The sequence below is a fragment of the Chamaea fasciata genome, unplaced genomic scaffold, assembly GCF_029207755.1.
Source record: "Chamaea fasciata isolate MVZ Bird 193981 ecotype frontalis unplaced genomic scaffold, bChaFas1.0.hap1 SCAF_9, whole genome shotgun sequence".
Lineage (NCBI taxonomy): Eukaryota > Metazoa > Chordata > Aves > Passeriformes > Sylviidae > Chamaea > Chamaea fasciata.
The window spans coordinates 28,232,685-28,507,978 of record NW_027094094.1 but is presented as its reverse complement, the minus strand read 5'-3'; the positions used below and the strand labels follow the sequence as shown (position 1 = coordinate 28,507,978).

The 275,294-nt window shown below is 41.4% G+C and overlaps 3 protein-coding genes and 2 long non-coding RNA genes across 12 annotated transcripts; 2 read left to right on the top strand and 3 right to left on the bottom strand.

Moving 5' to 3' along the window:
- Positions 1 to 2,218: 2,218 nt before the first annotated feature.
- BICC1 (BicC family RNA binding protein 1) lies at positions 2,219 to 93,505 on the bottom strand. The gene is made up of 21 exons (XM_066191641.1): positions 93,128 to 93,505; positions 60,331 to 60,377; positions 48,226 to 48,295; positions 24,683 to 24,762; positions 23,355 to 23,513; positions 22,373 to 22,426; positions 21,366 to 21,560; positions 20,187 to 20,438; positions 18,883 to 19,014; positions 17,780 to 17,966; positions 16,218 to 16,376; positions 15,655 to 15,851; positions 15,225 to 15,366; positions 13,958 to 14,114; positions 12,440 to 12,605; positions 11,202 to 11,241; positions 10,389 to 10,543; positions 8,528 to 8,681; positions 6,776 to 6,936; positions 6,218 to 6,317; positions 2,219 to 5,138 (listed from the first exon to the last, which is right to left on the bottom strand). The coding sequence occupies exons 1-21, from the start codon at positions 93,327 to 93,329 to the stop codon at positions 5,008 to 5,010; spliced, it is 2,940 nt and encodes a 979-aa protein (XP_066047738.1). The 5' UTR covers positions 93,330 to 93,505; the 3' UTR covers positions 2,219 to 5,007.
- Positions 93,506 to 100,193: 6,688 nt separating this feature from the next.
- On the top strand, positions 100,194 to 241,825 carry CCSER2 (coiled-coil serine rich protein 2). Of its 7 annotated transcripts, none has more exons than XM_066191633.1 (12): positions 100,194 to 100,251; positions 135,984 to 136,017; positions 157,115 to 157,444; positions 193,351 to 194,824; positions 195,727 to 195,926; positions 209,071 to 209,161; positions 211,210 to 211,372; positions 211,993 to 212,179; positions 217,461 to 217,544; positions 218,298 to 218,384; positions 219,891 to 219,989; positions 236,536 to 241,825. In XM_066191633.1, the coding sequence occupies exons 4-12, from the start codon at positions 193,390 to 193,392 to the stop codon at positions 237,355 to 237,357; spliced, it is 3,168 nt and encodes a 1,055-aa protein (XP_066047730.1). In that variant the 5' UTR covers positions 100,194 to 100,251; positions 135,984 to 136,017; positions 157,115 to 157,444; positions 193,351 to 193,389; the 3' UTR covers positions 237,358 to 241,825. The 7 variants fall into 7 exon arrangements, with proteins under 7 accessions (XP_066047730.1, XP_066047733.1, XP_066047735.1 ...); XM_066191638.1 differs by lacking the exons at positions 100,194 to 100,251; positions 135,984 to 136,017; positions 157,115 to 157,444 and adding exons at positions 181,656 to 181,740; positions 228,217 to 228,301; positions 232,765 to 232,804 and having other exon boundaries at positions 236,536 to 236,697; XM_066191639.1 differs by lacking the exons at positions 100,194 to 100,251; positions 135,984 to 136,017; positions 157,115 to 157,444 and adding exons at positions 181,656 to 181,740; positions 228,217 to 228,301 and having other exon boundaries at positions 236,536 to 236,725.
- On the bottom strand, positions 114,471 to 122,156 carry LOC136294143 (protein NDNF-like). The gene is made up of 4 exons (XM_066191640.1): positions 121,937 to 122,156; positions 119,702 to 119,897; positions 117,762 to 117,886; positions 114,471 to 116,777 (listed from the first exon to the last, which is right to left on the bottom strand). Exons 2-4 carry the CDS (start codon positions 119,887 to 119,889, stop codon positions 115,426 to 115,428), a joined length of 1,665 nt encoding a protein of 554 aa, XP_066047737.1. The 5' UTR covers positions 119,890 to 119,897; positions 121,937 to 122,156; the 3' UTR covers positions 114,471 to 115,425.
- Positions 159,366 to 162,683, bottom strand: LOC136293713 (uncharacterized). Its single transcript, XR_010722236.1, has 3 exons — positions 162,579 to 162,683; positions 161,360 to 161,531; positions 159,366 to 161,210 (listed from the first exon to the last, which is right to left on the bottom strand). It is a non-coding gene; the product is annotated as an uncharacterized lncRNA (long non-coding RNA).
- Positions 241,826 to 256,543: 14,718 nt separating the features above from the next.
- On the top strand, positions 256,544 to 259,744 carry LOC136294141 (uncharacterized). Of its 2 annotated transcripts, none has more exons than XR_010722322.1 (4): positions 256,544 to 256,752; positions 257,738 to 257,861; positions 257,960 to 259,217; positions 259,306 to 259,744. It is a non-coding gene; the product is annotated as an uncharacterized lncRNA (long non-coding RNA). The 2 variants fall into 2 exon arrangements; XR_010722323.1 differs by having other exon boundaries at positions 256,544 to 256,790.
- The last annotated feature ends 15,550 nt before the right edge of the window (positions 259,745 to 275,294 follow it).

Below are 275,294 nucleotides of genomic sequence, written 5' to 3'. Positions count from 1 at the left end.
ACATCTGGAATCATTCTGCATTTCTCAGAGAAAATATTTCCCAAATCTTACTCCTTAAGAGAGTGGGGAAATTTGACACTAGATGATGCTCCAATGCAAAAGCTTCCTACATTGTTTGAGTCCGTTTCTTAAACAGTACACTTTCTTCAAAGTGAGAGGGAAAAAATTATCTTTATTAACCTTCAACTGACCCTAATAGCTGTGTCAATATTCAAAATTGGCAAGTATGACTTTTCTATTACTTTAGTTTTTAAAGTCTGCTTTACTAACTCATGAAAGCATGTAAAATATTAAAATTATAAACACTATAAAAAAGTACATCTGCAGCACAGGAAACAAAGATAAAACTCAAATTTTCCTTAATACAAATATATCATCTACAAAAAGCCTTTTGTAATTGCTGGATTCTTGTTACTTCTGCTCCAGATGCTATCTTAACCCAAATAAAAACAAAGGACTTTTATACCAAAGCACAAGTTTATTGTGTGCTTTTCAGATTACAAGATAGTCCTCACTCACAACTACACCTAATTCAAAATAAGAGCTCTTTTAACCACGCCAAAATACCTCCCCCTACCTGCTTAAATGTTCTTACAGCTCACCACTTTCAAAGCAGCTATCAACAACATAACAGACCCCAACCATTCACATTGCAATTTTTTCTACAAGCTCCCCAGTTTTTGCACCTTCTGACACCCTCAAAAATTTTGCAGCAACTCCAAATAAAACCACACCTTCCTTCTGCTCAAGTATCTGTGATGCAAAGGAAGCTGGTTGTTCAAGGATAAAATGTAGCTCCAACAGTGTCTGGACTTGCCTGGAATCAAATACTCCTTGGCCACTTTACAGTACGAGCACAAGTTTCTGAATGCCCCTGCCCATCACACCTGTACCGACCAGCTGACAACAGTACCCCATAAAACTTGTGTAACCGTGTTTTCTAGGACTTTAGAAAAACAAGAGTCCTCCAGCAACTGTTAGACTGGAGTGGGATTCAAAAGTGAAGAGAGATGCCTCACTGTTAATCTTTACAGAGCTTGGAGACTCCATCTATTTTCTCTTGTGTATTGGCAACATTTCTTCAACACAACTTTTTGTTCAGACTGAAAATCACCAGTTTTGTTCCACTGACTGGTAGCGGAGAGAGACCTGCCCAGTTTGTTCAGGGAGCACTCCTGTTGACGCCGTGCCTGAAGCTGCTGGGAACACTGCTTACACCATAAGGAGAGCAGCCAAGAAGCTCTAATGCTCCATCACCTCCTTCTCTGTCCCACACCAGCTTTACACTCTGCTGACTAAAGCTGTTGGAAGCAATATGCCCAAATAAATGGCCCACAAAGACAACTGCCTTGCTTCAGACCCTCCTAGCTCACTACAGGTCAGACATCAGAAACACAGTGCAATTTGCAAGCCCAGCTGCCTGTAAACTTCCATGTAATTTATGCCAATGCCGGGTAAATTTGTGCTCAGCACACCCTTCAGTTGTCCTCAGCAGAAGAGTTTGTTGATCTCTTTCCTTCTCAGACTCGCCCCCACACCTGCACTTCTCAGGAGGTATTCAGAAAAACAACTCTGGGAGTTTTGCAAGGTGAGTGAGGCAGGACCAGCCATTGGAGAGATGTGTCTATCAAAGAGACCACGTTAGGCAGGGATAACGAGATGCCTGAGAGCACTGAGTGAGGTAGAGCAATACTGAACCTGTACCAGCAGCCGTGGAGCACTGACTGTGTCTGTTGTGTGCACATCACCTCAGTGTGACACCGTGCCTCTTGCCAAGGTGACTGGTCATGTCCCAGCAGCCTGAAGAAAGAATTCCCTTCCCCCTCTCACCCCTTACTTTTAACACTGGAAGTGACAGTACAATGACCACCATGAAAAAACACAACTCTCCGCTAACCTGACCTAAACAGTCATTAAAATGGGAAGACCAAAGAAAGAATAGAACTCGTGAGCCAAACCACTAAAACCTGCTAAGAATTTAACCCGCGATAATTTAACTCCTCTCAGATTAAGGAAAGGCACCCCCAAAAAGCATTCTCACTTAAAAGCCAGACAGAGACACTGTACGTGATACAAAGAGAACAGTAAAACACATGAAGCATTAACATGTGAAAGAAACATGTTGCCATTATGTCAAATACTGCTTTTTATATTTTATTAACAAGCAAGCATCCCTGGAACCGGGTCTATATAAAAATACTTCATGAACCAATCAGAATACAAGGGAGTTATATAAATTTATTTTATGCAACACTGATTAGTTTTGAAAATTTCCATTTTTAATGTTTTAATTTCAACTTTTACTTTTTTAAAAAATCACTAAAAGGACACAACCCACAAAAATACAATCTGTATCTGCTCTATATTTACAGATAACTGGTCACTGTTAAGGCACAGATTTAAAACTAACATTTTATGTAGCAAGTCAAATATTTGTGCATAATGTAACACTAACAATACGATATGCTGTACTGTTATATTCCCTTTGTGGAATCAAAGTAAGTGAGAATTTTCTTTACTTCCAGTGTGGGGTTGTTTTTTTTTTTTTTTTTTTTTTTTTTGTTTTTTTTTTTGTTTTTTTTTTTAATGTGAAGCCCTACTGAAAAATAATGTTGTTCATGGGAAATTCTTCGCTTTGGTGTAGATGAAATAAGCACTGCTCAGCAAAAGACCACATCCACTTAATACTGTAAGAAAATCAGTTTCTGAGTATAGTACCGTCTGGAGGCATGGCACATATCTACAGAAGACAACATCTGAGTGCAAAGCTTTTGGATGCTTTTAAGTTCAGGCAAAACAAGCAAGAATGGGTTGCAGAAAATTCTGTACAAAGTGTTGCTGAATATTTAGTTCACTAAAAACATATATAAAATATTGATTCTAAATACAATTTGATCTGCAAGCGCAGGGCTTGCAAATGCAAACGTTTAAACAACAGCTCATCTGTAAGCATGTCAATAGTCCGTGTGAATGGAACTATCTGCATGCTTAGAAGTAAGCACAAGTGTAAATAAGCTTTAGAATGAGAAGCTGTGGCTTCCAAGAGGGTTTCCATGAAGTTGCTCTTGCCTGTGCAACACACACAAATCTCTCCTAGACACGTGGATATTGACTTTTGGCATTGAGCACAGGAACTTACTGTGAACAACTGTGAGTACCAGATACAGTTTTAGCCAGTCATATCTGCAGTACCATTTTAAAACCAGACAAAGCTGCTACTTGATCTACAGGGGAAGTCACCCAGTTATACACCATTAAGTAGATATGGCGGGAATGAGCACTGAACAGCAACTTTTAGTTAACCACAAGACTTTATATTATTGCTTGATCATCTATGCCCTCAAGTAATAGTCTCTTTAAATTCCCTTTGTGTAAGCAATTTTCTCCATGTATCATTTTGCATTCTCACCTTAAAAGAATTACCCATGGAAAGTGTCAAAACTCTCTCACCCATTTTTGCATAAACCCCAACTACTGTAAAAGCTATTCTAATGCCTTCTGTTAGAGCACTTGACAGTGGTTTATGTCCATCTCAAAAGGCTTGTAACACTGAACATAAATAATACATTACAGTAGAGGTAAGGTAATTCACAATATTTCTCATGGGAATGCTTTTCAATTAATGCTTGGAAACTACACATTGCATTGCAAAAAGAGGCACTTAATGGATTCCTTCATTACATTGAAACCCTTCATAAACCCATAACACAACATCTGTAAAGACAAAGGAATAACATTGCCAAATCTTTCGGACTTTCACAGTATAAGAAATCAAAATTTAGCTCTAGCCACTTGTAACATGGACTCCTTCTGTTGAACATAACTTGTTTCAGAAATAGTTCATCTCCAGAGTTTCAAACACTTCTGCAGCTGACAATCACAAATCCAGATCGAACAAAACAGATGCTATTACACCTATTTTATGTAGGTCACTTCATTGCTGCATGCATAGTCATGTAAGTTATATGTGTCATTTATTAAATGGCAACAGTGCTGTCTTGTCAAATTAGATTAGTTGTCTGTTTAATCAAACTGACAGCCCAGAGCTCTAGTTTGATGAATGCCTTTTGGTCTCTACCATAAATCTGCAGTAGATCAGTTTAATCTGTTACGTATTGTAGGTGTATAGAATCTAAAAATAAAAGTCTGATATAAATAAGTGTCCTTTAGTGGCAGGGTACTAAAAATAGCCCTTTGCTTTGAGACAACCATTAAAAACAGTTTTAGCATAAAGGCAGCAGTTAAATACGTTGACTGCAAAGGGTTAATATTGCAAGGTCCATTTTGGTCTTTCATTGCATTTGTTACAGTGAGTATGATTGCAGGCAGCATTAGACTGCTTCATAAGAGCATAATGAGACTGGTCCACTACCAAGTGACTTGATTTTGGAACAATCTCTTCAGATAACTACCTGGGAGACAGAGAGAGGAAAAAACAAAAATCTGCGTAAGAACCAGTTTCTAGTACCATTATAGTGAGATGTGACTTAATGCAGGAACACCTGAAAAAATTTGATTAGTGCCAATATAAAAAATGATATGGAAATGAGAGAGAAATAAATTTCCACAGGACAAGAAATCAGAACACGTAAAGTGCAGAAAGACCTCAATAATTATTTTAAGCAGTACCAGAAAAATCCATCTTGATAAAGCCAAATCTACGCTCTCTGGCATCCCAGCTCTTCATTCTTCCTTCATTCAACAAAGTACAAAATTCAGTGCATACATTATAGTTATAGGTAATAAAATACTAAACAAAGATCCCTATATTATTCTTATTGCAAATTCTGTCCAATCTACATGAGTAAAACGTAACCCACATTTGGTGTTTCAAAAGACAACTGACAAAACGTGTTCTCTCTGATTTTTTGGCACAGGATCGTGCAGACAAAACGCTTTGGTCCTTGACACCCAAACTCCCAAAGTGCAGAGGGTGGTGTGCAGTGAAGGCTGTCCACAGGATTGCCATGTCCATCTTTCCAGCTGATTTCTGAGCCCAGCCTCCTGCTACCAGCGCCCGCTGACGCTGGCAATGTCCGAGTGATACTGGCGCGGCAGTCTCCCACTGGCTCCACCTTCCAGGAACGAGGCACGGATGTTTGACGGGTCAAAGAGCTTTCTTCGGTTTTTGTTCAGTTCTGGAGGGGTCAAGCACACCCACAGAAATCTCCCATCAGAAATTCATTTCAATGTTTTGATCTAAACCAAATGCAAAACTACTGTTTAAACGAATAACGTGTTTTTAGACAGATGTGGTATGCACTGAAAGTATCTGTGAGGTACTCCTTCAATTAACAAACAGAGCATCCGGTTAGGACTCAGAGGCCCCTTGGGATGCAGGCATCTACATGGGACAATTCTTAGTTGGCACTGATACAGTGGTGAAGTAGATAAATTTACTGTTATAATACTCAAAGACTGCAATCTTCCTGGAGGCATAACCATGCAGTGTAGACCGAGACTGACAGAAAAGCTTGTAACCAACTTGATCATTTCTCAATGCACAATTCTTTACTTTAAATATAAAGCTGAAGCAGTATTTTAACAAGGACTTACAAAAAAAAAAACCCAAAAAACCAGATGCTCACCTCTCATTTAAATGTTCACCCTAATCTTGTATTAGTAACAAATCACATAAAATATTTTTCTTTTCCCTACCTTCCTGTTCCTGTAAACAAACTTGGCGCTAGATACACATCACTGAGAGACTACACAGATTTTCAAGACTGCTACTGAACTAAGTATATTTGCAAACCAAGACCAAAAAAACCCACAAACCCCCCAAAAGGAGGCACTTTTTCCCAGTAGGATGACTGCTCTGTTGATTAATAAAGGGGAGGACAGGAAACCAAAAGGTTGAAAATGCCATTTGTGGCTGGTATATAGTGCTGTTCAGACCCTGCAGTGCCTGTAATCCTAGAGATTCCTGGCCCCACAATTTTAGGGCATAAAACTTCACAATCTGGTATGAGATGAACTTTCTACCAATCCCCAGCTTTACAGGACTACTGGAAGTGAGCTGCTATTAGGTAATGGGAAAACTCTATAAAGCCTGGGTTTCAGCACCTCTGGTGAGGGGCAAGCTAATATTACTCTGTAGACTCTAGTCTTACTTTTCAGCAAGGCTTTTTCCCTTTGTTGGCTATAAACACACAATTTGAGGGAGAAGAATACAAACAGTGCTTAAAATCAATAAATGGTATTTTGTGTTTTTTACCTGAGATTGCAAGCAGCATTTTTCTTCTGGCACCAAAAGTGGTAATTCCCAACTCTTTCAAATCTTGATCAGTAAGAGTGAGGAACGTCTGCAGATCAATCTAGAGTAAAAAAGAAATAGGAAAACTATGCAAAACTATGCAAAAAGTCTTTCTACAAAAGTATTAAGTGATAAATGTGGTTCAGAACAGCCTCATTTTTTCTCTGTTCCATTTTATAGTTACTTTGCCAAACTATTCTTTTCATGTAAACAGCAATCATGGCTTTTCAATGGCTTCTTCACACAGTTGCTTTATTTGCTACATTTCTGACAGAAAAGGAGAAATTAAAAAGTAGTTAGTTCCGGAAAAACAGGAAATCAATTAGTCTTATTTATTTATGAGTCTTGAGATTTTGAGTATTTATCAGAATTGTAAGATGCATGATCCAGCTCTGAACGAAAAGCTCATGAAAATCCTGTCACAAAGTGAGTTCTAAGTGGCTTTTGGTGAAGCGACAGCACAACTACTGCTGGAAAACATCCTACCAACACAAAGGTGCCTCTGGAAGCAACACCAACCTCTTGCTGCTGGAACACGTCTGTGTATTTGCCCAGACCAAGCTTGCTGAAGAGCTCAGGCAGATCAGATCCCTTAAACAAACTGTTGAGGTTACAGCCATTGCTTCCTGTCAGCGAGGAAATGCAGTCCATGTAGTTACTGCTACTGAGATAGTGTTCAGCTGGAAGGGAACAAGTGCACTTTCAGACACATCACAGAAGGGCATGGTTTTCCACCAACATTACATTCAGCTAGATCATTAAATTTACAAAGCATTAAAAATCTTTATTTTGCAGGAAAAAAAAGCCTCCCAGTGGTCTAAGAGAACGAACAGCATAAAGGATTTCTTTTGTTAATTAAGTTCCAGTGTTTGTTTTCTATAGACCTACTTTTGTACAGCCAACTCATCAGTGTTTCTTTTATCCTTTATCCACACATTTTATTCTCTGAAAAGTTACAGCTGCCATAGAACATTTTCTTTCACTCCCAATGTATTTGTGTTTCTAATTCTCTTCTAACACACATGCAAATACATTTTTAATCTTTAATTACTTTAATTAACCTAGAACTTCTATTTTTGTCCAATTAGGTTGAAAACATCAACAGATTGATTTCAAATAAACTTGTCATCTCTTTAGTTCTTCAAGTAGTTAGAATGTGATGAACTAGTAGTTAGAACTAATAAACCAAGACTTTTAAACTATGGTTTTTAAAACCGAATACTTTCTTTAATTGGAGCTATCCTTTCTTACCATGTCCAAATTTCATAATCTGTGTATTTTGAATTTGGGATTTAGATTTATTAATTTTTAAAAGAAAAAGCAACAACAAAATGCATAAACAGCCACAGCTTTATTTCCCCATACAGCAGATAGGTAGTATGGGCTTTGTATTCTCTAGCTCCACTTTCCTCTCTTTCAGAAAGGCATCTATTAACTTATTCAAAAAATAAAGTTCCAGAGAGTTCAACTAAAGTAAAATTTGGACATTTAAACTTCAAACAATGTTTAAAAAGTAATTATGAAACATACAGCCTGCATGCACAGAAGCCAGCACATAAAATCATGCTAAGCCATGCCAAACACGTGGACAAGCTTCTTTTCATAGAATTGCCCGGGTTGGAAGGGACCTGAAAGATCATCTCGTTCCAACCCCCTGCCATGTGCTGGGACACATTCCACTATGCCTGCGTGCTTCAAGCCCCATGCAGCCTGGCCTTGGACACTTTCAGAGATCCAGAGGCAGCCTCAGCTACTCTGGGCACCCTGTGCCAGGGCCTCAGGGAAAATTTATTAATAATACCTGACCTAAACCTACTCTCTTTGTAGCCACTCCCCTGTTGTCCTGTCACTACACGTTCTCGTAAATTTTATCTCCATGAAGAGAATCATGCTTTAAAATCCAGTTTCAGTGCAGATTATGACTTCATCAGTGAGCAAATGGCCCAATAAAGCCCTGGCTGCCTTTGTATCAGCAACAGAGCAGAATGAGAGTAGTCTAGAAATAAGCCTTTTTTACACGTCTGGTTTCAGTACACCTTGAAAAACCCACTCTATGACAGCAAAGAGTTTTCAGCAAGGACGTCTGGCATTTAACAAATATCCTTTAAAGTTTTTCTTTCGGACCATTATTTGTATTATGTTACACAAGCTTACACTTCTCAATATGTGAGAAAAGTAATTACTTTACAAGGTGTAAGTAATTCGTATCAAAATATATAGTGGTATCCATATGATTATTTTATTTTAATCAGATACTAAGAGTTCATGAACCTGATTTGTTTTGTTTCCGTTTGGGGCTGCCAATTGAGGAGACAAAATCATGAGCAGTGGGTCCGAGCCCATTCCGATCTCTCCAGTTATCAGATTCACTGCCACTCCCCAGGTGCTCCCGACTGCTGGACCGGGACAGAGACATGGATGAACCCTGCAAATCACAGAAAGAGAATTTGGGCTGAAAACAGAGCTTTCATTGTGAGTCAGATGTTTTCTTTGAAGCAGCTGACTTAAAAAGCTGCTTTTAATGCTCGCAAACATTCTTTTGGCAGTTGAAAAATAGTCAAATAATTGCAAACCGGACACAAAAACAGCAGGTGTGCCTAAAACATATGCAGTTTACAGTTTTTAAGCAGGAGTTATTTAAAGATCATGATTCAAAATAAATTGCTCAGCATTTCCAAGTTTGTTTCCAAAACATTCCACAGTATCAAATTCCCACACAAATTCTAGACAAAGCAGTCTATTGACTACATCCTTTCACAGGGAAGAGAACATAACAGAACATTTATCTGAAGATAAGTGGATCAAGTACACGCTACTTGACAACAGTCTTGCTCACAATATTATAACAACAATACTGCAACGCCTTGTGAATTTGTAATTGTTTAGTCTGGGATCTTTTTAAATAGATTTTCATATACCTGTGAAATACTTATTATCAACTCCCCTCACTGTGGGTCAGAACACAGCAGTACAAGGCAGCTGTATTCCATGGGAACATATCCAAAAGAAATTGACCTTACAGACATCACATACTTAAATGAGCTAAAAACTGTGGAAATTCACAATTTAACTCTATAAACTTGTACCAAATTGTAGTAGAAAAGCATCACTTAGGAGGCAATCTTTTACACTATTTAGTACGACTGACACCCTTGAAGAAACACAGTGTTCTTGGCTAGAAGCACAGACCTATTTAGAGATTCTAGACATCAAGGCCTGAGGGCACAACCCCATCCCAACTCAACCAACACAGAAAAGTATGCAAAAAAAAAAAAATTGCAGATTTTGGCTGCAGCTTTTTCTTTCCCCTAGGTATTATTGCATTATGTACAGCCAAGCCTACTACAGGTAGTTGAATGGCTCAGAAAGTTGATAAGCCAAGGGGAGAACACCAAGGCCCATTTTTATCCTGGCTGAACATTTCTTTTGCATTAACAGACAGGTATATCCTAGAGAACTACAAAGTCCCCTTCTTCAAGAAACATACCATTTACATTTTATATAAGCAGGACAGAAGAAGGTGTCCCTATGGAAGCTGGGAAGGATTATGGCAAGGAAGCACACTAAAAAGTGATTTTAGCATGCCTTTGAGAAGAAAGGAACAAATTCCCTGCAAGATTCACATGCTGGAACTCAGAAGAGAATTGCTGAACTCTGCCTTCTGCCTGGGAAAATTTTGAGCTCAGTGAACAGCGCAAGTAGAGACAGCTGTTCCAGTTCTGTCCACAGAAGCCTTGTTCTGTTCTCCTCCACCATGCAGTGATACACATGATATAGTTCATCTGTCATATATACCCTGTTTTCATTAGGTTTCAAATTCCCTATTGCTTGTGTGCAACTACTGAGATGTTTGGTGCTGTAAGTTGTTTGAAGCTGCTTTAAACAAATATATTTTAAAGAAGCAGATGTCTATGCTCTATGACTTATCTAGAAACAGATATAACTTTGTGTGTTGGGCTGAATGTATTCCATATGCCTTAATATTTATGTAACAAATATTTTTCACCATTAAAAAAATATTTAGAACAGTTATCTGCAAGACTTTATTTCTACAGAAGTTAGACATTTCTCAAGAGAAACAACTGTATCATTGACTAGAAGCAAACTTCCGTTACAATATCCTTTTATGTACCTCATACGTAGTTGTCATGGAAGGCTTGTACGATACATGATTCGCTCTTCTTAGTTCCTTGATAGTTTCTGCAGGCATTGATTTAGAGAACCCCAAACCACTCCATGTATTTGTTGGAGTTCTCACTTCTGTTACAACTGGCTTCTTTAACATAGCTGAAAATACAGAGACCAATCAGTAAATCTCAGCCTTAGTAAAGGTACTGAGAGGATAGTACTGAACTGATGTTTGCTAACGGCCTGAGCCCAGCAAACCTTAAACATCTCCACTTGCTACACAGCTTGAATCCTCCCCTTCCTTAAAGCAACCTCCTCTGCCAGAAGACAGTTACACCCCACAGGGCTGCATGGAAGCCAAAAGAATCGTATCTGTTTCAAAGAGAGGAGCTTCTGTTTTTCTTTTGTTGAATGGGTAATTTGGTTTATTTTATAACAGGGTCAAAGAGATGGTTAAGCCCCTTATCAATTCTACAACTTCATTAATCCCTGAAATAAGACCATTTAGCTGATATGACAAACACCTTAAAGTTTATTTTGCATCCAAATAAAGTGAAGTGCTACAGCAATGAGCTCTCTGAAAACCATATTGATCATTTGCACATGGATGTACTTACACATTCCATCTGCAAGCTGCTTATACTGCATTTTATACTATGCTGGTAATAAGAAATTTTTGGAACATAGAGCTAATATAAAAAAATTTCACTACCACTTTCAGATTTTATTAAAAATTGGATTACCAAACCGAAACTTCAGGAAATTATTTCATCCACATGCTAACAAATTTTTCAGAAGTCACTGTTCATCCACATACCTTTGGTTGCTAGTAGTTTCTTCTGTTCGTAGTCAAATGCCTAAAAATTAAACAAGCAGAAGATAGTTTAAATGTCATTCTAACAAAATGTCACTCCAGTACTCATCTCTGTGAAAATAAAGGTTTTCAAAGTGGCCAGTGAATATATCTAGGAGAAACCTGAAATACCGCACAATAACTTCATGGTAGCCCAGTTAGAGCCATAGTTTCTTAAAGTGTTCACTCAAACAGAAATAAAGATTTTCCATATGAGTGAGGCTGCAGCAGTATTTACAAACTGCTTAGGAAGAATTTTTTCTTCGATTTTTAAAAATAAGATATCTTTCAAGCATTGTTTCTTTTCCTTAACTATCTGTTCTTGGCATTTAAAACATTCCTCAACAGTACAAAAAAGGTAATATATATTTGCAAATCTAGGCACCAGTTATTTTCAATAATCTTTCAGGTTTGGTTCCCCTCCATGCACTCATCTTGTGAAAGGAAAAGAACTTAAGTTTTGAGAGAGTTTGAAGAACTTCTGCTAGTATTCTACCTATGCCAGTGGAAGATGTGAAGTTTAAATATCCCTGATTAAACAAGCTACACTTTGCTGAATTACAAATTAGGAAATCTAAACACAAAACTACAAAAATGCTGTAGTAGCTTGAAGTATTGCATTCTCTGCTGCAAATAACTAGAGGAATAACTGAGGAAAAGGGCTGTAAAACACTAGCCTTCCTCCTGTTCTGCTACTCCATACAGTCTTGTTTTGCCCACACTTCAACAGATCTATTCTGAAAATAACCCTGTTACTGCTTCCTGACAGTCAAAAGGGTCTGTGCCCTCTTTGGGGAGATTTGCAGTAACAGGGCAATGGTTTATAGTAGTAGGCTGTAATTAACCAACCTGTCACTGCACATGAAAAGTTGTAACATGTATTTTGTAGCTGTAACTCTCTCCAAGTGACAATGTAAGATTTCTAACAGGCAAATGATGCTTGTGGAGGTGAATATAGCCACACAAACTTCTTTACTTAAATTTTTCTTAGTCAACAGAAGCACAAGAGCTTTTCTGTTTTCAAGACTTTTCATTGACAACCCACTCCTCAGTCAAAACAGGCTGTGAATGCTTTTACTGAACTGGTAATGACAACTCAGTCTCCAGTCCCCAGTCACCTCTGCATTCTGCATTCCGTGGTAACTTCACTCTGCAATTAGCAAGATTTACACCTACCCGGCTTCATTCAGGGAGAGACATACCTGCATATTTACGAAGGAGGGCTGCGGGGCCAGCCGTGCTCTCTCCGAGTTCTGCTGGGCGGCCGCCGCTCGCTCGGCCGCCCGCTCGCTGCCCGGAGCCTTCTTGTCGGCCACGGGGCTCTCCGGGGCGCCCAGCTCGGCCTCCGAGAGCAGCCTGTCCGCCGTGCTGCGGGGACACAGCGCCGTTAGCTCCGCTTGGCCCGGGCTGCCCCCGCACCGGCACGCAGCGTGCACTGCAGCCCTGCAGAGCTTCGCCCTCAGAAGCTTGGCAGCCAAGTACAAGACATGTCTGCACACAAAGATCTCAGCGTTTTTAGCAGTATTTCCAAACATTTCGGCTCTCCTGTACCTTTTGCTCTGTCAGTGAAGGAAGGCAAGCGTTCCTCCTTCCTGTATTACCAAATAAGAGGTATAGCCTATAGATTCAGTTTTGAGCTGCCCGGTATCTGGAATTATTATTGCGCGCAATCCTACGCAGTGTGATTTCCTGTTTGGCCTTGCTCAGGCCAGCAGCTCTAACAGGTTCATAGTTGTAAGATAAAAGGAATTGCATAACAGGGACTAAGAAAGTTGATGTAAGTCCTACTTGCTTTCACAGCTTCAATAACTCCAGTCCTAAATGTGTATATCACCCCTTGATGCAATTTTTTTCCCCCCTAAACTCAGCTACATTTTAGGCCTACTCTAGAACAGGATAAACTCTTACTTCAAAAAGTGATCATGTTTTGGAAGTTGTAAACTACTTCCCCCAAGGAAACTGTGAGTACTATGTCCTCAACAAAAAGAACAAATCACACAAACAATGAAATTTGGTTAGCAGGATTCCTTAGATCTTGAAACTGTGAAAGCAGAATTAATGAAATACGTATCGTAGCCTTAATAAACAGATGAAGCAAAAGAAAATATGTGTCTCAAAAGAGCGGTGATAAACAGTTCCCAAACAAACAGTGAGAACATGAGTACATTGGACAAAAACACTGCATTAAGAACAAAACCTGTGTTGCCAAGATGTATTATGACTCAAACAAGCCTTTCCCACTGCTGGGTCATTAAAGAGCCAACCCAACCAAAATCATCACTGAGACAAGTGTTTGAGAACATGCTGCTATACCCAGAACACAGCTTCCCTAAAAAGAAAACAGCCTCATGTACACACAAAAGGAAAAAGCTGACAGAAATTATTCTCTAAGCAATCAGTGAAGAAGGAAAGGGAAAAAGAGTATACTTTAGAAACAGGTCATGGAAGTTCTTCTGATAAGCATCTCCATTCTTTTGTGGAAGAGGAAAGGCATTTTTAAACTCAAATACAAATAGGATGAATGAAAAAGCATTGAAAGTCTGCAGTTACCAGACAAACATGGGGGTATATTAACACCTAATGTGATGGAAGATCAAGGCCAAATTAAATCAGTTCTTTGAGTATCTTATGACTGAATCACCCCTTCTGTGTACAAAAACATGTGAAGTAATTTTATGCAGTGGAAGTTCCACTAATGTGAGTTTATACACTCAGCTTACTGTAAGTGGGAGTTTTTGGTGCCTTGCAGCAATTCCACCGTTTGTCTCTTGGCACAGGCCTGCTTGGAAGAGCTCATCATCTGCTTCAGGTCACTGGTGTTCGCTGAGTGCGACGGACTCCGAGGCATGCCCACCTCTACAAAAGCATCATTGCAACCTACAAGGCCAAGAAAAGGAGAGTTAAACAACCACCATGCTGTGTTCTAGGGAGCTTTCTGAGGGAATGATAACTATGGGAGAAACCCTCCTTTTCCTCCTTACAGGACTGCATTCAGGGATAGCTACTAGGTCAAGGTTAAGCAACCAAGACGTACAAGTTCAAATGCACAAAAGAGGTGTCAGTGTTCACAAAAATAGTAGTCACACTAAGTATTTTCCTTCTTCAAATATTTAAGTAATATTAATTAATAACCAATGTGAAGACTGACAATTCAAAGCGACTAAGTATTCTGAAGAAATTTGATTTTATACCCAGTTTTAATAGACTTTTTGCCAGGTGCTCAGGTAACTTCTGCTGGAATAAGAGTTCCTTTACTTCATGATCAAATATCTTTAGAACACATTTTTAGAAGTACATATCACCTTAAATTGGCAATGTACCTTTTATTCAAATCAGCATTTCAAATGACCACAACCTTAAATAAGAGATAATCTCCTCGATCAGTACTGACAAGGGAAAAAAGGCCTTTAAACATATTTTCTCCAGTTGAAGTGGAGCTGGCTATCCCCCTTCAAAAAATGATGGGGACATTAAAGTACTTTAGCTTTTAAAAGGCAGCAAATGACTGAAATGCTGTCGCAAAACATGCAAAATTGTTTCCCAGTCATTTCCCACCAATTGTGTAGATCTAACCTAGTCATCTAGGTTAGAGCTACACAATTTTCTGCAGAAAACCCTCTCAATGACATTATTTGCTTTTGTTAAAAAGCAAAAATAAAACATCATTTAAACCAGCAGAGTTTAGTTAAGGTGCTGTAAAAAATATTAAAATCCTCATGGGTTTTAATATTTCCCTCTCCTCCTAGGGAATAAGTAAAATGATGCAAGTACACCTTTGTTGATTTGTTTCTATCAACAGTACAGCTCAGTTACTACAGGTTCTATTTACTTTCCTTGACAACGAATCTGGGGCATCCAGCAATATTTCCCTTAAACATGGCTGCAACACCAATTCAGAGAGAATATTGTTACATCTTTGTATCATGTACTGTACACAGACTGTACAAACACTACCAGACAAAGGAATGCAATGGCAAAAAATCTCACCTTCTTCACTATTTGCCTTGGCAGCGACTTGTTCTGAGGCACTGTGAGCACTTTTTTGCCTGACTCCATCACTGTGGTTTGTGCTCAACACGTTTTCTCCCAGTGATGTGGCAGACAGTGCAGCATACTTGATATTTGAGGCCTGAAAAGATTGTCACAAATCACTCAAGTGATTTTCATGCTTAAGGAAATATTGAAACAATTTCCTCTTTCTATCTGTGCAGGAGAATGAGAAACTCATTCCTGGTACAGCAGAACAATATGTTTGAATGTTCTATTTCTCAATCTTTAAGTCATATTTGAAAACACTTCTGTGTATTTTTAAAGTTAGAAGCTTTATAAATGTACTTATATAGCTAGTTTTATCTTTCAGCTTTTCTTAGTAGGTCTAGTACAAAGAAATCGGATTCTGCAGTACGGTATCACTCACCTTTACGTGACCATTTAAAGAAGGTGAACCTTTTTTACTTTCTGATTGCATGCCATTAACGTGGACTTCAACAGGAGTCAAGCCTGGTGGTGGAGATGGAGTGTTTTGACCATAATTAGGCACTCCAGACAGCAGAATACTAGTTAAGGTTGCTTGGGCAGTAGATGGTATCATTAGGTGTGGAATAGCAGAAAAACCTGTAACAAAACTTGGTTATGTTCTGATTAAGTATCTCATCTAACTTTCTCAGGCATCGTACTATTTTATCTAAACCATTATGTAGCTATGATACATTACTAAAAAGTTTCCATTAGAATTGCATGCCCAAACCATAATGCTTTATCTGGGTAGGTTAACTTTGTTTTCTACATAAAACAGATGAAAACACTGCCTGTGACAGCACGCCATATATTAAGTTATAACCTTAAATTTGCATATTTATTCATCTGTGCTAAGTGTAGGAATTAAGGTTCCAAAGAATTTATTAATCTCGACTTGTCAACTGCAATTCTAATGACTTGGCATTGCACAGTTCATTTAATTCACATTAAACTTCTACTGACCTGTGGTGTTTGTGTTAGCAAGAGACGTTGCCCACAACGTGGGACTGGGCGTGCCTGAACTTGGACTCTGCAAAGGGCTCACAGAGCTATTGAGGGCATTCAACAGAGAGTTTGGAGCAGTTGAGGTGTTGACTGACAGGGCTGTTGGACCTAAAAGGCCTGCAAAAAATTATGCAAGTGAATATTTAGTTTAGACTTACAGGAATACATTTTTCACAAAAGTACCAGTTGAAAAGAAACAAACAAACCCCCTGCTCATTTGCACCAGCCTGTATTTCACAAACCAGTTTTAACATTAAACCTGCTGTTCGTTTGGTGCACATTAAGAGCACATTAAGGATTTGTGTTCTTAAACTGGGCATCATACGGCCAAGAAGCATATATCCTTCTACTGGACCCTAACTCTTGTCATGATAGAGTCGGCACTGGCTGCTTCTCAGCCCTGGCATCCCTTTGTATCCCCACTGTTGCTTCTGATGGCGTTTGTTTCAAAGCAGCATCACAGAGACAGGAAAGCAACTGTGCTGCACCACCTCACTTTGATTTCACCCAGTAACCTTTCTCTCAGAAGCTCCTGTGAATCAACCACTACTTACACACCAACAACGATTAACTTACTTTTTGCACCTTCAATACAGGCTGCAAATCATCCCCCAAATGTGTTGATCGTTCCCAAATCATTCCCCCTAAGCAGCTCTTTGTGTAAAAGCATTCACAAAGCAGTTCAGCACTACACACTGAGAAGGTAAAAACCCCAAACCCCCAAAGCGCAGCACACAAGAACAGTCACAGAAGCTTTAAAAAGCACAATCAAATGGCACAAACACTTTCTCCTGTGTGAGCCCAGGGAAGCATGTGAGATGGAACTACACAGCACTCCTGCATGGCAGGTCACAAGGGACAATGCTGGTTACATGAGAACTCAGCGTTTCCAGGACCCGTGTCAGGATTTGTCACTAGATTCTTCTGGGACTACTTGCTTTTTCTATCTATACGTTTCTGATACAAAGGTATTTTCAGACTTGAATATAAAATAGTAATTTCAATCTGGACTACGAGCTGCTTCTATAAAATTAAGGAGTTTACTCAATTTTGTGCTAAATTTCCAGCTGGTGAGGTCTAAACTAGAAGCACATGGATCCCTCAGTTACAGTGAGATACTGACCTGAAATGTGGTGTTTGCTCTGTTACCTTTCCCAGTACTGTTGCCAGGCTTAAGTACCCACCCAAATTCAGGACAACCTGAGACCTCACACAGCCAAAGAAGCTGTAAAGCCCATGCCCCACCCACCTCACCTGTGTTTCCCTCCCTTTCAGCTGAGTGGTTCGCTCTCTTCCAGAGATTTTTCAACAGGGATGAGCCCCACACCTGATTACAAAAGCCTTGGAGAAGTTTTATAACTACAAGCCGTTGAGAGAGGCCAGAGGCTGTTGCAATTCTCCAATGCTTTATAACACGATTCCTTACACAAAACACACATCTGGTCCTTTTTTCTAGTACAAATGAACTCGGTTTAAACCAAAACTGTATTAAAGAAAACATAAATACAATGAATGCATACCAAGCCCAGTGAGTCCTAGCCCTGCTGAGGACAAAATATCCAAACCAGGACAAGACAGACCAACGGGGCATGAGACAGTAGAAGGATTTGATGCTATGGTCACTCCGCTACTTTCAAGTCCCAAGAGACATTTCCGTGCCTCGTACATATTTAAGGCATTTCGTTCAACACTTTTTACAATCACAGACTGCAGGGAAAGAAAACAACAAAAAAAGGAAAACCAGTGAGTAACGTTTCTCCGTAACCCAGATCCACAACACAGATAATTCTTCTTCATACCCCTGGCACAGCTACCACAACCACAGTAATGTGAGACAGCATGAGCTAACATCCATTAACAACTATTTAAATTCAGGGGTATGAAGTTCAGAAGAGTAAGGCCAGGGATTTCATAAGAATTTGCAATGAGAATAAGGGAAGACCTCTCTAAGTAAATTAATTACTACAGTACCTTGGTGCTGCTTGGTACACCAAATGTTAAGCACCTCAAGATCAAGATAATTGAATGAATAATTAACATCCTATCTTCTCTTTTACCTGAGCTTTATACCTTGAAGTGGACAAACCCCCAGTTGTTCATATTAAATTTACCTATTAAATTCACAGCTGTCCGAGAATAAGATAATAAGTTTCTGAAAAATTAAATTACAAAACCCCATTACTTCTTGTACATCTTCTATAGGACATTTCTTTGTATTGATTGATTTTACGTATCCTTACACAGGGAAGCATACATACTGACACGATAGAATGACCATGTAAAATTTTAAAAACTTGCCTGCTTTAGCATTTTATATAACACAGGTAACTGGAAGAGTTCCCTATCACACTGGCCTAAATATTTTACAATAAAGACCTCCCACTGCCTTTTTCAATGTATTCGCTACAAAAGCTAGTTTCTTTATTTTTAAGCATTTAATGAGAGTCAAATCACCCTAAAGTAGAGCTGCTGGATCATTTAAACTGATATTTCAAGCAGAAAATACATATGGCTTTCACAAGTTTATGATCTGTTAAACTGGGGAGGAAGGGCGCACATCAACTCATCAGCTCCAACACTTTGTCATGACAGCCTAAAAGGAAAATATGAGCTTTGCACAAACCTTGCTTGGTTGTTTTGGCTTAGGCTTAATGCTTATGAAGACATCTAACTGCTCCATTAGCTGTGTTATAAACTGTGGTTCTACTTCAATTTCTTCCTTCATATCAAACATGAGCACGAGGGGAAGGCAACCCTGAAAAGAAAGGCATTAAAAATATCTACCACTTGTAACTGACCATTTCCCCATAAAAACAGTAGCAGCAAACTGAACTGAAGGCTTTGTAACATTCACACATCACGATCTAAGGAAATTTCTGTAAGTTCAGAAAAAATAACAAGGCTGAAATTTTAGGGGAAGCCATTTCCTCGTACGCAAGAATGCAGGTTCTCTTCCTGTCCTGGGACCCTAGACAAAGAGTTTGGTAACACAAGGGTGAAATGATCAACTGGATATATGACATTTCAATCCGCACAGTCTTGCCAGGAAATGATGGCAGGACACCCATACTACGAGTCTCTCATTAAACTGTTTGAAATGAGGAAACACTTGTAAAAAATCTCAAATTCACCATTGCTGAGTCTTAACTTACACCGTTCTCTTCCCCATTCCAGACTAGCTATGTAAATATGGATAACACCTGTAACACACTTGAAATGCTAAAGCTTTAGAGTAAAAACCCCCAAAACTGAATGGTTCAGTCCTCATACATTTTGTCCCTCCATATTCACATGTATAAAAAATGTGTACATACATTAGTACTAAAATAATGACCAGAGGCTCCTGTGAAGTTTAACGACCAATATACCAAAAATCTCTGCAAATAATGACATTCACCAGCAGAGCTATTTTTAGAGAAGGCCTTACAGAACCGTGGCTGTGGTGCTACAAAGAATGTAAGACATCAAAATAAGTAATTATTTCCTTTGGTTTCCCAATTTCATTGAAAACTTGCCTACATGAGAACTAAGGAATTCCTGACATTTTCCCTCAAAATAAACTTATTTACCTGACAAGCACAGAAAAGGCAGGTTGGCAAAATAAAACACAACCTGTCACCCAGCACCCACAGAGTATTTCAGAAATCCGCCTCTACTCAGAGGCATCTTGTTATTGTAAATTTAAATGACATTGCATTTATATTACCAAGGTTATTTTTCAAGTCACATTACCAGAGATTACAAATATTTTCAATAACTACAAACACTAACAAAGCCCTGACAAAAATTGAATCAGCTGTTTGCAGTGTGAGTAGCAACCCTTCCTCTCTAAGGCTAATTTACATGTGGCTTGTAAATACATGCAGAGCAAGCATATTTTCTATGATCTGGCAATTTTTTCACGCAAGCTTCACTGAAAGCATTTACCATGAGATATTGCCTGGCAAGACAGACAGACTCAATTGTGCCCTGGAGGTAGACAGTGGATTTCTTCTGTGGGTTACTAGGGTCAGGGAAGTGGATCTGAGCACCAGTCCTCTGCATGATATGTTTGATGTTGCTGCCATTTCGACCCATCATAAAGAGATGATGCTGCGCTGCGATGTCGAGCTGTGTGCTCACAGGGATTGCAGAGGCCAGGCTCCCAGCCAGGTGTTCCAAGAGCATGGCTGTTCCTTCCTGGAGGGAAATGGGGGAAACCAGTGAAACAGTGCACCCAGGCACACAAGAGGAGATCACAGACTGCTTCCTTTCTTGCCAGGCACTCCACAGGCAAGATAAGAAAACACTGTTGGGTTCAAAAGCACGATTGATTCGTTAAAGGTAACAAATGTACTAAACTCTGCCCACTACTCCCATGTTATGACCAAACGCAGCATTTAATTGCCACTCTAACAGGCAGAAAGACAGTGCCACATGGTTTGGTCCCAACAGACATTTTGTGACCGCAAAAGCAGTCAGAAAGCCAACAAGAGATTTATCTGGGTAGATACACTTGCAAAACTTGCCCCTCGGTGTTGGGCTCAGATGTTCTTACTGGCTTGAGATAAACCCATCTGGGACAGTATCAATCTCTCCTGCTGCCAGTTCCTAACAGGAACACTTCTTAACTTTATTAAGATGAACAGGCTCCTGCCAGTTCCTTGCCTTGGCTGTCAAATTCACATCTCCAATCTGGATTCACAAGACGAGTTTTATTGAACTGATTGGGCAACTTTCAAGGGTATATATTTGTGTGCATGTTAAGAAGAGCTCAGCATGAACAATTGGAGATGGGAGGTGTATTTTGGGGTTTTTGTTTGCATTGTTTTTGAATTAAAAGATGGGTAAGACCAGCATGTATTGCAGAACTGCCAAAAACCTGAACAAGTGTGCAGGAGTTGAGCACGGGACTAAAATCTTACCACCAACGATGCTAAGTCCTAAACTCAAAACTATTTTCTGTGCATTTTTACACTTCACCTGTGTAAGTATAGGAAAAAATTCAAACCCTCAGGGTTTGCAAATAATTATACAATAATGCGCTGAGGAGGCAATATATTCCATCTGAGACATATAAAGTACAAATATATGACATTCAGAAATCATCTTAAGAGCAGAGCTTACCTTCACAGCACTAGTGTTGTTTTGTGACCCTCTGACAATGACTGTAGCACCATACATTCGAGAGCGTTGTTTGAAGGAAACTGAAATGTTATATGTCTGACACACGTGCTGAATGGTCGGAGAATTAGGATCTGGGATGGGTTGGAGAATTCCAGCAATAGGCAATTCAAACATGAGTACCAATGGAAGCAGTTCCTACAACAATAATGAAGAGGAGATATTGAGAACCAGATCTGTACCCAAACTACAGCAATTTTATTCCTCAGTCATAAAATGTACTGATCAGTGATGATTTAACTGACAAAACACATCCTCTGCCCAGAGTTCACAGATAAAAATATTTTGTCACTTGGAAAAAGGCACTTCTTTTTCTAGCGATATTAGAGTGGGGGGCTTTTGCAGAGTTTTTTTTGAATCTTGCCTGGTTGATTTTTTTTTCCTTCCAAAATAGCGGGAGGATTTGGAATAAGGTTGTGTGACACGTCTGGATAAAAACTTGCAGTAAGCTTTTGGTAATTTATTTGATTCTTCATTATCCACGCCAAAATACACATAAGAGTTGAAATTAAAAGGAAAAGATAGAAAATAGCTACAAGTGAAGAATGGCACTGAATTATTTACAGAAATTACACATGAAAATGGTTAAAATGCGAGAAGCAGAAATTGCCTTTCCCAAGTCATAGATTCACATAGGATGCCTGAGCTTCCACAGGCCATCTGTGGTGGGTAAGTTAAGATGTAATTTTTATACAGTATGGAATTAATTTACATCTTGCTGAGAGTGTAGACTTCGTGTTCAAGACCCACTTTGGGCCAGTTAAAAATTCAGCCAGAATGTGAATCACTGTTATAATACCCTCGGCATATTTCTCATATCGATACTCACATTTGTTCCCACATTTCTGCTGTCACCAGACAGAGGCACACAACCCCAGACTTCTCAAAACTATGCGTTTTTTCCCTGACAGGTGTTTTGAAGGGGACACTACACTGAGCTAGAGCATTACCCGAATTCTGACTCTTGCGGACTCCACTCCAGCTGGCTGTCCTGCAATAGACACCTGCAACAGCAAGAATATGAAAAACATTGGATCATATTTTCAAGCGACGCAAGGAAAAGTTACCTAGATAGCTGTGCTCTCCTTAAAAAAAAATCTAAGGAAAAATTTCACACCTGCTGACGTCCTAATTGTTCTCTAAGCACTAGCTGAGAACTACAGCCAATATTAAAAAAAATGTTACAGCATCTTAGGTTCTATATATTTAAGCAACTAAAATAAAAGGACACCTCAAAAAATACAGTGGTGTAGGTCAAATAATGGAATTACTAACGTATACATCTGCTCAGTGCTAATATTCAGACCATAGTAGATTTTCTTGAATGCTTTGAAATTACTGCATTTTGCTCAGCAGCCATTAGGATGCACAAGTGGGAATTCTAAGTGCAAGGATGAGAGACTTGAAAGTAAGCGTTCCACCAATATTAGCACTAGAAAAGATGTACAATTCAGGCTCGATGAGTTATTCTAATGAAGTTGAACCCTTACAATAGGACATTCATTTCTGCTGCTTATTTGCTAAGTTTAGTTTTCAACTGAGTTACACCATAAGCAAAAAGCACCAAAAAAATCAATCAATATGCTGAATAAGTCATTGTGTTGAAGACAAAAAAAAAATTACAAAAGCAGATTTTTTTTCATACCACTTCTCTACCATTCACACTAAGTTGCTGACTTCTGTATGCACAAAGTAATTTTAGCTTAAAAAATTAAAATGATTCATGAGCCATCACTAATCGTTTCCATCTGTTTTTAAAGATTTGCTCACTTAGGAAACCCTGTGCTTTCCACACAGTGTAAACACCAAAAATCTATTTCCCTGAACACGAAAACACCATCCCCAAAAAACCCATATTGATGAGAGAAGTTTAGAAATGTTTTCTACTCTCTCATTACAACACAAATGAGGTCAGTATTAAACAACACTTACTTGGTTGCTTTTCTCTGCTTGATTGTTCCTATTTGAATCTGGAAAATGGATATGGCATCCTGTTTCCTCCATCACTTTTTTAATATTATTGCCACCTTTACCTATCACATGAGAATGTTCAGTATGTGAAACATCCATCTTCAAGGTTACCCGATTGCTCTGGAAATCAAGCACCCACAGTTAGACTTGGCCACAGCAGAACCCAAATGTTTAAGTTCTTAAGAGTAACGTAACTTCAAGAATGACATCAAAGTTGTAATTCCAAAGTATTTTTGCTATTACTTAACTTTTACTCAAGGATGATGTTTTTAATAGGAATCACTTAGATGTTAATTTGGTCTTGTTTTCCTTCTAGTGAGGAAATAACATGGAGATAAATACCCCAAAAAATGCATCTTCAAAAAACGACAAAATGCTTTTAAAATACCCTTGAACTTTCATCAACTGTGACTTAAGCATCCTTTTGCAATTTATTCTAATTTCTTTTAATTTTGTGTTCTCTCAATTGAAGTCACGCACCCCTGTTTGATCTGAAAGAATCACATTATGAAGACTTTGCAAATCAAAGCCGTGGGACCAAGTAACAGTGTTTTTTCTCCCTTAAACAATATTTTGGTGGTACGTGAATTTTTAAAATGCACAGTCTACAGCTATTCTTAAAAGCTCTGGTGTTAACAGCTCATAATAATGTTGTTAATATTTGTTCAAACAGTGGTGCTTATCACTCAAGTGTTCCTTTTGGCAATCTGCTCAGAGAACCAGGAAGGTGACACACAACAACACAGGAGTCACACACACTGCCCCAAAAGAAGTGCTGCTGAATGAAAAGAACATCTGACGAGCAGAAGAGACTCCCGGCCAAAATCTACATGTTTTAGAAATTCTGGTCCTGATGCTTCAGCGTGTAAGAATAGAAAAAGAGTTAAAACATAAAACAACATAAACACTTCTAAAATCATATTTCAAACAGAAATAAAATGTTAGGTTCTCTGAAGTGGTCGCATAATCTATTGCTTGCAGTGAAGCTGCATTTCAGATTTTGAAGTAAAACCCCAATTCGATGAGCAAATCAGTTATGCATTTAGCCACATGGCTGGAAATACTATTTCTATATAATTCAGATCTGGAAAAGCTGTTTCAAGCAAGTATTTTTCTTGCAAAATGTTTAAATATGTGGGTATACACCAATATCAACATCTGCAAGGCATTTATTGGAGACTTTGCTTCAGAGCGTCCATAAATACCTTCCCTTGAAACGTGCCCATTAAAGAGATCAATGTCACCACAAAATTAGGGGCTAAGGTGTCATTCTAAGAAAGTTTTCTTACTTTTGTGTCCAACACAGACATGATTTTCTCTTTTGCTTCTTTAACGTTTTCTTTTTTTCCAGAAACTTTAATATGGGGATCTATAAAAGAAATAAACTTGTAAGAAAAACACAGTAAAATATCTATAAAAAAAAATTTCCTCCCCGCTCAAATAAATTTGAGCCCATTATTTATAATCCACCGATAAACTGTACCACCAGCCTTTGGGATTCAGCTGAAGACCAAAATGTCTTATTCCATCCCTTCAGCCCCACAATTAGGATTACCAGATGAATTTATTAAACATGAGAACCGACTTAAAATAAATAGAAATCAAATTCCAAATGTATATCACAGTATCATAAACACTGCCTGCAATGCAATGACACAGCTAAGCCACCATGTCTTCTCAAACCAAAAGTAACAGCAGACAACCCAAAGCTTTTTGGCAGCCCACCAAACTCAAACCCTCCCTCATCATCACTGTTACATTTATTTAGTCTCTACAAATTATCCTTTGCAGTTTTAACCTGGCACTAAAGGCGTCTCTACAAAGTTTTCTGATTGCAGTTATCAAATGAAATTTAAATGAGACTTTATTAAAACAAATTGCTGAAGTACATAAATTAGCAGGAACACCAGCTGATGGTGGGGTTTGCCCAGTGAGATCTAAGATATTGATTCTATAGCTCACTTGGTTTGCATGATAATTTTCGGACCACTGCCCGAATAGAACACAAGGTGTTGGCCTGACTAGCAAGCGCAGTTCTGCATCCCATAATATACACCTGGGTCAGAGAGTACAGACCCAACTTTGGAACTAAATGAAGTATCAATTACTCCGAGTGCGAAAATTCCACATCCGCCAGTTTAGCAGCACCATCTGGTGTCCAGGAGCACAAAGTGCCACAGTGGAAAATTACCCTCAAAACATTAAAAGGAGGTTCAGTTACAACAAACAGAGAAATGCCCAACTGCCCACCCACATTCCTAATTGTTAGAGACAAGGGTATGACACTGCAGGTGATGCCTCTTTCCCCTGCTCTCGACTCCTCCGCCCTTTTGCAGTGCCTTTTTCTCCTGTGATACAAGGGATTGCTCTTAAAAAAGAAATTCTCATCCCTCGTTTGACTCTTGAATTAATTTAATTCATTATGCTTGACAAATACATACATCTCAGGGAATATAAAAATAAATATATTCTCAACGGCAGGAGAAAACAGCTGTAACACAACAGATCTGCCTTTCCCATCATCTCAGTGATTGAAATCACTTCCCTACTAAAGAAATGTGAAATAATACAACTTGAGGCTGTAAACCTGTTCTATACAACTGAAAATTGAAACTCTTCAAGTCATGCCTGGATACTCTTTTCATTCCAACAGTAAAAATAAGCCTCTGGTCTTCACCACTGAGAAGTTCTGAGCACATTCAGCTGGGGATACAGAAACTCTGAAGGAACACAGGATTCACTGCCAAGTTTCATGGAAGTCAAGAAAAATGCTGCATTTTGAGATCTGAGAAACAGATACATTTTATTTTTTAAGATGGAAAAACCATAGTCACAAAAACATGGTACGCACACAACCTACAGAAACTTCAAAAAACTGCTGCTTCAGCCTTTCACAATGGAGCAAAGTCAAACAAAACCCCAACAAAATAGTCTTAAGGGCAAATTTTCTTTTCTTTTTTAAGTTGACAGGAAGCCATGTGGTTCTAATGCATTTAAGCTGTGAATGATATTTGAAGTGGATGTTGCAGTCAGAAATTCCCAGAAGCAGATTCTAGCACACTGTGTGTGCTCCAAGTGCTCTTTAGATGCAACCAGGAAAAACACAAGCCCAGACCATCAGCACCACTGTGGAGTTGATTTTCACATATTTGCAAACATTATATTTAAATACATATTTGATTGTATGTAGGAAAATGACCTGAAATCAAGCCTGGCATCCTATTAGTACCAAAGGAGATTGCTACCATCCCATAATATTTGCTTACTCATGAGTGAAAATACAGTCTACAATACCTATTTTTTCCATTTCTCATCTCAGTTGGACACCTCTTTTCCTTTGATACTGACAGCTTGGGCCAAACATCCTGTATTTCTACACTTGTTTGTTTTTTTAAGATGAGAAAAGCTCAATCGCTCAGTTTGAGAACAAAACCAAAGAAAAACCCACAAAGCAAAAAAGAAACCACTGAGGCCAGTGACAATTCTAAAATATGCTACCAAATCTTTCAAAAGTGGTCGTAAGTACCCTCTCCTTACTTGACTTCTTGTCAAGGACGCAGTGGTTGGAAATGGATATAAAGCAGACCAGTTTAAGTCAAAGAAATTTGTTCTTTGAAGGTAGTTCACTCCTTCCTTCAGCGAAACACTATTTAAATAAAACATCCTCATCAAATTTTGCCTGAAAAGAGTTACTCGTAACTAAAAGATTTTGAAGTGTTTGAATTGGTCTGGCGTGAGCTGAAATCACATTGAACTATGTATGATCTGCAGGAAAACTCACAGGTACCCAAATAACAACCGACAAACAGATCATTTTAGGAATCAATTAAAAATTTAGAGAGACAATTAGATAATAATAACCTGATTTTCTGTGTATTACAGAAACAAAATTTCTTAAAATAGCTGTGGAATCAAATAGCTTGCTTGCTTTGCAGATGATTCCCTGGATTAACGGTTACATTTAATTTAGAAAACAAATCGTACCTTATCTTAGGCACTAAGACAAAAATCTTGGTTAGATAAAGCTCTACATTTAATATTCGAAATACCTACAGGTGCAATGGCAGCAATGCCCTGTCAAAGCCCCCAGAAATATCCATGGCACTCTCCTAAGAGTGAAGAGGATTTTCAGGCACAGAGTTGTAACAAGTGTGACGGGTGTCTGGTCCTGGCAGTCAGATAAGCACAAACCAGCATCGCAGTCGTTATTTCCACTGATCCACGTGGCCACAGCACCCGCACACAGCCCTGGCTGGCAGGAAACCATCACCCCAGCCAACCCGCTCCCCTGGCTGGGGCCACAGCAATGCCGCTTTTGTTCAGGGGGTGCTACGGCATTCCTCGTCCCTAACGAACACAGGGTTTGATACCTGTTTTTACTGGGGGATGGGGGGAGGCAGGGAATCACCTTTTTTTTTTTTTTAAGGTCCTCAGTATATCAGAGTACATTCCATATGAAACCGGAGAGAGCAAAGAGCAGGTGCCTACCATAAATAAAGACGTGAGACACCAAATCTTGGCAAACTATTTGCAAACAAAGAACACAGGCTTCAGAAGAGGTCTGTGTGCGGTCTGTGTGCTAGAAGCGTATCAGGCCTCAACACTATAAAATAAAGTGTAGCATCAGACCCCGGAGAAAGTTTTAGCTCATAAGAAACAACATGATTAGTGTCCTGCAAACTATTAAAAATGCCATTCTATAGTAATCCATCTTGTCCATCAATACTGAAGGGCAGTAGATTTTTCTTTAGGAATGGAAAAGAAAAAATTAATTTTACCAGGCCTTCTTCCACACCTCTGAAGAATGGAGGAATATTTACATAGAATAAAAAGCTGAAGTTACACAACAGACACTGCTGGAAATTTTTCTCAACAGCCTTCATTATGCCAGACTCCTGCCTTCAAGTGGTCTTTTATTGCTCCTATCCTCAAATTCCTCACTCCACACTTTGGCAGAGTTTCACCTCCCCACTCTTTGTCCACAGCTATACCAGCAAGCCTCCAGCTTTTATTGCTACTATTGTGTGCGACACTTCAGTAAACAAAACAAAATTCCTCCAAGCAAAAGTATGTTTGTGCCAGTGCAAATGCATCTACACCAACTTCTGCCAGGCAAGAAATACTTCAAATAATGAAGCCATTTAACTGTGTAGGCCTCTCCTGAAATTCAAGTGTTACATTTAACATCTGGGGCAGCTCTTCAGATCACAGCTATGCATCCAGCTTGTTTACAGGATGAACAGCCTGAAGTAACACAAATACCAAAATACCACTACTCTAAAAATAGCCAGACAACTGGGCAACACCAGGGCAGATGACAGTCATTCTCAACGAGTGGCTGATTAAGATCTGAATAGCCCGAGAATATTACAGACCTTGAGACACTCAAATGAAAAGACAAAAGAGACCCAGCATTTCTAAGGGACAAGTTTTGAGAGTCTCTGTCCCAAAAGTACCAACAAAAACACACTAAGCTATGGGAGAAGTTAAAAAAAAACACCAAACCCACAACTAATTAACACGTAGAAGTTGGTAGGTTCTCATCTGAAAGGGCAAATACACCGATCACCCTACAACCAGATGAAAAATTATAGACCTATAAGAAAGTGAAATAAGCCAAAAGGTCAGGTAAGGCTTTTTATTAATATGGAGAAAAGGATAATGAAATTGAAACAACTTATTAATGCTCATAAATAAATTAGGAAATACTGTGTGCACAGTTCTAGGAGTGGATATTCCCTCACCAAAGTAGATGACTGGTCATAGCCAAGAGAGACTTGAAATAGGCTCAAACTATTGCCATGGAAAAGCAACATTAGGGCTAAAAGCATGGAGCAAAAGCTCGGGAGTAAGGGCACATGCAAAGGAGCTCAATTGAATAATAAAGCGAATTCATCACTTGGGCACTTGCTGTTGGCTCACCAGTTTAAAAGAATTCTTATCCTCTCTCCAATACAACTCAGGGCAATCTCTTCTCCTCCCAGTGTCTACACCACAGAAGGAAAAAAACTACTCGTGTATTAAGGCAGAAAGCAATGAGCCATTTCCTACTGCAGACTCCTGAGTATTCTCAGAGGTAGCACTCAAAAACAACATGCATTTTTTTTTGTTTGGGGCTTGTCTTTTTTCTTGTTTTTTAGCTGAAATTAGACTGCGGCATCGTTTTCTCTGAACGAGATTTCACCCAGCTAACTTGGGCATGATCAAAAGCCTACCCAGAACATCGTAAAACTCCACATGGGCTGCAAGCAATTAATAGTGTCTTCAAAGGAGACATACCCTGAGGCTCTGGGCATTCTGGGGGATCTGTTTGTTGTGGACAAACAACTGATTATGAAATGTCCCTGGGAGGACATAGAGCCACTGCCTATATGTGTGAACACATTTGAAACACTCTTCATCTTCCCAGAACTTTTTCACTCTTAGTTTTCCCCATTACTGGCACCTAACTCCAAACCATCTCTAGATGTATTTCTGTTCAACCCAGGACACGAGAAGGAAGGTGAGAGGAAGCAAACACTTGTCGCACTCCTCCTGCACACTGTTCCCTCCAGGGAAGACAGTTTTCTTGCAGCCCTTCACTCTTGGTTGGTGGCATGCTGCCACAGGAGGAGCATTAACTCCCAGAGCAGAGCTTTCCAAGCCTGCCCTGTAACAACCGCCTGATGTGCAGCCAGCAATCCTCTCCTCACTGCTCTCCATCATTTATAGTAATACACTTCTATACACATACACAGGCAGAGAGATATTCACAGAGACTGAGTAACACACTGACCTCTCACACACACAGACCTGAAGAAATGCAGTGCAGCACCTGGTAGAGCAGAGAAAAGAATCTTGTTCCTCAAAGATTTCAGTGCAGCTCAAAAGAAAACGTGAATATCCGCAAAAGGCTACTTAAAATTGCTCTTAGAGTGAAATATCTGTTTGATGTAGCCTCACAAATGAAAAGAAATGAGATGCACTTGTACATGAATCACAGCTGAATCCCACATTTGGATCTCTTAGCAGCTTTGAAACATCCCAGCAGAACACTGAAAATTCATGTTCAGAATTAAGTGAGAATTAGCCAGAAACATCAGATAAGCTTTAAAAAATAGATTACCTGTACAAGATTACGTTTGGAGAAATAAACTATTGATGACTGGATTTCGCACCACTGACAGAGGAAATGAAGTTGAAAAGACTTCTCTTAAAGCATAAGCAAAGAGGGAAGACAAGGAAGAGGTAACAGATCACATGGCAATTTAAACAGAAAAGTGACCAGATTTCAAGGGAGAAGGGGAAGGCCAAGGTGGAGAAGAAAACCTGAAAAGAAGAAATGAGAATTAATTAATTGTAATCACCAAGACACTCCAATTCAGTTACACAACTTCAGTTACCACCATGATTAGCTTAAATTCCTTATTTAACTTCTAAAAAGAGCCATTCGGCAAATACAGTCAGCCACAAAAAGGCACACACCATGCCGCCCTTCTGCTGCCTCTTGGGCAGTTGCTCTTCAGCCTTTAGCCCAAGTAGCCACCCAAAGCAAGGCAGTCTCTCAGCAGGACACTAAGTCTGTTATGGCTTATTTTTTCCAGCACGGACCCAACAAATTCACAGTTCATTACTTAAATGTCTGCTGCCATTCTATCTCAAAGTATAAACATGGAATCACAATGCCTGGGAAAGAAAATAGATAGAGAGAAGAAAAAGGCTATAGTATTGTAAGATTAGCTTAAAGGAGAACCTAGAAAACAGCCATGATATTCCTATCAGAAATAACATTACTCTATCCTCACTGCAAACAGACTCATACTCAGGGTTGCAATTCTTAATGCATAAACCATGAGATAATTTTAGTTTCTCACACACACAGGCTCAAAAAAAGTCCTTGTGACTGTGTTTTTCTAAATAAAAAACATCATCTGACTCGTGAGCTTAAATTCACGCCTCAGGCTCAGCCTTCTTTGCAGAGCTCCCACATCCAATCCCTGGCTACCGCTGCACCTTTTAATGTCTGATTGCTGGGACTGACTGCACCCCACTGTGTGAGCTGGTCTGGACACAGCCACTGGAAGGATGAATTCAGTGGCCGGACCAGGAGGGTGCAGTTAGCCTGGAGCAAGGATTAATGCACTACATAGGCCTGGGTGAACAGGACAAACAGACCTGTCCTCTTGGGAATCAGGGTAGAATGAAATGTTATCGGAAAGATAAAAACAGCTGCCTCCCAACAGAGTACCAGACATCAGGTGACTAAAGCCAAAGAGAGCTCATAGAATATTTTTGATCACCATTACAAATACTTTACCTTCCCAGCTTTGGTACCACAGTCTGTGAAATTAATTTTCCCAGAAAAGTTTTCCTTTCCTAGATTATTATATTTTTAGAGGTTATTTCTACCGTATTCCTGATGAACACAGTAGACAGGTGTCATTTTTTGTTTGCTTGCTGTTTTTTCTAAACAAGGAGAAAAATGGCAAGTCTGACAAAGAAACATCTAATAGCTCTTCTCGAGAGCTATTCAAGTAGCAACAGCTACATGAATTAAATGAAAACGACGACAACCCAGTAAAACTCCAGTCTAAGAGTCCACAGGGATACTGATTCAAGGGCTTGGTGGGTTCTTACACAGAAGAACTCCAGTACAAGCAGATCCCGTTCACTGCCTGGATTTTGTTCCCATGCACCAGACACTAATTACAGTGCTTATAACAGATAGACACTAAATAAGAAAACGTTCATGAACTCTTTTTTGAAGCTGTAAGAAGTCATTTTCTTTGACAGAGTTAGATCATTAACACACGCCCATCTCTGCATCTTGGGGAAGAAATTTAAAAGATTCATACATACTTTAAAGTTATGATAATATTAAGCGTATGAAATTTGACTCAAAAATTGCTATAGTATCAAAAAGTTTCTGCCATTGACTGAACTATTCTATTCATATAATAGAATTAATGACTATTTCTTTTATTATTTTTTAGAAGTACAAGGTACACATTTTTTTCCAGCCAGCATGGCAATGTATTGGCTTTTGCCATGCACCACCACTGTGCGGGCTGTAGTCTCCAGGAAGAAAAAGGCAAACAGAGAAGGAAAGCAGTGTTTCCATCTTCCTTCTTAACCCACTTGGGAGGCACCTAATCAACAAAAACATTATCCATCTGGTAACATTCAACTGATTCTGAATACTAAACTCTTCTAGATGCTTTTATACCAATGTTTTTTAATGTGAATACTGAGTAGTATTTTAATCATAGAATAATTGACCATTTCTTACCTTTTAGCATGGGAATATGTATACAGCATTCGAAGAGCTGTATATCTTACATTAAAAGGTTATTCTTATTCACAGATAGTAAATTATTTTCACCAGTATAACATGCAGTTTGCAGCTGATTTGGGAAGAGATCCTTCGTCTCCTGAAGAAAAGTGACTTAAAAACTTCTGCTTTTCTTTTTAGGGACAGGCTCAGAGCAAGCAAACACTGCCCACACTGTTCCTCTGCAAGGGCAATTTCTTTGTGAAATACTGAGAAATAAGATCACCAAACACCTGAAGATGTCCAGTGCTGCCTTTCAAATCAAGAAATCATTTCTTGGCTGTTCTCAGGTGAATTCTCTCTGCATCACTTCTGTCCATCTGTCTCTCCCCAGTACTACACTAATAGCAAAACTCACCTCCGGGAAATTAATCACCTATTGAGCATCTCTGCAATGTGAATTTCAGTAGTCACTCTGATAAATTGCATTTTGTGTCCCAAAAATTGAGTTTAAATAGAAAGATGGGCATCAGAGTGGAACACTCTCAGTCTCTATTTTACATGCAAATGCAGTGCAGAGCACATTGCAAGGTCTCTGCTTCCTAGAAGGTCCTAAAAATCCCAAACCAATACATCAACTAATTTCAGTTTCAAACTGGAATTCAAAAATTGGATTCTGAAAGATCGTGATAAATTTGCACTCTCAAGTAATTTAATTAGAGCAATAAGTTTATATTACTACATTCCAGGGCTTGAAATTTCAGTTTTACTACAGTTAGTGCCAAGAGCACTCACTGCATGTTAAGCCCCTTGATAATTCCCTTCATATTACAACTGTGTTTGTATTTTACCCCTCCCTTGTCTGGCCAAGTGTAAACAAATCTGTTCTTCACAGAAAACACAGCCAGTCCCACTCAAAACCAGAAAAGCCCAAAATCTTCCTACTCTTACAGGAATGACCCAAGTTCCAATCTCTCTTGTGTAGGTGTAGGTGAAGTACAATGCCCACCTGCTGCCCCCTTCGCTACCTAGAGTTACCTTAAAACATTCACCAGTGTGACCATAAATGCATTTTATCCTCCTCTGAGCCAGTACAAACTCATGACTTGAAGCTCTCGTGGCTGCAGGCACACATGCCCCGAGTACAGCCACACTGGCAAGCGGAGCCCAAACGAGATAAAAGGCTCAGCAAATGTGGATTTCTTTAAAAGCCTTCTGGCCTGTCACCTACCCCGCACGCGAAGCAGGGAGAATTAATGGCTGGGGCTGTTTTCTGAAGTGGCAGCGGTCTGGAGGCTGGATAAGTGACTCCAGTAAATGAGGGATTTGCTGCCAGCTGCTGGCACGAGGGATGCTGTGGGTTTGTGCGTGTCTGACCGCTCGGATCAGAGAGAACCAACACGAACTCCCGTGGCCCGGTTTCAAATGGCCTGGGATGGTCTTTCTGTCCATTTATTTATTGCAAAACAGGGAGGAGTCATCTAGGCTTGAGTCAGCTGCTCCAGAAACAAAAGAAATAAACAAACTTGTGACCTAAACACAACCGTTCTTTAATTTTTAAAGCACACAATTGTGGGGTTGGGGGGAATTTTTCTTCAGAATATAAGAAACGGTGTGCACTGACAGCTTCTCATTTACAGAGAAAGTTAATAAAAAGCAGATGGAGGTCATAATACAGCAACTACAATACATGCTGTAATTAATCTGGCGCTCCAAACAATAAACACAATGTCCACAAAAGACTCACTTTAAATCTCTACGTCCATTACAGACCGATTGCCTCAGCAACACATTACAGAAATTATTGACCATTTACAATGTCGCACTGAGGTAAGAAATCCTTCAGCCGCAACAGGTTCTCTGTAGCTTAATTAGAAAGCTTAGCACTGAGTACCTAGAGTGAATACTTGGAGAAGTATTTAAACCAAAAAGACTTTTCCCTCAAAATATTCACAAGCCAAATATCATAAATACAGAAAACAGCAGGATTTTTCCGCCTTTGCATCTCACCATGAAGAGAGCTGCCACTAGCCAAAGAAAAAACTGGAAAATTCATGTGCATGCACACATTTCAAATGGCAAAATATGCAAATATTGCCACTACTAGCAAGTCAATGAAAAAAAAAAAAAACTAGACTAGAAGATAGTGAGGCATAGGAAGTTTGGGCCTCCAGACAGAGAGTATGTCCACTCAGAAAAATGGTGGCAGTGCTGTTTCATTTGAAATGCTGAGAAAAATCAAAGAAAATCATCCTTGTTTCAAGTTCTACATCCACAGTTGGAAGAAAAAAAAATCAAAAATCACTGTAACTGTTTCTCTAAAGAAAAAAAAAATAATTACAGCTCCTTTCCAGCCATCTCCTACAAATATTTCATGTCCCACCAATTTCAACCAGGAAAATGCACAGCAACAGCTGTGGACAAACAATGTAAGTCAGCTGAAAATTCTCCCCACAGTTTAGCTGTCTAAATACTTGTGGGAGAAGACAAGTTTTCCATTCACTGCAGCAAAATCAAATTCTAGCTCACAAGTATAGCAAAAAAAAAAAAACCAAACCCACAACCCTAAAAATTGATAATTCAATCAAAAATAAATTTGTCATATTCATAAAGTTGCTTTCAACCGATTTTACTTGGGTAAATTTCAACCAGCATTAAACCAAAGGAGTTTCATAAATATCTGTGTATTATACCAGGGTTGAGAGTTACTTCAAAATTTACCAGCAAACACTAGACTTAAAAACCAGAGAATTGCTTGAGATAAACCACAAAATACAACCCAGCACTCCCCGTACTCCACCATGCCAGTCTAACTCCTGAATGCCAATGCTGGGCATAGGTTTATGTCAATATTTTGGTTAGCAGCTATGGCCTCAAATACCTCACTCTCTCTGGATAACCTTTAGCTTGCCCATGGGGAAAAAAAAAAAGAAAAGAAAAAAAAGCTGTGTCATTAGGGTGATTAAGGCACTGGCAACTGAAAGGGGTCACCAAGACATAAATTCCTGTTAATATCAGGAAGTAGAGAGCACCACCTCTCCCCACAGCTCTCACATCTTTTCCCTGCCACGGGATGAGAGCAGAACACCAAAGGGCACCACCTGCAGATGACTGCAAAGTGTTTAGAAACTGCAATTTAGGCACTCAAGTCTAGGTTACCAGATGTTCATTTTCAGCCGCTGCTGATGCTGGCAATGACTGAGGTTAAAGTTTTAATCACAAAAATAACAGCGGATGAAGAAGCAGAAAATACACAAAAAATATCTGTGTCTGTTAACGTATGTTAGGAAGGCAGGAAAAAAAGAGTTAATGGCAAACAGTCTCTTACTTCTTGACAATTTCTTCTTTTGGGCTGATGTGCTGCTTACATCGCTAAGAAGCAATTTTCAATACAATGAGTCAGCTGATTAAAAGCATAACCCATTTTGTCATAGCTTTCTTATCTTCATCCGGCATTCTACCAATAATTCATGCTATAAATGGCCTTGTCTATAGTAGTTTCTTTTGGTTTATTTTCCTTCCAACCCCATCACTCTGGAACTAACTCCATCTTTAACTTATGGAATCCAAAACCTGCTCCCCTCCCAAATGCACCCGTGTACACTGTCACGGCATTCCAACAGGGATTCTTCCTTGCAGCATCCTTCAGTAAGCAAATCCACAAGGAGAAAAAAAAAAAATGGACCCAAATAGCCACTTTCAGTATTTCTTGGCCTCACACAAAGCACATGTTCAATCTGACGATTCAGATTTCTTTGATGTGACCAAACGTGCATCTATAAACAAGTCAATTCACCTCCACATGGGAGTTCCCAGAGGCAGGAGAGCTGAACATGAGCTTTACTGCTCACTGCACTCAGAGCAGCTGGAACAGCAGAGAGGAACTATACACAGGAATGCATTTTGTACACGTATAGCTACAAATTTACTGCTGGAAATCTCTGTGGGAGCTGACTGGCATTAGAGGATTTTAAGCCAATTCCACAAAAGAGCTTGCACTTTCCTGAAGCCCAGTATTTTCACAGCTTACTTTCTTGGCTACTACTCTCCTCCAGCACTGCAAAACCAAGTTTACATTATTTGACCTTGCACTGGACAAATTCAATCAGCCAGATGAAAGCTGCACTCAAAATCAATCCTTTATATTGCCATCTTGGTTTACTTGCACACATTCTAATTCTGTTTGGTGATTTTTTAGTAGAAATTGGCAATATCCTCAGGTCCCATGGACTAGAAATACATATTTTGCATTCCTGGTATTTTAAATCATACATATGTTTTGATGCAAGACAAGACATCTGGTAAACGTTTAACAAATTTAAATTGCAGCCATCAAAACTGCATCTTTATGGAAACTGCACAAAGACATCAGATGGGAATAGTGACATGTTAGACATTGAATCAATGGTCCAGGACAGTAATGAAAATACACATCAATACAGCAGCATTTAACAGCTTTTCCCTGGGATATTCATTAAGTTAGAACCTCAGAACTGTGTCTGGTCTAATTTCCAAGACAAGGATATGTACTGGAAATTCATGCTGGACACCAAGGCTGTAATCCTCCCCTCCACTTTTTGGAAAGAACATTTTCACCATCTTCCTCCCTTGCACCTCCCATCTGTTTCCCCATTATCTTTACATCATCTTTGTCTCTATTATTCTATCCTTTCAAAACCCTAATTTCTTTAGACTCCCACTTTAACCTCACATTTCCTGCCATCCCACCTACCTCTTTCCAACTGGCTTCAGTCTCCTCATCAGCTTTTCATTTCCTCTCCGTGTCTCTCCCCATTCCACTTCATTCCCAACTCTGTCCTTTCCCACAGCTTTGCTGCCATTAACAAGAGCTCATTTGCCTTTCCCTTTCACAGGAGCTAATACAGGGAGGACATGTTGCCAACAGCCCTCTGAGAGTGGCCATGGCTGGTGAGCATTGCCAGGTGGTTTTGGTCTCCCCAGCTAAAAGAAACCAGTTCCAAAGCCAAAACTACCAGAGTGCCCAACAAGCATTTAACATAAAAACACTTATGTTTTTAAACATTAAAAATCTGGACCAAAAAGGTCACCAGAACACTAGCTATGCCCAGGATTTTGTTCTCTTTAGATTTGACTTGCTTTACAGACAGTGTTAGTCTTGCCAAATAATCGAGGAATTAAATGACCAGCACCATTTTCTATGAGGTTAAGTTTGTACAGATGAAAAGTTCAAAATTCTGAAAACTGTATTATAGCTATTTTTCTGATATTCCCTCCTACTGCTTCTTCAGAAAAATCATATGATTCAAATTACAGTTTCCAGAGGAAGTAATTAAAGAGACCAGAATTTCTATCAATGATGGTTTTGTAAGTTTGCACTTGGTCTTTGGCACCAACTCTGCCTATATTTAGAATGCACAGTATAAAGAACGCTTGACATCAAAGCACACAAAAAATTTCAGAATTTTACTAGTAATACAGCAAGGAGAGGATGATACTCATGTACACTGTAATTTCAGAAGGTTTATAGGACTTGATCAGGGTTGGAGCGGGGAATACACAGCCAGCCCTAGCTGCAAGCGCTCCCATCCCTAAGAAAGCCTCTCTGGGGAAGGCAGCTGCAGAAACACTGTATCAAAAAACTGGAAAGAATGTAATTTTTTTGGTCAGCTACAAAATATCACACATTAGGTATAATGGCTTTAAAGTATAAAAATGCAGTGTTCTTACCAGTAATATTCAAGGGCATATGATTTTTTTTATCCCCTCCAAACTGTGACAAGACTCTTAAGTAGATTTCCATCACACATCTTCGTTTCTCTATACTTTTGAGAGCTGGAGGGTTCTAGCCTCCTTCACTCAAGACAGTTTTTGTTCCAAATCAAGGCAAGAATTCAAATCCTGTTTGCTAACCTGACATACCATTGCCACTCACTGAACAATGCTTAATGCATAATTGGTGTGTTGAAATTGGCACCCTCAGTTACTCATATTGGTGTCAGATATTTGCATACAGTAACGCATTAATTTTGGCAGCAAGAACTTCTCAACATCTCTTTATGCCTTCTCAACCATTAAGATTGAAACACATGGAAGGAGGAATATGTCACACTTAAAAAAAGATGAAACATGACACCTGCCCTTTTTTAACACTTCTCCAACCAGGAAAAAGTCCATGGTGACAAAAGAACAAAAATGTACTATGGACATAACACCAAGAGTTCATCTTCTCTCGTGAAAAATACTCGAGGATGAACAATCCCTTCCCTGAAGGAAAAAGTATTAGAGCAACACAAATAATATTAGTTTTGCTGCAACATGGTCAAGCATAGAAATAAGTTTAATGCCATTCTAAGGACCAGATAAAACTTGTAATTTCCCAGACCATGTACCAGATCTGACTGAAATTTTATTTTATGAAGCAACTGCTCAGATGAAAAACCATCTTACTCCTCCCCTCCTCATCTACTGCCAGCATTCTCAAGAATCACTGCAGAGAACCCTTTATCTCCTGGCAAGGGCAACTCTCGATTCCATTGCAGAATGATATGTGCAATTCATCTACTTTTAAGATACGAGCATAATTCTTCTTAAGAAGTCTACTTACATACACAGTTCTCAGCTGGACAATTGCATAACAGGGTGAATCTTTTTTCCTGTTTTTAATGAAGTCAAATAAGAGCTGCAAAGGAATTTTGCTGCACACAGAAAGCTGACACGGAATACCCAAACCAATGGTTCTGTTGTCATGGGCACCAACAAGGAAAAGGCAGTTAAATGCCAAGATTTTTGAGAAAACCTCTACTTGGTATAAAGTCAGACCCACAGCTTTATACCTTGGGAACCAGAACTAAACAGCTTCAGGAAAAATTCTGCTGACAAAAGAGTGCTGGCCCCCATAACCCAGCGGCCCTGAATGCCCCCTGCGTCAGTGGGACTGGCACCAGGGCATGCCAGGCTGCAGGGCTGAGCTGCCTAGCAGGGAGCTATGGAGGCAGGGAACAGGCTGGAAGCACGCAGCAAGGCAGGAGGGAGAGAGAAGACCACAATTGTGCTGTTTGTCAGCTGTGAAAACAATCATGTCTCCCCTGACTTTGTTTCTAGGAGAAATACCTACTGGTCTTGCCTTTCCAAGTGCTTGGAAAAACAAGCGAGTGCATCTTTATCATTATTCACAACATATGGAATAAGGCTGTCCTGGGGTCTGGTGATCAGAAACCATTCTGCCCACTCCTATTACATGAGGGTGTCTCAGCTTGGTGCACTGGGATCCCCTTACCATCTACAGATGGGAAAGACTCACAAAGTGAATTCAAAAGCCCATCTCGCAGCACCTTCCTGTTGCTTGCTGTGTAAACGGGTGAAAAGCTCCTCTCCGGAGGGAACAGGTGCCCACAGCAGTCATCAAATCCTCACCTCACTGGACCAGTTACGGACAGGGGACTGTTGCCTTGCCTTTAAGGCTGGGGATCCACACGGGCAAGGGAAGGCACCCAACAGCTCTGTGAGGGCCTGAACCTCGGAGCAGCAGCAGCCTTTGAGTGGCTGGCAGAGTTCCAGCAGGGATAAAGTACATTACTTTCTCTGTAAGAATGGCTGCAGGATGACTTTGGGCAAGTAGAGCCAACACTTTCATCGATGTGCAAACTGAAATCAGCGCGGAGACTAAACAAATTAAACCTCAATCATGATCTAATACAAAAGTTACCGAAGTGCTTAAGCATCCAGGCACTTCAGAGGCTGAGGCGCTCTCTTCTCTGCATCACTCTACACCCCTAGCTAAAGACCGCAGAACAGGAACAGTCATCACTCCATACATGTTCGGGTCCTGCCAAGAGCTGGGGTACAGCCTTGCAGGACACACAATTCCCACAAGTTGGCACAATTTTCAGAAGCATCTTAGCAGGCGAGAAGCTCAAGTTTGTCAGAAAAACTCCACATATGACTGCTGATCTCCAAGGGCCTGATTAATTCCCCCACTCTTTTTTTTTTTTTTTTTTAATTGGAGCTTAAGACTCTAAAGCAATTAGGTGGTTACTCATAGCACTGAATTTAGGATAGGAAAATATCCCACATTCACTCAATCTGGTTTGGTTTTTGGTTTTTTGGGGGTTTGTGGGTTTTTTTTGTTGGTTTGGTTTGGTTTTTTGTTTGGGTTTTTTTGTTTGGTTGTTTTTTATGTGAGAACAGCAGAAGCTACAATTATTGTAACTAGAAACAGCACACAAAGATATGAAAGTAGGTCAAGAGCAGGAGTTCATTGACCCAAACTATGAAAATACACCGTTAGAATCCTTGGTTCATTAACAGGTCTGAAGCACTTGGCAGTCCTGGGATGCTGTGTGACGTTCCCAGGTGGGGCTGATCCAGCATTTAAGACTCAGGTGCACAATAAAACGCAGTGCCTTGTTGCATTTACAAAAACGTAAAACATCAATTCCTTCTCAAGTAATTTATAGTAAGAAGTGTTTTCCTTTAAGATTGATAAATCAGCAACACATATAAGTAGTGGCAGGCACACAAGCAATTCGCAATTCCAACACATGAAGTTCTGTTTCCTATTATTCGCAACATTTTAATACACTTTTAGATGTTAAAAATGGCCACAAATGAAGAGATTGAAGTGAATGAAGTTGTAGGAGTACTAGTAATCCTAGTAAGATGAGTACTTTTACCCCACAATTTACATAGGTATAGTCTTTAGAAAAGTAGCAGGATTCACTTCTACATTGAAAGAAGTAAGAACAAATCAAGAACTAAGAAAACTAGCTTCTCTAAGAAAATGTTTTCATGCAGCTTAAACCATCTCTGAAATAAACAATCTTTAATTTCTGCAGTTTTTCCACAATACAGCTAGTTCCAAATCACTTTTCAACAAAATTAAAACCAGGTATAACATATATACAATGTGAAAAAGGAAAAAAAATCAACTAATATCTCTTTGGCCCAGAAGAAGGCAGTCATTTAAGGAAATGACTAAAAACCTCTGTTATGGCTGCAACTATATTAAGAAGGAGTAACATACACATAAAGCCTTAGAGGAAATGAAAACACCAAAGACCCTAAAAAATAAGGTGATCCTAACAATCATTATTCTACATAGAATCACAGCATCATTAGGGTGGGAAAAGACCTCCAAGATCATGACATCCCACCTTTGGCTGAACACCACCTTGTCAATTAAGCTGTGACAGTGAGTGCCATGACTGCTTGGGTTTTTTTTCAACACGTCCAAGGACGGCAAATCCACCACTTCCCTGTTCCAATTTTTCAATTCTTCATCACTCCTTCAGTAAAGATATGCACACAACCACATAGAGCACAGCATTATCTGCTTAGGAGTTACATAAGACAAAGAAGCAAAGAGCCTAAATGATTAGGCATTTTTTAGTTGCTTTTATGCTTATTTGACTGAACTAGGACTTGACAATTTCTTGGGGAAATTTCAGGTTATATAACTGCACTTTGCAGAGATGCCAGCATCTGAAAAACACCAAGCCACCTGGTATTTAGAAAAAGATTAAGTATGTAACATAAATTTTGCGGCATGGACCAAAATCCTTTCAGTATTTCAGAAATCCCAGCGGTAACTGAAAGCAGAGGACTCTCTTAATTCCACTAAACTTTGCATTTACTACAAAATACCGTCAGTGAAATGAGAATCTCCTGAAGCAAGGGTCCAAACCCACTAGATACCACACAAGTACTTTTCCCTCTGCTCCAAGTTTTTCAACATCTGCCTCATTGAGCCATTCGCTTTTGCTTAGGCGTGTTTTGGTTTGGTGGAGTTTTTGGGGTTGTGGTTTTTGGTTGGCTGGGAATTTTCTGGGAAGAAAAAAACTCTAGAAACTTACAGACATGCTACAAGAGGTTACAGTGATGTTTAAAGTTCACAAGACTCCTAGCTAATGATGCTGTGCAGGGTTATTAACTCTTCCATTATCACTGATGTTTAATAATAAAAGACTGGGTTTGGACAGAAGCATTGACAAAGTCCTACCCGCATCCATTAGTCTGAGGAGGGTTTTTTGCAGCATGGGATTTCTGCATGGCAGTCTCTCCTTCGTACAAAGGTGGGATTCGGCTCAGCTGCAGTACCAAGAGCAATACTGCATAACTTATGATGCACTTGTGCTTGAGGCAGTGATGTAATCCCTCCATGGAACACACGTGTAAATGATGAAGTGCTCGCACATGGGACACTGAACTGGCAGGCACAACTCCAAACTACTCATATATTAACCACTCCTGGGATATTGTACTGCTGGAGGCTCTGCTTCCAAAGCAGTTCACACTCCTTGCAAAAAAGATTGCATTGACAAACTGAATTGAGAAAATTAGGTATTTTTGAAAAGAAAAATAAATTGTCTAAAAAGTCTAAAATCAGATTTAAGATTTCTCAGAAAGCCTATGGCAAAAGAAGAAATAACCTGGCATTTCATTTACACACTTTCCTAAGGCAGCACAGCCTGACACCGCAGTTCTTTGTTCTCTCCCTCCCCGTTTCATCTAAAAATTTAAACTTCAGCTTCTATCACAGTACTGGGAAACAACTGAAAGTTGATTTAAAGGTCTGAAATGACAAACATTCTAGCTTACTCTAGAAATCTAAGGCAGTAACTTCCCATACAAGTTTGGCCTTGAGTTCACTATGCAGTGACATTTGTTTTAACAAAAGAGGAGTCTCTAGCTTTTATCACAACACCTCCTGAAACAGGCAAAATGCTTCCCTTGTACCTAAACAACATTCCAATAAATAAGAGTGAGGTTTCAGTAATTTGGCTGAACTCTCTCTGTGGTTATCTGCCTCAAGAGTGGCATTACAGTTATTAACTTCATTGTGCACGTTACCTTCACAGCTTCAGATGCAAAGAGGGAAACAGATGCACTTGGCTTGCAAGATAATTGAAAAAGGCAAAGTTTAATGAAAAGTGTGAAACCGAATTGCCAGGCATGAATGCCAGCAGTGCCCAATGGTAGTTACTGCTGCCTTCCTTCCAGTACCTTCAGTATCACTGTATCTTGCTGTACATATCTCCTTAGATACAGATATGACAGGCTCTGTACTTGTGTTTGAGGTGTGCCAATGAAAAACAGCATGTAGGAAATGCTTTGATAACAGAAACCAGTTTAAATTTTTTGAAGTTACTAAAAAAGATGAAAGAATTAGTAAAAAGTAAAAAATTATAAAAGTAGAAACAGAACAGGGAGAAGATTTTTATTGACTAACAAAATGCATCGGTGATAAGAGAGGAAAAACAAAAACAAAAAGCAAAACAAAAAGCCATAAAGCCAGAAATAGCAAATAAGAGGAAAAAGAAAATAATAGCAGCTCAAGAGAGAAAAGAAATAAACTGGTAACTTCAAGATTTGATACAGATAAAAAAGAGCTGGAGACTAGAGAAAAATAGAAGAGGAATGAAAATATGGCAGTAAGAGGAAGAAAAAAGAGCAAGAAAAGTGGTTTTTAAAAGTGAATGGTGGAAGAGACCCCCGAGTTCTACTCGCTCTGTGAATTCAATTTATCTTGCATTTCCCCTTACCACCTTTTCTAACCTCCCAAAACATTCCCTGCTCCAACTCTCTGATCATCTTCCTGCTTGGAGCCACTGAGTTTCCAAGAGCTGAAAGGGATTCTTACGGTGGATGCTACACAAAAGCTATTTCAAGCTGCATTCTGAGCACACACATATCCCAAAACCTCTTTATGGCTGTTGGAATACAAAGGGTCACAGGGGTATGGGGGAGGGAGAATTTAGAAATAAAAAGGAGTAAGGAATACAGGTGAAATTGGAACTCCTATATACCCATTTCCTAAAGAACACCTTCAATACCCATCCACAAGCACTGCTGGTGAGTAACATGACATTCACCTGCTTCCAAGGCATTCAACATTCCAGATCCATACAAACAAATGGGGAAGCATGAGCACATATAGTTAGGGTTCAGACAGCCAGCAAGTGAACAAGGACTCCCCCTCTCCAAAAGTAAAAAGGATCCATGGCGAGTTTTAAGCCACCCTGGGCCCCCATGAGAGCACCAATGACAACACAGCAGAAAGGGCTGGACAACAAGGACGAGACAGGTCAGTGTTTCAGAAAGAGAGAGGGAAAATCCCATCAGCTTATGCCTGCTTGGAAAGTGTTTGTGGAACTACATCACCTGACCATTTAGGATCTGGCAATCTACTCACACTTTCATACCACTGAATAAACCTTTAAAAGACAATTAACAGCATTCCGAAAAAACAGTAACTACAACAGAGTGAAAAAGCATGTTGAGAGCAAAAGCTACTGTCTTTCAATTTGGTCTTTAATTCACTAGACTAGAGAAGATCTCAGACCTCCAGAACATGAGGCTTTGGTACACCCTGACCTTTAGAGCACCAGTGCAAAGCAGAGCAAATCATGCCAGTGCCAATTCTTTCCCTACTGATGGAATCAGTTGTGAAGAGCTTTAAACTGTTCACTTCCCTCCGTAAATCCTTAATGTAATGGGATCTCTTTGGCAACCTGAACAAATGGCTTGCTTTAAGATGCTGTGGAAGATTTATATCTGTTTGTGTGTTTTCTAAACATGTATTTCAAAATACTTTAACCCTCCTCATCACTGGAGTAAGGCTACAGCATCTGCACTTCGTTAGAACCAGAAAATTCCTGTTTTGCCCTTATGAAACTGTTGAGAGCAGATAATAGTGGTTTTTTAAATTAAGCTTTGTGATGAGGTGTTTTAAAAGATTCATATTAAATAATAAATTTGTATTAGCAAATTTTTTAAAATCTGCTTATGCTAAATTCAGACAGTCTTCTGCAATTCAGAAAACCCATCAGAAAATATTTTTCAAGTGTAAGTTAATGATTCACCATTATGATACTTAAAAAAAAATAATTTTGGACTCATGAATTTAAAAGTTATGATCCATACAACAGAAAAGAAATGATACAGAAGTTCACAAGCCATCTCCTCTTGGTGCTTCAGCTTCACTATACCACTTTTTTTTCCTAAAAGACCACGAAAAGATTCTAGGTCTTGTACAGAACTTAATCTTCATATCCTTGCTTAATCTTACTAGCCACTGCAAATTTCAATACCTTTGTGTTTAAACACAAAACAAAACATGGTCTCTTCTTATTGATTTAGTATCAGTGTCTAATTAAAACTGTCAACAGCAGTGAGAAGAACGATACCACTAAACCCTAAGTGCTTAATGACAGATTGACCAATATCACAGAAAGAAAAGCAATGCCTGTTTTCCCCCTATATTGGGAGGAAAGCTGTGAATGACCTAAGGCCACAACACGCAGGATGTGAAGCTGCTGAAATTGTAGGCAAATTATATTGCAAATTTATACAAAATAATCTGGTATGTCTTGATGATGACTGGGTCCAGCGTGGGGCTGAGTAAAGCACTGCCTATCCATAGCTGCTGCTCCCTCACTGAATGACTCAGGCCCTCAGTTCCCAGCCAAGGAGACAGGCAGAGATAGCATGTTCTGAGTTCAAGTCCCTGGAGTGCCAGCCAGTTATTTGTTGCAGACTCCCCTCTCAATCACAAAATGTCATTAAGTGAAGCTAAGAGTATGTTAAACACTTGGAATATTTACCCCTATATAAACAGCTGCTGTAGCTGCAAATGGAAACTTACAGAACTGCAAACAATTGGTATTAAGTGCAAACAGAAGATATAAACTATACTTTATTTCACAAGAAATAGGAACCTCAGGGTTAAGGGGTTCTTTGTATACATGCTGAAATTTACCATCTTAGGTACATTATATATATACACACACAAAATTTAGCACACCAGAGGTGGCCAGAGAGTACAAGTCTTAACTCTAGAGCCACCCTGAATTTGAAACATTTTTACTAGTATATAGCATGTTGCTAAAATGTCTCATAACTTTAGAGCCACCCTGAATTTCAAACACTTTTTTTAATAGTATAGCATATTGCTAAAATGTCTTGTTTACAGCCCATCACTATCTCACTATCTAAAGTTTCTTTTGGCATAAGACTTTATAGGATAGTCATTCCCACTGCAGATACACTCAGTATGCCCAGCTGTAATATGTGTTCCCTTTCCTCAATTTTTAGTTTTATCAGCTCATAACTCTTGGCTGTTTTATTTCCCGTGGTACTCAAATTCATTCCATGTACTGATAGAGCTTCACCACATTATCTTCGACTTGAGGTTACAAATAAAGAAGTTAAATTAACTTACTTTAAAGCTGCATCTCCAAATACCAATGCAGAAACCCAACCAACCACCTCCTCTTACCCGTGTTTTCTTGGCCTTTCACTCATGCTTTTCATCTTCAGAACTAAGCTCATTTAAATTAGGGGGGAAAAAGGTACAGGCATCACTTTATTTCTTCTTTTCTGTCCTCAGAAGAAAAACAAACTCTTGTGCCTCAGCTTCCTGAGGAGCATTAGGTGTGCATCAATTCACAGCACCCCGAAGAGAGGGTACACAGAACTCCCCAGGTTTGCACAGAGACCTTGTCACTCTTGCATTACTATAAACGTTAGTTCCACATACTGATGCTTACATCACAACCCCTGCATTTTTCCCAGTCTTAACTCCTTCCCCAGTTCTTGCCACTTAAGCGAGATTCTTTTTCCATGCAAGTGGGGAACAGAAAAAATGAAATCAATCTGGACTTTTAATACCATGTGGGAAAGTACCTCAGAGACAATCTCACTTTACACCATAAAATTTTTATTAATCCTGCACCTTTCTAAAAAGATCATTTTTCTTCCCAAGAGATCTTATTCCTTTACTAAGGTTAGCCCACACCTCCACCTATACATTCTATATATAACATAGAGAGAAATTAGCTCAAGTTCACTTTCTTGGTTTTTAAATATGTATCAGCCTGGACAGAAATGCGTGCTTTGTTAAAAATCACTCCCAGTTTCACTTTGTTACGCAGAAGAGAAATCAAGAGCTGCTTTTAATCAGTCACTGCTATGATTCCTTAGGAACAGAACAAAGTTTATTTCAAAGAGAGATGCTCCAGACTGCATACTTAGCTCACACTAATAGGCTGCATTTCCAAAGGAAGCATAATTTAAAACATAATACAGGTCATTCCTAAGAAACAGCTCCACTTAGGTTTCTTAGAGAACCCAGAACAGCGAGCATGCTGTCCCTGTCAGGGACACAATGAATATTTACTGTTCTGCTGGGCTTGGCCAACACTCATCTTTGTACTCTACAGAAACAAACAAAAAAACCCCACAAAACACCCACTCATCTAAAATGTTACCAGAACCACTGACTTTGGCTGCCGTAAAATAAAGAAACTGTTCTGATTAGATACAGAATCACACAGCAGAACGCTGTACACATGCTTAATGCAACAGTACTGATTAAATAAAGTACTCACAGAATTGCAAGCTCCTCAAAATGGATTTGTGTATCAAATACCTATATAAAGCCAAGATAACTTCAACAAGAAATTTCTATAAGAAACAGCAGACTGAAATGAAAATACTTCAGGCGACCAGTATTGATGTGTGGCTCAAAATCCAGTTCCTTATTCTGTGGTTTTACTATGCTAGCAGTGAATCCCAACCCATAATAAGAACAAAATAAAATACCTTTTTTCGATTTTGCTCCAATCTTCAACTTTGATGGCCAAGCAATCTGTGTATTTGTTTCTTCCATAATCTAATAAAAAAGAAAACATTTTCAAAAACTTAAGGTTTTATCTTTCTCCTGCAAAGGCATCTCCTGCAGTTCATTTTCTGAAAATACAATGTTTACCATTCTTAAAACTGTTGATCATTATTAGTTTTAAACAGCACAAGCCATTAATTGCTTCTCTGGTTTTCTTGAGAACTTTTGTCGTCAATAAGAGTGGCTGAGTGGTGATCATTCAAAAAGAATTCCACAGAGCAAACCCAAGATGCTCAACAGCTCCTATGAAGTTCAGATGACCACTAACAGCTTCAGCAGGCTCTACACCTGTCTCAGAGGGAATTTCAAACCTTTACAATTCAACACAAATATTTCTTCAACTACCTTAAAATGGTTTTTAAGTAAAGTCTATCAAATTTAATTTGAGTCTTTTTGAGTCTCCATAAATTAAGATGTATTGGTTTGCCTCACTGTTACTTTTCATTATAAACTTTCCAGACTCCAGAAATTTTACTTCTTGGTTTAGCAGGTCAGAGCGGACATTTGACAGCATTTATTTATTATGAGCGTGCAGTGTGTAACCTATCTGTCCACCTCCAACCAACCAACAGAGAATAACTGTGCGCGCACTCTTACCCTGTGAAAACCGTGCAGTCATTCAGCTCAGTGTCAGCTCTCATCCTGTTGCTGCCGTTGGCTCAGTGAAAATTCCATCAGCCCTATTACAGGCATATCATACTGAAATTTCATCCTGGCACAGAGCTACAGTGCTTCACCAACCCATTTAGTTGTAACACAGGAGAAGGATCTGCCTGACACCAAAGGCTTTAGATAAATGAATGGAAATCCAGCTCCTAGAAATGCTGGGCAGGTCTACTGAGACTAAAGGACTTTTCTTGTATACTGAGATCTCGCCAACAAGCATGGTGAGCTCATACCTCTCATCACAATTAAGATGGAATGACAACAATTAAAACGTTAAAATAATTAGCAAAGCCACTTCCAAGAAGAAAACTAATGCATTAAGAAAACAGCTACAATACCAGTAAGTTTTCCCTAACAGTATAATTCAGAATTAAGGCATACTTCTCTAACAGTTCCTAATTCTTATCTTCTACATCCAAATCCCAAGGACACCACAACAACTTCCAGATTAGTATGCCATGTGGAAAAACTGAAAGCATCAGCCAGACTTCATTATCGTATATTTTTGGTTTTAGCACTATTGGATAATAAGTTACAGCTGAAATAAAACATTTCCAGGAGGGTGAAATTCTACCAGCAACATACATATACGTCTCACCATTTTCCAATCCAGATGTGAGAACAGCTATTTCAAAGAATTCACTTGTCACTGATAAAAGGCTTTGGGCCTGGACTTTTTTTTAAATTGTGCAACAGGCAGTGAAATACACAGAAAATTGGAAGGCACTAGCTAAAAGGAAAAGGGAGATGCTAAAACAAAGAATGATGCAGGACTGAGTTATAGAAGATCCAACATGAAAGGAACCACAAGAGAGGGGACAGAAGAAGAATGCATGTCATTCGAGGCAAGCATTACATCCCATCACTCCTCTACCCTCTCAATAAATGTTGGAGACCTCCGTCTTAAAGAAATTAAATCCTCCCCGTTTCTTACACTAAACTAAAATAAAAGGAAAGCCCACAAGTTCACAGCTGCACATTCTGGGGACATATGAGAAAGATGTATATGAGATCTTCAAAGCAGGTTGACTGCCAGCCACTGAGATTTGGCCATCTACCACAGTTAATCTCTTGGTATTGCTAAAAATTGCCACACGAGACCAAAAAAGACAACTCAGTTTGGTCACTACACAGGCAAGTTTATCTCCTATCCTAGACAGTTCGGCAAAAAAAAAAAAAAAAAAAAAAAAAAAAAGGTCAGGATGCATTTACATGAAGTACATTTACTGAAGTATCAAAACGCTGTGCTGGCTTTCAACTCTAGGCTGTAACAACACAATAAATCGGGGCTTTCATAAGAACACTTAAAAAGAAATCAAACTACACTGCTTACTCCTTAAACTATCATTGTATTTAAGTTACTATTTATGTATTGTATTTATTATAACGGCAGAGTGTCACAAAGCTCTGGAAAGCTCGGAACTGAGTTGTCATTAGAGCAGTTAAATCTGAAAGTAAAGATATTGATGACTGCGTGGATCACTGTTGAACCAACTTTTTGTTTCAGCTTTACCATTCAAACCCAGGCAAGTCTGAAGTGCCAAGATTATACTTTTTTTCCTGAAAAATATGAAACCATTCCACGACAACCTCAAAGTGCGTGTTGCAATGGAACAGCTTTATTAGTGAAAACTCCGTGTTACGCCACACACCCTGAGAACAGGCGTTCTGCTCTCACACAAAGAAAAAGAGAGAACTCACAAGTACTCCAGCTATAATACATGCGTTCCAATTGTCTAAATACTTGAGTTACATAACATTTAGAGGAAATTCAGCCTAGGGATGACTCAGAGTTCATGATCTCTGCAGAACAGATCTCTGCTAGCTTCCCTTGTTTCTATAAGTGAAAGAGTGAGTACTAATCAGTGCTCTCCTTGCCTTGAGGGACCAACTGACCAAAGGGATCCGACATATCTGTCACCAAGGTTCAATCCCCTAGCAAATAACCTCATGCTTCTGCTCAAAATGAAGGAAAACCTAAGAAATTGTCTTCCTACAACTTTCCTTTCTCCCCTTTCCCCAAGGGTAATTGTAGTGTTTACAAGCCAAAATATGTAAGCTATTCTCAGTGGAGAAAACAACAGAAGAGGACAAGACACTGAAAGACACCAACAAAACAAATCAGACTGTACTCTGACCCTGAAAAAAATTGGCTGTAGTTGCAAATCATTGGGCCTTCAAGAAAAAAAAAGTCTAACTGTAAGGCAGCTGGAAGACAAGCTTTTGGCTTCCTTATATTCCAGCTTGAAAAGTTTATAGTTTAAACACTTTGGGGAGTTTTTACATTAAGACAGTAAGAAATTATTTTTTCTTATGCTGTATTTTCTGTTAAGCTGATTTTGGATGGAAACTGGAATGTCCTGAATGCAACAAAACCAACCAAACAAAACTCCCCCAAAGCCCACAAGTATTTCAGAATCCAAAGGAACTACTTTACACACAGTAGATGAACAAGAACAACATATATAACAGACCTTTCTTCATTTAAATCAAGCACATTAAACCAAAGTATCATTCGTTATAGTTGGTGTTGGTAAGATACCTATTTCTGACCTTCCCACCTTTGGGATTTGGGCATCTTGGCCTTTTCTGCCTCAGGTATTGATCACAGTGAAAGGAAAAATGGGACAGGCAGAAATCTGCATCCTCTAGTGAGTTTCTGCAGCTTCCCAGTCTGAATACCTTCTCCACTTTTTCCCACTTAAGTGAGGTTCTTTTCCCATGCAAGTGGGGAAAAGAAAAAGAAATTAAATCAGTTTGGACTTCAACAGCATGTGGGAAAGTAACTCAGAGACCACCTCACTTTCCACCATAAAGATGTTAAGCTTAGTCTCTGAGTACTTGGTTTCACAGACTTAAAATGTTCACCTTGAATCTTCAGCTTTCAGAAAAGTTGCCTTAGTCCCCTCAGTTTGTATATATTCACAGCTGCATAAACAAGTTTATTCTTGTGGTTTATTTGAATCATGGGATATAACTTAGATGAAAATTAAAGAAAAATATATTTCCATAGGACAAGACCTGACGTGAAGAGTCACAGCAGACAAGTGAAATTCTACATGGGGTGATCCTCAGTTCTTCCTCTTGCAATGCATAAGGGGTGATGCAGCACTGTCTGAGAGGATGACTAATCCCTGAACATAAGTTTTGGCAGCAGAGCAACGGGTGTAGCTGGAACCCGAATTATGATATTTAATGATTTGCTGTCTTTTCGGTTTGAGGAGAGGAGAAAGCAAGGCAAGAACAAGGACGGGAAGGAAGAACAAGACTCAGAAGAGGGTTGTGTGAAGTTACCCATTGTGAATTCAAACCCCAAAACCGGTGAGGCCAGAGAAAGCACTTGCATTGCCAGAGCACATCAGCAGGGCAGCATCAAGGACTCCTGGTTTGGTGAGGAAATTTGAGGAATATAAGGAGTTCAAAAAGAAATTACAAAACTTAGCCCAAAGCCTGGTGCAAGTACGCAGCTCTCGTGGAAGTCTGGCCAACATTTTGGGTAACAGCAATGGATTTACATCCCAAGCCGTGTTGTGGTTTCTTTCCCCCTGAGGTGATCTACATAAGGAATTCCAATCAAGAATTCACTGTTTGCCACGGCTACTACTCAAAGTTAGACAGTACAGCCTGACCCCACTGTGTTAGCACTAATTCTGCAAGTAAGAATGAGGGGCTGTTCCTGAGAAGCAGCAATGGCACACGGCCCCAGGCCCACCCCACATTCCAGACCACACTGTTCAGAGTTCCCAGTTTGTGCTCCTGTGTGGCAAAAACCCCCGTATCTCCTATGCAGAGAACAAGAATTAAAACCATAAAAAGCAGAAAAAGCTTTAGTAAGTTTGTTCTGACTTCAGACTGTCAGTACTGACAACACACATGTAAGTACAATCTGTTTAAAGTACACAAGCAAACGATGCACAGGGAGGACAAGGATCAAGCTCCACTTGTGTGTCTGTACAGAAAGAAGCAGAGGGACAACAGGGTCTTCCCACAGGCAAGGACATGAGTGCCTGTGTGTCTTCAAGGGCAGGGCCCCTCATTTTCCCTTTTCATTGTCCAACTGTCAGAAATCCAGACATTTTCAGAAAAGGTGACCGCTTGGCTAATCCTTCTTCCCTAGTTTTACTTGCCTTGGAAAAAGGTAATATGTAAATTATTTAGACATTACTCTCTGGAATAAGCAACATCAGTAAGGATCAATAATCTCATATGCTTTCATTCAAGGTTCCACTGCAAGTCATTTGCTTCAACACTGCAGGAAATTGATTTTCACCTACTCACTTGTCCATCTCTGTTAAATTGATTTTTATTTCAAGTTTTTATTATATGCTAAAATAACTATCAAAAAACACTGATGTGGTTCTGACTGACATATAAAAAGGGAACAGGAAGAAAACTTGCCTGCCTCCCACCTGCATACTGCTACACTGTCATATCAAGCTAAGCAAAACACCAACAACATGTCCCGACAACTTCTCAGGGCCAATAATTTTGTGCAGACTTTGAGGCTCCCCCAGAGCAGCAAACAGGCTGTTTGTTGTATAGGGCTAATCCCAGCCCATACTGACTAACAAATTGACCATCTCTACAAGGTATTCACAGCCATTCCTAAAGACCCTATCAAGAATTGAGGCAAGCATGTGCAGGATGAAGAGGTCCTGAAGCTAAAATTAGAGGGTAACATCATAGGCAATGTATTTATTCATAGTTTTGATCAATGTGCATCAAAACTTGTGTACTAAATACTTCAACTCATGAACAGATTATGTATAAAAGCAATAAAGGCAGCAGAGTAGAAGACATCAGTTTTCCAAATCAAACTTTCAGCCCTAAAAGTAAAAAGCCCTAAATCACTAAAGATGGGATTGGGAAAGCTGCCTATATGGATATGGCTTTGGAATTTTTATTGTTTCCATTTCCAGTAAGGGATTTTTAGCCTAGAAAGGCTGAGAACACATGCATGTATGCACATACACACTGCATCTTTTTTAACCTTCACTTCACCTGAAAAGAACTAAGATGATTCTGTAAAACAAGGGTCCTGTTTAAGCAAATATTGCAGTATTGTTGCTGCATCCAAAAACTGCATTAAGTGAACCTTCTGCAAGAATAACATTTACAGAACTTTGTACTTCATTTACAAATACAGCAAATAAAATCAAGTGAGAGTAAAAATCAACCAATCAAATGTCCTTACCTATGGAGAAACACTGAAGTTCTTTGCTTGATTTAACTGTTTTGTTTACCCTCAATATAAATATTAGTCAAGAGTCAGAGGTAACACTTTCATTTTAAATACATGATAAAGCACAGCCGAAAACAAAGAAAACTCTTATGCATGCCAAAAATTTATCTACAGAAGTATCTGTCTGTACAGCATTAATGAATTACACAAGTAATGTAAAAAAAACCCTAAGAAAGAGTACCACTGAAAAATGAAGTCACAGAGAACACTGTTCAACACACCAATATGCACCCAACTCTCCCCTCTGAAAGCAAAATCAGCAATTCTCCTCCTTAGAAGCCAGAAACCCAGTGTTTACTCTTGAGTTGTATCACTCATTCTTCTCTCCTTTTCATTATTTTTTCCCCCCAACTTAAAAGTACAAAAATTTCTGAGAAGGAAATCCCCCCTCTGTTTTAAGGGAGCGTTTAACTCTCAGAATGAAAAGCATTGAGCACCACAATTGAGCTGGTGGTGGCAAACCACTCCTTTATTGCTTTACAATGCAAGAGATCTCACAGTATAGCAATAAAGTGGCATAAAGTAGAAATTTATCAACTAAGACTTCATATTGCAGGTAAAATCTCAAGATAGCACCCACTGTATCAGAAGCAGCACAGGAGAAACTGGAGATGAAATGAAAAAAAAAAAATTCCTTGGAATTACTCCATTGCCTTAGCAGAATGGTCACTATACTACAAATGGGATGAATGCCATTTTCCACAAAAATGAAGCCTTCCCACCACTCAGCTCTGCCTGAACTAAGCAAAAAGTTAAGTAAGCATTCTTGATTTACCTTTTTAGAGAAACTGATCCAACCTAAATAGGCTTCTTTCCACTGGGTGGGGTTTTGCCAAAAGGGAGACAAATGTCTCAGTCCCAAGATTTCCTGCAAATGTTAACTTTCACTGACATTCTTTCAGCCCTCTAATCCATGCTGCCCTCTCCAAGCAGTCGCTTCCTCTTCCTGGGAAGCTAAACGAGAGGAAGCTCAGTGTAAATTGGATGCCAGCATCCCCATCCCAGCCAGGCACTTGAAGCCAACTTTGGAAACGTATGGCCTTAATATATCCTTGTCACACACTGTGAGCCAAGCTCTGCATCAAGAGGTTATTTTAATGCTAGTGCAGATCCTGATTACCACCCAGAAAAAGTGGAATGTGTGCAACCAGTTCCTGCAGCTCCAAACTGCTCCTGTGGCTGAAACAGAGAGAAGAGCCATGATAATGTCTGATCGCCACCAAGTCACAAGGTGTCACCTCCAAGATAAGTAACACGGCAAGAAACAGAGAGCTGAGTGGTTGCCATCAGAAATGGAAATGCAGCCCGAGGGGAACTACAGTTATAAATAGGCAGCTTGGGAATAGCCATGGCTGAAGACACACAGAAAGCCCTTCAGAAGTTACTCCTGAATGTGGATAATAATTAGCTTGAGACACTTTAGTCTCAGGTCAATGATTAATATTTTTAATGCCTAAAAATGCCCTAAGCCACTTGCACTTGAAGCTCTAGATATGCTTCACATTCAGAGATTAAAAAGTAAGACTGATCCACTTCCAGCCTGACATACTACAAACAGAAAATTAAACTTATTTGTATCAGAATATACCACCTATATTTAAAAAGTGCATATAACAACACTGTATTAATATATTCACGTGTAAGAATAACGCAAAAGTTAGGCTGTTTGTCCCAGGCCAACGTAAAAGGTATTTTTCAAAGATAGAAGAGAAAACACAGGATGTTGCAAACCAAGCTCTTTTACTCTCTTAGATAAGTAAACAGGGCTTGAGGAAGCTTTCTTGCTGCCTTTGCTGCCAGAGCCTCCTAAATAAATAAAAATGCACATTCATAACTACTGCATAGAGGACTTTAAGACAAATATGACTAAAGGTGCAGTTATATATACCTCTTTTTCACATCTTCAAATAATTGCCAGGGGTTTATTTCTTGGCTTTGGTTAGGCATTTGTTTGTTTTCTTTTTTAGTCTCTTGGTACTACTGTTTCCAAATACCTGGACTGAAAGATCAGCTGTTTTTAAAGGATGGTTTCACCACACCATGCTTCCAAAATGGCCTCAGTAACTTCTACAGTGCTGATTATTTAATAAAATTAGAAGCTACAGTTTACATGTAAGCAGAGGAAGGAAAATGAAAAGAAACTACTTGTCTTCCTTTACACTCCTAAGCTCCTAATAATTAACAGAAGAGATTTTGGTACACAGGTGAAACATTTGCCCAGTTGCAACTTCTCCAAGCACACTTATGTCTCCCTCAGAAAATTAGAGTCTACAGTCAAGAGAGACATGAACATTTAAATACACTTTTTGCCTACATCCATAGATAACTTAAAAACCCCCGAGTATCTGCAACTGGGCAAATGCATACAAACACCACTTCTGTTTGCTATAAAAAGGTACAAAAGAAACCCAAAACATAAAAGAATGCCAAACACTCAGGACCAGCAAAACACACAAGTTACAGCGCTGGCTGGTAGTATTTTGTGCTTCCCACCAAACCAAGCTCTGCAAATGAACTCTAAAAGCCAGGAAAGCCAAAGCTGAGAAGTCCCTGCAGGCATTCCTCCAAAGCCAACGACTAACACACACACTAACACTGAAATGAAGAGCTTGGATGCGTCCCGGGGTCAAGCATCTGTGCAGAGCACCACGAGTGCCTCATCTCCAATCACTCACTACCTTCTGCATGTGCAGTCCCACGTTAGCCTGAGAACTCCACCCGAATTCCACCAAAGCCACAGTCTTCACCTCTCACCCACCCTACTGCTCACAGGCCCTGGAGGAGGCTACAGAGACACTCCTGTCCTGAGAAGCTTCAGCATGAAGAATTATCAACAGCACTAAGATTCCCACGTGTTTAAAAAGAAGACAAGAAACCAGCTTGATGATGACAGAGCTCAAAGCAAGCCAAAATGATGCATGAAATTCCTCTCTGTTCACGTGGCCGACCCTCACCTGTTTTGGATTACGAACTCCTCAGGACAGAGAACCACCACCTTCTTACATTTTATATAGGAGTGTCACGCATCTCTGTAGGGCTACATAAATTCTCTGTTCCCTGGAACAATGACCTGGCTTTGCTGGGGGAAGGGGCCTTGCTTCCTATGAGGGGTGAACCAGATGCTGTGGAACTTGGTGGAAAAAATCCACCATCAACTGAAAATGGGCTTTGGATCAAGGACATGTAATAACTTCATATTACGTATTCCTCTCACAGAATAAATTAGAACAACAATTTAGAGAGCAATGTCCACAAGGATCTTTTACATAAACAGTGTGTAACACAACAGCAGAGCATTCCATGTTTATTTAGGATTACCTGCCACTGAACTGCAGATCTGAGAGCTCTACAGAGAAAACTGTGCTGTTATTTACTTATTTCTTGCTAAATTATTAGTAGCTCCCAGTGGTTTTGAAGAATCCTCATTAGATGATGTTAGGTTTTCCCTCATCTGAAGCAGTACCACAACTCAGAAATATTAGAAGGAAGTATGATATAGTCTTCAGACTCTTAAAAATGACACTACCAAAAGACATTTATCTACTTTTCACTTGAATTCAGGACCAGAGGAAGGGGCACTTCTTCACCTGATCTTCCCTGCCACAAAAGGGCAGTAATATTACCTGAATTTCATCAAGAATTTGGGCTTATTCTATAACTCCACAAACAACTGCATTACATTGTTTTTGCCAAAATGCTCAGTGAAATAATGCATTTTGACATTAAAATTGTTATTCGACTCTGGAAGCTGAAAGTTGGTAGGAACAGCTCACATCCACTGAGATTCAGCTTGATTACGAAAATCCAAGCAATACTGCTTTTCTCACATGTTTAAAGATCAGCAAAAGACTGCTTCGCACCAAACCCTTGTATTAACTTTCTTTAAAAGCCTCTGCAGCTTAACAATCCAGGTTGAGTCTCTGCCAAACCTCCAGTCACAGCCTCCTGCCTCCTGGTCTGCAAGCCTTGACATATGGAATAACCTTCCTGAATTTTTGCCTTGTCATTCCAACATTCCTATGAAAACTTCTTCCACCTCACACACCATTTCCAACCAACAGCTAACCTCAGCAGTTCATCAGAATACACCAAACATGGCACTATTGATACAAATAATGCCCTCCGGTTCTAGATGTGGCCTTCCAAGGATGCACTTCCCCCTTCCTGTTCCACTCAAAATCCTGTCAGTAATGTCCTGAAGTCTCATTATCTGAGCTGCTTTAAAAAAATGCCTTTGCAGCTCCGAGTTCATATTCATATCCGAGTTTCTGGAAATGTCCTGCTGCCTTAGTTTGCAATGTGGTTCTAATGCCACAAATCACTTTCTTCCTCACTGCACCAACCCGAAACACATGAAAGGAGTCTTCATTTTACCTCCACATACTCTGCCTTATTCATTTTGCATGAGACAGGAAAAATTTAACTCTGATTAAAGGAAATTGCACAGACAGACGGTGAGTAAGCCATGAGCAACTGTCCAAAGATTCCTTCCAACAAAAGAGAACTCAAAGGAGATCATTTCCATCTGGTTTTATTAGCTGTAGTATTGTGTGTATGTGCTTAGAAACTTCAGAAATCTGCATTGTGGAGCTGATGATATTATAAGAATGCCAGTTAAAATGAAGCAGCTTTAACCTATTGCGGCACCCACACTGTGCCCAGATAATAATTATGCACCAATATGACAAGATCTAAATGCCAAGATCACCACTGTATCATCAGTGTGGATAAGGACTGAACTCACCCACACACCTGAAGTTGAGCATATTTTGCTTTCCTTTTTTTAGCAGTATTTCCTGCTATTACACTAGTGACTACAAAATTGTAAGGTACATCATTATCTACAGTAAATAATCAAGTAATCAAATACGCATGTCAGATAAGCCACTCGAGAAGAAATATTTTATCCACATCTTTAAGAATTACGAGCAGATTTATCCAAGAGAGAGAAAACACTGTGGTAAAATGAATAATGTGTAGAATAAAGCATAGGCTACTATGGCATAGCTTTGTTTCAGCAAGTAAAAATACTCAAAGTATTTTGATAAAACCCTAAGGAGGAACTATTGATACATTCTCCTCTGTGCACACTAATATTAGACAGTTAAGCACAAGCATCACATTTGGAAAAATAACTCTCACTGTCAGTCAAGAGCAACATAAAACTGAAAATCCAAACATTTTGGCAGCATATATACTCCTCCTCACCAGCCTTTGTCAAGGCATCCCACAGTCACACGCAGGGTAAAGCAACCTTTTACATCTTCCTTTCTGGAATGACCACTTAGAATTACAGCAAAATACAGCAAACTACTCCAACAGACAGTAAGTCAAAAAGGACGGTCAAGGCATTTCAGCATACAGCAAGGTTTACACTGTCTTCTCTGTAAAGACAAAATAACTCATCATTTTTATTAGCCTGCAGCATGTAGATTTTCATTAACATAATTCATAAATAATATTCTTCACACTATTCTCAAAAAAAACCCAAAGAGACCAAAAAACCCCTAATACCCTGCTGCTTTATAAAAATAATTTCCAAGCCATTACTCTTGACCATTTCTCTTTGTAGTTTAGTTGCTGCAGGACTCCTTTTTCCAGTCCTTCTGTCCCTCTGTCCAACCACAAACTTTGTTGAACCATTTTGTGGATTGTACATTTCTTTCTTAAAAGGCCATTGCATTTCTCAACCAAATATTTACGCTTTCAGCAATATCACAATAAGTCACAAGTCAGTTTTTTAGTAACAGGATGTAGCATTTATCCACGGACAAAATCCTTAAGACCACCTCACACCAGCTTCTGCATGCTCACAATTAAGCAGAACAAATGTTCATCATGTGTAATTTCCAATTTTAACATTTTCAGTGAAAGAATTGGTAAAACTTAAATTGTTTTTGTGCATGGATGACAGGAGCATACACCAAAGAACCTGTTCCTCATCTCATTCCATGCATGGCTAGTAGCAAGGAGACACTTTAAATGACAAAATCATTATTAAAATTTTGATCAATATGGTAGAAACCACACATGCAGTTTAATTAATCACAAGCATGAGTAATTGGTATTTTTTTTTCTCCAGTCAGGTGCTGTCATATAACTGAAATATCTTTCTTACCTTCTGAAAAAAGTCTTCCCCACTTTTCCCTTTGCCCTCTGCAGCAGCTGTAAAACACAAGTGGGATCTGGTTACTAAATACACAGGAGAAAATTTGCAGGCTTACATATAGAAATTCTCAGTGAGTACACGCTACTGTGAAATAACAACTCTGGGTATTTTTTCTTATGCAATAAACATTTGTCAACAACTGAGCAAAACCCAGATCAACTTTTTACAAGTCACTTGCCAAGGACTGAGCCCTTGGTATTTGCATACTCAAGCTCTAACACACGGATACTTATTTTAGTTACAAAACACACACGGTGTAAGTGTAACAATTTAGTCACACTGCATACTTTGCCCTGCAGTCCTACCAACAGCGGGATCAGCAGAAAGCTAGGAGAGCACAAGACTTGCTGCATCAAGTACCGCATTATTCAGTGATCTCAAGACCACGACCTGGATTACCTCCCACTTGTGTTTAAACCCATAACTGCAAGTTTAGTTAATGCAAATTACCACACTTTAAATGCTACAACTGTTTGCATACCGCTTATGTTGTGGTTTATCTGTGTTGAGCTAGCAAGCAGTTCAAAGCACAGTAGCTCAAACTGACTATGAAGAGGATCGTTTCCTTTTCCCTGGAGAAATGGATGCCCTCAAAAAACTCCAAGGGTGGAAAAGAGTTTCCTGAATGGTACAGGATTACTGAAGCAACTTACACTCACCACGATGTTTTTTGTATTTCTCATGTACAAAACAGACCCCTTGAGCTCACCCCATCACCCTGGCTTCAAAGCCATGTTTTAACTACTTAGATTTGCCCCCTCCTCCAATTACACAAACAATTCCAAACTCTTAAGGAACTGTTAACTCAGCTAATTCAGTGTGATAGCAAATGCAAGTGAGCAGATACAGGCTGGAAGCATGAGAGGACTTCTACCCCAGAGGAAGAAGTGCCACTACATTTGAAATAGGCTTCTCAGAATCTCAATAACAACACTTAAATACCACAGAGAAGAGCACACTAGCAAGTTTTATCTAATACAGTTCGAAGTTCATGATTCAACTCCAGGGCAGCCAGAGCAGAGGCAGCAAATGAAGCCTGTCAAGCACTCATCTTGCTGCAGGAGCAATTCCAGACACCCCAGTTCCACAAGTCTGAGGAAAAAAAGCCCTCCCCACCTTCAAAACCCATTGGTGCCTGTATGAGAAGAGCAAACTGGCCCATATTTCACCAGAACCAGGTTTTCTGGAAGCAGAGAAAACAACTGGGGAAGGTTTGTTTTCCAGATTTACAAGCTACTGATGTGAGCAAAAAAACCACAACTTCCACGAAGCAGCCCCTTGATAGGTGCACATTGCTTAATGTGTTTTCCATTAAGTCAGGGATAGATAGGAAATGCTTGTGGGAAGTGAGGAGCACCACCACTCTATTTCAAGTGGAACATGGGATCAACATGCTTTTAATCAGGGGGTACACGAGATAAATTGGAGATGAGAATGAGATAAATGTGTGGCCAAAGTTGCAGTTTTGAGAATAGACAGATTTTGTTCCAGCTGCAAATGCATAACTTCCAAACTGAAGGCAAACAAGAGATGGCTTAGGATAATAGCAGTGATGCTCTGCAGGGCATTAAGCAGAATGCTGACAAAGCGGATTCCAAGCTTTTTCATTGTAGATTTATTTTTAATATGAATCATTCTGGTGCCCTGATTTACAGCTTGGCCCCACCGACAACTGATGGCACAACAGATAGAATCCAACAAGCACAGACCAAGTGGGAAAGAAGACGGAATGGAGACATCCCAAAATGGGTTCACAGGAATAAAACTCACAACAGGAGAGACAATAGGAAAGTTGAAGCAAATGGCACTTCAGAAAAATCTTTGTTTAGTTACTAGGGGTTTAGTTGTTACAACATACCATAAAGATACGGTCTCTCATTAATAAAATGCTTTGTGATAACCCGTTTGTCAGGTCTCATGAGATCTGTGAAAATGCAGGGAAGACTGTATGGTGGTTTTCGGAAAGACACTGAAGGTCTGCACCTTAGAACAGCTCTTCACACGTTAAGAGAGACTGCAGTCTGTTGGAATTTTGTCACTTCATGTCCAGGATGCAGCATTATTTAATCCAGGATGAGGTATGCCTCTGATCACACCTCATTTTTCTATATTAAGGTGATCTAGTCATTACCATCTCCATTAGGCATTGAATTAATAAAGAAAAGATGTTCAGAATTGTGGATTGAAGTATTTTGTTACACTTAGAATGATGTATTTCACTATAAAAGAAAAAAAAAAAGCCTAAAAACTTGAAGACAAACTAAATTAATCAATGTATTACGCTTCTTTTGAGGTTAGCTATTTTCCAGATATTGTCCCCCTCTTCCCTCCTTCCTCTTATGATATAACCCTTTGTACCAATTATCTACTTACTCTTTCATTTTAATTCCTGAATTTCCTCTGGTTTTTAAGAGGAACAATTACAGTTAAAGAAATTTAAATTCTATCAGTAGTTTATGAATTTTGTGATGCTACCCACAATTACCTACATTTGCACGTATGTTTACTGCCAGACTAAGTCCCTATGTTTAGAAAGCTTCTAACATGTGTCTGAAATGTTTACGATTCATGTGAAATTATCTTGAAGCCTTTCTGCTCTCCAAAGCAGGTAAAGACAGTCCTGGCATTTCTGAAAACAGTAGGAATAGCCAAAACCAAGGGCAAATTTATCCATTTCTTTTATAATTGAAAAGATAAATGGATTTTGTTACAGCAAGAAAAACCCAGAATCTTTTGCAGGGAAATGAGCAAGAGAAGCATTCCAGAGTTATCAAATTTATGCAGAAGCCATTAAAATGCAAATCACTTACAGTGCTCTCTACAAGCAGATGCAATTCAGTAAGGCATTGAGGTTTACCTCTAATCAGATAAGCTGAGATAAAAGCAAAGTCAAATTCATGTTTAGGAAAAAAAAAATCTCCTAGGTCATCACACCCCAAGATCATCTTTTCTAAACAAATCTTGAGAGTATTAACCCCGACTCTTAAAATAAACTTCAGCTTTGAAATATCATATTAAGACGCTCACGATATTTACATCTGACAATGCACTCTGGCAAATTATTTTTGTAATCTTAACAAAAACAATTAGATTTTCAAAAAAGCAGGAAGTTTTCAAGTTCTCAAACACCAAAGACAACAAGCACTTTGTGGAAGGCAGAGGGGACCAGCACTGCTGTACCTGTGCTGCACAGAAGGCACAATGGAGCCCATCTCTACTAATTTTGAAATAGGCTTTCGGATTTTAATGGACAAAGTTTCACATTTTCTGAGATTAATGAATTTAAAATACTGCACCAGTGACAAACAACATAAAAAGTGACATTATTGCCTGGCACATGCCTTAGGAGACCACCCTTCTGCCAGTGGTCCCTGTCCCCAAAGCAGGTTCGAGAGAAATCACAAACCAAATGCTAATTAATCCAGTTGTACCTGACTTCTGACTGAAATTGTTTCATTCCTGCCAACTCAGGAAATACTGTTTTCTTAGAAAACAGTGTTTACTTTATGGTATTGAATAATCACTTAACCAACCCTCACAAAAACTAGGATTATTTTTACACAAGGTGGCTACACTGGTGTCAGAAATACAGATGAAACCTATGTAAATGTGCATAACAAGCATTTTATATTTTAAGCTATACTCTGTTTATTGTAATTTCTTCCATACCATGAAATATTTTATATTAGATTTTTGCTTTTCAAGACATATTGGATTGCTGAGGTTCCATCCAATACAAATATGAAACAGTTGAAACAGGTGTTAGCTGTTATGGAACCCATGAAGTTCACCATTTGTCTACTTAATCACCAAATCATAAAAAGGCCCAATTGTAATTTCTAGGTTCACATGGAAAAAATGAATTTGAGCTTTCACTTCAAATGCTGTGTTAGCTATTAAAAAAAGTTATTACAATACAGGTCATATTTTACAGGAAGGGAGCCCAAGATACACTGATTAAGTCAAGTCTTTAAACGAATTACCGTAACTTTGCTGATCTCACACATCAGTTTTGTGTCTTATTTTCCAAACTCTCGAAGTTATCAAAAACTCAGGGTAACTGAGTGTGACTGAGTTGGTGGCTTTGCCTTTACATTGATTAGTGTCAAAACTTCCTGTCTGCACTAAAAGACTACAGTTTTAAGAGGGCAAAGAGAGCACGTTCTGATCTTCAGGTCTCAACTATGATGAAACAAAAGCATTCCTTGCATCAAAATACTCTTTAATGTGAGAGATAACTAGGTATTATTTTCATTTTATCAAGACAAATCAACTTAAGTGGATTTCAAGAAGCTGTAGAATAACATACCTGAAGGTAAGTGCTCAATTATCCTTTACCTTTCCTACCCGCTGAATGAGGAGGATTTCATAACGCTCATGTCAAGACTGTCCTCACATTATTTAGGTTTGAGTTTTTTTCTGAAACTGCCATGGAAACATGCTAGCTAAATAAGTGTTGATTTTTATTTACTCCGAACTTTTTAACTGGAAGGGACAGTTATTTATTATAAACCCCTGAGCTATTTGTCCAAACTTACCAAGCTGCTTTCATACACAAAGAAACCCAACGAAAAACTTCTTTCATTGAACCAGAAACCACCTGACAAAGAGATGTTTTCCTGTGCACCAAGTCAGACACTAACCCACACATGCTCTGAAAGCTTGCTTATATCAAGCCAAGATAAAGAATTCCACCCCCATGACCACAGAGTTAAGCCAAATTGCTGAAAATACGCCTTTAGGAATAAAAAGATAGAGCGTACATTGTTAAAGAAAAAAAATCTGACCTTAAATTGAATTTGCTGAAATCCAAACAAAACAATTTTCCATTTTCCTTGTAATTGCAAAGCCAGTCTCAGTTCCAGTTTTCAGCTTAGGAACTAAGAAGTCACAGAGACAACTGAACTAAAATATACAGTCTGACAAGACAAGTAAAAAGGCTTAAACAAGCAAAAAAATCTCCATGAAAAATCCAAATATTTAGACTGATAACCGGCTTTTCAATAAGATTACGTATTCTTTTTACTTTATTATTTATAATAAACTTCATAAAAAAACCTGTTACACATAGCAATCTTGCCATTTCTGAATCTTATGTGGCTTCATGGAGTCTTCCAGAGTTGATGAATGAAAATGAGACATTCACATTTTCTTAAATTTATAAACTGAGCAATTTTCAGGTTTGAGGAAGGTGCTATAGACAGGTCAGAGTCAACTGACAGTACCAGCAAAGGGGGAAAAGCTCCAAAATTCTTGAGAAATTACTGGAACCTTCAACAAATGAGAAAAAAGGCAAACTATACCTGCCCATACAGCATGCTGTCAAAAAGTAATGACAGTGTGGACCTACGTGGTACCTGGAATATTACAGAAACCATTCACTATCTACATATTTTGTGACAAAAGGACTTTTGGACTGAGGGTGGAAGTGTCACCTTTTATTAAAGTCAGATAAAAAGAAGTCTAAACAAAGCCATGCATAATACGAAGTTAAAATGTTTATAAGGGAGCATTCTTCCTCTGTTAGAGCAGCCAGAGAAGAGCTGGAAGAATTTCAGCGTGCTCAGTAAATGACGGTAAGTAGCCTGTCAAGTATCTGGACAGTTTTGGGTGGGTTCCACTGTACCTCCTCCTGTTAGCAGGAACTCAATACACAACTGCTGAGCTATCCACAGGGAGGCCAGCTGTGCTCCAGCATCTGACACACCAACCCAGCGCTGGGAAGAGAGCAGGCTGAGCCCAGGCTGCTTTTACCCTGCTGCTGAAACACGGTGTCAATGAGCCCCCCTGGCCATCCACAGCCTCTTCCTGGAGCCTTTGCCAGCTGGAAAAGGCTCCCTGGATCAAGGCATGTGTCATCCAAACGTAACTGTAAACACAGACAGGTAACACATCCAAAATCTTCATTCTCCCCTTAATATCAGTCATAGTCACTTTATAAGAATATTAATTTTTCAACTCCCCTGAACACTGTATTAAAATTAAATCGTTGATACTAAAATTAAGATTGTTGGCAAGTAACTAAAACCAGCTCTACAACCAAAACTCAGGAAGCTTCACCCATCCATCATTTGTGATGAATAAAGGGAACAGCAACACAGAGAAAAAGGGAAAGCTTAAAATAAACTACACTTGCTTCCACTAGCTCTGCATGCATTGCCAAGAAGGAATGCAAGAAAAAAAACAACACATATACTCTGAGGACCAAAAAGACATGGATATTCAACAAATATTCCTAGAGATTTCCTCACAGTATTTGTAGGGACTTGACAGATTTGGTGACTGAAAGTTAAAGGGAAAAACAAATAGGAAGGGAATAAAAGAACAAAATAATTGGATTATACAGAAAGCAACTTGCCTTCTCCATTCCACCACCAATATTTTTAGGGTTGCGTAACTACAAAACTCTGTTTAAAACCAATAACTTAATATATAACAACTGTAAATTTTAGCTATTTAACAGATTTTTCTCATTTTGCAAAACAAATTTATCCCTGGGGGAAAAAGCTGTCTGCCAAAATTTCTATTTCTCTGCATAGAAATAAGTCTACTTGTTTATTTATTTTTAAAGACAAGTCACAGCTTGAAGGCAGGCTGTGAAGCTGGGGTTGCTTTGGGAGCCCCTTTTGCCGTGGTGGCAATCTCTCCTTTCAAAGGCACACATGGGTGCAGCTCATCCCCACAACCACGGAATGCTGCCTGGTGTGACGTGGAGCACAGGATTGAGGAGTTTGATGGAGATAATGAAATGACTGCTTTGATTCCTGCCAGCCCCTCCATAACCAAGCCAGGGAAACTGAGCAGCTGTCAGCACTGTATTACCTGATTAACACTACTCTACAGCTGCCACTTGTTCACTGTTTACAGCTACAAGTGCTCTGTTGTCTCTCTAACTGGGTAAAACATTCCTGGAAGTCTCCTGTGCCATCCTTCAGATGCGCTCCAGGACTTGTGCTGTTTCCTACAGAAGATATCCCAGCTGATGCTTCCAAAAAAACTTCAAAGCCCTACTGAAGTCTTCATACCCATCACTGACACACACTACATCAATGGCCCTGCTTTCTGGGATCAGCAGAGGGCTTCTTGGAAATTGCCTAACTAATAAAATTCAACTGAAGTCAACAAGAAAAACAAAACCAAACAAAGCACAACTGCACTTAGGACTTCCTGAAAGCATAAGGAGTCTCAAACGAGCACAAGTTTTCCATTTCAACTTTGCAACCACTTTGATGGTACTGTGAAAGGAGAATATCCCCAACTGCCAGGCTGGGGGAAAGAAGATGAGAATTCCAAGAAAGAAAGACTTATTGATTTTTCATCAAATAATTCCACTATTATCCCCAGATTTCTAAATACAAGCTACATTTTCCTTCCATTTTAATCAATGGATGAAGACAGCTTTTTGGACACTTAAACAACAGCCAAGTTGAACATCCTATTTCTAGGTCCTCTTAAGGAATAAACTTTCCATCTGTGCTATTGATAATAAATTTTTGTTACAAGAGAGCCTACCAAAAAGTCAATCATGAGACAGCTTTCTTAAGAACTATTGGTATTAGCATGAGTGAAACCTGATTAAAACCATACATTAAGTACATTCAAGCTCCTCCAGTAGCTTCCCCAGTTTTGAGAAAAACACCTTTGAAATGATACTGGAGACACTAATAAAAAGGGAAGAGAACAATTCTATGACTTTCACGTTCATAAAGCATTTTGTGACCTCCGTCTTGCTTCACTCTTTGCCAAGCAGCCCCCTGAGAGATGCAAAGTGGAATGAGTCACGTCCAAAAAGCATCACCTATACTAAGATGTGTAAAGGGAAGGTGACGTGGTTTAGCTTCTATCAAGGAGTTAGCTGATTGCCTCCCTACCTTTAAACAGGACTTTCAGCATTTCAGTTTTCCAGGAAATTTGGAACTCAGGAGCCAAAATGATAGGCTGGCCAGAAAAATTTTCACGTTGTATTAATTTATTCCAAATCCTTTGTAGTAAAAAACTGACAGCAGCAGGGCACAGCCAGGTCTGAAGGCTGCCAGAGCACTCTCCCACTTCAAACACAGCTTAGATGTCATCAATTCCCTGGACCTGTTATCCAAGGAGAGGCAGTTTTGGAGGAGACAGCTGGAGATGGGCAGCTCTAGCAGCTGCAGGAAAATCTCACCAACATACCTTACTGCTGTTACAAAACACTTCTCTGCACAGCAGTAAAAATTATGAATATTTATGCCAGCAACTCACTTGTCTGCTGCTTCAGGGTTCCACTCTTCAGGGAAGAGACCAAAACTATGACAGGATGAAGCCATTCCAGCCCTTCTTTCACTTTGCCTGCCTCAGTTGACTCCCCCATTATTTTAAGTGCATGAGCTGCCATGCACACAACCTGCACTAAATATGGGGCTGTGGTTCCCTAGGAAAGTATTCAAAATAAAAATATGGAAGACAAGGACACAGGGTGCAGCATTTTGCCCCTTCCCTTCAGTGTGCCCACTGTAAACACTGCAGAAGGGAAGGGACAGGCCAGCTGAGCGAGCTGCCCCTGTGCTGTCACACATCTGGAAATGGGACAAAGCATTCACAGAAGGGCAGGAGAAATAAGACATGTAAAGCTTGGCATTTTTCTAAAAATCTCTGCAGTGGGACTGCCTTTAGCCACTGGATGCGACAGCTCAAAAAAAAAAAAAGCCTTTGAGTGCCTCAAGAGGCAGAACCTCCCTTGCTGCCAGTGCCTGACAGATCCAACTCTGCCCCAAGCCAGAGTATGCATTTAACAGGCCTCGCTGTTTACAGGAGGAAAGAAAATCATAATATCAGAAGTGCCCTGGGGGCTGACACAGGATACCTGCCAAATACAAAAGCTCTGCTCTCAGCAGATTGATGGCTGGGGATATTCTCTCTATTTGTTTAGCATTCAACTTTCCCTCAATGCACAACCACTTTTCTTGTCAGGTATGAGTACAGATACTGCATGATTCATTGCATGGGAGGGGAGAATGTAGCAAGGCCATAAAAAAATTAGAAACAAAAGCCCTACAGATTTGGATAAAAAACGTACACAATATTTTTCTGATGGTCCTGCTTGTTATGAGTCATTCACAGATGTGGAGTTAAAGGAGAGAAGCCAAGATGAAGTCAAAGACAAAGCTTTATACAGGAAACCAGTTTAAGTCTGTTGCAATGCAGGTTAAACACTGAGCTCCAGGCCTTTTCCAGCAGTAAGGAGACACTGCCTGTATCAGGATCCATTATGCTGAACAAGATTCTGGAATACAATTGACAGGGAATTTGGAATTACAAAGCCTCCTGCTTTTCTAAAATTCAACCAAACCCACACTCCAGCTTCCTGGATGAAATTTGGAGAACAAAACAAGAGTTTCCTTTTTCTGTCCAAAAGCATTCATTCTTAATTTCTGTCTCCAAGAGAAGGAAAAAAAAAACCCAAACCAACAGCCTCAGTTTTAAAATTACACATGTTGTGAATCCTTTTCTAGGCATCTGTTCTCCTGCTTCTGCACGTCCATACAGCTGGTAACACCTGCAAATCCACATACTCAGGCTGCTTGGCATCTCCTTTTCCCTTAACCTGAGAATTCTGAATGTCTGCCATCTTCTATTTTTCATTCATCGGTTTCAAAATACACTGATCGCCTTGGATGTAAATTCCTCCCCAGATAAAAATCCAATTCAGGCTTCTTGCTGTTATTTTAATTCCAGGTTCTAAGGCATGTGACAATAGAGAAATTCAGTTTGGAATAGTCAAGTTCCAGTTCAGGGTAAAATTGAGAGTCACTCTTGTACATTAAATTTGTAATACATTAGGTTCAGTACCACTGAATCAGTGCCCACTTGACATCAGCTGTTGCCTTGAGCATTTGCAAAAAGTAAACTGGATCTTTTTTGTATCTTTTTGCTCCCCCTAAATGAAAAACACCAGTTTAAATATACATACAGAAAAATTTAAACCCACTTCAACTCTTCATGAGAAGGATAAATGAGCAATAAACCAGCATTAAGTAGAAAAGGACAAAACGTTCAAAAAGCCAAGAAGAAAAGCATAAGATAAACAAGTTTAAGTAAGTGCAGGCATAAGCACTGGGGCAAGGCACTGAGGCATTCAGTTAATTAAAACAAAAGAAGACAACAAAGGTAGAAGTCACACAAACACATAATCCTATTTTCAGGAATACACTGTACGTCTCAATTCATAGCTTTAATGACAGAAAAAAAAGTGCCAGTTTATTCTTGTATACCACCATAATCTACATAACATTTGAAGAAGGCAAATTCATCAGTGTGAGCCAAGAACCAAAACAATATGTTCAAGTAACATTACTGAGGAAATTACAAAGCAGATTTGTAAAGAGAGTGGGATGGATCCCCCCAAAGGGTGGAAGCAGAGGAAGTAAATTCACCCATCCAAGAGCTGTGTACCACCACAACAAAATGTGCACCAACTTGTCACCCATTTTCCCATGCACTTGCTGGGCAAGAAATCCAAATTACGTGTCAGCACAAAGATACAGTGATTTAAGTTACTTCGCCAAACTCAAGTTTACTCACAACACCCAGATCTTTCTGCTTTTAAGAAACTAAGGAAATGAAGTAATTGTTTAGGTAAGAAGATCAAAGCACAACAGAAGTCTAGACCCTTCTGGTAAAGGTGAACAAGTTCTATTTTCACAGCTGGTTTTATGTCCCCATTTTCATCAACTACATGAATTTTTCTTATGAACAGTTCCCATATTAAAAAACACAACTGCTACATACAGCTGCCAAAGCATCAAATTATTCTATTTGTGTGCATGCATGTAAACAAAACCATACGCATTCACAGCGAATCAAGAATGCCAAGCCGTATGATTAGGATTTCTAGACACAGTTTACAGTAAGATAAAAGCCTGCAGTGGTTTACATTACAGTGGTAAAATCTGGCCAGGAGCTTGGCATCCACACCAACTCCAGTCACGCCACATTAGGAGATGCGGGCTGCAGAAGGTGTTAAGAATTATTTATTAGCTTTTAATTTAGAATTGTGGACTGTTTCGCAAAAAAGAGGACAGCTACCTTAAGACAAGCAAAACCATTGATTTTTAGGGTGTTAAACAAAAATAAATTAAACAAAATATGTTAATTTTAATCTCCTTAGTTAAATTACTTCACCTGGGAAATCCTACCTGCTTTTTCACCGAGGCAGCAGTACAGATATAAACAGTTCTGGACAGAGACATAGCAGATGTATGTATCCAGAAAAACACTGCTCTAAGCTGGCACCAGGAGAAAGCCTCTTCTGGGCAAAAAGATACAACTCCACAGGAAATTCTGCACTTCTGCTGGTAGGATTTCTTTTTATTTTGAATTTTTGGAGGTAAATCATTTATGAAAAATCTACTGAATGGCAGCAAATCCTTCTAAAATTCAGGTAAACAATAATTACATTCTTCCACCATCTATTTCTTGTTAATTTTCATCAATAACTACAGAAAACCTCCAACAATTTTCTCTACAGTGGAAGAGGAGCTGAAGGACAGGAGGATAAATCATGCTGATACAGTATCTTGTTAGCTATTTACTCTTTCAGAAAACCCGAGCATTCTTGCCAAACCAAGGGTAAGGGGGCATATACAAGGGGAATTTCAAGTGACACAAGCAAGCAGCAAAGTCACAGATTCATAACTGTTTCCATGTGAAGTGCTCTGCACTCCAAAGAATGCACGACTGGCTCAAGCATTATGAAATTGAGCTCAGGCAGAGTCAAAGGAAAGAGACCACAAGTTAAGTCACCTAAAGGTTAAAATAAACCCAAACCAAAATCTTATCTGGCAGAACATACAGTGATATTTATTCAAATACCTCAATGCTATTGAGATTTGTCCCTCAAAGATCCCAAAGCTCTTTCTGAAATTGAACACAGACATGCTGGAAGCACACATCACTAAAGGCTACACGTGGATGAGAAGTTGTAGCTGCCCCTTCACCTCAAAGCACTGATCTAGGCTGTCAGCCCTCTTCACATGGGGACTCCTCACAAATCTGGGGGGATCTCAAGGAAACAAAATTAGTCAACGATGCAAATTTTGCAGTACTTGAATAAAAATAAATTAACACCTTATAGGAATGAAGATTATCAACAACATTATAGCATCAAGCCCCCTATGCATTTTTGGGCCATGCTTTCATATACATTAATAGGCTCAAGTTAGTTTTTCTTGGTTTCCAAGCTATGTCTTCTGGCTACAGTGGAGATGCATAGAAATGCAAAGCTCCCTCCACCCCAAGTCTCAAAACAGATGAGTCTTTAGAAATCCAGCTGCATTAACCACTGGATTCCTTGTGATTTCCACCTCCTGGAGGCAAGGTCCTGCCACAGGACAGCTGAAACACTCGGGAGGGACTGCAAAGTCCTGGCAACACCTTTGAACTGCTACACTTTCGAGGCCAGAGAAATCTTCATTTGCACTTTTCAGTGCTCAGGAAGCAACCCTGCAGAGGGGTGAAACCCCCAGCAGCCCCCTGGACTGCTCAAACCTATCCCAACACTGCTGTGGGCATCAGGCTAACTCTAAATAAACATCACTTAGGAGTTTGTGCACCAAGACTTGAAAGCCAGCCTTTGTGGGCTGCTGAACCTTTTATTCAAACCTTATGAAACCGAGCGAGGCATTTAAAGACCGGGCAGGAAGTGGAGAGTTGAAGTTATGTTGCCTACACAAACAGGCCCAAAATATGTTTCTCAAATCCTAAGATTCCTTTCTTTTCAAGCACAAGGAAATCACTGACTACAGGGTACGATCGCAAAGACTTGCATCTGGCCCCCTGCTATCTAATTTGTATTTTTATGGACTCAAAGCTATTTCTACAACTGCTGTTTACAAGAAATGTATAAGTTAGGACAACTCTACAAAGCTGCATTTCCACAGCCTTGTGATAGAGTGCAGGAAATGCTTAAGCTAAATTAATGACCACAAGTAAACAAGAAAGCATTGTTTTGTGGTTAGACAACTGCAATTCTGAGTTACACAACTCGTTTATCTAGAAACCTTGACTATTTCTGAAATTAAATTCCCTTTTTTATGTTCAAGACTCAGGAAAGTCCAGCTTAGAAGAAATTATGTAATACAAAACCCTTTAAGTTCATGCAAAATAAACTGGAAAGAAACTTGTAAACTTAAAGGATATAAAATGTCAAGCGTGGGGAAGTGAAAAATTAAAACAAAGAATGTGCAATTTCTGCCAAAATCTAGAAAAACAAACAATAACAAGTAAGGAACTAATATTTGGCCCACTTCGGCCTCCAGTTCCTGCGTGGGGGCTTTAGCTCAAGAAATATCATATTTTTTCAAACAAAAAGAGGCTTAAATAGCAAGATGTTAGTGCAGTTGATTTAATGCAATGCTGTTTTCAGGACTGTTTTACCATTTTTGCTCAGTGTTACTCAATTTGGAACTTTTCCACAATAGTTTACGTCAACCTTTTTTTTTTCTGTATTATGTCACGTATCAACTTCTTCTCCAGTAACAAATACAAAACCAACTCTTTATCACCAAAACCAGGACGACGTTACCACCTATTCATAAAAAACAGTATGGGCTGAGCCCTGTGTAACATCTCTCAACGTGCTGCACTTGCAAAATATCCCGTTTTTTATAAATATTGCCCATGTGTTTCATGCTTTCATAAAGCTTTTGCCAAAACACTCACTTTTCAAGTGACATGGAAAGCTTAGTAATCTGGAAGGAATGTCAGTGAACCAAAGAGAAAAATCAAGTCTACTTTCAAACCTTGCTACTTGCCCTGTTACCTGGCAATTGGTGTTCTTTGGAGTAATCATGATTAGCCAACATAATTAATGCACACATCCGGATGTGTTGAGGCTGAGCTGACACAGTACACTCAGCAATTTCATGGTATCTTTTATAATCAAGGAGCACAATGTCACTCTCAGGACTTGACAGTGAAAAAAACCAAAACCACAGCCAGTTTTTGAACAAAAAAAAAATCCTGAAGTGTGATCTGATAATTAGACAATGATTAGATTGCTATGGGAGCAGATAAGTTAGACTGGAAACCACAGGAAAGGAAGCTTTTACTAAACAGGTACAGAAGTACTAATGAGGTTCTTTACAAAAAGACCAAGGAATAATTAGCTTAAAATATCAACTTAAGTGTCAAGGAAGCCTGGCAAGAGGAAAAATACTATCCAAAAGTCTTTAAAATAAGCACTGCCAAGAGCCATACACAGGGAACACTAGAAGAGACTGTGAGAATAATTCTAGTTAGGAATGATAAAGACAGCCAATATAGGGAAAAGGGCTTTTTTATTTATTTATGGAGCCACATTTACTCCTGAGAAATCCCTGCGTGACTCACACGATGTATCGCACAAGCAGGCACCTCCATAAGGCACTTCCAATCCAGTCATTCAAACAGGGTATTTTTAATTTACAGTAACCACATCTGTAGGCTGGTGTGTGGGAAAACAAGAGCGCCGTGCAAACGCGTGATTTCTAACTCAAACAACAGTTTTGTTTCCAACAGCCAAGGGGGCTTTGAACTGCAAACCTTCCTAAGGAAATACAGTCCACTTGAGAGCAGGGGGAAGTAGCACAAAGTCAGCATTCCCAGACATAAATAAGCACGTACTGGGGTCAGCTTGCTGTGAAAGAAACGAGTTACCCATTGATAAAAAAATGACTACAGGTGTGTTTGCAACAGCCATCAGTAGTTTCTTCAACTAAAATCGAACCATGTGAGCGTTTTATGTTCAACAGAATTGACAATAAACCAAGCCTCAAGCACTCAGTTTCGCTGCAAGGTAAAAACACAATGGCACTGCTGCCCCTTGACAGCCAAGGGGATCTTAGCTTTGTATTTCAGTGAAAAACAATCACCACCCTGGAGCACAGATTGGTCAATACCCCCTTCCAGGTGTCCACCTTTGGCTACTGTTTCCAGTAAACACCAGCTAGCAGCTCATTTTAAAAACAAAAATAGAGCATGCAACAAAGCCTAAGCAGATCCACTTAAATATTGAAAAAAATTGCTTTAGGTTTGCATTCTCTATCAAAAGGTGTAGTAAGGAGCAGATAATGAACAATGAAGAGCAGGAATAAAACCACCCTAATAAAAACCACACAGCTGATGTAAGAGGTGAACACGCTGTATCTCAGCCTCACTTTCTCTCTGATGACTATTTCAAGCCATGTAATTTTTCAACATCAAATTGCACTGGATGCAGGCAAATATCACAATCACAGAAAAACCTGTTGTTTTCCAAGTCCTCCCTTACTTTCCTGAAGCTTTATCAAGCCCTCAGAAAACAAGTTTTTCACACTGGGTGAGATGTAGTTCTGTAAGTTAACTTGAAAGTTAAAAAAAAAAAGGTAAACATATAATATACATGACAAACTCAAAATAATGTCTAATGCTTCTTCCTCTTAAAACTTAACAAAAAAACCACCCACAGAACAAGCTCTGAAACTGTGTTGTTCTCAATATAGTGAGCCTCTGAGCTTTATTTCAGCTTCTTTAACCACACAGAGCAACTCAGGATCGAAAAAGCCGGGTCAATATTCCCACAGGCTTGCAAGAACCAAGCAAAGCCTGGAATAATGCTGAATAAGCCACAAAGCCATCCAGGAGAACAACAAAAACAAAGCTGAACCACCAGCTGAAAACTGAAAATTTAAGGCTAAGTATTTTACTCAAAACTGCCAACCCAACAATTATTTTCCTGAGAAAGGAAGGAGAGGAAAGATCCTGGAGCCCTTGTATATGAAAATGCCTGCTACTGTGGAATAGAAAAGTTAAAAAAGCCATGACAGGCTTTGCTCTTTGCCATCCAGAAAGCTCTGCTTAAAAAAAAAAACAACAAAAAAAAACCAAACTGTCCACAAAGATTCCAAACATTCTTCTTCCATTACAATTATATAGATTTCAAGATGTTCCACAATGTGAACCAAAGCTTTGTGCAGTGCAAAGCAGCCAACAGAAAAAATACATTCTTCCTGCAGTTAAAATGGATTAGCTTTAAAACCAAGCAGAAAGGGGGAAAAAAAAAAAAAATTGAGGACTTGCTGCTCTAGTTCCTCTGCTGAATGTTTGGAAAGTTCATGTTTCAGGAGTCTTTAAGCAGAGTAAACAGCAGGAGAGTGCACTGGAAGAGGAAGAAGGTTAAACACTAAGTTATACTGGTAGAGTCGGGATCTAAAATCACAAATGCATTGAGAAGGGGTAAGAAACAGGTCCCCATACAGAGAACTGAAGTTGTGCCCAGCTCTGCTCTCACACAGCACACACAAACACCACCAGGGAAAATGGGCATTTCCAGTTGAGAAAAATCCTCCCTACAGTGCAGGCGTCCACTCAGAATAAACTGCATTATGCCTCTTGCAAAAAAATGGCAACACACAGCCCTACCCACATATGATAAGTATTAGGCAAAGCCTCCTACTATTGACTTTATTTAACTGGGTCTTCCTAGAGTTGCAATTAATCCCCAGGAATTTTCCAAGTTCCTAACTTTGCAGAGACTGTGGGTGATTTTTATACCAAGCCTGCATTTGCAGTTGAAAAAAGTCCATATACTCAGAGAAATGCAAGCCCAAGGTTCGAACACCACTTCCTGACACTGTAATCCAGATATTCTAAAAAACCCATAAAATTATAAATACATACACCGTATTTACTCTAAAGACAGTACATACCATCAACAGCACTCAATCTTGAGTTCAAAAATAATACAGAAGTATCAAGCAGTAGACAGTTTATGGCATAGATGCAAAGCACAAGTAGGGCCCATCAGATGTGGCTCCAATCTTCACAATTCATGCTGTTCTTGAGATAAGCATGACAGTATTGTGCTTCCTACCCTGCCAACAATGACTTTATCACTTAATTTATGCTTCTTCCTTCACACTGTTTTTTTACCAGTGCTATTTCAACTATCTGAGCTGTTCCTTTAAAACAGAATTTGGCTATTGTTTGCTTTTTTTGGCACATTACTAAAAACAGTGAGGCACTGCATACATGTAGCACTAATTAAGTGGTATGGAGACCAGTAGATCATTCTGTAAGGACAAGTATTTAAGTCTATAAATTACTCTTGTGGAGGAAAGGACATTGTAACAGACAGAAATTACAGTCAAAGAAGCTCACTAGACTCCGAAAGTCTCTGCCTATCTCAACCATGCATAATAATAAAAAAAAAAAACCAAAACAAACAAACAAAAAAACTCAAAAAACCCAAACCATCTAGAACTAACAGTGGTGAAAGTCTGGAGGGTGCACTTCGTTTTTGGAGTCCACAAGCCATTATTATTAAGACTGCCAAAAAAAAGCAATGTTTCCTGTTTGCATTTTTTTCTTCTGTTTTGATTTTAGTTGAATTTGGGTATTCTGTTACAGCTCAACTGGATTTCACCATAAAATACTTTTCAGCTCTTTAAGTTGCTACCCTGAAATCATGAGACTGCTTGGCTACCACAAACCCACAACCTTGGCAAAACCGATTTGCAGAAATGGATACAAATCTTTTCTGTAACTTAATGAAAAATAATCATCAAATTCAAGGTGTCAGAAGAAAAACTTTCTTCTAGAAAAGAAATGCAAATAAATTTCTGTTGCCTAAGCTGTCATTGTGAAATGTTAACCAGCTCTCACTGTGCCCACATTGAGCCCACTTGACCACAGATCAGAGAGGTTTCTCCAGAAATGAAAAACTATTCTTCCATTGCTGAAGAAATAGCACCAGGCAGCTGAGACAGCCCAAGCACCAGTCCCCAAGGTGTTCAGTTCACTTCAATCTCTATATTGCAGTAATTAACCAGTTCCTGCCAGAAACATTCCAAACCAGTCTGCATTTGAGAAAAAGGAGTCAACCTGGGATCCACCTACACCAGTAACCACCACTTCGAGAAGAGCAACCAAGTGTCATTAGAACACATTAAAAATTTGAATTAAAAGTAATTTAACTTACCAGAAAAGGTGTTTCCCTCCTTAGCAGCCTCTTCACCTCTACTTCTGTCCTTAAAAATATTGAGATACTCTTCCTTTAAATTTAATAAGGTTTAACTCATGGACTACCTCAAAAGAGAAACGGACTTTGTATTTCTGCACTAGAAGAAATACAGCCCAAGAGCAGAATGTTTGAGAAGGCAACATCACTCGGGAATCAAAAGAGACCACACAATGATATGTTATAATTAGAGTGGAGAACCATGTTCTCACTTGTGCTGATGTTAAACCCTTTTACAGGATATAAAATTACTCAGATATTATTAAGAGCACATTCTTACTGTGATTATCAAAATGGTGGAAAAAAGGTTAAATTACAACAAAATGCTAAATACTAGGGACTTTTCAAGTGTTTCAGAACGAGAAGATCTAGCTATAAGCTTATCATTACCTTCACACTACCAGGTAAACCTGATCTACTCTACAAATACGTGTATTCCTCCATATATATTTTAATCATTTGCAAGCAAGTAAGATGAGTAGAACAGTACAACACCAATCCCTTACAAAGTGACTACTTAGCTGTATGCCAAACTACACTCCTAAAGTCCCTACTGTTATCCAGAAGATTGCAAAAATCTTTTTTATGGCTGTGGCTCTTCTCCTTAGAAAAATGCAAATCCATGCTGACTGACAGCTGACCAGCAGCTCCACACCATGGTCCTCCACTTCACATCTTTAAGGTGGAACTCAACAAAACGCACCCAAATACCAAACATCCCAACCATCTTGCTACTGCCTCCATCCCAGTGAAGCAGGCCTGATGAACAGGAGTAGCTGTTTTGGGACACGCATCACACAGCAAGAACCCACCCTGGGCAGGTACACAGCAAAGCGCCTACACTCAAATGCAATGTTCCTGAATGATCTATACTCTTATCTGAAAAGGCAGTTGGGGGAGGATGGAAAAAGGCTGTGTTCATCCAGACCCTGCAGCTCTCCCTGCCCGCCCTTGGCCTGCCCTCGCTGACATAAAGTGGAGCAGCCCAAAGTCTGGGTACCAGGTGCAGAAACACCGAACGTGTTCCAAGTGATCCCGATCCATCACGCTCCTGGGAGGGGGGCAGAACAAAGCTGCTGAGTGGTTCCTCCTCCTCTCCTCCCATAAAACACCACAAACAGAAAGAGAGAGGAAGAAAGGCTGAACAGAAGCACTGAGCAGCTCCTCTCCTGACTGCGTGCCTGGCTGCCGTGCAATGTATGGGGAGATCCTTCCTGTGCACATCCAAAGCTACCGGACTTTAACAATCCTCTTAGTCACGTCTCCCTCGGCCTCTTGGGTCCTGAGATTTCCCACTCTGAAATTTCCTATCCGTCTGAAAAACTTGGCTTTGATGCTGCCCACCAACCCTCTGGTCTGGCTAACCTGCACGGGCGGTTGTGTAAATGTTTCCTTTAACTCAGCCTCACTCAGTGCTGCGGTGGCCAGCCCCAAGCCACTGCTCCACTTGCAGGATGAGCATTCCTTTAACTCACGCAATGCAGAAAGCAGGAGCAGGGAGGAGAGACACCAAAAGCAGCCTCGGGCAGCACAGAGCTGCAGCGCCAAGCTGACAGCACTTAATTCTTTAACACGTTATTAAAACCAGTCTCAAACTCTCTGCTGGCTATTCGAGCCTGGAGAGAAGGCAGTGCTAACAGAAGCTCTGCAGTGATACAGGAAAGACACCCAATGAAAAGATTCCTGCAAATTTGCAATTGATATCCTCTAAGGAAAAAAACTGTATTAGCATTTTACATTTTAACTGATTTGTATTGTATTCTCAAGTCAAAACACCACTAACCCTCAACTCTACATAAACACAGAAAACACACTTCCAACAACACATAAAGCAATTTAAAAAAACTTTGGTCAGATAAAATTTATCTGTTCTCTAAATGTGCATCTTTCAGGTGATAAATACCTAAAACTATGCCTCAAATCCAGCAGAATAACCTTCTAGCACTCACTTCCCCCAAATATTTACAAGAACATAGAATATAAAGTTTTGTAAATGTTTAAATATATACAAAACTTTGCAATACCTTACTCTTTTTTTTCCCCGCGCCTTAAACGATTCCTCATGTCTCAAACACTGGAATGACTTTTTCTATTTCTGCCAAATCTCTGAACAATCTAAAGATGTCACTGAAGACCACTTAAAGTAAAAAACCTGAGTGCTGCTAAGCAACCCAGAAAACAACATTACATGTTCAATTGTTTAGTGCATTGAAAAATTTCACACATATTGAGAATCCGTGTATTCTGCACTCTAATGATGGCAATGCCTTCCACACAGAGGAAGAAAAGAAAATCCTGCAGAACATGTTCATATTTCAAAAAGGAATTGCTTATAAAGACCTAAAGATTTGATCAAATTTATTCACTGTTTCTGCACATGGAACAGATTAGAAACAGATTCTCTCTTATCCACTATTTTATACACACTCCAGAAGCAAATTTACTAAGGAAAAACAGCACTTGTGTTTGTTTAACTAAAAAACTGAAGACATAGCAGGATTCTTTTCCACTATATAAAGCAGTATTTTAAGAATGTATTCCACATCCAGACTCTTTAAATCAATGCTATTTTAACTGCTTCAGCTGCATATAAACAAAGGGCATCTAATGTAATTCAATATTTCACCACGCTATAGCACTCCTCACCATGGATGTGCTTACACATCCAGAAAAAGGGAGACCAAGTCTCATATTCCTTCAATGAAACAAAGGATTGCCATATCCCAGAAAGGGTGACGTGCAGACGTATCCTTCATTTCAATTACACATAAATACCCGTGTGTGCTTTTCCATTTAAATGTAAGTATTACACACACAGAGATACGGGTTTAAACACAGGTGATTTTATGCCCTTTCTGTTCAGCACATGGCTCATCTTTCACTCATCGTGGCTCTGTACCACAGTGTAATGTTCTGCACAAGAACTCCCTTACCACAAAGCTCCTGGTTTAACTACACTGAATCGCAGCCTATACACCTGCAGGTAACACAATCTCACCCTAAAGGTCATGGGGAAAATCTTCAGAAGATATCAATGTAACTAAAAAATGTTTCACTGCATCACTTATAATGGACTGAATATTTATTTTGGAATTATGGATTTCATTTTTCCATCTCTCAAGATGCTTGGTCTTAAGTTACCAATCTTGTATATTCAACTGCCCTAAATTTATTGCAGGCACCGACTGAACAGAACAGAGCCAATCAAAATAGACATAATCAAAGCCCTCCATTCACACCAAGTGATTGGCAATAAGGTAAAAGGCACACTTAAAGGTTAAACCACTAATTCAGAGTGGTAACACAGATTTCCCAAACCAAAGTTTGCTTAAAATGAAAAAAAAAAAAAAAATCACCTGTATGTAGAATTAAAGAACATTTTATAAACAAAAAAAAGTAAGGGGTGAAAATCTATTTAAAACTTTGGAATGCGTGGTAACCTCACCATGGAACCTTAGACCATCAAAACAATAAAAAAAATTAAAGCTTTTTATAGCAAGGTAGAACAAGAGACAACGGCAGAAGCTGATGCCCAGGAAGTTCCATCTGAACATGAGGAAGAACTTCCTTACTGTGCAGTGACTGAGCGCTGGGACAGACTGCCCAGAGAGGGTTTGGAGACTCCCTCACTGGAGATATTCCAGACCCAGCTGGATCCAGCTCTGTGCCATGTGCTCCAGCATGAACAGGGAGGCAGGACCAGATGACCCCTGTGGTCCTTTCCTGACCCACTCTGTGACTGTGTGGGGCTGGAACAGCACAAATGTTCCAGAAAACAAAAACAGCACTTCAAAACAACAGGATAAATCATTAGTATTACCAATTTCTTCCTCCAGTTATCTTTTAACATTGCTTCTTTCAGACCAGGTTTACTTGGCTTAACACCAATTGTCAGATATGTTGTACTAGAGACCATTTAGCCCAGCTTGACTATAAAAATGTTGCAAGTTCTCCCCACAAGGAAATCTAGCACAATTTCTTTCCAAGACCCAAGTTTAAACAGAAGAAGCCCATGATATGAGCTGTTCCACAAGCAGCAGAACAGTATTTTGGGTTTGTTCTGCTTGTCATCTCATCACTAGTAGGGACAACCATTCAAGCTTTTACACATACTTTGTGCCAATAAGTGAGAAAACACGTATCTCAATCTTTTTAAGTACATGATTTGAACATGCAGATACATTTCACTTGAATGACCTGGAACGAGGCTTCATTTTTTCTTTCCTTGGCACTCTTCTTCAGATTTTTGCTTTCAAAACCTCTGTAATATTTTAGCAGCCACAGCAAAACCCTGTGCCATTATAACTCCTACAAACAGAAGTTATTTTTGCAAGTTAAAAAGCTGCAGAGAAGGACTGAAAGACATTAAAAAAATATCAACCCATAGCTTCTTAACATGTTGGGCAGGCACAGGAAAACAAATCAACCAAGCAACTAGAAACACTTTTCTGTGAGATGGGGGAAAAGAAGTACCTATAAAACCCCAGTATAATAAACATCCCTCAGCATCTACATACTGCAAGCCTGACAATAACCACATAAGGACAATGATTGCTGCTTATTTTTCCTCGAAAACCATGCTTACTGACCTGATTCATGTCACATAGTTTTAGGGGAAAATGGAAGTAAGATTTTGCAAAGCCTACCAGGCCAGGCCTGGAGAGAAGTTTAGTAAATGGAAAATGGATGGCTCTTGCCACAATTGCACCTACATATGCTCCCAACAGGCAAAAAGCCTAAAGAGGAATGGGGACTCACTATTTTCATACATTAATATTTAAGAAAAAGCTTCTCCATACAAGTTTATCAAGTTTTATAGATAAGGAGTATTTTTCACAAGTTTTACTGCAACCTTTACACGCCAGGCAAGCCCTGGAATTGCATCAGAATGGGGAATGCAGCTGCCTTGAGGCTGGCACCAGCTACACTGACCAGCTTCCTACCTCTGGGAAAAGGCTCAGCAGTCAAATCAGATGTGGCAAACAAAAGCTATTTTTTTTTTCAAAGTCTCAAAGCAGCAAACCAGAGAAATATTCCATTCAGTCCAGTCAAATTTCTACCAGGCTGCGTTTGAGCCCTTCTAGAAATGGTAACAGCTAAAACACTTAGCTGCATACAAAACTATCACTTATCAAGGGCTAACTTCATCTTCAAAACATCTTCAGATGGCAGATTGTGTGGGTGTCCCGGAAAGCACCTCCTCAAGGGACCAGTGCGCCCCAGAAGTTCACAGCCCCTAAAGGAATGGGTCAAAAGCTAATCTTTAAAGTTCTAGGACATATCAACCTGGGCAATTAAAAAAAAATCCGAAGCAATAGAAAAGCCACTTTACTCCACAGCATTTATAAACTGTTGATCTCAAGATGCCAAATTCAAGGCACAGCTGCTGGGAGCTGGCCATTTGGGATGTAGTCAGAATGACTAGAAATCTAATGCCTTTTGAATGCATCATCTATTATTGTCTTTCTCACCACAAGTGATACATTTATAAAGATATTTTTTAAAAACCTTTCACCCTCAAAAGGAAAGAAATCTAAAGAACAAGTTACCTCCTGTTTGTTCTCACTCACATGTGCAAGGAAGACACTTCCAGGAAGGCTAAATTGAGCAATATGTCCTTCTGTGGTTTACACAACAGGATCCAAGCAATAGCGATAACAGGACTGTGCTCCAGTCCCAGCTGCACTCCCAAGTCCTGTTTTCACAGCTTACTCACATACCAGCAGCAAGAACAAGCTGAGGAGGATGTAGTGCAATCCAGAGCACAGCGTCCCTGAACTGCACCACCGGAACCAGCAAGGCACTGCAGCCCACGGCCAGCTCCCAGCGCGCAGCCACTGAGCATCCAGTGGGTTTATCCCACCCCTGGCAGAGAACCCTGGCAGAGCCTCAGCAAAACCTCCAGCAGCTGAGAGCTGACCACAGCCACATCCTTGCAGGACCATTATCTGAAAAGCTCTCTGAGGCAGCAAAGCAGCGGCACTCACACGCTGCCACAGCAGATCCGTGTCCCAGCTCCCCCAGGCAGGCTGCAGGGACACTCCAGTCGTGCTCCCGTGGGCCAGAGCACCCCAACACCACAGCCAAGCACAGCCCCCTGCCACTCTCCCAGGCATGAGAACCAAGACCTGCCCCGGCAGCAGATGCCTGACCCAGCCATCATCTATCTCACCTTCCTAGGGACTACAGGGATCTTCCTGGGGGCCAGCACAGCCAAATCCTGCTAAAGATGTCCTGGTACACTCCTGGGTGTACAGACCAGTTTTCCCAGCAGATGTTTCTCAATGCCCTGAGGAAGGCGAATTGGCCCCTAACTCAACCACAATTTTATCAACCCTGGAGAACACTTCAGGCTGCAAACTGCTATTTTTAATACTGGTACCTGATCAAGGATTTACCTAAAAATGTATTTTTAGTTATCTTCAATACCTAACATTAATAAACACAGTGTTTTAATATTCCTGTCCAAATTCAGATTTAGTATTTTAACTCAACAACTGAAATTGTAGTTGAGAATCCTTTGATTCCTTTGCTGTCAAAAAGACACAGCAGCGACCTCACTTCAGCGCTGAACACTGCGGAAACTGGAAAGCCTCCAGATTTTATGGATTACTTCCTTTTAAGAAAAAGAGGAAAAGTCAGAAAATGACATTTTTTCTGATTGTCCTGTCATTAGGCACCACTGAGAAGACTCTGGCTCCATCTGCTTACATCCTCTGACACAAACAATTCTTACAGTGTTCCCTGTGCCTTCTCAAGATTAAAACTAAACAATCCCAGATGTCTCAGCCTCTCCTCCTGTGTCAGTTCTCAGTCCCTCAGTAGCATCGTGGTCCTTTGCTGGATTTGTTCCAAGATGCTCAAAGTCTCTCTGCCACTGGGGAAACCAGGGCTGGACTCAGCACTCCTGATGTGTTCTCACCAGAGCTGCACAGCGTGTCGGGCCCCAGTCTGTGACGGTTTTCTCCCCTGGTGCACCACTTCATGTCCCCATTGCTGAACTTCAGTAAATTCCTTTGGGCCATTTCTTCAGCTTGCCAGGGTCCCTCTGAATGGCTGCTCTCAATCTTCCCATTCAAGATTCATTTTCCCTTGCAAGCAAGGCATAAGCCCAGCAAACCAGTTCCTGCTGTCACTTCCTTGATCACCTGTCTGGAAGCTGTCACAAAAGCATTCCAGAAGCCTCCTACATGGCTTGTGTCCTGCCAGGCTCTTACCCCAGCAGAGAACAGAGGGGGTTAAACTCCCCCATGGGGATCGACTGCAAACAGGAGCCTCCCTCCAGTTGTTTGAAGGCCTCATGTGCTGCTTCTTCCCAATCAATGGTGTGGAGCAGACACCTGTAAATCCATCCAGCACTCCTGACCCTGCACTCTCAAATGGCTGGTGGCGTGCTCCAAGGCAGAGCTCCCTGCAATCCTGCCACTCCCCCACATAAAAGGGCAGCACCTCCTCAGCACCCCACTCTGCGGGCCCTAAAGACCCTGTCACTGAAGGACTCCAGTCCCCAGCACACCTCTCCAGCCTCAGGGAGATCACAGCCCTGCAGTCCCACTCGTCTGCCACCCGTGCATTGCCATCAGGAGCTTCAGGGATGTACCCACACACATGGGGTTCCCAGTAAAGATTTCCCTGGAACAGTCCTGCAGGCACATGCCCATGGTGTCCCCTCCCTATTTCTATACCCTGGTGTCTATTAATTCAGTAAAGCTGCACATCAGGAGAGCAGCTAGGACACAACAGTGTTGCTCCATGCTCATCAACCTCTCCAAGAAATCTGGCTTGCTGCAGAAAAATTAAATGAGGTTATGCTACCAGGCAATGATTTATTCAGACACTCAGTGTTTACAGTTATGTATTTGTTTTCAATCTCTATCCATCACACCCATCTTTTTCTGCAGAGACATCAAGAGTTTTTCCACCCAATATCCAAAAACCACTTTCACACAAGAGAGAACTCATTGATTATTGAAATTCCTTAGGCTGTATTATCTAGTGAGATAACACTCACTCAGGAGCATTCCTTCAAAACATCAATAAAACTTTAACAAGAAACTATTTATTCCAGTAAAGAGGATATCACTGCAGACATCTTTACATAAATCAGCCATAAAAGTCACTGAAACATGAAGAGTTTCTTTGCCTCATGCAATACACTCATGCTGGTTTGAGCCAGAGACCAAAAAAAAAACCCCAACAAATACTGAACAAAAGCTGATGCTATGTTCAAAGAATGGTTTGAATTGCTTAAGTCAAAATTATTTTAGGAACTACCACTGATTAATAGGTAGCATCTTAAAGAAGAAACCCTTAAATCAAGTGCTTGTTCCTTCAGATAGCTTATTAGGTGTGTATATTTTCCATAGCTGAACTCCAGTCATACTAGTTTTTAAACTCAAAGTTCATGAAAGTCACCACAGAGTCTTCACAGCAAAGGTCAATAAAGATGTTAAAAAAAAAAAAAAAACCGCTATTAGCTCTTCAACACAGAGGTTTGAAATTAAAGAAAACTAGCATGTTTCATTGTTTGAGAGGCATAAAGCCAAGAGCCTGAAAGGAGTACTCAAAATAGGACATATTTTCCAGTGGAGGTAAAGATTACAATATAACCAACAGGAATGTGCAAGCCAGCAATACTTAACTCGGCAGCTCATGCCAAACCATGATAGTCCCTTGTACTACTTGAACACTGAAACTTGAGAAAGTGGTATTATTACAATTGTTAATAGTGGAATGCAAGATCTACAAGTCACACAAATTCATTTCATGTATTTATTTTTCGTGGAAATAGACTATTCAGCACTTTGGGGATTTGAAAACCTGACAAAGAAGTTGGATTCTTTTTTCCTGCTACATCTAAGTTAAAAACCAAATGTAAATGCTATTAGGAAGGTTCCAATTTTCCCACAACTATTTCCTTCTATAGGTTATGCTGACACATTACAAGGAACAAAATATAATAAAAACCACCAACAGGAATCTCACAATTTAGTAGACAAACTCCACATTTTCTTCCTCTAGGAAAAGCAACTGTGGTTAGGACCTAGTAAAATAAAGAGTTAGATACTTCAGTACAAATCTGGTCATAGACAAGACAGAGTTCACAACCCTTAGAGCTTCAAGAGGGACATGGGAACTGTAAACAGGAATATAAATCAACAGTACTCTGAATATTTTAACTTCAGCTGCAAGCAAGGTACACTAATTATTTGAAACACCACAGTACGCTTACTTACATTGTAAAAATTTCTGCCATCGTCACAAATGCACAAAAAAATCCATGGGAATATCAGTAATTCCTGCTTAGCCATTTAAACATAAACCCGGAAATAAATTTAACACTGAACTTGCCCTTCCTGCAGAGACCCCATCATAGGAACATTACAATTGCCTGTTAAGCGGCCAACTTGCTCAAAATTCGTATCTTCAGGGTCCAGCCTCTAATAAAACCATTGTTTGTACCACTCAGAAGAAGCCTGGGTTTCTTAGAATCTCTGTCTTTATTGGCACATTCCAATAAAAGTGCTTTTCTTCCCCCCAACTCCACTTCCCCCAAGCTTTACTTGCCCCACGTATCAATTTATCATCCGCTGCAGATGAAACAAACTAGTGCAGAGGACTATGAAAAGCACTGAAGTAAACTTTTCAACAGTTATGCATTAAGTAGGGAAAATATACTTGTTTAAACACAAGTTTCACCTGATGGATCAGCAAACAAAAGCTGGTTTATCATCCAGGCATCAGAAAGAGGCATTGCATAAGTCCAGTCAAGATCTGACAATGGTCTCAGGGTGACCTTTAGGCAAAGGAATTAATTGATTTACAGTAAGTTTCGCCTGAATTAAACCGTGAAAAAAAGTTATCTAAGTATTTGTGTCACCTCCCCCTAAGAAAAACAGGGCTTGTTCTGGCAGAAAATTACTAGCTGAGCACTCTTCTAGCTCCCAGTGATAGGAAAAGAACAGCAAAAACAGGGAGTAGGACAGGGGAGAGCACACTCAAGGCTGCAATGGCAGGACAGAGCTACACGAGGGCACAACAACGAGCTGCTTGCACTGACTGACTGCTCATACTGAATTTGTGAGACCTTACTGCCTGGAAAGTCATCAGTGATCCACTATCATTTTTAGAAATTGAGTCTACATTACATAAACTCACACTGACATGCTTCCTATAATTCCGGCCCACTCCAGCTGACCCGGGACATTACCAATATATCCAGTACCAAACCCACTGCTATTTTCCAAGGTGCCCACCAGGTAGCAACGCAACCTGCTCCATAAGATGAGCTCGAGAGTAAAACGGGTTCCTGTGCTGCTGAGTGCTCTTCAGAGATTCCTGTGCTTTTCTTCATGTGTTTGTTTATCAATAAATAGTCAGGCAAACATTGAATTACCTCATAAGGGAAAAAAAAAATCCCAACAAAACCAATTAAAACATAGAACAAAAAACCCCACCACCCATAAAGTTTTAGATCTCTAATTAAAACTACCCTGAGGAGTCCCCAAAATGAAAGACGTTGCATTAAAAAAAAATACAAAACAGAGTGAAGAAAAACAGAATTTTAACAAGCAGTTTTGTTCTTTCATGAAAGAGCCATATGTAATACAGGCCCACACACCATTGCTGGCCTTAGACTCTTATTAAAAACAGCATGGATTTGGTTTTTTAGCAAACTACTATCATGTGATAGTGCATTGTAAAGTCACAAAGTATTTAACCGTGAGTGCTTAAACCACACGTATCACATAAAAAACCCTACATCTGCTAAAGAACATGACAAAGAAAAAGGATAATTTGAAATGCAAGATTGGCGTAACATTTTGTAACCAAGGAGACACACCACGCAAGGAAGAAAAGGTGTTGCTTTCTTTGGTTTGGGGTTTTTTTAATGTTCATGGCAAACTTGTCTAAGCCTACTGATTGCTGCAACATCAGCTGATAGATTCTACTCCTTGGACAGCTTTCTTAAGTTTACTGTTCTGCATCTTTACAGTAACACTCAGCTCCTATGGTAACAGGCACTCACACACTAAGTAAATCATCCCACAATATGAAGTCACCTGAGCATTTACCAGAATTTGTGCAGAGCAGCTGTAATTAATTGAGTTACAAGGAAATATCATCTTCTGTCACTGATGAAAAGAAAAGCTGATCTGTTTTACTCATATTGGCCTCCTAGAAAAAAAACACTTATTCTAGAAGTATCTGCCCACCAACAAATGAATAAAGACATGAGGCATAAGAGAGCTTAAACCCCACTGTAAAGACTGAGATTTGTTTATGGGACACAATTCCAGTCATCTATGTGCAAGTAATAAAACAGTCATACAAAGATGATGGACACAAGGAAAAAATGGTTCTTACTTGCAAGGGGTTTACCACAGCTTTTGCAAATTCTGATGCTCCAAACAGAACCATTCAGGAAATATCAATACAATTGTTTTAAAGTTGGGGGAGGAAAAAAAAGAAGGTAGCAGAAGCTTCCTCAAATCTATCAAAATTTTCTGACCCCCTCAAATCAGATTTGATTTCTGCTTCAGATACAACTGGTAGCAAACTACCTGCACCTCCTCTTTTTTGAAAGAGAGCTATGGAATTGTTGCTACAGCACCTCCTGCAGTTACTCTGTATCTCACAGGAAGGTGTCCCAGTCCTCCCATGAGCTATAGAGTCTGCTATTCCCAGGTGAGCCCCACTGGGATCAGCCCCTGCCCTCATGAAACTGCCCACAAACTAGCAAAGGTGGGAAAGATGAAAATAACCACAGCAGCAGCACATACAAAACTCAGCAATGCAAAAAGTAACAAGACCACTGAGCTGAACATGGAGCTGCTGCATATTCTTTCTCCCAGATAGTTTTTCTTACATTTCACGATTAGTACAGTAAACAACAGATGTTGATGAGCAAAAAAAAACACACACCAAGGCACCCCCAAGCAAGAATGAGAACATTTCCTGATAAGTTCCTTCAACAGATGCTCTTTCAAACTTGGCCTTAAAGACAAGTGAACTAAAGATGATCCATTCTCACTCTTCCATAATGTAAGAAAGGTGTGGTAATCACTAGAAGATATTCTAAGTTCTTTAATAATTTAAAAAGCAATTTTTCCAAATGTAAACAAGCTATCTAGTAGCTGGTAAAAGCAAAAGAGGAGCCTTTATGCATCTAATACGAACAAAAAGCTGTATTTATACCTGCCCGAATTAAAAAAAAAAAAAAAACAAAAAACAACAACAACATAAAAAATTGACTAACTTTTGGAAATAAGAAGTCTGCTCATCATCACCTGGATTGAAGCGATGTTTCTCCTCCATTATGCAATTTCTGCATATTTTAAGAACTTCCAATGAAGGATCTGGTATTAGAAACCATAGGGAACACAACCCTACAAATAGTCTAACAGAACTTGGCTCCTGGAGATGGTTCATACTGCTTTCCTTTCCTATTAGGGCAAGTCAGAGCTTCCACTCCCAAAAGACAGATGCAAACAAAAGGTGGGGAGGGTGGGAGAAGTTAAAAAATAAAATCAAGTTTGGCTTGTAATCAGCAGCATAACTGACTCCAAATTTCTGGGTACCAGTTACAGATCCGGCTGCATGATGCTCAAGAGTCTGGTAAGTCAAGAGGCAAATACTTGTAGAGCACAGAGAGGAAACTGAGAGGATACTGACAGAAAGTGACAATGGTAAACAAACAGTTCCGTTTTCTCACAGAAAGAGCTACTATGTTTGCCCCTTGTTTCCAAACAAGCAGTTTTTCATTAACAGTAAGCCAGACAGTTCAGATTTTCACATAATGCCCATTTTTTCCATGTCTAACATAAACTTTCCATCACAATAAGGGTAACTATCTGATACAAACCCTCCCCAAACCATCACCTGAAGAATGCACGCTCTAGACAGGGCATACAGGAACCTCACAAGAAAAAACAGGCAGTATTCTGGTTGCATTTACTCACTATGCTCTACCATTCATGTGTTTTTTACTATTTTATTCCTCTTATAAAGACAAGAAATTAAATTTGAAAAAGGAGCAAAGAAAAATCTTATGTTTCAACACTGGCTACTACTGGGTCACACAGCCTACACACTATTTGTTTTCTGCTTGGGAGCTTTGTTTACCCCTTCGTGCTTACTACCTCAAGCAGTGGAAGAAAGGACTGTGTGAGGGATGAGATAATGGAAATTTATTCGGCTGTTAGAGGAAAAAGTTAAGGCAACCTTCATCTTCTTACAGAACTCCAATTTCTGACCCTTCTCTACCACTTCTTACACAGAAATACCCATGTGGTTTTGGTTTTCAGACACTTTTGATGAGCACATCTTTATAAATAGTTGTTGCTGCTGTGTTCCTCCAAATTCCTTTCTCTTTACTGCATTACATAATGAGATTTTTCAACCAGCGCTAAAGTATTAACTGATTAAAGATTAACTCACCCCCAGGAGAGAGAATCTCAATTAAAGAAAAATTCCAATCACTGTAGTCACCAAGTCAAACCGCAGCCTCTTCAGTGACCAGCCCAACTCACCAGCTCCTGCTCCCCTGCTTGCGTCCACAGCCTCCCTTCCTTCCACTGCTGCAAGGAGGAAGGCAGGTGCCCTGACAGGGGATGCTCACGTATGTCGGGAGCACCTAAAGTTTCCTTCCAGTAAGTGACTGGAATGACCTCCTTGTGACACGCCACGTGAAACATTTGTCAAGGGTTTGTTTGTTCTGAAAATGTACACAAATGCGTGAGTTACCTTGTTAGTGTAGCATTATTAAATGTTTACAAAACAGTCGTTCCAAAGCAAAAGGCGCCCTCTTGAAACCACCAGCGTCTCTTCTTGTTGATCCAGACGCGCCTTGAGATTCGACACGGCAAGGCCTGAAATTCACCTCGGTTCTCACGGGCTCCTCAGACCAGAGAGCCGGGAATACCCCGGGGGAATTATCCCGCTCAGCAGCATCCTCAACTGGTTCAAACCTACTCATGTACTCTTTAGCAACAAAATCAGCAATTACTACTCCTGTTTCGTCAAAAGCTGCCTACGTAACTTCCACTGAGAGCAGATAATTCAAAACATACTGGGATAAAATATGTAGCCTCAAGGAAAGAAAAAAAAAACCAACTTCAAAAAAGCCCCAGAAAGCGGAGCCAAGGGCCGAGCCGGTCCCACGGCGGCGGCGGCCGCTGTCAGCTCTGCGGAGCCGTCCCCGCTGCTCCGGCCGGGACGCCGGGCTCCAGCGGCTCCCTGCCCGCTAGCCTGTTCCTCGAAAGCCGAGAGCCCGCACCGCCCTGCCCGGGCGGGATGTCACGTCTTCACGGATGGAATTCGGTGGGACGAGGACCCTCGGAGGCGCAGCCCCGCGGCGCGGGACGGACCCGGGCAGGGCTGGGCACCGGCACCACCCGCGACGCCGGGGCCGGCCCCGAGGACACCCGGGCTACGGGGCCGGGGCGCTCGGCTCCGCTCCGGGGGCACAAGGAGCCGCTTGTCCCGGCACGGCGAGAGCAGCCCCGGCCCCAGAGACCACGGCAGCGCCCGGAGCCGGGACCGGCCCACGGGGCTCCCGCCGAGCCAGGCCCGCGTCCAGCGCCCCGGGAAGGGGCTGACAGGACGGGGCTCCCGTTCCGGCGGGGAAGGGGGAACGGGGACAAGGTACGGCGGGGGCCGGGGCCCCCTCTCGCCCCTCCCGGCCGCCGCCACCGCCCCGCGCCCCTTAGGCACCGCCGCCGCTCCCGCCCTCACCTTGGAGCATGGCCTCCAGTTTCTTCCTGTCCACCCGGAATCGCTCCTCGCCCCACTCGGGGCTGTGCAGGGGCCGCGGCGGCCCGGCCGAGTCCTCCTCGGAGCCGGGCGCGGGCGAGTCGGCGCTGCGCTCGCTGTTGGAGCCCGGGTCGGAGAGCGGCTGGGGCAGGTACCCGCTCAGCGGGTCGCACTGCGCCGCCATGGCGCTGCCCGGCGGCCGCCGCCCCGGGCCCCACTCGGCCGCCTCCCCGCGGGACGCTATCTGCCCCCACAGCCGCCCGGCCGGCGCATCCCAGCCGCCGCCGCACCGAGCCCCGGCGCCGCCCGCCTCTGCCCGCGGCTCCCCGCCGAGTGAGCGCGGCCCCGGCCCGGCGGCGTCCGCGGCTCGGCGGCGCCCCCAGCCCGCCCGCAGCCCGCACAGCATCCCCACCTCCATTGGGCCGCCGCCCGCCGGGGAGGGGCCGGGGATATCCCCGGCGGGAGGGGGCAGCGCCGCGGCCCCGGCGGAGGGCGGGGAGGCGCGGAGGGAGGGCGGGGAGGAGAGGGGAGATGCCGCCGCCCACGGCGGCACCGCCCCCGCCTCGGGGCGCTGGGCCGGGGTCTCTGCCAGCTGAGGTCCCCTGCCAGCCGGGATCGCCCTGCCGGCCGGGATCCCGCCGCATCCGGCCACCCCCGACCCTGTGAGAGGGTCGGCAGCCACCGTGCGGTGCCGGGCGACACGCAGGACAGGCGGGTGGCGGTCCCGAGTCACACGGTGCCCGGAGCCGATCCCGAATCGCGCGGGTGCGGGCGGCAGGGACCGGCCCGGCTTTGCCGCGCGTCCCGCGGTCACTGATCGGTGCCGTGGCCGGCACGTCCCCCGCCGGGGAGGGCGGCCCTGGCTCCCCGCTCCCAGGACGTTTCGCTGCACGAAGCCTCGAGACGGAGAAGAGCCTTGTGCTGCACCACAAGAGGCTGGGTTACACATCCCTCACCTTCCGGCCGAACTGTGTTTATCCACACCCAGAATCCCAGCTGAATGTACACCGGCACAGTTCAGACCACTTCACAAACAGTTTGAGCCCCGAAGCACGCAGCGGTGTAGAGGAAACATCAGCACGAGCTGCCACACTGGCCTGGTGGCCGCGGTGGCATTTTGCCGTTCCCGCAGCCGGACGCTGCCCGGGGGGCCCATCACTGCCCGAGCGTGACCGAACAAATCACCTGGACAAAGAGTGAAGCACGCACACCCCACTCTCTTTGGGTCTGCCTTGTTTGTACTGAATCAGAGAAATCCTTTCTGACAAAAAAAAAAGTTACGTACCACATACTCCAACAAAAGCTTTCTGTTTGAGTTAATCACTGTTTTCTGCTGCTTTCCAGTCTGCTAAAGAGATGATCCAGCAGCGCTGGGTCTGGAATCCCACAAGGTATCCTACACTGCAGTACTGCAGATGCCTGTCTCCTCCAGAGCTGGAGCATCCATGCATTTATAGTGGTTACTGCATGCACTCTGGATGCCAATACAAAAATTACAGCTGATATGACGGTGAACTCACCTCGTTGATAACATCAGCTTGAAGATGCTAACATTTGTTATGAGATTTGCTGGTACTCCAGGCAGATGGGACCTGCACTGTGCCCAGTCTCAACATGCACTCATTTTTACAGTTCCAGTTTGGGCTTACTGCGCCTTCACATATTTCCCACTTAGTTCCACGACAGTATGAATTCTACAACACCCATGATTCCAGTTGTGCATTATGTGCACAGAGTGAGGCATTCTCAGCCTCTGCAGACGGTAGCCAGCAGCTTGCAGGCAACATAGTGCTCACAAGGTTCTCTGATACTTCCCATGGCCCCAGGAAATAAAGTGTCTAAAGTCAAAAACACTAGAACAAAATATGAATGTAGGTCTTGAAAACAGTGCAATCTCCCTTTCCCTTAATATTTTCTTGTCGTGTGATCTCACTTTAGGTGTGCGGGGCAGTCTCGGGAAAGACTGAAAGTATTTCAAAGTATATCAAGCACCCTTTTTTTTATTTTTTTGGTGGATGAAAAAGTGAACATTTTTCTTATCAAAACAACTTGCAATTCAGTGAAGTGTGCCATCTCACCCCAGACCAACACCAGCTGGAGCTGTGTGTCTTGTAGATGCCAGGACCTGTGAGTTGCACAGTCCAAATATTCACAAGTTATGAGTGTTGACAGCACCAGTTACAATCCACGACAGCTACAGGTGCTTAGTTCCTCTGAGCAAAACAATTATTTGGGTATTTTCCACTCATAAATTAGTGAAATTGACAGTCAGAGATTCTCAGGGTAGGAAGTCCAGGAGGTTCCTTTCCTTGTGTTTTATCAGTTCCTGCAATACAGCCACAGAAATCTTCTTTCTCATCAAGAGTTAGTTGAACCCAGAAGTAATCTTTTTTTCAGCAGCCATAAAAAATATAATCAATCGAAGACCTCTTAAAACATAATTTTGTCCACAGTTTAGTTTTTATTCACTGAAAAGAACCCTTTCTTAATGTGCTTTCAGATTAAAAAATAAGAAGAAAACTCTTTGATTTCCTATTTAAATCCATATAAATGCTTTTAAAAGGATACAGTGGTTAGGCATTATTATTGGTAGTTAAATTCAATACTCTACCACTTCAATCGAATAAATGACATTTTATTTTCCTAGTATATTGCAGAGGAAAAATAAAATGCCTTTTACACATAAAACTTGAACTAAGTAGAAGAACACATTTGTAATGGCTACATAACATTACATGTGGATAAAATTGGGGAAATGGGTGGAAGCTGGCAGATCCAAGATCAAATGGCTAGAAAGAACATCAGCTGAAGTTGACTTTGGCATATGTAATTTACGCTGGCCATTTTTTTCTGGGGCCAATAGTTTGATCAAAGAAAAGAATAACAGGATCTTTCTCATTCTGGTGTACCATGTCTATTTTGCTACATTCTCTGCCTCCTTTTTTCATCCTGGTCTCTTTCCCTCACCTCACACACACATACACACAATATCTGCAAATCTCAGAAAAAGCAAAGCAAAGCTGAATAGGAGAATGTTTCATTGTCACACTCAGCCTCTGTGCAGAGTCCACATTCATTGGGGTGAAACAGATCCTGGAATGGAGAGGAATTTCATGAACTGGGTGATCTACTGTAATAAGTCCCACATGTTTGGGACAGCACCAAGTCCCCAGAGCGAGAGTGGTGCAGGATCTCTCCTGAGAAGGGCGTGCCCTTGGCCCTGGGGATGAGGAGTGGGAGTCACCATGCAGGGAGCACCACTGGATGTGTTCAGGTCTGCCTTGGGGCCGCTCCCCATGCATGGAGCTGATGACTGGGTGTGTCTGCTCTCCACGGGCCCAGGAGGTAGAAATTAGATATAAACAGAAGAGTAAGACAGCATAACTTACCATTAATACAGCACCAACTGCATTGCAGAGCTTGCATGTATTTATTGTTCTTGGTCTCAAATTTCTCCAGAGCACCACGATGAAGCAGAGTGCTCTTTTCTGTAGTTCCCTGAGCTGGGTGAAAAAAGGGCAGTTTAGAAAGCTGCAAAGTGAGGGTGGAGAAAGAGAAGGTGGCACGCAGATTCTTTCATCATCTGGAGTATCTAGGAATGTTTTTCTAGAACGAGTGCTGAATTTGGGGTTTGTTATTTGGGAGAGGTTTATTGCTGGTGAAAATTAATGCTGGTGGTGTTTTGAAAGGTTTTATTGCATTCACTATTTTACAGAAGTAAGAGCCTATAATATTTTGTCTTTCATGATGTTATGCCATATTCCCCAAATAAGTCCCATTAACTTAAAATTTCTCAGAATAATATAATGTGGCTTCCAGTGTTCTAAAGTACTGTGCACACACCAGAAAATAAATAAAACATCTTCTACAACCCTTACAAAAGCTTCTCCACCCCTAGAAATTCCCCAGATAAATTCTTTTTCTAACCAAAAGGGCAGAGAGATTCTGAACCATCTTTTTAGTGATACAAAATCATGGAACCACTAAAAAAATGATTGAAAGAGATCACAAAAAGGTTATCTCGTTCATCTCCTGTCTATGCTGAGTTCATTCCTGATAGATATTTGTTTATTCACTCCTTTACAATTTCTAATGATGAGGTCTTCATGACCTATCCAGGAAATTCCTGTGCTTCACTTACCATCAAGAAGTATTTTCTCCCTTTAATAAGTAACTTGAGTTATTCTTGCTGCAACTTAAAGCTATTAGTTTTTGTCGTGTCCACCATGGACACATTGAATTAATCATTTCTTCTTTCTATCAGACTTTGATGCTTATGAATACTTTTATCAAGCATTGATTAATCTTTAAGAGTTACCTTCATTAAGCCAGATACTCCTAAGTCTTTCAGCTCAGTCTCAGAGGTCGTATTTCTTGTTGGTCTGCAACAAACTCTTTCCATAGTGAGCTACATCCTTCTTGAAGTACAAGCACAAAACTGGAGAGAATGCCCCAGCTGAGGCCTGACCCGTGCTGGACAGAACTGCAGGATCTTACCAGCTGCCTCACAACCTGTACTCCTGATTGTTTGTTTTTATGCAGTGCTTATCCTGTCTGCATGGCATTGATGAGTTGTGTTGATGAACTGTAACCCCCAGGTCCTTTTCTGAAAATACCATCGTCCAGCTCATTGTTCTTTGGTGTTTTTTGGTGTTGAGTACTGTTGCTCAGCATGGTCTCCTGGTCTTGTCCCAAATGTATTTAATCCTGTTTTTTCTTTAAAATTATGTTCCTGGTTTTTTGACATGGATTTGCACTAGTGCTGTACTTCTGCAGCTTCAGTTTTTATGCCCCTCAGAAGCATGCCTTCAGTTTTCTCACAGAATCACCAATGGAACACAGAACAGATATGGACCCAGGGTAGAATTTCTGTCTATTTTGATGCATCCTTCCATCCTAATGGTCACAACAGCTCTGTGTGGAGATGCTTATCACACATTTTTATGTCATTCACTGCTTTTGCTGCATATTTATGGGAATGTGACAGGAAACAAGACTTAAACACTGCTGGAGTCATGAGTTATGGCCTCTGCTGCTGCTCCCCTGTCTGCAGACATTCCTGGTTTGTTACAGTAGCACATTAGTCTGGTAGGATTTATTCTTGTCATAGCTAAACTTGCTGCGTATAACTCTTGTGATTAGGTTCCCTTTTCCAATCACCTGTTCCAATTACTTATGTTGCTCCAGAATATTTCTGGGAGAAGAAGCTAAACTGACTAATCTAGAGTTTATTGGTTCCTTTCCTGCCTTTTTTACAGACAGTCACTCTATTTGACCTTTTTTCAGTTTTCTTGTACCTCACCCATCACCAAAGGATTTTAAAGGAAGCCATTAATGGTTGTGAGAATGAGCAGGGAAATAAATACAGCTTTGGTGGACCTGACTGAAAACCATTGGATCTTGGCTTAAAAGTCTGACGGATCACACATGAGCTGTTAACATTTGGTAACATTCAATGTGCTGTACAACCTTATATATATACTGCTATTTATTAGAGCCACCCAGTTTTAAACATCTTAATCTCTAGAAGATTTTTCAACAGATGGATTATGTGAACCTTGTCTTTTCTGAAATGTTAGGAGAATTAGAAACAAATGTACAAAGCTCAGAAGTCCAGGAATTTTCACTCTTGGAAAAGGCACGGGCGTTTTCTGGCGAGAGCGAAACCTGTCTGTTTTGGCTCTCAGAAGCAAAGTCATAGTTCACAGTCTAAATCTAATTAGAAAACACCATAAAGAGAGATTTAAATACTACCAATTAGAAAAAGGAAGTTGATATTGCCTAATTTTAAAGGAGAGTAATTAATGAATAAGAGCATGAATTAGAATTTAAGAATTCTACTTCTTCACTCTAACGAACCAAAAAGAGTGAGAGCAATAATCCTGCGCCGGCAATCTCCTTGTCCTGACAGGTAACATCCTATGTTGCTGTCAAAGGAACCGCATCACGAATCTATAAATAAAGAAAAGTTGGTTTCTAACCTAAATCCTGAATTTGATAACCATGTTCTTTCCTTATTTAAGAACAGGAAAGGTTCTCTCTCTTCTTTAGAAGCCACTGGAAAAAAGCTCTCCTGGATTAAGAAAAATATTCCTGTTTTGAAACTTGCCTCTTTACACTGTAATCTTCACAGGCGATTTTTAGGTGTTTTACATTCTTTCTGTTCCACTCACATAAAGTGTCAAACAGGAAAAAGTGGTTTTGTTGAAGGAGAGGGTATCTGAACTACATACTGATGTAAGTTACAATTGAATGGAGTTAATACTTCGATTTAGACTAAATATATACTGAAGTCCTTTTTCTCTGTCTTCCTAAACTAATAGAAATAAAATTACAGACAGGTAAAAATGTTTTCTGGATTTAGGTTCCAAATGGATCAACCTTTTTTATTAGGAATTTTCTGGTTATTTTTGTTTGCTATTACTGGTGTATGATGTGGTGTACATTCTTCTTAGCACCCTGCATAGCTAAAATGATGCATTTAAAAAAAAATCTGTTCTTCTGTTTGTCTCAGCAGGTAAGATTTACTCAATTATTATAGTAGTCCCTCAACTAAGAAAAAAATCTCTTTTACACTGCAGTGGTTCCTTCAGTCATTCAAGGCTTTCATATGATAAATAATGGCTGAAGAAATTAATGCACTTCCCCTTCAGTAGCAGAGGCTAATAGCTGCTGAGGTTAGCCTTGGGATATTTATCAGAAACTGAACAAAAAACGGGATTTGAGAATTTCTTGTTTTGTTTTGTTTCTTTCAGACAAGTTTAATACATGACTTCATTACTATAAAATTGTTTGCACTTGGAGAGTCACTATTCTGTAAAAAGCACCTGGATATATTTAGCACTTAGAACATGGTTGCTTTTATTTCTCACAATTACTCATCCTTGAACGCTGGGCTTCCCCTCTCCTGCAGTGCCAGGGCTCTGACAGGCTTTAATTGCCCTGACCAGCCCCACCTGGGCTGGGACCCTCCCACACCCTCTACCCATGGGCTCAGGAGCTCCATTTAAGCTTGGCCCTGAGCTCTTATTCCTGGTTTCACGTGCCCTGGGTCTTGGCCTTGTGTTCTGTCTCAGCCTGGGCTGTGTGTTGGTCCTGTGTCACAGGTAGGTCATTCTCTATCCTATCTCTTGTTACTGCAGTGGCTCCCTGGATGGGTCTTTCGTGTGTTAGTTTTTCTTGTTCCTTTTTTGTGTGTGTGTTTTCTTTTGCCCGAGGCCTGGGAATACACGGAGAAGTATTTGAGCAATTAGAATGCATCAGTAGGCTTTATATAATTAGGTGAAAATATTTTTTTCCTAGTTATTCTGTTTAAACAAAAACATGAAAGGAGAGAGTGGTATGGCTGTTTCTAAAGGTTTGGGAAGCAAGTGCTCACCTGCAAGAGTTTTATCAGAATAGTCAGAAAACATTGGGCTCAGACCCTCAACAACTGGAACCTTGCATAGCTTTAAAGAAGTTAGGATAACAACTGAACTTGAATGATTTGCATTAGGCATAGGCAACAATGTAATTATTGCAACTGAACAGATAAATCTCTAAGAGAAATGGTTCTTGCATGCAGCACGATTAAAACCAGGAGTAGAAGAGGAGCATTGGCAGTTCCAACTATCCTGAAGACTGCAGCCAAACCAGCGAAGGTTTAAGGAAATGACTCACAGTACTCGCAAGAAAGAAAACCATCATAGTAATGGCGAGGAAAGCTAGGTTAATATAACCAAACTGTTCAAGTCAAGTTTACTAGCCCACAGAGGCAGAGACAGGAAGCACTGAAATGACTGAATAACATTCCAAAAATGAGTCTGTAATAGTGTTTTGTCAGGTTAGTGACTGTAAATGTCCAAGAACTCCAGTGGACATGTAGGAATACGTTTTGCTCTTGGATGTTTTCACACAGACATGTTGGAGTAAATGACTTTGGATATGAAACAGATACAGACCTGATCCAGAAATCCTAGTGTAATGAATGCTCTTTAATATTTCCATGAAGCATGTGTTTCAGTTTGCCTGATAAATACCTGAGTCTCAAAATGCTACTATACTAATTTTTAAAGAGTTGTTGTCAAAAAAAAAAAAAAAAATCCTGTGCTTTGCTTATTTTTAGGCCAGTGTTTATGCTGCTCTTTACAAAAACAAGGGTGCCTCTAAATGCATTTATTAGCAAGACTAATCATGTGGGAATGCTCTCTATCTTACTGCATGACCAGGCCACAAAGGGTAAAGAAAAGATGGAGGTTCCAGAAGCTTCTGTGACATTTTAGAATCATCTGAAAAACTGATGCTGTAATGTAGTATTTATTTCCAAAGTCAAGCACTTATTTTAATGGTGTTTTTCTGGCATAATTGGTGTTGTCTTCAGCACACTGTCCAGTGGGCCAAGGTAGCAGGGCTGCCTGACTGAGAGCATTTCCTCTTCTAAAAAAGCAGTCAGCTGATGACAGGATGGAGGTAGTGGGCACAGGATAGCACACAGTCTTGAATGAATTTTATTCACAATATGATCACCTTAAGGGTGGTCAGTTACTGCAGCAGTTCTACAGGGACAGTGTTACTTTCTCCTATGGTTTAATCTTCCTGCAAAAATGGGAACAACATAGGGATTAAAGTAAATTTGGTTTTTTAGAGCATTGTTTGGAGAAGTAGCTGGCTGAGACTGCCAGTCATGAGTTCCCATAGGTGTGGGGTATAAAGGTGTCTATACAGGGGGTATGAAGTGCAAGTAACTTTGCAAATGGATTGTTACATGTACAGCTTGCCTACATTCTGTGTGAATGCCGCACTGTTTCAGCTGGGGCAGTCACCAGAGCAGTTTCAGGTATGGAGGTATGGCTTCTGTAGCAATCTGAGAGGCTTGGGTGGCTTCAAGGTATGTGGCTTGCTGCACTCTGTCACAAATGCCAGAGTCTGGTGCAGTGCTGTACTTCTCTGGGAGCAGGCTGCACTTCTGTATGTGGTTATAATACATGGCTCTGCATGGATGAAATGCAAAATCATCCAACAGCCTTCCTTTTTTGGTCCTAGTATGAGCACTTTAAATGAGTTGAATAACTAACTTGACTTGGTTAACCCTAGGGGAAGGCCTTTTAATTATTAACTGAAGTAGTTGTGGGAGTTTTGCACATTTTGCTCTAAGAATGCATTGCATTTTATGCTGAAATGGGCTGAGTGTGTCTTATCTGACTCTGTTGGGATATTTAAAATAAATCTTTTGAATCCAGTACAAAACCACTGTGAGACCATTGAGCTAAATCAATCCAAACAGGTGCAGCAGGGATTTCAACTGGTAAGAGCCATGCCCTTCCATGCAGCCATTGTGCCTGAAGAGGAGCTGCTGGAGTTAGGGAACAGCATTGTGATTTTTGCAGGGAGATGAGGGCTCTCAGTTATGAGATGTAACTGAGAATGTTGCAGTCCAAGGGATTCTGTACAGGTGCTGTGTTCCAAATGATGCTCCCTTAACTAATCTGTGCTTTTCCTGAACCCATTTTCTGTAACAAACTGGACAGTCCTGGAGTGGCAAAGGGCGTACAGGACTTGCGGTCAGAGAAGATCAAAGGTGAAGATGATCGTTGTATATTGAAAAAAAATCAAAAAATACTGTACAGGGGGTGGACAGCTACTGCAGTGACGCTGAGCACTGATGTGGAGAACAGATTTCCTGAAGCCCCTTGCAGAGTGTAGTGGTCAAGAGACACACCTTCAGCGTCCTGTCCTTCAGGAGGTGAAGGAGAGCAGGATTCAGACACCCAGGGGTAGGCACCCTGTGGTACCACAGCATCAATGTTTGGCTAATACCACAGAACCATGGACACAACTGCTCTGAAGTAGCTCAGGCTGACTGACTGTGCATGCATACTTTGATATTAAGACAGTTGCATCATTGTGGACAGCGTGTGGGATGATAAAGGCATTGTTCACTGTGGTGCTTAAGCCTGGCTTCATGTGTGCAAACAAAATCACCAAAACCTAATTGACTGAATTCAGGTGTCTGCCTATTTCTGGCTGGAAGGGAATGATACTTCCCCTCATGGCATGTAAAACAATGCACTTCAGGAGGAAAACATGGTCCCCAACAATGTGGCATGAGAAGGAGATAAAAAATAATGTTTGTTACACACAAGCCTGAAAGAGACAAAGCTTGACAAGTGGAACATAACATGCAGTGGGGAATAGTATTTTGGAAGGTGGTTTATTGCCTGCTTAAAAGTTGGTGTTTTAATTGGGGGCACAGGCTTTTGAACACTTTTCCCTCAGTTTAGTAGGAAGAAGTTGTGCAAGGACACTTAGGAAAACCTGTTGGCTGCTAGTATTTATTCTGGTTTTGAGGCAGCGCTGCCAGTTAGATGCTGTTACCATTCTGGTGAAAACTCATCTTTTTCTGTTATGGAGCTGATAAAACAATAGCTAATAATTGAAAAGCTTCCGTGTGCTCACACCAGGTTAAGTTTCACAGGCAGCATTCCTGGGTCTTAGAAATGAGCTGCTGTGGCACTGTGATTCCTGAGCTATGAGAGAATGTTTTCTTTGGTTTACAGGTGGGTTAATATTGGAAATGCCTATGAACAGTGCCAAGTATTATTTGCTGTGATAAGGAACAACAGTTTAGTTTTAATCTTGTGTTTGGGAGAAATACATCACTCATGTACACTCAGATAGTGTGGACAGAGCAAATTTCAGAATGGGTTTTTGGGATTTTTCTGCTGTAGTTATAGAAATATAGACAGGTCTGAAGTGTGATTTTTCACCTCTTGTTTTCTTTCTTATGATGCATGAATTAGATCAGGGTTGTTTGTTTGGTTTTTTTTAATGCCTATTTTTACACTTACAGCTCATGTGCTACTCTTAAAGGCAGTATAATAAAGGAAGGATTAGTTAAATTGGTCATTTTTTTTCAGTTTCATGCAAATGAAACATGAGCCATTAGGAAAAGATTGCATTTCTCAACTCTTAAACATCTTTTGCCCATGCAGTTATTTTAATGTTTAGTCTGTTCAAAGTATTTGGGGATCATTTTCCATACTTTTTGCTTACTTTTGTTGGAATGGACCAGTATCTTTCCCAGGATCAACTTGTCTGGCTGGAAATCCTGAGGAAGAGGTGGTGGTTCTTAGGCTTTGTAGGCTTTTTACTCTCCCTTCACCTGTATCATGATTTTTTTTCAGGTTTTTTGCTCAGCCAGTGGGCTGTTAGGGATTCTCCAGCAGCTTCTACTCAGGCTTTACTCCCCCTAGAGCAAGCCAGAGGTCTGTAGTGTAGTGAATGAAACCTGCTCTGGATTGAGCAACCCAGCCTGGGAAGTGCCTGCAGGGCTGTGGCTGACCAAGGAAAGCATCCCAGCCATTGGCTTGTCTATGGATAATTGGCATTTTGTATGTTTGTTACCACCCACATCATAAACCTTGAACAGTCATGGTTGCCGGAAGCTAAATAATAAAAGACCTAAACAGTGACTTTGAACAGGCTGAATTCAAACACAAATGCAGCATGAAAATGACCTGTGGACCTTTACCTTCCTTGCAAGATGTGTGATTAAAACAAAAATTAACCCAGAAACATTCTGAACTTAGTGAAGGATATGCTGTTGTTGACCTGGATTGACACACTGACCCAGTAGAGTGGGAATAATCCCTGACAGTTTATATGGCTCTAAGATGATGTAATAAATTTTAGTATGAATATGAAATATTGTTTAGTGTACAAATGGGTTCCTCATGTTTTTCCCTTGGAGGTTTTATGAGTTCTGATCCATTGTTGTGAATGTATCATTGCTTTTCCATCTTGCTGTCACGTAGAATGGCTGGAGATTGTATGGTTCAGGCATGGTCTGAAAACACATTGTGTCCAGGGGTTTGGGGCTAAAGATTCCTGGGAGTAAGAACATGGCACCGGTCTCAGTTGCTTAGTCAGATGTATCAGAAATATGCATAACATACCGGCGTCCTGGTGTTTGTCCACCTGGATGAGGACGCTGTCTTCAAAAGCAATCTGCAATTAATAATTAAAAAAAAAATTCCAACTATTTGGTATATCTTTTGTTATGTAAGAAAGATGAATTTCTTTTCCTCTCTGACAAATGAAATAAGCTGTTGCCGGAGTTTTCTGCAGTGCTGGAAAGTAAATGTGCCTCTAATAGTTTATGGTGGCTCGAAATCAGCGTTGGTAGAATGCCTAAAAATTCCTGCTTCCTGTTGAAAGTACATTCAGCACACTGGGACACATTTGTCTGGATGTGATCTGTGGGTCTACTTTTTTTTTATTTACACTAAATTTGCAGTGATTCCTGTTATTTCAAACCACATACGCCCACACAGCTTTGGTTACTTGGAATCTGTCTTTGACTGGAATATATCAGGAGTAATTGGGTTGGTATGCCATCTTTTGTTGATAATTGGAAACTCTTGGATCTGACACAAGAAGTTAACAAATTCCCTGTACTTAGCCATATGCTTTAGAAGTTCTTGCAACAGCAATTTTCAGGTCATTTGTCTGGCTAGAACTTGAGAAGAAACATATGGCTACTGCTTATGTCCTGCCTTATTATTCTTAAGAGTATTATTTCATAAACAGAAAAGAGCTCATTAGCTGGTAAATTATTCATAGACCTTGCTGGAATTGTACCAGATATGCACTGGGACTCTTGAAAGGGTCTTTTTAAACAGCCCACATTTGGAATTGTCTGGGCAGAAGTGTATTTTTCTTTCCAGTAAGACAAATAAAACCCTACAAAGCTGTTCATCTCAGTTAAATCCAACTGTATGGCAATTTCATGTCAAATACTTCTCACGTGTAATTAAAAACCACTTGCTAATAAATCATGGCTGTAGCTGCAACTTGCACTCTGATGAGCTGTGTATCACCTGTAGTAAGTAATTAAAGAGCTCTTATGAATAGCAAAGAGAATTATATTTAATTACGTGGTTACAACTGCTTAAGAGGATCCCAGTTCCAACGGGCCTGCCTGGTAATGTTCAAACATTCTCTGGTGCCACCTAATGGTAAAATTGTCCAGGTGCTCCGGAGTGAGAGCAAACAACGGGTGCCCACCCACATTTATTGCTGCGCTTAGGCTCGTGGGGATCAGTGTTGTGGCCTGAATTTACATGTAACAAAAAAAAAAAAAAAAGGCTCCTGACCCTAATTGCTTCCAGTCAAAACATTTCACTGCTAAAGGAAAGAGTACGGTAAACCCTATTGTACTTCTTTTAACTGTTCTAACTGGACAGTTTTTAAAAAAGGTTTGGACACAAGCCTGAACCAAACCAACTAAAACTTAAATCAAATCTGTGTTCTGACAGTAACCCATAATTACCTAAAAGCCAAATGCTGTTCACCCTTATCCTACTGGGAACACAACATTGAAATTTGTGATATAGCTTTGTGTTTGTTTTTTTTCTTTTCCCTGTATTCTTGACTCAATGCTGCAATTTCCAGGAAATGGAGAGATGCCTCTTTGACCGTGGGAAGTGCAGTAAGGATAGATGTGAACAGTGCCCCTCATTTTCACCCTTTCCATAGCCCCCGAGTGTTGTGGGTGAATGATGGCAGTGAGCACACCCCCCAGGGCAGGCGGGGTGCAGAAAGCCAGGCTCTTTACCTGCCCAAAGTAACATTTGAGACAAGCATCTTGCTCCTTCCTACCTGCAGGTGTAGGTAGCTTTCTAGTTTCCCTTTTCAGATTTGGTCCTTCCATTATTTCTTTTTATTTCCACTTTCCTGCCTTTCAATATGCTCTAGCAGTGGGAAGTGCGCATGCTTACAGTTTTACCTTTGGATATCACTGGGGCCTTGCTGTGACAGTTTACATTCTTTTTGGAGTGAGTGAGGAACTGTTCTGTTAGGGGAAGAAAAAGTAACTTCCTGCTCTAAATAAAGGAAAAATACTTTATTTAAAATACTTTATTTAAATGTGAATACTTGGCTCAATTGGTTTGAGCCTGGTGCTAATGATGCCAAGGCTGTGTGTTCAATCTCTCTGTGGGCCAATCACTTAAGGGTTGGACTTGATCCTTGTGGGTCCCTTCCAACTCAGAACACTGTCATAATTTATCTCATGTCAGTAGGGAAAGCACTGCAGTGGGGCAATAATAGATGCAACTCCTTGATTCTTGTAAGAAGCTGGTGGGAGGGACAGTGTAGCCAAAGAATGTTGCAAAAGAACTGCTTAAATGAACTCTTTTGCAATCCTCTGGAAAAGAATGTTCGGTATGTTTTGACTGATCAATTCTGCTATCACACATTTTCTGAATACCTGGTTTAGATGGAATTAATAGAGTTGGGGCAAATAAACAGCAATACCCTAGAGACAAGGAACAATTTTATCCAAATAGCTGAAATATTAGGTGTGCTGCCAATTTCTGAGAATCAAAAGGCTATTGAATAACGTAATTGTCAGTCATTCTAGTCAGAACTGTCTGTGCCCAAAACAATGGGAGCTGCAGATTTCTACTCTGATGTCCTTTCTAGCACCAGACTTACAGTTCTGAATCACCTTTCAATTCCCTTGTTGAGGCCTTTCCTCAAGAACAACTACTCTTGTAAACAAAAACCATTTGCAATAGTGGGAGTTCTGATATCACTTTTGGAGAAGTTTCATTTCAAAATGAATTGTTCTGCTGCTTAGCTATAGAACAGTTGTATTTTGGAGTTAGAATTGACTGCTCCTTTGTGGAAGTTCTCTTTTGGGAGGAATAAAATAAAACCCCTTTTTGCTTTTCCCTGGGTATTCCAGAAAAGAATGCTATTGGGTATTAGTACATGTGAATAACGTGGATAAAGTACTCAGTATAAAAATGGCATCTTTCCCCCCTAAGCATAAGCATGACTAGGAAGGAAAATATTGTGTGCTGAATTGTTTGCAGATGTAACTGTTGTGGTTTCATTGAGTTACAGGCAGATTTGAAAAGATTTTGTCCCAATAGGAGATAATATGAGCAAAGCACTGCTGATGGTCTGGCCAACTTCTTGGTTCTCAGTCTGAGCTGAGAAACTGGCACTCTGTTTTTGAAAATCTGGCTTTGAGGACTGTACCACGTTACAAAACCAGAGGGTTTGGCCCACATTTAAACTAACTGCCTGAATAGAAGGTGGGGTTTTTTTGTTTTGTTTTTTTAAACCAACCCAATAATAAAATTGTGTTTCCTTCCTTGAGTTGTAGATAAAGAAAAGAATCCTTTTCTGTGGGTGGATGGCTTTTGTCCTCAAAGGCACTTGTCACTGGCTGTGGTGCTTGGCTCCCTCTTTGGCTGGGATTCTTCTAGAGGAAAAAAGGCCAAAAAATTCAAGTTAAAACTTTCCACCATGTACAGAAAACATCTTGATCTTTCCTGTTTGTCGTTGTAAGCAAATTGTTCTTGCTTTCAAGATCCCTCATGATCTGCAGCTCATAAGCCCCAGTCACAAGTAACTGTCAACTCCAAGAGCTTAAAAATCACCAACCTGGCCCCAAGTCACAACACTGAGATACTGTTAAGTCAAGTAGCTCATGCTTAGGATCACTTTCTGTGTATCAGGAATGGAGAACGGAAAGAAGGAATTAACTCCCTTATTGTGGGTGTTCAGTGGGTGAAGCCTCAGGAGATGAACCCTTGTCAGCACTGCAGTCAACAGCACCTGTTCTGCTCTAACTCTCTGGTTGTGTTTGCAGCCTTGGGTGACACAGGTCATGCCCCAAGCTCAGAGTGGAGCTACATTTAATCTCTTTAAAACCATCACCTGCCTCCACAAAAAGTGTGGGACCCAGCACTGGTAATTACTATATTTAAAACTGAAGTTTTTCTTAACACTGCTATCACCTCACCTGTGCTGGGTGGTAACACTTTGGATGTTGCTGGGCTGATTTTGAACTATATGTCCCAGAGGAAAATGAAAAGTAGGGCAACTAGATTTAGGTTGTTTGCTTTGAGGCTCTGTTTTGGTTCTGTGGTGTTTTTCACGTAGCAGATATGTCAGATGTGAGATCCAGGTCTAACAGCACATTACCTTGACAGTGGACTGTGTGTGGTTATTTCCAGAGGCCTCTGAAGGAGACTCAGATTGAGTATTTCCTTAGGATCACAGTCTTGGGGCAGAGAGCACGCTGCATACTGAGTTCTCCTATGAGTTACAGGCTGAAAGAATACTGGGGGCTTAGTGCGTTTATATGCTGGCAGAGAACTCTGGAGACAGAAATTAATCAGTAGTGAAGCTCAATCAAATATAATCTTTGTGCTGCTAGAAAGAGAATGAAAAAAAATTGCTGGTATCAGTTACCACCATGGTGCTGGTGCCTGGAAAATGCTGTGGGAAGGGCCAGGACTGATGTATCCCACTGGCAGCCCTTATCAAGGCTCCTGCAGAGCCCTTCTGAAAATGAATGTCATTCCAGAGAAATCTGTCTAGGCAAATAGGCTTCCTGTCTGTAGTAAGCAACTTATACAAATGGGAGCTGAATGCAAAATGTGGATGTAGGTTTGGCCTTTCGCTTCATTAGAAGCTTCTAACAAATTCAAATTTTACCTCAGTACTTTCAGATTCTTCATGGCTTTCTTCTGCTTTCACCCTGGCCCCTGGAGGTCTCCCTACCGCCGAAGGAAATTCTGCTTTCAGAGAAAATTACCATGGGAGTCTGACACAATCTTTTTGAATCTGAGCTTGTGGGCCACCTTCTCAAAGCCCCTCTTGTGTCACTGATACCAACATCTGCAAAAAGAAACAGCATTCCTGGTCCCCTCTGCTGTCAGCCCTGTCCTTGTTCACATGCTTTTGTAAACTTGAGATGGAGAAGTAGAATTTCAGAGAACTTTCCTCTATGCAAAAGCAGTACAGGTCAGGGTCTGCAGTTTTTTGGGGATGGCCTCTGTAAGCAGATCCTTAGTGTCTCATAGAGGCTACAAGGTCAGTGACCAAATTCCCCAAAAAAACAAGGCCCTGACAAACTGCACTCTCCTTCCTGTGTCCCAGAGTATACATGGGACATGCAGCTGCAGTGGGAGGTAAGTCTCTAAACGTTGGTGAGTTGAGGAAGTAATAATCCAGAGAATCTCCATCAGCACAAGGGCACTACAGGAGAAAAGATGGGATGCCTGGGGTGGCAACTGGCTGAGCAGATTGTGCCTGAAATGAGACTCCCCACCTGAACCTCCTGAAATCTGTGACTGTCCTCTGTACCACAGTATTTGTTTTACACAAGCTTTAGCCCCATTAGTGGTTGATTGAACATCTCAGAGGCAGTGGGAGCACTGGAGTTTTGGTCCTTTTAGCAAGTTCCTATCTTACTATTCTTTGTTTATTAGGTTTTACACACTCTATTTTAACAAAACCCCCTCAAGCTTGGAAGTCTTAAAAGACCAAAAGAAAATAAAACGTGAGCTCTTTGGATTTTTCTTCTATCTGTTCCTCTTAATTCTTATCAGAGAGATGCTTGACTTGTTGGATTTGCTGAAATATTTGTGCCTGATAAGCCTTATCAAGCAGGCTTTGTGCTCCTCCTCCAGCCTGAGAGTGCCCTCTGGTGTTTGCAGTTTCCGTGTGCTGCCTGGGATGATGCCCTGGCAGCGTGGGATGCTGGAGCCGCAGCAGCTCCTGCTTGGCAGCCCGGGATGCTCCGGGCTCGTCCTTGGGTTATATCGCGTTTCTGGCCACAGGAATGCATTGCAGCGGTGAGACGCACTCGCTGTTTGCCTTTTCTAGTAAATTGAGCTACTTTTTGCAGTGCTGTTGTTTAATATGTCTTGGTAGGCTTGTCCAGGGAATCGCTGTTGTTGTGCAAGGGAAGCACACTGACCTGTCTGCTTCTCGGTCCTGCACGTGCAGAAGAGGTGACACTGATGAGCAGCCACACAGCGTTTGTTCACCTTCTTCCCCCAAAGCCACTGTCTATTTTGTTTTGCCTGAGTTGGTTGTTTTGCTGAATGACTAATCAGCTTCCAAGCAATCCATTTTTCTCTAAATGCCAGAGAGCTTCAGCAGCTCTAAGAGCACCTGAAAGCCTTTGGCATTTTGGGGTCACCGATCCGTACTTGCTGTCAGTGCTAATACTATTTGATTTTCAATATTAGATTTTATGCCTTGTGCAAAGCTGCGTGTGGCCGGGATGTTTAACTGCAGTGCCTGTGGCTCATAAATTCTCAACCCACAAAACCCAACAGGAAGTAGTTGGGTTAGTAAGAAAGTTACTAAGGAAGCCCAAAACGGGGTGTTGTGTATACATGTAAACCGACACATCAGGTCGCTGTCTTTGAAAGCAAATAACGAGCAGGATTTCACCTTGCCACCACAAGAATATTTTAACAAGTTGTTTAAGCTAGAAAGGAAGTCTTCCAGGTGAGAAAGCATCTGCCAGAAAAAGAAACTGCAAGATACAAAGATGAAATTGAACTTCTTTTTTTTTTTTTTTTTTTTTTTTTTTTTTTTTTTTTGCTGTGAATGCATCCTTGAATATGGGCAGAGATAGAACAATTTATTAAGCTACCAGATCCACTTAGAAGGGCATTTTAATTTATTAGCAAACTCAAAGTAACAGGGAATGAGTATATGGGCCATTACATACAGGAAAGAGGAAAGGAATGACAATATAGATGATTTTTGCTGTCAGTTAAATATTAACTCATAAATGCCATTAGTCCATGAACCCAGTGTCTGAAACCTCTACGCTGGTTTTAGACAGCAGTATCTTTCAAAGTGTCTAAGTTAAACAAGCAATTGTTACTGACTTGGGTCACATTTGAAAGTTTCAGTCAGTAGCTATTGTATGAAGCGCTGAAAGGTGACACTGAAGAGCCCCTCATTGCTCTGGTTTGTGGCTAACAGCAGCACACAGTGGTAAACTTAGGCCCATGCTCTATTATTTAACTGTTGCACATACGAGCACTTCATTTTGCCAATTCAAGTTTTGATTTGTGAGGCTGAGCCCATGGGGAAAGTGGATGTGGAGTCGAACCTGTTTTCTCTCATTTGCCTGCTCTGCTTTTTGGTTCCCTGACCCTCACTTCCCATGTGCAGGGGGTGTCATAGCAGTGGGAGCAATTCTGTAAAATTGCTGGGAGGAGATGCATGGCCTTTGATCTCAGCTGTGACGTGACTTGAGATGCATTAGCTAGAAGTACACGAAAAGCCTGGGACCCACTACTGAACACCAGGGAAAATACTTCAGCCTGGTAATGATGATGACTGACTTTAAATGATCCACAAGACCAAACCACTGCTCTAAAATGTTTACCATGAAAAGATCTGTCTGCGCTTCTGATGTGACTCCGATTCGGCAGGGATGGGAAGCACATGGGAAGAGCTGATGACAGCTTAGGGCAGGCTGAACTGAAGGCATTGAGCCTCTGAAAAACTGAGCAGGAAGGACTGCAGAAAGCATGAAGACAAGAAAGGAGGTGGCTTGGGAAATGTTCATGGTCAGACATGGCCTAGCAGGCCAGGACTAGTCAAATGGGAAGGAGGGGAAAAGGAAAGATGCCAAAGAGCTTTGAAAGGAAAGGACTTGTGAGTGCTGGAGATGGGGAGCTGTGCACATAAGCAGCTGCCTGTGTAGGGGTGGGAAGAGCACCAAGGGTGTCATGCAGCACCTTTGGTTTTGTTGTGGATAAACCTTTCAGGACAGCAGTCAGCACTGAGGCCCAGCTGAAAGCAGTGCCCTGGGAGATCATCTCAGGAGCAGGGCCTGGGTGAATGGAACACAGGTTTGCAGCCTGGTGCACACAGGCACAATCACAGTGGAAAGATCAGTGGAGAGGAATATTCCCTGCTGCTCCTGGGCTCTATTACAGAGCATGGCTGGCTGCACACATGAGCAAAGTGGGCTGCTACCTGGAGGGCAGGTACCTGCCCTGCTTCTATCAGAGGAGATGGGTTTTGACAGAACAGCATGTTCCTCCCTCCAGCTGAGCTCCCTCTGAGTGCAGGGGCCTTGGCTGATGGAGGGCCTGGTGTGTGGGGGAGAAAGCTCCTCCTGTGAGTGAGGGACTGGCATCAGCCCACCCGGCAGCACCAGTGGTCACTGACTGTCCTGCTTGGCTCCCAGCCTGGGCTGCAGGACCAGTGAGTTGTGTTCCTCTGCTTCCCACTGGGCTCTGCCTGGGGCAGCGGCCAGGGAGGGGGGAGCAAAGAGGAGCTGGTGAATCTGGGAAGAGGAGAATCTCCTGGCCCTTTTCTAAGTCCCTCTGGAATAGCTGCCGTCCTCCAAACCTGAACTCCTTCCTTACAGGTTCAGAGATGTCTGTCAGCTGGGTGCAGTGCCAGGCCTTTGCTTCTGTGCCGCCTTTGACTCTCAGCTCTCTGCCCTCTTTCAGTCTACAGCCCTAAACCAAGATATTACTGAGAAGCCCAAGGCCAGCTCTGTTGTAAAAAACCTGCTTTAATAGAAACACTGGTACTGGTCGAGGTGCCAGCGTATCTTCTTCCAAGGGACTTTTTTGTGGCATTTCTGGATAGTTGGCAAAAGCAAGGGTTAATGCTCTGACAGGCTGAGGGCAGGGGATTAAGAATCTGTTGTATCTGCAGTTAGACAGATCTTCCTGTTCTCCCTCTATTACAGTTATGGTTGTTATTACAGTCAGTTGTACGGCATCTAACTGAAATTCACCCACAACAGAAATGCCTGAAATTGAGAAGGAAGGCAGAAAACATTGAGATTTCCAAGTGGAGATGACCTCTGTTGCTCTCTGAGCTCAGACTATTCCTGGCAGGAGGCAGATGAAGCGAGGGCCTGCCTTGGAATGAAGGCAGAGCAGCTGCCAGCCACTGTAATTAGCCAAAAGGCCTCTGGAGTGTGGGCAGGAGGCTGCAGAGCACGTGGCTCCTGCCCTGGCACTGCTCAGTCCGGAACAGTGCCTGCAGGAACGCAGAGCCCAGCCAAGCCCAGATATTGCAGCTGATCCCTGGGGAGGCCTGAGCCCCTCGTGTGGGGCTGAGCAGTCACAGTGTGCCCTGGAGAGGCTGCACAGGGCTGGGAGCCCTTGGAGCAGGGAACACCACCCTCAGCCTGTGCATGATTGCATCCTTACCAAGTGCCCCCAAACACACTTGGATGTAATAATTGCTCAGAGTAAACTGGGACTGTGATGGCCCTAAATTGCAAGAGAATGACTCAAATACACAATAATGGATTTAATCATTTTTGTATGTGTTTAGTGTAGTTGTAGAGGGAAAAGAATTACTACAGGCAAGATTTCTCTGGCAACCTCCGGGTTAGTGAAGCTATTGTATCTTTTTATATGTAAATTCCAGGCCTGCCAAGAGCCTACATGCAAAATACTTTCTACTGATAATTGATGAGGAGCCTAAGGGAGTGTATGAAGACTTAATTTTCTTTTTTACACTGTCTCATGTCATATATGGAAGGTAATCAAGGAAACAAGACAACCAAAATGTGTGTCAGAATTTTTACTACAAATATGTTCCCTCCATGATATTTAGTAGGAAAACCACATTTAATTTTTCTCAAAGCAATGCATTCATTGATATAGGCTGGCTTAAGGATGCAAAGAGTGAATATATTACAGTCAGGAGTCACAGAGTCATAGATGTGGGCTCGATATCAGAGGTTATAGATGATAAATCTTTCCATGGCAAGAGTCCTCAGTTGCTGCTTTCCTCTGTGGGCAGTAGCACAGCAGTGTATTTGTACACTCCCCAGAAAAGCTGGATCCAGAGCCAGTTCCTGGCCTGAATTTTGTCAGTTTCTAACCAAGCACAGTTTCTCTGTAGGAATGAAACCAAGCAAGCATGCAGGTAATAGGGGAAGATGTAGTTCAGACTGCTTTACTCAATGAGTGGAGTTATACATCAGTTCCACTGCTTTTTCAATTTCTTTTTGTCTTCTTTCTTGTTCAAGCAGTGAGGAATCTGTTCCTCAAGAGAAGTCTGATTTGTGGGGGTCTCAGTTCCTCATTAGCTGCATGAGTTACAGAAAGTGAAAAACTCTCTGGGGCTTGAACAATGGCATGTGCTTCTTGTGAGGCATTTTCCCATCACTTCTGTGCTGGATTTCAGAAGCATTTTAGGTAACCTATCTATTTCTCATGGGTATTCTTGGGCTATTTTATTTCCATGTTGTATGAGTTTGTTTCACAGCTCTGTTTTTAACATTTGAATGAGACAGGGAAAGAAAAAAAGCACCCCACCGTAGAGAGGAGAGAAGATGTGTAATCATCTAAGATGTCTTTTGCTGTAAAGTCTTACAGCTTTAAATTTTTTGTTTGTCAGTGTAGTTCAACCTGCAGGGGCTTTGACTTGTGTTGGTGTGGATTTTGATAACAACCTTCATTCACTCACTTCAAAACTTTCCGTTAAAACCTTCAACATTTTTTCCTGGTCTTCACAACTTTGCTGTGATATCTGACAGGGATGCCAGATGGCCCAAAGAGATAAACATCAAACAAGTAGAGTGTCCCTGCCTCCAGCCCTTTGATGGTCTCTGTGGTGACAGCTCGCTGGAGGTTGAGATCATAGAAGTACTTGCACAGCACTTTCTCCGATTTGTGCCGGGATTCAGGCCCAGAGCACCTGTCTGCACTCTGCAGTTCCCTCCAGATCTGATCCTCTTCAATCCTTTTTCTGTACACACAGTACTTGCTCTCCTCTTGTGTTCCCAGCCAGGCAATGGTCACAGACCTGCATGTTCTCAGTTTACTGAAGGATTTGATTTTTAAGCTCTCTGGAAGAAGTGGGAATAAGGGCTTGTGGAAGTGGGGGGATGCCTGTACCTTCACAGAAGAGTTAGATTCCTCTGTGGACCTCAGCTGCACCAAATAGGTGTCTAGCACCTTTCCCTTCAGGGAGAAATACCTCAGCTCAGAGAGATTTTCTGATGCCACTGTTTTGCCATTTCTTGTTATGTGAACCCGTATTTGGCCCCGACACAACTGAAAGGTGAAGTGGATTTTCTTGTGCCTCGCCTGGTACTGCAGACTGTAGAATTTCTGCTTTTTCCCATCCAGGACCACATGAACCACTTTGCCGTCTTTCAGCTCTGTCACCTTGGGCTCAGGTTCTTCCAGGGTCCTGGCGAATGTCCCGGTGTATGCGGCGCTGGCGTTTGTAAGGAGATTGACAATAAAAACATCAAAGTAATACTGAGTGCTGGGGCTGAGGTTGGGCACTGTGTAAGTGTTCTTGGTGCCCATGCACACCTGCCTGACTTCCCCACTGCTCACTTTGTTGATGATGCTCAGCTCGCTGTTGGACAGTATCATCACCTGCTGTGGCTCGAGCAGGTATGGAGAGAGGGACAGGGCTAACGTGGGTGGCAGCTTCATTCCAGAGGACCTGATGGCTGTCTCAGCAGCACACAAACTCTTGTAGTTGTGCTTTTCATTGACGAGGAGACAGTACTGGATGCTCTCCCTGTGCTGCAGGACAGAGGGGCTGTGTTTCCAGGTCAGAGTCACCGTTGTGTGGCCAATGCCGATGACATCTATGCGTGGATCCATGGGAAGCTCTGGGTAGAGGTGCCCAGAGGTCGTGTCTGTGGTTAAGTACACGGTGATGTGTGTGTCTCTCTCCGTGGATAAGAACTCCAGCAGGTAAAGGGCAGAATGGGAAGACATTCCCATGTAAGTCTCTACAGAATTTCCCTTGTAGTTGAAGATAGAGGACACCATGCTTGAAGCCTTCTGAGATTTGGAGACCTCTTGTGTATCATGGTCACCTGCAGGCAAAAAAAGCAGGCTTGTAATTTCTGTTTTAAAAGAGGTCAAATGGAGCACATCGTTTAAGTTTTACTGTTAGGAAACATGATATTTTCTTCTTGAAAGCAGCAATTAAAACTAAAAATGTGTTCTAGTAAAAATATGTTGCTACTGACAATTTATTAAAATAAAATTTGAGAAGCTTTTATTTTAGCAGTGCAGCTGTAGAATTATGTTTTCAAAAATACTATAATTATGAAACCACAACTTGCAAAAGCTTGGCTTGTATCGTGCCTGATGCCCCTACAATTTTCTTCCTCTATTTGTTGTCTCTTAGAGTACTTTAAGGAGACTCATTATTTCTATGATAGGTTTTTTCCTTTGGATTAGTTTTAGGTCACTGTCTCATGAAGAGGGAAAACTTATCAATTCAAAGGAGTATAATTTGAACTCCTCACTCAGGTGTACCTGCTTGACAGGTAAGAACTTGTTAATGGCAGCTTTTAGATTTTTAATTTGAAAAATTAAGTCAAAAATCATGAAAGAGAAAGGAATTGCCTTTTAGGGTAAAGGCAGTATAGTACCCGCTGTCATGGTAGACATGCAGGAATAAATGGCTTACTCTTCTCTGCTTTATGTGGGGGGCAAATAGTTGCCTCAAGTGACTTAAGCCACAGAAAAATAACTGAGGCAGCAGAGGGCAGTTTGGCCCAGGACCAAGAGCTTATGAAGTCGGTCTGTTTGTGCAGCTTGGAAGACCTGCAGCTGTTCCCAAATACTAACCTTAGATGTAAACATTTTCATATCTAATCCTTAATTTATTTGTGTTGAGGGCGAGATCTGATGGGTTTTCATGTTCCACCCATGGAGACCGGGTCAACCCGTGGCCATTTAAAGGAGGGAACCACAAAATGTTAATGTTTGTGGGAAATTTCCCATAACACATTCATCTCTGAGCGACTTATGTTTTCTTTGCCTCTATTTAGGCAGACTGAAGGCCTTACCTGGTGTTGCTCTTGCTGGTGGGGACTTGTACACAAGTATGCTCCATTCAATGGGAACATCACAGGGTGTCACTGTTATCGAGAAAGGGGCAAGGAACCTGCCCTCTTCCAAAACAAAGTAGTACCTGTAAATGTGAATAGAAATAGAATGAATGTCTCAGGGAGTTCAAGTTCGCCCAAAACTCCTAGTTATCAGCCATTCTGATGTGGGGCACTTTGCTCTGGGTAGAAATGACTGTTCTCTGAGGTGCATCCACACAAGGGGGTGACGGGTGTCTGCAGTCTTCAGCTGTGGGAAGAAAACAACCTGTGGGGTACTTTTTTTTTTTTTTAAATCCACATGTATTTGCTGAAAGATTTATTCACTTAAGGCAATATTTTTCCCCTCTGAGGTTTTTTTTTCCCCCACACTTTAGGTGAACATTGTATCTCATCCTTAACTGGTTATTTTGGATGATGGATGTGATTTAGGTGACTGCTGTCTCCATGTTGCCAGTTCTATCTTGATTGCTTTTGTGTCAAAGGCTGCTATGTGTGAGCACCACAAAGTGACGTGAGCTTCTTTGGTCAGGGTTTCATTCCTGCCTTGAAAAAACCCAACCTCTTGTCTTGCTCTATTTCTGTTGTTTCTATACTGACTGTGTAATGTTTGGGCTTGGCCACAGAAATGTTTGGATTTGGGTGCCTCACTTAAATGGAGGCAATTGGCAATCCAAGGTTTTTTTTTTTGTTGTTCACCAGTGAGACAAGCCTAGTCATTACGGATGGATCCTGTCAGCCTGGAGGTATGGCTGCTAGGCCAGAGAGAAGCTTCACTGGAATCAGTTTCACATTCTCAAGTCTTTTACTCTCAGCCAAAAGTTGTTATTGCTTGTCTTCCTGCTTGGATGACTGGGGTTCAAGAGAACCCTCCTGATCATGCTAAACTACTTCCTCATTGCAGTCTTAATGTTATGCTGCAAGAGCACAGAAAAATTCCCTTTTCTTTGAGGTTTCAGTCCCCCCGTCCTTTAACTAGGAGAGCTCCTAGTTCTGTTCCTTAGAGTGTGGTCACATTATATAACATGTGCCACATTCCAGTTTTTCTGTGCCATGCTCATGAAAACAGAGCAATCTGGCTCACCCTCTGCTCCATGACCACTCGGGTGCATGTCAAAATCTGCTTGCTGGTCTCTGTCCAAAGTGCATCTCTTCCCAAACAAGCAGATTGATCTTTGCTACCCAGATGAAGTACCAGTGGTAATATCTATATCCCCTACGTATCTAGGTATGGTAGAAAACTTTGCAGATATTTTGGGAAGGTGAAGAATGTGCAATTTCCACATGCTGGCACTGTATTAAAGGTCTGTCCTTTCCACTTTCATACTTTCTGAAGCTGGATGTGGCAGAAAAAGGCATTATACGTTATAGTCAATTGTGGAATTTCCACATGCAAAGCACTTCTGATATTAGCAAGTTGTGGTGCCATTCGGCAAAAAACACTGTTAGTGTGCAGGATAGTGGCAGAAGTTTTCCCAATAAGATGCCTGTGCAGATATTCTGTTGATTTTTGGGATAGTTAATCTGCTAGGTGAAGTGTTTGTATTTCACCATGAATGCAGGATGGCTGCTGTGGCTGCAGACCTGAAGCTGGGCTGTTTGTGACACAGCTGGCTGCTGCTGGAGCCCACCCATCCTGTGTCAGCTCTGCTGCTGCTCCTCTGACAAACACCACAGAAAGCTGCTGAGATGTGGGCAGGAATCTAAACTTCATCGCAGGGGTTCGTTCCAGATTCTGGGCAGTGTAATGGCACTTGAGGAGTGGGGCGTTCTTCTGGCATTTCAGTGTGCACTGATAGAGCCCTGCAGGTACACAGGGATTCTGGGCTTATCCTGGTAGTGTGCAATCACCAGTGACTCGGGGAAGTATCTGAGAATAGGAGTGGCTGACTTGTTCTTACCTTTTGGGTATGTCCTTCAGCAGGTGAACTGTAGTTTCCTTCCCATCTGCAAGGATCAGGGAGTGGTAGAAATTGAAGAGATTGGTCTTGAAGCCCTCTTGGGAACTGGTGGTGGGTGCCTTTGTAGAATGGCACAAACAAGTGGCCATGAGAAGATGGAGAGGAAGATAAAGCCAGAACCAGGACATCTTCAGTGCTGCAAAGTGAGATGACAAAAGTGAACAGAAATGGCTGTCATAGGAGAGAAAGTGATGTGACCCTCTCTTTCTGTGCCTTTCCTGGTATTTGTTATAATCCCAGCAAGCCAGGCATTCAAACGGTGCAACTCTCCATTTTGCTGGATTGTTTAAAGTTCACAGAAATATTCCTCAGAGGATCTCTCTGCAAAGATTTAATTGCAGAAACTGCTATGAAGTCTTTGATTAGAGAAGAAAGTAGTCAATGCAGCACAAGTGCAACATGAGTTATTCAAAAAAATCTTTTTACTGTTGTCAGAATGAGTGGAAAATTACATTTACAAGATTTTTCCTGATTTATGATGTTCACTTATTTAACATCACAGCTGAGCTATTTGTAAAGGAACTGCCCTTTTGAAACTCACAGGAAGTCATTATGTCCCAAATCCTGCTTCTGCTGTTCTAACAGTGGTCATTGAATTTTTATTTTGTCCACTGGGGCTGTAGGTATGTGTAGATAAGAGGATCATTGTAACTTACCCAGAGCTGCGTAAGCTACTGTTTGGTCAAAGGTGGAGAATCTTGGATAAGAATCCCTGAACTGGTACTTTGATTTTAAGCTCTGTGTATCTCATTTGGAAGAAGGCTTTATTACAGTAGGGCAGTAATCTTATTTTTACATTTTTGTATTGCTTATCATTCTCATACCTGCATCACTTCCAGCCTGTCTCAGCATTTGCTGCTCACTGGAACTGTAACAACTGTATTGTATTCAGTCTGGCAGGAGATTTTAAAAAAAATCAGTTATTGTATCAACAGGCCTTATTATCAACTTGGAATCTATGAAAGAAAAGTACAAAACCAGTCCTCAGCAAATACTGACATTATTTAAACTGCTGTGTGCATTGCCCACAGCTACACAGAGGAGAGACTCCAGTTAGGACAGGAAGTTTTGACAGTGCACTATGTGCAGCTATTGATTATAACTTATGACTCCTTTGTCTGCTGCATCCAGTTTCAGAAAGTATGGAAGTGGAGAGGGCACAGACCTTTAATACAGGTGCCAGCTGTAGCTCAGGGATTTGGAAAGCAGAGGGAGCTCTGTGTGCAAGATCCCTTTTTTGAGGAAAAAGTAGCCTATTGCATCTTACAGGCAGCAAGGAGTAAAGATCCTGGTTAAATGTGATTATTGGCTGGTGACAGAAGAAAACAAGACAAAAAAACAAGACAAAGGCTCAATTCTTTGTCGTTTTTATTTCTTTCTGAGATCAGGTCTTTCCCCATAGTGCCTGTAAAAGTGTGGGAGATTTTAGGCGGTCAGATCTCCAGTTCAGCACACCCGCTGTCCATTGCAGTTGAAGTGACTTTATAAAAGGACCCCTTCCTTTTCTAAATCTATTCCAAGCAGACATTTAATGTAGCACTGAATACATCTGTAGGTTTTTATGTACAAAATCTGGGATTCTCATAGTTAAGCACATCTTTAGTATCAGTGAGATGATTATGGAAATTATTGTTACCAGCTCCTCTGAATGTCCCTCTCAACATCCAGATAAAGTTGGTTTATTCTCTGCCTGCTTGTGCTTTTTTAGCACCTGGTTGAATGCAGGCTTAAACAACCATCTGAACAAGCTGAAAGAATAGTTAACATTTTCATATCAATTCCATTTTAATGCTCTTATAACAGAGCTTTTCCTTATGACTGTGAGTCACTTTGCCACTTTGCTATTCCTGTAGTCTAATTATAGCTTACAGACTTAAAATAGAACCCCAAATATTTTGCTTTACCTTTGACAGTGGAATCTGAGTTGCTCTGTGCTTTGGAGAGGATTTTTTAAAAAGTCTTTCTGCTGCTTAAATGATAGGATCTTGCAAACCACACTGATACCACAGCAGCTCAGCTTTTCTTGTCCAGGAAAACAAACAAACCAAGCGATCAACAGACCTATAATCAGCTTATCCCAAAGAGAGCATCATCCCAAACGCTATTTTCACTCAATTACACAAACAATATATTCTGACTGTTGAAAATGTGCTACACAAAAAATATTGCGCTTACCTATTGTGTTCCTGGCTAGATGATCCTCAGACCACTCGCTTTCTTTGCCAAAAAAGCATAAAAGAACATAGACTTTTCAGATCTCTGTAGGCAGATGAAAATCAAAACTGTGCAACCAGTTTAACAGGACAGAACTGATTTTTCCATACGGCTCCTGAACAGACATAGCAGCTAAAAGGCTTGCGGTCCTTCAAGAAAAGTAAAAAAAAAAAAAAAAAAAAAAAAAAAAAAAAAAAAAAAAAAAAAAAACCAAACAAAAAAACCCACCAACAGTGTTTTTCTTCAGTTGGATGTTTTCAAAGGTTGTTTCAGACTTGCCCAGTTCTGCAGCCTCCCCAGCGCTGGTTGCTGTTCCGCCGGCTCTGGCGCTGCCCCTGGAGCTGTGCAGCAGCCGGGCTGCGGAGCCCGGGACGCTCCCGCAGCCCAGTCCCAGCCCCGGCTGCCCGGGGAGCAGCTCTGTGGCTGAGCTGCACAGGGAGGAGGAGGAGGAGGGGGTGAGATGGAGAGAGGAGCGAACGCTGTTAACCCTTGTCAGCCCTTAATCCGAGCCAGCCAGGGGTGCGCCACTCTTCTCGAAAAACTACTTCTGTGGCCCTCCCAAGGCGTGTGTGATCTCCCTGCCCTCAGCACTGCAGAAGCTCCGGGTAATTTCAGGTGCACTGAGTTTCTGCTGTGGTGCTTTATGGGCCCAACAAGTGCTGACCTAAAGCACAGAAGGCAAAAAAAGCTGCAAGGGAGAGAATGCTCTGCATTTTTAAAGCAGACTGGAGTTAGCGATCCTTTGAAGGCTGTCAGGAATCTACTGAATAGAGCTGAGCGGTTTTCTTGGCTTAGAGAGGCTGTGTGAGAAAGCAACTCCAAAAGTGTCTGGGCTGGGGGAGCATTTCTGGTGTGAAAGCAGTGTGGCTGAGGGAGGAGGCAGCAAAAGGGTGCAGGGGAAATGGCTCACAGCAAGCCAGGCACTTGCTTGTTGGGGCTACAAAGCGGTTGTAGCAAAGCCATGGCTCTTTTCAGGCCACTCCTGCTGAGCGAGAGCGGTGTATGGCCAGGATTCACATACTGCTTGTGCTTCTTGGCCTGGGATGTCAGGAAAGATGCCCTGGGATTGGTCCTGGGGGGATGCCTGCTCAGAAAGGCGAGCCCCAGGGAGCTGCGTGAGCTTCCAGGCAGGCACTTTGCAGGGGGCTAAGACAGAATATTGTAGGGAGGCTCTATTTTGAAATAAAGTCTCGTCCAGTGTTTGAAGAGTGACTTGCAGTAACCCTTTATTATTGTCTCCCTGGATTCAGAGTTAGATTGTTTAAGCCTTCCCAAGACTAAAAGTTTGCTAAGAGGGCTTCCCCTCTTAAGGGAGAAGTAGACAGAAGTTTCAATAGATTTCAAATAGCAGGTCCTTCTGAAAATATAAATTTGCTCATTCAACCAATGTGAGAGAAATATTTACAGCACAGAAAATGGCAGGAATAATTAAGGTGCTCATGAATTGCTTGTTTGAAAAGTTTTGCTGAGCAGCTGGGCTTTTTAAAAGGGACGGCCTGTGGGAGCCTTGATGCAGGCACTGTATGATCAGGGTATTGGCCCAGTGGAGCTGGGCCTATGCTAGAAAACTGGCAAAGGTAGGTAAATGGTAAACAGCATCTGTCAGAAAAACCATCATTCTGGTGTGAAACGCAGCCCAGCTCAAGTCTGTGTAACAAATCTGGGAACTAATGGGAATGTAAGCACCTAGCCTGTGTGAAACTGTTTCCTTAATGGAAGAGAAACGGGTGTTGGTGCAAAATCCAGTGAGGTCCCGGAGCAGGCCTGGAAGAGGGAAATGTAGGTCAGATGAGGTGCATCAAAAGTGTGCCCTGAAAACAGGACATGAAGTTTATTTTCACAGAAAAAAATATTGGTCACAATATAAGTGCAGAGACTACAGTCCGGTTTTTGCTGGGAGTTTGGAGGGACTCATGGGGGGAAGTCAGCAGGGAGAATTGTAGACCAGCAACCAGTGCTAAGCAGGGATATTTCTGGGCAGGTCTCAGAAGTCACTCATGTCTGGTAAAATCCCTAAATGTGGACAGGTTTGTTGTAGAAGGGGTGGACTCTGTCTTGTCCTTTCCAAACCTCCCCACTGCCATCAAAACAAACCATTACCCTCAGCAAAATTCAGCTTCCAGCAGAGGCAATGGGAGTCTCTCCTTTGGCCATAATCTCAGAGCTGGAAGCCAAATGCTTGACAGAACCCTCTGTCTCCCACTGAATAAAACATGAGTAAGGATGTCAGGTGAAAAAGGCTAGTGATGGTTTAAGTATGGAAACAATCCAGTTCCTCTCTGGACAATTTCTTACATACTTCCTCTGTGTGTGCTTTACATGCTTTGCTGGAGCAGAATCTGTGCTCATAAATTTCCAGAGAGGTTCGCTGAAGCACTATCAAAGGGGAAGAAAGTATTCTCTATGGGGAAAGTTAAGAGCTAAAATCATGACTTGTATAGCTTGACTGAATTCAGTGAAGCTACAACAGGGATAAATCAGTCCTTGATTTGGCAAAAAATTGGTACAATGGCTTTTTCAGTAGAAAAAGTCTCTAACGAGCAAGCTCTGCTCCCCTCAGAGCCAAGTCGGTGACTTCAAGAGGGCTGTTCAAAGATCCTACTTCTGTTCCAACCCTGCTGCCCATCCACACCTTTCATAAATGTGACAGATGGAGCACCTTTGACACCAGAGACGTGATTTATACTCAGTTCTGTAGTGGCTCTGCTAAAAGATCAGTAATGCTAAAACAAAGGAGCTGCTTTGAAATGGGAGTGAAAAGCCAGACTCGGGGGTTTAGCTTGGAGCTCTCAGAGACGCTTCAGATGTTCATTTCCTGGAACTGCAGTCCAAAGTTCTGTCCTCAGGTGAGGGATTCTGCAGGCCAGGGGAGTGTCCTGCTGTCCTGGCAGCACTGTCCCCCAGAATTTGGTGGCTGTTTCATGGCATGCCTCTCACAGGGATGCCTGGAGGCTCACCCCACAGAGCACAGCTCTGAGAGTTGTATCACACTGCTTTGTACTTGGCAAGAAGGTGCAAAAAATGGACCATGGGTGTTTCTGATGAAGCATTTCCCTGCCCTGGCAACCCTTCTTTGGGCTGGTTTGGTCACCTCCATCAGGAAACTGTGTCTGTGGGCAGGGCAAGGAGAGCTCCAGTCCTCCCAGTTAGTGTGGTATGGGGGGAGTTGGGAGTAGGGCTGCACTGTCTTCCCGTCCATCACCCAGCTGCATCAGCCCCTGGCTGTCAGGTCTGGCAATTCCCAAGTACAGGTAGCTCCCCTGTGCCCCCAGCCCAGCCTAGGGAGTTCTGTCTCGTGAAACTCTGTAAGCAAATTAAAAATGCATGGGGAAGGAGAAATCTAGTCTCTGTTATAGGATGAGCAGTATTCTCCCTTTCTGGCTTTTACACATGTACATATGTATTCTATCAACAGCTGAGGTAGAATTCTTAGTCTTTGGCTCCCAGCTACCTGTCTGCCTGCAAAATGCCTTTTGAACTAATCTTCCTCTACAAACTACCTTCATAGCCTCAAGCAGAAGTAGCAATGGATATCTGATGGGGGGAATTATAGCATTCAAATGATTTCTGAATTTTCAACAGCTTCAAGTTTCAATCCATTCCTCTTAGCAAAAGACTGACTTGCCCTCGCAGCTATGGAAGGGGGGACAAAAATTTCTGTAAAAATCCCTTCCCAAGTGGAAAGGTTGTCCAAATCATTGTTTGATATTTACTGGAGCCAGTATGTCCTCGATGAGTTAATGTACTTCTGGTTAGTATCGTTGCTCAAAAAATATCATCCTAGACACGCAGCTGGGCTCCAGAAGGAATCACACTTTCCTTTGAAGCTGTGAAAGTCAATCCTAAGCAAAAGTCTGGCACTTCAAACCTACTGAGGGTATTTTAGTGGGGCAGCTGCTTTTATTTCTTCCAGGCTTTGTCAAATCCTGGCAATGCAAAGGACTGTCAAATGAGAAAAGCCCCAAGTCTGTTCCTATTCAGAGGCATTAATAAGCAGGAGAGACAGGGAATTGCTTCTAAGTCAAAAGCAGACTTGAACTTTTTCTGCAGCCTGTACCCAGGTGAGAATATAGGAATAGGTTGTTTAGGGGGGTGGTGGGTTGTCCTGGCGGTACACAGTGGGTTTGTGGGGTAAAAAGTCAGTGAGGTCCACTTTGGACCTGTAGCCTCTATTATGGCATGTCTGTGAAAAGTTCTCCAGGGAATGATACAGTGATGATTGATACCCACTAACATTACTTGAGTTTTTTGTCAGCAATCTCTCTCCAGGATAAGATGCTGGCACTTGAAAATGATCAATTTTGTTGCTGTTGAAACTAAACAGGGTCTTGAAGGTTCTTTCAGTGACCAGCAAAATACATATTATGAGCACCTGATTGTTCCTCACTGTTCTCGTATTGCATATTTTCAAGAATGGTTGTAACTGCTCAGAGGAAACTGTCAAGACATGATAGATATGATGTAGGGGATATCTCCTGTGCAAAGCTGATTTTGCAGGATGTGAGAGATTGCTTCTGAGGTTGGTATATTCAACTTTATGGGAAAATTCCTTTTTTTAGGGTAAATTTGTTCTTTCACAGGTGTAAATTCAGTGTAATAGATTTTCAAGTACTTAGGTAGGAGTCAGTATTACACTGACAGCTTCTCTATGGATTAGAGGGAAACACTGAAAGTCCTGAGCTGCTGCTTTCATTCTCTTTTCCTTTTACCATAGCCCCTAGGCCTCCAGGGTTTAAGGTTAAGTCCTGTTTAATAATTCCTTAGAAAACACTTATGGAATTCCCTACAAGTCATCAAAGCAGCGTAAGACTTTGGGCAGGTATGGGAAAATAAGGTGATGTTTCCAGCTTAGCAGAAAACTGCTGGTAATCTCAGTCAGGAAAGTCAGAGGCAGAATGAAGTGGTGTTGTCTGTAATCAGTACACTGTCCTAATAGGGTAATTCTGTCTTTTGTTTTTAGCTACAGTGTTGTTTGTTTTATATGACAAAGGATTAAACTTGTGGAAACAGAGCTAATCCAGCCTGGAGGAGAAAGGAGCATCCGAGTGTTTCTGTGGTGGAGGTTCTGAAGTGTTGGATCACTCCTTTGTGTCAGGTTAGAGAGGGGCAGGGAATGCTGAGCCGCCAGACTGTTGTTCTTAAAACAAGCAGGGGCCTGCTGACTTTGATGCATCTGTCAGTGCTCTCTGATCCTGTGCAACTCCATAAGATTTTCAAAAACACCTTCAGTCTGACCAAGAGACCTTTCATCTCCTGGGCGCTGCTTTCATTTACAGCATTTCACTTTCCTCTTGGGCTGCTGGGAGCCCTCCTTCGGTTGCACAGCCAGGGGAGTTTGCAAACAACCCCAGTTTCCACCCACAGCACTGAACAGTCTTTCAGAAGGATGTGATTATTGGTCCTTGCTTTGTTTGTGTCCCCATGGGCTACACCAGTGTGCTCCTGAGAGCTTTAAAGTAGAACCTGCCTTTGGCAGCACTGGAAAGCAGCCTGCATTAACCTCCCTGTCCAGACCTGCTCTCTGTTGGCTGGCAGAGGAGGAGTTAACCACTGTCCTCTTTTCTGCCTTTGCTGGCTGGAGTCACTGGCATCCCATCTGGTCCAGGCTGTCCGGAGCTCTTCCCAGCGTTCTCTGGGGAAGGCACTACAATATCCAGGAATTTTAACAATCCTAAACAGATTGGGGGCCACATATGGATGAAAATGATTAGATTATAAGAAATCCAATCACATTTGCTGCCCTAGCCTTATATTTTTAAGCATTTGAGATCAGGCTTTTTGCTCAATTACAAATATTTTACATGCAGCATAGATAGTCATTATGTTTGTCCCTCCATCTTGTCCCCAGGGGAACAGTATTGATTTTAATGTTTAATTGTAGGAATTTGATGGATAAAATCTGCTATTTTTGTCATGAATCATCGCAGTAATTTTCTGTTCACAATGATCAGACTGCAGAGAATGAACACTGAACATGATCATACTTAGGTCTATAGGACGGGAAATGTTCTCTCCATGATTTCTCCTGCCCCGTTTACTCCAGTGTGTGGGTTTTTTTCTCCTCAATTAAAGAGATGAGTATTTCATGACAGACCTCAGCACTAAGAGTTTATTTCTGTGAAACATTTTTTATTTAGCAATGTCCTCAGCTGCATGGAAAGCACCTTCACACCCACGTGGGCAGCTCCAGGCCAGTTTAGTTCCTGCTCTTTGCACTCATTCCTTGTGGTCCTCCATGGCTCCAACACCTTGGAATGCTTGCCCCATCTGTTCCTCAGCTCCCCTGTCTCCTTTTCCTCCCTGATTGTCACCTTGCTGATCTTTGCATGGGATTGGTAAAGACATACACCAAGGGGCAGGAATGCAGCTCCTCCCAAAGTTGTATCGGACCTTTTGAAACAACCAATGCAGCTTTTTGTGCAGAGAAGCTTAAAAGGTCACCAAATAGTAAGAGAGCCCCATAGGGAATCCTCACAGTGGAAATAGGGAAGCTAGCCTGGTCTGGTTCTGCTTACTTCTTTTCTAACAGACCAAAAGTTTTTCCCGGGGTGAATTGTCCACTTAGGAAGTTTTATTTTAAGAACTGTCTTGCTAATTCTTATTCTGATGTCTTGGATAAGATGTTAAGTCCTCAAGCACCCCCTGAAGGAAGCAGCCTGGCAGGCTGGGGAAAGCAGGGTATGCTCCATTGGGGCAGCCTAAAAACCTCAGAGAGCTTTATCTGGTCCCTGACACTGGTCTGCATCAGAAACCTTAGCAGGAGGTGTTCCTGTGGCACAGTAGCTCACCTAAGATCAGTGATTAACAGCAGTGACTGCAACCGGCTAATGCTTCAGGGCCTGTGTGAAAATCACACTGTTGATCTAAAAAAAAAAAAAATAGAATTACTGCTTTAAATTTACAAGCGACTTTATAGACTCATTAATTTTTCATGGGGGAAGGATAAATGAGTGGCTGGGGAGGAGGTCAGAATATGCTATTTACACTTAATTTATAAATTATGTACTTGAAAGCTGACACTTTATGGCGCTTGCATCATTTCATAATGAAATGGAATGAATCTCTCTGCCCCTGTGTTGGATCTGGCATAACATTAACATTTATGCTTCTGGGCAGTCTCTAGCAGCAGTGACTGAGCACAGCTCAGCCCTTTGGTGGAAGAGGGATCTCCTTTGCATTTTCCTTGTGCTCCCTCTTTCCCGTGGCAGATGTTTGACCCTCACACTCTGCAGATTGCAGGTTATCCATTAGGGCCTCAGCATGGCCTGGATAGCAATTGTGACTCTGTCCTGACTCCAGAACCATGTGGTTTCATCTCCATCCCCATGAAAACACCCCACTAAAGCACCTCACGAGGCCTCTGCAGCTCAAGGGGAACACTAAGATGGCTCCAGTGGCACGTACTGAGCTGTCCAGGGCAGGGATAACAGAGATTGTCCTTTCTGTGCCTCTGCTGTGACCAGTGACCCCCAGTCCCCATGGCCAACTTCCTGCGCTCAGGGATGGGTGTCTGGAAGTCCTCTGACAGGAGGTGACGGCACTGCAAAGGCAGGACCACAGAGGGTTTGGGGAGCTCCCACCCTTCACATGATGCTTACTGGGACTGGGTTTGCACTGAAGCAGAGATGTGTGTGCAGGGGAAGTGCAGCCCTGAGCTCAGGGGGGACTAATTCAGTGCTCTCCCTTTGCTGCTGCAGCTACTTGTGTGTCAGGCTTGGTCTGTGTTAAAATACTGTTCCTGACATTAGGTTAGCTCTGGTGGTGTCCAGCTTTTCAGATTTATTCCTAACAGTAGCCTCATTTGTCTTACCACTTGGCCAGTGGCCATTTCTTGCTGAGTCTTGTCTTTGGCTTTCAGTGTGAAATTAAATTTTCACCACCTTGTTAGTGCTCCCTATGAGTGTGCAGCTTTCCAGGGAGCCGCTTGGAGTAGGACTCGGGAGTTGGATTTGGTGATCCTTGTGGGTCCCTTCCAGTTCAGGATATCCTGTGGTTCTGTGACTGCCTCAGCACGGAGTGATTGGCAGAGGAAGAGGAACTTGTCAAATCATCAGAAATCCTTGAGCTTTCCTTCTCTGTCTGTGAAATTAAATTAGTGCCTTGTTCCTTCCCTACATGGAACTGTTCTTGGCTTGGGTCGGACTTGATTCTAATTCATCTGTCTAGTATTAGGATGGATAATTAAGAATAAGGTGACTAATATTGTGACATTGCCAGAACATTGGCATTTGTAAGTCTCAAGCTGTGCCAAGAGAAATATAGGTTGGATATTAGGAAAATGTTTTTTACTGACAGGGTGATAAAGTACTGGAACGGTCTGCCCAGGGAGGTGGTGGAGTCACCCTCCCTGGATGTGTTTAAACAGAGACTGGATGTGGCACTCGGTGCCACGGTTTAGTTGAGGTGGTGTTAGGGCTGGGTTGGACTCAATGATCTTGGATATCTCTTCCAACCCTGTGATTCTGTGTGTGTAAGCACATCTGGAATATGTGTCAATTGACATTCACCTGTATTTTCTTTGAGCAATGATTAGAGATTTCTTGTTACTGGATTTAACCAGCCATGAAACAGGTTATCCACAAGCATGGCTCACCCTGTGCCATAGGAAGCAAACCCATTCCCTGTTTTTGACATGCCCTGCATCTTTCGTGTGGAGGGCTGTTGGTGTTTGGGTGCTCTTTCTCCTCCAGGCACTTGGGATCTTATTTTTATGTTATAATTCAGAGTGAGAGGGGAGCTGGGGGCTGTGTCTGACCCTTCCAGGTGAGGAAAAAACAGATTTCATTGCTCTGAAGGCACAGGATCGGGACCAGGCTGATGGTGGGGTGTTCCTGTCACAGAAGGGTCTCTGTGGAAACTACCATGGAAGTCAGGTGGAGGATAAAGGCATCATTCAGTGATGTGCTGGCCCACAGGGTAAATAGCAGGCAATCCCTGAGCTTGTGGAAGGGAGAAAGGAGCAGAGCTTCAGGAGGTGTTTAATTTTCCAAGCAGACAGTGCGGTGGGAGGAGTCAGGGTCATGAGGCAGGGTCAGGAAATGTCTCTCTCCAGGACCAGCTCCCTGCTTCCCTTCAAATTCATTTAGGCTTGGAACAACAGAAATGCTGCTCCAGATGGCAGGGGTAGCACTCCCTGTGCCATGGAGAGGGGCTGCTCTCTGAGGGCCAGAGGGATGAGGGGTGAATAGGGAGGTCAGGCAGAGAAGGGAGAGGGAACAGCCACACCACTTTAGCCCCAGGTCACTGCCTCCAAAGGCTGGGGCTGGCAGGTGCTGGGGGAGCATTTTGACAGTCAGACTCTCTTGGCTGGAACATGCACGGCTGTGTGATCTGTTCTGTTGTTTCCACAGCCTGGCATTACAAAAGTCAGAGAATAAAAATGTGTCTCCTCTCACCTGGCTTCTGGAGTGAGCTTGTCAAACATATGGTATCCCAGATTGATAGTTCTGATTTATGGTAATAAATCCCCTTTTCACAGCGGGCTAGAGGAAGAATCAGAGGAGAACTAGCAACTGCTGGGAAACCAGTGATCAGTGTCCACTCTGGGAGAAAACATTTCTGACCAAAACTCCTGGCAGTATTGTCAGGGAAGCCACGGCCAATTCCTAGAGGAATTAATTTCTTTATAATCATCTTTGATGAGCATCTTTATCATGCTAGCTGAGTGATTGCCCTGCTGTCAGCAGGGGACTTCTGCTAATTGATTAAAATATTTTTTTCACTTCTTTATGCACCTGACTTATCTGATGGAGGGAAAAAATATCTGATCATGCATCTTGGCTCAGAGAAAAATGCTAAAAGAAAGTTGGAGGAGAAAGGTGGAGGAATAAAATGGATTTTCTCAAAGGATCTACTTGGAAATACGAAGTAGGTTGTCATGAAATGCATTCAAGGGATAATGTCTCTCTGCCATCATATTTCAAGTACAAGACCACAAGGAAATGAAATTCACCTTCACACTCCAACATGCCAATTTGATCCAGCCATAGGTGGAAGCAAGGCCAGGGCATGCATGCTGCAGCCATATGAAGACATGAAAACTAACAGGCAGCTAAGGAAAGTCAGCAGGCTAAATGGTCAAGACAAACGAGCTGTTGTTTGGGCCAAGTTGGCTTTGTTCCTGGCCTTCAGAAGCCCACACATGAGCGCTCTGAATTTTGGAGCAGATGATCAGGTTAGCTCCACTGTGCTCTTATGAAACAATTCAACAAAGTATTTTCAAAGTGCTGTTGGGTTTTTTTTTAATATAAGTGTCACACCTTTACAGAGTGACTCCATTTTCCTTTCTTCCCAACAATAGTAGAAGTGCTCGAGGGCCTCAATCTGCAAGTGCTGCTCGTGAATTATTAACAAGGCTTCTGCTGCCAGGGAAGTTATGCACAGGGTGAGTGGTGATGGAGCTGAGCCTTTGGCCCAGGGAGCCCATTCTGCCTTGGAAAGGTGCTGAGAATGTGCTGGTAATTGCACATTTTAAAAAGCCATTCAAAAAATGATTAGTGCCACAAACAGCACAGCCTAACTAGAGGTGGGCCCCTCATCCTCGGGACAGAAGCCCCCAACAGACATTTTCATCATCTCTATGTAGCTGCTTAACTCACAAAAGGGGCTGGGAAATCTGGCAGTCTGACCACATATTTTCCACTTATGAAAACGAAACGTGTGTGACCATTTCTCCAAGCTGCCTTGAGAGTATCCTACCTATTAACTTTCCACATAAGAGATTTCCCTGAGATTTTCCGCTTCTCTGGAAACCCTTTCCCACGTTGGCAGTTCCCACAGGAGGATCTGAGGCTGCAGCTACCTTCATTATTTGGGAAGCCTGAGGGGGAGGGAAGTTGGTACTGCTATGCAGAGAGCACAGGTGCAGATTATATTAATGCTCAGGGAAAGAGATTGCTTTGATACCTTGGTGAAAAAAACTGCTCCCTCTCTGCTTCCCCGCCGTAGGACTGCAAAGACCTTTCTGGGAATAAAGAGTGGCTCAGTAGTTTTGACTTCTCTCCCCTGTTCCTGCCAGCAAACAGTCTTCACTCCACTGACATGTCTGCACTTCTCCCAGCTGAACAGCCAGGAAAAAGGCTGGAGGCTGCTCTTTCCTTGTAGGACAAGCTGAATGGCAAATGTGGCTTGCAAGACGTGAGAGCCTTCTTTGAAAGCAGAGGACAAAGCTCTGCTTCCTCCTGGAGGTGCTCTGTAAAGTCACCAAGCCCCGCCAAGCTGCTGCGGGTTCAGAGCTCAGTTTCTGTCAGGATCTTTTAGCTGGTGTAGTCTGAGCACCTTGGAGGGATGTGCACTCATTTTATTGCACAAGCATCAGTGTATTCCAGTATTTAAATATACAGACGCAAAGGCTTCAAGCTGTGCATGACTTTTCAGTCCTGTTACAGAGGTCTTCTGTCTAATTAAAATCTATTTTGGCCTCTTTTGCTGATCCTGTTTTAGTTGATAAAAAGAGAAAGAGCCTACTTTCTCCAGATGGCTTCCTTAGGCTTCTCCTTCCATGGGCAAATGAGTATGAACACTGGGATGGCCATGGGATGATATTAGCTGGCCCAAACATAGGAAGACAAGAATTTTGGTTATGTTTCCTTTGAGCCCTGCCTCTTGTTTTACCATTTTCCTATTTTCTCTACACATTCAGACCTCAGTTAATCTCATTTTATTTTCTTTCTATTCCTAATTTTGTCACCACTCTCCATGCAGTTTGTAATTCTGGGCTGGTGTTTGTCTTTGGTCTGCCCCTTCTGTTCAGTGAGAAATACAATACTTTTGCCTTCTTACTGAAGCCCATGTCAGGAAGATTTAAGAAATATTTACAAACCCTGGCAAAACCACCAACTGTTCTAGGTGCCAAAAATTAATCTGGAAATAATAGCAATAGTTTCACAGTTAACTTATAATAGTCATAGCATGGCTGAAGCTGCTTATATTTTTACCCATACTGAAATACCAGTTTCTGAACCATTTGTAGAGAGGTTAGGCTGCACTTTGACAGTTCGTGCTGCCCTTGAAATTTATGCCATCAAGCATATTTTAAAAAGCCAATTGATGGCGCCCTGTGTGGTGACAATAGCTCTATTTCTGTCTGTCAGTAATGGACAGCATGTGAGAGGTGGTATATCAGCTTCTTAATTGCCCTGTAATGTAGATGGTTTCTTCAGCCTGGATTGGGTCTCTGACCTTGAGAGCCCTGAGACAGCAGTTTCCCTGCTGCTTTTGGCAGGAGGTGACACAAACAGACCTTGTTTAACACTTTGCATGAATCACCCCGATGGGGTTTGAAGGCAGACAGGCAGTGCTGAGGGTTTGACTGACAGACAGACAAGCCCTGGGTGTCACACTGGCCTGAAGCAGCTCAAGGATTTTTGGGACAAGGAGTAGGCTTTGGGCCCTCTGTAGGATGAGCGCACATAAAGAGCCTTCGATATTTTCTGGGGAGCCTGCCTTTGTATTTGGCGTGTATTTAGAGAACTGCAACACCAAGTAAAGACCGTGATCAGATCTGCTCACTGTGACAGCTTGAATGATTTGTCTTTACTCTGTGCCACACGTGCTTCTTCATGCACATCCATCTCCCCTCTCCCATGGACAGAGCCATTCCCAGTGGGATTTTTTTTGCCGCAGGACCATTCCCTTAGCTCCCAGCACAGCTTTACAAGCACCTTCCGTGTGTAAGAATGGGACATGCAGTGTGGTGGTGGGGGCAATGACAGGTGTGAGACTGATCTCAGAGGAGCACCACACCTGCAGATACTCCTCATGAGAAGTCCCTGTGAGACAGAGGGCTGACCCTTGCTGTGTGGGAAAGCTTTGTAAAACCCTTTGAACTAAAGCAGCTTTTAAAGCTAAAATAGGAGAGCACTTAGGCACTTTGAACACTGGTAGTACTACTTGGTGACAAATTTGGTACTGTCCCTGCTAGCCTGTCATTCAAAAGACTTCAGCCTGCATTCTTGCCTCACCTGCTGTGTCTCTGAATTTTAGAAAGAAGAGATTCCTTCCTTGCAGAGCTGCTGTTATCCAAAGGACAAAATACCAGCCAGCATGACTCTTGTCTCCTCTGTCACAGTTATGTGGAAAGAGGAAACCTTTATTAATGGAAGTTTAATTTGTCATGTGTGATTTTGCAGACTGATGAACGGGGTTTATTTATAGCGCTATAAAGGAGCTGTGCTAGGAATGATGGTAAAAGAATAAATGTAGTAGACTGAAATAATAGGACTTCCAGTTTAAACAGAGATCTCAGCCCCATCCAGTCAGCCCTTAGAAAATGCAGAGCGTGTAACATCTAATTGCGTACTAAGGAGCCCGGGGAGGAATTCCTCATCCTTGTGTGTCCAGCCACAGAGCCTTTGGGAAGCATTCCCTTCACTACACTGACGGGAAAACCCCCACTCTTTAGATAGGGATGAGACCTTGCACAGTTGGTGACACCACTTGTGTGTCAGAGTGGATGTAAATGAGAGCTCAGGTTACCTGTGTCCCTCGTGGACTGGCCTTGAGGCTTTAGTGACTGCAGCTCCTCCTACCCTGGAGTCGAGTCTGATTGCAGACCATGACCCCCTTGTCCTTTCTGTCCTGGAGCAGGGTGGGGATCCGGACTTGGGAACTGGACTCTCCTGTGGGGAGGCACAGCTGGGAAAGCTGAGTCACCGACCTGCTCTTCAGGAGAGAGATTAAGTAGGAGGCAGGACTGCTTCCTTAAGACTTTCATTTAGAGGTAGATGGATGCATTCTGAAATTAATGATAATCACTTAATCTGCTGCTGCCTATGGTCTGCCTCAGGACATTCATCAGGGTTATCTGAGATGGACTGGTGGGCAGATTTGTACAACACAGCTTGATGTTGAGAGTCCATTAGATTTTTATTATTTATTCGCTTTATTGATTCACTGTTACACCACACTGCTGCTTCTCAGAAATCAGGTAGTGCCCTAAAAAAATATAGTTCCTCAGCTTCCTGACGTCCACTGAAGTCCTAAATTTCCGTGCTGTGTTTCCAAACAGGTCCTCAGCTCTTTGATCTTTTTTCTGACATCAGGTAAGCAACTTGATGACATATCAGATCTCTGTTTTGGACATGCCTGAGTGCACATCTCACTGCAAGCCTTAAATTCAGGCCTCGGGTTCCCAGTACTTCATTCTTCCCTCTCATCCACTTTCTTCTCCACCTCTCTGAGTGAGAGATCTCTGTATTTCCATTCTCCTCTCTCACTCCAGTCGGGTTTTGGTACTTTTGATAAGGATAGCAACAAATGCCCCATCAGCAGAGTCAGAGGCTGTGCAGAACCTGCTGCCACATAGGAAAAGGGCCCAAGGAGGAGGTTATTGCAAACTGGATGAAAGTACCCTGAGGAATCTGAAAGGATCACCTTGCATAAACAGTTTTGAAGGTTATTGTTAGACAGTGAGGCTATGCAGTCTTCTTCCATAAGGTAAAACCCAGGCAAGCACACTGCTTACACTCCGTGGAGGTGAAGCCAGAGCAGTTTGCTCCTGGCAGCCCAGGAGAGAAGGATGGTCATGGCCTTGCTGCATCTGATGCCATTGTGTTTTTCATGTCTTTCTCTGCAGTGCCTGCTCTGGGGATAGGATATCTACCTGCAGAGCTGCCAATCAATAACTTTCAATGATATTCACCTAATTTTTAGGCTAGAGAGCAATCACACTGCACCAGGAGATAAGGACAAGTCAGTGAGTTAGCTTGGTGCGTTTTGCTTTTATCTCTCTATCCGTACTGTTCTGAGACTCACACACAAAATCTCTGGAGAGTTCTCTTGTCTTTCTGCTGGACACCTAACTGCTAACTTTTGTAGGGAAGCTATACATATACAAGGCATACCTTGTATATGTATTAGTGGGATGGGTAAGGATATCTATCTATCTATCTATCTATCTATCTATCTATCTATCTATCTATCTCCTTACCGGTCCCACTAATAAGGGTTAATGGCCCTGATGAGCCTCAGCAGGGGCTCACCCACAGCCCAGGTGCTCTATTTAGGTTCAGATTTGGGTTGGCACAGAGCCCAGGGGCAGAAATGCTGGTCTCTGCCTGGCTTGCGCCTGGATGTTTGGGTTTCTGCCCTCCACAAGGTGAATTTTGCTCTCCTTTGTCCCAATGCTTGTGGAGCAGAACCAGGTTTGCAAAAGCAGCGCCCTTTGTGTTTGCAGTCAGGCAGGCACTGTCCAGGAGTGCGGCATGCCACTTTGGAGAGCTGTTGACATGAAGACTGGAAAGATGAGGCTCTATAATGTACTCATTGTACCCACGTCCCAGCAGTTGTAGTTCTCTTTTGGTCTGACTCCTTAAAGGTGAAGAGGAAATGGATTGTGCATTTGTGGGTTCACAACTTCTTATTGCTGGCTGCATGTTATCTGGCAGACTGCTGGGTACCAGTTTGACAGGTGAGGAAAAATAGAGGAATTTAACCATTCTTTAAATGAAGCAAGAAAACAAAAATCAAATTTTATATCAACCCTCACAATTATAACTGTGCCAGGCTCCCTTTCAGCTCACACTGGAAAACGTGCCTGGGAGTAGTTGGTGACATCTATTGTGAATCTGTCTTTACAACCAATTCCTGAAAGTCTTTCTGTTCATCAGCATCCCTGCACAGGCCTTGTGAGCCGGCCCAGCAGGTGTGGGAGTGCTGCTTGTCCCCTCTGTCACCAAAACTTGGTACCCACGGAGAGTGGGCAGTGAGAGCCCCTCTGGAGCCTGCTGCTTGCCCTTTGTGTGTCAGTGCTCCCGGTGAGGCGGGCACAGGACACAGATAGCAGGCAGGGGGGATGCAGACAGGGGCAGTGACCTTGGCAGGCTGTTTTCCCAAAAGGCCTCTGGTCTGAGACACCATTTCCAGTGGGATCCACAGGGAGAACTAACAGTGAGGAGGAGTTCCACGAGCAGATCCACTGCCGAGGTCAGAGCAAAGCAGCAGTTAAATTTGATATTCAACTTGCCAAATTACCTCAGCTGAAAGTAATTTTGCAGCAACTGTGCACAAACACAGCAGGCAGTGGTCCTGGAGGTGAATTTGAATCGCTGGATAAGTGCTCAGCAAGTCTCTGTCAGCCTTTTATGTTTAGGGAATCTCATTCCTCAATTGCCTTACTCTATTGGTTGTATGCTGCTTATTTGGGTTATTTTGTAATTGGGAGTGAAGGAGCAGAGTCTTGGCTCTTAACTGGAGAGAGATTTTGGTTGTTACCTTTGAAATTTTCTCTAAGTGGGATATTACTCCTTCATGGAGCTATTAATATTGTTTGGAAGGGAGGAAAATACTGCCCCATGTCAGCTGTGAATGTAATAACACCTCTGAATAGGGACCACATTCTGAAGTTAATTTCTTTTTCCTTTTAAGCTTGTTCAGACTGATGCAGGGTTTCTTCTATAAGCTCATAGCTGTTCTTTCTAGAAAAAAAGGTTTTTTTAACCAGAAAATGTCAGTCACACTTGAATATCTGCAGTTCAAATGCCACGGGGAGGGATATATTCATGTTAAAAGTCTTTGTGCATTCACTCCTCATGAAATCTAATGTCATGTGGGCTATTTGAATCATCCCAAACAACCAAATTGGCTTAATCAGTAAAAAATTGCATAATTACTCAGTGTGGTTTATAATTAAGGGTAAATGCTTGAAAGAAGCTCCTGTGAAGCCAGTGGTGAGGAATGTTGCAGAGGAAGGGTGGAAGAGGATGGATGTGCTGGGTGGAGAGCATGGACTCCCTGATGGAGCCTGGGCCAGCCTGGAGGTGGGAGCAGGCTGCGAAAATGGGGAATGTTTTATTTACTGTGGCGTGCTGTGCATCGCACTTAGCATTTTGCTTCTTTTCAACTGCCTTCTGCAGCAAGTCAGATGTGATGTAAATGATTAATTAGCTTCAATTAGCCTGGGTTTGTCCTGGATGGCCCAGGCTGGATCTGTACATCCACTCGTGCCATGGTGCTTCCTCAGGGAGCCTTTATTTCCAAACAAAGTTCAGGCAGGATGCATGAAGCATAACTCAAGGTGGGCCAAGAAAAATAATCATGGGAGGTTAGGGATCTATGCCAAAAAGCAGCCTTCCCACAGATAGACTTGAAAAAGGTGGATGTGGAGAGAGGCTGCCCTGCCTGGCCCTTCTCCTACAGCCTTCCCAAATGTGCAAAAGGGGAATGTGCTGGAGGAGCTTAGAAACTGGAGTTGAAAGTCTCTCTGCCTTTATTTTAAGCAGTGAGTCCTATTCTCAGCGAAAGGTGAGCAGAGGGCTCCCAGGGCAGTTCAGACTGCACAGCTCTGTCCACACCCTTGGTTCAGTGTCTGCTTTGGTGCCTCTGGTGCATCCTGTCTGTCTGCCAGCCTTCCCTCCACTCAGTGCCCCACTGCACTGGCCACTTATTTTTCTAGACCCATCTTGTTGAAAGGGCAAAGGGGACAAAAAGAAAAGCCTTGTAGTTTTGTTTCTTCAGAGCCTGGCAGCCAGCTGGCTCTCCACTCCTGAGAGCAGTGCAATGGTGCACCGAGTCTGCCCCTAGCCTTGAGCACTAATCCCCTTTTCCCAGTGACAGCATTGTGCCCATTTTCTGAAAGCTTCTTAGGGCCAGGAGGTAGAAGAGGGCTCAGGCAGGTACCTGCTCTCTCCCAGTCCTCCCAGCTCTTGCACAGGCACCTGGGCAGCCAAGGCTGGTGCCAGGGGCTTGAACAGCACCGCAGGCAACCAGGGTCTGGGCTGCCCTTTGCTGCTGAGCTTGGGCAGGCAGGGAGTGCTGGAGGGCACCTGGATGTGGGCAGGCTGCTCTCAGATGTGGAGATGGGGGAAGGGGCAGGGAGAGATCCATTTTGCTGCGTCAGTCTTGTGTTATTCCTTCCTGTGGGAGGGATGGACGGGAAAGCATTTTGAAGTGTCTTCCCCTGTGCCCTCCCCATTGGGTGGCAGCGCAGCTCCTTCAGGGGATGGGATACCCAAAGCTGCCCCACAGTGCACAGAAATGAGTCCTGGCAGGTCCAGCTTCACTGGAACCCTGGGCCTCACTTCTATGAAGCTTTCACTTAACTCCAGCTGGACATGGAGGACTGAGATGTTGCAGGCACTAGGCAGGGCAGCAGTCACAGGAGAAAAGAGCTTTTTTAGATGTTCCAGTGGTATCATCCTGTTTCTCTTCTAAACACAAAGCTCTCCTAAGCCCTGTTGTCCTAATTTTAATTTCAATTCACTTCATCAGCTTGGTTGGAGGCAGAGTGAAGAGAGGAGTTGGGGTCTTTTTGAATTCCTCAGATTTTTAAGTCAGAGATTCACAGAGGAAACTCCTACCTGAGCCACTGGCATTGCCTGTTACCTCCTGTATTCCACTCTCCCTCCGCTAGCAGCTCATCCTCAGATTAATTCCTGTTGGACCCTGTCTCCCTCTTTGGGGTTCACTGCTGTCCTTGCTATGAGCAGGTCTCTTTGGGGGGTTTTAGCTCCAGCAATACATGTATGAATAAAAAGCCAAAGTACAAGTGAGAGATGGGGTTCATTCTCCACTGTATGCCGTGAGGAATGTGCTGAAGTCGTGTGTCCTTGGGGCCAGGCAGTGTCCCCAGAGCCATGCGCTAAAGGGCCATGTGTGTCACCTGCCAGCCCTGTGCTCACAGATGAGCTGGAGAGAAATGTGGTGTGTTCATGGCCAATCTGGGGGCTCCAAGGGATGTGCTGCAGCAGAAGATCCCTCATGAATCCCTTGCCTGGCACCAGTGGGAGCACTGCAGCCATGAATGAATAAATATGCCTTCTCCAGTAAAAATTTGCTTCCTTAATGGAGATGCAAGGCAAGTCCTCCAACCTTCTCAATGCTTAAAACAAAACCTGCCTGCTTGTTAGCTGTGATTTATTGTTTTTGCTTGGGTCCTACAAATGGAATGGATTCAGAAGGTTAAGCCCAGATGAGCTCACGCTGCTCAGCTGGATGATATTAGGAGTTAATCCCTTTGCGTGGTTCCGTATTCTGTAATACCTCTCAAGCCTGATGATTGCAGCTGTATTTTAAAAGCTTTGTTTTTTAAAGATAATCTGGTGGAAGCGTGAACCTGGTAGAAATAAATATTCTCTTCTTTCCATGGAAATATACAATATTTGTTTCCATATTTAAATTTTCTTTGAACTGGCTTGCAAAACAAATTCAAGATTGACTAGAGCCCTCCAGAGATGAGTGTGAAATTCAAATCTGTGATAAAGATGCAACTGGTAATGTTTCCCACAACTGCTATAAGTAATTAAAGGTCTCCTTCACATGTTTAATGACCATTTTGTTTCGTGGCTACTCAATAACTCTTTCGTTCCCTGTGGTTTGTCTTTGTGCTGCTAGCAGTTAGCAAGGCTGGTTTCTGGGAGCCCATGAACTGCTAGGTGTTTTAAATAGCTCATCAACCAGGTAATTTTGTCACCACCTGGCTGTGAGATAATGAAATGTATGTATGACAAATCTACCCTGTGGACTTAAACTCCAAGCATGTGCTTGTTTGACCCAGGGGTCCCAGCAAGGGTTATTTATTCAATTCCCCTGACAACAGAATGTCTGGGGATTTGCTGCTGATGTGAAATCCTCGTACCAGGTTTTGAGCCATCTATCAAACAGCTGATCCACTCATCCAGGTTAACCTTCTTGTTTCCATCTGTGTCACAGGACTCAGAGGCTGGAAGGTAACAGGAAAATAACAGACTTGCTCTCTTAGAAGACTTGTGGGAACGTTGCAATGCCCTGAGTGTTTGCAGCATGCCTCTGAGCTAAATATCAATTAAAATAAGCTTACTTTTGAAAGAAAGCCAGAGGATTGCTAACTCGGGCTTTCTTTGGAATTCTCATGAGTTTTATTTACAGCTTGTGTTTAAAAAAAAAAAAAAAGTGGTTTGGATAGCTGGCCTTGGTCTGGTCTGTCAGGACTGTGAGGGTACCAAGGAGCTCCCTCTCCTCCCTAACAGTATTTAGTGTATCAGCTGCGGCTCTGAGCTCTTTGTGGGCACAGGCCCAGTGCGAGGAGTTGAACTCTGCAGGCACAAGGCAGTGGGGCAGTTTTCAAGGTCTCTATGATCCATAAATCTGTCAAGCAATTCTGAGGGCCTGCCTTTCAATTTAGGAATCCTTAGGGTTACCAGTGCCAGAAATGAAGCAGAAAGTAACAGAAATGGTGTTTGGAAGGGAACTGACAGAGGAGAAAACAGATGGGAGGGGGGAAAAATCACCTTATTCTTATATCATTCATATGTTTCAATTGGTATTTTTTTCATGTGTTCCCTGGATTCTGTTTCCATTCTTTCCTCTGCTCTCCTTTTCTGCTTCTCACCTGCTTAGATTCAAATACTTGATAGAAAACATTTGTTCCTACTTTTTATCTCCAGAAATGCATAGAAGAGATTAGAGTTTAAAGGCACCCCTGTTCTAGGTTGGAATTTGTGTAACTAAAATAGATTACCAGCATGGAAATTTGGCCAAGACTATATTGGCTCTTCTGCTACTAGAGAATAGTTTGTCTTAGAGTTGGTGAATTTGGCTTGACAGGGCCAAATGGGAGGTTATTGGTGCTGAACATGAGACTTTTGACTTTTTTTTATTATTGGAATTATCTGTAGCCAGAATCCAGTCTCCCAGCACTGTGCACCTCCCTGGGTGGCTGTGTGAAAGCCTTTAGGGAGAAAAAGTGTTGCTGAAAGGTCCCTGCTGCTGTACTTTGTCAAACTTGAGCACTCAGCACAGCAGCTCCTTGTGTCAGACTCGAGCTCTCCTGAGAGAGGCATGGGGGAGATCTCCAGAGATTTCACCTACAGGAGGTGACTTCCCATCCCCTGGGCCTCAGGTAACGCACCTGGAAATGAAAGGCATTGCATTTAAGAGGAGAGAAGCACATCTGGAAAAGGAAACAGAACTTTCTGCCAGCCCGATTTATAGAAATGATGTGTTTGTTCTTTAACAGGAGGGGATTTCCACTGTAAGGTTTAGAGGAAATGTGCTTCAGCATTCTGTGCCAGGGGAAGGTGTCAATTACGAGGTTTTTGAGCTCTTGTTGGTCGCATGTGTGGTTTCTCTTCTGCTCTGAGGTGTGGACCCTCCACTGTAGTATTTCCAAAAGGGAGGAAAGGAATCAACTTGGGGCAATCAAAACAGTAATAGTGGCAGTTCAGGTATACTCTCTGTATTTTTAAGAATGTGAGAAAGCAAGGGTGATAAAAAGGTTCAGAGCTGTAAGTCTGACTCCAACCACCATTTGTTTTGCGGAGTAGTTGAATAGTTTTCTTAACCATATCCTGGGGTGCATCAGGCACAGCATCTCCAGCCGGGCAAGGGAGGGATTGTCCCACTCTGCTCTGCACTGGGGCAGCCTCACCTCGAGTGCTGGGGGCACTTTTTGGCACAACAACATAAGAAGGGTATAAATCTGTTAGAGAGTGTCCGAAGGAGACCACGAGGATGGTGAAGGGCTTGAGGAGAAGCCGTGTGAGGAGTGACTGAGGGCACCTGGTGTGTTCAGCCTGGACAGGAGGAGACTGAGGGGAGACCTCAGTGCCGGCACAACTCCCTGGTGAGGGGAAGAGGAGGGGCAGGCACTGATCTCTGCTCTGTGCTGACAGTGACAGGAGCCGAGGGAATGGCCTCAAGTTGTGCCAGGGGAGGTTGAGGTTGGCTATCAGGAAAAGGTTCTTCCCCCAGAGGGTGTCTGGGCACTGGAACAGGCTCCCCGGGGCAGTGCTCACAGCCCAGAGCCTGACGGAGCTCAAGGAGCATTTGGACAACGCTCCTGGACACACAGTGTGATCCTTGGGGTGTCCTGTGCAGGGCCGGGAGTTGGACCTGGTGATCCTTAAAGGTCCTTTCCAGCTCAGCTTATTCAGTGATCCCACAACCCTGGCTGAATAATGGCTACTTCAAAAGAAATTATGATCCTCTAGTTTGCTGAACTTCAAGTACACCATTGAAACAGTGGACAAAAGCATACTTTGCTTGTGATCATCTGTTGCCAAAATCACTTTTAGGAGCTTATCGAAGTACTAAGCTATTATGGATTAAAGCAATGTCCTGTTCTACATGCAGGTTGAAAGATAAATGATGAAATGCTTTTTAGTTAAATTTCATCACAAAGCTGCATTAACTATGACATACCTCAAGATCTTAAGACCCTTGGTAAATTGCACAATATGCAAGGAACTGGGTTTTTTTTGAGGTTAAGGGAGATGGACATGATAGGATCTCCAAGGAGCTTACAGATCTCAGTGCTTTCCAATGGCAAATTAAACACGGAATCAATAAATGCTATATAATACCAAAGGAAAGAATGAATTAATTTAAACCAGGAGCACTGAAGAGTTGTTAACTGATTAATGAAAGGCTTGGGAAAAGGCTTGAATGTTGCTGTGCATTGCTCAGCAAACTGTGTGGTAGGTCAAAACTAACATATGCAGGACAGAAAAGAGGGCTGGGTGTGTGCCATGGGATGGGAGAGCTCTTACCTGATGCTGCTTTTGGTCCTCAACAGCCTGAGAGGTGCATTAGAAAATGAAACTAACTTATCATATCAGAGAGCAGACAGAGCTTTTTGGGATCATTGCAAAGTTTCCCCAGAGTGTTTGAGCTGTGTGTCACACCCTGGCCTGGGGCAAGCTGGGAATGCACACATTCACCTCAGACTTGTGCTTGTCTATCGTTATTTGACATGACTGTCCATCAGCTTGGCTGCTCCTTGTGAGCCTGCACAGCTTTTCCCTGAAACGGGAGAGAGAATGTGAGGGGAGGGGTCTGCTTTTACCTTCACCCACTCGTGCCGGGGATGGTTATTTCAGGGGCAAGCAGACACTTCTGCACCATCAGCTGGGAGGTTGCACTGGAGCCCTGGACCAGGAGCTGAGCCTGATAAACATTTTGCTCTGCGTGGCTGGTGACTCTCTGATGAGCCAAGCCAGCTGTCCTGGCAGTTTGAATTGACAAGTGAAGTCTGGGATAGAGGGCTTGGACTTCACCTTGATCATACACTTGTGATACATCAGAAGCTGCTGGGTGAGGGGTAACCCTTGTGTCTCCTCACAGTCCCTGTGGATAGAGAGGACTGTCCCTGTCACCCGATCCAAACCCTGGAGAACCTGCAGGGCCGGGGAGGTGCTCCCTGCCTGCTCACGTATCTTCTGGGCTCCTGCTCCAGGAGTACAGCTCGTGGCAAGAAATCTTCATACACAATAGCTACTGAAAATTTCCTCACTTAGAAGGCTTTGCTGTAGAAAGGGGGAAGAAGGGAAGATGAGGTTATGATGTGATTCATGTACATTCTCCTTGGGAAGGAGGAGGAAGGAGCAGAAAAACGCCTCAGGCTTTCACCATTCTTTCCAGGTGACTAAGCAGCAATTTTATTTTTAACAAAAGCTAATGCTGGGCAGGTGAACAGAGCTGATGGTACATCTGAGAGCTCCTGTGTCATTTCCTGCATAGCGAAAATCTGCTTAGGCTCTGGGAGATGCATTGCATTGCTTTGTATTGATTTTCCTCCTGCGGGACGAGCGTGCCTGTGAGCTTTCTCCCCTGTGACAGATTAGGTCATCCCTGCTGAAGGTCACCGATGGCTTTCCAGCATCTTTTTCCTTGCCGGAGGCTGGGGTTTTGGCTTCCCTGTCTGTGCTTGTTTTGGCCAGCAGAGGGTACTAAATGCAAGGTTAATAAAGGGAAAAGTTTTCTCGTGCTGTCAGGCTGGGCTCAAAGTTTAGAATAAAAGCTGTGCTTCTGAAAATGGAGAGGCTTCTAACAGACAAAGCCCAATTAGAAATGCTGATAACCTCAAACTTCCTTTATATGCAAATTTGCTTTGGTTTATGATTAAAACATTTGAATTTAAAAATTGCCAGTTGTGTAAATGAATGCTGGTTTTATTTGGTGTTCCGTTACCAGTGTATGTTGTTTCATGTCCTTGATGGCCTCTTTTGTGGAAATTAATAAATGATAATAAGAAGGCTTTTTGTAAAAATGAAGCTATAAAAGCAGCCATAGTTAATTCACTAGGGGAAAAAAATACTTTAAAGAAGGAGTATTTTAAGTTACTGCTTGAAAGCATCAATCTGAAGTGTTTATCCTGTAAGATTAACATGGAATTTTCACTCACTATTTTTATCCTCTTGCCACTTCACTTCCTCTTGTGTCAGAGCTGGTGTAATCCATCTCGCATTGCCAGATGTTGCCTGTCCTGCGCTGGGAGGGGCCTTAGACCCCCCTGCTCTGCCTCTTTCCAGCCAGGCTTTTTGCACAAGCTTGGACCAGGACCAGGCTCTGCCTTTCCCTGCTCGTGTCTGCCCATTCCTGGGAGCCCAGGCACGGCCTCACCCTGTCAGTCCCTGTTCCAACAAGCAGCTTCCTCGTGGCTGGGAGGAAATGCAGACCAGAGCTGCTGAACCCTGCGAGGACGCTCTGCGTCCCCAGAGCTGATGCAGCCCCCAGCCTGGGTGGCAGCTGGAACATGGTGACACCACTGGGGGCTGGACACAGGGATGCAGGCAGCAGGTCCCCCTGCGTTAGCTCATTCTGTGACATCTCCATGGGTTTTAGCTCCCCCTGCCCCACCACCTCTGCAAAACAAAGGTTAATGCTGTAATATTTCACTGCAAAGTTATGATCTGCATTAATATATATATATATATAAATATGTTATTGCCATTTTGAGCACTTCTCTAGTCTAACCTTGCATTCCCATCTGGGAGTAACTACATGTGGAAGAGTGAAATATAACATTTGCCAGGCAAAAAATCGGGCTTTCAGGATACATTGTTAGAAAAACAGGCAGGAAAGAAATAATGGTGGCATTTTTCAACTTGAATTCTAATATGAGTTTGTATTACGTCTGGGAAATTCTTTCATCTAGCATTAGAAGGGTATTTTTCAGGTATATTTCATATATTTCTGTGTTTATCTTTTTGTCTTCCTGTTTTGTATGCATAATAATATGAATAGTAAAAGTGACAACCTAGTATTTATCAGGAAATGCCATTTAAGGTTGAAATCAAATGGGATTGAAATGGAGAACTGAGGTTCAAATCCCACTTCTCATCTGACTTGTGACACCACCTCCCTATTGGATGTTAACTGTCAAACAAACACTGCCAGCAGCATATGGAGCATGGTAAACCATGGCTCTGTGTGGAGGCATCCTCAGAAATTGGCACAGAGGGGTGGAACAACCCCAGCCCTTTGCTGATTCTGAGCACTCTGCACCTCTCACCCCCTAAACTGCAAAAAAACGTGGAAAGCTACAACCTTTGAAGATTTTGTTTCAGAAAGTGAGAGGTTGTGAAAGAGGTGTTAGGATGGGAGCTGAAACTCGACCTGGACGATGTGAAACGTGTGTCTGCTGGCTGGTAAAAATAAAATGGGAAAGAATGTTCAGAAACCTTCCCATGCTCTCTTCCTGCTTCTCCAATTTCTGCCTGCTCTCCTCTTTAGTGCTGTGGTGTGGCTGCTGTCTGTCCCTGCTGTCTGGAGTCCCTTTCCTCCCAGCCTGGTCCTGGGGCTTGTTTTTTTGCTCTAGTGATTCTCCCCTTGCCACCAAAGCCTCTTGAAACACCAAGAGCTCATATCAAGCACAGCCTCCTCATCCTTCTGGGCCAGTCAGCTGCCTTCAACATCCCTCCCTATGCTCTTCCTCCGCGAGTCTGTCCTTTGCCCTGTCTAGCCCTCTGTCTGCCCTTCAGCAAAGTCTGCTGGAAGGTGGTTCTGGAATGGTCTGAGAGGCTGCTGGCAAGATCGCAGGAGTTTGGATTTCCTCCTTGCACTTTGGCTGCTGGAAATCTTGCCTGCAAAGCCCCAGGTAACCACTGCCTTTTGTGGACACTTCATCCAAGAGAATTAGATTGTTCCCCTTGGCCAGTCCTGCTGGCACCATCTGTGTCCACCTTAGCACAGCTTTGGACCTTTTCCTTTCTCACTGCTGTGGGTACCACCACGTCCTGCTGTGACTCAGGGTGGTGTCTGCTGTGTGTAGACCTCTGTAGATGCCCTAATGTACAAAATGGGCCTTTATTTCACTGGCTGACCCTGAGGGAAAGCTGTAAAGGATGCGGTCCTTCCTTTCCACATGCACTAAACCTCCTGCTCAGACTGTAACCCCTTCACATCTCAGTGCACCATCTTCAGCAAACCTGCCTGCACACTCATGGCAGGCTGAGGGAAGGACTCGGTTTTGATTTAAGTCTGCTTGAAGTTTCCTGCCTTCCCCCCTGCTCTGTTCTAGCACGGGGGATGTTCTTGACCTCTCCTTTGGCTGTTTTTACAGTCCAGTGCCCCTGACCCCTGGGCAGTGAGATGTCAAGCCTTGCTTCTGACTGGCCCCCAACAACTTTCACCTGCCCTTTGGCTATGGCAAAGTTCTCCTTATGTTTGATTTCAGTACAACAAATTTGTTAAATTCCTCTGGGCTTTCCATAAAAAATATTAGCAAAAGTTCTACTGAAAAAAAATCTATGTGAATTTCCACCTGAATCTTTTCCAAACTGTCCTGTGTCTCAACTACAAATGGAGAGGTTTAAGAGTCTGACAGTGCTGGTGGTGTGCTGGGATTGCTGTCTGTCACAATGACCAGTGCTGTTTTATTGGGTTTGCTTTCCCCTGCCACGCCTGTCTTGTTCTCTACTAGATATGGGCCTCTGGCAGACAGAAAGACTTCAGGGTTTCTCTCAGTGTTATATCTCCTTTTAACTGACAGAAAACAAGATTAGTGGACAAAGTGAGCCCCACTGCTATTTCTAAAATGAGAACCTAAACAGAAACTAGAGTTCACCTTTTATAAGCCTAGATTGCCATAACTGCCTTTGCTTGCAGCATAATCTCCCTGGAGAGACTCCATCCAGGTGTGAGCTGGGAAGAGTACCTCCACTGCCAGGGATAGAATTGCCCTACTGTGTTTGAAAGGTGATTAGCCACGTGCAAAGTAAAAGTGGAGTGCCTGCTTTAGAAAACAGCACCATGACGCCACGTTGTGACTCGGAGATCAGATGCTCAGCTGGTGCACAAACCTGCTTCCAGAGGTGGGGCCTGGAGTCCCTGAGGGTGTTTAGGCATCACCTAACAGTACTGCTGTGTTATATACTGAGCTGTGACATAATCCTTACTGATATTACCCCCTTGTACTGCTAGGCTAATTCTTGAACTTTGTAGTTTTATTTGCCTCTTTCAGAGGTTTGTCTGGTGCTGTCTATACAACTCAAATCTTTAAGTGAAGTTTAGGAATGTCAACAATTTTTAGTCCTGTTTTCCCTCAGTTATTTGCACTAAGTGTTCACTTCTGCTCTTGGATGCTCGGCATGCTGAGCAAGTCAGATGGATTTTTCTAATTCCTAGATTTTTTCAAAGCCTTATAGCATTTAAGCCACACGATTCTCTCTAAAATCAGTAAAAGCTGCGTGTCTTCAACTCTGCGTAATTGCCCTGAAAGAGTAACTGTAGCTATTATTTAATACTTCAACAGTATTTTTCTGCCTTTGATTTCTGGGAACAGCTGTAGGTTAATTAAACTATAAACTAAGCTTTCACTGGGTGATTATCATCATTATTTATTCAGAATTAATAAGGCTGGTGAAAACAACTCCTTCTTACGCTGTGACAGAAATTGCTTGTGTGTGTGTGTGCATTCAGCACACAGCACCAGCAGTCTGCCATAAATCCCCACAGCTGCGCCGTTCATCCTCCTGTGCAGCCTAACACAGCCACACACAAAATAAAGATTCATTGCAAACCCCTCCCAAACCAGGGCCCTGCTGCGTGCCCGGGAGGTCAGCAAAGTTCAGCTCCCAACACTGGGAGCTTTCATGTGCCAGGAGCACAGGGGGAGCAGGGAATCGTGTTGTACAGTACCACGTAATCACAGAGAGCCCTGGAACTGATACTGCTGCCCCAGGCTTGGTTTTTTCAGTTTGGGCTAGACTTTACAGCTGGTTTGCTGTCTCAGGAGGAGCTGAAACGTGAAGCAGCCTTGTCCTGCTCACATTAGAATCAAACAGAATGGTGGCCAAGACAGCAATTAGTGAGTTTGCCTCAGATGTGATTTCACATCCTGAGCTCGTGTGAAGAAAAGCACGAGGAGCTGCTTTACTGCGGTGAGGTTTATAGAGCATCGATGCCATGCACTGCGAAACGTTTTTCAGTCTCTTAAAGGGTTTTGCTCTGGTAATTAGAGTAACAAATACCTCGTAACTGCAGTGCACCCAGAAGGAACTCCTGCTCTGAGCAGGTGCCCGTGCCTGCAGTAATGTCTGGAGGAGAGGTTTCATCCATTAACACTGGTCTGAGAATACAAACCCATTTAGCCAGCTGTCAGGGCCTCTGGTTACTTTCAGTTCCCATCTGGACAGATTTGAACCAGTGACATAAAGGTAAGAGGCTTGCTATCCTGTTACAAATCCCCTGAAGCTCCTGTTTCACCAGCTCTCTGTAGTGGGAAAGCTTTTTCTATAATGGCTACCTTCACATCCTGCCTGGATGGGGAGAACTCCCCATCCCTGGCCTTAAAATCCATGCAGCCTCACAACTGAATTACAGTTCCAGACCATCAGTCATGTTTCTAAAAATGTCTGGTTGTCTTGAGCACCCAGGAAGGGATTAGCCCAGAGGCATCTCTTAGTCTAATTGGATAATCACCCTGTGCTGTAAAGGCAGCTAAGAATGTGTCCCCCCCAACCATTTTTCATATTATTTGCATGTACTTGGGTAACGTAATTACCAAAATGCACTGAGTAGCTGTTGATGCTAATTACAAGGCTGCATCTGGAAATACTTCTAACCTCTATTTTTTGCCATGATTTTCTAGTTTGAAAAGAACTATCAGATTTTAAAGCAAGAGATTGCAGCACAGAGAAGAGAATGTGTGAGCAGTCCCTTGGGATTTTGCTATTAAAAGAAGCTTTCACAGTTTAAGCATCAACTTTTGATTGCAAGGCATTATTCAATACTCTGAAATGTCATTCATTCCGCAGATAGCAGAAAGAAAGCCCCTCCAACTGTATTTTCATTTTTCTCACGTAAAATTCCACATCTCGCAAAGTATTTTTTGTATTATTAGGGTAACCTTATTCCTGTGTTGAGGATGTAGTGTCAGGTGCACTGCAGGTTCTGTCCTCTTGAAGTGGAACTTAACACGCCTGTTCATACAGGCCATAACGCCCCATCCCAGTGCCCGCTGTTAAACAGCTCCCTTCATTGGGCAGAAATTGCAATGACTCCACAACAGTCACTTCTACATTTTATTTCTTTTCCGTACACCTCCCTAGGGAGCTTCAAGATTTGGGTATCCAATAAACAATCTCATTTAACAAAAACCAGAAAGCAATTTATGGGAGACGTGGCATATGACGATGTAAATTATATTTAGAAAACATTTTTCTAATGTACAAGAAGATTTTCTTTAGCATAAAGGGATGGGAATTGTTCTGGACGCTTTTTGTTTTGCAGGTGGAATATTTTGCCTATTTCTTTTAACAGGTGAGTGTTAGAAGTAATATTCTGCATTTTATTTTGCTGGTATAATGCTTAAGACTGTAAAATAACTTAGGCTGGAGTTTTAGTAGCTTCTGCAGTATCAAGGCACCGTCATTTTCCATCAGACCCTAAATCTGGTGCTGTTGATGTGAGGCTTCTGTGGAGGAAGCCCCATTGCAGCCATTCTTTGATTCCTTGTGCTGTGTCCCACAGCTCCTGCCCAGGGAGCACACGCTGGGATAAGCTGGCAGGTCAGGCCCCCTTCTGCCAGCCCCCAGCACAGACCCTGGGCACTCTCAGCATGTTCAGGAGAGGAAGCCATGCAAGTTCTGGTGATGTTTATGTAGCTAGAGGCATTTCAGGGAGGAAAAAATCACTTTCCCCTGAAGGGACAGTACAGCGTTTTTACAGGGTTAAACCCCACGGGCCTGGATTTAGCTTGGAGAAAAGAGGGAGCAGCTCCTGTTTATGCCATGCAGCTGCTGAAATGAGCACATTGCTGGCTGGAGGCAGCAGCACAGCTGCTCCAAGTAGCTTATTGAATCTGAAGCTTTGCTGTTTACTGCTGCCCTCTTATTTCTTCTTAAAACATAGACAAAAAAAATTATGTTTGTTCTTACAGAATAAATACCTATTCCACTCTTTCTCTAGGAAAAAAAAAAATTTGCTCGCTTCTGAAAAGCAACACAGGAAGTTAAATAGTAAGCTGGAAGATTTATCCCAGTTTTCCAGAGCCTGCACTGAGCAATCACCATCTGTATAGGGAGAGGTCAGGCCCTATTCTTTGCCTTCAGGGTAGGGAGGGCACACTCAGACACTCACTTCACACAGCTCCCCACACCACACTTACTGCTTCCACAACAGCATCCAGAACCCCCACAAAACCATCCAGAACACCAACAACCTCATCCAGAACCCCCAAAACCTCATCCAGAACCTCAAGAACACCATCCAGCCCTGGGCTCTGAGGATGCTTGGGCAGAGCCAGCAGGGAGAGCAGGCCCACCAGAGGGACCCAGTTCAGGTCAGCACTGGCCCTTAGGAACGGGGCTCCTTTTTTTCTGTTCCATACCTTAGGCTAGAGTTGTTGCTTTTTTAAATTTTTTTTAATTTTTTTTTAACGGCTCCCTGTCCCTGATCTCATAGGAGGTAGTAGAGGATTTTGGGAGAACATGGAAAGCCTGGAGCTGTAATTTAAGCACCGAGTGAGCGTCTCTGAGGCCAGGCTTGGGCAGGCAGGGGGGAAGATGCAGGAGGGAGGGTGGAAGTCAGCACATTGAATTGCTGCTCTTCACCCCCTCAGAGCACACAAGGAGCAGAGCAGATGCTGAGAGCCCCCAAGCTGGTTCCAGTTTGTAGTGGCCGTGCAGAATCTGGATTAAGACCAGGTTTGTTAAAACAACTTCAAAGCACAAAGGTTTTACAGAGCAACCTCTTTTCCCTGCTCCTTTCCCCGTGTGGAGCCTGGAGAATTGGGAGCTCACGTGCTGGTTTTTCACAGCCTTTGATACATGTGCATCAAATGCTGTAGTGCTGGTCAGTGCTTCATAGGCCTGTAAGAAAAAAGGAAATAAAATATTTCAATTATCTATAAAACTCAGAATAATTAAGTCCCATGCTGCTGAGGCAATATAAAAATAAAAAAAAAATGTTGACAGTCACCCTTATGTTGTTTATTTTAAAATGTGAAATTATTAAGTGGAGCATACCAGTTGGTAAAATTATTTTGTTACAGCTATCTGTGTGCAATGTGAAGTCAAATCAAAACAACTGGCTACTAAGGAGCCAGGAACAAAACAGTTCCTGTATGAGCTTATGAAAAGAGCCAGTAATTTAAATTTTAGATATGAGCTGGAAACATCATAAAAAATAAATGGAGCAGTATAGAGTGAGTAATTGCAATCATACTGTAACTTTATCTAAAATTAAGGAGCCATTTAAATATCTTTCTAGAGAACACCCCATTCTTTTGTAGAAATAAGGTTTCAACAATAGAAATACTTTAATGAAAGCCCTTATTTCAAAATTGAAATTAATTACTGAACTGCATAAAAGGACTTAAATGATTGAATTAATACAGTAGAAAATTTATAATGTTAATTCAAATTTAAATTGACTGTGAGAAAAAAAATCCTCTTCAAAGTTACTGCTTCAATGGGAATCTTCCATTGACTTCAGAAGGTCTGGGTAGGGCTTTGACTGTAGCAGAGCTGGAAGGAAGGACTGAAAAGAGCCAAGCAGTGAAGGAGTTCCATCAGTGTGCAGGTCCCAGAGAGCAGGTTCCCTGGAGGTGATGTGGGAATGGGTCCCTGCTGTTGTTCTCCCCGTGCAGGAGCTGCATCAGCAGCTCTGCAAGGCTCCCAGCACAAGGGCTCTGCACTGAGCCCCACAGCAGCTTCCAGCTCAGGGAATTGGGGTTAATCACCTGGGCTGGAAGGGGATTGACTGGAAGCCTGTACAGCAGCAGGTATAAATTACAGGCCTTAGCAGTGTCAGGAGAGGCTTGGATTGAGCAGAGACTTGGCAGGCACTGAGCTGCTCTGGGTCCAAGTGGCCTGACCCCAGGGCTTCCCCAGCTCCTGTGGGGCAAAAGCTCCTGTGGTAGCTGGGGCTGTTTAGCCTGGAGAAAAGGAGACTCAGAGGTGACCTTATCGCTCTCTACAGCTCCCTGAAAGGTGGCTGTGCTCAGGTGGGGGTTGGTCTCTTTCTCCAGGCAGCACTGACAGAAGGAGAGAACACAGCCTTAAGCTGTGCCAAGGGAAATAGAGGTTGGATATTGGGAAAAAGTTTTTTACAGAAAGGGTGATCAAGTCCTGGAATAGTCTGCCCAGGGAGGTGGGTGGTGGAGTCACCATCCCTGGATGTGTTTAAAAACAGACTGGATGTGGCACTCAGTGCCATGGTTTAGTTGAGGTCTTAGGGCTGGGTTGGACTCAACGATCTTGAATTCTCTTCCGACCCAGTGATTCTGTGACCTCTGTGAAAAGCACCCTCAACTGTGAAGTGTCCAGCAAGTGTAGCCCAGGTTGTGTCCCCACTGCTGCAGGTGCAGTGTCTGTCTCGGGATATGCAGATTATAGGAGCTCTTTGGTGCTCTAATGTCTCTGAGTGCCAAGGATTTATACATCCTATCATCCCTCCGTACAGAAACCCCATCACAGCCCCAGGTATTGATGCAGCTTATCTGTCAGTTGAGGAAAAAAAATCTCTGTCCTTGAGGTGCTTGTGACTGGAATAGAAAGATGACTCATCCAGAAACCTCCAAAACCTGCACATCCCACCAGTGCCCCATGTTTGTAGGGCAGTCTGTAAAAATGTCCTGCACTGATTTCTGCTCTTTGGGGTCAGGGTGGTCATTAAAGACTGCTCTCTGTATACAAGAGGGAAGGGCTTGGATGCAGTGGGGAGTAGGAATCTCCCATCCCAGGGTACTGCCATGAGCAGGCCTTTGAGCTGGGTCAGGTAGATGGACATACCAACTGCTGGAGCATGTGGCAAAGGTACTTTAAACTTTTTTTACTCAGCTAATTAAAAAATGGCTATGCTGTTCATTTAGCATTTCTGGGGTAGAACTCACATGATCTACTTCAGGCTATTGTACAGCCTGAGACAGTTACAAGAGGAAGAAAATGCCTATTCTGAATAGAAAAAGCTCCTAAACTGGAATTACTGCATCACCATTTAGATCTGGTAATTTAGCTGCAAATATTATTGCAGTAACTCAGGAGCAGACGCACAGCGTGCTCTGTTCATGTGCTAACTGCTGAAACTTTTTTCCTTTCCTCCTCGAATTCTGTCTCCCCTTTTGTTTAGGCTGGGTGTAGGTGTTTGGCTATTTTCAAACACCTCCCATGAGCTGTCATACACATGAAAGAGTTAACCCTGCGGTGTGTTCCTCACACATTGTGTAGCCAGGCTTAAACTAATGAAGGGTGCTTTGGGGAACTAGAGGGAGCTTTAATCTGCTTTGTAGCCCAGGGTGAGGCAGCACTAATGCTCTGCTCTCCTCCAGCCCTGCACGGTGCCCTTGGGAAGTGACCTCTGGGAGGCTGAGTGCCTTCACAGGGTAACAATGCACTCAGTATACACACAGCTCCCGAGGCTGCTGGGCAGAAAACTGCCCTCCTTGCTCTTTCTTTGGATGGTCAGGAGGGAGCTTGAGCATCCACTGCGCTCCTCCTGAACGTGGTGTCTCAGGAAGGACAGCCCCCACAGCCAGATGAAGCAAGTAACGCATGTAGTACTCTGGAGTGGCTAGGGTCAGGCTTCTAGCACAGGCAGCCTGTTTCTCTGCTGGCTCAGAAGCTCCCAGACTGATAAAAAAATGCCTCAAACAAAAAACTGAGTGACCCTCATGCAGCTGGCCAGGTCCCTGGAAGACAGCTGTGACCTTTCCCTTCTGCAGCCAGCCTTGTGAGCGCTCCTATTTGAGACCACAGAGATTTTAGGATGCCACAGGGTAAAGGCTTTGCAGAAATGACTGTTATTACTGTTCTGATTGTTGTTATTACTGCCGTAATTATGATGATGGTAAGAGCCCAAAGCCCAAGGGATTAGCCCATTGATCCAATTTGAGGTAGCTTCTCGAATTTTCATGCTATTTACATACAATGGACAAAAGAGAAAGAAAGAAAAGCTGGTTTATGAAATTGGATCAGGCAGTGTTTGAGCTGAGTGCATTCCAGCCTGCAGCCAGTAGAGCTGTTACAAACTGGGCTGGGGGGGAGCTTTGATTAATCTTTTATCAATGTCCTGTAGCTGTTGTCTCTCGTATTAAACAGAAGGAAAATTCTGTAGCACTTGAAAGTTAAACTTCTGTGTGGCAAACATTTTGTTGATGCAGAATTTGCTGGATGCCCTTATACAGGTCCACTAATAAGCACATTAAAATGTATTTTGGATAGCTGTGTAGAGTGCTCAGATACCAGAAAAATTCCTCTTGGATCCCTTGGGGTGCAAGTCCCTCCTTCTGCAGTGTCATCCTGTGGTGCATCGTTCTGCTGTATCACTGCAGACAAATCAATTCCCTGGCCCATTCCATTAACCCCTGTGGCTCTGGGACCTGGTGCTTCCTTAGCACATGGAGAAGCTTTTCCTGTTCTTTTGAAGAGGAGCTCCCTGCCAAGGACAGAATGTACCGATGGAGAACAACACACAGGCAGCACTGCAGAGCTTGACTTGGTGCACTTAAACTCTGTTTTCACATTCATAAGCAAATACTACTGTAAATAATAGTTTAGACCCTCCATAAACATTCATTACCGTGGCCTGGAAAGAAAAGTTTGTGCTCTGCACTTTAATATGCTGTTATGATAATTGAAAAGTGTGAAAACAAAGCGTCTTACTGGAATTGACATTGTGGGAAACATCAGGACTATTCCTGAAGCTGATGGGAGGTAAAAGCTTTTGCAGTGTAAGTGTGCCCTTGGGTTTGCTGCCAAAATGTTTGTCCACGCTCCTACTGGAAGTAACTACTAACACTTTCATCTCCACAGTATTCTATAGTGCTTCCTTTCTGAGATTATATATCAAACTGCCTGGAAATTAGTGGGGAAGGAACTGGGATAGGATTTCTTGCTTTTGCAGGAAGGTTTTCCTGATCTTATTTGTTAAGTAAAGCTTTGGTTTTGCGAGGGATTTCAGCAAGTGTCCATGGGTGTGTTCCACTATTCTTTGTTTTCATAGGCTCCTTTGAAATCTGTAGCTCAGTGGCTTTAGATAAAACTTGGAGCAACTCCTGTTACTGCCATTCTAACACCAGGAAGACAGACCCTGAAAACTCTCCCAGTTCTGCTTGGGCAGCTTGAAACTGTCTATTATGCAAATCTGTACCTCCAGACAGCGCTGAATTTGTCCTGTTTCATCACCGGTGCCAGAATATTTGCCAGGAGCCACCTGAAGCTTTTTCTCCAGAGTGACTGGCTGAATTGGATTTACTCCATGCTATCTGGCATTGCTGACAAGCACCCCATTGACTGAAAAGTGTTTAGTGATTACAAGCTCCACATTAATAAGGTAATGCAAAAATATTAAGTTAGTATCTATGTCTCTGTCAAGGTGAAACAGAAATATTATTAGCATATGTTGTCATTGATGAACAAGGGAAAATAATACGTGTAATAATAGCAATAACAGTTATGGTGAAATAACTCATTACTATTTTTCAAATAAGGGCTTGGGTGGGCCCCTCATCTCCAGCCTTGGTCAACCCATCAGAGAAACCCAGATTCTGGGTTTTATTTGTTTTGTTTTTGGGTGGGTTTTTTTGGTTTGGTTTTTTTGGGGTTTGTTTTTGGTTTGTTTGTTTGTTTGGGGAGTTTTTTCGTGAGTTTTTTTAGGTTTGTTTCTTTGTTTTAGAGGGTACAGTGTTGCAGCTCTCTGTATGAATTTGTCCCAGTTGTGGTATCACATAGTCAATGTGTAAAGTAGTTCAGCCCTACATAAAATGTTGATTTTATGTAGATGTTTGAGAAGTATAAATACATGATGTACAAGAACAACGAGATTTCCATTAAATGATTAACTAACTATAGGTCAAGTTTTATTTCAAGTCTTATGATAATTATTCTGTGAACATGAATGTATTTCCTTACAGTACAGTTAATAGAATTGGATTCTATTACAAGTAATAGTTAAGCACAGCTTTTGAATTTTAAAATCTCAGAGAAGCCAAGAAATGAAAAAGTGAAACACAGTATTCAAGTCCCAGGCAAAGCCCACTGTTCAGTTCAGAGAAGCACAGAATATCCTGAGCTGGAATGGAACCACAAGGACCATCAAGTCCAACTCCTGGCCCTGCACAGGAGAGGCCCAAGAGTCACACCCTATGCCTTAGACCAGTGTACAAACCCTTCCTGAGCTCTGGCTGCTTGCTGCAGTTGTGTAAGAAGCCAAGAGGCATCAGCAAATCCTGTCCTGAGGTTGTATCAGAGCTGGCAGTTGCCATCTATTCCTTTGCTAACTCCAGATTAGAAAGATTAAAAAGAAAACAATATACCAAGCTGTTAGAAAGCAACTTGTTCTTTTCATAATTAATACTAATGGGACATTGGTGTTCCTGCTGCCATTGGGCTTGTGGGATCCAGGAGAGCCTCAGGCCAGATGGACAGCACTTATCTAATATCCCTCTCTATAAAAAGGCATCCCTGGTGCATCCCTTCTGGAGAACTTGGTATGGAGTCTGTCACTACAGAATTCCAGTTGTTCATCGCTCTGGTCCTGACAAAATATCTGGGGGTTGTAGCTGCATCTCTGTTTTATTGGCAGATCACCAACTGCCAGTGGAGAAATCCAGAAACAAGCCTTTTGTTCTTCATGTTCCAGAACCAAATATCTAGACCTGGAAATCAAATTTGAGTTTCTTGCCAAGATCTAGCAGGACTGAGTTGGTTGGAAAACATCTCACCTGTCAATATGATTGTTCCTAATCCCTTCCCTTGGGCAATGGTAGATGTGATTCATTTAGGGTGGATTGTGATGAGCTTGGAAAGCTAGCAGCATCTCTTTTCACTCTTGAGCTGCACATAAAGTCAGGCCAGCTGTGTTTTAGCCAAAAGAACGTAACAATTCAATCAATCCACCCTCTCAGCCACCAGTGTAATTGCAGGCCAGTGCAGAGCAGCCAGTCTTGAGACTTCAGATCTTCCTGCCAGCATAACTAGGCTGTGTTGTCACAGAACACCCTCATGAGGAAAGAGAATATTCCCGTGAAGGTCTTGTGAGGCTGATCAAAGCAGATTTTTTCTGCCACTGCTGATATGCACAAGTAAGCAACTTTTCTGCAGCTCTGCTGCACTGTTGTAACTCATTCAGACACCTGGGATCTTCTCTGAATTAATGGATAAGGATTTTTTTTTTCTGAGTGAATGGATAATGTAAAAGATAAGGACTATTTCTAAATTTTCCCAATCTATAAATAATTTTCCCAGTTCAAGTTGCCTCTGTGCTCCACTACAGCTGCTGTGCAGTTTTACAGTTTTACTAATGGGGGAAAATCTAAAAGCATCATTTAGGAAGGTACCTTCTTTACCATCCTTTCAGGAGGCAAATGCATGGCCAGTGGTTTGGGTTCAAGAAATGTGGCCATGGTCTCCAGATTCCCTAAAGCTCTCTCATTGTGGCTGCTGATTATGCTCTATTGCAAAAAAAATGGGGATGTGCAGATCTCTTCCAGAAAAATGCAGCCTCCTGCACTGTAGTCAATGCAGATACCAAATACACAACAGTTTCCAGAAAATTTTTTAATCCATTTGGTTAAGTCATGAGCCTTTTTCATTATAGAAAGAAGCAGCAAGTTGTACATGAAAGCAAGAAGAAAAGCATGAAGGGAAAACATGTAAGGCAATAAAGTACATTGAATATGCAGAATTAGAGGGGGGAAATACAGCAAATCTTTTCTCCCCCAAAATGTAGACCTGTGAGAACTGTTTTTAAACCAGATGCAGTGTTAGTAATCTGACTGCTGTTGTCCTCTTTATCCTGCAAAATGCTTCCTCTCATTCATGGCAGAATGAACTGGAATCAGTAGTTAAATCCTCTTTAAATAAGCAGCAGTTTCCAAATTGTTTTTGAGCTTAACACATGGCACGTGGGCCTTCCACAGCTTTCCTCCCTGGAAGGCGTCTTTGGTAGGATAAAATGAACTATTCCAGCAGCGTTCCAGGACATCATTGCACTGTGAGGGCTCCGACCATCACTGTGTAAGAGCCGCCAGGAGCACATCTGTTCCTTGCTGGGGTAACCTGATGCTCACACATCTCTGATCTAACCCGGGTGTCAAAGCTGGGAGAATCCAGCTGTAATGTATGAATTGAGTGAAGTTTGAAGTTTGGGGTTAGATGGGCTGCAGCTGTTGGGTGCCCTTCACCTCTCTCCTTCACACAGGACCATCAATTCTCAGTTGAAGAACAGCGGCCATGCTTTTGTATTTCCTGTTCAGCTTCGCAGACTGTTAAAGGTTCTCAAGGGAATGACCTTACAAACCCTCTAGTAATAAAATCCTGCAGAAAAATCGCAGCTCAACGCAGGATAACTGCTCCATTTGCATCCCAATACAAGGAGCAGCACTTGTGATCGCTGGCTTTGGGGCCACGGTGAATTCTTTTGGTTCTGAGCAGCGAAATGGCCGAGGATATGCACAGCAAGGCAGATGGGATTGATTTATTAGAGTTCAGCAGGTTATCATTGCTGTAGGAATAGGTAATGACAGATACTCTAATTAGCAAAAAGGACTCAGTGCTTAGGGTAAATTACAGGCTAGAGCTGATTTCACCCCAATCAGTACAAATGAGGGTACAGTGCTCCATCATGCCGACAGCACCAATGGCATCAGGGTTCAAAAGCCATCTGTTCCTTCCAGCCTTTTAAAAAAACTGTGCTCAAGGGTGTTTCTAGGACTGTGGTGTTTCAAACTTCAGTCTGTCACACAAATGGGAGTGAGCTGGGCTTCTGCAGGGCAATCATTTTAATACTCATTCAGGTCATTGTAATGTTTGAGTAGATTTTAGCTCAGAATTATCATAAATGCATTAGCTGGCCACTTTACCTAAGTATTATTTCATATTCACTTGCAAGTGATAGATAGAACCAACAGTTCATTTAGATGAAAACACCAGTCTTCATTGCTCAGACTCATGGATTGATTTGGGTGCTCTTGAGCCTGAACACGTATTGCCATAGTAGCTTCCCCTCTGATCTCATATTTCTGATCATTTTTGCAAGTCAAAGGGCGGAAAAAGAGTGCTTCAGCCATTTCAAAGGCGATGATAACTTCGGGGAATAACTGCAAGGGAATGGAGAAGAGAATGGAGGCTTTTCACATCAACTAGAGCAGATGCAGAAAGGGGGTAGGAATGTTTAAACCAGCTGGGTAAATAAGTCCAAGGGTTCACAACAAACCTGAGAAAACAGGGTATTTCAAGTTTTACTCACCTCTGCATTCAGCCCCTTCCCAGCTTTCAGGGGACAGTGCCCTGTTGCACTCTGAGCTCTTGGCAGGACTAAAGCAGCCTGGGTTCGTTTGTGCCTGGCTGTGGAGGACATGGAATCAGGGATATGATGAACAACTGTCACCAGGTACTCCCAGCTGGAGTCCCATGGGGTCCTGAAAAAATGAAAGCAAGGAATTGTTGCAGTGGCTTTTGCAAGGCAACCTTGGAGTGTTTCACTTGTATGAAAATTAGCAGTCAAGGTCTTGGTGATAATCAGAGACTTTGTGTTTAAGTATTCCACTTATGGATTAAGTCTTTAATTGCTAATGAAAGTTATTTAGGGAGAACATATGTTGAAAAGTCTGACTTAAACTCACTGTAAATTATTTGATAATGAAAACCTACTGCCATATAAGCTGAAATATGGGGTTTTTTTGGGATCTGTATGCTATTTTGGAGTATCAGGGATTTTAGAAGAGGTATATATTATTATCCATATCCCGCTTCTGTTAAAAATGGAAAAATAAATCACTTATGGAATGCTTTTTCATACAATCCAAATGAGGAAGAAAATTTCTTGGATAATGTATCATATGACTTAGCAGAATGTTAAATAATGCTAATAGAATATTGCTAATTAAACCTTGTATGTGGGAATATAATATTTAATTGAGAATAACAATAAATGTTTAAAGAATAAGAATTAATATCCTTTCTTTTAAATACAAGCTTGTAATTTTTGTACTTTTTGGCTTAAGAAACCTAACAGAAATGCAAATAAGTAAAAATACAATCTTCATTAAAGAAGGGGCAAGGTCCAGAATATAAACTGAGAAATACTTGCTTATTCTGTGCAAGAGAAACCTCACACTGGTACAACACTTGTGTGATTTTGATTCCATAAATAGGGAAATAACCTTGGAGTAAGCTTTCCGTATTAAAGCAGCTTTTTTCAGTTGATAAATACTGGCAAAAAGTCCTATGAAAAATGCAGCTTTAAATGAAATAATATATAGCAATGGATAATGTAGCCAACTTTAAAGTACATTGTAAAAACAGTTTGGGAAGACAGACTTTTTTTTTTTCCCCTTTTATTTTTTTTCCTATGTAATTCTACACTGTTCATCATTTTTTTTCCTAAAAGAATTTGTTTAAGTGGAGTTTAGATTCCCTACTCCACTTAGTTCAGTTGTTTAAATTTATGGATTGCTGATGCTTACCTCTGGTAGAGAGGTCTCTCTTCCTCGGTCAATTATTTTTCACACCCTTGGATCCTGCTCTGCCTAGGCAGCTGTACAGGAACTCTTAAGCGTCTCCAAATGGTGCTACAGTTTGACCTGGATCCCTTCCAGTGAGGGAAAAAAATTAAATTCACCTAGTTCTGTTTACTGCAGCTGTATCCAAGGTCAAAATGCTCAAGAGAAAGGATGTTTCAGTCACAGCCACGGTTTAAAAAAAGATCAGAAATAAATAACACAATCCTGTGTTTAGTAACTGTTTAAACCCCACTGGCTTACAGGGATGTGGAGGACTGAAAGTCTGGTGGGGCAGTGGCAGGTTTCCCCTTGGCTGCTTGATTTCACTCCTCCAAGTGTCACTTCTAACCTGCAGAATGCTTTGATGAATTAAAATTTAAAAATCCCTTACTGCTTTGGGCTGTGGTAGTTCAGATTTTGCATCACGTTTTACTTTGTATTATTGTCAGCTCAATACTAACAAACCAAGGACTGTTGTAACACCAACAACCAGGGCCCAAAGAGTGGGGAATTCCTGAATCAAGCACGCCACCTGTGTGAGGGACAGGAGGTTTGTATTGCCAAAGGGCTCTTTAATGCTGAGCACTCCCATTTCTGGGTCAGCAGCTTGGCAGACCTGGGTCTGAAGGGCTTCCTGGGTGCAAACCACTCCCATATGCCATTCACCTGTGTTTGCTGCTCTGGGGACACCTCTGCAAGACAAATCTGCTGTCTAAAGTGAGCACCCAGAAATGCTGCGTGCTTCTGAAGGTTTCACTGTGTGCCTTACCCATGTTAACGCAGCAAATTTTACAGCAGAAGCAGGATGCAAAACTCTGGAGCCCAACTCTGTGGCCTTAACTCCAGGGCATCACAGGCCATCAATTTTTATGTGACAAAGGGTTCTTTGTCAGAATGACAAGAAAAAGATGCAACTAAACAGCAGCATCCTGTCTATTGCTAGGCCATATTTTGTTCTTGGAGTATTACCTTGACACAACACTTTTTATCTGGGATAGAAATCACCATGTCACATAACTGGAGGTGTGACCTGCAGTGCAGGGAGTTTAAGAGTCAGACTTTCAGCCTTACTTTAAGCATTTCTTGAACTGCTTGGACTAAAGGCTTTCTGTTCTGCTCTTGGAAGCATTAAAGTCGAACATGAAAGGGAAGCACAGATTAATTCCTCTTTTCTGCTCTTTAAAGGCTACTGCGAGAGCACAGAAGCATTAGTTTACAAAGCTTTGGGATCATGTTTCCTCTTGTCATGGCTGGTTTTTGATCATAAACTCCATCTTGGTATTCCACCAATGGATTTGAACACAAATTTGGAATAGCTTTATTGGCAGTTAAAGACGTGCTCCTGCAATCTCAATGTATTAAAATTGGGAGGGAGGGCAGGAGCAAGACAGGGAGAAAAATTCTGTTGCTTTAAAAAGGCAAGAGTGATTTAACACCTTGTGGGATGGACAGGACAACAAAAGAGCTCAGTTTCAGAGGCTTTTTGATCAGATTAAAAAGTTGCAGTAGGAATTTTGCAAATATAGTTGAATAGTAGAAACTCCATGGAAGAAGAATTCACTTAGAAAGAATATCTATTAAATTACAACTAATTAATTAAATAGGTCTTCAACAGCAGATGTCACTGAAGCCTTAAGGTTTAAGAGGGGATTTCATAAGGCAGAGGAACTGAAAGAAATGAGCCTTGGTCTCACTTTAACCTTGATCATACTTAGCATGTACATTGCTTTTATTACTCTGAGATTCTCATCCCCAGAAGATGCAACAAATTGGCATTTTTTTTATTGCACTCGTTACTGTTATATTTGACTCCAGCTTCACTAATTTACGACTGCGTTTTAAGTTTTTCCCCTTAAAATTGCCTTTCATATTGCTCAATTTTATCAACAAAAAATGCTGATAGGAGTCTGCTGTGTAGGAGACACTGGGATGAAGATTATTCATATTTGCCTTCAATCTTCAGCCCCTGGTTAGACTTCTCCTGTTCCACACAGCCCTCAGAGAGGAATGTGGTGTTGCAGCCTGTTTAATGTGGCCACTTAACCACGGGTAGGGGGGGTTTATCTCTGTTCAGAGATCCTAGTGACAAATGATGCTTAAAAAGAGAAACTCTGTGGCCTTAGAGCATCCGTGGGGATGTGCGGCTCAGCTGGAGATGTCCCGGTGCCCATGGGCTGTGTCTGGGCTGCAGCAGGGTTTGCAGACTCATTATCGTGTCCCAGTGACCCCAATCACTGCGGGACCCAGACAGGGCGGAGGGAGAGGTGTCCCGGCGAAGGAGATCCTGAATAAAGATAGCAGAGATTAGCCTCCACATTGTGAGAGTGATATTGAGCCGCTCAGTTGTCCCACTTTTTCAGGTCAACTTAATAATGCTGCTTAGAATGAAAAGAAGCTTGCTGTCTGTGTTTGTAGTAGTCCTGAGTGGTACAGCCCAGGACAGTGAAGTTGTGTGTAAGCAGGGTCAGACTGAGTTTTCCATACCAGGATTTTATCCTTTCCTTACATCCAGCCTGTTTCATCACCATGTGTTAACATAATGCAAATGTAATTCAATTTTCTAGCAGGAAATTGACCCAGCCTATCTGGCTGCTTTAAAATAAAGTGAGTGCACAGTCACAATCAATTAGGGCCGATGTGGATAAGCCAAAAAAAATCCCTATGGATGCAGTTATAAAACATCTATATCTGATTATATATGTTAGACACTTGCATTTTTAAACACCTTTTGATTAGGGTGGGAGACACTGTGTTATCCAAGCTGAAATTTTTATGGAGGAAGCTTAGGAGAGTGAAACTACGACTCTTCATTTCACACCCTGTTGAGATGATTGGCATAAGAAAATTTAGATAACGGTACAAACATCACATGCTTTCCTGTTAAAATGTATAATGTGAAAAAGGCTCTTTTCTTCCTGTTTTCATCCGCTTCTATTAAGCCACTGAAAAGAAGTCAGCTTCCCAAGGTCTTCTGAATGGCTTCCTAACCCAAAATATCTGAAAGCACCCTTATTCATACAGTAATTCATTCCCGGTGCGTAAAAATAATGTGGAGCAAGGTCAGAAAAACACCTCACATTGAAATCCTAACCTCAAACTGTAGGAATTGTAACGAGATGATCTGAACCCACAGGTAAATGTGCTGGATTTAGGTGGGGTGAAGAGGAAAGAGAAAGATCCCAGGGGAGGTCTGCACTTACGGCTCTCCCATGTGAGCACAGTGGGATGTGGCACAAGAACTCCCACATTTTGGAACGTGTTTGGCACCACGTGGTTGAGCAGAGCTGCCCTTCCCTCTCCCTGTTCTCATCACCTCACATGGCAGGGCTGGCTCTGGCTTTCTGGAAAATCACACACTGCTTTCTTGCCCAGTGCAGCACAGGGAAAGCTGAGCTCCGCTCGATGAATAATGAATACCTTGCTGGAGATGTTCAGGCTCAGCTCCTGCACACCCTGTAAATCATTGAAAGCGTTAGCAATGCTCCTGCTTTATGATAAAAATTCACCAAAGGATACTCTTGATGATTCACCTTAGAAATTTCTGAGCTGTTCTGCATCGTGGAGGAAAGTCTCGCTGCACTGAGCTGACAAGATTTCCTGGCACACACACAGGCTGTATTTCATACCTTTGGTTTTGGCTAAGTGATTGCAAATAATGAAATCTGTAGATAATTTTGCCTGTTGCTTTTGAGCAGCCACAGGTTGAGAAGACTTCCAATTCTTAGCTGTGCTCTCCAGGGATCACTGGGAATACACCTAGACAGACTCCATATAAACAAACAAGCAAAAAATTACTTTGATTTATACTGTAATATAGTCATATATCCTATGAGGAATTATTGAAGAGTCCCATCATCTCTATTTTTGCTGTTTGCTTAATTGTTCAGGTCCCACTTGCTCCAAAAGAAAGAGTACTCTCAGGCACAGAAATAAATGGCATGGCATAGAGGCAAGCTACTCCATGTCTGTGGAGTAAAATACAACTTCTGCAAAGAAATCAGAGTCAAAGGAGAGACAGTAGGTCACAGTGACAGAGGAATTACTGAGGGGAATAAAGACACATCACAAGCTATACTGTAGTCATTGTATAGGACAGCAATAAAAAAAATCACAACTCTATTACCAGCACATGATGATAAGTAAGCAAAGACTGGAGCACAGTGTATGCACCCAGAGGAAAGGATGTGCACTCATGCTTGGAGACCCTGAATAATGAATGCTGAGCCATTTAACCAGAGAATTTCTCCAAACCATTTTTTTTCTTTATGCAGAGTTTGTTAACTGGTGATAACACTGGTAGACACTGAGGAAGGAGCATCAGAAAACATTCTTTTCTCTTGCTGCTGTTATTCTGCATCTGTTTCAGTCAAAAGGCAATTTCAAAAAAAGTTGATTTTTTTTCAAATAAATAAACAATAGCCAAAGCAGAGTGTGAAATGAAGCACATAGTTTAAAGTAAATATTGATTACTGAGAATGTGCATTTCAGAACTGATCTGAGCGCTGTTATGTCCAGCTGTGACAGCTGTGCTATAAAGAGAGATTGTACCAAGTTGGCAGTTGCCAAGCAGAGCAGCCGAGGTGGCCAGGACAGCAACAGGGACTTCTATGTTTGTTTGGAGACTTGCCTCAGTTCCCAGCACTGCAGAACACTTCTCCAAAGCAAAGATGCCTTGCCTGTCCTAAATTTAATCTACTGGAAGAAATCTTTTAGATTATAGCTGTGTCCTTTACTGACCCTCAGCTCTTACCAGTAGGTCGTGGTGCCAATATCTTAATTTTTCATTTTACGCTGCTTGCTTTAACAATGTGTTCTTTGGCAGGCAGCCATGTCTCCAGCACTCTGCTATTAAAATGTCTGCTCTCTGCTGCAGCTGTCCATTTACTTTATGAACTGATCAGCCAGTCGAATGTAATTTAAAAGAATAGGGATAAGTCATAGCTGAGGGCACAAAGTATCAGCTGATGTGCTGTATGCAGGTCTGTCCTTCAGAGATTTCTGAACCGAACTTGTCATACTACATGTTTATTTTTTAATTAGTGCAAAATGGGAAAAGAATGACTTGGCATGCTGCACATAATGGGTGAATAAAACCAATCCTGCCCTTGTGGAAATACTCTGGGTACCAGGAGCACTCAGGAGTTGTCAGGGTGAACACGGAGCATAATACTTTTCCTACTTAAATGTTATTACAGGTCTAGAGGGCAGACTAATTTGACTTTGTAAAAGCATTAGCTTTAACATTTAAATAAAGATGGGCAGTTTATTGGAGACACTCTCATACGAGAACCAGACTGTAAGCTGGATTTTTAAGTGAGAGACATTTCACAGAACATCCTGTTAGCCTGTAACAATGGTCTGTGAGAGAGGGTGCACAGGGTGCATGCTGAAGGCCAGGAAACAAAAAACAGCTACTGGTACAACCCAAGCACTGGGTTGACATCATGTCTGGTAAACAAGGGAGGAATGGAACCAGAAATTAATGCATCGTAATTGATGTGCTGGCAATTAGAACTAACTGGCAGGCAGGGCATGGGGGGGTGACTCTGCTCCTTACGTTTTCTGAAGTGATTAAAAAGTGTGAGAAGTGGCTGTTGGGAAAGGCTGGGAGGATGGAAGGAATTTTGCTGTCATCTCTGCCATCTTTAGTATCCCTGGGATTTGGAGAAGCACACCTGCTTCCCCCACACCCTCCTCAAAACTGCATTGTGATTGGGCCTGCTCTGGGGATGTGCATTGATTAGATAAGGCAGAGATAAGGAATGTTGAGATTGGGATCTCATCTCCACCAGCAAACAAAATCTGGGACCACTTCTTCTTTGCTCTCTGCCTTCTTTTATGTCTCCCAGCTCTTTCTTTTAAAAACTAGGCATTAGCAAGCCATGAGAGACTCTGTCTCAGTATTTCTATGAGCTGCTGGCCTGAGAAGCATCTGAGAGCAATGCCTGAAATGGCTCAGCAGTGGGGTCCCTTTGCCAAGTCTCCTGGCAGCCAATGGGACTGAGTGCTTGAGTTCATTCCTCTAAGAACAAGCTGCCAAGGCTATCATATAGAGACATATATCTGATGTATATGCTTACAGATATAAATAGATGTACAAAATGGAGGCAGGAAAATCAATGATAAAAATAAGCACAAAATATGTATCTAGTTTTTATTCTTAAGTACAAACAAGGAACAACCAGATGTGTCATAGTGAGGATTTTTGCCCTTTCAGTAAGAAAAGAAACACGTTTGTAGACAGAAGGTCTCCAGTATATTCCTTCCTTTTTATCCTTCCCCCCAGTTTATCTATAAACTGAACAATTCAGAATTTACTGTGCTATTTAAAACACAGTCTCCTGCTGTTGTCTGCATTTTGATGCAGAAATGTATTCTCACTTGGATATATTATTTTACAGAACTCAGTTTTGCAGAGCAAATACAAACCCCATTCTCACTACTCTGGTTTTGCTCTTTTTGTTTACTGTCCACATGGATGAACTTTCAGCACCAGCTTCATTCCCTCTTGGCAGTGACCAAAGACCATCTCCTTAGAGCGAATACAGAGCTCTAAACATATTATTAGCCTTTAAATGGTAAATTTCATATGAAATTACATGCTCTACAAAGGCAGAGGTAATGGATAATAAGATCTTTATCTCAAAGGAGCTGTAAAGGGAACATAGTGAGACTTAATTCGCTGTCACCAACTGGGTCACATCTCAGTGCAGGCAGCGTATTATTCCTGACAGACAATATGGTCTGATGGCTATTAAAAGAGCAACAGAATAAGTTTCAGTCCTAGGCTAGTCCTCAGAGATCAAAGTGCCACTGAAGGATGGTTTTCTCAGTGGTTATCAGCATTTCAGTCTTGTGACCATGTGCTCTTCCTTCTCTAAGGCTGAATGTCATGCATTTTGGCAAAAGGGCCACAGACTAATTAGACACAGGTCCCAAAGTGTCTTTTCCTCTGAGGAGGATTTCCTAGCTTCGAAGACAGCTATATGTTGGCAGTGGAACATATATTCCCTAAAGCTGTTTCAAAGTCATGTAGAAACAGAGGATTATGGTTTTCCAGTTCCTTAGTCTGGTATATTTATCGTCACAGCTTTCTAAATTTGTAAAAAGCTCAAATCATCCTCTGTTGAATTATTAATCATGGAAATATCTGAAAAGATCCATCAACATATCTGTAGGTTGCTTTTCTTCCCAATTAACTTTTACTGAAAGAGCTGACATTTGTCATCAGCTGTGGACCCCTGTAGTAACTCTTGGTGATAGTAAGCTGGAATAAATGTAATTTTGGGCAACATCTTGGAAAAAAAAGCAGACAGCTCAGTGATTTTCACGATCCTTAACAGTAGTGAGAGATTAGGTATATATATATATATATATATTTAAATAAAGATCTGTTGAGTTGCAGGAAAAATGGTTGTGTCTTCCAATATACCCCTAACTAAAATCGTAATGTTTAACATTTATTTATGAGGGCATGTTATTTTAAGCAATAATTCTGTATGTTCATCATGCCTAAGTCAAAAGCTTATGAGGAAATGCTTGCATATCCATCATGCACCTACAGAAAATATGTGTTTGGAATAAATTCATTTAAAAATATTTGAAAATAAAATATTTGAAATAAAATACTATCCAAGCGGATACTGGATGTACAGTTTGTACCTGGAGGAGAAGGACAGAACTAGAAGTGTCAGAGAACTGCAGATTCTTGCTTAAGCTTTTTTTAAAAGCCAATAACCTTGGTTAGTGACATACCAACATTGCCAGGTAAGCATTTCTTCATTTAGAACCACGATGGCCTTTCAGGATTCATGGAATAGCATCTATTCCTTCAGTTACAAAGGGAGAGTCACACAAACACTGATTTAGAAAGCAGATCTAAGGATGATCATGTTTCTATCTCATGCTTACATTTTAATTCACTCACTGAATATGCAAAATGTATATTTAACTAAGTACTTGAAATTGGCCTCAGGTGTAAAATTGTACAGACTGTACTTGTGTCTCCCCAGTGATACCCCTGTGTATCTCTCTCATTAGGGGATGCCCCCCTAGGAGCATCAGGAATTAAAAGCAAATGGAACAAGTGCAAAGTAGGGGCTTCCCCCACTCCAGGGGAAGATGACAGGCCTATTTTTTTCCACTTCTCTCTTCAATATTTCATGAGACCTGATCTTCTCTTATTAACAGGGTCATCTTCTCCTTCTGATGTGAAAAACTGTTTAGTGACTCATTTTGTAATTTTCTGATTCCCCATCTTCCTAATCTCTTATTTCCCTCTGTCTTCTCCCATCTGTGGACCACCCTGGGCCATCTGCATCTAGAGAAACGACACTTCATATTCCCATCTGCAGCTGCTTTGATGCTTTCCAAAGCAAAATTCTGTCACCGGGACTATAGGAGAAGAAACACAACTCCAGGGAAAACTAAAGTTCACTTTTCTTAGCTAGAGCCTGCAATACTGCTCATGATTTAGGTGCATCAGCAGCAGAGGTTCCTATTTCCTTAATATTGAAATAAGTCACTTTAAATGCACACTGTCACACTGTCTCTGCCAGGATGAAGGGTGCAGTAACTTATTTAAAACATTATACCTGTAAAGAATTCTTTCCTAAGGAAAATTACCATAAACCCTTCCCCCCCCCCCCCCCCCCCATCTAATTTCTCTCTTGTGAAGTATTTTGAAATCAGTAGGAGAACTTTAGTTGCTGAATTTTCACATCAATGAGGGTTGCCATCTTGGCAGATTTTCACAGGACTAATAAGGTATTCCTTTTATAATGAAAATGGCTCCAACCCCATTTTCCCTCTGGACACCAGAGTGCATCTTGAGCTAATTATGGTTAGACATTCTGGCTCCAAAAAGAGGGTTTTTTTCCCTAAACTGTTTTCTGATGAGCACAAGAAGATTATGTTCCATGCAAAGGTGCGTAATACTGTCGCACACACACCAGCAAAATCTTAGAAATTAAATACTCCAAATATCCAATGATGTCTGTCACTGCATGCCCTGGGAAAGCCTTAATTCAGGTACTTCCATTCTCACTGTGGTAAGGGAATTACGCAGAAGAACATTCCCCTTTCATCAAGATCCTTTTTTCCCCATAGATGCTGTATTCAAACCCAGCAGCTGTCATTATATTACTGATTTCATTCTCTAAAGCATTTGTCCTCACTTTTTCCTGCAACTTAGAGTCAGGCTGCCAGAGTACCATCCTGGTCTTGAAAAAGGATGGTGATGGATTATAAAAATGTAGCATTTTAAAAAAAAAACCCAGCAGACATATAAAACATGTTTGCAATCAAATAAACAGCTTAGAATGATATTAAATGGAAGAAAGCCAGGCATTCCCTAGTAGTTTATCCACTTATCTGGGCATTCTATGTAGGTTTTTAATTTTCTACATGCTTATCTACTAATACTCTCAATATGTCCATCACTGCAGCGTGACTTAGTTGTGTACTTCAAGTGCCCTCTCAGTAAGGAGATAACCCCGGCCTCTTTGAATTGGCCTCTCCTGGGAGCACCTCTGGGACTTCTGAAACCTTGGATTAAACCATCAACATTTAGGCAAATATCCACAAATACTACTTCTGTTTACTCACAGCTGTTCCTGTTAAAGTTTCTTTTTGCACTCAGTTTATCAGGTTTGATTTTCTTTTTCTGCACCAGTTTGGTTTGGGGAAGTTCCATATAGGGTCTGCATGGGACAGTCCCAAATGTGTAGATGTGACAGGGAGGAATGGTGGATTCTGGCTCTGGCTCTGTCTCTGCCATGGGTTTGCCAGCTTGGTCCTGGCACCTTTCTACACCTCATTTAATTTACAGTTAACTAGAAGGAGCCCAAACTCTGTCAAAGCAAATTCTGAGGGTACATTCCAGTTTGTAGTACATCAAGAATTCCTTGATTTCAGAAGATCTTGAGTGCAAAATATTACTCACAACTGTCTTGATAGTGAGCCTGAAAGAGCAGTAGCTTTTCTCATGATTTTGCACGTAACTTTTCGTGTGCCAGCATTTTCTACTTCCCAGTGTAGACACATTTTTAGCCATTAAAATGCTAGATTCATGCTATTAAGAATTTGTCCTTGAGCCTTGTGACAACCATGGAAATATTACTATTAATTGCATGCATTTGAAAAATAGTTCAGTCTCTTTCCAACTTCTGCAGTAAGAAGCACTATCTACAATAAGAAGTTATCAACTCAGAGAAAAGCACCTTCCCCACCTCCTGATTTAAAAGCACAGCAGAACCTTGCTATGTGCCTTCCTAGACAGAGCAGTGATTGATTCTCTGGTGCCAGTATTTCAGGAAGCTGTCAGAATCTCTTGGGATAAATGCCTTCAGAAGTCCATGTATCAAAGGGAGGTATAATAATAAAATTTCTCTTTTGTCTTTGTGAGAATCCAGCTTTCTTGAAAGGAAAGCAAGCTCTTATCACTCACTGCAACTGAACTATGTCAGACTTTGAAAACAGTGTCCAGAAAGATTCAGTGTTTAGGAAGGACCCTGGAGACAGACTGGGGGCTAATCCTCTGGCCCACTGATGCCTTAAGTTTTAACTTGAATGTTTTTCAGATTCTGTGCTCCCTAGGGGTGTAGTTCTGAGCCTCACATTAAGTGTCAGTCAGCTCTCTTCACAGAGTAGGTAGATAAAACAAATCCTTTTCCTGCTGAAGACCAAGGACAGTGAGTACAGCTTTCAGGCCCAAAAGCATAAACAGTGGTGGACTGAAGAGAGGAACAAGAAGGAGGAGACCTCACAACCTGAAGCTGTAATTGGACAATTAACTCCAATATGCAAATGGATCAAAACTTATTAAAGTGTAAGACCTCATGACTGATTGTTCATTTTTGTGACCATTTTGGGTCCATCTTGGGTGTAGCCCTGGCCAGGCTCTTGTCCTTCCCAAGGTGTTCCCTAAAGGCCTTTCAATAAATATCTCCTTTATTCTCTAGCTCTGTCCAGTCTCTGTTTCAGGTCAGCCTTCCCAAGGCATCCCATGCTGAGCTGGGCTACCCAACCCCACGTGGAGGAACAGCCACTAATGATCCAGTAAATTGTATCTCCAGCTGCCCAGGGTCCATATTTATAAGTCACCTAAATATCCACTACCATTCTCAAGATGATTCCCAATACCTAAAATCATTTTTATATTTTTATATCTCTATATATGTACACACGCAGATGTATGTATATACATACATATATACATACATGTAAATGAAGGTATATGTAAAATTTATGTTTCACAGAAATGTATTTTTATTTGTATACATGCCCTTACATAAACACTGTTTTTCTCAGTAACCATGGTTAATAAAATCGGAGGGATGGAATAAACATCAAAGAAGAAGAAAATTTTTATAAAACATTTTGTGAGATAATATCTCATGATTTTTCAAGCTACTATGATTTTGGGCATATAGTGCTTCTTTTCGTGATGTTCCTGTGGAGCTCTGAAACACTGTTATTCAGTTAATTACTGGTTGGTCACACATGATTTGGGATAAGGTCAGCTCACTTCTCAGTGCACACGTAACTGCCATGTGCCTAGAGGGAAAGCAATTGCATCTTTTAATCTGATCTTTGGTTTTCGTTGCCATTTAATACTGCAAATGTAATGGAATTTCAGCTTTCATTTTTTATCTTCTGATGCTTTGACATGTTCAGACAAGAAAGATAAGGATCACATATATACATGGAATAAAACTATTTTTAAAGTCCTGACCCATGTTTTGAAACCTCTGTGTGCCACTGGAGTAGTCTGCTTGTATTTTTCCTTAAGTTAATTGAAACTAATTAGATGCATACAAAAAAGATAGTGTGATTGAAGTAGTATTCATGGAAACATCACTGAGAGTCAGTTCCTTTCTGCAGTCTGATTCAGCTGTGAATCAAGACCTGAAAAATACATGAATCCTCTTGAAACATCTTCATGTTTCATCTGAGCAGGCAGGAAGTATTCCCTGTGCCAGTTTCCCGTGAGCTGGAATCCTGCACAGGGCATGACTGCTCCAAAACCCGCTGCTCAGCCAAGGACTGGCCTGTGGTGCACAGGCAGCAGGGGCTCCTCAGTGGGCTGAGAGAGGAACCAGGCTCAGGGAGGTGGAACATGATCTGCAACAATCAGGCCACACTGAGCTGTGACTTTGCTCTCCAGGAGGATTTGCAGCCTCATCATTTTAGCTTGCTGTGGCCAGAATCCCTGTGAAGTACAGCAACAGTGCAGGATCTGTTTTCTTTCCTGTGATCTCACTTATCTGTCTGCAATGAGAAGTAGATAATTAAATTGATCAGAGGACATATTTTAATCACCAGTGCCTCCTTATAATATGCAAAAGCATCTGATGTAATACTTTTCTCATAGAATTCCCTAATCTGTGAGTAGGAATTTTCCCTAAGAAAGGAAGGTGGGATTAATCTATAAAACTGTCTGGTTTAGGATTCTTAAAATGAAAGAGGGAAGGTTTAGATTAGACATAAGGAAGAAGTTCTTTACTGTGAGAGTGGTAAGGCACTGGAATAGGCTGCCCAGAGAATTCTCCAGTCCTGGGAGTGTTCCAGTCCTGGCCAGGCTGGATGGTGCTTGGAGCAACCTGGTCTAGTGGAAAGTGTTCCTGCCATGGCAGGGGGCTGGAACAAGTTGTTCTTTAAGGTCTCTTCCTATCCAAGCCATTCTGTGACATTGCTTTATCATTCTTATCTAGTCTATCACCGATTACAGAATATCTGTCACTGGTAAATCCAGTATCTAAAGAAACAAAATTATAGCTCATAAAGGTAATCCTGGGCACTCCTTAAACCTCTGTAGCAAAATAGCAAATGTTACAGTGACACAGATGAGGGGATAATGCAGGTATCTTATTTTAAAAAAGATTTGAGAGAACGTCATATAATCAAGCTATTGTTAGGGCTGGTGAGATGATTGGTGGTTCTAGAAGAGAGGGTGACACTGAGTTTGCAAAGAATCAAGCTGCTCTCTGTAGGTGACATTAAACTGTGTGCTAACAGCACACAAGGACCTTTGGTCACCACACCACCCAGGTATCTTGTCCTTTCTAAGTATTTTTTGAACAAGACCCAGAAGGATCGTGTTTGGTTCACTTCCAGCTGTGAGTTTTGCCTGTGGACGCATGTTAACAGCAATGCTGTTCTTTGAGCAGTCAAATGCAAACACACAAATATGAGTCTCCTGCTCTGTTCTTCTCCTGGAGGCTTTCTTTCCTCTTACATTTCTTAATATGTAGAGCTCTGTTGGTCCATTATCCACTCTTGTGTGCTGATTATAAGTAGATTACTGCTTCTGCCAATCTCAGGATTAAAAACTGTAATGATATCATAAAATGGAGGACACTGCCTATACAAAGACAAAAGCCATCATTTCATCTTCATTAAACATTTTTACGACTGTAGAATTTAAAATGTTATTAAATAACAAAATTAGCAAACCCACTAATTATCCACATCAATCAGTTCGGGATTAGCATTAATTTAAAACAGACTTCTTTGTAACAGTGTTTACATAGAGATAAGCCATACAACTACAAATAGATTTTCATTTTTATTACAGATTTCTACTGAGATTTCATGGAATTTCAGTTAACTTTTCTCATTCTATTAAATTTGAAGGGCATTATCAGAAACATGACTTGTCTTTTCTGTTGTGTAACTGAATGACTTAACAGATAAAGAAAGAATCCCAAACACACAAGATAAAGTCCCTTAACAATGTCACTAGTAAAAAAGGCTATTTTTTGAGTTCTGGGATTATCAGTCAACCTTTCAGTTATAAAAAGCAACAAAAACATTATTCTGTCCTGATTTAGAAAAAAATTTAATTACACAAAACGGAATAATTTCCATGGCTGTACATCAAGCTGAAATAAGGAGTTTTATTTATGTTCCAGAATCCTCCAAAATCCCACTGAATAATGGAAACACGAGGCATTTTGATTCCTTGGCCTTTCAGCCTACAGGAATACAAATTAAATTGGAATGAAAAATAAGGAAGAAACTGTATCAGGCTTAAATGAAATACATTATACACTAATGTATTTTAACAGTCAGACACGGAGAAGCAGTATCTTCTGTAGGAAGAAATGAAAGACAGCACACTTGGATTTTGGAAATGTGCCACATCATTTTAATGACTGCCTAGAAATGCTTCCCTGTGTTTGTAAAAGTGGATGTGTGGATGGTTGGAATGTGGCTGCCGAAGACGGAAACAGAAAACAAAGACTGTATTTTAGAAGCAGCTTTAACTAGGCTTCTTAAATTGTTTAACTATTCTGTTTAAATAATTTAGTCATAAGTAGGTCTGAATTATTTAGACTAATGTAGTGTTTTGAAACTCATGTATGGTCAGCCTTTAGAAGAAAGAGCACAGCAGCAGCAAGGTGTAAAGATTCCTGAGGTGGGTTTCAGTGGCAGATTTTACTGAACTGGTCCAGGCTACTTCTACTAAAAAATAAGAGCAGTTTAAGCCCGTGGAAATTCACTGTTTTTCCCAGCAGGAACAGACAGTGTTATGCATCCTGAGCATCTCTGAACGTCAGCAGGGCTGGCCACAGAACAACACATCACAGAGTTTTAAAAGCACATCCTGGACTGATATTTGAGTATTCTTTCAGCAATGTTCAGAAGAAGAGTTTGACAGAAAAAAAACTTTTCTGAAAGAAGGGTATGAAAGCTCACCAAGCCCTTAAATACAGCCTTTGCAAGGCAGATAACTCATCTCTGTTATTTAAATAACAAAGCAGCTGAAATGGCAATGAACAGGTCTTCATTTCAATATTGTCCTATTAACTAAACATTATTTAGAAAGTGGTAGATAACACTAAGGCCTGAAGAGATATCAAATCTTCAATTACTTAATTTGGATTCTTTTCCAAAGCAAAGAAAAACGAAGGACTTGGTGTTAAATATGACAAGGTAAATGTGTATTTCAGCAGAATGAGTTTGAGCTCACCTGTTTTCCCTTAAGTAAAAAGGGAAGAAGATGCATTGATGGGGAACCACTATAAAGACGTCAACTTGCACCAAACTGAATTTTTTTTTCTTATACAATTGTTTATTGCAGAATGGTACAAAGTTTCATTACTTGTGGGTATTATACATAGAAATAACACATTTACACACATATGACCACACTTGTTAAGTTTTTCTCTATGTGACACTAGCCCGTTGCTTTCCTTATTACCTCACCAAACAAGTTCATAACCTTAAAATATTAATGTCAGTACATATTTTGAAGGTAGTACAAAAATGAAATTACCTGTATAGTTTAAAAAGTACAAGAAATTGTAAAGTAAATAGGTAATTTTGGAGAGAGTGACTCCTTAGGGTTGAAAGAAATGTGGAAAACATATGGGATGTATTCCTTAATGAAAAAAAAATTATTTGTGGAGACACAGATTATGAAGACAGCTGAAAGTTCATTTTTGATGCCTGTTGATGAGTACATTTTACAGAATCATGAGTCATTTTGAAATGAATTTCAACCCCTAACCATCCAACTGCATGCACTGTCATATATTTAATCAAAAGTTCACCTAGACTCCAAGAAGCTCATGGTCTCTAATTTTAACATCTGTTTTCCTTTTCTTGAATGTTGTGAGTTAGGGAGAATCCATGCAGCAGTATTTTGTAAAAGTTACATGCCCACAATGAATGCATTATTACTTATATGTGGGGGAAAAAACTCATGGCACCTGGGTACTTAGCCCTTTTGAACTTGAAAGAATGCAAAGCAAGAAAATACAGCTCATCTATCAGACAGCATAAAATCTGAGTACAACAAGCAGAATGTGTTTGAATGCAGTAACAGAAAGTGGAGGCACAAAGTAAAAGTGAAGTTATTATGAACAGATTAGTTTGCAGCAAACACAGCATATGAGCTATGGAGCAAGGACTTTTTTTTTTTTAATGGACATCATGGCAAAGATGATTTTTGTGAAGTGATGCAGGAAGCAGACTATCCTTGCTTTGAGGATAATTTTAACTCAGACTCACTCAGCTTCATTTTAATGCAGAGAATTAGGAATATTTAGTTCAGATTTTCTAGAGTGTAGGGCTCTGCTACATGATCAAAACTGAGAAATCCTTCTTTCCTTTTCCCCTTGAGTGGAGTCCCTGGCCTGTGAGCTCCTGGGGCTGGGAGAATATTTGTGTGAATATCACTAACTGCACATCCAGCTCTTCTCGGGGTGCTTGGTGTCACTCACTGCTGTGTCTCTGGTTTTGGAGGCAGCACATTGCCAGGTCAGTGAGTAAAGGGGATAATAACAAGCTTTTAGTCCATCTCCCAGTGTAATCTAATGTCCATTTAAATCAATGTAATAGAAAATCAATTCAAGGTGAAGACCTCAAGCTGAAAACCTCCGATAATAAACTGGTAGGAAAAGATACTGCAGTTGATCATAGCTGGACCTCAGTCTGCAGTCTGTCTGTAGGAGGGTTAACACCATTTTTGGAGGCAAGCAGTGAGAAGCTGGAGTTTTGTACGTAACGCTTCCTTTTTCAAAAACTCTGAATTCTGCTTCAAGACTGGATCCTAATCTTTAGCCTACATAAGCATATGAAAATCTGTTAAATGCCTAAACAGACAGTGGAGGTTCTCAAATCTGTCCTAAAATACCTCTAGGTTGCTTTCTTCTTTTACATATATGGTTTTCCTTCAGAGCTCTGTTTCATAATTATTTCCAGATTATAAAAGCATGAGCTGGAGTTAAAAAATGTGGTTATACCACCACTTCCAGGTCAGCACACAGAGCGTATGTGCCTCCTTTGTGCTGGTTACAAGTGTTCCTGGTTCTCAGATCTCTATTCCTTGATCTCACCCACTGTGCCTCAGAGATGCACCAGGGGAGCTCCACAATGGCTTTGTGAGAGAGGACTTCAAGTATTGGCGTGGAAGAAACACTCGCCAGCGCTTGCAGAAAGGCAGTGGGAAATAGAACTCTCCCAGTGAGTCTGTAATAGAATTCCTTTAATTTTGGGGAAGGAAATGCAGAAGAAAGTTATTAGGAAGAAATTTTAGACCAAATGGGGAAGTTGTTTTGATGAACAAAGTAGCAAAAAATCAAATCTATGCTAATGCAGTTGATGCTCAGAGGCTGAGAGTGACTGGCAGGAAAGGATGGTTGTGCGGTTAAAGCACCAATGCCTGACTGAGGAAATCTGAGCTCATTTCCTGGCTTTGCTCTCTCTTCAGCTTGAGCAAGAGATTTAATCTCTCTGCTTGCCTTTTTTTTCCCCTTCTTGTACCACAGGAGAGTCATTATATGTCAGATTGTTCTAAGAATAAATGCATTAATGTGGCTGGTACATTTAAGTTTAAGCAAGAAAAAACCCCAAAATTATAACAACAACAGCAACAAAAAAACCCAACAACAACAAAAAAGACAACACATAAAAGCTTCAGTTCTTGTTCCTTCTTTTTTTAAAAAGGCCTTCCTGCTGCCTATGGGGCAAATGTAGCAAAGTGTTCAGGGCCTGTGTCTAGAAAGGTGAGGATGCGCTTCCAGTGCCTGGGCTGACATCTGTGCACGCCCAGCTTCTAGTCAAGAGGTGAACAAGGGTTATCAATTACAGGGTGTTGGTTTTATTCCTTCACAAACATAGCCTGAGGCAAGTGCGCTGCTTCCTCCCTCTGGGAGCCTGGCAAAGCAGGCAGGCAAAAGCTTAGAAAAATTGGCTATTGAAACTTTGGAGAGAAAAGAAACTTTGAACACCTGATGTTGAAGCACAGCAATGTGAGATGGTGAAAAGCTGTGACAACACAAACATGAAGGCCCCAAACCAGGAGAGACGCAGAAACACAAGGCCCAAGGCAGAGCATTGAGGTGTAAATAATGACTCAGGATCCACCTCACTGGCAAGGAACTTCCTGAACCTTCTGTCAGTGCCTTCTAATTCCTAGCACAGGCAGAAAATTTGAGGAAGTTAAACTCAATTAATTCTGTGAGCACCTACACGGAGAATGCTTGGTCTCCCATAGCTGACTGCAAGAGTCTTTCAGGATTTTTGTATAGCTGTGTCACCACCTTTCTCCTGCGAGTGTTGTTGTGTGGGCAGCAGGACCAAGGCAGGACCATCCCAATCCCTGTGCTGGGGCTGCACCTCGAGTACTCTCTTCAGTGCTGGGCCCCCACTTTACAAAGGACGTTGAGAGGCTGGAGTGTGTCCAGAGAGAGACAACAAGGCCTGTGAAAGGTTTGGAAAATATGTCTTGTGAGGAACAGCTGAGGGAGCTGGGGTTGTTTAGTCTTGAGGAGGCTTGGAGTGGGGGACACCTCTCCGCAACTCGCTGAAAGCAGGTTCTGCTCAGGCGGGGCCGGTCTCTTCTGCAGTGTCTGCGGAGAGAGGACAGGAGGAAATGGCCTTCAACAGGAGAGATTCAGATTAGATACTTGAAGACAATTTTTTCACTGTTTGAGTGGCAGGGCATTGGAGTACGTTGGGCAGAGAGGCGATATGGCCGCCGTCCCTGGAGGTGTTTGCCATCGGGATCTGGCGCTGGGGATGGTTCAGGGGTTACAGCGACAGTGTGGGGCGGATGCCTGCACTGGTGATCCTAAAGGTCTCTTCCACCCCTGACGATGGGGTGGAAGAGATCCTACCCTGCCGCAGGGCCGGGACACCCGCAGGCCCATTCCTGCAATGCCTTGATCAACTCCCATTTGCCCTTGCCTCTGCCAGCGAGCGCGGCGCCCGCTGAGGCAGGCTGGCAGAGGCGGCGGCGGGCCTTGCCCGCTCGGTGGCGGCGTCACACGGCCGAGCTGCGGCGGCCGCGCTGGGCCAGGCGCCCGGCGTCTCCCGGGGCACGGCGGAGGGGGCGACGGGGGCGATTGGGAGGGACGAGGGCGATGGGGAGACGAGGGCGATGGGGAGACGAGGGCGATAGGGAGATGAGCCGCCCCGCCGCAGGCCGGCCCCGCCGCCGCGGGCAGGGCGGGGCGGGCGCGCTGACGTCAGGGCGGGCGGAGGGGCCGGGGCGGCTGCGTGTCCCCGCCCTCCGCCCCTCCCTGCGCGGGCCGGGCGGCGGGACCCCAGGGCGCGGAGCGGCCCTGCCCTGCCCTGCCCTGCCCCGGGAGCCGACAGCGGCCCGCGCCGTCCGCCGGTGAGTGCGGGGCGGCCGCGCCGCCGCCCGCTGGCCGCCCCCCGCCGCCTCGCCGGGGGCTCTGTGCCGGCGGGGAGCGGCCGCTGCCCTCCTCCCAGCGCCGCCGCCCCGCGCCGGGGCGGGGGTCGGCGCCGGGCCGGGGATGCTGCGGCAGCGGGGGCCGCGGGAGGCCGGGGACGGGCGGCGGGGCGGGCGGGGCGGCCTCCTGCGCGGCCCCGGCGGGCGCAGCGCTCGGCTCCGCCCGGCTGAATGTCACGGGCACGGCGGGAGCGCCCCGGTGCCGGCTCTGCGGTGGTTCCTGCGCCCTGACAGTCGGAGTGCGGGGGGACGCACCTGCGGGTGCCGTGGGAGCAGCCGCTGCGAGCGCCGGTGGCAGAGGGCTTGTGGCGTGAGGTTTCGTGTCTCGAGGGTTTTAATCCTCGAAAAGGGGAAGAAGCAGAAGCACCCAGTGTGTGTTCAAAGAAATCAGTTTAAAACAACAAATGGTAACGGTGGAAAATAATGATAACGGTGGCTTTTCTGCTTTAGCAGTGATCTGTTGAGGTTTGTACCGAGGGGATGTGCTGCTGTACGTTGTGGTGATTTCACTTTAATGACACTGGGACTTTGCTTTCGTCACCCAGAGCCTGCTGTTCACTTCGCGTTCAGTCAAATGTACTTTGGCACACAATGAAACGTAGGCAACCTCAGCCTTTAACTTTGAGCTGGAGGAGGTCGAGCTGTTTTTCTTCTGTTTAAGAAAGCAAAACTGCATGGGAACTTTATGCTGTAGCAGAGCGTTAGTGTCCAGGCCAGGCATCAAATTAAGGTAAGGATTGTCGATCTGGTACTCCGTCTGGTATGTTGTGTAAAGATGTTAAGCACTTTCCAGGGGAATTGGTGCATTTTGCAGGGTTAGAGCTTCCTGTCCATAGCAGGTTTGTTCTTGGTGTCTGTGAGCTTTGAGCCTTGGTTTGGTGCAGAAGAGAATTTTTTGTTACAAAGATGTTAAAAGTGAAATGAAGTTGAATCTAAGTTCTCATTTTCTTACATTTTTATAACTGTGAGCCATTTCACATATTTACAGACACTTTACTAAATTTCTCTCTTCCAGAGAAATATACAAAACTCTTCGGTTAGCCTGAGGTAGTAAATATTTACATTGTTTGCTGATAATGAATGAAATTGGCAAGATTTTTTCTCATGTATGTAGTGATCACATGCCTCTAAATTCTCTGGGCCCATTTGGAATTACATGCCTGCAGGCTGAAGAGGTGATGGCCTAACAAAGAGGACACGAGTAACAACCAGCTACCTAAATGTCAACCAAGGATCTATGTCAATATGCAACTTAGAGCAGAAAAGTTGGTTTTGAAATTGAGGTGTAATTTCTGCTCATGGACAGTATTTTTCGTTACAGAAACATCAATGTTTGGGTTCAAAAAACTGCCCAATATTGTGTTTTAACTGTAAAGCCGTTGAAACTGTAGAAGTAGTCTCAGTTAACATAATGATCTCATTTAATGTATTGTTACACTAATGAGTAATCCTATTTAATGGAACTGTTCGTGTAAAAGCTCATTGGAGTAAAATCCATTACTTTTGGACCTGATCATCCTTTAAGAGGGATTGGTTATTTGGAATAAACCAGTTAGTAGGAAATGTTGGCACGGGCTCTTTAGATAAAAAGCCATCATGCCATCAATCTTGAGATGAACATTGCTTGCCTGGAATCTTAGAAAGTGTGGATCTCTCAAAATGGAGAAGGAGGAATATTAGATTATAGAAAGTAATATGATAAAATATATCGATGGTGGTTGTGGTGTTCTCTTTTAGCCACTATTCACTGTAAACAGCAACACCATCTTCTTAATTAGAAGCTTTCAGGCAGGGTTAAGTCCCATGCCAACAGGGATGCTAAGGAGATCAAAATACTAATGGTGCTTTTGATAATTAGGTTGAAAATCCTGTATTGTGTTTCAACTGGAGCAATAAAAACAGATTATGTAAATCTCTGGATACCTGCACATGTGTGTGATTCAATAAAATCCCAACAGCATGAAATAGTTATCCCAAAGTTGAAGTTTGGCTGGTCAGGAAAGGTTTTTGCATTTCTTCATAGCTCTGGGAGACACACCCCAGCTCACCCTGAAACTGCTACCAAGTAGGTGCATTTTGGAAGATATTCTGAGAAGTTTGTTTCCTCCTTAATCAAAAGTAGCTGGATTTGCAGAGATCTGGACTTTGCTCAGCAGTCATTCTCTGCTCTAAAAGGAGGATTCAGCTGCAGCAGTTCTGCTGACTATATCCTATAGGAATTGAAGGAAGTCTCCTCAGGGTGAGGGTTTTTGCTTATCCCTGGTCACATGGGACCTGGTGTCACAAGTTCTTACTAAAATGCTTGTTTCACTGCAATTGTTGGGTTTTTCATGAGCACTTAGTCCTGGCTGAGTTGAGGTCCTGCTCTGCCGAGTGCATTTTAATGGCCTTTATTGAAGAAGTACTGGCAATGTCCTCACTGCAAGGAGGCCTGGCTTCTTAGCCAGAGGAAATGGGTGATAAGGATTTACTTTGATGAGGTGGCTGTACAACTTATGCATCAGGAATAACCCTTCAATTGCAAATAATTTCTGCAATTATTCCCTGAAGCCTAAGAAATTCTGTGCTTTTAGGCTAATCAGCCCAGATGGCTTGTGACACACACAGCACAAGGGAAGCATCCAGGGAGAACTGAATGTCCCAGCTTCTCTTGACTCAATAATATGTCTACTTTAAGCTGGAGATTCAAAAATCTTCTCTTCTAGATGGATGCAGAGTTTATCACTGCAATGTGGATTTGGATGATAATTCAATTCACATTCTTCCTCTAAGTTGTTTTAAAGATTGGCTTTACTTATATGTTACTTTTTTCTGATCTTATATATTAAAATTATGACATAGCCAGGTTGATATGTATTTTTGATGAGTTGAGAGATGCTGTGGCTTTTGAGTAACCTTCATCTCAGTAAGGCAAACTTGCACAGGTAGAAACTTGGCAAGGCCCAGGCTGCTGCTGTTGGTAGCAGGAGACTGGAGGGGAGGAGCACAATCTGTCAACCTGCAGAGCCTTGTCCAGCAGTAAACAGAGTTAAAAACAGAAAGAAAAATCTTTTCTGTGTAAATCTTTTAAGTATGAAAGCTTTCTGAAATGGTAATTTGGATAAGTATAGCTTTACTGTGACTACAGTGAGATCCTGATTAAGCAAAACAAACAATATGTATCACCTTCCTGTAAATTTGAATGAAATACGACATAGATGACTAACTCTGAAACTGATCCTGTGACAAACTGTCACTTGTGACTGAAGTTACATCTTGGTTTCTTGGAGAATCCTTTTTTTTTTTTTCTCCTTCAGTTGCAAACCTCTGAGGCCATAACAAATATCTGTATCTTCCACCCTGTAGGAAACTGACCTTGGGAAGTACATTCCAATATAGCTGCTGGTGTATCAGAGAGCTGGTAGGAAAACACAAAACACATTAAAATACTGTTGTCAAAAACATCTTGCTATTTGTTATGCTGTGGCAAACTTGGAAAGTTGTTTGGTGCTCAAACTTTTTAAGGGAGTCTGGTTTTGAAATTGGGAACTGATTTGTATCAGTGGAGCTGTAGACAGAAGGTGTTTTGAGTCCAGCACTAATGAAATGAAACTCAATAGCAAGAAAGTGATACTTTGGAGACCTGGTTTACAAAAAAGCAAGTTTCAGCTGAAAGCTGTAATACACCAGTGTGTGGCTGCAGTATTTTTGATCAAGAGTGGATGTTAAAGTGAAGTCAAACTTCAAATAATACAGAGTTTTCATGAAACAACATAGATGCGAAACAAACTGGTGTGTTTGGTAGCTAGGAGAGCAGGTATCAGTAGCCTCTTTCAGTAATTTAGGGAGTTTAGAAGTAGTTTTTTAGTAGTTTTCCTTGGGAATCTGTGTAAGGCAATGTAATAACCTTGAAAGAGTTGTTATTGGGGCTCCTTGCTTAAGGCAGTCAAGGATGCAAAAAGTTTGTGGGCTCAAGGACAGGTTACACAAAATAGTGGACAAGAGATCTGTGGAGGGTTCCTAAACAAATTGCATCAAATTTCAGAAATTCTCTGAATTGAGAACAGTTGATGGTTGAGGAGGTCACATTTTGTGTTTGCCCTGATCTTCCCTTCCCTGGTGCATTTTTATTTTAAGGCAACCACAGGAGTTAATGGGATTTTTGTGTTCCTCACCTCTAAAATGAAATTGACTGGCCGAACGATATGGAGAATTGAACTGGGCATTAAGGTGCCATGATCCACACACAGCGAAATACCATGATTTATATAATACTTCCAGCTTACCCAGGATTCACTGTCTGTCTTTCATGATAGCAGTGTTAAGGATTTTCTTTGTCAGTCCTTTTTCTAGTATTTTTTTGTTTAATCCAGCAGTGGCTGACTTAGCAATATGATTTTTTTTAGATACTTAGCAATGTGCTGACATGTTCTTGTTTCAAGATAACAATCTTCTGTGGAAAGCTAAACTACGCTGAAATAGCATTGGCAATATGTAGAAAAGAAAATCTCAGAACTATCTTCCTTCTGCTTCATCATGTCTAATCTTGCTCAGTTATCATATGTGAGCCTCTTCAGACTTACTGAAGATATCCCAATACCAGTGAGCCTATGAATTATATGCAGTCTCTTCCAATTACCTCTGCTTGCCATTCAGCTTAACTTATAACTAGAATCCTTACTTGGGCGGCAGGAGAAAGAAAGCAAGAACGAGTGATGTGGCTGGAGGAGGAAAAAAAGCAACTTACATACTGGTTGAAAGCACAGCCTCAGTGAAGATTTAAAACTCATGGAAATTCTTAATCTTAAGATACCCACATAGACAAACTGTTCAGCAGCAGTTCAGACAGGAAGCATTGTTTTATTGTTTCTGTTATTAGTCATTATTTAATCATTTTAAAATATGTATAGCAAAATATGTCAGTGCCAGTGTGAGAGGCTTCTAGCTCAAGACAGCTCAGTGTTTTTATATGGAGAACATGCATGAGTTGAATAAACAAACCAGAGGAGTAGGACGGACAACATGGCAGTCTATAAAGGGATATTTCCAGTTATAATTAGTTGTATACCAAATTTCGCTTGGCTCTCAGCCTGCCTATTCTTATCAGCAAGAAAATCCTGCTCCAGCTAACATGTATTACTATGTAAGAAGTAGAAAACAGTAACTGGTAGCCAACTCTTGGAGTTTCTTACTGAGGCAATGGTGAAGTAAATCTTTCCTAGAAGAGGCAGAGATGGAAATAGTGTGTTTGAATCACTTGGTGACAGTGGATAGTGCTAAGGAAAAAAGGGTTATTCCTCTGTTTTTAAGTGAAATATTTGCTAGAGAACAGCAGGTAGTTCCTACTGGTTTGCAGTGGGACACTGCTTTTGAGACAGATGCAATCTTTCTGGATTTGTTCTTACAAGACAGATTAAATTACCCATGTGAAATGCTGTTGCTGAAGGACTAATACCATCAGCAGAAGCAGGGCCTGTTTCTGCTGTCAGCTGCTTTGATGCTGGCATAATCACAAAGTGTTTTAAGGAGAGATCAAGATCTGACATTTCACTGGTAGAAAGCTTTAATTCTAGACTGCAACTGATACTTGGGATTTTTCAGTCAATCTTAGCCAAATTGCTAAAATTTAAATTGCCTTTATGAAGTAAACAGTGATACCACCTTTAAAACTCATCTGAAAGGCAGGTTACCTGCTGATTACCTGCTGCCTTATTCATCATGTAAGAATGCCAAAAATTTACCTGTTTGAGAAACCTTGAAAAAAAGATTCTGATGGGAAAGAGGAGAGTCTTTCCAAAATCTATGTACTTGCACACAAGCACATACACAGCTATGACTTATCTTCCAGGACAGAAATCTTGCTAAATGCAGGGAAGTATTAAGACAGCATAGTAACCTAAATATCAATGTGCTTTTATAGTCGCAGTATGTTTGTTTGGAGTGGCTTTTGGAAGGGCTTGGGAGGTGGTGCTGGTGAATGATTAACTGGTATTGGCTTCTTTGTAGCTGTGTGACTTTGTCTTTTGGTTGCAGGGCACTGGATCTGTAAGGCAGGCAGACAGTGTCTGTCTTTTATTACTTCAGTTTTCCCCCTTTCTGTTTGTTATTCCTGCAGATTTAGTAACAATTTAAAATATTGTCAAAGAGAGAAACAATTAAAGGTTCTTTGTTTCTCCAACAGAGGTGTTAAAAACGTCTGTATCTTTTGCTATTTAGGAGCTATTTAAGCAACCCTAGTGGGGAGGCTTGACTTGCTCGCTGAGGTTGAATCTCTGGGACTGGTTCAGTTCACAGGAGGCAGTTCCTTCCATAACATAACGAGTGAAGTAATCCACAGAATTTAACTCCTTCTACCAGGGGTGTTTCTGCACTGGAGCCAGATGTCCTGGTCATGATTATGTTCATTATTTCTGATACATGGCAATATATCCCTCCCACTTCTTGCAGTGCTCTTGGGGTCAGCACACCTAACGCAGTGCTTTTATCATCTGGGCCTTGTGTTCTTTGCATGCCAGTGAAAGCCAGTGTGCTCTGGGTCTTGTGTTTTGAAGATGGTTATGCAAGGGCTGCCTGGTGTTTAGATCTGCAGGTACAGGCTTGACATTGCTCATCCAGGTTTAACAAGATCTGCTGAAGAAAGGAATTGATGACTTCCTCCAAAGAGGATGCATCAGATGAATAGCAGGCTCAGAGAGGAGTCGTGCATCTCCAGTGCTTTATTCCGGTTCCTGGCTGACCTCTGTCCCTGACAGCAGTCAGGCTGTCAGCACTAATGCAGGAGAGAGTAACTATCATTGTACTTCATGTCTCTTTTATGAACAAACCATAATAGCCTGCATTAACACTTCAGAGGAACTTAAAATTGCACTGTCAAGTCTTTCTTCTTGTTCACAGACCCTCATATTCTCCTTTACTGGGACTAATTTATCTGTACCGTCAGTTACCCTCTTCCATCTTCTTTTCTTTGTGCTGAAGCTGCTCCTTGCTGCATCTGGCTAAACATCTGGAGCTTGACTGCCTTCCACTTTGTTAGTTATGTAAGAATGCCAAAAATCGGTGCAACTTTACTTGTTTGAGAAACAGGTTTTTAGCAGAAGTTTTTCTTGTAGTAAAAATTTGCATGACTTCTTTCAATAAAGTCTAAAGGAGCTTATGATAACTCATACCCTGTTTTGTTTCAATGTTTTGGTTAGATTTGATGTAAAAATTTGGAGTTTGAAATGCATAATTTCTGTTTTACTAATATGAAAAGCACATGTGGGCAACGATTACAAAGTTTTCTTGTCTGGGCAGGTAACACTTAGCCCTTTTTTTGCCTCCTTGAGGTGCAGGATGCTCCTTGTAAACAGCATTAATGGCAGAGTAATTGACAGTGTGGCCCTGAGGGATGCAAAGGGAGATATTGTGGTAGCTTTCTTCTACAGAATAGAGCTGCATTTCCCTCTTTCTTTTTCTCCAGTAAGTGCTTATGTCCTCTTGCCTTATTAAACATTAAGAATTCTGATGAATAGCAAGAATGCTTTTAGAGATGGCAAGGGATGTCACATTTTCTGCTTATTGACTAAAGATATTGCTCAGTGTTGGAAATACTGGAACTCCAATCTCTTTATGACATGTTTCTCGATTTCTTCTCTATTTTTTTATTATCATGTTCTGCTCATGTTCTTTGACCTAGTGTATTTTGACAGTAAATTGAGCACAAGAGCAGCTTGGATAATGTTTTTTTTGGTGTTGGATAGATCAACCCTTCAAAGTGGGTAGAACCTTGTTAGTGTGAGGGAGAAAAACCAGAAAAGGATGTGTCTATAAGCTGTCTTGAGATCTGAAAACAGAATCTCATGATGTGGGGCGCAGAAAAGTAAGGTGATTTCAGAGAAATGGAACAATAAGCCCTCACTGTCCTGGGATTTCTTGTATTTCCTGCCTATGGTACCTTCAGAAGGCAGAGTGTCAGGGAAGCTGGTGTTAATCACTGCAGTTTGGACATAGGAAAGGGAGAGTGGCTAAAATTCATGGATGCCTTTGTAAAGCATTGGGAATTGGTTCAAGACCAGGTGTTTTGGAGAAATGGAAGACAAGAGAAGGAAGACTTGGAGGATTTTACTGCAGAGCTGATAAATCTTACTGGATCTTGGAGCGAAGGTGGCACTTTTGACTGAACTGAAACTACTCTGTGCAGAGTAAACAACACAAAATAGTTGTAAAGTAAATACTCGAAGTTCAATTTTGAAGGCATCAGAACTTCTAATTGCATTCCGATTTATTTAAATTCACACAGCATGCACAATTTCCTCAGGATTCATGATCTTGGATTCCCCAGGTCTTGTCATGCTCAAAGCAGGTGTTTGCCAGCTGGATCTCTTGCCGGTTTCTTCCATTCTGTTAAGCTCCCAAAGTCCTCTTAAAGCTGAAAATTGACTTGCAGTCATGCTGCCCGTCTTGCAATGTTCTTAAGTGAGGAAGCTTTTTGCTGCTTCTGTTGCAGGGTTTTCCCAGATTTTTCCCTGATGACGTTCAGTACCTCCCTACATTGATGGAAATAATATATTTTCACATAACTGATCTAATGCATTTTTAATAACCCAGAGGTGTAAGAGGTGTTTTTATAAGCTGTGCACAGGACAGAGTTGTAATACACATACACTTGAATTTCTGTGAATGAACCACAGATGTGGAAGTGCTGGCATGGCAGTAGATCTGCTGAGGGGAATTGCCCTGGCCTGTCACCAGGCTGTCAGATGTGTTTCATCTGTCAGCTGGGTATTCCACACTGCTGTGACACCAGGGGGGGAATTCAGTCCCATTCAGGAATCTGGAACTGGAAAATGCTGTTGTCTTCCTGGTGGCAGGGATTACAGGGCTTGCAGTATTTTATTAAGGTGCTTAAGCTTTCAAACGTGGGCATTTTTTAAGCTTCTTCTTCTGTAGGGCAGAGTCTCAGATTCAAAGCTGGACTTGCTGAGAAGACAGTGTATAGGAAACTGCCTTCGTGGCGATGCTGAAACCACCTGTGAATGAAATAAGAGTGAATGTTGTGCTGGCCAGTTGAAGCTAACAGTGCAGGATTTTACTGAGGTGAAAATAATCCTGTAGAGGAAGTACCAAGGAGGGCGAGAATGAATATCCTTTTGCTTATCACCAGGATCTTGAGTATCCTTGAAGGTAAGGATGTAGCAGCTTTTCAGTTAATTCAGATTATACTTCAGAGGGGATCTGTGGATTTTAACTCCTTTTCCCTGGATCATTATGTAAGGCTAGGCTCTTTATAATTAGCTTAATTCCTGATTAGGCTTGTGTGCACTAGATAATATATTTCCCAAGGCAAAGAATATAAAACTTGTTTGCCCAAATGTCAGTTTTTAAAAAATCCATCAATTGCTTTAGTCTAAAAATACTTTGATTTTTCCTTATAGTACAGCAGACTGCAATTTAAATTGTATTGAACTTGAATCTGCTGGGATTCAGAAATTATATTCTGGTAGGTACAGTGCTGCTCTATAAGGGAGTTTCATTGTTAGCCTAGTGTAATCTTTCCTAGTAAACATATGTAAAGATCAAGGAAGTTTTAGAAAACTTATTAAGAAAATTCCCCGTTTTCTGGGAAACATCTGCCAGACATGATGCTGTTAAGTTTTAGTGGGGTTTTTTTGGATGATGTCATGTTTCAAGGAAACAAATGAAACCTGGACTTGAGAAGGTGGTACAGTAATTACAGGTATGTAGCTAATAAAATACAGAGAAGTATTGTTTGGCTTTTAATTTAATTATCTGAAGTGTTCTACGCTATCAGTATAGTTTTCTTGAAGATAATGTGTTGTCTTTGCCTAATCAAGGATAAATGAGCAAGAGCCCTTTCTAGAGAACTGAAAGGTCTCCTTTTCAAGTTTAATTTGCAGCACTTGGTGAAGGATTAAAGTAATCTAATTAAATGGCCTCATTTAAATTTTGCAGTCACCTAAGAGATGGTAGGCAGATCTGAAAAGGGAATTATCCATAAAGCATGCAAGTTAAATTAGCAGCTTTCTAATTTAACTTTTTCAATTTGGAAAATTTCACAAGACTTGCCTTTTCTTTAGAGTTGGGTTATCTTCTGAGGGATCTGCAGTGTGATGCTTGCTGGGAATGAATTCATCAGCATGTTAAAGGCCATTTTTTATTCATGGAGTTATTAAAAAAAAAGTGTACTTTATTGTATGTGTTTGACATAAAATGAAGCTCTTTGATGTTGCTATTAAAGCCTGATGAAATTTTCCTGTGCAAGGTATGCAGGTGCACTGTGGGTAAGAAGTCTGTCATTAGACACTTCAATCCACATGCAGACAGGTATCATACACGGTGAATGAAATGTTCTGCTGGTCCCAGGGGGAAATACTTGTGTCCTTCTTTGCACACCTGGGTGAGGGCAGTGTCTCTGGTGTGCAAGAATTCACTGAGTCTTGGAAAAGGTCTGTTTGTTTCAAAATGGAAATGCACACACCAGTTGCAGAATGTGCATTCTGATGTTTTCACAAGTTAGGAGCCCCTAAATGCCCTGTCTGCTGTACCTTTCTCTTTCTGTCTTTGTAGTGTAGATCGACTTCCAGAAGTACTGCCCTGGGGCATCCTATTCACTGACAGATCCTGAGGGTATTTCAGTTTGCATGAATTTAATGCCACCTCGATTTAATCTCTGATTTTTATCTTCGATTGTATCACTAAGAAACTAAGTGTTTCTTAGTGAGGTCTTGCAGCTTGGGGAGTGACTCACTTTGGGGTAATGCTTGCTGTGGTTGCACAAGATATTTTCTCTACTTTGAATAAGTAGAACTTTTGAATTCGCTTACTAAGCCGAACTTATGCAACTGTTGCACTGTACTTCAAGTCTTGTACGTGAATACGATGATTTCCAAAATAGACTACAATTTCCATTCAAAGAGGAAACAATGACTAGGAATGTGAATCTTGATTTGGGGATATCCATAAGGTCTGGGAACAAAAAAATATTGTGGTGAGATGCATGATGAGTGGTTATTTCCTATAGGTTTTAGGCTTTGGGGAAACTGAAAACAATCCCAAAAAATTAACTTTTAGTCAGATTTTACATTATAGTTTTTGCAGGTTTATGTTGCTGACCACAGGTTTTTGCTATGTCATATTTGTGACTTTTTAAAAAATACTAAATCTTAAGTTTATAACTTAATAATTGTAACTCCGTTGAAAAGTTCAGTTTGTTGCTGAAAATGGGTAAATGAAAAAAAAGCCACCACCAACAAAAAATCATCCAACCTCTTCTCAAGTTTATTTTACAGATTACAAAAGGAAAACAAACAAACAAAAAAAGATGGTTTATGTAGTGAATGAAAGTTGTGGGGAAGGAGCTGTGATCTGAAGAACATATTACTGCCAAATAACTGCTGGAACTCTGGAGTTCACAAAATGTGTCTGGGTTACTTTTAATCAGCATGGTGGAGTTAGGCACAGAAATCTAGGAAGGATATAACTGCAGATATATAGAAAACTGTGTTTTATGCATGGTTGATTCAGGTTTGATGTTGTTTTATTTTTCTTTCTTAGACTCAAGCACCCTTTAAGGACCAATGAACCCAACAGCTCATGGAAGAAAAAAATCAAAACAGGACATCCTTGGTTTCCAGGCTACCGAAATATGGAACGAAAACTTTAGGGAGTGTTTTACAACCTATGCCAAACGGGACGGCTGTGAGCTTAGCAGGGAGTAATGGTGGCAAAAATTTCGGCAAGCACAATGGCACTGTTGGAATGTCTTCCTTCGCTTACAACTGGAAAAAATCAAATAAATATCAGCTTAACGATCAGAATGGGAGAGAGGCCAACGCCAAACGCAACTCTAATGAAAAATTAATTGATTCGGAGAGGTATCCTCAATCTCAAGGAGCATTGGGCAACGATGAGCTCAGGGTGGGTTTGAACAGTACTGCTTCGGTTGCCTCAAAAGCAGCAAAGCAAACCAATATGTTTGTATCTTCTACTGAGGAATTAAACCCAAAGTCTATACCTGGACTCTCAAGTTCAGCTAAATTCACCAAAGGTACCCTGTCAGGAAGGACATACTCTGGACTCAATGCTCCACGATCAAATTTAAATGGATTTTACAGCAATCGGCCGGTGGTAGGTTTGCAGAGACCTAGAGCTAATTCCGGTGCCACAAGGACAAGTTCAGGAGAAAGCCTGGCACAATCCACAGACAATAGCAAGGCTTTTTCCTGTGACAAAATGGTAAGATCACAAAGTTTTTCACATTCCATTCAGAATTCTTTCCTCCCCACTGCATCTCTAACCAGGTCACATTCCTTTAATAAAGCTGTGGATCTTACAAGGCCTTATCACAGTCAGAATCTCTCTGCCAGGACGTCTCAGAGGTCTACTCTGCTGTCAAGGAACGCGTGTCAGTTGGATGTACCCAATGGCAATGAGCCGATGAAGTATGGATTTACCAGACCGTACTCGGTCATGTCAGCTCCTTCTTCCAAGAAACCCCCGCTGTCAAATGGATCTGGGTCAGCACCTTCCTATGGATACAGATTGAGTCGGCCTTCTCTGCTGAAGCCCACCAGGCAGCGCTTTGCTGGGAATGCCGTGGTGGATGGCAGCAAAAGCGCGGCTCCGGACGCGCGCGTCGCGGAAAACGCGGAGATCTCAGCAAACATCAACAGAGCCGTCGATAAAAACAGTATCCTAGAGAGCAGGGCTCAGAGAACAGAACCTGGCCAGGGCCTGCATGAAAGTCTGGGAAAACATGGGTCAAAGGTGATGTGTATGAGCGATGATGGAGATGAAATATCTATATCTTCTTTGTCGTCCTCTGAGAAGAACGATTTGAGCGAAGACTTCAGTGATGATTTCATAGATATAGAAGAGGCAAACAGAACTGTGCAAATCCAGCAGAAGGACAGCTGCCTTCAGGAATTAGAGCATGGGAGCAGAACATCCATCGAGTCGTTCACGTCTCTCAAGGAAAGTGGAGGATCTTGCTGTAATGCTGATGACTGGCTTGATATAAATGTGTCTGGTAAATACCTTTTTTATGTTCTGTTTGAAATTTTAGGTGCTAAATCAAAATCCTGTAATGGTAATTAAGTTATTTAATGTAATTGCCCATTGGTCAGGAATTGTTTCAGAATGGAACTGCTGTGTGCTGGCATATCAATTTGCTTGTGCCTTTTCTGCATTATAGTTTTTTCCCAAGCATTACTTTGAAGAGCTCTTTGTGATAAGAATGAAGGTGACCTCCTTTAAACACATTTGTGTTGTGGTTGTGGGATTCCTCCTATCCTTGCTTTGCCATTCATTTTCTGGGTTGATGATATTTTAAGAAAATTTCACCTCGTGCTCCCTCCACCTCTGTAGGCAGAGATCAGCTGTAACTGCTTCTAAGTAGTGGAAATAAGTGTAGGACGTGTAATTGAATTACTTCAGTTATAAACAGGATTGTTACTAGGTCTTTTTTGTTTTTCATGATGCATATTAATTCTTTAAAAATTAGTTGAAGACACAAGAAGATGCTTTTGAAAGCCACATTTTCAAATCTTTGATGGACTTCTCGTGATAAAAGCTTGTTTGAGAGATGTTGCAATTGAGAGACTAAATCCAAAGGATATATTTTTGGACCCACCTTCTAATATGTTAAAGAGATACAGATTTCTAGAAAGTAGCTTCCACGGTGGAGGAATTAGGGCAGCGTAAAAGGTTAGCAAAGATGTAGTTTGGAAGATTCGTTGGTTGTAGCTGCCTAACCAGCTTGAGCTTATCCCCTTCTGGGATGAGGGAACAATACTGGAGAAAGCTTTCAGATATTTCTGTTACATTACAGCTCCGGCAAAGGTAGCGCATCAGTAACAGGCATTTTAACATTTATTTTTTGAACATTGGATTGTTTTTGGAATCGTAACTGATGCTGTTTTCTTTAAACAGTGGATGACAACAGTGAAAGCACAAAACACACGACTGAGAATGTCATCTCTTCAGAGATGAACTACAGAGCTGGCTCCTCCTTTGAGCTCTCTCCATCTGACAGCTCTGACGGCACATACATGTGGGATGAGGAAGGGCTGGAGCCTATAGGAAGTGTCCATCCGTGTGGAAGCTACGACTCTTCAGAAATGAACAGCATAGTATGTATCTATTTTCAGAACTTGCATTATTGTAGTGTGGTGAGTTTAGTGCTTATTAAGCATATTTTTAAATATTAGTGCTTTTGAAAAAAAATTATAATTGTTTCCTCTTTCCTCTGTAGTTGATAGCTTTGTGAAACTTCTCGTTTAGGAACTCCTGTTTCTGGACAGGTGACCCTGATCAGGCTGTTAACACACATTTTTTCTTTCCTTATTCTAAAGTCAGGACAAAACAGGTCCTTCCTTATGCCATCTCTTAGCAGTGCTCACAAAGAATAAAGGATAGGTTCACTACCTCCTACTAATCTCTAAACATAGGAGTGAAAAAGCCAGAAAATAGCTATTGCCTCTGTGGCTTCTTACATTTGTTGTTTCCGTAGCGTGTGCTCATAGGGCCCTTGTGAGGTGAAGCAGATATTTGATTTCTCTCTTCATTCAGTCATAGCATCTTTGAGGTAGAGACCTGGCTGTAGCTCACTGTAGCAGGGCTCTTTGTACATCTCCAGTGGAATGCACAAATGCAGCACAACCTTTTTCTTGCTGCTGAACTCAAACTGATCTGCAAGAAAATCATTAAATATGAGAATGAGAGTTGTTGCTGTGCTGTGATTCTCCATCTGAGATCAAGGAGCCAACCCCTGGAATTTCAGTGGGCCTGAAGAAAATTCTGTCTGTCTGTCCTGTTCATACTCCTTTCTCTGCACAGACTTCTGAATTAAACAACTTGGATTTTATTACCATGCTGTTAACAATCAGAACATTTGACTAAACCAGTTTGGTTTAATGGGTGTGTCATGCTTTACGTGTTTCAGGCGTGTTAGGTACTGTGTCACCACTGCCAATTTAGTAATGCAGATACCACTTTCAGACTTGGGCACTGTTCTGTAATTATGTTCTTGGTGTGTAACTAAATATGAATTCCTGATATATTTTCAGCTGCTTGTGGTATTGTTTGCTCTCTGTCTTAAATTATGCTGTTGGGATCTAGTGCTTGAAAGAGTTTAGCAGGGGTTGTTAGCTTTTTGTGGCAATTGTGGCTAGCTTGGAAAAACTGTTAAGAGATTTTTGTAGTATGAGTTTTGTAGCTTTATTGGTATTTATAGGGGAAACCCAAGTTTCATGGAGGCCACTGCAAAAACAAACACCCTTGTCCCCAGACACATGCACATGCCAAGAAAAGAGGGAAGTTTTTAAACCCTGTCCTTGCTAAGTTTTAAATACAGATATTTTGATACATACTCTGAAATGTTAGAAACAAATGGAAGACACTTCTTTTACTGTGCTTTTGGAGTATATATCTAGGTTTTGATACATGTAGCCCCTGTGAATTACTTTGTGCATGGGTATGGGTTGCTCTTGAATCAATGTGCTGATTGGCAGAAGCTGTTGTAAGCCATGTGGAGCCGAGGTACATAAGAAGCCTTTGATATTCTTGTTCAGTATTTTGGATTGTTTCTTTGTTTATTGAAAGTAAAAGGTTTTTAGAGAGGGCTTAAAAATGGGAGAATGTATTTACTGGTTTTTGAGGAAGTGGAGAAAGGAGACTTTAAGACTTGATGTTTAATCTAAAAGATCATGTGGTGTTTCTGCCTATTTTGATTTTTTTATCCTGTTAGTGCTTTTCCAGAATTTTAGTGCTTACTGTACTGTCACTTTTATCTGAATGAGAAAAGCATCAATAGCATGTTTTATTTTTGCAAGGCAGAAATGTATTTTCAGTGGCTTGGGTTTTGAGGGGGAAAATGTTGTTCTGAAGTGTTGAATTGCCTCTTAGTAGTGGGATTTTTTTTTTCCTGTTCTTGTTGGTTTTGGTAGAAATTATATTTGATTTCTTTAGCCTAAAGGTTAAACAGTGGTGTTTTCTAATCTGAAGATGCAGAAGAATTTCTGATGCAGTTTTTCATTCTTTCTGAAAAACTGTGCTCTTGAGTAGGTTACTGCAAGCTTTTGTTCCATGTTTTTCCTTTCCTGTGCAAGCAGGGAGTATAAAGACAAAAAAGTGAAGGCATTGAGAATAATTATTGTGATTAGTCAACACGTCAGATGTTTTGATTGCTTGGAGATACGTGATCAAATTATGCAGTTTCTATCCTCTAGTGTGGGGAGTTAAAAGCAGTTCCTATCTGTGTATCAAAATCCAATTGATGAGAGTCAGATTTAAGAATTTGGAGTGCTTGGGCTGATGCCAGCCTGCCTGCCCCTTGGATTTAGTATTTCCAGGGCAGTCACCAAAGCAGTAGTTCTGGAGTTCCAGTGGCACCAGGCTGGGGTGAGTAGAAGCAATGCAGCTGAGTAACAATTCAGGGTGAGTAACTATGTGCTGAGTAATTGGTCATGTTTAGTGCACAATTCGCTTTTTTCTTCCTCATTTCCATCCTGCTGTTGTTTTGTTAGTCTTTTAAGCTGCTTTCTTCTTAGTATCAACAAATACTAAATGCTCAATGCTTTTCCTAAGCTCTTCATAGATGGCAGTGCAGCTGCCATTGGGTGATCTTAGATTAGGAGTGTTTGGACCATCTTTGGAAGGGCAGCTTTTGCAAAGGGGTTTTTAACTGGGCTTCTGACATGAGAACCAGCATAGGAAGGCAACAGCAGGAACTTGCTGGCCTCTGAAGCTCCTTGTTCCTTTTTGGGGAGCAGAAAAGCCAATATCTTTGCTGTTCTCAGTACATCTTGGTTTTCAAGACATGGGGACGAAGAATAAAATTAATTTGGCCTCTTTTAGTACAGTCCTTCTGTTCTTTGCTGAGTGAACAGCGATGGAGAAAATGTGTAATCCAGTGCTGGAGGTTTAAGAATCATACAGACTTAATGTCATGGGGGGGACTTAGAGATTGGTAGGAAATGTGTGGGGCTTTTGTGAGGGTGAAAGTATTTTTATTGGCTAATTGCAAAACAGAAAATAATTAATTCCACTATCCCTGTTGTTCCACTTTCAAAGTCAACAAATCACTTGGATAACTTTCTAAGTGCGAAACTCCTTTCCAATTTCTGAGCACTGATTTTGTTGGTGCTCTTTATAGTCTTTTCACCAGCTGAGCACCAAGTTCAGTTCTGTGAGAGCAGACTGATGCTTAGCATAGCAGTTGGTGGCTCTGTAAATTAGCAGGAAGGGCAGTATTGATCTATAGGTGCTCTCACTTGGTTTTAGCTGTGCTGTTTGCTCTTGTCCTGGACCTTACTTGCTGACTGCAGTGCCTAGTTTCTTTACTGCTTCATGGCAGAAAGCTGCTCAGCAGTGCAAGGTACAGCTCCTGGTGGTAGTTTAGTCTTGCTAGATTTTTGTTTTAATTAATTTTTGTCTGAAAATACAAAATTCATACTTGTAAGCAATGTAACCTCTAACAGTCTCATGGCTCCTTTGCTTACCCTCTCTCGTTGTAGCAGGGTTTGAGGTGTTTCCTCATCTCCAGCACATTAAGCAGGCACGTGAAAAACAGAAGCTTTAATGTGTGTTTGTTCAGAGTGAAACTTTGAATGTTTTTGGCAAGTGCAGGTCCTTATTTACATTGAGAAGGCTTGGTAGTACTACTGTTATTGTTCTGAGGTATCTGCTTGTTTTTAAAGATGCTACAGTATTCTAGTGCTCAAAGTCTGCAAGAAGTAAAACTTTAAACTGGAAACATTCCAGTAATTTTGGCTTCTTTCTGCAGTATTCTCAAGAGAAGAAGTTCTTGTGATGTGATTCACGTTTTTTTTGTTTCGTTTCAAGCAATTTCATTTGGGCCAATAGGTTTGGACAGGAAGCTTTCAGAGTGTTCCCTGCGCTGTCAGATTGATTCCTGTACCCTCTCTTTCCTGTAGGTTTCAGTAGCAATGTGAATCTTTGCATTGTGTTCATTTTTCCTGAAGTAAATAAAGGCAGTATTTTTGGGTATATGCAGGATGAACATCAGTGTAATTATAGGGGCATAGGATTATGGAATAATAATTGAAATCTGGCTTGAAGAGACAGATGGGTTTTAACTGCTTTGCTGAGAATTTAATTGCTCTTGGGATGAAATCTGGATCTCACTGGAATGAATCAGTTTGACACATGGCCAGAATTTTAGCCAGAGTATAAAATAGTTACATTTTTCTCTTCTTCCAGGCAATTTTTGAAATCTTACCAGATTTTTGTTGTTGTTCTTTGTTATATTTTTTCCCCTTTGTGACTGTAACCTGGGCAAGGGCAGTTCTGAATTAGTTTTTGAGACTGGGCAGAATGCTTTCTGGTTCCTGAAGCATTAGTACTCGGTGAAGTATGCTCTACTTAGAGAAAATGAACTTGCTAAAATAGAATTGTTTAGCTCAGTTATTAATTTCTTTCAGTAGTTATTTACAAGTAATTTAGTGTTAATTACCTTCATTTTGTAAATAATTCACTTCTCAAAATGACTATAGTAATGTTTAAATTGCCAGTCTGATTTCTCAAATGAATGATTTATTAATGTGAATTTAGACTTGCAGTGTGTGTAGTTCTAATGCATTTATTTCTTTAGAGCTAAGTGTTCTCTGTATTGCCTTCTACCCATCTTCCTTTCTTTGGCTGAACTTTCTTTTCAGGGGGTTAATGCTAAATTAAAACTAATTCTTTAGAAAGCTGGGCTTTCTAAATTTTGTGAAAAATCTTTTTGTTTTAAAATCTTGCACTTTTTTTTTCATTACAGCTGTTTGGTTACAGCTGTAATGAAAATAAAAGTGCAAGTAAGCTTAAAATAATGTAAAAAGTGTATAATCTTTTCTCAACACAAACTTTTCTTTTCTTGGCATAACTTTCTAAAAGAGTAGTCATGAAAGGAGTCCTTCAGGTGCAAGCTAGTTACAAGAAGGACACATTAAAAGCCTGTTGAAATTCAGTTCTTTTTTTTCTTTTCATCTTGCAAAGAACAATAAAGATCTTACTCAAAGCAGAGAAGAGCATTAAAAAAGCACATACTTCTTGACAGGCTGTACTCAAATGAACAGTGTTGACTTGCTGCATTTCCTCCCTTCTTAGAATACAAAAGGTGAAGTTAATAAAGAGAATTAATTGCATTTTGTGCTCCCATGATGCTTCCTAAAAGTAATTTGTGTACTTCAGTTGAGCGCTTCTTTAGGAAGTGTCTGAGTTTGTTCTGTGCCTGAAAGCAATGGATCATTTCACCTCAGTCAGTGCCTTTTTGACTGAAATTCATTATGGCATTAATAAATACACACTTCCAATTTTGTTTGTGGTTTTTTTAATTTTTTTTTTTGCTAGTGAATATGATGCAGTGAGAACTGATGACACTATTAGATGCCCAATACTCTAGTGACGGTGTGGGGTTGGAAAGAGAGAGAAGACATTATTCTTGTGGTATAATTATTTAATGAAGTATGATTGTTCTAGTCTTAAGGAATCTTGTTATATATGTTGGGGTGATTTGGATTTTGAAGTAGCTGTTGCCTTTTTGCTGCCTACCAAGCCTGTAAAAACCTCAGAGATTTTAAGTTTTAAAGCTTAAAAGCTTTAAAAGCTGCCAAGTTTTATCTGGACACTGTTGTGACAGAACGGGACCGTGGAGGAGTAGTCTGGGTATGAGGGGATACCAGGATTCCGCAGTGTGTCAGAGAACAACGTACATGTGACTGTAGTGCCAGTGTTCAAAGTGTCTGTGACTGTCCTGAGACTAAAAGCAAACCCAGAGAGAGTCAGACACTCAGCCATTTGTGTTGTCCCTCCGTCAACGTTTCCCTTCATTCCCAACATAGTGGAGAACACCTTTTATGGAGGGAGAGCACACAGCATCACTAATGTGGAATGGTAGCATGGAGTTATGTTTGCTGCTTCTGCTCAGAGAATTTTCATTATTTACCTTCACCACCAACGACATTCTGTCCTGTAGGACAAATTGAATAACTCACTGGCCTGAAAGCCTGACTTTTGGGTTAGGCCAATACATCTCTTGGCAAGAGATATCACAGTAGGACAGGAAGTCTTCTGTGAGGTTTTAGCTTTGACTGACACATTCTAAAAAATGGCAATGTGTGAATTTTTACTTGGGTTACAGAGCAGTTTCTTGGAAATACATTATCTGGGAAGCTGCCATTTCTGTGGTCAAACTTCCTGCTCAGGTGTATATATATAGTGATTCTGGGATTGGAGTCTGATACACGTGTCAACCTTGGAAGCTGTTTTTCATTGGAAGTTGCTGTAATTGGTAACCTCTGCTTAAGCTCCTAAATTCATGTCCAAATTTCCAGGCTCTCTTGTCCCAATATCTTCATGTCGTGTTTCAGAATCCAAGGAAAATTATTCCGGTTTACTTAAATTGTACTGTTCCAACTTCAGAATTTTCATTTTTCCAATAACACAGGTATAGAAATCTGTGGCATTTGTTTTTCATCTTCTTAATTTCTACGTAGCCTATGCTTAAAAATTTATGTTTGGAAAACCACTAGAGTGCTTGGTTCTGATTTCAAAGCCTCAAAAGTCGGTGTCATCTTTTTGCCTTTAATCTTCATTATGAGCAGATAATATTCATGAACATACTGGAGTAATGGGAGAGTATCCTTGAGCATTGTGTTCACTGTTAAGTTTTTAGTAGAAAACTCCAACTGCCATGAAAAATTCAGTCTGTGTTGTTGCTTGTCAATACAGAACTAAGAGCACAAGCTCATTTCAGTGTGTTCTGTCAGCTCCTCAGCCATTCCTTTGGTGGAATTTGCTGGCAGGCAGTTTTCTGCTCATAGTAGAGAAAGGAAACGTCATTAGATTAGAGACTGATTTTAGAGCGAAAATAGCCACCATCTACCGTCCCACCTCTGCTCCAGTCTTCAGCTTCAGAGTTCACCAACAGCAAGGGGAGGTGGTGAGAAACTGAATTAATGAGATGGCACTTCTGTCTGTCCTGTGTTATGTAGGTGTCCCTGCTGTCAAACATTATTAGGAGGTTATATGACTGTATTCCAGTTCAGAGACCTCTTGTGATGCTGGTCTGAGAGGCATGACATTCTGTGAACAGCCTTTTATAATAAATTACCTTTTTTCCTTTGGGATGGGAAAGCTTATATGCCTTTGAGAGCTGCTTCCTTCAGAACGGGCACAGTGAATCTTCTCATGCTGTTTTGGCTGGAAAAACCAAGGAAGGCAACTTCACTTGTACTTATGTGTTCTGTTCGTGGCATCCATTAATTACACCTTTGGATTTGTGTTGTGGAGAGAGGGAGAGGGCATGGCAGCTGCGGTGTTGGTGTGTGAAATATGAGAGCAAACACTGGTAGAAGGGATCACTTGGTTCATTTGCGAGGCTCGTAAGGGACATTTTCTGGATGAGTTGGTAACTGCATATCCACGTGTGAGCTGCTTCTGAGCTTTTGTGCTCCTGGCTCATGCTGTGGAAGTGTATCAGGGTAATGTGGCATTAATACACTTTTACAGTAGTGCAGTAAGGGTTGTTTAGCGTGCTGTTAGCTGCTCATGGAGAGATTGGTCAAAATAGAATCACCCCAAAGTAGTTTGGAGGTATTTGAGGATTGTTTTGGTTTTAATTAGAAGTATATTAAGCTGGCTGTGTAAGAATAGAACACATTAATGCTGTGTAACATGTCATATTTAGGTTACTCCAAAAGTCTCACTAGGGTAGAATTTAAACTCTTGCACAGAGGAAACAACTGAGCTCCTGATACAGCCATGCCCGTGCTGTTCCTCTGAGGTTGTTTGGTTCCTTTCTCAGCTGGGAATTATTTGAAGCATCTATGTTTTCCTTAAACCAAGCATTGTACATTTGATACAAGTGCAAGTCAGTGGAGTGAGAATCATTCACAATCATTTCTGCCTGTTAAAAGTAGCCATAGGAATTACACATTGCTTAATAGGGTAAAATGCTCCATTGTTGGTTAGATAAACTGTAAGAGCAATGCTGAACCTCTGGTATTGGTAGGCTTTTTGTGCAAACAGACTGGAAGCAGTGAGTAGGAAGAACTGCTTTTCCTCCTCCCCTGCTCTTCCTCTGTCACTGTTTATGCTCACTGCCGCCTGCTTTCTGTGATGGTGCTTAAAAGTAAACAGGAAACTCTCTATTTCAAAACACCAGCGTATTAAAAAGAAAAAAAACCCAAATAGAAAATCTTCTTAAATTTTGCTGGAATTCTATAGAAAGATGGTTACAATGCCTCCCTCTTTCAGCTTTCCTCGTTGCTGGAGGCTAGATGGCAGTCAAGGAATGCTGCTTGTGGCAGTGGGTGTAGCTTGGGCCCTGTGTTTGAAAGTGTTGTTGCTTATGAATTGGTGAAATCTCAACAGAATGGCTGATGTTTCTGGTTTTCTTCTTTCTCTTCTTTCATTCTGTTGTTGAATTTCAGATTTTTTACACAGTCTGACAGCTGATTTTATATTTTAAAATAATAAAAACCCAGCAAGTATAGATGCTTTAGATACAGCATGTAGTAACTTAAGCTAATAATAAATTCCTCTATACCTTCAGTAAACTTAGGTAGAGCATACAATGCCTCTATAAATATGTTGTCAAGAACAGTAAATGTTTAAGACCGTTCTACTTAACAGTTAAACCAAAAATGTTTTGGTTTTTCCAAACCAAGTTCTTGTTTCTGTGTTGTCACAGCAACCTTCAGTTATGGAGCATGAGCAAAATCACAAAATACTTGTTTGGCTGCATGGCCTAATTATCTTTAGTGTGACTTGTACAGTGTCCTCCTTTCCTGTCCTGTCTTTGGTAACCTGCAGAGTTCTATCCCACCTCTTCCCGGGGTGGTTTTCTCAGTTTTAAGGACTTCATTTACAATGGGCTTTTCTCTTCAGCCCTATGGTACAGTATGTGCTTTTCCTCTGTCTGTGTTTTCTGCCTTCACTTAAGCGTTCTGTTTAGTTGCTGTATAACATTGCCGTTTTGGAGACTTCCTATTTCTTTATTTATCTCTGTCTTGGATGCTGTCAAATGCTGAAAATAGCATTGAAAAAGACCCTGGAGATTTCCCTCTTTTCTTCTGTCAGCCTTGACTTGTGTTTGACGTTGGCGGTTATCCTTTAGCTGCCCTTCAGATGACTGATTTACCCAGACTGTTTTGTGTTTTTCTTTAAAAGCCACTTCCTTTTTTTCATTTGTCAAGCACCTTGAAATGATGGTTTGTTAGTTTCTGTGCTACTCTCGAATACTTCGCTTGAGTTTTTTTGGCCAGATTCTCCTGCAGTTCTCTCTCTTTACTCACGCTTACCTTCTACTATGGTCTCTTTTCATCCTCATCAAAAGCAAGACCTAAGTCAATAAATCAGTAATAAAAACAATTAGTTATTTTCTTTAACTGTCTGCTTCCTAAAGGTGGAACAAGCAAATGAGCTCTGAGATTGTGAGTTATGGAAACAAAATGTTGTTCCTAATACTCACCACCAGTTCATCACTCCCTCAAGGCAATTGCTTTTCCTGCGAAATATCCTAACTTGACATTGGTACTTTGTGCTCAGACTCTTCTCAATTCTGGTAATGCTCTCTGAAATTAGTTGAGGGCTTTGCATTTCTGCACTAGCCTCAGTGCCTGTCTTTTTTTTTTTTTAATTCCACTGTGATATACTTTGTGTTATAAACTTCCACGGGTCAACATTTTTAGGTTTAGTACGGGGATAATGCAAATATCTATCTGTCTTCTATTTTGGGCACTTTATGCTTTACTTTGCTTGCATTATAACCTTACAATACTGTAAGCTGTTAAGCTAAATTGAACTCAGATTGGTTAGTGGACAGAAAAATAGTGCTCTTGAGTTTAAGAAAAAGCTTATGATGCATGTTGTATGAGGAATTTTTGGAAAATGAAGTTTTCAAAAAGAATATTTTGCATTCCAGTTCATGATGGTGAAATGAAATTTGAAGTGTTGCTTCAGCAAAAGCAGTTCTTCTGCACAGAGTTCCCCAGTCTTCAAAGCAGTAGTCTTAATGTTGTTATACCTCTCCAGGAAGAGGTGCTGGGCTCCATGCCTCCAACGAATTGGGTTAAATCCCAAACTGTTGTGGGTGAGCTGTTGATGTGTGCTTGCTGAACCTGTGGTAAAACACAGCATCTGAGGACAGTCACTCCAGAAAGGATTTACAGAACATTGACGTGAACTAGCTGAAAGTGGTTTGACACATGTGGTGTGCCTTGCCCTTTGAGCCTTTTCCCTTCTCCTTATGCAGTTATGGGGGTTCTCTGTTGCTGGGGTGCTCGAGTTACTCAGTTCTTACAGCAGGACTCACAGATCATCTGTCTCAGCTCATGCTTTCCCTGTTCTGTTGCAGGAAGGCAGCAGAGCACCATTGCCTGTCTCCAGTGGAAAAGCTTTGTGGAGGGAGAGATTGGGGACAGCACTGTAGCTGTACCTGAGATTTCACAGTCCCAAACTCAGTCTCTTCCTAAGTTGTACCAGCTTGAAAATCTAGTGCTGAATCAGCCTTGTGGAAATCATACTGCTTTTAATATACATTACTCTTTTCACCTATACAAATAGAATGGGATTCTTCCTTTTCTGTAACTTGTAATAATTGCTGAAACATGTAATGTTCTGTAGGCTTGGAGCTGATGCACTTTGAAAGAATTTTTTTATTTCCTTTTCTGTTTGAGCTCATTGCCCTGAATCACTTCATGATGCTAATTGCTGTAAAGCTCACATTATTAACTGTGTTATTGCCATGTAATTACCTGCAGTTCCTTATGCAGTAGAAAGAACAACAATGGAAGTATCTATTTTTTTTTTCTTTAACACACTAATGTACTGATGAAGCTTGTACTTTATCTTATGGCTATTTCAGGATGACATTGCTGACAACTCTTTGGATATTGTGTTTCTCAAGAAGTTCGCAGGCAGAAATGCTCAAAGTGCATTCACACACGGCCCAGTGATTACAAAGTCTTGGTATTTGCAGTTGTGGAGGGTTTTTTTTGTAGCATGGAGTTTCCTTTCCTCAGTGTGGTGAAGAATGTGTAATTAGGGAAGCATAATGAAATGTGCTGTTGACAGGAAAGTATGTCTGGAATCTCAAATACTGACCTTCTGTGACACCATTAGTCTTCCCAAGTTCTGATTCAAAGATAGTAAGGTGGCTTATCTAGGCTTATTGGTAAACATTCCGGCATATTGTGTTTTTATATTGTGCATTTTTAAATGCATTTGCACAGCAGTTGCAAAGCTTTTCCACTTTCTTTTGTGTTTGTGGCCACTGTTTCTATTTTATTTGTCATGCTCATTAAAGTTCTTCCAGTAGAAGAAAATAATGCTTGTTCACACTAATTTGGAAGATGAAAGCATGGCAGAGAAATAATTTATCAACTTGCAAACTGAAACTGCTTCTCAAGCGTGCCTGTATTTTGCAGACTTGTTTGAAAAAAATATGCATTGGTTTAAAAACTCCTTGTTCCTGGAAAAATGTAAATAAATGGAAGCCAAAGTAGCAAAAATATGCAGGCATTTTGTGGTCCCAAATATTAAATCTATGTTTCCTTTAAATGGCTTCCATTTTTTTGTGAAGCTTTTCCATAGTTGGATTCATTATTATTCCCAGTGCCTTGCTGTGTAGATTTTCCTGTTCTTCCTGTCAATGCATAGAATGTTATTTGTTGACAAAGCAGTTCAGGTAGGACTTCGAGATACGACAATAACAGGTGGTTTTGTCTCAAGTATTCCATCTTTCCTTTATATTGCTCATGTTTTATAAAGTGCATATTAACTATTTTCATCTCACACTCTTCCTCACTAAATAACTTGCCCTGCAGAAATGTGAAATGCTTAATGTTCTATGTCACAACCCAACCCCCCTCCAAAAATCTTAAAATATACTTAGCTCTTGTCACCATTTATAACAAAATACAGTAGTGCTTTGTGAGTGCTGTAGGAAGGCTGCTGAAGAACAGCTGGAGCAACATTTCAGACAAATGCCTGTTATTGTTCTTCCTTTTCACCTGTGCATCTGTGACAAAGCAAAGCTAACAAATGATAGCCAGTAAAGGGGTGGCTTTGCAAGGGAATATTGTTGTGCAGTGTGTTCATAGCCAGTATCCACTTAAGTATTTAATGATCGTGTTATTATGGGAAAGAATTATAAAACATTTATTTGACTAAATACATGGTAAATTATTCAATATTGGTGCCAGGCGTCACCTTTAGGGGTAGCTGATAAACCTAAGAAAAATCTGTGCTTCTGCTGTTAGGAAAGAGGCCAGTGTGAAATGCCTGAGTCTGGTCTCAGGCCGTCCTTAAAGGCATGACTTTTACTGGGAACCCAGGAGTTGGAGCTGGATATCCATAGGAGTTCCCTCAGGCCTGCTTTGTGTGATAGCCACTTGGTGTTAATAAGTTTAGCTTTCTTGGAGTAATGGAGTGAAAGGGTGTCTGGGTTCTGTGCCCAGGCTGCTGTGTTTGTCCAGCAGTGCCGGCAGGGTCTGACTGTGCCGTGAGCTGGCTGTTCCACAGCCTTGACCTCCCCAGTTTCTCCTCCTCCTGGTGTTCTTAAAGCAAGAGGGGTCAGTCTCTGTCTTTTAAACACTGCCTGGGCTTGCCCTCATTGCAGTCCTTTAATATACCTGACTATATTTAATAAGCATAATTCATTTAGCACCAACACTTCATAGCATTTTTCTCGTGCCATTAGCATACCCATGCAATGTGATGGTTTGTTCGTCCCTTTAGGAGCAGCTTTAAATGAGCCACAATCTGAAAGGCAAAAAGAAGCAGAGTTTGGTGCTCATAATAGCATGTTTGAAGCCTTGTTGTCCCAAAACGTCAAGATAACATTGCTTTCCCTCACTTCTTTGTATGATTTCATGATAATATGAGAGCTGAAATAAGGGGATTTAACGTTGTCTCTTCACAAAGCCGTTTTTGAATTCCTAGTAAACAAAGTAGTTGAATTTCAAAATGCATCCAGCTGCAGAGAAGGCAGGATATTAATTAATAAAAAGTCTTTGGAGTATTCCATAGGCATCAGGCAGAAAAATGTTTTAATCCATCTTTGTTTCATCTAGCACTGTTACCAGCAGAGTTGTGATGATCCTTGTTTGTATAGATGGTCTCAAATAAGGCTGATCTTCACCGCAGAGGAGAGGAGGCTGCTGGTAACATTGGATGTGTGCAGAGTAAAAGTGTGACAAAGCCTTTTGTGACCGTAGGGTAAGTAAAGTATGGTGGAACCAGCTGTATCTCACTTTTCCTTTCTTGCAGGATATCTTGAATAATCTTGATTCATGTGATCTTGAAGATGATGATCTCATGCTTGATGTGGACCTGCCCGAGGACCCACCTCGTGACAAAGGTAAGTAAGGCAGCCAAGCGACCTCACTGTGAAGCTTCATGGCCTTAAGAGACTTTTGAGTTGCTTTCTTCTGGCTCTTAGTAGGTCAATGCACTCTTCAAATTGGCGTGTTTTTTTAAAAAAATAACAATTCTTTCTTTTGTGAAATACAGGGTGGGAGATATTTCTGTTTTCCCAAGTAACAACTCTTACATTTGAAAAATTCTGAATATAGAAGTGTACTGCCTTGAATAAAAGTGCAACCTTGTTAATTTTCCAGAATGGGTAACAATGCAGGCCTAAGGCCTATTCTTTCAGTAGGGATAATTTAATTCTGTTGGGGAAAAATTAAGAAACAATTTTAAAGGGTAGATCAGTTTCTCCTAAGTTTCCTTGTTTTCATGAAACATGCACTGCATTTGCATCAGTAATTCCATTACAAATTTTTAATTTAAAAACTGCTAGAAGGGCATGTTTTTCAAGGTGAATGTTTGCCACAAAAACGTTAAAAGCTAATTACTGCTACTTTTGATGTTTTTTTAGAGGTTGGGTTTCCTTATAAAATTAATCTGGCATAAACTGGCTATCTGCTTCTTAGCTTGAAAATTCTGTATTTTCAGCAGGGAGGATCTGAAAAGAAGAATTCAAAAGCCTCCTCCAGGTTTTCCCTTATGTAAACATGACCACCTGAAAAAGCAAAACTTCTCCTTGGTTAATCTCCAGCTGTCTTTCCTCAGTGTCTCAATATTTACTTTTCCAAAGCTGAAAATCATAATTACTTGTAAACTTACTGAGGGCTTATTTTGTTGTTAATTTTCACGTGTTACGAGCTGTAGAAAGATGTTGCTAAAGGAAAAATAAATCTGCAGTTAATTAAGGTGAATAAGTTTATTTTATTATACAATTTTTTGGTTATTTGCTAGGTGATAAAAACTGAATTGTAGGTATGAGTGCTTGTTCTAGTAATGTTTAACAGCACTTTTTGCCAACACTTTTTCCATAGTTACGTGCGACTTCACTGACGTCAGCCTCTAAAGACTTTCCAGGTCCTGAGAAACTCTCCTGGTTTCACTTTGGAGCCTGGGATGCCGCTTGGCCACTATTTATAGCAACAGCTGTAGCTGCAGAAGCATGCAGGGAGTGAGGAGGCAGAGTAAATCACGGGGTGACGCTGGGCTGGGAAGCCAGCAGGGAGGGAGGAGGGCCTGTCCCGGAGCCTTGCGCGCTGCGGGGCAGCGGGCAAACACCGCTCCCCTGCGTGCTCCTGCCCCTGGAAAACAGTGACAATGTGAGGGAAAACTCCGTGGGTAAGTGAAGGACCAAGTGTGGTGGCAGAACAGCAGTTCAGGAGTGTTTTTGCCGGGTCTGAGCGCCTGGGTAGAAGTTGTTTTGGCTTTCTCTCAGTCGTTTCCGGGCTGTTGCCAAATTTAGCGTTTGTTCCCTTAAGACGTTTGTGGAATTCCTGCGGCTTTGCAGAAGTTGGTGTTTTGAAAAGATTAGTTGGTTTCCTTGTTTTAAATCATGCTGGTTGTCCAGGTAAATACAGATTAAATGTCCCTGAATCTGAAAATGGAACAAGGTGAATAGGAGGAGGTATATCTGTGTTTTAAGTAAGGAAACTGTTTTCTTTTGCAGTGCAATACTGGCCTTTTTTTCCAGTGTTGTCTCTCTGTGTTTGTGTTGTTAGAACTTGTTAAAGGCCTGGGGATACACCATCGGTTAGAAAGACAGGAAATTGTTACTTTTAAATTTCTTTTATTCCATAATCTCTATCTCCTCCAAATGATTTTCCATTTAAACTGGAAAAAAATGCTTTTCCATTTAAACTGGATTCTTTAGTTTCTGCTACAGGTTGCTCTTGTTCTTGTAAGAAGTTTATATTTTAATAAAAATGTGACATTGTCAAGCAGTCTGCTTGACACTTCTAAAATGCATACTGTTCTGGATCAGTTAAAGAAAACAAAACAAACCCCACAGACATCTGTTGTACCAGCACATAGTTAATATTTTATTTGCAAGGTCCTGGGAACAAGTCTTACAAGTTTTTTTTAACATTATGCTCTCTGTAGAGGAATGTGAAAATATGAGCCGCTATGACAGACAAGACAGAAATGCAAGACAACATCAAGAGGGATTCTGGAAAAGGGCACCACAGCAGCGATGGAATACACAGGAGCACTATCATCTTGGCCATACTGACCATTATATCCATGGTAAAAATGATTTGAACAGGTAAAGCACTTTCCTATATCCTCACAAACATTTAAAGCGCCAGGGAGCAGTTCCTTTTTGGCACTTAGGGGTCTCAAGTGGCACTAAGTACCAAGTACAACATTTTCAGAATAGTTGTGTGTCTGAGTGGAAGCACCACTGAGGGTTATAACAATTTCTTTTCAAAACTTAGGCTTCTGTTTTCCTTCCAAGTACTTGTTGCTCGTGTTGATACACTATTATACATGTTGATTAAAATACTTTGTGTGTTCCATGGAAAACCATTGCAATGTCTTACTACTTGCATTTTGTAAGTTTGGGCAGCTTTTTGCAGTTTAATTTGTTAGTAAAGTAAATGTAACCTTAATGTCCTTAAAGGGTTGAATGACAGTTTATAAATATTCTGCTGAACCAGCTGGTTTTAGGGTACTGTGCTTCATAGTCTGAGAGAGGTCTATGAGTAGGAAGGAAAACTCTGTATTTAAGTGAAATAACATTGACATATTCTGATTTATTCATTTATTTCTGCTGTGTGCCACAGCATGCAAGTATAGCCCACGTTGCATAACACCTTCTTTTTTACCAAATGCTCCCCAATTTGTTTGTCATCTCAGTTTTTCTGCTTTGGGTGTTTTTTTTAGGGGTTCAAACTACCTGGAGGCTGCAGTGGGTGCCCTGGAGAGCTGCAGGGCGGGCAGCAGTTTGGCGGCGCCGCGGGCGCTGGCCGAGAACACGGTGATGCTGGACGAGATGACCCTGAGGCACATGGTGCAGGACTGCACCGCCGTCAAAACCCAGCTCCTCAGGCTCAAGAGGCTGCTGCACCAGGTCAGCTGTCCACAGGGAACAAAGCAGTAAGATAATCTGGGGACTGGGCCTAGATGGGTTTGCATTCTGTTTGGCCTTATTAGGATATTGGCGTTTCATTTATACATTGAATTACAGAGTTCCAGAAAGTGACTATACCTCTGCTTGCTATTTCCAGCACTACCTTTTCTGACTTGTCAGCACTTCACTGACTACAAAACATGCTAAATAATAACATTTTTCATGTTTATTCAATATTAAATTTTACTTCTCTGAGGAAACATCAAATCAAAAAAAGAAAATCAGTGGATGTGAAAAGCAGCTTTTATCCAATAAGATTCAGAAAAGCTGGGAGTTAAAAAAAATTAGAAGATATTAAAATTGATCCCATTGGTCAAACTTGTGTTCAGCAAGTCAGTGCTAATAGCTTTTTCTTAAGGCTTTGTTTTCCTCATTCTTTTAATCTTTTCTGTGTATTTTGACAAGAAGCTTAGCAATTCTTACTGGGTCATCTCTATTGTAAGTGTTGAAACTTAACCTTCCTATGTTAAGAAACTGGCATAAGCTTTTAAGGAGCTTTTTCAATGCACCTCAAAACTTGGCAAGTTGTGGGAGTTGGTAAACTGCTAAATGACTCAGCAGAAGTATGGCATTTCAGCTACAGAAATTCCTTTGTTACCATAATAAAGAACACTCCATGAGGCTTTCTTTGGAGACATATACAGATTAGCATTGAAAAGTGTTTGTGTGATGTTGTCTTAATACCAGATTCATTGCTGCTCTTTTCTAATAGGATAATGTAATGAAAATAACTTTGTGCCTTAAAAGTAAGGCACTAAAACAAAACACAACGAAACAAAAAGCAAATCAACCTTGAGGCTAATTCAAGAGTGTGATTATTCCTTTTAGAAATGTGAGCATTTGCTTCCTGTGCTGAGATGTGTTCCTGATTTTGTCAGGGGAAAAACAATTGTAGCAAAATAATACAGGGTCAGAAGGGGAAGGTGTGTTCCTAGAACCTGATGTCTGAGTGGTGGGCTGCATAAACTGTGCCCCCCCAACAGCCCCAGGCTTTAATACAGAGGTGGCAGGGGAACCTTTATCTAGGGCGTTTAATGCTTTTAACACAAGGACAATTTGGCAACTTGATGGATGATCAGTGTGTGTGGTTCATGGTGTAAAGGCTTGCACGTTATAGCCGAGTGGTGTGTGGCCCTGCAGAGTATCGTGTAAAATCTTGATCTAGTTTATAATAGCCAGGTTGCAGAATAAAAACCTTGCCTCAAGTAGCTCAGATTAACTTTTTGAAAAGAACTTAAATGCACAGAATGAAGCAGTTCCTCTTAATATGCCCATTTTTCAAAATTTGCTCCTTGTCTTGACAAATGCCTGATCCTTCCTCCCTCTAACAGTGAGTTTAGTAATAACAGGTATTATTCATCCCCTCAAACTTTGTCGGGTGTACTTGGCTGTATTTTCGTGACCTAATCCAACCCTGTTTTGACTCACCAGTTCCAAAACTCATCACTGGATTTCTGAATATTTATTCTACTCTCCTGTGTATTATCCACTCTTTTAATCAACGAGCATAAATAGTAATGTAAAAGTAAATTAGCCTGCTACAGAGGGGGAAACTTCAGACATTTGATACCTTAATTTGCTAAACAATTAGGACAAAACTTGTATGAAATACTTTTTCATTACATTAAAGTGTTAAGCCTTTACTGTAAACATTGAGCCTCATGCTGACAGGAATGAGTTAGAATACCACAATTCTTTTTTACTTCTTGAACAGGAGTATAGTTTTGAAAACAATTAGTTGAACTTAGAATTCTGAACTCTGAGCTAGGACTGGATCACTGGAAGCTTCTTGCAAAATTTAAAAAATTAAGGTACAAAGCCAATTGCTTTCAAGCTCCAGTTTTATTATAGAAGCAGAAGTTCTTCTCTACCAATATTACACATTTGTGTTGCCTTTCTCCAGTTGTGACATTCAGCAATAATATTTCATTTGGATAGGTAGAAGTAGAGTTATAGTCAGGACTCAGGCATGAGGTCTCAGAGGAACAGTTACAGTAAAATAGGAAGTGTTAGTAATTAAATTCAGTTTTATTCAATTATCTAATCAGCTGTAGTGTGACTTAGTGTAGAGCACAGCACGTAATGAATGTATACCTAGCAGATTCCTGGGGAGACTTAATGTGCTGTGCTGGATTCATTGCTGTGACTGGAGCTCACACAACTGGATATAAATTAGCTGGAGTATTGCTAGCAACATAGCTGCAGCAACGTGGGGCTGGTGCTGCATTCCCAGTTCAGCTTGGAAAAATAAATAGTTATTTGAGTAACAGAGCCTTGGCTGAGCTCTGTGTGACCAGGAGAACAGTGGCAGCAGTACAGGTGCTGGCTGATTACTCCTCACACACTGCCATCTTCCTGTGCCTTCACACAGTGAAATCAGCAACAGGAGTCTCTCTCATACAGAGTTCAGAAAATTTTCACAGCACTGAGTATAACCTTCTCTGGCTTCTCAGTAATGTTATACTAACCTATATGGAGTGAAGAATGAGCTTGTTCTTGTACTAAATGCAGCCATATTTACAGACAGCTGTACTGCTGGAGACCATTCTCTCTTTAATGCTTAACTGGAGTGCTAACTTTTGTGTTGTAAGAAGAAAATGTTTTGGAAGTCTAATGCTGGTAATAATTGACATATAAATGTTAATGCTTCTTAAACATTGACTAAGGTACTTCATTTGCATGCTTATTAAGGAATAAGTTTTCTTCTGATCTTAACAGTTTCTTCCTCCTCCTCAATTAATTTCATAAACTTGCTGCTCTGGGTGGAGGCTAATGCGTTAATACCCTTTTAAATAAGGTTGTTCTGTTTCTGTTGCCCTGGAGCCTTTGATCTTGGCAAGGATTGACCATCCTCTGTAGTAACCCAGCAATGGCTTGCAACCACCCTGCCTTACCTCAGATCAGCACTTGCTGCTCTTGTAGGGAGGACTGAAACATGAAGTAGTTCACAGAGCTGTGAGATGTGTGAAGCTCTTTTTTCTGTGGGAGGCAGTTTTTTTAAAAAACATTTCATTTCAACTTACCTTTTGTAAATGGAAATGGATTCTATTTTTCAAGCACAGATCTTCACTGTAGCTTATTCAGGTATGGCCCATTTGTATGAAGAGATGTGAATGAAAATGTGAACCATGTAGTGCAAAGTTGTTAAATGCATCAGTAGATTTTGCAGAGGCTTTAGATCAGTAAGTCACCTATGTACCTTTGAAATACATATTCATTGTGTCCTTTTCTTTTTGCATGTGGTGAGATCCACAAGAGAGGTTCATCTTTGTTTATGAAAAGCCTAAAGTTGAGAAAGAGACAGATAAACGAAATAAAAAGATGTTTTTGTGTCATGCATTAAGTTGTATAAATTGCCCCTACAATTATTATTTTTTACTAGCCATAAAATAGTTCACCTCAGTGACTTAATTGTGCTTGAAAGAAACAGAACCAAAAGAGATGAACAAATCAAATTGGCAAATTTTATGTTTAAGCCGTTGTTTAACTGTCAGACTGTTGCTGTGACAGTGTTTGCCAGTGAGCAGCGACATTGACATGGCCTGGATGAAACTGCACTCAGAATGCCAAGCAGGCAGCAGGGGAACAGCACCCTCTGCTTGATGGCCACTTAGCACACCTTCAGCTTGCATCATTAGAGAAATGCCATTAGCAAAGGAGTCTGTTCACAGGAGTGATTTGTACTGAATAAAGCTTGGAGTTGGGAATCAAAACCTAGACCTTGGTAAAAATTTAGTTGCCACTGCTCTGCATAAATGATTATACCAAAATAAATAATGTATTCTGCTGCTGTAAAAATGTTAGAGGTAGCAGTTTTATATATTGCCTGTTGTAGTGTGATGTGCAATGTGTAGTGATACCTTTATAAAGTTCATTGTATCTTTACCAAAAGATTTAAAGCATGTGTGCTCTCCAAGTTTCCAAATTTGATGATATCTAGTATTATTTCTAGCTTACCCAAAATAGCATATGCATATAGCCGGGTGCATTTTTCTTAGCTAATTCTATCATCTTTTTGATAATTCTAATTACTTCTTTTTTGTACAAGGATGGCTCTATTTTGCTGATATCCTGTTTCATTTTAGCAATATAATGAGCAAGAAGCAAACAGCACAAGAGAGATTTCATAAATTAATCCTAGGATGTGTTCAAATGGGGCTTGAGTTCCTACTGATAGTGTTAGAAGTATTTTCCAGTTGTGCTGTGTTCTCTGCATGTGTACTGAGATAATTATGACAGTGGTGAGGGAATTGCTGCAGATGACCTTTGTCCCTGCTTTGCTGGTGATTGAGTCAGGTGTTAGCACAGGCCTGGAGAACTGATTTAAATCACCAGGGAATGTGTGACATACTAACCTTCTTTGCAATTAGGTCTTAATCTGCTGTTGTTGAGTCTCTTATTGTTCCACTTCCCTGCATTTTAATAGCAGTAAAAGGTATACTGGAGGTACAGAGCTTTGAAATGCCATGCAAAATACTTTTGCTTGAAATAGTTTTGTCTTGTTTTGTATTTTTTCCCATTCCCGTGATGACTCTTTCACAGTTGTAACTGTGACCATCTGTAGCTTCACTTCTGAGTATATTTGTTTGAATCATTGCTTAAAATAAAATGTGGTGAAATTTGTTAATTGGGGAATACAAGATAAATATAAAATACAGTATAAATATGCAGAAAATAATTTGTTAAACTGTAAGTAATTCTAGGATTCTAATTGCTGCACTTATCCTCTAGCATTTTAGAAATACTTTGAACTAAACAACATTTGTGTTTTTATGGTATTACTTTGCAAATTATTTCAAAGCACTCTGCTAGAACTTGTCCATAACGTGGAGTGTAAGCTGCTGCTTCATCAGTCTTTCACCTGCTGGCCTTGGGCCTGGAAGGGACAAGCAGCTACTTGTGAACTGAATACAGCTGAGTGCTGGACAGTGTAAACTTGACTGTTCTCAAAATTAACAGTCTGTTTATATAAATGTCCAAGAAACAGACAAAAAAAAAATCAAAAACCAAAACAACCAAACCAGAACAGCACCAAAAACCTGTGAGATGTGTAAAGTACTATCAAGTTACAGAAATTAAATATAAGTGTGTGTAGCATGGCCCTTACTTGGGCATTGTACACAGGCTGCAGCAAGGGAGGCTTTCCCAAGTGGGGGAAAAAGGAAACTTGCTGTTTCAACAGGTAATTTAAAGTTGTATTCTTGTTTTTGTCCACCGTTAGAATGATGAAAATGTGTCACTCCAGGACATCACATTCTCAGTGCCATCGAGTCCAGAACCACAAGAACCTGAGTCAACTTTTAAGGTAAATGACATGGCTTGACTCTAAGGAATAAGAGATACAAACCTTTTTATGTTTAGAAAACAGGCCCAAAGTCTGTGTGTAACTGAAATACTGCTTCTTGCTCCTTTCTTTGTTTGAATGCTAACCTAGGTGAACCCCACAAAGTCAGTGGCAAGTTTATTGTTTTAGAATGGATATTAAAGGCAGAAGAAATCACAATAGGTATTGCAAATGGGATCCTCTTTTATACTTCTGTGTGTTTTCTGTGGTGGTAAGGTTTTGTACCATTGCTTGGCTCTAATTGTAAAACAACTTTACAAAGATCACTAATTCTGTATTTATGTGAGGGAAGCAGTGCTTACTGGAAATATAACAAGGCTATAAATACTTCATGAAGTCGAAGAACACTTAAAATCTAATGCTTGTTCTGAGCTCAGTAATTTCTGTTGTTGATAGAGAGAACTTTAGGTAGTGTTTGCTGACTAGGCATGTTCATCCACATAATGTCACTTGTTTGAACAACAGATGAATTACTGCTTCAAAAATGCAGCTGATTTACTTACCCTGGAAATTCAGTGGATCAGCTGAATTTGGCCTCTTCAATGGACTTTTAGTCAAGTTTCTTCACTCTTTTTCCCGCTCTCATGTGAATGGGGGGAGGAGAGCACGTGCTGTGTCCCTGCCATTCCTCTAGGCATGTCTGATCTCACGCATCCTGTACAGGTGTTGCTTTAGGTTGTGCAGTCCTCACAGAAAACCACTCTTCTGTTGCAGATGGATGATCTGCTGAATGAGATCAGGCAGCTGAAAGATGAGCTGAGGAAAAAGGATGAAACAATCAACCAATTAGAGCAGCAGCTTGTAAGTATAATCCAAAATATTTAGCCAAGTCCCAGGTGTGCACTGCAGAGTGCAGCTTCAATAGGCAGTACTGATGAAGGCTTTAAGAGAGCTTAGGCAACTATTTCCTTCCTTCTTCCTTTAACTGTAACAAAGGTAGGTTTGGGTTCCCAGTTGTGGTCCTGGGATCTTTAATTCCATAATCTGGTCATGATTTTGTGTGGCACTGAGCAAGGATATGTTTATAATGCTGTTGACAGTCTTTAATTTCCAAAACAGTTTTGAACATTAAATTCTAGAAGCTGCTTAAAAATAACAGTGAGGAAAAGATAAGGCTACACTTGAAGTATTTTAAAAACGGACGAAGATTGGACCTATCATTCTGCTTAAAGTTTTTGTTACTGTTTTTGTTTTTCCCTCTCCTTTATCCACTGTCCATTATCTCCACTGTCCATTATCTTAATAAAGAATTACACCATAAAATTTAAAGCTGAGCAAGATAGTAGTCTAAGTTGATTGGTTTTTTAGGAAACAATACAAACCAAGTTGAATAGTCAGATTAAATCTGGCAACTAAGAACAAGTTATTGGGGCACTTTATCATAAATTAGGTTCAGGGAGACACAAGACCTCAGGCAAAAGTCACATGTGCCTTTTACCTTTTTGCTCGTGCTCTGAGTTTGGATTTGGCCATGTATATCTTTGCATTTGGTTCTGGTAAATTCACCTGCTGTGACAATTCTCGTAAAATAGCCCCACATTTGCAAGACATTTCAAGCCACAGCAAGATCCTACAGGCAGGGTAGATGAGATGCCAAGAGGTGCACACCATACATATTTATCATAGCTGGAGACAGTACTTGTGTCACCATAATCTCTAATGAAATGTTGAGCATGTGCTTTTGTAGGTGTAGGCAATAAAACTGAGCTGTGGCATTCATCCTGTCCCTGTCTGGCTTGGGAGCATTCCCTCTAAAACCAAACTGAAAGGCGAAGATTTGATGTTTGCTCTGCTGTTTGAACAGCAGAATCCCACATCACAGCATACCAAACCAAGTTACCTTGTTTGTTAGCATTTAGCAGTAAGTGTTGGGTTTTGGGTACACTTAGTCTCACTCTTTAAAATCGGCCGAAAGTCCTTGAAGGAAGTTTCTCCTTCCCTGCTCAGTCACGTACCTGATTGCTGGAGTAACCTGTAACTGCTGCAGCTGAGGAGCTCTGCTGTGGAGATGGGTAAAACTTAACATTTGTAATGACTGAAAGATGACTTGAAGAACCCAGTGCTGCAGAAATTTACGTGAAAAAACTCTTTCCAAAAGTCAGCATTTATTCTGGATTACTTCTCAGTATCCTTTGGGCAAAGCAGCAGTTGTGCAGCACTGTAAATAGTGGTTTAATTGTATTGTGCTCTACAGTCAAGTCATGCTTGATGTCTGACCACTGGGCCTTGGCTGTACTTTTGAAGAGGCTCAGCTGGTTAATTTCTAACTAATTCTTGTTTCTTTTTCTCTTTTTGGGGGTGATTCAGGCCACTAGATGTAACTGCCAGAAGGACAGTCAAAACCCTCCGGGGGCAGTGCGCGCGTGTGCCGATAAATTCACACAAACCTCCTGGAGGAGGAGTTCTGTGAGTAAAGTGGGCCCTGCGTGCTCGGGTACCTCTCTCTGCCTTTCCTTCTCTTCTTCTGTAACCTTGGCTCTCACACAAGTCAGCCTTGTTCAGGAGATCCTGTGCTCTGTGTGAGTAGTGTCCTTCCTGCTGTGCAACCCTTGAGTTCTTTTGCAGCCCTGTTACGTAAACAAATATTACAAACATTTATTTTAAAATAAATCATTCAGCTTTAGAAATCTTCTATTTAAATAACCACCATTTGCAGTATTTGAGTTACAGTCAATCCAGCATGTATATCTAGTGGTACTTAAAGAGATTTTCTTATATCCTGACTTCGAATCATAGGTATCTCTTAGGGTTTTTTCCTGGTCAGATTTTCATTGTTAATGTTTTCATATTTGTTGAGGAAAAGAAACAGTGTATTCTAAGTTTCAGTGCATAAGTGTAAAATCAAAAGTTAATATTAATATTTCTTATGGGTTTTTTTATAATTCATTTTAATAGCTTGAATCATTAAAAAAATAATTGTGTGAAAATCACTTTAACAAAAGACATCTTCATTCCCATATGTTGTTGCATGGATCGCATTTGTTTCCACTATGTAAAATTTACATTCTTCATGAAACACCAATAGAATATTTAAGATGGGGGAGGGACAACATATTTGATATTATATAATGTGAAGAAATTACCTTTGCTAAACAAAGCTTTTGTTAGTCAGCAGCAAATAGCATTTGGGTCTTTCAGCTACTGCTCTAGCTAGAAAACTTAGGATATTTTATTAAAAGGTTAAAAATGGATTTGATTTTTTTGTTTCTTTGTTTTTATCCTACATTAAGTTACTTGATGTAAGCCTGTAATAAAGATGAATCACCCCTGTTATCTTTCTAAAATTGCTCTTCTAAATATATAGCACTAGAGCAGAGGCCCCACCACGCTGTGTGTTCACCAGTTACTGGCAAACAGCATTACCCATGTTTTCCAACCTCCTCCTTTCTGTCTGATAGGAACCTGCTGTCAAAAGATTATAACCTTAAGTAGCTTTTGGTTTGCTTTGACACCTCTGCTCCCCCATGTCCATCTTGGTTCATCCCATTTGTTTCATCTGCTTTTTCTTTGGAGCTTCTGAGCCCTTGCATTGTTTGTTTTTCCCAACTGGATTTTCTGTGTGTGCTGTTCATTGGATGGCTTTGGGCATTGATACTGTTACAAGGTTAGTGGCTATTGTTTCCACCTACCTTTTTTTCTAGCTCATTTATCACATGGATTCAGAGACAAGATTAAATGGTGGAAAGTTAGTTGCTTAACTGCACAAGTTTCAGTTTGTGCAACTTGTGGTGTTAGTTGAGAAGACAAAGATATTGGAGAAGATGGGGAATTTGAGTTGCTGTCTCAAGCACGAGGAGTCACTCAGCACAATTGTCTGGTTTGGGTCAGGTTGGCCAGTATATTATTTTTAACTTACATTGTAGTTTTGTTCAAAAAGATTTTTTTTTTTTTTTTTTTTGGGTCAGGAGGAAGTTTGGGTTAAGGGACAGTATCTTTAAGAGCTGGAGGAACCTCTGCTGTATTTGTGGTTGGGTGTGTGGATATATGTGTATGATACACATATATATTTCCAGCCATAATGCACAATTCAAACATCTTGGTATTTCTATCCATGTGCAAAGTTTCTCATGAAATTGATGAATGACTTGGGAAAATTCGTAAAATGTTAACAAATTTTGAAACTATGCTGCTTTTCATGGCTTTTTGATCCTGGGAAATTTTGGACAGAATGTTTTGGGCATGTTTTTTGGGTTTTTTTCAATGTCTTCACGTGCATATTTATAAGTTACAGGCTTTCTGTCTGCCAATAGAAACAGGAACTCCCTAATGTGGGATTTCTTCAAGGAGGACAATGGTCTGGCTGGTGCAGCCAAATTTCAGTTCTAATGGTCAGACCTCAACTTTCTGCTTTAATGCTTCCTCTGCTAACATGCATTTGGATGCTTCCTTGCTTGGCCTAATAGACATATAAATGTATAAAGTAATTTTTGATCTGGAACCTAATAACAGAAAACGTCTCTTGCAATAGAAAGGAGGCACAATCAGCTCTTTTTTTCTTGTAAGAAAGTACAATAAATAGAAAGTACAATAACTAGAAGGAGACACCTGGGGAACGCGTATTCTCACTACTCGAATCCCAAAAAACCTCTTAAAGAAATTGTTTTGCTCTCCTAACATTCCTCTGCAGTTTAATTTAATGGTCTTGACCTAAGAATAAACACTAAGAAAAATCACGTTTATTGGTCCTATATGCGATATAAATCATAAAATATTGTTAATGTTTATGAAATTACCTATGCAGACTAGATTTTTTTATATAGACTAGCTTTTTTGGTTTTTTAAACCAAATTGTAATTGAAGTTTTGGCAATGACAAAATGACTCCTTTGAGGCATCTTAGCTTTTTGCTTCTTTAAGCTTGTTAATAGTTTTCAATTCTGATGAATATTTAACTACTTCAGTTTTTCCTCTTAGTGTTGACTTGCCAGTCATTTTAAATTATGGTGGATATTAGGTACTTCAGATATCAAAATTTTCAGAATTAATGTGACTGTTTATGAATTCCATATATTCTATACAAGTCAGAACTGATACAATGTGTTTATTCCTCAGGATTTAGTACCAGTCTGGGAACACAGTGATTTAGTGTTTCAAGGAATACTTTCAGTGCTTACTCAAACATGCCTTAACAAACATTGTTAATGTAGTGTGTCAAAAAGAATAGATGCTAGAATAAACTAGGAAACAGGGAGAGTGGAAAGCAGCTACTTCAGTTTGGAATTTGAGACCATATGAATTGCAGCGATTCAGCTGGCCATTTGAAATGGCTGGTATTTCTGATCACTTCATGGTTCTGCCACTAAATGAATAAGTGGAGATCATTAAACATATTAATTTTTAAAAGTCATGTTGACATTGCTTCTTTGTTATTAAATATTTCTAGAAAATGACCCATTCTGATGTGATTGTAAACTTGTCTGGTGTTGTTCTCTTCAGGGACCACAGTTTTTCAAAGTCCTTTCAGGTTTTTTTATATTTAAAGGTAAATAGGTACATAAGTGGAAGTTGTGTAACTTTAACTTAATTCTTGGGACTTAGTGCTCACATAAGAAAAACTAAGGGCTGGAAGAAATGTTTGGGAAATTTGGCTTCCTAAAAATTGATAGGTAGCTACCTATTGCCTGTGAGCTGTGTCTGTGACATGGTATTTCTTGTACGTGTCCTGGCAGGATGCTCAAAATTCAGGTAACTGCTTTTTGTTTGTGCTTTATTCTTGGTTAGCCATCCTTGGGGTAAAAGCTTGGACAAATATTTGCTGGCAGGATAGACCACGACATTTTTGAAAGGATCTCTTACAGGTCTCTTGTACAGAATTCATTCCAGTTAGTGTGTCTTATGATTTTACTATCATGGAAGAAAATCACCAAACCCTGGAAGAAGATAAAAATTACCTGAAGAAATTATGTTAATGGACAGCTTACAAGAAAGAAAAATGTTAGCATCCACTGCCACACTGGACTTGCAGGCTCTGCAGGATTGTTTCTCTAAGAGTAAATACTGATGTTTTCAAGACTTTGAGGGTGAACGGGTTAGAACTCAAGTTTTTGTTGATAAATCATTTGGTTTCTTGGGCTGGAAAGAATGTTGGCAGATGCTGAGAAGTAAATGACAAACAAGCAAACACTTCAAAGCCCTGAATTTGGTCCAAGAAACCTGGAGAAGATTCTGGCCTGTGAGAACCAGTTCCTCCTAGTTGCCGGTTGCTCTTCCACTCCCTGCAAGAGTAGATAGTGTGTACAGTAAAAGCTGTGTTTTCCCTTGGTAACAGCTCACAGTGATGAGAATGAGCTTTGCTGCCTAAATGTGTGTACAAGTTCATTCTTGTCTCTGCTAGAATGACAGCAGAACCTGTCAGTTTGCATGGGAGCATGCATGGTCTTGTTCTTTGCTCCACCTTTTCTCTACTTTTGCACTGAGATATTCTTTGCCTCCCTTTTGAATTTTGTTCCAGTTTGTCATTCCAAAGCCTTTCACATCAGTTGTTTGGAGGAACCTTTGTAATCCTTTGTCTGTCTTTGTGTACTGTTGTTCTTCTCATTTTAGTATCTCCTTCCACCTTAGCCTTGAACATCCTGTATGTTTCAGCTTCACAACCATTCATTTAAACTTGCAGCTTTTTACAGTCACTGTATGTGTTCATCTTCACATTCAGCCTTGATTTCTCCTACTGTCCATGCTCTGCTGTTTGCTTCATGTTCTTATACATGTGCTTGGTGAAACAAAACCATAGCAGGACTAGGTGGTTATATTGTGCACCTGTCTCTTGTGCTGTGACTGTGCGTGACAAGTAGAGACTACATGGAAGAGAGATCCTTGAACCCTTCACAAGCAATTCTTGTTGGTCTAGTGTAAACCAGCACATAAAACTGGGTTGGTGATGTTTTTCATCTGAATACTTTCAGAAAGACTTTTGCATGTCAGAACTGCTCATTCGTGAGCTCTTTCTGGGTGCTAGGCCAGTAAGAGAAGACTGCTGCAGAAACATTTTGTTTGCCTCAGTGTTGAAGTCTGTCATTCTAGGTTTGTTCATGGTGTGGAGCTCTGAGTGTGTACGAGACAACTGGCAGTGCTTGGTGAGAGGCAGCAAAAATCACCTTCTCAATGAAGTGCTCAGAGGCTCCAGTTCTGAGCTCCAGTTGTATGGATTAAAAAAGGGATCTTGGCTGTATTTGCATTTGTTTCTGCAGCAGAAAAGGCTTTTTGAAGCAGTAGCAGTTTTGCATGTTGGCGTATCCTTGGGAAAAGAACTGGAATATCTGGGTGTTGGGCTAAAGTTACCGTGCTGCAATAGCTTAGAAATATTTAGCTTCTCCTTTTCTGGCAGAAGCAGTTGCTTTTGTTCATGTGATTTCTTATTCTAAGGTTGAAGTCTGCTCATAACTAACAATGGGAAACTTTGGCCTTAGTCTTCATAGTAACATCTAAAAGATGAAACAACCACCAGGTTTTCCCAGTGCAGTTTGAGCCAGAACTTCATAAAGCATTCAGTACAACATAAAGCAATAGTACAATTCATCCGGATCTCAGAAGAACATTTGTCCTTCTGGTTTGTAGGCTACTTTATCTCAGCTGCTCTTATTTTTCCACTCCTGAATCTCATGTTGTTTTAAAATTCTTATTCACTTCTCTTTGGGGATGCCTTTGCTATTTCACAGATTCAGTATGTGGAAAATAAGAGAAATGGGATTTAAGAGTAGTGGCTGGATGCACATAATAGCTGTTGGAGGGACTGTTCAAACTGCTGTCTAGCATTAAAATCTTAGTGGAAACAGTTGCTTCAGAACCCAGAAAAATCCCATCAGGTATTTTTTGTTTGGGTTTGGTTTGGTTTTTTTAATTGAAGTTGAGGTAAGTCATGTTCTCGTCATTTAATTCTAGAATTCCTTGTTTGTGAGTTTGATAGACATTGTAATAAATAAGTGGAGATTCAGGTTTTTCTTGTTTCTTACTTTTAAGTGGAAACTGCCACATTATCTGTGCATTTTGAATATGTACCATCATCTGGAGATGTATTTATTAGTGTATTTCTTTTTTCCTTCTCTTTGGATTTCTTGGGAACCTCAGTGCACATTTGAGTTATAGGAGATGAATATGAGTTGATGTTTAAAGGAGAAAAAGCTTAATAACTTTGCTAGAATTTTGTACAGAAATTACTATTAAAAGAAAATTAATCTTTCTGTAAGCCAGGCATATGTGCAGATACTTAAATCTTAATGTGCTATATCAATGGGATTGATACATCCTTTATAATTTTTATAATCAGTTTAAAGTCATAACACTCATCTTAAGAAAATCCCAGTGCTGTATCTGCTGATCCTTACTTTTTCAATTGATGTTGATTTTAGTTACCTTATTTGATGTACAATTAAACAACCCTTGTTTGGGGTATTTTTAGAAAAAAATTAATTTATTTATTCATTTATTACAAAATGGAAATCTGGTATTTATTTGAAACTTACCTATATGGAGCAATGTCAACTGCAGCATTTGGGAGAAGGGGATTAAAATATGCCTGGAGACCAGTTCAGCAGGCAAAAGATTCAAGGAAGTTACTTGGACTTTCTTCATTTACCTCTCCAGTCAGAGCAATGATAAAGTAGCATGAAGAATTATTGAGAAGACTGTACTTCTAGTGCTGTGCTTTGAAGCGCTAATACGGGTGTTTAAAAACTTCTGAAACGTATCAAGACATAAAAGTATTTAATTGCCTTCACAATAGTGCCTTAACTGTTCTGTAGCTCAGATGGCTTGTGCTTCTCTTAATCTCTCCTTTCAGAGGGTAAAAGGGAGAGGATATAAAATTTTCACCTCCCTTCTGAATGTGTTAAAAAATGCAAAGAAATCTGGAGAAAGCCCATTGCCAACTCGGATGAGTCTGCGCAAAATCAGACTCGTGCCTGGTGATACTGTGGAGATTCAGTTATGTTTAGAGAATGGAAAGAGTTTTTCTTGGTGTTCCAGTACCCAGACACAATTCTGGATGAAATGTGGACAAACCTGTAAAATGTGGTGGTGTTCTTTTGTACCGTGCTATGAAAATCCAAAGCGTGTGATAATTTTCTCATCAGTCATTGATTGATAAATCATGTTCTCAGGACTCTTTATGTATTTAATGTATGTACCTATTCAGCTGATGCAGCACATTGTATTGGTTTGTCACATTGCTTGACTGAAGCTAGTTCTGTTCCAGTCCTTGCATGCAGCAGACTAAAAATTGTGATCATAATGACCACTGATGGAGGACTCTAAGAACACATTAGGTAATCAATACCTCCATCTAGAGATAATCAGACTGAAGAACTTGTTTCATTTTCCCCCTTAGATTTTGCTGCAGTAATTGTTTTATCTCAGCCTCTGAAGAGCAATAAAGGAGTCTTGTCTGGCTTTTTTCTTCATTTCCTGTTCTGGGTGAAAAGTGTTCTGACTAGCAGATCCTAAGACTTGGTTAAATGCATGTGTTAAGTTTCATCTTAGCAGTACTGAAACTTGGAATAGTGCTGGCTAAAATCTGATTAGATAAGGATAACTGGAGGATGAGGGAAGTGTTTAAAACTCTCCTAAAACAAATAAAAGCAGAGTATTTATTTATAGAAACAATGTGATGTTTAACACTGCTTTAGAAGAAGCACGGAAGTCAAATAGTTTATTATTTACAGCCGTGGTGGTATGGTCTGCAGCAGAGAATCTGGAGAAGAGGGGCAAACTGGGTTCCTTTTTTGTCATGCAGGTGCTGTTCAGATACTTTCAGCCTGCTGGCTCACAGAGTAGCCACAGTTAGTTGCTGTTGGTCAGGAGGCAGTCGTTATTGTCTTACCCATGTTCCGGGACATAGAAAAGCAGTTTTCAGCTGCTTAAATGGCAAAAGGATTGTAAATACTTAAACCTCTCCTGCTGAAATAGGAAATCAACATTGTGTTGTTTGAGAGGGAAGTTGCAGCTTGGATTTGCAAAGGTAAGGATGTGGGGGAAAAGGAAAAGTAATAAGAAAATTACTTTTTCTTGTTTTGAGAACACAGGAACCATAGTGTGTCACACTTGTGGTTATTTGAGAGCTCTGACAGGCAAACCCTGCCCTGCATGGATCTGCACAGTTCCCTGATCCTTTTCAAGCTCCAAGAGCAAAGTGTAAGGAAAACAGTTCTATGTCACCTCTTCCACAATAAGCAATACTGATGAAATTGGAGTGAAGTGGCATCTAAAGCACCAGGACTTGCTGGGAAATTTGTTTCTATGCATTAGAAATTTTTTGTTGTTAACAAAGTTGACTGGTTTCCCAGTAGATTAGAACTAAGCAAGCTACTACTTGGTGAGGCATTTTTAAAACAATTCTGAAAGCTGTATAAGTGCAGTTTTATCATGTATTGTAATCATGATAAGCTCAGTTTCTGTACTGTTCCCCTTAAACTATCTTGGACAGAAATGTGTACTTACATATTTTTTTAAGATTTCTGACTAGTTTAGGACATCTGGGCTCTGGTAGCATGTAACGTTTGCTTTTACAAAGTAGAACAACTGGAAATAAAATGATACCTTTCTGGGGGAAAAAGGAAAAGAATGGTGTGGCTTTTTGGTGTCTTTGTTTTTCCCTGTTCTCTTTTTTTATTATACTTCTCCCCCTCTCTCTTTCTGCACAGGGTGGGTATTCTGCTCCCTCCTTCTCTCCCTGGCAGGGCTCATTCCAGGGCATCCCTCGGAGTGTTCCACCGCACCGCAGACAGAGTGAGTCTGTACCTCTCACTCATCTCCCTCACCGTGTTCCAGTAGCAGCTTCCCCTTTGCACGCACTGTTCATCTCGTAGTCTCCTCCTCTCTCAGGCACATCTCCAGGCATACACGATAGTCTGTGCCTAACAAACCGCTTTCTCCGGCCGGCCTCCCGGCAGCTACCACTTCTAGTTTATAACAGTTATTAAATGCCAATAGACCTCGGCAGTTCTTCAGGCAAACCCGAGTAGGCCCTTGTTTCCAGTCCTGTCTTAACATCAGTCTTGCTTGCTGCATTTCCCTGTTTTTCCATGGCTGTGATGCACTCTGCTGTCCGTGTGTGTGTGTTCTGTTTGCTCGTGCGCGTCTGCGGGCGTATTCACGTCAACGCGTCGTGGTTGTGCAGAAAAGTGTTGGTGGGAAAGTGTCACTTGCATTGTCTCTCACAAAAAGTTTTAACTTTTCAGAATGGCTTCCCTCAAACTAATTTTTTTTTTACCCCCCTCTCTCGGTATTTGTTGTAAAAAGGCTTCTCTTACACTGAAGTGGCTGTTGCACAACTTGCATGATTTATTAACGTTCCTTATGTGCTAGCTACAATGTGGGCTGATATAAGATGCATTTGTTCACTTGGCTTGGATCTGCAAAACAAAAGACAATTGCTGATTTTAAAACTGTGTGCTTACGTAGACATAGAGAAATGGTAAGTCTTATTTTGTGCTTTGGTATTGCATTTTGAACAGATAAGTGTTTGAAGAAATATAACTACTTCATAATGCTAAAGTTATATTTTTAAAATGTACTGTAATTTGCAAATTACAGTGTTTGCCTAGCAAAGCTCAAGAGTGTATTTGGACGAGAAATAAAGGAAAAGTCAAATTATGGAAACAAAGTTAGATTTCCAGGGCCAATGGAGATCTGAAGAGTAAGCTGCACCTTGGAAAACTAAACTTACATATATTTCACACTGCAATGATCCTTACTTTTATCAATCACCAGAAAAAAAAAATCTAGTATTTTGTAAACTGTGCTTCAAATACTCTCTTGATGTTTCTGTGACAATGTTCATGCAAACAACTCATCGGGAATGCACAGCCTGTTTCATGGGCTTTTCTCTGTGCAATAAGGGATGTGCTTCATTTTTCTGTGGTGTTTGATGTGGGACCCTGTGTGTGTAATGAACGTAGAACCCCAAAATCTGATGATTGTCCCTTCTGTTGCTGAGTGGATGGGCCAGCAGTAGCACAGCCTGGGTGATTCCCTCTCCTGTCAACAGAGACTGACCTCAAGGAGATCAGGTTTAGACCTGAGGAGCATATAAATATTATGGTTTGGGGGCTTGGTGACTGGTGAGTCAGAATGGGAGGACTCTGTCCCAGCTGCCATGTGAGCTTCTGGTGTCACAACATTCACAGTGGCTGCTTAGCTGAAGGAGAAAACTTTGCTTGCTAATCTTGCTGGTTTTCTGAGCCTCCACCTCATCCCTCCACTAACAAGGGTGGCCTCTTGTTTGGGATTCCCTAGTAAACTTCTGTTACTAAAGCAGGCTGGATTTTTTAGTATGCATCTTATATATTGCATTCAATGAATTGCTAGTAAAGGAAGTTAAGTAAATGAAAATGGGTCCTTGACTAATTAACCTAAACTATAACTAATGTATTGTTTAGGAAAGTAAGTTTCTACTAGTGGAGTGTTCTAGTTTTTTTCTTTAAGCTTTAGGTTTACTCTATAGAGCAACACCAGGATTAAAAAAATGTTATAAAATTAATAGGTTCCTTAGACTTTTTAAAAGAAATTCTTGAAAAATCAATGATTTATCACTATGTGAACAGTTCTGTAAAATAGAACATTACTGGGTCCTTCTTTCCCACTTGGTTCAGTGGTTTCAGTGTTCAGGTTTTTGAGCCAAATACGGGGTTTTAAGGCAAATGGTGAGCTGGGCATCACCACTGAGTGTGGGACAGCCTGAAACACTAATGTCAGTGTTCTTTTGCAAGAATACACAGAAGATGATGGAAACATGAAGTAGTCTCAGGTTTTGTCTGGTTGTTTTTTGTACAGACTTGGAAGTCAAGCACCTCTTTCATAACTTCTGGATCCTGAACCTAAAATATCATCTCTGCAAGTGAATTCTGCAGGTTTCTTCACTGTGCTCTTGATAGCTGATGGATACATAGATCACTTACAGACACTGTAGATTATGAGGGTGTAAATCTGTAAACTGTTCATATTACAGTGTATAGCCAACTAAAATAATTTCCCTCCTGCTGTACAGTACAGGAAATATATGCAGGAAATATTACCCTGCTAGGTAATACTACACTAGTGTAGGTTTGTGGTTCTCTCTAAGCACCAGTCACAATGTCAGCACATCTGCTGCTGAACTTGCCTTAGCATATCACTGCACTGCAACACACTTCAGCATTGGATGTATATTTTTCACTTTAAATGACAATTCATTTTTAATACTTCCACATTTATTAATTTCATGTTTTGTCACTAGCCTTGGAAACAATTCAGCACTTTGCGTATCATAAACACTTCGATAACAGTACATTAATTTTGTCATTTTATATGGAATAAAAACCATAAAATTTTATTCCTGTAATTCCCACGTGTCTTGAACTAAACTCCTGTGTAAGGGTCATTTATTGTTCTTTTAGTTATAGGATAGATTTTGATGACATCTCGAACTTTGTTCAATACAGTTAAATCTTTTCCACTTGTGTTACAAAGCTTTAATGAGGCGGCTCTAGAAGCAAACATTTACAATACACATTGGTAAGGAAGCAATCAAGAGTTTGTGTTGTAATACAAGAATATTAAACCACTTTGGGCCCCTTACCCCCAAGTGCTTCTCCACACAGAAATGCTGATCAAAACTGCTTCGTTATTCAAGCATTGCACTTGTTATATCTCCACTTACTGTGCACGTCCTGGAAGAAGTATTTAGACTTTTTTCATGTAAGTATTAGAGACAGATAATCTAAGGAATTGTAGCAGGTGACACACAGCTTGTTATCACCAGGAAGAAAGCTACTCTATGCCCAGTGACTATAAATCAGATCCAGGCTGTGCTTTTTTATGCATTTTCTTTTCAACAAAGACACGTTGCTCAGTGCTGAGATGTTTCCAAAGCTTTATTGACTGATATGGCTTTGTAAGGCATACAAAGTGTTTGTGTTAGCAGAACCAAGTTGTGCCAGAGCATTAGTTGGGAAGTTCTGTCACAAATTATTAAAAGCATCCTGAAATCATTACATAACTGCCTTTTTTAAATGTAATTATTTTTGCTTCAAGAGTGTTCAGTTATATGAAGAAGAGTCTTTTAGGAAAACTCCTTTCCTCCCAAATTCAGTACTTGCAGAGTCAACTACAAGAGAAATGTCTCTTGTACCTAACTAAATTTATGTTTGCAAAAAATCCCTTGATCTTGTATATGGTCATGTTTATCTGCTTTTTGCACATATATCTATATTTGTAGATGCAATACCTGCCTTGATGTAATTACATATTACTTGAAGTAATTTTTCTTTGAAAAAATAAGATTTTCCATGCTCGGTTTTCTATACAGACTATGCAAGAAAAAAAAAATGCTTAGCCACATTAACAGTTATTTTACCTGCCTCATGGCTGTGGTGAATGATGCTTTAAAAAATACGATTGTTTTGTGTCATTTTTTGAAGTCATTCTCCATAGTGCAGAATCCTACATTTTAATGCTGAAATACGGATATAATGCAGCTAGATCAAAGGGAAGGAAAAAAAGTTCATTAGAAAGTATTAGCAAATGCTGCAGATTTAAGGTGTGAAATGTTGATGTTTTCCAGGGGTGGAAAATGAGAGCTCTCTGTTTCAGGCTGTGGTTTGAAATAACAGCTTATCCTGGGCCAAGGCAATGAGAGGAGGGATGCCAGAACTGATGAGGAAATGAAAGAATTACGTAGCAGGGTTTGTGACCTTTCCCTTCCACCCCTTTCCAAAAAGGACCTGTGGTGGTCATCTCTTCCAACTCATGAGTGAGTTGCTAGGAAGATGAGTTATTAAAAATACGGGCAGTATGATCCAAGGATGGAATGCTGTGCCTTTTAATGACCTTGCTGTTCAGGGTTAGATATTGAACATACATATGCATATATGCAAAGATCTCTCTTTTATGCAGTTGTAATAATACACACAGATTTTAGTTGCACCATTTGGAATGTAAGAGATGAACTGTTGAAAACCTTGAAGTTATAAGCGTGAAGGTATTCCATGCAGGTCTTGCTCTAAATGTTTTTGTATTGCATTACTTAAATACTGTTGCTACCTTTGTTTCTTAAAGGAGGACTAAAAACCAGTGGGGGACATGGTAATTGCAATTGAAACGGTGAAAGGTGCAGTTCTGTCATGGCAATTGCTCACTGTTTTGTCTTGGTCCTCTGACATCATTGTCCTTGTCTTTTTCTTGTCTCTGCTTTCCATTATGCCATTGGCAAGGAGTTGAGAAGTTAGTCCATTACTTCTGTGATAAAGCGTGGTACAGTACAACTTCAGATTTATTCCCATCTCCCCCTCACGCATTTTCACTGTTGGGTTTTTTCTTTGCCCTATGCATGATGCATGTCTGTGGGAGATGTGCATGCAGTTCTCGGATTTTCCATTGCATCGCTTCCCTCCTTCCTCAAGATACTGCAGGGAGAAAATGCCTTAATTTCATTCCACAGAGGTATTATCAAGGGAATCAAGATGGAGATCAAGATAACCAAAGCAAAACTGAAGGGAATTTTCAGCTAATTAATGAATATCACTGTCATGACCACATTTTTAACTTCTTTAACAGTACAACATGATGTTTCAGTTTTCCAACACAAAGCTAATACAACCTCAGTAGTTTGATAACGGTACAATAGTGGTAATCCTTGTCATGAATGTCATCTTTCTCTGGATGATGTAACAGCCAGTTATACTTGAGAGAAATAATAGAAAAATCTCTTAGGCTAATGAAGTAGGGAGTGAATTGAGTACTTTTGATTAGTGCATCAATATTTGGAAGGCTTTGAAGCTCTTGCCAGTGCAGAAAAATCTGTTTCTTTGTACAGAATGGAGCATGTGCACAAAGCAGTTTGTTTAGTGTACTTCCGGTTTGAGGAGAACTAAGTGTCTTCAGTTACATTGTGCTTGAAATGTTTTGAGTCCAGCTTTGCATTTTAGAAACATCTCAAAGGAGTGCAGGTGTTTGTCTACCTGCACTTTTTCTTTATGGGACATAAATAGAAGTCTGGGTAGCATGGCAGTCTATTCCAAATCATGGTCTGTCCCACAATATTACCAGAAGTGCACTCCAAACAATGCAGATGAAACCCTTTTTTTTTTTTAAGGACTTGTGGGAAATAAGATAAAATACTATGTCTGGAAGGCAGAATACTTCTTTATTTCTCCTCCTTCATGTGATGGAATTCACCAAGTACTTCAGTCCTTCAGCTGGCTCATTGTTTTTACCAGTAACATGGTCGGAATTTCAAAGACTTCCCTTGTAAAAGGAGAACTTGTGTTTAGTACAAAGATATGAGCTGTGGGTGACAATAATGCAGCTGTCAGGGTTGGATACCTTGTGAACTGTTATGTGCATATTTTGCAAGTGGCATTTTGCTGCTTTTAGTATCATTTTGAATGTTAATGCATATAGAAGTTTGACAATATTAAAATCTGTCATTGTGATAATTGGACAGATCTTGGGTAAAAATAGACAATTAGAAAGCAGTACAGAATTTAAAACAACGGGGCAAAGATGATACCAGAGCTTTAGTGTCCTCATAATTCTGAGCACGTAGCCATTTTCTACCTTGGTATCGCTAACTTTCTGGGTAATAAGCTGCTTAGACCTTTTAAGGTTATTAAGAATAATGAGGAAAACATGTATGTGGCTATTTTTATATGTAAAGTGCAAAATTGCCCAAAAGGAAAAGCTCAAATACTACCTAGCCTTTGTCAGAAGAATTCAAAATAGCGTTATTGAAAACTTGATGGCTTTGTTGTACTTCAGATGTGTTTGTGTTTAACTCAACTTTCCATACAAATTTAGTTTCTTCTGTAACTTAATATTTTTTAATTTTGTTGATTAGTATTGCTAGAATTATTTGATAATTAGTCACAATTTTACTGATTAGATTAGATATTTATCTGTGTTTTTGAAGACTAGCATTTAAAACCCCTTCCTGAGGGAGAAAAATTTTCTGACAATAATTTTCCACATTTGACACAATACTGTGGATGAATATTTTAATTTTTTTTTTTTATTTCAAGTGGGATTAGAAAATATGATTTATTTGTTGTAGTATTTGCATGGGAATTGGGTACATATTGCTTTGGTTTCTGCATTCATTATGAGCAGTTTTGGTTTTGCGGGTGAGATCTCAAATCAGTAAATCATTTTGGCTAACATCTGCCTGTCACCTCCTAGACTGGAAGGATAGTAACTTCTTTAACCCAAACATAAACACTAGAAAATGGAAAAAATATCTGGAGGACTAATTTTATTTAAGCTGTAACTCTCTCAGTGTTTGGAAGTACTGTGTTTAGCATTTCATTCCTGTAGGATTGTATGGTTAAGAAGGATTTACAAAGTTATGCTAGTTTTGGGTCACATAAGGAATAATGTTTTGGTACTCATTTGACCCCATTTTGGAGGCTTCTTTACCTTTTTATAAAAAAAAACTTTTCCTTCTTTCCACAACAATCATGTTCTGACTGCTCAGGATATTTGCCTTACATGTCTATCACTGATAGCTGATGTTACAGATTTTGGTCCAGATTTTGCCTTTCCTCACGAGACAACTGTTACATTCTAAAGGGAAAAACTGCTCATAAATAAAAAATAGACTGAGAAACCTTGATTTTCCTCTCATTAACCATTAATTTTTTTTTCTTGATGAGGAATTTTGAGGATTCAGTTTTCAGTAGCAATCCTGCCAGGGAAAAGATGAAAAGCCTAAAGAGTCTTGAGATGGGCTATGGCCCTAAAAGTGTAACAGAAATCTGGCATGCACAGCTATCATTGCGTTCTTCCTGCTGATCAAAGACGACGTAAAAAGACCAGACAAATAATGGATTTTTTTCTTTAGAGCTTGTGAATAATTCAGGGGAGTGATTAAAATGACACTTTCAGTCAAATCTCCCAAACACAAACCTTGCTTCTTTTTTATTTACTCTATTTCAATAGTAAACAGAATAAGCCTGTTTACTGTGTACATGCAACCTCTCAGCTGGTAAGAATCCCAGTAGCTGCGTGATGACTAATTGGTCAGAGTTCCATTCCCCTCCTTTGTAAAGAAAATGGGAAAAATGATCCAAACCTGCCAGAACTGTAATTTAGGTTTTCATAGATTTTGGGGTTTGCCATGAATTGCAGAAGTTTTAGTATCGCTTCCAAGATCTGTTTCCAAGTTGCAGGTCTAGGATGTACTGTGAAGCTAGTACACCATTAACCTTTTAAGTCTCTTTACAGGGCAGAGCAAAGAGAATAGAAATTACCCAGAAGAGGTACTGGCAATTCTCTTGTCTGATGCGTGTCTGATTAGATTGTATCTTCTGATAAAATGTAAAATCTTCTACAGTTCTCTTTATCCCATGGTTATCAGTGTGGTAGAGTGTGGTCTCTACTTTCACATGAACTCTGTTTCTTTATCAGCCCATTTATAATCACTTCAAGATAAAACAGTTACCTAAGCTTAGTCAGTAGCCTGATTAGCACATAGTTCCACCAGATTTTCTGGCCTCAATAAGGGAAGGAAACGGCCTGTAATAAGTTCATGTGGTCCATCCTACTCCTTTCCTGCCTGTGCAGTAAAAGGTTGGGATAGTTGAGGTCAGTGTGCAGCGAGCAGAAATTAAAGCTGGACACAGCTGTTGCATTGGGTCAAGCTCTCCATTGGAATTGATCTGCACCGATGTTAATTCTTGCGCTGTCCTGCAGATTTGGGTGAAACCATCAGCCATGCCTTCTTCATATTTCCTTTTAAAGCCAATCTGTTTCTTTTTTTGTCTTTATGTTGTTGTTTATTTCAGTGCTGGTATATTTTTTTTCACTTCAGTTACAAGTTCCATTTGTGCACATCCCATGACCCATCCTGTTTTGCCGAAGTCAAAGTTTTGATTTAAAAACCCAGATATACAGCCCTTATCAAGCATCCAGTCGGCTCACGTTGGATTCTGAGTGTATCTGGTGTCTTCTCTGCCTAATATATTCTTGTATTATGTTCTCTTCAACAGCCTCAAGTACTACAGCCTTCCAGCAGCCTTCCCAATTCCACAGACCTCGCCCAGGGAAAACTAATAAAAACTCCACATATCGAGGCCCACAGTGAATATCCTAAACCAGATCTGCATGACAATGGAAATCATCAGAATCCAAATGCTGCAAATGTCTGTCTCCCAAATAGCCTGAATGACATAAACTCTTTAACGAGCGTACAGTTAAACACAAAAGATGAAAACGCATCATATCTGGACAATTTGAAAAACAAAAACACTGAAGACCCTGGCGAGGTGGCTAGTAAAAAGAAAGGTACACTGCCACCTCGTTCCCACTTTCAGAGCTCTGCACGAGCTGATGCTCCAGAGGTGCAGACTGGATTACCTGTGAAAGGTCAACCCTCATTCACAAACCAGGCTTCTCAGCCAAAGACTTCGAGAATCGCGAAACCCCCAACTGCTTTAGTGCCTCCTACTGTGGCCGTTCCCGTACGATCTGCAGATCATTCCGCTGCTTCCAAGGAATGTGAGCTTCTACCACTGAGCAGTTCAACTCAGCCTCAGCCAACATCTGGGCAGGATAACCTAAAGGGTAAACAGAGTCAGAAAGTGTCTAAACTTCGCCCGCCAACTACGTCCTTTGTTAAATCCAAGCAAGTGAGCAGTCAGAGATCCACACCAGTACCTCCAGAGCCTCAGAGCACCTCCCTAAAGTCTAACATCCCAAGGCCACCAGTGCAGAGAAAGGAAAACCTGCAGACACACTCTGCTGGTTCGCATTCCGGGGACAGCATGCCCTCCGGTCGGCATTCCCGCCTCCCGAAACCAAAGACACACTGAGGCCGTTCCCACATCTCACCGCACGACGCCACGCCATTACCCACTTCCCGTGCTGTGACTGCCTTGGAGCCTGCTGTACCTGCAGCCTGCAAATCCTGAGTCACTGTTCCAAATTGCTTCTTCTTTAGGGTTTGCATTGTCCACCCTGCCGTGTTCTGAGGCTGATGTTATGAGCTGTGCAGTTTCTCTTGAGAGTGCTTTATTTTATTGTCGGTCTGTAATAAAGATGGTATTGCAATCTTAGTAATTAAGCAAATACTGAAGTCTGTGGTGACCACAAATGCCAGAATGCTGCACTATTTATTTCAGGAATGGCAGAAATTATTTCTTACCTCTGTTTGAGTTACTAGACAATGAAATTGCTGTTCTGTGTAACTTCTTGGTTCTGAGTACTCGATAGGTCGGAGTGGTAGAAAATTAGACTGACTAGCAGATGTTTTATTGGCCATAATTCTGACTCTGTATTCCAGAGGCCTATGCAAAAATCCTTGTATTTATCATTCTCTCAAGACTGACATATTTAATGTTATTTAATCTGATGGGTTGGGTGGGTTGTGTTGTTTTGTTTTGCTGTAATTTGAAGTTGCTCTGTTCTTTATTTATCCCGTTTTCACTGTTCACAGATGTTAGGCAGATTTCACAGGGTGAAACAAATCTTCTCGCTTAAACATCCTCATTTGTTAAATGATTGTGGTATGTTTTTATTGTGTTGAATAGACACATTACCGGGTAGATTCTTGAAATGCAGTGCTAAGGATGATTGTCCAAACCTTCCAATGCAGGCTCTTGGGAATTGGTAAGTAGGGAGCCTCTGGGAATAAGGGGTCCAGAACACCTATGTTGAGGTTGCACAACATGCATTTTAATTAATATTTTAAAGTTTTATTGTTCTGCTTGTATTTATTGATTTCTGTTTAATATTGAAAGGCTCTGAAGTACCTGACTTGAAATTTTGCACAAACTTTGCCATATGTGTAAGAATTTGAAACTATGTTACAGAATAAAACTTATATTAAAAATGCAACTATTTTTTAAAAAGGAAAAAATTAACCCCACTTATTTGCTTTGAGCAATCCTAGTATGTCCTAATCCAGAGCTGGTACTCTTAAGAGTTTTTCAGATGTGGGTTTTGGGGGTTTTTGTTGTTGTTGTTGTTCTGGTTTGGTTTTTTTGTTTCGTTTTTTGTTGGGTTGTTTGTTTTTTTTTTTTTTTTTTTTTTGTAATTTCTGAAGAAGTGCATGATAACTGGTAAGGAGCTTTTTGGGGAAATTAAGCATAAAAATCTACATTTCTCTAGAAGAAGTATTTTTTCTGAAAGTAGTCTTGGTGCACTCTGGGACCATGACACAACTGATGTGAGTTACACGTGTGCATATGCAGTGAAGAAGCTTACCAGAAATTTGTTGTTATGTCCCATCTCCAATTCTTCCCGTCTTTCCTGTGACTCTTTGGATCTTAATAATTGGGTTATTTTTTTTCCTGTTCTCAAGTTGGTTTTAAAATCAGCAGCAGAAGGCTGTTGCAACAACTTGGCTCAGAATCCATTCCTGAAGAGCACATAATCTCATTAAAATGCAACAGTGTTAGTTTGTTCTAGGCTCTGGCTGTAGGACATTGACATATTACAGTATTTTCTTTGAGAGAATTAAAGTGAGTACGTGTAGACATTTCATAAATGAATTCAATATTCAGCTTCTATAATCTAAACCCTTGAACTGGGGGTATCCTGATGGATACCTGAGTTGGGTGAAGGAAAAAAGAGTCATCTCACCTGAGTTTTCAGTACATAGTTGATATTCAAGAATTATTTTGGGTTTCTCACACTGTAATTTTTTTTAACTGACAATGAAGTGGAAAAATTAAAAGCTTGTGGGGGGAAAATGGGTAGGGGGAGATTCTTTTTCGGAACTACTTAAATCAGTCTGAAATAAGGGACCTGCAGGACTTTCTGTGAACTGAGGCAATGACAATGTAAGCAAAACGTAACAAGACAAATAATGTTAATTGTTGGTGTAGGATCAGAAACCACAGCTTGAAATTGCAATAACAGTTACACTCTGGTAATAATTTATTTCCATGAGAAGCATTGAATTAGTGGTATTTAGTGTATGTATCTACTTAAATAAAAATAAAAAATAAATTCACTCTTTATATTCCCCAAACTAGCTCCTGGCAGCTAACTGTGTTTCTCAGGAGTTTAAAGACTGCTGAGGGAATGATCAGGTTCCTCGTTCCTTTTCCGGTCCATATAGATTTCTATGGAAGGTGTGTTTTTTAAGTTTACTTTCCTTGAAGAGAAGCAGATTTTAATGTTAGTTGTATATGATTTTGTGTAAAAATACAATTTTCACCTAATGTTATTGGCAGAAATTAATCATCTTTCGCTTCTTATTCTGGAGGTATCGTCAGCCTGATTTAGTGATGTTTCAATTTTTATGTTTACATTTAAAAGTATAGATATCTACACCTTTATTCATATCTGCACCTTTACTGAAAATTAAGGAGACGATCAAAGCAAATAAAGCCAAGAATATCGAGATGATCAAGGTTTTTATTAAAAAAAGGCAGTTCATAATTTTTCTTTCCGGAAGAGAATGTTATATTTATATGGGCGTGTATATATATATATGTCTTAAAGGAACATAAGTAGATAATAGTCCATTTTTATAGCATTTCCCCATTTTGTTCTGACAGATTAGTGAGACACTGAGCTGGAGCCAGCAGGATTTGGTCATGGATGAGACAGATGCTAGCCTGGCTTGTGTTTGTGTTCAGCTGCTAACCTCGCATCCCTCTAAGACAACTGCATGTTTGGGCTCTACAGACTTTACCAGGGAAGGTTCTGTTGCAGGTATAGTAAGTCCAGAGTATGGCAAAGCCTGTCAGGAGATGGGCAGCTGGGGGAGAAGTGGTGAAGTGCAGTTTGAAACTTCACCTCAGTGAAAAGATGGGTTTGGGGAGTGATGGATGAGAGGGCACTGAGAGTGCTTGTCAAATGGGATTAAGTGAGTATTTTCAGGTATCGTATCTACCTTGTGGAAGGTGCAGATACATCATCAGTACTGGTGCAGATTATCCAAAACGTGTACATTTAAGTATTTGATATCTTCAGGGGTCTTTTTTTAGGTTTATAAAACTGATTTATTGCCATTTTTTTGTTGTTGTTTTGATTTCTCATTCTTTTGTGCAATATTCACAAAAGTATTAAACTACTGTTCGGTATGTGCGTACAGAGGCAATTACGCATTTTAACAAGTGAATAAACACAAAAGAAAAGAACAGAATTGCACTTTAAATGAGCTTTATTGCTTGGAGTTGTGCCTAAAATAATCTAGATGCCTCCTGCTGTGTGTGGCTTTTGTTTGAAACAAATTTCCCCGGTAGTGTTGCTGTTTCCAAGGTATTCTCACATCACTTTCACAGGATCGATATGCACTCTAGCATGTTTAAAAGTATTCATATAGTGTACTGAGTTTTTGTTGTGCAATGACTTTAATTTAACCATGGAATTCTAACTCTGGTGATAACAGCCAGATCATTATTACCTTCCCCTTCGCTGAAGCTAGCACTTCCTACTGCCAATCAAAGCCAATGGTAAAACTTCCGTAGGACTAGCATAGCTCTTAAAGAATAATAGTCCCCGAATACGGTTTTGAGAAAAGAAGTGCAATATTATCTCCCCAACTTTCTCGAAATAATTATGAAGGCCCTGAAAATCCCAAATGACACAACTTTGATACAGTTCCGAAAAAAGAAAAAAATAAAGCGGTTCCTCAACTTTCCATCTTGTAGCAGTGAGAGTAGGCATAGCAACTGGACTGCATCATAGGTCAGTACAGTTCATTTCATCCTTGATCTCAATGCTGAAATGTTGTAACGATGCCTGAAAACTGAATACCATTTGCGCGATTTCCTTTCTTTGCATGTCACAGCCATATGCACATTCTAAAGTGTCATACTGGGGTAGGTTGCATGTTGGGGGGGAGGTATTTTTGGTTTTGCACAGCACATAATCCTCTTAATATGGACATTTTCTTGCCATACAAATGGAAATCAGTTCTTGAATTTGGCTTCCGTAGCTGTTCCTTATCTCGTTACAGAGGCTTTTTCTGAGCAGAGTGGGTTTAATGTGACCCTAGTGGTAGGGCTCAGTGCAGTCATCTTACAACTGTGCTATCAAGGAAATTCAGTCACTGTTATGTAAAGCTGCTCACTGCCTACTTAATTGTAAAAGCACCACCATAAAACCAACATAACTCCTGTGTAGCAAAATCTTCAATTCAATACTAGCTAAAACAAGAGGTACCCTTACTATCTGCTTTGTTGTTTTTGGTTTTTTAACCCAGGCCAGAGTAAATACTGTATATTGGAATTTGCTTGTAAAGTTGATTAAAAAACCTGTACGTAAAAATTCTTTCCTCAATGTTGCTCTAGTGAATAAAAATAAAGGTCATAATTCTAATAAGTATCTCTTTCTCTTGACTACTCACTTTTATGTTTTGTCGAGTCGTTGTGCAAAATGTAGAGAGAACTGTAGACAGAAAATCCAGGGGACAGGGAGATTAGGCTTACGCTTACAGTGGATTTTTTCCTTGGAATTCTCTTTCTCCAACAGAAATGGCAGGCTTTTAGCATGAGACTGTTACTAAAGGCAAAAAGGAGGAAAAAAAGACATGGAAAAGCTAAACATTTTAATGTATTAATTGCAGATGGACATGGGCTGACATGGCTAGTTCTTAAAGGTATGTTATGGTACCTATAGTGCGGTTAGGAAGAGTATTTATTAGTTGTCTTAAGTATTTAATGAGCTAAAATCATTATTGTAAGATACTTTGAGAGAGTTATATCTCCACAGAAGTCCAAATGAATACAATGTGTACAAATATGCAAGTCCTAATTGTATGTCAATATTTTGCCAGTGGTTTGCTGTTCTTGAGATGAAAGGAAATCTGCTCCATTAATTAATCTGGCCTATTTCAGTAGATGGAATTTCAAGTTTGAAATTATGATCAAAAAGGGAGGAAAATCCTGTAGTTTGAAGTAAGAGCACTTTAAATATACTGCAGGCAGGCACTTGTAATCTTTAACCTAATGTTAGCTTCAAGATGGCCTTTGAAAATTTGCATGGGTTTGGGGGGTGGAAAAAACTGCACAGGGTTTCCAAGTTCAAACCAGGAAGGCTTGAAGTTCCTTCCCCAGAAGGAAGGAAGACAGTGTGAATGAATCCTCCTGCGTTGTAGTCCTCCTGGGTAAGTGTGCTCTGTTACTAGTAACCATGATGTCTAATCCCTTACCAGTGTGATCATCAGGGGTTCAACAGCTGATGCAATGACTATGGAAATAGTGTCCCTAAAAGCTGTGATTGACAGCTTCCCTGTCTTCCTCATGCAGAGGCAAAGGTTTCCTGCCAGTGGTGAGCAATCCGCTGCTGTCCAGACTGAGAGCAGTGCTCTCCTGACTGTGGAGCAGAGCTGCTTTATTGCTGGTGGGTAGAATGTTACACATGTGGAGAAAGTGAGAGGGTGGGACATTTCAGACATTTCCCTTCCTTTGCAACCCAGAATGAACACCCCTGGCACCTTCCCCTTGACAGAAATGTCTGGGGGTTTTATGAGCATGATTGAAGACAGCTGAACCAAAGAAAAGTTAATATCAAACTATTTGTAACATCAACCAGATTTGTGCAGTTGCTGCTTGCCCTGGGTTGTGGATATCACCTGCTGTTTCAAACAAGAATTGGCTTGGAGTAGAAGGCACTAAACATAAATGCTCCAGCTCTAAAAATTAGTTACTCAAATATTTAGTGCTAATCAGTCAATCTGAAAGCTAAAAGGGTGAGTTCCTGTTAGGATTTCTAATAGTTTTCTCTGAAGCCACAGGCAGTAAGAGCTCCCAGGTCTCGTACAATATGTGGGGTGCCCTGCAGGCTTGCTCCAAGTCCTCACAGAAAATACAGTACGAGTTCTTAGTAAGATGCTGAAGGCAGAAGTAATTGACCAGAAACCCTGATTTAAGAAGGATTTTGAATTTGGTTATTCCAAAGCAGAGCACAATCTGAAAACTTCTGAGCTGTTAAAGTGCTTCCCTCGCTCCCAGGCTCTGAGAATCGCTTCAGTTGTCAAAAGCATTTTATGACAGAGGTTGGCTTTTAAAACCTGTTACAGTGCAAGCCCCTGAAATAGTCTGAGAGGCATTTAAAACCAGTTGTAGACATGGGACATTCCAACAGTAACTTCACTTTGATTTGTCTTGGTTTTTTTTTCCAAAAATGGAGTAGGCATGCAGCAACTTGGGAGAAGCATTTAGATTTCAGTGGAGCTTCACACTCTAACAACATGTGGTTCTCAGCACCTCTCCAATCAAAATTATTTTGATTTTATTCTGAAGACACCTGATAACATCATTATCTTGTGTGCTACAGTTAGAGGCACCCTTGAAAAGCAGCGTGTGCATTCCATCATTTCCCCATGATCATCAGAGCACCCTTTGTGTACACAGTGGTCATTCTAGAGGTGGTAAATATACTAATTTAGCTATATCAGAAGCATATGCATATAAAACCTGTGAGCCTTTAAAGACTTGGATCATTTAGTTTGATAAATTTTCATGCTTAGTTGTACAGAAGTCCAGTTATTCCCACAATTCCATTTTAATTGCTACTCAGTTTGACAAACTGTACTAATTATCCCACGCTATCTTTAATCTCTCTGCCTTAGTTTCCTCATAAAGTAAGAATAGTACCAGTGTTAGCAAAGTCAAGGCTTGCAAGATCCTATGCTGATAGCATGAAAAAAAAATCCCTGAGGAAATGAATCCACCCTTATTTTCTTGAACACTGTATTATTCTTCCTGCATTCACCTGCTCGGGAGTCTTTAAAAGAAATTTTTTAATTCCTTGCATGCAAGTTTTGTGGACCTTGTTGGACTCTTTTATTAGATCCAGTGAATTTCTATCTTACAGGCGTTCTGTGGCAGTTTATTTGCAGGAATTCATGAAGTGTAAAGGAGAGGGAATGGTTTCTCTGTGTGAGTTACACGTGGCACAGCGAATAAGTTCTCTGTAGGTCTGTAAGGAAGTCGTCATGGAAATCTGTAATCCAAACAGCACACTGGCAATCTCATGGGGTGATAGGAAACGGTAGCCCCATCTTTCAGGAGGATCCCTGAGGTGTTCATCACATTTATACAAACAGTTGTGAGTTTGTGGGATCCTTCCTTTTTACTTCCACTCACCCTTGGCCAAGTGATTGTGTCACTGAGACTGCTGCAGGCAGCTCTGAGCACAGCCCCGGTTTGTAACTCTGTGCTGTGTAGTTTCTGTGGCTGTGTTTTCCTGTCCCCAGTGGTGAGACAGGGGACAGCCCCTTGTGTGAGCTGCTGGATCAGGCAGGAGTAGGGAAGCAGTTATTGCTGCAAGACACAGCAGAAGGTTGTCAGGCGGAGCTGATCTGCCAGCTTCTGAGCTTATGTTTCTAGAAAGTCTGATGTTCAAACCATATGCTTATAAGCTGTTGCAGATTAACTATTCCCATGCAGGAAGCCTAATGATGCACGAGCTGTCTGCCAGTCATGGGCTTTTCATCCCAGCATTCAATTCCCGACTTCAAAGGAATTAGTTAGGATCTGTGTGTGAGCATTACATTAATGGCTGTTAAAAGCTCTCTGTGTGGCATTTCTGGGATATACAGGGCACTGAAAAAATACTGTATGTTTGGAGTTTGTATTTAGGCATGAAAAATATGCATTTCCGTTAGAGTGTGCTTCTAATGGCACTTTTTTGAGCTGCTTGGAGGGTGTTCATTTTCTCAAGGGATTATCTTTGTGAGTTATTATTCTGCCAAGTAATATTGACTGATTTCATAGAAATTTATTTATTTTAAAGGAAAAAAAGGGTCATGGAGGTTATTTCACAGAGCTGTATTACCCTTCTTATGTTGCTGACACAGAAGAACACTGCATTTTTTTTTTTTTTTTTTTTTAATATATGTTTTCTTGTGTCCCATCCTGCAATGTGCTAATGCAGGAACAAACTATCAAAATTGAGGAGGGGTGTTAGAAATGCAATTTTTGCTACATAATAAATGTTATGGAAGGGCTTTTCCGGTATTACTGTAAGTAGGAGCATGGGTCCCTGTGTTAAGTGCTCTAAGCTCAGTACCAATTGCCCAGGCCTTAGCTTTAGGCAGTGTCTAAAGGGTAAACCCCAAAATCTGTCAGTATATGTTTTCTCACTAAAGCACTTGGAGCTCTACTAACAGAAAAAGACAAGAATTAGGATTATTACTCTAATTGTAAATTCTTAGCAGGCAGGTGGATAACAGCGAGCAAGATGAAATGCTCTGTGTGGGAAAAAGCCCGTGGAGAAATACTCCAGTCCATTCTCTTTCAGGTCGGCTCAAAGCGAGTCGGTGTTTTCGCCAGTTCGGTTCCTGCGCATCTCCTGTGACAGCAGAGGGCAGTGCAATGCAAGCAGCCGGCCCTGCCAGCTCCTGTCCCCGTGTGTCGCACACCTTCCCCGCCCTGGGTGCGGCTCTGCCTTCTCCTCACCCTCTCCTCCTCGCTCTGATGGGCCAGCCCCAAACTAAGCGCTGCTGATTCCTTGTTCTCAGCGGGCAGGGGCAACGGCGCTCAGTGGGGAGAAGCAATCGGTTGTTAGGAGGTGGAGGAGGTAAAACAGACATTGGAAACATCCGCTGAAGGATCTGTGTAACTTGAACCGGAACGAATTAGTTGTTTTCCCTGCTTGGTCTCTGTGATCGGCTTGTCTTGTTCCAGCCGGCTGTGTTTATCATTCAGCTCAGGTGGGAAGTCCACAAGAGGGTGGGAGATAAAGACTAAACGCTCAAATGTGTTGGCAACTCCAAGCCCCTAAAGAAATCTTTGACTGCTCTTTTAGAGCACAAACCCCGCAGAGCAAATCCTGTTGGGAAGAGACGATCATTTCACTGCACCAACGCAATTCGTTGTGCTGGTGGTCACTGTTAGAAAATTACTCAAGGAGAACCTCTGTGTATTTACTTTCCTATTTAATTGTATGTAAACTTTCCTGTACATAACACAGATGAAATAAGCAGAAATCAGTCTCACTCTTGGGTCCTGTTTTCATTGTGTTTTTAAATGAGCCTGATTTCTTCAGCATACCTCTGTTATGTCTTTAAAAAGAAATTATTACTTGCTTATGTGGTTCCTTGAATTTCGTATCCAGTAGGTACCATTTCCTCCTCAGACCTTCAGCAGTGGAAGTCATCACTTGTGCTTGGGGTCAAAAATTTATTCAGATTTTATTCATATGAAAGATGAAGCCTGTTGTGATCAGATTTAATTTAAAGAAAAAATTTCTTTAAGTAGAGCAAGTTTTAACTAAGGTTAGAAGAACTTACCAATTGCACTTTACTAACCTTAACTGAGATAGATATGAGCAAGCAATTTTTCAGGGAATTAAATTAGTGATGTATTAGACCTGAGTCCTTTCATTGGGAGTCTCTTGTTTGATTGATCTGTAGCTTGGTGAAACTTTGGACTCAACCCTTTTTATTTTTCCAGCAGCTCAGTTCCAGTACACAAGGAAAAGATTCTCAATAGCCCCTGAAGTGCAACTGTTTAAAAATGTCCCTCTGACCCTTCAGGTAAACTGAGTCCACATTAGCCTCTCCCCATGTTCACATACAATTTTTCCTTTATAGTGTTTATTCAGAAAACTTTTCCTCATCGCTCTTCTCAGATGGAATCTTTATTTTAGCTGATAGCAAGCAAAGCACACTTAAATGACAATTTATGTTAATTTTAGCAGTAAGCAACCGGGGCTTTATTTATGTTAGCTCTGTAGAAATACAACGTGGTACTCAGCAAACATGCTGCTGCTGGATCTGTGTCACCTTTCAGGACTGTTGTACTTAGTACCATTCTGTAAAATAATTCTTTTCTTTTTCAGACTGAGTCCAGCAGAGGGAGTTTTTTGGGCTTTGGTTGGATTTTTTGAAGAAGTGATGGCTTTTTCTCCCATGTTCCATAGATAGTGTAGTGTGAGTTATTGTTGGTATCTACCACCAGTCTGAAGAGCAGGAAGGTGGTGGTGCTGCCTTGTGTCAGTGTAGAAGGTTTGGCAGTGGCAAACCTGAGGGACATGAGGATGCTGCATTCGGGGAGGTGTGGGAGAAAACTGTAACATCAAATCTTGTAAAATCTCTTGGAGGAAGGACAGGGGGCAGCAGGATCCAGTGCATGCTTACCTGAGACTGCAGTAACTTTCAGACCAGTAGCAGACCAACTGTGTTAATAACTATCCCTGTCCCAGCTCAATGGCAGTGCACAGTAGCTGAACCCAAGCACACTTTTCTCTTTATTTCCCTGGGATGTTTTCTTACATGTCCACACTCTTGCCTGTCATGCATCTGCACAGTGTTCTAGCAGTTTACGTGTGTGATTCCTTTTATTTGTAATTATAAGCGTATCAGCCCAGTAACTTAAATTGTTCTGAATCCTTTCCCTTCCTCTCTGTTTTACAGCCATCTGCCACTAATTTACTCAGGCCAGCTTTTGATCTCCATGTCACCTTGCCTGCTTCTCCTGTCAGTCGTAGATTACATTTGGTCTTTGTCCTTTGTGATTTGATTATTGGTAGCTACTTCTTTGTTCCTCTCTTCCATAGCGAACCATGGGCATTACTGAGTTTGTCTTTTCATTGCCTAACTACAGAGGACACAAACCTTTCAGCAGCAGAGCGCAGACTGACAGGGAATTAACCTCCTACTTGTGGAACCAAGGAAATGTCCTGAGTCTGCTCCTCAGAGATGTTTCCTTGCTATCCAAAGTCCCATTGTCAGCCTCTGTTCTCTCAAAGGTGTGGGAATAATTAATTCTCAGCTTTGGGGTTTGTGTGGTTTTGTGGAAAAACGAAGCACACACGGTCTGAATTCAATTTAAGTAAGCTATTTATAAGCCTCTTTGAAGCGGCAGCTTCGATAAAGATTCCACCTCTATATTCTTCCTTTAATTTGCTCCATTAAAACATGCCTGACCTCTCAGCACACCTTTGGCACTTGCCTGTGTTCTGACTGCCTGCTGCCATGGCAGGGCACCTGAGTGAGATCTGATGAAAATGCACAGCCCTTACTCCCAGAGCAACTGGCCCAGCTGCTGACAGCTCTGTCCAGAGCTATGCCTTGTCTTTTTCTTTTGTTTTGGAAGTTAATGGCCATGGCTCAAAGAAGACTATTTCCCAGAATGGACCATTTATTCTGACATGGTCTCCGTGGTTGATTTTTTGTGTTCTTTTATTGTTTTATTTGGGTTTTCAGCTGCACAAGGCTAAGTAAGGTGCCTTCCTGCCATGCTGGAAAGTCCATGGAAATCTCTGGCCACTTGCCCAGTGTTGTCCTGCAGACTTGCCACTTGTCCTGCGGACTCTGTCACTTGCCTCTTCAGCGGTTGTAAATTTCAGGTTGGGTGCACACTGATGCCTTGGCTCTCTGGTGACCACAGTGACCACTTGTCATGACTGACCCAATGAATCTCAATGCTCACTGTGGCCAGCAGTACCAGTGCCAGGGATTAAGGAAACTCACTCCCTCAGCCCAGGATCTCCCTTACTTTTGTGCTTCTCTGGCAGGTTTGTGGTCTGGGGGCTGATGCTTGCAGAGGCTGTGGCTTTGCAGAAGGCAGCGCTGAGATTTCTGTGAACCCTGGGAGTGTGTTAGATCAGGAGGGAACTGCACACTGCAGCCAGGTCAAGGCAGCATTGTCCTGATGCAAAGATCCACATCTCTGGAGGGTTCTGGAAGGGAATTGCCATCGGTAGGCATGATACTGGTAGATGACAGGCCCCAGCTCCTTCCTGTTTGGCCATTTCACATGTGTGACACAGGGCACTCCCTGGGGCAGGAGCCAGGATTCTTGAGGTGTGTAGGAGAGTGGGGGAGCTCCCTGCACTGCACTGCAGGAAAAGCTTTGAATAACCAGCTATTGGGCAAATTTCTAGAAGAGATGCTGTAGCCCTGTGGTCTTGAGGTGCATGGTGCTCTGTGAAGAGGTTTTTAGCTAAAAGGTGGCAGCTGGAGTAGCTGGTGTTGGACCAGATTCATGGAAAGGATTAGCAATGTGTGTTACTGTATGTGGGTGTGATTCATGAGGGCTTTGAAAGGTAGAGAGGGTTTCTTGGCACTTTGAAATGGCAGGTAGTTTTTCCCTCTAAATAGGGGGATTGAAGAAAATAGTTGGTCAGACTTAAAAAAGTAAATTATTTACCTTTTTTTTTGTCTTGGTGCCTCAGCTGCTCCATGGGAGCCGATTCAGTCTCTGTTTACTTTGCACAGCATCGGACATTCAGGTGACATTTCCATTTGTTTCGCTGCCAGCTGAACAGCACCGCATGGGCTCTCAAGGAGCTCACTGACACGAGCGCCCTGACTACAAGGTGCTCCTTTTCCCTCTTTGGGTGCCAGCACTTTGAGCCAAGCAGGCTGCTGAATGTCACACTCGCTGGTAGACTTGGAGTTTAGCTGGTGTATTCCTGAGGATGAAGCTGGGGGCAAAATTCTGACCTGGCATCACCACTTGTGCTTTAGTGGATTTAATTCTGCAAACAAGTGATCTGCTCTGTGAAAAGAGCTGATGCTGGGTGTCCTAAACCAAAGTGGAATGATTCCTGCCTAACGTGAGCATTCAGTGGACTTGCTGTCTGTATTTGTAAATGCCTTTGCATCATGTTCATGAGTCACGAATGGCCACAGCTTCTTCCTCCTTTCCAGAAGGTTCTGCCACAGAAAAACAAATGCATTTTATTTCTCAGGTACAATAAGCTTGCTCACTGCTCTCTGATAGCTTATTAATGAGTTGTGGCTGTGAAAATTAGGGATGCAGCCCCTTTTGGGCAGGCTGATGAGCTGTGGTGCTTTGCTAAAGCCCAAAAAGCTGTTATTTCTGGCAGTGCTAGAGATGTTATGAAAGAACATCAGAGGTCATTAATGCATCTTTTGTAAACACTGTCTCTCACTAAGCTCCGTGCTTCTGCTTCTGGGTGGATAAAAGCTGCCCACTGAGATTCCTGCTTCAGCTGCTGCCCCTTTGGGCTCCGATGAGTGTGAGGCTTCTGAGCTGGTGCTCATTACTATTAATTAAGGAGCAACTCTGTTCTTGGCAACCTGAGGCACAGTTTCATGAATCAAATGCAAACTGTTCTGAGCTGATCAATAAGAGTCTGCTGCTTTCTAAAACTGGAACCACTGGTTTATAACATAGGGATTTTGGGTTACTTTATTTGTAAGTTAATTGCTATATGATCAGCCATAAAAAGTGGTCGAGGAAGATCCACTTTCTCTTGACAATCATTGCCCTATAATTGTCCTTCACTTTTCAATTGACTTGATTTGGAGGCAGATGTGTAGTTTTTAATTGGTTTTTAATTCTCCTCAGCTCTGGGAGGTGGTGACTAAACAGATCTCCAATTTATTTATTGATTTGAGTTCACAGCTCTAAATTATTCTTTTATCAGCCTTTATTGCTGGTTCTTCTCCTTGCTCATGCAGGAAGCTAATACTTTTTTTTTTTCTCTTTTTAAAAGAAAGAATTAATAGGAAACAGTTAAGTAAAGCAGCAACTGAAAATTTGGAGCTGGTGCTCAGCTGAATTCCTGTCTGTCTTTTCCAGAAGCCATACTCAGGAATGAGCACAGCTTGCATGAAGGAGCCAAGGGCGAATCACTTCTGGAGCCAAGAATTGAAGGATCACATCATAAATTCAGGCTGACTAAGTGTTTGCTGAAGTTCTTTACCAGAAGGTCTTAATATCCTTCCTGAGAGACTGTGGTGGCTTCTGTACATGCTGTTTATCATGCTGCAGTGTGGGACCCATAAAGCTGCTACCTGAAGCTCACTTGGAACTCTTGCAGGGCCGAGTTTTCTCAACAGAACTGCAGCTGGACTGGAGGCACTGTTCAGAGGGGCTGAGCAGTGTTGGATCCCTGTTTCAATCCACATTATTCCCTGACTTTTCTCTGGGGGTTGTTACTGCCGAGTGGTTTTCAGGGTATGCATGTGCAGGCTGTAAGAGTGAAGATAAAATTGATTGCATAATTTCTGTTTTCTGCATGCCTTGCTGAGTTTGATGTGGACTTGGTCCCTCTCCTCCTCAGGTTGTTTTGAGTCAGGGCAGCTGAACCCACCAGGGCTATTCATTGTTCTTCAGGGCTCTGGGCATGGTCTCCTATATGGAGACCATGGTGAATCTGGCTATGGAGAAGATGGCTGAGGCCTGGGGATGTGTGGGTTCCTGTCTGCCTCCCTCCCAGGTAAAACTGCTTCCAGGGTGCTGAGCTCCCAGCAGGGTCCCTGGTCTTGCCCAAGTCCACATTAGACACCAGCCAGGGGTGTGTTTCAGGAGGGGAAAAGTCTCCTGGAACATTTGAACTTTCTGCCCTACCTTTTGGGGAGTTAGGAGAAGAGAGTCTGAGAAGTGGGGGAGAGAGAATCAATATGGACATTGCCATCTGGAAAGCTACAAGGGTTTTCCTTGCCATCAGCAGCATTCCAGCTGTGTCAACCCCTTGCTGGAACAGGAACAGGCAGAAGGAGATGTCTCTGCTTCCACCAGCAGCTGCATTCCTGCCTTGAGTGTCAGGGGATGATGCTGCCATGCTGGAGACCTGCTGTGTTACTGAACAGCATTTTGTGAGAGCTCCTGCTGCAGTGGCCAAGCTGGGTCACTCTTGGGGGGAGCTTGGTAATTAAATCTTGTTGCTTCCACCCCTCGCATGCATGTAGTAATTAAAAGAGCTTGTAATTAATGGGGATTGGGGAGGGAAATCAACTGGAACCTGTCAGTTTGAGCTCTGTTCTGATGGTGAATATTTACTCAGCCGAGTAGCTGGTTTTCTCTTACAGCTTTCATGGGTCACAGCTGTACCTGGCCCTGTGAATAGCCAGTGAGGCTTGGCACACTCCCTCTGTCTGACCAGGGGGAGAAACCTGAACTCATTAAGGATTTTAACTATTTCATTTTACCTGTAAGTATCTGAGACTGCCTCTCTAGTGATAGAAGAATGTGTAGTTTGTGGAAGGGAATCCTTGATTTAAACACATGTATATTTCCTTTAGCAATGAGAAAAGCTAGTGAAAGAGTAATTAATATAAAATCCATTTGTGCTCTTAAAGGGGTACATATATGTGACCCTGAATGGAGCCAAGGGTGTTTACAAATCACTGCCAAAAAAAAAAAAAAAAAAAAAAAAAAAAAAAAAAAAAAAATTCTGCTGTAAAATAACCACAGAAATTTTGCCTAAGTTTTCATATTTTGCTAGTTTCCTTCCCTTTTTGCAACAGACGCAAACAAATTCTCCGTATTTGTAGGAGCCATACCTTGCAGGTTCAAGTGGCTTCTGTGTTGGGAATCATTCCTGGCCTTCTCAGTAGTCCTTGAACAACTGAGAGAGTAACCAGCCCTCTCAGCAGTAGTGGCCATGGTGGGGTCTCTGCTGAGATCTTCCCAGGAACCTGCTCTGGGGCAGCTACAACCTGAACTTGTACTTCAACACAAATTTTACAACCTTTTTCCCAGCATCCAGAAGTCTGCATCAATCAGGAAAATTGATTTACAAATAGGTTAAGAAAATATTTGAGTATTGGCCAAAGACAAATCAGGCTCCAAGGCAGTTGGAAGAGGAATGCAAACACTGCATGGGAGTGGATAGACTTGTCTGTAACTGAGATAATTACTACAGTAGACAGGTAAAAGAATTATAAAAGAAAGGCCTCATAAAATCAGGCCTGCTCTGCTAAATTGCCAAAGTTAGCCTGTCACTTCTTCTAAGTAATTTGCAAGTTCCCACCTGAAAACAATCTTGGTATGAGAACTCGTTAGCCTAACAACCCATTCCTGGGGGGAAAAACAAATGCAACTGCAATAACAAGGGATTTGTCCCATGAGAATCAGTCAAGAAAATATGTAAACAATATAGTACAGAGATTTAATGGACAAGTAGAACACCTTTTACTAACCAAAAGAGTAATGGGCAAGAAAGCTGTTAACCAATTAAAGTTGCACACGAGGTCTGTAAAAACTGTATAAAATGAGTTGTGACAATAAAGAATTGTCTTTTCCCGCATGAAGAAAATGGAGTCTGGGCTGACTTATTACAACAATTACCCCACTGAAATGACGTGACACCTCTCTGGGATTGAAGAAGTGTTAGATTGGAAGGCTTCCTCTTTGCTCCAAGTGACCCTGAGACCCAGCTCACGGGATGGCCTTGGCCATGACACGCACTGCAGGTCTTCCAGCTGCTGATATCCTGCCAGAAATGCTTGCAGGATCCACCCTGCCCTGGGAACGGCTTAGGCAGTTTTACAGGCTCAATGTCAAATTCCAGGGTGCAGTGGGCAAAGAGCCCAAGCCAAACTGCAAAAAGTCCCAAATCAAACTGCCTTGGGAGAGCAGAATAAACTGCTGCTTCAGAAGCCTCAGTAACTTCTCCCACATCTGGGAAGCCCTGCAGAAGAACAGTGCCCTGTGTAATGAGGCATGAAGGGGGAGCTGCCACACTCTTCCTCAATGTCTTTTTAGAGCTGCTGGTTTTACTACAGCCAAACTCAGCTCCTGTATCCCTGCTGTCCCCTTTCCTACAGTAACTGCTCCCTCACTCCTCAGCCTGCCCTCCCTCCTGCCTGCTGCTGCATCGCAGAGACACCTGAGCATTTAGTGTGTAGCTTTCAAAGCCTTTTTAGGGGTTTTAACTGCTCATTTCCTGCTGTTCCTAATGGAGCCAAGCAGTTAAATCCTGAACTTGAAAGCCTGAAAAGGTCAAAGGCAGTTAAATCCAGGTGTGCGGTGTTCCGAGTTGTCCCTGTGCGCGGCAGGAGCAGTGGTGACAGTGTGTCGTACACAAGCTGCCCCTCTGCTGAGCCTTCCCCTAACCCTCAGGGACACTGATACATTAGCAGGGCCATCAGTCACCGTGCTGCCCAAAGGTCCAACCTTGCCCTGATTGCTGCGGGAAGAGAATCCACAACACAAGTTTATCCAGGGAGGCGTGGTCCTAGCAAGTGCAGCCTTTTGAAAACAACTGAATGGGGGCTTGCTTTCAGTCAGTTTTCTAATTGAAAAGTGTCTCAGCCAAATATGAGGTGAACTGGAGAGATCTCAGCTGCTGGATGATTGGCAGAGAGGCTCTTTTGTGGTAGAAGCTGGAGAACAACTTTTCTAGGGGAAGAATATTTACAGGCTAAAAAATCTGTACCTTATTAGCATGGAGTGACTTGCTTGCAGAAGCACTTGAATAAATCCCCTAGGAATTTACGTGAAAGGGTCAAGTAAGACAGATTACTTTAGTGAAGAATTTATGTCTTAAAGTTTTTTAATTTGCTGAGTGTTTCTTTAAAAGATTTGCCTTTAAATTCTACTCTTCCAAAGGAATTTCTCTCCAAGGTTTTTACAAGCAGTAATGTTATCTCAATTTCAGCCGGCTAATGCTTTTAACTGGCTGAAATGTGTATTGCCTTGTGATGTATTCCTTGTTTTGCAGTCCTAATTAGACTATTGAAAGAGTTAATAGATGCCCATTTCAGAGGATGCTTTCGACATCTTAACTGCAGTAGAACTAATTCAAGCCTGTGTGAGGTGTACTTATCAATGTAGGGTAATAAAAGCAGCCTGAAAAGTGCTAGTAAATGTTTAAAGGATTCTCCCTCTGATTGATATTATGAATCTTTTCAGTTTGCGTAGGAGTCGTCAGTGGTCAGTTCTGTATTGGCAGAATTTCCTTTTGGATTTTGAATACTCGGGTACTTCCAGTGAAGTCTTTGATTTTATTATTCTCCGTTCTGGAAGGAAAAGAAGTCCTAGAATCTTATTCCATCTAATTTGGTGTTATTTTGATGTGTATACAGTTTGTTCTGTTCATGAACTTTGCAGAATGCAGTGGAAATAAAATGATATATCCCGCCATAGATGGGGTGCTGAACCACTTCAGTTTTCACTACCAATATTCAGACATTTTCAGATATTTTATCACTGGATTTCATTGCATATTTCTTGCCATTTTGAAATCATAAAGAGAACTTTTATAAAGAATGATAAGACAGGAGATAGCAGCTTTCTTTAGCCTTTCAATTATGCACATTTCTTAAAAAATGTATTGTTGCTGATTCTAGCTTTTGCAAGCTTGATGGTGGGTACAAATAAGATAGAGATTTAATACTGTGTCAAAGTAACATGACTGAACAAGGTTAAAGGGTCAAAAGGAGAAATGTTAATTTTCAGTATTCAATTAATCACTCCTTAACAGCAGACTGATGATATGCTCTTTCATTCACAAGAAGAAATTGCTATTCACCTTGAGGGACTCAGAGCTCTGAGCATCCAACCAAACAAGACAGTAGGGCTTTACAGCTCTGCCACTCTCACTCTATCACCCTGTGCAACAACTGGGTGTACCTTACTCTGTGTGAGCGGCCACATATGCTTCCCATTTGCCTCTGCTTTTAGTCCTGGGTTTGGTTCAAGGTTACTGACTACAGCATAATTTGGTTGTTCCCTGCTCTGGGAAGTTCTGTGCTCTTTGCTGCTGCCACTGTTGGCAGGGCTGAAATGGCTTCAGATGCATAGGTCTACTTTCCCTTTTCCAGATGTGTTTTCCCAGCCCTCAGCCAGTGCTCCCCATTTTCCCTAGTTTTGATTTGTTCCTGCAAACTAAATTGACTAAATTATTCTCAGAGACCCAGGCTTGCTGATTAGCTTCAAATTGTGAAAAGCTGCCAACTGAATAAAAGCCTTAACAGCATTTTGGGCCATTCCCCTGAATTTAAATCTTAACTGTGGATTAGCTGTCTTAGAGGATTAGGACTGTGATACACCAAACTTGCCACCTTTAGATTCCTTCCTTAAATGTTATGAACTGAGCCTGGGTCACTAATAATGTGTTCTGCTGCATCAGGCCTGGGTCCCTGTGCTGGTCTATTACCTGTGCCAATCCTTTCACGGACAGCTGTTTGCAGTTTAAACCTATCTTTCTGATCAGTGAAATTGCTGCCTAATGCACAACATCTCTCAGTCTGTAGCATTTATGCTGCTGTGATGAGCAACGTCCTTAATTCCAAGTTAATGAATCGATGTTAATGAGCACTCACTGTCCACAGCTGCCCACGCTCCTACAGAAGGTGGAGGGAACAGTCACTTAACATCCCAGCAGCCACAGGAGGCACAAGGGAGTTCTGCTTGTCGACAGCTTTTTGTTGGAAGCTTGTCAAAGTATTCTTTTTCCTTGCCTTGAGCTGACTCTTCAGCATTTCTTTGTTGTGCCTTCCTTAAAGTACTTTCAGCTGGCATAGGCATTTGGACGTCTAACACACATCCAGCCATGGCCCCTGTGCTCTATGAGGTGCTTTGTGAGGCTGCTCTGTGCCCGAGGTTGGCTTTCTGACTCCTGCTGTAGTCTGATGATCCTGGTGAGGTGCTCTGCAGGGCAGCTCTGGGTTTGCTGGAGAGCTCTGTGCAGGAGCTTAAAGCTGCTTTCATGGCTTTGGTGATGGGACTCTGTGGGAGGTGCTGCCAAAAGAGATGAGAGATGTGTGCCCAGAGCTACGTCTGGGGGATTGGAGGCAGTGCCCCCAGAAAAGCTGGGCTTGTGGAGCTGCATGTTCAGGTGCAATGTGGCACAGTGTTGTGGGGAGAGACCCTCAGCATGTTTGAAACCATCTCCTACAGCCTAATGCCTTATACAGGAAAGCACTTTGGAGTTAGAAGTGCAGTATGTAAAACCAGAGAGCACTCTGTTGCTGGGTGGCATGAAACAGCTTTCACAAGCCTTGTCTCATGCTTTGCATTAAGGTTTAGTGCACACCTTAACCTGTGCTTGGTCTGATAGTGCTGACAGTGTTAGAGACACTTGGATCTCCTTGTTTCGGCAGTGACCACTTCCTGGAGTAAGGGGTCATTTGTTCTGCACAGAAACACCACCTTCTCCAACAAAAGAGTTCTGGATGCATGTTTATAAAAAGTTAATCTCCCTGGGTTTTATTCTGACATAGTTTTGGGTTTGTGCTTTTCTGTCCTAATATGCTGAACTGGGTTTGAAGAAAGGAAGTTTATGATCCAGTTGAATTGACTTCCAAAGAAAGAGATCTTCCCTATGGCAATTTACCAGGTGTAAAGAAAAAAAAAAAAAAAAAGAGAGAGAGAGAGACCTGTGAAATTTTTCTTCTCCTTACTGAGCTCTATTAACAAGTCTCTGAGTAATTCTACAGGTTTTGCCCCATTTTCTGTATACCCAGATCTTTGCAAATCAGCTTAGAGGAGCCTTCAGAGAGGCAAGGTTAAGAATTGCCTGGTAAGTCAAAGTGTGTAGTCAAAGGCTGTCTCAGTCTGTTCACTTTTTCTTCTCTTTTGGGGAAAGAGAATGGAGCTGAGCTCCAGCAGTGACAGAAACGAACACTTTTAAATGAGGGACCATTATGAACATCAGTGCTGAAAGGAAGATGGACAGTGAGACCTGACTACCTCTTATAGACCACAATTTTGTAAGTTATTCAGAATGTATTGATTGCCAAGGAGTAGTCTCTGAGCCAAGTGGATTTCTTTTTTTTTCTTATTTTCAGTTCTATATTTATTGTTGCAGGAATGAAGATTGTGAGAACAGCTAATAATCTTGTTGCTGCACCAGAGTGAAGCCAGAACGGGTCTTTATTACTCCGCTTTTCTGCTTGTTAAAGTGGCAGGGAGGCTGTTTGCAGCAGGCCATATCCATATCTGCCTGTTCTCTCACTTAATGTTTAGTGCAATTATTAATTGTGAAGTTGCAATGTTTTTGCAATGTAAGGTCGGTCGTGTATTGCTGTTGCTCTGCTGGTCAGACCTGAGGCTGTCTGAGCTGTCAAAAGGACCAGGCCTTGCCTGCGTGTGCAGTGGAAAAGAGATTCATTAGAGAGAAGATGATGCTGATGGGATGGCACTCACACCTTAAAGATGGAAGTGGCACGGAGGGTGTTTTCAGTCTGCCTCGCTGTCAGCTCAACTATGAAAAGACCACTTTGCAATGTAATGGCAAGGGAGAGTGTGCAAAGGACAGAGCCAACATCTTCCTGGAGCTGTTTAAAGAAAGGATGAAAGGCAAAGAGACAAATTACACCAAAGGAAATTCTCATCAGTTATTAGGAAAGAAAAATTGATCATGACGGTGGTGAAATATTGAAAGAGGTTATCCTGAGAGCAAGCCCAGCTGACTAACCTGACCTCAGAGCATCTTGCATTGAGGGGGAGGTTGAACTTGGAGGAGCTCAAGATTTCTCCTATATTTACTTTTCCTTTTTTTTTTGCTTCTAAATTTGAGAGTTCCTGTGCCTTTTGGAGAAGTAATGTGAAAGCCCAGTTGAAATACATCGAGCATCTTTAATGAAGCCTACTTGTGCCTTCTGAGCAATCCTGAGGGAACAGCCAGTGAGGAGAGCGAGGCCTGCTGCTGAGTCTGGTGTGAGCAGGCTCCAGCTGTTCATTCCGCAAGTATTCCAGTGATATTACAAATTTGGCTGGTATAAATCACAGGGCTCCTTTGAAATCCAGCAAATAACAAATCCCACCGTATTTTTAGCCCCTACCAGCAAGAGACAATAATCACCTGCCATAATTAAACACATCCCTGAGGCAGCTTCCCCAGCATTAAACACAACCCTGTGCTGCCTGTGCCTCATCCCCTGCACGCTGTGAATCCAGGAGAGGGGAGGTTTGGGGTTTTTTTTTGCAGATATGCAGCAAAATTTGTCAGGACCATCGTGGAAACCATGCAAAAAGAAAACTGTGGCACAGAAACCATCGCATACTTTCTGGATCTGCTAAAACTGCCCTGGGCTGGGTGTGCCAACCAGAGCAGGATGGTGTGGGTGAGCTGACGTTGCTGTCCCCCAGTACTGCCTTGAGGATTCCTGTTGGGAAATCAGTTTCATATGACTGTTTTCTTTGTCCCCACAGGGAAGGTAACATGGAAGTTGTCCCTCTGAACAAAGTTCCTCTGTAGCAGGGGAGAGTCCCACTCGTGGGGGTGGAAGGAGGTGTGCCGCCTCTGTGTCAGAAAGCAGTGGGACTTCAGGTAATACTACCAAATCTAACAGAAAGATGTGGAAACAAAGCAAGCAGGGGCGAGGGGAAAAGTGAAAATCAGTAATTCCAAACCAGAGCCTAAATCAAAGCGGGGAGGAAAAGGGTATGTTAGTTGTGGACAAGTTCTGGTCTGGAATTTATTTTTTTGGACATGTTGATATGAGTGGGGCAATGGCTCATAGGGCAGAAACCATAACTTTAATATGGTTTTCTATGTTGCTGATTTTGAATTCAAATCACAGAGCACTTAATCGTTGTCAGCTATAGAGGACTTTTGACTTCTAGGCCATTAACAAAATGATAAAATGTCCCAGACAGGAAATAAAACATCCTTTGGAACTTGTCAGGTTGGGTTAAACGGCTGAGGCTGGGTCTCCTGAAGGCTTCCTGCAGCTGTGAGGTACCTGGCACTGGATTCAGGGTCCTCAGCTTCTAAATCAGCCATGGAGCAGGGGAGCTGGAGCACTAGCCCTGTCACTGTGTGCCTGGCACAGCCCTGCACACCTCCGGTGGCACAGGGGGCTGACAGCAGGAGGAGAGCAGCCAAAAACTGTATTGCCTGGGCTGTCAGGCTTGTCTGCAAACTAACACAGACTGCCCGTAACAGCCTCTTCCTAAACACTGCACCTCCAATGTTTTCAACATGTTCATTCGCTTGTTTTGGCCTACAAAGCATGAAAAACAGTATTATCTTTCAGAGAGAAATGCTTCTGTCCTGTTTTCAGCTGGAGTAGAGTTAATTTCTTCTTGGTAGCTGATACAGCACTGTGTTTTGGAGAATTTGTGTTTCAGACTTTATCAACCTGTGATGTTTTACTTGCTGTGGGAGCTGGAATGAGAACCAAACATAAAACTTGACACGTTTTAACCACAGCTGCAGTTATCATCAGGCAATGGTAAATAAATAGTAGGGGGCAGCAGGGCTGGTGTGTAGTGTGGTGATTTTCACCCATTTTTCAGTTTCTCAGCATTCAGACACAACTCAGTGTTTTGGAAAGCTGCTCAGTATTGTTATTGGGTTTTTCCTCATCATTTTAATAATACCACCTTATCTTCAAGCATCCTGTCGTTGTCCTTCATTGTGCTGATAGTTTCAAACCATGTGAAGACCTCTCTGCTAGTATAAATGGTAGGTTTCAGTTCTGTGGAACTGCTCTGCCTGCTGGAAGAAATTAGGGTGGAAAAGGGCAAAATTGACTTTCCAAGCTACATTTTGCTGTGATGTTCTCAAATTTCTTCTGCGGCACTTGGAATCGGGACTCAGTAGCAAAGAAAAGGAGCAGAATGGTATGTGCACACGTGTGGGTGGGCCAAAATCTGAGGACACCTGGAGTTAAATATGATATTTACAGAGTGTGGTCAGGTTTTGCTTTTAGGTGTACCTGTTTTGCTGCCTGTTCTTTGCCTCAGAGAGCAATGGAAGACAGAATCCTTGCTACTCGAGGGAATGAATTTCTTTGTCTCAATTTTGTCATTTAACATAAAACCATGCAGCTAGAGACGGTAGATGCGATACAGCTTTCTGGGAATGAATAACTAATTAGCAGAAATATGTGGGCTGTGCTTCTACAAAACTGATTTGTATTTCAGACCAGGATAGGAGCAAGTTCACAATTGTTCTTGCACCACAGCTGTCTTGTCTCCTTGTCAACAAAATTCCCATGTCTTTTCTTGGCCCTTCCTCTATTGCGTCTCTGTAACAGTTCCTCGGCTGGGGCAAAGAGAAACCTTGGACTTGTGTTTGCATTGAAGATTTTGGTTTACCTTTGGACCATCTTTTCTGTACAGAATTCTTTACTCTCTCTGCTGTGAAATGCCAGCATTTCCCTTTCCTTCGACTTGTCTCTTTTGAAAAGCATTCTTTTGAGTATTTTGCAATGTTCTGTAGAGGAATGCCACCCAAAATTAAACAGTGTGGGATTACCTCAGTGTATTGCTCATCTTGCAGCTCAGACCAGGTTCTATTCTGGCCAGGAAAACGGCAATGACATGAGAACCTAGAGCTGAGTTTACAGTGTTATTTTTTTTATTATACACAGAATAATAGGCTCAAACCTTCTGCCAAATGCCCTTTCTTTGCCACACCCTTCTTACCTTCTTCTGTTTGTATAAGATTAGTGAAGTATAGAGAATGTTTAATTAAGTTTAATTGCATGACAGCTTAAAAGTGGGAAGGTAATTACTCATTTAATTATTGTGCTGCTCCGTGCTTAAAGTGTGTGTATAATTGCTCTTTTTATAAGGACAGTCAACTTTGCAAGCTTGTATGAAATTATAACAGCCCATACCTTTTTAAAATGAAACTGAGCAAGGAGAGAGGTGCATTCTGTTACCCCAGGCATTCTCCCTTCTCCTGTCAGTTTTGAATGGTGTTGCCCTCTGTCCATGACATTTTTGCACTGGGAAGGACTGTAACATTAATCACATAACTCATTCTCTTTCACCTAGTTTTCATTAACTGTTGTAGAAGATGCTGAGAACTTGGGATTGCAGGCATGCCATTGTAAATTATTGTTTCCTGCACTGTCTTCCTTAATTATTTCTACAGTGGCAACACAATATATCATGGATTTTGACTGTGTTATGCAGTCAAAGGTTAAGTGACTCCTAGTTATGAGTGCTAATAGGAAGAGACTTTTCCAGTGTGCATGAAGATTCTCAAAGGTGTCTAAGCAACTGCTCTCCTTTGCAACAGTTCAATTCTCTTCTGCCCTGACTAGTACTAGCAGTGATGCTGAGATGCTGAGGTTTGGCCAATCCAATAATGCCTGGAGCATCTATACCTGTGATGTCCAAAGGATGATTTCCCTGTAGAAGTCACCAGAGTGGAGAGAAGCAGAGCAGTGAAGGAGAAAGCCAGCTATTCAAACACAATCACTTTTGTAATTGCAAGGGGACTCAGTCTGAGGTAGTTGCAGGCTCTAAAAGATTATTTTTTGTTTAAATAGCAAACAGTTAGATTATATGAAATCCCAGTGCAAAAGTCCCTCTGTAGCCATTAGGCAAGCCACAGAATTCCCCAAACTCTCTCAAGGTTACTGTCAAATTAATTTCTGTGTTGATGAGCTCTTTTCCCTTTCCCAAGAGAGGGATGGGAGGCTGTGTGTGGCAGGGGGTCTTTATGGTCAGTTGGTGCTTTTCTGTGGTGGCTGGTGTGACAGAGCTGTCACAAGGCCAGCACTGTGTGAACGACCCTGCCAGAGAACCAAAGGGCTGGAGTTACAGACACCCGGAGGACTGGGAATGTCTGGGCCCTCTCCAGCCTGCAGCTACCCTGATCACTGCCCCTGTACCCCCAGGCACTTGTCCTGCTTTTGGAGGGTGGGGTGTTCCTGAGTAACTCAGGGCTGTCCCCTTGGTGCAGTCCTGAGCCCCTGTGGGACCTCTCCTGGGCAAAGGAGATGATTCCTTGTCACTGGCAGCAGCTTTCAGCCTCTCCAGTCTCTCAGGCTTTATCCTTTACACATCTCCCATCCTTTGACTGGCCCAGAGCTTCTCCACTGTGTCAGCATTCCTCCTGCAGCTCAGGTTGTGTTTCTGAGTCGGTACATGAAGGAGGTGATTTGGCCTTTCTGTAGCTCTTTGGGAGCTGCTGGCACTCAGACCATATGCTTCCCACTGTGAACCCTATGGCTGTCATGGAAACTTTTGTCAGCAGGATAAAGTTTAGTGATGAGGCAGTAAGTACATTTACGGCATAAGCACCAGGGTAAGAAAATTTTAGTGAAAATAACATGACATCCTTTCTTGCCTCATCTTTTTACTGCTGTCAGAGGGGAAAAATACATGACATTTCCTCAGAAGACAACAAGAGAGCACCAAACTTGATATTTGGATATTTCAGCTTTTGTCAGATACTTGAAAGGCCTGTAGGTACATATTGCCCAGTGATAAGTAATTCCTACAAGCCTGTCTGCTGGGGGAGTGGAGAGGCAGGATTTAGAGTGTGGTGACCTAAGCAAGCAAGTTTCTTTGCATGGTCTGCAAAAGGGAGCTGGTAGTTGGCAATAAAAGTGGGATAGGGGAAGAGGAAGAGTCCAGAATCAGTAGGACTCCTGATGTGGTCACAGAGAAAAGGAAATGACTGCTTTGCACAGGGATGTGCCAGCCTGTGGTGAGGCCCAGAGCTGCTGGGAGAGGCATTCTTGATAAAATGGCTCCATTTAAGCACTGACTCCTGGCACCACAGGATACAGCCAGCGTCTCCCAGCTCCTGATGGAGTTGGAGAGGGATGTTTTGGGAAATGTCCTCTCTAAGGCTTCCGAGCCAGAGAGCCAGAGCAGAAATGTAATGCCTGGCAGAGCATAATGTTTACAGCCTAATAATGCTGTTAAACCCATGTTAGAGTTTTTTCTAGGAGGAACAGAGAGACTCTGTAGTGGAAATATGAATTTTCAAATTTTGTTTTTAATTACCTGGAATAAAAGCATAGTCATGGGTTGTGCAGAGGGGTGGGAGCAAGAGAAGTTGTGCTTGGTGAACGATGAGGCAATGAGGCAACTTGGGGCAGAATTGACCAAAATGAGTGACATGAGAATGCCATTAATGCCACTCATGTTGAATCAACCTCATATGAAGATTGTTTGGATAATCAGCTGTTTCGTTTGATGAGCACCAGGTGATCTTGATTTTCTTCCACTTGCCACCCGAACCTCCTTTGCTGTTTGGAACACAGGTAATCAAGTGCTAATTTCATCAGCTGGGTGGCCTGGCTATTCATAGTCTGTAAAGTCCTGTTGACCGTTCAAGGGCTGTGGTTCTCCAGGTTTGGATATTTTATTTGTATTTAAGTGCTTTCTTCTGTGTTTAAAAGGACCATCTCTCTCATTTATCTAAAAAATGCCTCTGGGAAACAGCCATTGCCTGCTGTGGGTGGATACAGCATTACTGCATAAACAATTACAGGTAAAGAACAGGAATTAGAAATGTGCTTGAATGCTTTGCCTGATTCCTCAGCTTTACTTGTCTGAATAAATGGGGTTTATTTTTTTCACAGGAAAAATAATTGAAATATTTCTTAATGGGTGTTTTGCAGATAATGGTGTAACAGAGTCAAGAAAGTTAATGCAATTTTTAGACAAACTGTGCTAATCCTACTGGCATTTCATTTTATTTTATTTTATTTTATTCAAAGAAGAAATCCTCCCCTCAACTGAAGTAGCAAAATGACAACAAAACTAAGTTTTTTCCTTTTTCCTTCAGGAAAGGAAAATTTTCTCTTATGCTTCATGTTGAAAGCAGAAAAAGAAGTTGATAAATTCAATGCCTCAATGCCAGTAACTTGCTTTCTTGGAAATGTCACACAGACTTACTAAAAAATCTTGAGTTGAAAGACCTATAGAGAGAAGTCTTAATAGATGTTTTTATCATTATTATACATGGTCTTTTCAAAAATGTAGAAATAACATGTTGGGAAAGGAAAGGTCAAGTGAAAGCCGTTCCATGTGATTTTGCTCTTGGAAAGCACAGAGCTTAACTGGAATTTCTAGCACTCCTCTGGAGGTGGGTGCAGTTACCTCGGGCTCTGAAAGAGTGTAAGAGATGGGATGTGTGATGATAGGCTTGCTTTCCGGGAGAAAATGAATTAATCTTGCACGGTGATTTCTGAGAAATGAATTCACTTTGTGACTTCTGCTCTTCGTTTACTTTTTTTATTCTGAAAGATTTCAGGAAGGCCTGAAATTTTCTGCTGAAAAACTCTTGTACCGGGGAGACTCACACAAACACAAGAAGCTGAAAACGAATCAATTTACCCTACAACGTCTCGGATACAGTAGCTTGGCAAAATTAGGTGTTAGGTTTCTCAGAAGCTGCTGGCCTGAGGGGTAAACACTGTTCCAGTGTGGTCATTGGCGCTTGCCATCCTATGGACTGGAGGTTTGTTAGCCGAGGTGCTGCAGAATTTGCCCATATCTAGGAGCAAAGCAGCTCTAGATCTCCTGAAGTAGATTTCGTCCTTCTAGGCTGGCCCGGGTGTCGTGTTGATCTCAACAGCCCTTTAGGTGCTTTGCTTTGTGTTTAGTGACAGCCATGCAGCTCTGCTGGGCCAGTTCTGGTTGCTTTTCCAGTGCCCGTTGTGCCTAGGAGTGCCCTGGGCTCCCGGGGTTTGATTTGTCAGGGGAAAGCTGATATTCCCCTGCCTGCAAGGAAAAACTGCAGAGTGGAGAGAGGGGCTTGGGAGGAAAGCTGTCCGGGCAGGGAATAGCCAGGAGAAGCTGGTAGGAACTGCTGTGCAGCAGGAACGCAGGAGGTGATTTGTTGAGGGAAAGATGAGGGGAGGAGAGGTTTTCAAAGGGCAAGTACTCACAAACATTAAATGTTACAGAGCTTGATCTGCAGCCGGTAAACAGGAAAATGCCAGGGTGATATTTCTGATGTGAATATCTCAGCGGATTAACAGTAATTAAAGCTGGTCGTAGTCTGCATGGGCCTTTCTTTTCCCCAGTGTCCACATGCTTAGCCATTAATGTTAAGACTCAAGTATGTTAATACCATTTTGAAATGTCTCTATTTTTTTTCCCATATGAAAACTCTAGCAGATTATGGATCAAGTGTGTACTGTGTAAACCCAATTGCTCCAGTGTCACTTCCTCTGTTATCATGCTTCTTCTTCACTGCATCTCTCATTTACAATCCCATAAATTTATGACATACGGTGCTTTACCTTCCCTTTACAAACCACTCAAAAAAAAAAAAAAAATAGCTAGACCGGTAACACAAATTGCAGACAATTTGGGTGTCTTGACCAAACTCTCCTTTGCTGTAAACATGCTTAGAACCAGGGAGGGGGGGTTTCTGGTTGCTTGGTTGTCCTTTTTGCCTCCTTTTTTCCTTCTTTTGCATCTTTTTTTTTTTTTCTTTTTCCAAGAATATTTGCTTTCTTGGAAATGTCACACATTGGAAATTGCACAGTGTTCTCTGGAAGATGCTCTTTTTATGCAGGATGGCTTGCCCTTGGGAATATAGAATCTATAAATCCGCATGCATTAACAAAATGTGTGCAGAATTGTGCCCTGAACTTTCTCACTGAGCAGCATGGGCATGAGTCAATCTCCTTGACCTGGGCCCTGATGTGAGTCCAGCTGAGTGTTTCTCTAAGTTCACCCCCTGCAAAGCACGAGAAAATAAGATTCTGCCATCCTGCACACAGCTCTGTGTTTATATACAACCACCAGTCACAAGGCAATTCCATCAAAAGCTGGTTCCAGGGGCCAGTATTGCAGCTTAAACCCCTGTTTTAGCATAGTATTGCATATGTATATATTCTAGCACCATCTAGCAGCTTTCCAAGGTAATGCCTGAAATGATAAAACATAAAATAACAAAACAATGCTTAATCAAAGTTCATATGTAGTCTGGAAAGAAAACCCCACTGAGTTATCTTTCATGCCCAGCCTTATGTACAAATGTAATCTTACTGCCAGGCTGGGACTGTGGGATCCCCTTTGTTTCCCGTTCAGGTGGCATTTGGAATCGAGCAGTTACACAATCTGCCCGAGCAGTCCTACTGCTAAGCAAGGTCATACCACCAAATAATTTGTAGTTTTCAGGGTGTCTGTTTGGTCACTTTGCTGTCCTCCACCTGAGGGCTGTGAACGCATCAAAGTGCTGTTCTGAGCCACAGCAGGGCGAACCTGGAGTTTGTGAGTCCTGCCAGGAGGTGCAGTGGAGTCTTCCTGAAGCCCCGTGTCTCTAAGGAAGCTGTTGTGAGAGATGCAGATTGATGACACACCTGGTCTGATGCACAGCCTTGCTCCCCTTCCCTCAGGTGGTAATGCTGTCCTACATGTGCAGTGGGGCTCGCTTCCAAGAGCTAAACCGGCAGGATTTAACCTCACAGAAACAGTTTTAGCCTGTGGAGAATGTCAGTGTGCTCAGCAGCCACGCTCCGTGTATCAGACCCATTAGACCATAATTACCTGGTGGTGGGTAATGGGTGGGCGGGGAGCAAAGTCAGTGGGCTATTCAGGCAGTTTTCAATCAAAAAAATAAGGAATGCACAAATCATTGTGTGTGATGTGAAATGAGACTCATGGCAGATTAAAACCTGTGGGGTGTTTTTTGGTGTTGGTTTTTTTTTTTTTTTTTTGTACTGAGCGTATAATACCTCTGGGATCCACCGTGTTCTCACTGTGCGTAATAAAGTCAAGTAAAGGGCAGAGAGATAACTCAACAGTTGCTGGTGTAAAAGGTTAGGATATAAATGCTATAAATACTAGGTTGCAAGATAAGGCTGTGTAAAGCATAAAGTATGGCTGTCTTTTTTTGGAGGTGAGAGATAAACCCAATCAAAGAAACAGACAAAAAGACCCCAGCCATGAGTATCAGACTGAAAAAAAAAAAAGCCCAAAACATTATTTTAAAATGACTAACAAAACTAAATCCCCACTGGCTTGAAACAAACAACCCAAAGCCAAACAAAAATAGCAAATCACCAAAACAATAAAACAAAGCCCAACCAGGCAAGTTTTGGGATCTTTGTAAATCACAGCTTCCTCCAGTTATTTCTAACAGGCAATTCAAAACCTCAGCAGTTGTCCTTCTGATGAGCCTTTAAATCACTAAGCCCTTATTGGTGCAGAGTAGAACAACTTTTCTTCCAGCAGGTTTTTCCTGCCATTTCATCGGAATGCAGCAAGGCACAGCACAGTGTCACTCCCCTCGGAGTTATTGTAGCTGTTTGACGTTTGTGTCTCTGTGGGGTGGGGCAGGCTTTACTCTGCTTCTCATGGTCCTGTCTGTGATGCTGCCCTCATCCTTATGGGTTGGTCCAAGAAAGCACATTACAGGTGCTGTGTTCCCACCTGGGTTGTGGCTGAGTGTTAACTCGGGATTTTTGGTTTCAAAGGAAACTGTTTGGGTGTTTTTCTGCATTCTCCCAGTCAGTGTCTTGGGCGAGGGTCCAAGCTCAGATAAAACATGGCAATGTATGTTTGGACAAAAGATGGAGAGAGCATTCAGTTGAGCTTGTCTAGAAGTGGGAGCAGCAGACAGAGGAGCTTTTTTCAGCTTTGTCCTTTGGGCCAGAGTAGGAGCATCTGAGTGATGTCTCTGTACTTCTTCTTAGGCTGAATTTTGGTTATGTGTTGAGGTACGGACCTTAGGGCTTTAGAACCTTGAACCTATCCCAAAATAAGGGTTGTGATCCCATTCATCACTCCAGAAGGGAGAAAACTTTTCACATTTGACCTTATTATGCTGCTCTGTGTCCCTGCAGTCCCAACAGGTATCCAAGAGTTGCCTTTCCTAATGCATTGTCTTTCCTAAAGCAGGATCTTCTTGGCAGTGGGAAGTGAAAGTCAAAACCTTCTGCTTCAAAAACGTGATCTGTGCTTGTGCTTCCAGACTCTTGTCTGATCAAAGATCTGCTTACCTACTACTGCATTTTCCAAAACTGCTCAAACCCACTAGATTTTGTCTTGCTGTTACTTCTCTTAGTGCAAATGAAAATGTGGCAGGCTTCCAATTCCTGAAGTCAAGTAGTGTGGGAGACAGATGTCTTTTTTTTTTTTTTTTTTCTGTGGCATCTTACATAGAAAAACAAAAAGTATGTGTGTTAAATCTGAACAGGAATTGGAAACAGATTGTCACCTAAAGGTGTTCTGCCTTTGAGAGCAGCTGGTTTTGTCACACCTGTTGTTAAATTCTGACATCGGATTTACTTAGTTGTTGGGGCTTTACAAGATTTCAGGAGGAGAAAAATATATTTCTTTCCATGGAATGTGAAATGGTGCCTTTCTAGATGTTCTTCACTGGAAAGGGAATAGACTCAGAGGTCCTCTGGTAGCCAGGAGAACCTAAGTGTTGGCCAATAAACCTGCACAGAAGTATCAGTTTTACCTGGGGTCTACAAACAGCCCTCAGTATTTCTCTTCTGCCTTAGTCTGAGGAAAATAAATGAAATTTCTCTGATGCATTCTGAGTGTGAGCACACACTTGTTATGCTGCTCTGTTTTACCTCCTGTCCCTTTGAGCTTTTGTGTGCAGGAGAGTACTTTATCTATCTTCTTACAAGTTAAGAAGTTGCTCAATTGTTTTGTCAGAAGGCATTGGGTTAATCTACAGAGGGAATTCCTCGGAATCCTTTTGAAGAAAGACTCCTGAGGGTGGTACCTGTGCTCAGTCTGAGCTCTTACCTTACCTGCCTTTCAGACTGTGCACTGGCCTATGGTTGCTCCTCTCTGCCCTAAAAATTACCTCTGTTGCTGGAGCTGTCGCAGCAGCTGTTCCTGACTGCCATGAGCTGTTGGTGAACATCATGTAAATGAGGCAAATGCTCCCTGGAGGTTTTTCACATGCCACTGAGCTCTACAAACTTGCTGTTCCTCATACACCTCTAGCCCAGTTTTCTTGGTCTCACTGCCAACTCCTCTGAACCATTCCTCTGGAGCCTCTACTGCTTTCCTAGCTAAAGAAGAAAGTCTGAAACTAGACACAACATCCTTTTGCTGTTGCTTCAACACAGGTAGATAACCTGTTTGTCTCCAGCTGCACAGACAATGTGCCACTTTCTCACCTTCTATTCTGCAATCGAAAGGAAAACCAAAGAGGCAGAGCAAACTCTGAAGTTTTAAGTAGAAGAAGTGAGTAGAGTGACCACAAAGGAGTGAAATATTTCATGACCCAGAGTCTCACTGTGTAACCAATCACTTTTTTGCGTTGATGTAAAATCACTTTTTCAGCCTTCCCAGCTGTTTCTGCTCTCTAGAAGTCCTGTTCTGGGTGCTGCCTGGTTTACCTTTAACGGGTAAGTCCAGCTTGTCAGGGTGAGTTTCTAACAAGGGGCTCAGTGAAGAGGGGGTGAGCCACTGACCCGTGTCACTGGAATAACTTTAAAAGGCTGGCAGTTGGCATTATTGCACTTGCATTAACCACTTGGACACGCAGTTACGTGAATAGGAAGATAAGTATGCAAATGAGACCAAAATCGTTCAGGCAATATCAGGGGAGAACAGGGATGCCTGTTAGTGAAGCAGTGACTTCCTGTGAGAGCTTTCTGATTTGGATAGCACCTTAAAGTCAGCTTTGGAAGCTTGGAGGGGCAGAGAGAAAGAGGGAAGGGGAGATGACAGGGATCGGTACAGGCATTTTCCTATGCAGACAGAAAATCCACTCTTAAAATGAGCAAAGTAACCCCTGGCCTGATGATTTTTTTAAGGTTTATGAATGACCTTGTGGTAGCTTAGTGTTGAGAAGTGACTGGAAGGAGCCACAGCAAAAATCCCGTGGCAGATGAGTGAGCTGATCCATTGCAAATAGCAGTGTTTATTAATTTTCTTTCTAAAATGAAAACAAAACAGAAGTAATGCATTTAGTGTCCCATACATCTGGGCCGCAGCTTGGGGTAAAATGCTCTCTTATCACCTACTGAGCAGAAGTGAAAAGGCTCATCAGTGCTGCGTTCTGAAGACATTTAGATGAACAGTTGCTGCGAGACTGCACAGATGGTTGCACAGTATCCGAGTGTTCCAGCTGCACTTTTCAGCCCTGCCTTCAGACACCTGGGCTCCAGGGGAAGCAGGGGCTGTCAGTGCACCAGCCTGGCCAGAGAGGAGGCATTCCCAAAAGCTGAGGCATTCAGGCTGAAGATCCATGAGAGTTCTGCCACAAGCCACAGGACTGTGGCTTCTGGTAGGGTTGGGGCAGATTGATTTCTCTTCCGCTAAAAAATTGATCTTGGCATTTAAAATTATTTTTTTTTCCTGGGTTCATGCTCCTCATTGGGTAAATACATTTTAAAGCACAGATACTTGACAAAGTTTTCTCTCCAACTCTGTGAAAACAAAAGGAGCTGAAGGTGTTTTGGTACTTCTAATTTAATCTTGCACAAGATGCAGATTTTCTTTCTCTTGTTTCTGACAGATTTTATTGATGGAGGAGTTTCAAAAAAGGCTTTATACTTACTCTAGGACAGCAGCTGCCATAAGTTTGGCTGGTTATTGAAACTTGTTATTAAAACAATAACTGCTTTCCAGTGATTTCCTGGAGATGTGAGGCTGGAAGGGAAAGCTGCAAGGGTGTGATCAGACCTGCCTCACAGCATGGACCAAAGGACATCTCCTAATAATCTCTGCAGGAAACCAAAATTTCTGTTTTGGCTAGGACATTTCTCTTAAAAAGACAGGGTTTTGAATATGCTGGTAATAATACAAGATTTGAATTGTGTTCCCTAGAGTGGAACACTCAAATACAGAGCTGTGGTTTCTCTGAATACTGATGTAGAAGTTCCTGTGCAAAGGGGAACAGAAAAGTATGCAAAATAAGCATAAGGCCTAATTTAGTTCAGTTAGAGGTGAACTCCTCTAAGCACAGAGGTGGGATTGTTGGAATTGATGGAATTATTGTATTTCTAAATCATCTATTCTTCCCGGTCCAGCTGAGTGGGGTGGTTGATTTAGAAATAGCTTCTTCGTGTGGGGAGGGCACAAGCAAAAGGGAATAATCTGAATTATGTTTTGGAGTGGAATAGTTACTTCACACTAATCCTTCTGCTGATGCTCTCAAACTTAATTATGTGAAATTTAATTCAGTTGGTGTCGATTCACTTCCAAAGCCATTTAAACTGAGGTAGAGACACACTTTTGCTAATGGCTGTAGCTCAGTCAAGTTTGTTTAGCACACGTCTGTGTTGTGGTGTTCCAAAGGCATTCCTGTCCAGCGCAGAGAAGACAAGTCCCTGCAGCTCTGTCAGTCCAACAGCTCAGAGAAGGGGTGATCAGGAGATGGGGTGATTTGCCCAGCCTGGTAAGATCTGCTGAAATCTCAGCCTCAATTAAAAGCCATCCGGATAAGATCATTGTCAGTGGCCCATTGCTCTCCAGCATCTATTTCACAAAGGCTCTTCTGCAATAGTTTATATGGATCTTTCAGTTGGTGGTATTAAAATGATGATTTATTAATTTTTAACATTGCATTCAGGATTGGAAATAAAAGGGAGGCAACATTTAAAGGAAATTGGAAAAATTTACTGGTACGTCAAATGTTCTCTCTTGTATTTTGGGAAAAGAACAATAATCAAATTTTCAAAGCCTTCGTCCTCTGACTGCTACTGCACCCCAGAAAAACCAAACCATATATCTCTTGTCTGGGACTGTCTAATTCTCTGAATTTTGATACAGTGACATGAATACATTGTGTTAGGTATTGATTTTAAAATTTTAGCAATAATTAAATGGTAACACAGACAATCTGTTCTGTGCTTTTTCTCTTGCATCTTGAAGTGGATACTTCTCATTTTATTTAATTTTTGACTGGAGTTGTACTGCATAGGAGAGGTAATGTGCATCATTCTTAAACTAATGGCAGAACAAATAAAATTAACTAACTACACAATTCCACTTCCATTCTACTACAGTTAGGAGAAAAATATTAGTTAGGGGAAAAATATAATCTTTTAACGTTATTTAAAAGGTGTTTCATCAAAGACTGTTAAGCAAACTGAGGCTGCTTAACACATCATAGAAATGCTTTTCTGCCTTGGTCTATTACTAAAGATTAAAGATTTGTCATGGCTAATGAATGTCTAGCACACAAAACTGGAACTGGGTTAAAGCTATAGAGTAAAAGAAAACATTTATGATTTACTTTTTTTTTTTTTTCCTTGGTATGGTGTATGGAAGACTCTCTAATCCCTGTTTGGTTTTTTACCTTTAAGTGCTGCAGTGTTTTCTGTTTCCTGGTTTTGTGTCTCTTGAGCTGGGTTCTCAGGTGCAAACTGAACCTCTGTCAGTGCACATCCACCATTGACCCTGTGCCCAGAACCACTGACCAGGCTCTAAAGGAGATCACTGTGCAGAAATGGACTCAATAGGAGGCAGAAATAGCAGACTTTTCTGATAAGAGCAGTTAAGCCTCACAGATTTCCCAATTTTAATTTTTTTTTAATAGCTGGAAAAAAAATGGACATAGGCATTCCCAATAATGCAGGTTACCCTAATATTCAAGATTTATCTTGACTAAAGCAGCTTCAAGAAAGAAGATGCCCACTGCTTTGCTATAAGTTGCATGTCCTTGCCATTGCATGGATAAAATTTGGAAAGAACGTAGAAATGGATGATCAGTTTTCAAGTGCTGTTACTAGAGAGAAGCTTGTATTTGAGTCAGTGCTGATGAACATATGATCTTCAAGATAATCATGGTCAAAATAATTCTGTAAGTGAAATGAATAGACAGGAGATGGTTTGCTGACAGTCCTAAGAATGTCAGTATATTAATGACAAAGGACAACCTGAAAGAAATGCAGAGAAATTACATGAGCTGAAGTCATTGAGTGAAAGAAATGACAGATGTAACTTTGTGTAGATAAATGTGATGAACATAAGAGGAAAATAATCCCGTCTGTACATATAAAATGATGGATTCTGAGCTGTTTCTTTCAATTAGGAATCCGATTTTAGCACCCTGATGGATGGTGTGGTGAAAATATTAGCTCAATTCTCATCACTCTCCTAAAAATGTATATAATGTGTTAAATATATTGTCAAAAGAGTAGAACAAATCAAACCCATCCAGAATCCTGTGCATACTCCTGTTCCCTCTGCTCAATAGGCTTCTGGTTATAGCTGGGAAAGTTACATAGGAAGGTGTAAAGGAGGTCCTGAAACCTCAGCACTATCAATGATACAGAGGAAGAGCCTTTAGGGTAGGAAAGAGGTTGCTGAGAGGGAATATAATGAAGAGGCAGAAAGAGGGAAGAGTTGGTTCATTTTTTTTTCCTCCTCCAATAGCAAAATCAAGGAATATCAGATGAAATCAGCAGGTGGTCAGTACAGCACTGATAAAAAGCAATAGTAGATTACAAAGCTTGCAGAATGTTCCACATGCTAAAAGCTTGAATGAGTCCAGAAAAGCAATGGGACAATTCCTCTGAAGACTTGGAAATATGAAGACATTATTTCTGGCTCCAGAAATCTCCAAACTGCATTTTTCTGGTGCTTGGGGGACATAACACTACTTTTGACCTGAACATGTAGTGTGCCATATTCCACTACCAGACAGGCTGGGCTGGCTGTTGGACGTGAGGGCTGTTTGATCTGTTCAATGGTTATAGCTGCACGTATTTGGAAAAAAAGGGAAAAGAAACAAATATTCCTGTCTTCTGCTTTGTCCCTTCCCTTTGCAAAAAAGTCCCTATATATCAAAGATGAAGGAAAAAAAAAAGCAAAATCTTTGGCTTGTTTAAGGAGAACAGATTGTACAGCTTCTTATGCCAATTCCTTTTTGAAGTGTTGCCCAACAGAAAACTGTGGGAACAATGGAAAAGAAAAGGCTGAGTCCAGTGATTTTTCTCCTTTGAAATATACACTTCTGAAAGCTTGTAAGCATTCCTGCTTTCCTGGCTATGCTGGCAAATGCTATCTTTAAAGGATCGTGGATTAGTGTTTCATAAATTTAAGCTTAAAATTAAAACCTGAAAAGGTAATTTCTCCTATCTAACCCGCAAGGGAATGGTGTTTTGTTGAGCCTGCTGGAGCAGCCTTTTTGTGAAAGCATAGCTAATCTGAAATACAATAAACTGCATTATTTCCCACTCCCTCTGCTAACCATTTTGTTAGGCTGTCCATCCTTTTGCATTTCTTAGCAGGCTAAGGAAAAAAGACTTTAATTGTACAAAGGAGATCATTTGCGCACAATTGCTTCTTCCAAGAAAATAAATTATTTCTGTTCCTCCTCATCATTCCTTCAAGCCTTTCTGCTCTGTGCAAGAAGCCTTGTGTACTTTTTGGTTTGAACTCCAGAGGTGCCAGCCCTCCTGGTCAGTGATGAGCAAGGTTTGCCACCTGATCCTCTGGGGACCAAGCAGCAATTTCTTGTTTTATTCTTCTTTCTTCTTCTTAAGCAGAGAGCTTTTGCTAATGTG

Bases quoted from the DNA above. Each gene is read 5' to 3' on its own strand.
- LOC136294143 (XM_066191640.1), bottom strand. From the start codon at position 119,889: ATGTCCTGGTTCTGGCTTTATCTTCCTCTCCATCTTCTCATGGCCACT. The intron at 117,887-119,701 runs GTAAGAACAAGT...TCACATTTACAG, and splicing joins CTGAAGGACATACCCAAAAG to GTACTACTTTGTTTTGGAAG. The intron at 116,778-117,761 runs GTAAGGCCTTCA...TTTTGCCTGCAG, and splicing joins ACCAGCAAGAGCAACACCAG to GTGACCATGATACACAAGAG.
- BICC1 (XM_066191641.1), bottom strand. From the start codon at position 93,329: ATGGCGGCGCAGTGCGACCCGCTGAGCGGGTACCTGCCCCAGCCGCTC. The intron at 15,367-15,654 runs GTGAGTGATACC...CAATCTTTTCAG, and splicing joins CTTTAAATGGTCACGTAAAG to GCCTCAAATATCAAGTATGC. The intron at 8,682-10,388 runs GTACATAAAAGG...TGTGATTTGCAG, and splicing joins CCATGACAACTACGTATGAG to GGTTCATCCATGTCTCTGTC.
- CCSER2 (XM_066191633.1), top strand. From the start codon at position 193,390: ATGGAAGAAAAAAATCAAAACAGGACATCCTTGGTTTCCAGGCTACCG. The intron at 209,162-211,209 runs GTAAGTAAGGCA...TGCTCTCTGTAG, and splicing joins GGACCCACCTCGTGACAAAG to AGGAATGTGAAAATATGAGC. The intron at 212,180-217,460 runs GTCAGCTGTCCA...GTCCACCGTTAG, and splicing joins TCAAGAGGCTGCTGCACCAG to AATGATGAAAATGTGTCACT.